The sequence below is a fragment of the Xenopus tropicalis genome, chromosome 6 (genome assembly GCF_000004195.4).
Source record: "Xenopus tropicalis strain Nigerian chromosome 6, UCB_Xtro_10.0, whole genome shotgun sequence".
In the NCBI taxonomy this organism is placed as follows: Eukaryota; Metazoa; Chordata; class Amphibia; order Anura; family Pipidae; genus Xenopus; species Xenopus tropicalis.
This window is the reverse complement of record NC_030682.2, coordinates 60,294,825-60,551,333: the sequence shown is the minus strand read 5'-3', so window position 1 is coordinate 60,551,333 and position 256,509 is coordinate 60,294,825. Positions and strand designations below refer to the sequence as shown.

Here is a 256,509-nt window from a genome sequence, read left to right as displayed (position 1 = left end):
CTTGGGTCAGGTTGTAGCTGCAGTGTGCCCTTGAGTCCTAAGGGAGGCTTTCAAAATCAGGGGGTTGAAAAGGGTAATTGTATATAATGTGTTATTATTACATGTGTGTTTGTTTTGCAACTTTTTTGTACTTCGCGACAATTTGTGCGAAAAAAATTGTATTTGTCACGCCGAGTATGAAAGTTTCGGATTCATTACAGCTTCGTTATTGTGACTTTCCTTGGGCCAGGTTAGAGCTGCAGAGTGCCATTGAGTCCTATGGTAGGCTTCCAAAATCATGCATAGAAGGTTCAAAGTTGGAAAGGTTTTCCCGCCATTTAAGATTGTTCGGATCCAAAAATTTTGTGACTTTCGGATCGCCAATACGATATTATCACTACTATTACGGTTTTTTTTTGTAAGCATTTTCGTGACATTTTCGATCATCAGAAATTATCGGATCTAATCCGAATTTTACCCATTTCGGGATTCGAACTCGTACTTTGATGAATCTGCCCCATGGTGTCCTAAAATGTTGGCTCAAAAATGACCTGCTTCCCAGCAGCATAATAAATTATAGTTGATTTAGTTCAACATGCCTGAAGTCCACTTGTTACCTACTTGTCTGTCTTTGATACTCGGTGGAGGCCTATGTGAGCATCTAGACCTAACGTAACCACATTGTGTAGGGAATGGTTCTATCAAGACAGAGAACTTCATTTGTAAAAAAAAAGTTACTTGAACAGAAAAAAGTGGCAAGCAGATAATTAGAAAGGTTAAGGCATAAAGGGATTATTTCATCCTGTAGTAATTGCACTTGCACCTATGGCATTAATAAATGACCTCTATATTCTGAAAGCCACTCCTGAATCTTTAAAGGGCATGTAAACCCCACACACAAAAATCAGTGAACAGCCTATTTGAAATCTTTCAATACCTGCCACACTGGCTGTTCAGAGGTTAATAGTAAGGCTGCAGCATCTCCTTAATCGCTTAGATTGCCTTCTCCTCCTGTAAGCCACTTGCTCCCCCACCCTAGGGAATTTACTTTGAGTTCTGGCTAGCCAGACATGCTCAGTTGTTGCTCAGATTACTAAACGCCCTCCAGTCTAGCAGCCAGTGAAGAGATGGCATTGCTGGTTCCCATAGAAACTCAGCTCTAGCTGTCTGCTTCAGTTTTTTTCTCCTAACCTCCTCTCCTGAGCTCAGCTCAAACAAAGCAGAACTTTCCTGTGTGAGCCTGTATTCTTGATGAAATGTATTCTGAATAAAGGTGGCCACACACGTGGCGATCTGACGATGTTTCGTGTGACCATCGGTCGCACAAAACATCGTCAGATCCGCCACACACCGTTCAGGGCTGAAACAGCAGATAAGGAGGTAGAAACAATAGGATTTCTACCTCCTTCTGCCGATTCAGCCCTGACGGCAGATTTTGGTCAGGCGCCTTCTATGGCCGATCGGCGAGTCGACCGATTTCAGCAGCTTCCTGCGATATCGATGGACTCGCCAACATGCCATACACGCACCGAATATCGTACGAAACGAGGTTTCGTACGATATTATCGGTGCGTGTATGGCCAGCTTAAGTGTCTTTGTGTGTTTGCTGTTTGCAGATTTAAATGTAACTGATTATATATCAGAGGTAAAATGGCCACCGGGTGAAAACTGCTATTTGCTTTTGGCAAATGTGATGGTGCTGGCAAGCGGAGGGGATATATGCAATACAAATGATTGCATTTGGGTGGGGGAGACATGCCCAACTGATATACATTGTAGGCAAATCTAGGCTTTACATGTCCTTTAAAATACAAAAACCAACTATTCTATTCTTCAACATTTCCTTCAGGCCAACAAAGATGTATTTCAGGCCAAACTAGGCACAGTCTGCCAATAAAAGATAGTTTATCATATATTAAATCTTTCAAAATTTCTAGATGTTTGTCAATTCTGCCTAACAATTTAATGCATCTTAATAGAGTAAATTCTGCATTATACTGTCACTATGATTTGAATCTTGCAGACTGTAGCTTTCAACTTAATGATTTGTTTGCCTACTTTCTGTTTCTCTAATACCTCCTCAGCCCACATAAGAACCATCTGCTTCCTCTGTCTCTGTGCCTCTGTCACAACCAAAAGTTTAGAATGTGGGAGTAGCCCACATGCTCCAAGTAAATATTCATGTGTAAACCAAACCAGTGCTGCTTCCATACAGAAATTAATTACTGTGCTCTCTGATTAAAGCTTAATATGGTCTATGGGTATATTAAAAAACACAGACCAATGTTAAACTGAAACATTTATATAAAAGTTAGACAAATTTGGATTGCATTCTGACAAAAAATGTAAAAGCTATTTGTATGTATATTTCTTCTCATTTCATTTAGTTGTTATAATTTAGGTTTTTCAAATTGTTTAGTCACTGTGTATTCACCTTAACGTTTTCAAATGATTCAGTAATCAGGGCCAGGGGTCTGTATTTTGTTCTACAAAAGTATAATGGGGGTGCCGAGGGTGCAGAAATGTTCAAAGTTAACCCTTCTTGTGCTTTATAGCAATTTAGTCAAACATTGTACACAGATAAATGTTTGCTAGAACAATGCAATCCTTTTGTTTGACTAATGCTTGTATTAATCAGCTGCTTAACAACACACCTACTTTTTTTACCCACCACCTTTTTGTGATCTCTCCCAGTACATGTCAGAGTGCCCTATGGCACTCCTTAGCTCTTCAGATGGCAGAGCCCATGACCAGAACATGGGACGTGGCACCAACGTGTGAAAATTCTAAATAAATATACACCATAGAACTGGGTTCAGTGCCTGGATATAGATCTTTCCCTGAAAACTTCCTTGTGCATCTAAATTACTATTTTGGCTTATTCCTGACTTGCTGCTTTGTTTCTGACTATGCTGATTGCCTCCTGCCACAATTCTTTGCCTGAATTTGACTTTGCCGTAAGAAACTTGCTTAACCCTGAGGATACTGCAAGCTGGGCTCTCTGAATACAGCTTCCTTCCTGATCCAGACTTCAACCCCATTTTAGGCCATTGGGCCTTGGCAGTACATTCTTTTCAACAACCTTAGTTTCAGTTTATTTCCAGGTATGTTGATACAATGTCATTTACAACTAAATGAATATTGAATAAATTGAATTTCATAAAGTTTCAACTTTGCATCTATGCCTTGGTTTCCAGAATTTATATCTAAATCATTGTCCTAAATATAAGTACCTAATAGCCTGTTTTTATACATCTTTACATTTCAAACACATTACAGGTATCAGGTTATGTATGATTGCTAAAAATCTCTTTAAAAGGTACAGTTTAAAAACAAAACACTGAAAGGTATGTTAAAATATTTGCAGCCCCACATCATTAGGCTTTGGGGATGATTTATTACTACCTGTATTATCATTATTATTCTCTGGCAGCATCTTTCAGCTCACTTGAGCATTTCTGATCTGAAAAGTGTTACATTTGCTGCCTTCAAAGTGATTTATACAGGCACGTCTTCTGCAGCTGAAAAACACCAGTGGAGTATGCGCCCTCGTGCCATCTGCCTTTGGAACATGCAAAGGCAGAAGGCACTTTAAAAGGAAGGATAAAAAATGTGCTGTTCTGGTGAAATATCCTTTCTTTTTAAAGCATCTGTAATACATCTGGCAAACGTGGTATCTGAAAAGGCATATGCTGGTATACAGGCAGTTCTAGGCTTTCTTAAAATATATCTTTTTGATACTGACTATATTACTGCAATATTATGTGACAATCAAGTCTTCTTACTATTTCAGTTACTTTCAAACCATCCCTACATACAATAGTAGTGGTTGAGCAAGCATGTGATTCACAATATAAATTAGTTTAATTTGAGTTTATTTTCAGATTCATTCCATCTGGTGTAAACTGAATATCAATAGTATAATGGCTTGGTTTGGGCTACAGGCCAAAAAGAAAGCATGTTTCTGGTTCTTATTATGAATAGTGTGATATCTGGGAAGAATACAGATGCAATAAATCTTTTAAACAAAGGAGGGACATAAAGTTATTGTATTTATTCTGTAAAAAAATACATTTTATCTGTAAGCCTAAAGTTCAATCATTTTATAAACTAAGTGGTATGTAATGTGATCATGGGACCTAATGACCCATAGGAACTTAGGGAAACAGTGATTGACAAGGCTAGGAGGGCCCCCTCCCCCCTTCTGTTGTGGGAGGCTATTGGAGGTGGATTTCCCTGGCTTAGGAAAAAGGGGAGGCCCCAGGAATAACTTACCAGTTCCGGTGCAGCAGACGGAAGGATCAGCGGTGGGACCAGTATTCCCCACCCCCCTAACGGAATTAGCCACAGTTGTGAGTGGTTTGACCCTGAGCCAAAAAGGGACTGAAATGGGTAGTTGAAAAGGTAAATGGGTAACTGGGTAGGCCTGGGGTCCTGAGAAAGTTGGCAGCCTAAGATGGGGGGCTTGATAAAGAAGGCAAGAACCAGGCTTTAGGCTCCAAGTCAGAGCAGAGAGGATATGTTGGCATTGTTTTGCTAAGGTTAATGCATGTGGCACAAACAGTTTACAATTTGTTTTGGACGGTTGTACTTGTTAACTATGTTAAGCAATATAAATACTGCAGCCTTCTCTTTCTAAAAGCTGTTGTCAAGTAATTTATTGTGGGTAAAGGGGAACAATATGTTTATTGTAAAGTAAAATATCAGTAGAAAATAATGTATCTGTACGTAATCAAATTGTTAGCTTTATGATATTGGGTACAATATGTGCAGTGCCAAGCCTTCTAAAAACAGAAGGTATTAATATGCCTCATACTACACGTAGCACTGCATTAAAACCAAAAATGAGAGATTTTACTTTCACATAATGCATTATGGGCAGGGACATGCAAAGCACTCTTTTACTCCTGTGGCCAACTGCATCCATAACCACTGGTTAAATAGAACAGTACAGCATTTGTCCATAGTCTGTATATGGGTGTCACTGGTTATATTTAAATGTAAGTATATTTAATTTTTGCATTAAAGCTTAGGGTCCTCAAGCCTAATATGTGCATAATGAAAGCAAATGCTATGTTAAGCATCTGTCCTTTATACATTAATTATATATTATAAGGTACATAGAGCAGCCAGACTTCTTGTGCTCCTCTTGTGTTCTTAAACTTCTGCCTTGTGTCATAGTAAGTAATCTGTACCAAACAGGGCAGTTTAGACTCCTGGTATCTTAGTTAGTTGAAATATGTCATCAAGATTTATCAGGGAATCTGTCAGAGCATATTTTTCAAATTCACCATTGGCATATATAGGTATGGGATCTATTATCCTGAAAGCTCTGAATTACAAGAAGGCCATCTCCGATAGACTCCATTTTAATCAAATTATACAAATGTTTAAAAAATAGTTCCCTTTTCTCTGTAATAATAAAGCAGTGCCTTGTACTTGACCCCAATTAAGATATAATTAATCCTCATTTGAGGAAAAAAAATCATATTGGGTTTATTTAATGTTTAAATTATTTTTTTAGCAGACTTAAGGTATGGAGATTTAGATTACAGAAAAACTCCAGGGCCCAAGCATTCTGGAATACAGGTCTCATACCGTGTTTGCCAGCAATGTTTAGAATGTTGCAACAAACTACCATAAAACCTTCTTATCTCGATGTATTCTTTGTCCTGCCAACCAACTGTGTCAAGGTTAGAGGCTCTTTCTGGTAATGTCAAAATGTGGGCATGCGTTCATGCATATTTTAGAACTCAGTCTCATTTTTCGTCTTTATTTTTCTAGAGACTAAATGAATGATGAAAATAGTTTTCCCCCAGAGGATAAAGTGGCCTATTTGTAAAGACTGTCTATAAAAAGATATCTATCCTGTTTAAAATAATTCTTTGTATCTCATTAAATTGCTCAAGGACAAAGGTAGTTAGCAGGAAAGATGATCTGGGCTCTGAAGAATGAGAAGCATTCAGTGGAACCTACTAAATATGATGTGACCTTTGTGTAACCCCTGGGGGGTATTGTGGTAATTTCAGTGGCTGCCATTGTTTATCTGACAGATTCAGACTGGTTTACATTTCTAGAGTAATAAGTAGGAAAACACAACACAAACACCTTTTGTTCTGACACAATATATGATCTGACTCATAGGGGCTGATTTACTAACCCACGAATCCGACCCGAATTGGAAAAGTTCCGACTTGAAAACGAACATTTTGTGACTTTTTCGTATGTTTTGTGATTTTTTCGGATTCTTTACGAATTTTTCGTTACCAATACGATTTTTGCGTAAAAACGCGAGTTTTTCGTATCCATTACGAAAGTTGCGTAAAAAGTTGCGCATTTTTCGTAGCGTTAAAACTTACGCGAAAAATGCGCAACTTTTCGCGTAAGTTTTAACGCTACGAAAAATGCGCAACTTTTTACGCAACTTTCGTAATGGATACGAAAACTCGCGTTTTTACGCAAAAATCGTATTGGTAACGAAAAATTCGTAAAGAATCCGAAAAAATCGCAAAACATACGAAAAAATCGCTAAATACCGATCATTACGAAAAAAACGCAATCGGACTCCATTCGACCCGTTCGTGGGTAAGTAAATCAGCCCCATAATGTTGCCTTTGGGTTATTTCCCCCCCCCCCTGTTTCAGTAATTGTAACTTCATAATTGGGAGTGCAGGCAGGTCACCTGACCTTTGTACATCTGAAGCAACAATGAATAATTTATAAGCCCTCCATTGCAGTGGGCGTTATTATTATGGAAGTTAACTGTGCTGGATTTGCTGTTGTGAATAACTAAAAAAGCACATTTATAACAAAACATGTATATTCATCTGATGCTAACAGAATAAAAATAGCAAGTGGTTCAGATGATCACCTGCATAGTAAGAGCCTATAGAAGTGATGGGTTGAATGCAAGATGTCAGGGATTTATACAGGTCACCTGTAACTGTCAAAAAGGGTCATAGATTATAATTCTAATCTAATTAAAATAAATATACCAGCTGGCACATTCCATTATTTCTGACACATTTCATTATCTTCATTTAGGTCCTTATATTAACGTATACCTGCTTCGGTGATACAGAGACATGTAACATGTTACATACAACATGTTAAGCTTACTCAAGCGTCTGTTGAATGAAGCAGTTTCTTCTATGAAAAAACAGGAGCTCACTGTATGTATGTGCTCTTAAAACAGATCTACACATACTAGACAGATAAATAAATACACTATGGTCTAACAATACAGATTTATAGCGATGGCCCTGGCTGAGGGAATAGCCCCCCATCTATTATTTACATGTTATAGTTCATTCTTGCCATTATTAAGTTCACCCTTATTTGGCGTATATTTAAAACCTTTAAATATAAAAGCTTGCCTTTTTAGTTGCAAGCCACACCATACACTGTGGCATTTGGATAAACAACTCATTTTATAACAAGGTTTTACATACATGAAAATGTTTTCAGAATTGCATCCCTACTGTAGTCCATGGAATATTGAGAACCAATCTCATCCTCAAACTTCCACCACTCTTTTGAGGCAGGCAAAGTTTTAGATTACTTTATACAGATGATGACACTTTGAACAGATGATGATACTTAAGTGCATTGCCTGTAGCACATTCTATTTCAATGCAGTAATATTATTTGATCCTGCAATATTTCCATGCTGAATAAGATCAGTCCCTTAATTACCCTGAGCCTCGTTCACAAATCTTAGATTTTCAGTTCCTAAAGACTTAAAGCATCTTAATATTTGATGTACAGTACAGTGCTTAATTCAAATACTAACCCCTATATAAACTTACAGGAATAATATGTAAAAATGCAAGCACCAGAGCTTCATACAATCAACATAACCTACACTATAAGAATATTCCATATTATAACTGAATGCAACAGTTAGAGCAGTGAGAAAATGGTTGTGCTATATAATGCTACTTTAAACTATAAAAAAAAACAGGCAAGACATAGCTGAATACACAAACTAGCCCCTTCTAAAAAAAAAGGGAAATTTTACATACCAAAAAAATGTGTAACTGCCATTATATGGTATAAAAAAAAAATCTAAAGGAAATACTCAACGATTGCTGAAGTAAAACTATAAGTATTAAATAATAAAATGAATACTAGCACATTCCCAATGAAATAACCTTATGCCCCACTGCAGTCCACTAAAAACCGCCTCCACACATGAGTGGAAATGATAGCTCCCCTGGAGACAGAAGATGAATCAGAAAGCAAATCATTGGAAATGGCTCATTCACTTATTTCCCTAAACCCTGCAGCGAGATTCACAGTTCATCTCCACAATGATTACTGTGAATTTTATTGCCATCTCTGTAAGGACTAATTAGCACAATGGGAGATTAAAGGCGCACATTTTATATTTCTGCAAGTTATTTTTGTACCAATAAATTCTCTGTTGGACATCTGTGCCCTCTTACTACTTAACAGAAACTTGTGTTTAAAAGTTGTGTCTATTCAAGCTTCAGGAATCTAAAAGGTATTATAAATATTTTTGGACAAAACCTCATCTATAGTAAACAACTTACCTACATTTTAACTGATACCGTCATCATGGTGGGCACATTTATTTGTTTTCAGTGAGGCACATCTTGAATCTCTGCAACATATTCAGATATCATTTCATGAAAGTAGAAATAACGTGTAGCAAAGAAATGCTAAAAATGCTGTATCTTATGTCTATGAAGATTTTCATTCATCCAGGTCATGGTATATCTAGTATAAATAAATTTGAAGCAACTGGACTTGTTTAGTAATCATTGAAGACGTTTCACTACTCATCCGAGCAGCTTCTTCAGTTCAACTGACTGGTATGGGAAGTCCTCAGCATATAAACTCTTCCACTAATCCAATCACAATGGCACTATGTAACTCTTCAGAAAGGTGACATCTGAAACTCACAGAGGTGTGAATGCTGTGGAGTTACTTTGAAAGGATTACCAAAGTATCATGCAACTCTTCAAACAGGTGTTACTTGTTAGAGTTGCATGAATGGATGTGTGAAGAGTTCTGAAACTGCCGGGGTACAGATGTTAGAACAGCATTGTATGTAGCAGACAGATGGTGATTGGATTAGTGGAAGAGTATATATGCTGAGGACTTCCCATACCAGTCAGTTGAACTGAAGAAGCTGCTCGGATGAGTAGTGAAACGTCTTCAATGATTACTAAACAAGTCCAGTTGCTTCAAATTTATTTATACTAGATATGCTGTATCTTATATTTTAGGCTTTAGAGACAGCTCAAGCCACAACAGCACTGTAGCAGTTAAACTCGTGCCCATAAGTGGACATGCTTGTTTAACATTAATGAAGAAATGTCTTTTGTACTGACCAGCTTGGCATATAGAGTAAGCAAGATGCAAAGTGCAAAAAACAGGCTCAAATCACCGTAGGAGTCATTCATGACCCCTATGGCATACAAGATGGGTAGGAGGGGGGATGCCTATTTGCTTCCCTCTGCCCTTCAGTGCACATTTGTTTGCCCCCACAAGGCTTGAGGTAGTAGTTGTAAGGTCACAATCAGTTCCTAGAGTTTTCTTACACCACTTTCTTTCAGTTTGGAGGATACTCACACAATAACCTTGGCTGGCTAATTAATTAACCAACTCAATCAACTTTCCCACCCCCGCAGGGCAGACACCAGAGAGAATATATATAATATAGAGAATATGAAAGGGCTTAGACATGTTTCCCTGAGGTTTTCTCTCTCTTCCTTGAGACAACCTTGTACATACAGTGTTGCTATGGATGTCCATGTGTAAAGTTGCAGCCATCTCATCTCTCATCTCATCAGCAGATGCAAGGCCTTTGCTGAATAAAGTAGACGTCTTCACACAGTTGCAGTGAACTCAAACACACTTTGACAGACACTTTTCGCAGGGAGGCAGACTTAAGAGCAAGGCTCTGGTTGCCGACAAAGGATAACAGTATACAGTGCATAATACTTCTGCATATTCTCTCTCTATTGTATTTGCTTCTCACGCACATATCCAGTGTTTCTCCCTGAAGCCTACAGAACCCCTGTTCCATGTTGATGAACCAACAGAATGCCGTTGGCCATTCCAGGGCCTTCCTGCTCACAACCTACACCTAAACACTCTATTCCCTATCTGGTGCACACTTCACCTCAGGGGCTCTACCCCTCCCTAAGCACTGCTCATCAGGATAACAGGCTGTCCTTGCTAACTAGCCCTTACTGCCTTTCACTGCTAGAGTCAACTTATGTATCTCTGCTACCATTAGCTAGCCTAAAGTATTAACCACCCAGTAGGTCTGGGCCTGCTGTCTTGCTGATGCTTCCTGATGTTTACAGATCAAAAGAGGAATTGCCTCAGCAAGGCACTGTCTTATATAGGACAGTTATATATATATATTTATATATTTGAATCAGCAAATTGCTAAATACCTGCCACTCCAGTTGTTCTAAGTTTGCAGCATCCCCTTAATCACTTGGGATTCCTTCTCCTCCTTTAACCCATTCCATAAGCAATTGACTTTGGCTCTTGGTTTACTGAGCATGCTCAGTTCTTCTCAGGTTACTAAACACACCCTCCAGTCTAGAAGCCAGTGAAGAGATGGCACTGCTGGTTTCCAAGAAACTCTTTTAGCTGTGCAGTCTGCTGGAGAAAACATGTTTTTTTACTCCTAACCTTCTCTCCTGAGCTCAGTTAAACTGTTACAGTGCTTAATTCAAGCAGGACTTTTTATCAAAGTAAATTCTGCCTGTGTAAGCCTGTATTCTTCATTGCATGATTTAACAGGGTACATATGATGTTTGCAGATGTAAATGTCACTGAAGATGTGCAAGAGGGAAAATGGCCACTGGCTGAAAGCTTCTATTTGTTTTAGGAAAATGTGATGGTTCTGGCAACCAGAGGGGGTATATGCAGTACAAATAATGTGGTGTGGGTAGGGGAGATGTGCCCAACTAATATACATGTTCTTCATATGTCTCAAAAAACAATAATAAGAAACAACTGGTTAAATGAATAGTATATATTTAAAATCAGTGTAGCAGTAAAATAGAATTGTATGTATACATTCCACTGCAAAGAGAATAGTGAAAGCAAATCTCTTATTGGCTGGTATGGGTTACTGCATCGTCTCAGATTTGCAGATTGCTAGTAAAGAATCTCATTTATGTTAATCAAGACAGTTATAGGTGTATTGAAAATTGGTGGCTTACACATGTTGAATATTTAGCTAATCATAGCCTGTTAGTTGCAGACATATTGTTTTTATTATCATATATATATATTACTTTGTTTATCTTACATAGTTACATAGGGTTGAAAAAAGAGTCCATCAAGTTCAACCCATCCAATAAACCCAGCACACACAACCCACACCTACCAATCTATACACTCACATACATAAACTATATATACAACCACTAATACTAACTGTAGATATTAGTATCACAATAGCCTTGGCACTTATATTGTAGTGTCACCCACTGTGACCTACAGCACTTATATTTGCCTATTTGTGTCTGTTAGTTACTCTCCCATATAGATTGTAAGCTCCACGGGGCAGGGACCTCCTTCCTCTTGTGTCCTCGACTCTTAACTTATTGCTGCTGTATTTATCTGTATTTATTATTATACTTTGTATTTATCTATTATCTTAACACCCTGTTTGTATTAATGTATTCTACTGTACAGCGCTGCGTATATAAGTAGCGCTTTATAAATAAAGATATACATACATACATACATACATTGTTCAAGAACTCATCCAGGCCCCTCTTAAAGACATTAACAGAATCTGCCATTACCACATCTCTAGGAAGGGCATTCCACAGCCTCACTGCCCTCACCGTGAAAAACCACCTACGCTGCTTCAAATGGAAGCTCCGTTCCACTACTCTAAAGGGGTGGCCTCTGGTGCGTTGATTGTTTTTATGGGAAAAAAGAACACCCCCTATCTGCCTATAATCCCCTCTAATGTACTTGTACAGAGTAATCATGTCCCCTCACAAGCGCCTCTTTTCCAGAGAAAACAACCCCAAGCTCGACAGTCTAACCTCATAGCTTAAATCTTCCATCCCCTTTACCAGTTTAGTTGCACGTCTCTGCACTCTCTCCAGCTCATTAATATCCTTCCTAAGGACTGGAGCCCAAAACTGCACTGCATACTCAAGGTGAGGCCTTACCAAGGACCTATAAAGGGGCAAAAATATGTTCTCATCCCTTGAGTCAATAATTTTCAATACATGCAATAGCTTGCAGCTCCCCTAATTTACCCGACAAGCTTTGCGCATTAGCCAGCATGCAGCGGAGATTACTATTTCTCCCTCTGATGTTTACATTAGCTAACGGAGAGTTAGAGCTAAGGCAAATATTAGACTGTTTTCCTTGTAATGGAAGCTCTTTATCTGATAAACTATATGCCCCCCTCACTCCTCCCCCACAACCCTTTGCTAGTCCCACTGCCCCGTCTACACTAGCTTTCCTATAGAACTCTAGCTCTCTAGATCACCCACCCCCCCTTGTCTAGTTTAAACACTCCTCCAGTCTCTTAACCATTCTCTCCCCTAGCACAGAGGATCCCCTTCCATTGAGGTGCAATCCGTCATGGCTGTATAGATTGTACCCCAAAGAAAAGTCAGCCCAGTGCTCTAAGAACCCAAACCCTTCCTTCCTACACCAAGACTTTAGCCACGCATTTAGCTCCCTAAGCTCCTGCTGTCTCCCTAAACTTGCACGTGGCACCGGCAAAATTTCCAAAAAAATGACACTGGAGGATCTTTCCTTAATCTTAGAGCCTAGATCCCTGAACTCACTCTTTAAGGTCCTCCACCTACCGTTCATTTTGTCGTTAGTACCGATATGTACCAAGACAGCCGGGTCATGCCCAGCCCCTCCCAATAATTTGTCAACCCGATCAACCACATACTGAACCCTGGCACCAGGAAGACAGCAAACTGTTCGGTTGAAGCGATCCGCTCGACAGATTACCCTGTCCACTTTCCTAATGATTGAATCCCCTATAACCACCATCTGTTTGGGCCTAGCTCTGCTCTCCTCCCCACCACTACTAGAGAAACTGGTCTCCCGGCTGTTAGAGAGATCAGCCTCATCTAGAACCGCCAATCCAGAGTTCACGCTCCCATCTTCTTCACACAATCTGGCAAATCTGTTGGGATGCGCAAACCCTGGAGCAGCCTCCCTTTTCCTTTTCCCCACACTAGATTGTTCCAGTTTGTAGAGCATGAGAAGTAACACAGCCATAACCACAGTAAATTGTGTTCTGGAGATACCATCAGTCTGCAACTTTCTAAATGGGTAATGTAACTAAGTATGAAAAGTAAAAAAAATTATGGTATCTCCTTTTTAAAAAAATAGACATGCCACCATACAGATAACAGATGCAATCATAAGACCAGAAGTTGTGATTTAATCAGTGAAGCGAGTAAGTGGGAAATGTTGCTGGTAAAAGGGTGTCTGGATACTGCTGTGAGACTGTATTAGACTGGCATGAATGCTACTGTGGTAGAAGCAACAAATAGCCCATTAGGGCTCTGGTACACAGGGAGATTAGTCGCCTGCGACAAATCTCCCTTGTTGCAGGCGACTAATCTCCCCGATATGACATCCCACTGGCGAAAATGTAAATCGCCGGTGGGTTGGCATACGCGATCGCCGAAGTTGCCGATTTCCGCAAATTGCGCCGCCGCGTATGCCATCCCACCGGTGATTAACATTTTCGCCGGTGGGATGTCATATCAGGGAGATTACCGTATATACTCGAGTATAAGCCGATCCGAATATAAGCCGAGGTAACTAATTTTACCTAAGAAAACTGGAAAAACCTATTGACTCGAGTATAAGCCTAGGGTGTCACCAGTAGGGCTGGTGCGAGCAAGCCAGCACACGAAGTGTGCTCACACTTTGGTTTAACTGAGTATCCCAAAAATTGCCCCCTATCTTGCCTAAGAAATATATAAAGGGTATAGAGTGTTTTAGACAGTGGTGGCCCAAGAAAGGGACTAGACAAGGGGGAGTGGGCAAAGATCAGGAGAGACTGGAAAAGGCAAAGAACAGGACCAACTGGCCTGGCAAGTGCGGGACAGGTAGGAGCAAGTTGGAACAGGCATAAAACAGGACAGACAAAAGCAGGACGGAACATTTAGATAATCCCCTACTCAGCATTATAGCATTTACATTGCTAATACCAGGAATATATTGAATTCTTATCACTACTTTATATATATATATAACTTTATATAAATGCCCATTCCTCAGCTTGTAACAACCATAATGACTTGTATGGACCTTAAGTAACACAGGCAGGGCAAACATTGGGCCTGTACTCCAGCTTTTGTTGTGACTTGTAGCAGGTGCAGAAAAGGAGCAGTTGTGAGTAAAAAAGGTTGCATTGTGGGAAAAAAATGGCAACTTACCAATTTTGCACATAGTTACATAGTTACATAGTTACATAGGGTTGAAAAAAGACCAGTGTCCATCAAGTTCAACCCATCCAAGTAAACCCAGCACACCTAACCCACACCTACCAATCTATACACTCACATACATAAACTATAAATACAACCACTAGTACTAACTGTAGATATTAGTATCACAATAGCCTTTGATATTCTGATTGATCAAGAACTCATCCAGGCCCCTCTTAAAGGTATTAACAGAATCTGCCATTACCACATCACTAGGAAGGGCATTCCACAACCTCACTGCCCTCACCGTGAAAAACCACCTACGCTGCTTCAAATGGAAGCTCCTTTCCTCTAATCTAAAGGGGTGACCTCTGGTGCGTTGATTGTTTTTATGGGAAAAAAGAACATCCCCCAACTGCCTATAATCCCCTCTAATGTACTTGTACAGAGTAATCATGTCCCCTCTCAAGCGCCTCTTTTCCAGAGAAAACAACCCCAACCTCGACAGTCTCACCTCATAGTTTAAATCTTCCATCCCCTTTACCAGTTTAGTTGCACGTCTCTGCACTCTCTCCAGCTCATTAATATCCTTCTTAAGGACTGGAGCCCAAAACTGCACTGCATACTCAAGGTGAGGCCTTACCAGGGACCTATAAAGGGGCAAAATTATGTTCTCATCCCTTGAGTCAATGCCCTTTTTTATACAAGACAGCACTTTATTTGCTTTAGTAGCCACAGAATGACACTGCCTGGAATTAGACAACTTGTTATCAACAAAAACCCCCAGATCCTTCTCCATTAAGGAAACCCCCAACACACTACCATTCAGTAGATAGTTTGCGTTTATATTATTTCTACCAAAGTGCATAACTTTGCACTTATCAACATTGAACCTCATTTTCCAGTTTGCTGCCCAGTTATCTAATTTTGTCAAATCGCTCTGCAAAGCGGCAGCATCCTGCATGGAACTTATAGTTTTGCACAATTTAGTGTCATCAGCAAAAATAGACACAGTACTGTCTATGCCCACCTCCAGGTCATTAATAAACAAGTTAAACAGCAAAGGCCCAAGGACTGACCCCTGCGGTACTCCACTAACCACACTGGTCCAATTAGAAAATGTTCCATTTACAACCACTCTTTGTACTCTATCCTTCAGCCAGTTCTCTATCCAATTACAAATATTATGTTCTAGGCCAATATTCCTTAATTTGATCATTAACCTTCTGTGAGGTACTGTATCAAACGCTTTAGCAAAGTCCAAGTAGATGACATCAACTGCCATTCCAGCATCAAGGTTCCTGCTCACCTCCTCATAAAAGGCGACTAAATTAGTCTGGCAAGATCTGTTGCACATAAAACCATGCTGGCACAAACTAATAGTATTGTGAACTGCAATGTATTCAAGTACCCTATCCCTTATTACCCCTTCCAAAAGTTTTCCTACTACTGATGTCAGAATAACGCTTTTATATCTGTTTCCCCAATTGGTTGCCCTTCAGCTACTGCCAAGCGACTTAAAGTTCCCTCAGTCCCGCTCTCTGCCTATGCCAGCTTCCCAGAAATGTATGTATGTATGTATGTATGTATGTATGTATATCTTTATTTATAAAGCGCTACTTATGTACGCAGCGCTGTACAGTAGAATTCATTAATACAGACAGGGGGTTAAAGATAATGGATAAATACAAAAGATAATGGATAAATACAAAGTACAACAATAAATACAAATAAATACAAGGTGCAGTTGCAATAAGAGTTAGAAACACAAGATGAAGGAGGTCCCTGCCCCGTAGAGCTTACAATATATATAAAATATGCAAATAAGATATATAAATAGAGAAACTAATGAGATGCAATGATTGTGGGAGCTAAGGGGGCAATGTACCAATCTGCAGATCAATATTTTTAGCTATTTAAGGCTAATCTGCTCATTTGCAACACAGACCAGGACCAGAAAGGAAAGGATAGGAGGGGAATGAGTTATATAGCTTTATGGTAAAACCTCAATTAGTGAAGTGAGTATAGATCACATGCAGACCATTAATATTTTTATATAAAGGGCTAACCACTATTACAGTATGTCATTACTTGATAAAAGTAAATTCTTAATTGAATCCTCTGATAAAATACTACAGAGATTATCTGCAAAAGTTGAATTGTATAGATATGGCCAGATTCAACAATTATATCAGTGATAAATATGTGTTTTTCATATTTATGTAGGAATAATCAGCAAACAGTAAAACAGTTTCCCCGTGCAACTTTGAAGAATGTAAGAAGCTGCTTCTTCTGCATTTCGGTAGATAAGCTCATACAGACCTCCTACCTGTGCGCTCGTCTCCTGTGCGCTCTTCTCCTGTGCATGCTTCTGCTCTGCTTGGCGCCGCAGTCGCGCCAGTGACGTCGCGCGCCCCCTTCAATTACTCATGGCCTCATCTTAGACCTTGTAAGATCAGGCCATGAGTAACTGAAGGGGGCGCCAAGCAGAGCAGAAGTGCGCACAGGAGAAGAGCGTACAGGTAGCAGGATGGCGGCTCTGGGAAGCTGGCATAGGGAGAGCTCGGGCGCACAAGCGCGCAGGTACGCACGGACGCAAGTCCGTCGGGGGGGGGGGGGGCACATCGGCACATCAAGCACAGTCAGCACATCCATACCATATACTCAACTATAAGCCGAGGGTTACTTTTTGAGCACATTTTTAGTGCTGAAAAACTCAGCTTATATTCAAGTATATACGGTAGTCGCCTAATCTCCCCGTGTACCAGAGCCCTTACATGTAGGAATGGCTGATTGCTGTTTGCTGACCAATCAGTTCTCATTTGAGGATTTTAGGATACCTGTTGGCCCTTTCATTTGAACCTTAGCAAACAGTTTGCGTGTAATTAGCTAGTACGAGTACGTGAACTACTGGCTAAGTTTGGAGATATTTTAGCAAAAAGGGGGAAGTTGTGCTCACCACTAAATTTTAAACCGTTAGGCAGGGTGCAGTGAGGCTGTCACTACAAAATTCATATAGACACCCACAAGAGGTTCTCTGCACTCACCCATCATCAATATATATAGGCTATTAAGATACCAAGCAATGCCCTTCTCTTTAAGCAAAACAGGGATTGTTTGTCAATTGTCTTTGTTTATTTTTGTTAGTTATAAGAGGTCAGTACCATGGGGTTTTCAGAGATCAGATGGTTCTGTGTTTCAGCTTGTCATACGCTGATCCATTGTCACTCTCTGTGTTTCTTGCTCTCCTTTACTCAGTATTACTGGAAACTCACAGAGGCAAAGGAAATTTGTCTGCCTGCTATCTCGTCTACCTTTGTAGTCCTAATATAAGTCTCCAGAAAGAATCATTGTGAGATGAAAAGGAGAGTTGCCAAGAGAATTTTAACAGATGGTTATCGTGTAAGAACAGGACAAACTGAACTGTTCCAAGCACAAACTCCAGGGGAAAATCAATAGATTACTGGCTTTGTAGCAAATGGGAATAGGGACAAGTCCCAGTTACACCTGCAAAAAGAGACTGTTGAGGCCATGCAGATTTCTTTACATTACAACTTTAAAAAGTTGTGAATAGATCATGCCCATGCCACACCACGCCTATGGCGTATATTTTCGGCAAGCTGAAAAACGATTGCCGAAAATATGCGCCATGCGCTCCTACCTGTGCCTGCACCCGAATGAATGGAATACGCTCGGGTGCAGGCACATGTATCCGAAATACACATAAAAACACAAGACTTTGCATTCTCTCGCGTTTTTATGTGGATATCGGCTACATGTGCCTGACCCCAATGTATTCCATTCATTCAGGTGCAGGCACAGGTAGGCGCATATATACGGCAAGCTGAAAAACCATACGCCTGGTGTGGCATCAGAATGCCAGGTCCACAGGTCCACCTCTCTAGACATGAACAGATTCTAGGGACATGGTGCTTCCTAAAACAGCTTGCTGGTATGTGCTGGCAAACTTTTCTTGAAGAACAACTATACCTCCAGAATAATAAGCCAACAGATAATTGATATCATAATAAGTATCTTACCAAACTGACATTTGTATATCACTAAACATTGCCAGTTGACTGGCTGCAGTTCTTTGTGTTCACTTTTAAATGTGAGTTTGAACATTAAAACAGTTTGTGCATTAAGCTACTAAAAATGCCCTATTTCTTTCAGGCAATGTCTTTGTTAGTCATGTGGAAAGTGTAAAGGAAAGGCATATTGGCTTGTTTATTATATGCTTCTCTAATATCTGCAAAGGAACTATAATGGTACTGAAAGCTGCCCTGTTAAATGTCAGTAACTTTTGGTGGAATTGGTGGAAAATTAGCATAGATGTAACATTCCCTTCACTGGTCTTTTGCCTGATATATGTGCACCAAACAATGCACATTTACTATAGCAGTACATTTTCTCAGGGACTAAGTTTTACCTGCAACTTACTTTCCAAGGTAAAAACTGCCAAATTGTCAACACTGGAATCACCTGACCAAATCAGATGGCTGTAGGACTGGCCAGACCAGTCGTGACTTTGACGTAGTTGGCCAGCTTAAATATATTTCAATATATGGGCAAACAATCCCTGTTTTGCTTAAAGGGGAGGGCATTTCTTAGTATCTTAATGCACAAAATGTCTTTATGGCCTGTATATATTGATAATTGAGGAGGACCTCTTGTCTTTGTAGAGAACAGTTTGAAAAGTCTGATATGTTCGAAGGGCATTTAGTAATTTGCCCAACCATAGTTAAACACAATTAAAACATAGGAAAAGACATATAAAAAACATCAACACATAGCCAAATATATTGATTTGCTTTCCAAGCAATATATCATGCATTGGTTTAAGTGAAGCATCTGCTCATTTGGTACAGTGCGTATGTGTATCACAGTTTTGCCCTTAAGTCATTATTTAGACATTAACATAAGGCACTAGCAGATGCCATTGCCTTTGACAAGGTTAATGAAAGAATAACATTTGTTTTTAAAGGATTACTGTGAGTGTCACTGATTAAATATAGGGGCAAAGGTCTGCTATTAAAACTTTTTAAACAACTTAAACATTTAAAGTATGTAAATGTGAAATGATAAATAGTATGCAAGGTGCAAAGTGCATGCCCAAGTATGCAAGGGAGATTAATACCTCCCTAGAGGATGTGATTATTCCAGCATTTCCTGAGTATGTGGTACCAACACATGCAACTGCCTAGGAGATCAGTGCTAATTCCATTATTGATGGTCACACACGGTCATTTACAACTACAAATGCAGTTGTGCTCCTGCACTTTTCTGCATTTTGAGTTGTTAAACCCTCTTCTGTAAAGGTGCTTAATTTTAATGTGTATAGTTGCACTCAGCCCCACTCAGTACTTCCTACTTTCTGAATTGAACTCTGCTGTGCCTATTAATGCAAGGGAGAAACTAGAGCCTGATGTTAGCTCCAGGGTTCTTTTCCACTTCAGGGTCACTAGGCACAGTGCACTTGCAGAATTTGGCACAGATTTTACTTGCATGCTGAACACAAGAAATTACACCAGACAGACTTTCGCACAATTATCTTGAATTTGAGATAAAATAAGCATACAGTTGCATTAATTTTGGAGAATTGGATGCAATAGCAGCAGGTGCACTGGGCACAACACCCTCTGCAACCACAACACTGGAATTCTGGGAAAAAATGGTGCATTGTGAGAAAAAACTGTCACTGTCATCTGCTTCAACAAATTCTAACGTTTGGTACATGGCCCCCTAATTTTTAACAGCAATGATAATTTGCACCATGCACACTAGTTTGCAGAACCAGCAATTACAATGACTTTGGAGTTCCAGGGAAAGTTGTTGCTTTTTAGGTAAAACACACAGTGATTATATTTAAATACAGAGCACAAAAGAAATATTAATCTGTTTTGCAATATCAGGCACAAATTCTGCATAATCTTTATTGATTTATCACATTTGTAGCAGTGCATTTTTACCTTTGGCTGCTGCTGGGTTTTTTTGTGCAGACTCTGTAAAGTTTTGTCAGAGAGAAGGCTAACATTTATCATTTGCATGGATTCATGACTAAGTCTTCCTTTCCTTAAAGATTTTTTTCATCATACTGTTCTATCCATTTTGCAGCTATTTATCTGGCTGCCATTCAGCATTGCCAGAGATGTGGTTGGAATGCCAAATTTGACAATATAAGTGCAAAAGGGTAAAGCTTATGAGGAAATAATCATAGCTATATGCCAACAGCAAAATAGATACATGGGCATCTGCCCAGTAGCAGTGAAATAAGAATGTGTAGGGTTTAAAGCAATTGCAAAACATTAACCCTATGGGCAGGGTCGCACTAGGGAGTGGAGGGCCCACCGGGGGCTAGTGCCCCAGGCGCCTCACACTCCCCAAGGTGCCCCTGCCGCGTCTTCTTACCCCCCACAGGGGCCCCCACCATGCCACCTTAACCCCCTGCAGGGGCCCCTGCAACCCGCCTGACGTCCTTCCCTGAGGGCAAAACTTAATTTCAATGCGTCACAGGGGAGGCACACCAGCGGCCAGGGGAGTGGCGAAAGGATCAGGTCTGGGCCACCGAGATTTTGCTCATTACCTTCCAGTCCATAATTGTTTCTTAGTCTCGTTTAATAATATGAAGCATGGTGCAAAGAGCAATTTGTGGGTGCAAATGAACCTTGTGTTTTTATTTTATGTCCATACTTTCCAGATTTTTTCCTATTGTGTCATTTGGAAAAATTTTAGGGTAATGGTACATAACACAATTCTGGGTGTTTCATCTGCTAAACGATTTTCAGCTTGGCAGGCTGGTGACTATACGCATTGTCATTTCAACGTCAGTTGCCTAGATTTGAGGGAGCATTGGAGGGTCAGGAGGTAGACACTGACTGAATTTCATTGTTTTAGAAATAATTAAATGTACCACTGCAATTAAAAGAGGTCATAGACTTGCGTTTGCATTTCACTGTGTCCTAGATTTCAGCCATAAATTGAATAAAGTATATAAAACATTGCTTCTTTGTTCCCTTGAGAATAGACTTTCTCCATAAACTGGCTTTTTATTGAGGTATATATTCTTTTTCGCCCTATGGGCAAGGATAAACACACATTGGTGCATATAACTGCACACAAAAAAGTAATTGCATTTCCTCAGGTAACATTCATTTTGAAAGTAGAACACATTAATAGTGTGTCACAGTAAGAAAAGAGGGCAGCTCTGTAGTGCATTTTATTTTGGTACTTAATCCAGCCATCAGGGAATGGCTGAAAATTAAAAGTACCATTACTAAGTATGTTATTCTGGTGATCCTTTTTCATGCTCTATTTTAAGCCAAGCATTTGCTTTGGTGCTAAATGAAACTTTTACTGCTTCACCGCTTACACTTAAAAAAATATATTTTTATATAAACTAGATAGAGTTCTGAGACAGTAGACTGACTACAAAAAATAATTCCTGACATAATGCATTGCCCTAATCAGCTTTAATGGGGTGCCAGACAAAGATTTCTGAACAACCCAAAGTTAGAATAGCATAAGGGCAAAGGGCAGGAGCAAACTGTACATTCTTTTAGTCCTAACCTATCATGCCTTATTACAGTTTTATCTCATTATACTAGAAAAATCATAACTGTATCAGATACATGACCATTATAACCTTTTTTTCTGAAATCTTTAATAGAACAGCATCCAGAATATAAAGGTAATGGTAAATGTAACAGTTAAACAGTTGTAGACATGAGTCGCATACTGATTTTCCCATAATTTTTTACGTTTTTAAGTATCAATTAGGACAGATAAAGCAAATAATCACACAGACTCTTGTGATCTAGCTGTAGCTAAATTTAAAGGGGATATCCACAATGCTTTTACTTCCACAATCAAAGGTAATGTAGTTCTAAGACATTTTGCAGTGTATTTTCGTTAAACTGTTTAATGATATTAGTTATTTGCAGTTCAGTTTCTTTGCTATTGCCTTCTGAGTTTGCCTGACTGCACTCTTATATCCAAGACTCCTGATCCCACACTGCTTTGCATGTTTCTGTTATTCTCTGTTAGGGGTTGTTCACCTTTAATATACCTTTTAGTATAATATAGGGAGTGCTATTCTGAGATAATTTGCAATTAGTCTTCATTTTTTACTATTTACCATTTTTTAAAGGAGAAGAAAAACAGGATTTTTTTCTCCTTCAGTTAGTGTACACGTGTGCTTCCATATCAGACTTCCTCTCTCAGAAAAATCTTCATTTCCCAACTGAGTCTGTGATCTGAGCTACCAGCAGCCAGAGCTGCAACACTGAAGCTAATGAGACCAAGCTATCTTAAGCAAACAGATGGAGCTCCTAGGTCTGTTTACTCAGGTATGGTAAAGCTTTCTGCAGAATAAATAGCGTTCTAACTTGCACTGATGTGGCTAATCTATTAATAATTTAGCTTTTTGTTCAGCAGCTCTCAAGTTTGGAAATTCAGCAGCATTATGGTCGCTATGGTCCAATATACATGGCAACCAGGCATTGGTTTGAAAGAGAGACAGGGATATGAGTAGGGGAGGCCAAAATAGAAAGATAAGTAATAAAAAGTAACAATGATAATACAATTTTAGCCTCACAAACCACTTGAAAGCTGGAAAGAGTCAGAAGAAGAAGACAAATAATTCAAATGCTATAAAATAATAAAGACCATTTGAAAAGTTGCTAAGAACATTCTATAACATACCAAAACTTAACCTGAAGGTGAACCACCCCTTCTATCACAGAATAATTTGCAGGGTTTGATTGGTCAAGGGATTTTGCTGAGCTTTATGTCTATGTGCCAATGTTCCTAGCAAACCTTCTGTATTTATTCAATTATTTCACAAAACTGATGCATTTCACAGTATCGTATATTCATATAATGTATAGATTTTGCCTAGAAAAAGAAGTATATTACTTCCTTGCTGAATGTGTATTTGTGAGTAATGGAACATTCTTCTTCTAGTTTGATCATTCAAGACTATTTACATCAATCTACAAAGCATATTCCGAAGTGTGCAGAAAACTTTCCAACACATTAGGTTATTCATCAGCGCTATCATTACATCATAGTTTGTGCTACTTTAAGTAGTGAATATTAAACCACGTAATTCCTACAAACAAATGATGTTAGCAGAAACTAAGTTCAGTCTAAGAACATTACAGAGAGCCAGTGTAATAAATAAGACATTAAAGATACAATACACTGCTTTATTTGGACAGTGGATTATAAATAGTAGCACAATTTTCCACCATGTACGGTACAAGGAAATATATTCACTTTAGAGAATCCCATTCATTATATAATGTATAACTACCTAAAGGTCACGTTGTAACAAATAGGTTTGTGTACGTTAGTATGTACAGAAGATCATGTTGAGCTGAAATGATCTGTTCATCATCTAATTGTTGAAGGTCAGATGCTTTTATCACTGTTCAGACCTATATACAGCTTCTTACAGTTTAGAAACATAGTCTTAATCACAAATTCCTTATACTAGACTTCATAGGTAATGCAAACTTTTTTGATGAGTATTCCCTTTTCCCTTCATTGCTAAAGGATAATAGAATCTATAGCACTGACACTGAAATATCAGTAATTACAGTTTGAGGAGTTGTTTTTTTTTTAAATTTATTTTTAATTGATTTTTTCTATAATTTGTACAGGTAGTTCTTTATATCATCTTGGAAATGGCAAAAAAAAGTTGAAGATCAGAAAACAGAGGAGTCGTGATAGCTGAGCACTCTCTTTTTCTGAGATGGTGGATCCTGAAACTATACATTATTGTCCTTGTATTATACTGTATGGCACTTGTATTAGGCAGGTGATGGCTGCTCCATTAAATGTAAAGCCAACTTTGAGCATCTATGGAAACTCACCTTGTATGTGCCAGTACCCTAAGGGTCAGAGGTAAGATTTAAAGCTAGCTGCATGGGGAAACATGAGTTCTAGGTATCCCTTTCACAGTAGAAAAAATATTTCTTTTATATACCTATTGCATAACTTTATTAACCTCAGACATGTGGATCAAAATATAAATCAAGTAAAACTTTCCTTAATTTGTCCTCTCAGAAATATGTGAAATACTCAATGTTCTGCTATTCCATTGAAAGTAAATATTTTAAAACTTAAATAATCATGATTTTTTGATCAGAGAGTCCATTTTTTCTCAAGATATGCATTGGCAAGATGTTAGTGGGACCTGATAGGAAAGTGGCCTAGCTTCAGGCAGTAGTAAAGTGGAAAAGTCAAATATTAAAGGGCACAGGCTTAGGCAGAAAGGTTCCATGGAGCAGTAATAATTCTGAACGTATAACGTTCCTCCTATTACTTATAGGAAGCTGGCACCCCTTAGAAAGGAGTGAAACAGTGTGCCCATATTACTTTATTCACAGAAGTGAAAGGTGAGAATTGGTAGATGTATCATTTATTTATGTCTTAGTGCTAAAATAACCTGTGCCATCAGTGTTTTATATGTAGTCATTCTTACTAGTACTAGACTGCTAGAATAAATGCATAATACCAATATAGAGGTTACAGTAAATCAATCATAAGGTACAGATGTCACCTCAAACAACCTAAGTTACTGTAAACCATAAATATAAACCATATTGGTAGACATTTAGCATTTCACAAATTACAAAAACACATATTCATATTTAATGATACTTTCAGCAGCATCATTTCCTTGTGGTCTTCATGCTTGAAGAGTAAACAGGAAGGGACATTTTAGGTATTGCTAATTGTTGGTGGAATTAGTCTATTCCATTATGTACAATTCAGGTAAATACATGCCTTTTAATGTTATGCTATTAAATAGAGGTTGAAAAGAGTTTTCATGTTCAGAGCATAGGCTTAGCAGATTATATGTTTTCAGTATTTTATTGGAAATAAATTGTGTGCTTGTGAATGATTCCTTCACAGATAATATGGCAGGGCTTATTAACCATAAAGCATTTAATAACCGGCTACATAAATAAACTATATCAAATTAACATTGTTTTTGAGTTATTAAATTTAACCTTTTCCGCAAACAAACCAGAGTCAATTCAGATACAGATGAAGCGAAAAAATATTCATAGCTGCCTGCAATGAGCTGCAGAAGCAGTGTCCTGGTCCTTAATTCAACTAGATGTAAAACAACCTGATGAGAGTAATGGCATTTCATCAAAAGCACAAATGGCAGGGATCAAGCAGTTCTTATGTCATGGCCCCTGCAATACTTTTTCTTCATACTTAATGTATTGTCCCCTAGGTAGATTTATTAAAGAATATAATTTTAATGAATGGAGTCTTAAAATGTATCCTTAAAGGAACAGTTCAGTGTAACAATAAAAATGGGCAAAATAAATGTTTTCAATATAGTTAGCCAAAACTGTAATCTATAAAGGCTGGAGTGAACAGATAATAGCCAGAACACTACTTTACATCTCTCTACGCTGTTAGCAGTCAGTAACCAATCAGTGATATGAGGGGGGCATATGGGACATAACTGTTTAATTTGCTTCTGAATCTGACCTGCGTTCTCAAAAACTACCTGACCAGTTATGTCCCTTGTGGCCCCACCTAAAGTCACTGAATAACTAAGAAGTTAGAGAACTGAAAGCAGGAAGTAGTGTTCTGGCTATTATGTTAGGCCATTATAGATTACATTTTTGCCTAACTAACTATATTGAAAACATTTTTTTATCTTGCGCAGTCTGTCTATTTTACCAAGTTTCATTTGTACGAATGGAATGGTTCCTTTAAACCCTTTCCCCAAAGGCTCTATGTCTTTAAAATATAAACAAAACTATCTTGGCCACACAGACTTGCTAATGGTCACCTTACAGTACTTCTCTTTTATAACTCATTTGCTCTCTTCTGGAGTCTATCTGGTTCCATAATGTTCATGTTGTGACCGAGAGACCACTGATGAGTCTTACCAGCTTATGTAATGAAAGGCACTAAGTTTGCCCAGTATCAGTTGACCAGCAGGTGACCAGTAAATTCTATCTGCTGGGCTCCTAGGAAAACTAAGTGCCTTTTATTACATAACCCCTAAAGCTTCTTGTAAGTGTAGGCTGTGTCATTTTTAAAACTACTTTTGCATAAAGGAACTTCAATAAGAGACTGACATGCTTTTTACAGATGAAGGAAACTTTACAGATTTGGCTCAGGTGGACCTCCATGTAACACCATTATACTGATCCTTTTCAATTGAAATAATTGTTGTGACGTGACATGTCATGTTTGTGGCAAAGAGACAACAGATTAGACAAGGAGTATGCTGGGAGAGACGTGTGAATACTGGTATCCTAGTAATGGGTGCTGTTTTTCTGCATAGAAGATACTAAGGGAATGACCCCTCAAAATGTTTTGAGGTGAGTCACTTGTATATGGTGTCAAAATGTAACTTGATTTGCACTGCTGTTAAGTGACACCCCTTTATTTTTCTAATTTATAAAACAATCTCCATAAAGTTGAATGTGATATGTAAACTCTCTAAATGCATGGCATGCATGCAGGTTTTTTCGGGGGACAATCCTCCCTTTGTCGAAAAATGTGAGAAGACCAGCAGGAGTATAAAAATGTTAATTGTTCCTCAGTGTTATTAGTATGTTGTTCTTGTTCAATGCATTTCTAACACATTTCCATATATTGATCACCATCTATTTGTCTGTGTTACAGTTCTAATATATTCTCAATAAAGTTGCTAAAAATCTTTTTTTGGTAAAAAAATACTGATCCATCTATGGTTCTACCTTTGTTTCCCACTAATTAAATGTTCATTAAGTATCATTTTTACTAGCCACTTAATAACCCTAAATATAAGTTAACCACTAAAGACATAAGGTGTGATGCATCTGCCTGTTCAATATTAAATGAAGTAAAAATTAAAAAGCCTTCTGCAAATTCCTAATGACAGCTTCCTCCACATAAACTGGGACATACTTATAGATAACATTCCTACCAACAGAAGAACAGCCCTAGAACAGAGAGGACCTGAAAACAATCCTGACTGATGTACAGTCCCAATATATGTAGCAACAGTTACTCTTACCCAATGTTTTTGCATTAAAAGCATTTGCTAGGGCACACAGTATATCCTATGCATGCCACTCCACAAATGTAATTGCATTATTATACCTAGCTGTGTATCAGTTATTCTGTATAAGTGTTGAATGCTAAGGTTTAGAAATCATTAAATTACATATGATATGATTTGTCAGGATTATTATGAATAATATGTCAGTTCCCCATAGAACATAATTTAAAATCCCAATATAGATTTTTTCTTTTCAACAACGTTTAATAAGCATCAAATGTTTGTATTAGAAACATAACTCTAACAGAGTACAGTACTTTTAAAATTCTATTCCCTTTGGCAATCCTTTCCCTTTAACTAACTAGCTATGTTGAGCAGCTTAGCAGCAGTTGGGTACTACAGTCAAAGTTCAGTCCACAGGGAGAAACTGGTAGCATTCTACAGAACATTACAAGCTAATTGTCTGTGCAGGCAGACTCTCACAGGAATACACTTGCAGACTAGAAAGCTCATTTAGCTACAAAAGTATAATTGCCACAATAAAAATGTATTTTATTGTTTTCTGTGCACAAATTAAAAAACTGGGGTAAGAATAAAATCAATATATGTTTATTTTATGAAAATCATTCCATAAACAGACAATATGAAGATACTGTATCTAAAATACCATTTGTCATGATAATATTCATTTAATGGAAGGTGACGTGATAAGAGAAGAAAATGAAATAATGTTCAGCATATTTCATCTGCAACAGAGTTAGCATGTCAGAAATGTCGGAAATGCCTGGAGTGAAGGACTGGATATTACTAATAACTTTAACAACTTTTTTAATAAAAATGCATTTTGTCAGACTAATTTATTATCATTAGTAGCGATTGCAGGTATGGGATACTTTATTTGGAAATCTGTTATCCAGAAAGCTCCAAACTATGGGAAGGCTCTCTTTTATAGAGCACATTTCAATAAATTACTTTTTTAAAAAAAAAAAAATGATTTCCTATTTCTCTGTAATAATAAAACAATACCTTGTACTTGATGGTAACTAAGTTGCATTAATCCATATTGGTGGCAAGACAATTCTGTTGGGTTTATTTCATGTTTATATGATTTTTAGCAGACTTATGGTATAGCGATCCAAATAACAGAAAGACCTCTTATATGGATAACCCCAGGTCCCAAGCATTTTGGATAACAGGCCCCATAGCTGTAGTATTACTATTATTAACATGTATTAATAAATCTTCATCATATTCCTCAGTGCTGTTCAAGAAACAATAGGGCCTTTACCTTGCCTGTATCCAAGTTTTTCATCACTAGGGGCTCTAAATCATATCTGGTATTTGCTACTGTCTGAACTGCCAAGTGAACTGCTCCAATTCAACTGTAATAAAGTCCCCAATCTAACTGGCCATAACCCTCCTGGAGAAAATTAAAGGCTGGCAAAACCTTTACCTCATCCTACATCTATGTACATGTGATGTTTATCTGCAATAGAGTAGAGTATAAAAATTTAAATGAGCTGTTGAGTTTCTTGTATTTATTAACTGAATCGTGATCAAACTAATCAGTGGTAGCAACCACATATCTTCAGCAAGTTTTCCATCCTATCCTGGGCTTTAAATGATTCTAAGTTATAACCTTTAATATACCAAGAATAAATCAAAGTCAAGAAATTAGACATGCTTAAAAAAAATCTGAGAATCCTAGCAATTACCTTTATACATTGCATTATTAAACTATCTTAAAATGATTCCCATGGCAAAAACATAGCTATTAAAGATGTTTGAATTCAAAATTACATTGCAATTATAATTTAATGTATGAAGTTAAGATTTTGAATAATTCATTTCAAATGAAATTTTTCAGTTTGATAAAAAAGACTTTCACTTGACTAATTATTAGGAATAACACAATTCAGATTGTTGGATTATACTAAAATGATTAGGTAATTCCAACAGGTCTTAGGAGCCCTTGAGCAGGAGGGAGACCATAATAATTCTTTTGTACAGTCCCCAGTACAAAACAATGCATTTGGATGGCCACTATTTAGTAAAAGTGGTTTGAATTATCGACTGATTGTCCTTAAAAATGTGACTGCTACAATTAAATTATTAGCCCAGAAATATCCACAGAAAGCATGAGGAGCTTCTAGAGGGGAAGCCAGCACATTGGGAAGTTTTATCTTATATGCTGTTTTGTTCTTCACAAATTGTGAGTGCATTTTTAAATAATAGGTTTTTAGTAATATATATTTTCCATTATTATCACTGTATGACCTACAATGATCTACAGGCAGAAAATACAATTAGCTTGTTCGGAATGATTACAACACGAGAATACAAGAGGTTACCTCTTTAGACATGAGGAACTGAACTTTTATTTGAAGGAGAGAAAATAGATCTTTACGATGAGGGCAGTGTGCTTGTGTGTTTTGCTGGGTGATATTGTGATTCTGTAAATGATCCATGTAAATGACATGGATAACTTATTGGGCAAGCATAAAATTCAAAGAGCTACAGATCCTATTGGTTGATATGGAAGGCAAGGAGTGCATAATAATGACATCTATTTTTTTTCAGTGAGACAATGTCGAATCAATAATATGGATGAAAATTATATGTTACATATGCATCAAATAAAGCTGCCTGTGACATCCTTCTAGGATGTTGGATAAAAAAAAATATTCAACCTTTATACATATTTTCTTTAACTGGGGTTCAATCAAGTAGCCATTTACTTCCTAGAAAAAAAACAATAAAAAAACATATTCTATATTCTTACTAGTCCTACTTCATATTACATCTCGGTGAGGGATTATTTCCTAAGCATCCCCACTTGAAAATGATGAATGCACAAGGTTGTTTGAGAGCACTGTACCCAAAGGTATTATAAACCATATCTACAAAGCCTGTGTGAGTCATTATCTATAGCCTTGAAACGAACATTTTGTTAATTGAGTGTTCCCACTTCAGCATAAATGCGTCAGCTTGATTGCTTGTACTGTATCATGATGTTGGGCTTTCAGAATGATATGACTGTCTTAAGTTTCCATCCACCCACAGCAGTTCAAGTGGCTTCTAACTGTATTATTTCTTATATATTCTACACAGTAGTATCTACGAAATGAACTGAATATGTTGTTTACCCAATATAGTAAGAACTGTTACATCTGCTCTAAACTGCTCTAAATTATCAGCTGATTGTTTATTCAAAAACTATACATTTTGCAGTTTGAGCTTACTGCTGCTTTCTTTAAACCAACAGTATCACTAATATATTTTAGAACAGAATCCTAATCTAGACTGTTCTAATAATAGATAAGTCATACTTCCCCTTCACTATTTCCACTGATTAACTCATAAATACCTGCTAGAAAACATCTGCAGGAAATCTCTTACTAGGGTGATCGGACATTGTACAATCTGCATGGCTTTGCTTCCTGATTCTCAGTCCTGAACCGGAAGTTATCATATTGCAGATTTATAGGGGCTGCTTCAAAATCACCATTCAAAGCACTGTTTTTCTCTTTTGCTGGCATTAATTTGAGTTTTGGGGAGGTATTTGCAGATTTCTTCTTTAGACTGGCATTTTTAAAGCTGCTCAACTAGAAAGCTGCCATGTGATGACTTCTGGTCACAATGTCCAATGGCCCTATTCAAAGACTTCCAACAAGTATTTATGGGTGAATCAGTGTGGTAAGAATTAAAGTAAAATATAGTTAATTTATATATAGAACAGTTTAGTTTCAAAAAATGTTAATGTTATTGTCCCTGTTATGAATAAAACAAATTTAAAACTATCTGATAAGTTTAATGGTAGACAGCAGCTAGTGTAAAAGTATTTGTTGTACAGGATAAATTGTATGCTGTTTTAATCATGGGGCCCAATGACCTGAAGCACTGCATAGGGAAGCAGGGTATGACAGGGCAAGGAGGGCAGCCCACCCCCTTTCCCCCACCTTTTTTTTTTTACTGTTCCAGACGGCGAGCCAATATTTTATTCAATAAGCAGACAATGCAGCACAGACCCCACCTACTGACTGCTCCACATAAATAATAAATAAATAGAAAAGGAAAACACATGCATAGTACTTCAGAATAGCCAGTCCTGAAAGCCTCTAACTCCTGCCATCCTGAGATAAAAAAAACAATCTTTATGATCTACTAATGACTACTTATTGGGTCCCACAGCAAGATCACTGGGCCCCTAAACTTACGCAGTTTACATAACTTATACATAAACTTACGTAATTTCCTTATCAAGGAAAGACTCTGCAGAGCAGGGGCAGAAAGTGTAGGGTGTAAACTTAGGGCAAATTTACTGAGCACCAATGAACTGGCTAACTTAGCTTTAGCAGCATTAATTATTATGGCGTAACATCAGCTGTTTATATTGCACACACAAGGGGTGTGGCCAAGATTTGGGTACTGCATGCTTGTGTTCATGGGGGCCCCCATATAAATAACTTGTTCGGGGCTCCAAAGTTTTTGATGGTGTCAGGATCTGTGGGGAATTAAACTTTGGACTGTGTGCTGAACTGTGACTGCATTAACTTACTGAGCCATAAGAGGATCTTTGAGCAGTGTTTGTGCATCCAGCATCTCTGCCTGCTTCCCTCTTGTCTCCACCCATCTTGTTAATCGCATGTGTTGCTGGTCTAGTTATAAGAAGCCTTTATAAACCTGCTCCTTACAACTCCCAGTTGCTCGACCAGCATTGTTTCTTAGCATGATCTAACCTGTTATCCTGTAATTTTGTAGTTCCTGTGTCCCCTGCCTATGCCCTGTGTTCTTTGCCTGGTTTTGGTGTTCCTGCCTGGTTCCTTGCCCCTATTCTCCTGTCCCTACCTGCTACCTGTCTTGTGTGGATTCTCTGGTTTGACCTCCGGCCTGTTTCTTTGACCTTGTTTGTCTGCTGCCTGCCCCTAACCTAGACCACCCTTACGGACCTTGCCAGCCTTTTGTCAGCCCTGACCATTTTGGCTACCAGACTGTGCTTTATCTACTGTTTGCCTCACCACAGGCCTGTATTTGGACTCTGGTTTTTGTTCTGCATTTTTTATCTGTTCTGTTACTTGCCTTATTTTTTCCCCGGGTTACACAGCACATAGGCTTCTACCTGCTGGTCACTCACCCTTGGCCAGACCTGACAGGTGGCAACCCTGAATATAATATAAAAATATGAAAAAAATTTATATACAATATATATTATATAATTTACGAGACTTGCAAAGAGTTAATTATTCTTTGTTCCGAAAGATTTTTTTAAGACATACCTTCCCATCAGGTATATACGGAGTACCACAAACCAGCACCCAATGCAAAAAATGTTATAAAAGTCATAGATGGGGAAGAAATTGCCTTATTTCATTTTAAATGTAATATTTTTTCTTGGACACTATACTCTTTGTGATGCACACATAACATTTTTATATTGCCCCTCTTTTACTGGCACGGCTAATGATCCCTACCCCAGTTAAATATCTCATAGTGTGAACTTTTGTACTTTCTTTCTGTGTTCTTCTACAGCACAATCCTTCCATCATTGTCTGCTTTCTCTGTTGTTAGTAAATGGCATCATCTAATTCTGTTCTGTAGCTGATTTCTCAGTCCTTTGTCTTATTATGTTGATATTGGCATAAAAAGAAGAGTATGCTTTAAATGTGTCCTGATGGATTTACGCTTACAGCTTATGATGAACATGTGTTCTTTAGCCTATTGGCAAAGTAGTGATTTTTAACTAATGGATTTATTTGTGTATTGATGCATGCTTTAGTGGATATAATGTCACAACAAAACAGCAAATGGACACGTTGTGTTTTTCCATTGCTGAAATCAAGTGGCTTAGAGCATTTTTAAACTGACTATAGTGTGTTCAGTTCATAGGTGCTAATTAATGGTAATACCCCGCCAGGTATAACAGAGAACAATTGAGCCACTATCTTTAAAAGGGAGGGAGTATTGTACATAATCGGTACACAAATGTCTGTATATAATACAGCAGATTTATCTCCAACAAGAGTATACAGTGTATTATTCTGTAGCTTAAACAGCTCTAGTTTATTTCTCAATCTATTTAGAAGGTCATCTTTATAACCTGGGACATCTTTGCCCAAGTGTAAAATGTTAATTTATACAGTAGCTGAAGGAATTTTCCAACTATACTGTTGCATGATTTACAGATTAATTTGTTATGTGTCTTTGTTTGCATTTTTCCCATTGTAAGCCAGATTCAACTGCATGAGACGAGGTTATTTCAGCATTAACCTTAAGAAAACCCAATTGACGACAATGGGAAAAGTTTGAACCGAACAGGCTGGCATCAGTCTTCTTTGCTGCACCCGCAACAATTTTTGGCCTCCATTTTTCCCCATGCCGAGAATCATCCCCATGGGGCATCAGCGTATGAGTGCAAAGGATTTCTTGGCTTTATCTGTATGGATTTTGCAATCACACCCCCATTTTGCCCTTGCCTAATGATTTAAAAATTTTTAGCAGTAAGCCCAATTTTTTCTTTTTTTGCTTTAGTTTATATAGAAGTAGTGTACAACTCCATGGCAGCTGGGGAGCCATAGAATTGGCATCAACGGAACAATCGCAGGGGATGGCAAGTGCAGGTTTAAGTTGTGCTATGTTAATACCTAATGACTTGAAAGGTACATTCTAGCATCCTATTGGTGGAATTTTGGTGCAATATGATTCATGCATCAATAGGTTATAAATAGGGCTGCACAGGTGTGTTACTTACCTGGTCTGAGCTAGCTTTGTGGCAACAATGCCAGTTAAAGTTTACTCTCAATTTCACATGTTCACATCCAGCACTTTGAGATGTCAGTGGGAGTTATTTTTGTATTGTTTGTCCATCCTACTTGTCCCATGTTATAGCTCCCAACATTCCCATACAGTCAGGTGATCCTAGTGGTGGCCAATAAAAAACAACTTTGGAACGCAAGTTGCAGGTAAACTTAGTCCATGCAAAAAAACCCATAATGAAGTAATATAATTCCTAATGAATTCCCCTTCATATGCCCCAGAAAAAAATATTATATTGCGAAATACAGTTATGCAATTTTTTTCTTTGTTTATGAAATTGCATGACTTCATTTTCCCTACTGAGTGCTGGTTTGTGATTGTTCATATACCTGATGAAAAGGTAAATCATAATTCTGCTTTTTGTTAAAGTTTTCTATTTGATTTAGAAATATATATATATTTCTTTCATTTGTTGCATGTGTATGTGTTCTGTACAGCTGCCGGGTTTCTGGATTATGTGTATTAAAGCGGGTTTTAACACAAAATAATTGGTGTAAACATATTCTGAGTGGTCCTCTGAGCACTCTTGCAATTTATATTCATTCATATTCAACAGATCTTTGTGAAGGTCCTAACTGTGTACTGTCTATGAATTTCTTGTATTCATTTAAACACTGGTTTGCTGTCAGTTGAGCCTAAAGCTATTTACAGCTATTAACATTAAAAATGTTATCCCAGAAACCACTAAAAATAGAATTTTTATGTAAATAGGGAAAGTATTCAAAGAAACACTTCTATAAAATTTGGCTAGGTAGAGCAACTTAGAAAAATGCAAAATAAAATATATGAATACTCGAAGGATCAAGCAATCATAAATCAGGCCTTTAGTGATAGTGTGTTGGAGTATGCTTAACTGAAAAGGATCAGGGAATTTTTGAGGATAACAAGTTGTGTAACTAGGTAGTATCATTCAGTGGCTACTAAAGCTAATTAAGTACTTTCTTACGCAAAAAAGGGCTATACAGATAAAAGCATAATTCATAATTCAGAATGCAGTGCAGTTTTGGGCTTCAGTCCTAAAGAAGGATATTCATGATTTGGCCAGTGGCTAACAGTGCTTACAGGGCCACCACTACATTTCATTTACTGAAATATCCTTTTATTCATTATGTATTTTGTATGGTTTGTACCAATATATGTAATTATTTTACTTTTTTTATTTAAAACAATAACTCTTCATTTTAGGACTGTTTCTATTTTTGGTGCCTTTTACATAATAGTAACAATTTCCACATCTACACAGATTGGGTAATTGGCTGAGAGTGGATGTCAAAATGACAATTTTCCAAGAAGCTGAAATTTATTGGACCTATGAAAACCAAATAACAAACAGCCTATCAACATCTGAATTATATGTAACTGATGCACAGATTGCCTTATCCACAAGAAAAATATTTCATCATTAGAGGTTTTGTTCCCATAAGACATCGTCATATAAAAAGTAAGTCCAAAGGCCAACATATCACAATCTCGTATTAGTTTTAGATCTCCAGTGTAAATGCAGGTGCCTACAAAGTAGTGCATGCACTATTTCTGTGCATGTTATCAGCAAATTCACATCTTTGTTGGTAAATAGGGCACAAGTTTTTGTCTGTTTTGGCATCCGTGTGGAACTCAAATTGCATCATTTATAGCTCAGTAATTTTCTGAAATGGCATTAGTGTGTGATTAAATTGGCACATGCCCAACACTTTGGAATGTAGGCAATTAAAAACCTCTTGGGGAAGATGTATTATGCCTAGTTGTTGCAATAGAAAGCAAGGCCCATTCACTAATGGTTTTTCTGTGGTACTACTAATTCAAAGTAAGATTATACATTATTTGAATTGCTAAGTCCCCCATTAGGGGTAATTTTTCCTTCCCCAGGGCACAAAGGCTAGAAAGCTATCAACCCCCCCCCCCAACTTGCACATCCAAATGACACACAAGTTAGGGGACATACAGTGTATGGGAAGGGAAATGCCTACATTTCTCTTCCTGCCCACCCCTAACCAATGTAGCACTAACTAACACAGTCATTTGTGTCATTTGTCACTGTATTTGTAGGGGAAGCTGCGTTTTTTTTTTACTTTGTACACTGCCTTAAGATTCACAAATAACCCCTATTACCTTGCCCTGCATTAGTTGTAATATAAATATTACCCAACTTGCTTTAACAAATCAACACAAAGTAGTAAATGCTTTTCTACAAACTTCTGGGAATTTGTTTGAATATCTCAGTTTGATATTTAGTAAACCTGCCCCACAAGCCTAAAGATTAACAGTTCAAAAATGTAAGGCAAAATGTTGCAGTTGTACTCGCCAAAGTCATACAGTTGTCGTGTTTCGAAAATTTTTCGCCGTTTTGCAAATACGCCCATGACTAGAAATGAATCATGGCTAGGTTAATAGGTGCAGTGAGGAAAATAGGAGTAGCAAATGGCAACAGTACAGAGGAATGGGCAACAATGTGTAGCCCAGCCAAGAGCAATATGACTGTGGTGACACACCAAAGATTCCCAGTAAATACCCACACAAAGAGAAAGTATTCCCAGATTTATTACACAGGAATTGGGCTTAAAATGAATTATTAGTTATATACAGAGAATATCAACAGGCAGCAATGGCAAATGTAGTACAATGCAATATAAAATAAACTAGCATTTGTTTTATCACAAGTACATAAATACCTAATATTCAAAATGCATGTTTTTAGGAGCTCCCTTGAGGACTTAAAAAGCAGGCAACATTGGGACCCTTGGCCTTGAATGTTTGAACTTTGTATTATGGGTTATTATATAGTTATCTTTGGATCTAAGTACTTTTACTGTAATCCACCTTGTGTTGGTCAGCAATAATAATTCCACAATATAATATATATATATATATATATACTGTGTATATATTGGTTGCCTGTATCTCAGTACTGCTGCACACTTGCTACTGAGATGTGAGGCAGGACAGTCTGATAGTTGTTTGGGACCGCAGATCTCCCCTCCAAATTCTCAGCATTGAGCTGGTGGCTTGGAATGCCTCTGACTGGATATTACTCTGCTTCCCAAAGTGCACAGGGTGATCTCTGTCTGTCTCCCATGCAGCATCTACAGACATTGGCTTTTATCAGGGACCTTCAGTAGCTCTCAGCTTTTTTTTCAGGTGCCCTTCCCTTTTCTCTCCTCTTGCTTTAGGAGCACTTTCTCTCTAGAGCATGGCCTTCTGAGATTTGTAGTAAATACACAGTACTGTTTTATAATTACAAAGAAAAAGGAAATAAGTTTTAAAACTGCGAATTATTTAATTATTTTATTACATTCGGGTCTATGGAAGATGACCTTCCGGTAAATCGGATCTTAATAATGGGTTCCCAGATAACAAATCCAATACCTGTACATGCACTGATAGCCTTCTTAAAACAGAACATACCTCACATGCCTAATGCTACACACATAGCCCTAACTTAAAAGCAAAAATAACAGGCTTTAACCTTCACTTAATTATAGACAGAGACATGTAAATCATTCTTTAATGTGCTTATATGACTCTGAACTATTAGGCTGTATCTGTGCTATTAAACCAGCAGTTCTTTATATCTAGTTGGCCATAAGGTATGTGAATACCTTTGTGTTTTAAGAAAACTTTCAGTGAGAAGGGCTCTTTGGCTCTGTTTAGCCCTTCTCACCCTAGCTTCTGTATGGTACATGTTAGGAATGTGCTTGTAACAAAGAACTGAAGGTATCCCCATGAAAAAAGATGCGCTGTTGTATCCTCACAGTGTCCCACTGCTTGCTTTTTAAGAAGCACTTATTCATACTACTCCTCCAAGCTATTTCAGGACAAGCCATTTCAGGACAATGTCTCAGCTTATTGATCTAAAAATCTATATTTTGTAATCAGCCTAGTACCTTTGTCCATGAAAAAAATAATGGATGTTATACAGAAAAGTAAAAAAGGCAGAATGCAATATGTTATATACAAATGAATTCACTGTCAATAAAAATAACCCTCTGGGAATCTTATTACCAGGACTGGTGTAAGGCCATCTTAGCATGTCTTATTGATAAAGAAAGATGAGTTGACCTTCACAAATCAAAAGGGTGTTTTCTTGAAGGGAGTTAATATTATGGAAATCAAAAGCAGTGGCAGTTGTTTTAGGGAATATATTTAGCATTGCCATTAGAGCATGTTTATTTTATTAATCAAGGCATGTTAATGAATATTCAATCACAGGCAGAATGATAGGTCAGACAACAATGTTTTATTATTTAGTCCTTTTTATTTTACTGTTGTCTTAAACTACACTCAGTCTCATTTCCTAAGCAGTTGTAGACTTCATGGCGTGTATCACCAAAAACCCCACTCATTAACAAATACAACCTATTATTTGCCGTCTATTAATTTACAGTCTATGCTTGTTTCTAATTTTGATGACTGCTGACAACATTGATTAAACTATGCCAACATAGCAAAAAGGGAGGTTGTGCTCACCACTAAGCAATTTTAAATTATAATGCAATTGTTAGGGTGCAAAATCCTCTGCATTCACCCATATCTTTCTTTTTAATTGTTATAATTTGCCCAGTGTTTATAAATGAGCCCCCTTGAGTTTTTTTTTATCAAGAAAGCACATTTCCCTTATGCACATAATCTTTGTTTTTTTAATAAACGATTATGTTGGTTCTCTGTATTTACCTCTAATAAAATATTAAGGACATTAAAGGAGAATAACGTTATTGTGTTCAATATGTTCTGAAACTGACCTGATAGTGTTATTACAAAAGGGAGCCATACATTCTCATCAGACACCAACAAAACTGCATTTCAAAGTTTTTACTAGAGACTGAGGATCAGGGCAGGGGCCCTATTCTCAATGTCACATCAGGAAAAGGGTCCTCCTGGGTCAGGTTAGAAGTGTCTATTCATGTACACCTCTCCACATACATGTTATGAATAAACTTTTCTTTTAAAGCAACATCAGCCTCTCTGCTGCTGAGGCAGAGGCCCCAATGCCATTCCTCATCAGCCCCTTTGTGTTTACCTCGTTGGCATCACAGCAGGTTAAGAGGGGCCTCATCACTAGTGCAGAGAGCAGAGAGACTGAACATTTCTTCATTCTTTGTGCCACAGCACAGTAGAGTGAAAAGCTCAACTTTAACAAAAAAGTCGGCTTTTTCACAGTACAGGTATAGGATTCGTTATCCGGAAACCCGTTATCCAGAAAGTTCCAAATTACGGAAAAGCCATCTCCAATACAATCAATTTTAAACAAATGATTCTAATTTTTAGAAATTATTTCCTTTTTCTCTGTAATAATAAAACAGTACCTTGTACTTGATCCCAACTAAGATATAATTAATCCTTATTGGAGGCAAACAATTTAATTTTTAAATGATTTTTTTAGTAAACTTAAAGCATGGAGATTCAAAATACGGAAAGATCCCTTATCCAAAAGACCCCAGGTCCCGAGCATTCTGGATAACAGGTCCCATACCTGTACTGCACGTGTGCTGGCCCTGGGATTGCAAAGAAAGAAGACAGGTGAAAGATTGCTCGCATGCAGGTACCCCAAGCCGGTGCAGATTTCTAATGACAGGGGCACCAGTCTGGGGTATCAGGTAACTGATTCCAATCACTGCGTGGGTGCCTAACATTTTGGCACCCCCTAGTTATTATACCTTCCCTTCTCCCTTAAAGTTACCAAAGGCGGCTTTTTGCTGCCCCTGGTAACTGGCTGCTTAAGTCTACTAAATAATAATTTAAAATATGAAATAATAAAATAATTAAAATATTAAATAAGCCCAACAGGATAGTTTTGGGGTTTATTCTTTATCTACCCAATCCTTCAAATATCCAGACAAAAATCAGAGTAACAAATAAATGAAATAATTTTCATGTTTTTGTTGTTCTGATTTTTTTTTTGTCTGGTTTGTAAAGTCTAATTCTGTGTAGAATGTTGTGTGTTCTCTTTTATTTAGTGGACTATGGTAGTTAATATTTACAAAATGATTCACTAGTTTAGTGTTTTTAAGATAATATTTTCCTTCCATGTGCAGGTGTGAGAACTATTCATAGAGTTAAATGATTGTGGCATTTTCGCTGGTGCTTATGGTAATTAGCAGCATTTCAGACTATAAATAGCACCAATTGCAAATATGCTTTGAAAAGATTTTATACGGAAATCTGCTAATGAATATTGATCAAGTCAATTTTGTTGTTGCTTTTAACTTTGATTGAGTGGTGATGGTATGTTAAAGGCTCAGTGAATAAAATGGAACAAAAATAGCTTGTTCAGAAAATGAGTCACTGAATTTTCTCATTCATAACCATTCATTTTGATTTTGATTGGCACCTATTTACAACCATCTATGAAAAACAGCCACAAACCCTACCTTATGTGGTTTAGTAGTACTAATGCTCCAAGAAACAGGTTTTTATGGAGGAAACTAAATATCATATTCATATTCATTAGCCAATCTGTTGGGTTTTTATTCTATGACCAAAACAAGACTTTTCTGCTTGTAAAAATGATCCCACATTTAATCTCAGGGTTATAAGATGTTATCACTGTTGGCAGAAAAGAGCCAAAACTGGTATGAATTGCCTTTAATTATTGATATTAATGCTGTGCACAGATCTTATAATGTATGGTCACTTTAACACACAGGATGGGCCTTTGCTAAGTGGAAGGGAGACGTGAGGACATTATGGAACTACACCCTCCTTCTGTTGCGTAAAAATAAAATAAAACATGCCAAAGGTTCTTGCAAAACACATCAGAACAAAGGCTTTATTGTCCAAGACAATCCACAGTATTAATACTCACAAATCCAAATTAAGTATATGGTTATGCCCAGCAATTAGGTTACAGATACATTTAAGGAAGAGAACCCATCATGGGGGACATTTATCAACACTGGTGAAATGTTCTCGTTGGCAGTAATCTATGGCAACCAATCAAATTCTTGCATTCATTATTCAACCTGCAGCTTGCCTTAAACAGCCAATCACTGATTGCTATGGGTTACTGCCTATGGGAACATTTCCCCAGTTTTGATAAATGAGCCTACCTGTATTTAAAACATTCAGTTCCTTTTGCTTTAATTGAGTCAGACTGGATACATGCCCAGAACACTAGCTTTTGCTGTCATTCCAACTAAGGAACTGAAATGCCTTTCTTGTGTCACCGTCAGCTTCAAGTAGATGAGAGTTGAGATTAGTAACGGGAGGTATCTATAAAAATACAAATGTAACTTACATTTCTATTAAGGTAGATTATTTCTTCTGTAGAAGGACCAACAAAAAGCAAAAGCTGCAGCCCTTTGCAATTAACAAAGTCATTATCTATAAAATGTAGGTAACAATGTCAGTCTGTTCTTTCTTCTTTGGAAGGCAGTTGAAGTGTGAAGGTGTGTGCACATCTTTTGATTGAAAGAGACTGGCAAATCTTATGTGCAGAAGAACAGTCGCCTACCTCCTGCAGTGGCTTACAACCACAGTGATAAAGAAGTATGGTGGGATTGTCTTTACTTTAATACAACTTTTAAGTATATTGTCAGGTGGTTTAATTTTATATGTTTTGTGGGGATTTAGCTGGTAGCAGCCGGTAGCGGATGGAAAGCTGGGCTTCACAGACGAGACAGGCAACTCGGGTTGGCAACCAAAATGATCAGGCTCCTGCCTGTGCTTTATTTTCCACAGCAAACAATATATCACCATGTGGTATTTGAAAGTAAAACAGTTCAACAAAAGCCTCACCAGACTGTAGTTTCTACAACGGGTATAACCAAAACCTCACTGCCAATGCCCAGCAGTCCTTTTCTGGAGTCCCAGAATCAGGGGAGTGGTAGTCAGTCCAGCATACCCCTCACAGCCTCTCTCAGATACTCTCCCCTTGCTGCACACCCAGGCTCACCTTAAATGCTTCAGGTGTTGCCTAACTGGCTCCAGCATTCACTGGCCATACTACAGGGTCCTAGCCTCTCCTGCCCTAGAGATTTAAAGGAGCCAGTACCTCAGCCTGGGTACTATATATCTGCCATCCAACAGACAAACCTTTTTGTCACAGTTTATAATAATGTCCTTTCTTTTGTAATGTTGTCATTGTGTTTAGTTACTGGTCTGTTTTCTTATTTGTTTTTAATTTTGTTTAAAAATTGTTGTTAAACTGAAAACTAATGCTCAGGACCTGGGCATTAGGGATATTTCCGTAATTTGGATCACCAGACTTGGACCTCAAGTCTGCTAAAAATCAATTAAATATGAAATAAACCAAATAGAATTGTGTTGTCACCAATATGGATTTATACAGCTTAGTTTGGATCAAGTACAAGATACTGTTTTATTATTACAGAGAAAATGGAAATCACTTTTAAAATGTACAATTATTTGTTTAAAATGGAGTCTATGGGAGATGGCTTTCCCATAATTCTGAGCTTCCTCAGAATATAAAATTGAAGTCCTTTGCAAGTAAAATATGAAACCTCATATCTTTTTTTATTAAAACATCCATACCTGATATAATTGTACTTACAAAACTGAGTTGTCAATCATATATGTCACTGCATTCCCGCTCCCTCCTCACTATCTAAAACTGTGTAGCCAGTGCATGGGCCTGGGCATCATGGGGTGACAGAAAACTTTGAAGACTGAAGGAACCAAAATTATAATAACTTATATAGTGTACATAAAGTTTATTTTGCTCAATTAACATGATTGGAATGATTTGGAATTATTTCTTAAGGTGAGAAATTAAAGAGAAATTAAAAAAAAATATATATGGTGCTACTGACAAACACCTAGAATTGGCAACAAAAAGCACTTACATTACGCAGAACAACAGATGCAAGTGAGGAGAAAATGCCTGTGTTTACGCTGTCATATCAAAACTGAAATGCAATAAATGGTCTAAAGTTGTCCATATCTAGTAACCCATAGCAACCTTTTCTTATTGTTTTTGTTTTATTTGTGACAATGTAGGTTGGATACCTATTTTTTTTTTTAATTTTGACTTTTTTATTGAGAAAAACGAGTTATATAACATTTTCATGGTAGCTGAAGTGTGTATGGTTACATCAATAAATTGTACAGTTGTTGATCATGTATAAGTCTTACAAATCATTCTTTAGGGGAGGGAAAGAAGGGGGGGTGGGGGGAAGGAAAGAATGGGGGTGGGGGGAAGGAAAGAATGGGGGTGGGGGGAGGGTGTACAAGTCAGGGTCTTGTTTTCTCAGAGTCCTGACTTGCCGGGAGGCAGAAAAGAAAAATAAAAAAATGGATACATAGGAAAAAATAAGTGTTATGATTGGTTAAACTGAAACCAAACTAAACCAGGTGGGGTGCCTCTTTTTGCTCCACTCGATTCCTCTCCGGGGATCCGGGGTCAACCTGTGGGTTTTCATTTTGTTTCAATCCCGACTCGTCCCAGTGTCCCATGGGACTTTCAGTTGGGTTTTTCCCTCCCTTTCTCTTTCCTGCCTCCTGATTTCCTTTTGTTTTATATCTTATACCTATTTTTTATATTTAATGAGAAAAATGAGAATCAAGGGCTTCGGCTGAATAAAGCCCTAAGAAAGTACAAAATGTTTACATCTTGATTTGCAAGACTGGAATTCATGGGTATCCACACTGTATTCACTCCTCACACTAACTGAAAGTAAGGAGTCAGATAGTTGGAGACATAATAGCTTGGCTTTCAGATTGGGTTTATGTAGGTTTAACTAGTAAAACACTTTGCTGAGTATTAATATTTGTGTATAATGTATAAAAAGTTCATATTAAACTTCACGACTCCATATGCTGTTGCGCTGATTTGATTTCAATTCCATTTTTATGACTCATTTGCAGCATCACCTGAAAATAAATTGGGCAATGAATGCTAAAGCATAGAACTAGAGTATATGTATTACTGCGTGCAAACTCTTCTTTTAGAAAATGTGTCAGATTAAGCTGCTGTTTCCTACTGAGCTAATATATGAATCATGCCAAGGAACATGAAAATGAAGTTAAACACAGGAGCTGAAGTACTCTGGTCTGCGTAATTCATAACCTATGTGTGCAGCCAAGCTGTCCTCTTCAAACTCCTCTAATAAGCCAGCTAATTGAGATTCTGCTTTTGAAGATTGTGCTGCCAACACCCAGTCCTCTTCAGCACCAAGCACATGAATTTTCAGGAATGGCCCAGGTTTGATGTTTTATTTATATTTCATTTAACAGCTTGATTTCCATGAAGTGAAAAACAACAGTGAAAGCACTATAAATAGGTTGGGCATAGGCAAAACCCTACTGCCTCGTTTACCTCTCCTGGTAAGCTCTAAGCACTTTGGAGCCCAGGGGGGAAAGATTGCAAGGAAAGAATGAGTCACAGCATAGAAACACCAGAGCTTCATAAAAAATATAGTACAGCTATAGAACCTGTTATCCGGAAACCCGTTATCCGGAACGTTTCGAATTTTGGGAAGGCCATCTCCCATAGACTCTATTTAAAAAAATTATTCTTATTTTTAGAAATTATTTCCTTTTTTTCTTTATTAATAAAACAATACCTTGTACTTGATCCCAACTAACATATAATTAATCCTTATTAGATGCAAAACAATCCTATTGGGTTTAATTAATGTTAAAATGATTTTATAGTAGACTTAAGGCATGGAGATCCAAATTATAGGAAGACCCCAGGTCCTGAGCATTCTGGATAACAGATCCCATACCTGTACTGTAACAGTAGATAACACTGGCAATAGATATGCTGTTGTTTTATTTTAATTTGTAATAGTTTTGTTTTTTTTTGCCTTGCAACTTTGCAACTTCCATTTTAAATTCCCCTGCAAAATCTGCTAAAACTGGTTTTCAGGAGTCACAGACACAAGTGATCATGAAAATGTGGCCCTGTGAGGCTGAATTTTTAATTTTCTATTGCAGATACTACTTTTGTATTATGTACATGCTGCAGCCAGATCAGTGCTAAAAATGTCTAGTTTGGAAAGTTGCTGCACAGAAATCTACATAATGAAGACCATGTGCAAATGTTTTTAGAATATCACTTTATAAATGAACAACCCAGCTACCCCTTCAATGTATGAGTTACAAACATTATCTAGTAGAATTAAGTCTAAAACAACTGGACTTTTCTTGGCGTTTTTCTTGAAAACCTTTCACCACTTATCTGCGTGGGTTCTTTAGTTCAGTTTCTTTAGAATTACTACTTAATACTAATAGATACTGTATATCATGACCTGGATGAATGAGAATCTTCATAGACAGTTAGGAACATTGTTGTATATAAAACACTAGGATAAAAGCCAATTATATCCATAATAATTACATTCACAGAAAAAAAGCTGATTTTTTGGGTCAGCAGACAAAAAAAAATGCTCTTTGAGGCTACAATTGTATGTTATGTTATGTTATTTCGTATCTCCCTGTTCAGTCCTTTGCCTATTCATATTCCAGTCTCTCATTTAATTCACAACCTAGTTGCTGGGGTAAGTAAGACCCTACTACCCAACTAAAAAGCTGCTGAAAATCCAAACTGGAGATCTGCCAAACAAAAAGCTAAATAACTGACAAACCACGAAAAAATGAAAAATGTATCAGAATATCAATATCTACATCATAATAAAATTTAAAGTAATGATGACCCACCCCTTTAATAATTGCTACCTGCTAATTGGTTGCTATGGGTTACTGGCCCAGTAGCAAACTTTGCTCTTTTTAATACATTATCCCCACAGAGACATTCAGGAATCCAAGCACACTATGCAAGGCTAAAGAATGGCAATGGGATTAAGACAGCTTTCAGTGCTTAAATGTGATTTGTCCTTCCCTTTCATGATAAATGCCTATATCATTTGCAAATGCATTTTCAAGGAATTCAAGCTTTACATAATAGGGCACATTTACCTCCTCTGGGTTCTCACGCAAATCAAGCTGGGGCTAGTGTCTTTGTGTCCATTTTTTGTACTTTAAACATTTTTGGTAACTAGGGTCCCTTGTTACTAACAAAACAATGCACTTTCATTGTTAACTAAAAATGTGGCTGATAGGTTGTAAAATCGTCTCTAAAGGTGCCCATACACTATAAGATCCGCTCGCTTGGCGATGTCGCCAAGCGAGCGGATCTTCACCCGATATCCCCACCTACGGGTGGGTGATATCGGGTAGCAAGGGACTTAAAAAAAAAAATCCGATCGTTTGGCCTCGTTTGAGGTTATGGGGCAGTCGGTTCGGGGACTGCATCAACGAGCCGATGCGGTCCCCGATCCGACTGGATTTTCTAACCTGGCCGATCGAGATCTGGCCAATTTCAGGCCAGATATCGGTCGGCCAGGCCTCTCTGTTCTGCCCATACACGGGCCGATTAGCTGCCGAATCGGCAGCTATATTCGGCCCGTGTATGGGGGCCTTAAGTCATCCTTGGAAAACAGTGCCCCTAAAAGAGCACTCTTCTGAAGAAATGAATTTTTTTACTGAGTGGATAAACTACTTGAAATGATCTCTCAGCAGATTCCAGCAGTGAAGATTGTCTGGATATTGGCCATGTGTCTACTATATGTGTAGCTAGCAACCCAGCCATCACTGCCACTGAAATTTGCCAGATGGTAATTTCAAGCTGTTCTCCCCCCTAAGACATTGGGTCCTGGGAATGATGCCAGCTGATTTTTTTTTTTTAAATGAACTTTATGATACTTAGCACCTTCCCTGCAAATTAGCCTATGTGTAAACACTTATTCTTACAAGTTGGAAGGTGAGGAATATGGGAATACAATTAGGAATTTTCCATTTACATATTTTTTTTTAAACCTAATTTAGTTGCTGCAATTGTGCCAATTAAATCCTAGTGCTAAATTCTACAACGCTATTTCCTCAAAGCAACTAATTAAAGTACTGTATCTGTAATCTGTCACGTAGAGCTGCCTCTAGCCTTTGAGGCTTTTAAACATACATGTTGAAGTGCTTTCTAATTTACTACTACTACTGTTTTTAACACCATCAAGATAAAAAGTGTATGTATGCAATGCACCACAGTACAAGACATTTACAAGAGTCAGCTATTAGTCCAAAACAATTTTCTGGCAAAGGAAAAGAGGACCAAACACCTTGAGCCCCAGGTATGGGACCTGTTATCCAGAATGCTGGAGATCTAAGGTTTTTCAGATAAGGGTTTTTGACGTAATTTGGATCACCATATAACATTTAAACATTAAATAAACCCAATAGGATTGTTTTGACTCCAACAAGGATTCATTATATCTTAATTCTGGTCAAATACAAGTTACTGTTTTATTATTACAGAGAAAAAGGGAACAATTTTAAAAAAAAAATGTATTTTCTAAAAATGTAGTCTATGGGACATGGCCTTCGCTTAATTTGCAGCTTTCTGGATAAGGTGTTTCGAGAAAATGGATCCCATACCTGACCTGATTGACTGACACCCCTAAATATATAACTTCTTCTACATCTACATCACAGCACAGTCACCAAACTGACCTTATAGTATATTCCAATGCAGGGGCTTGAGGAATCAGAGTGTAAAGCGTCTTTAATTCTGTTATATAGCACAGTACTGTCCAAGATTTTCAATGCCAGCACCATTATTGCAGCACCAACCTCCAAACAGCAGACATTATCAGATTGTGGGTCTGCTGTTTGTCCTTCCTCCCCCACCCCAGTGCCGCCCACCTGCTGCAGAGACTCTGTAACACCAGAACCCTTCATTGATTTATTAACTAAAATTTGCTTTTAGGGGCTTTTTTAACCTTTTTGAAATGCGGCTACCACATGACTTTTATTCATGTGCACAACTTTTTTGATGCAACTGTGACCTTTAAAGTGTGACTACAAATCTTTTAACATATAAAAGAAAATGAGGAGCGCATCGCGGCCAAGGCCAAGACTAACCCCAACAAGTTTTTTAAGTATATTAATAGTAAAAAGATGCAGGTTGAGGGTGTGGCCCCATTGAGTTATAATAACAATATGGTTACAGCGGATACAGAAAAGGCAGATGTGCTTAACCAGTTCTTTTCTTCTGTGTATACAGTAGAGGAGCCAGAGTGCCACCCAATAGCTTCACTGTTGCCTCAGCTCCAACTACACAGTGGTTGGCACAGGATATGGTGCTTAAAGGGTTACACACGATAAATGTAAACAAGGCACCTGGGCCAGATGGAATACACCCTCGGGTACTGAGAGAGCTAGGGGCAGAATTACAGTGGCCCTTGTTTCTGATATTCTCAGACTCGCTTTCATCAGGTATGGTACCTAGGGATTGGAAGAAGGCGAATGTCATTCCTATATTTAAAAAGGGAGTAAGATCTCAGCCTGGCAATTATAGGCCTGTAAGTTTGACATCCGTGGTGGGCAAGTTATTTGAAGGCTTGTTAAGGGATCACATTCAAAATTATGTAGTGGAGAATGCCATTATGAGCAGTAATCAGCATGGCTTTATGAAGGACAGGTCATGTCAGACCAATTTAATTGCTTTTTATGATGAGGTAAGTAAGAAGCTGGACAGTGGGGATGCAGTAGATATCATCTATTTGGATTTTGCCAAAGCATTTGATACCGTTCCCCACAAACGACTGCTTTCTAAACTAACGTCTATTGGTCTTAGTGAAGTCGTTTGCACATGGATAGAAAACTGGCTACAGGATCGGGTACAGAGGGTGGTTGTTAATGGCACATTCTCTACTTGGAATAAGGTTCTCAGTGGGATCCCTCAGGGTTCTGTACTGGGTCCACTTTTGTTTAACTTGTTCATAAATGACTTGGGGGAGGGTATTATAAGCAATGTATCAGTGTTTGCAGATGACACAAAACTCTGCAGACCAGTCAATTCTATCCAGGATGTGACATCCCTGCAGCAGGATCTTGACCAACTGGCAATCTGGGCAGCTAAGTGGCAGATGAGATTTAATGTGGATAAATGTAAGATCATGCACCTGGGATGTAAAAATATGCAAGCCCCGTATACCCTTAATGGGAGTGCACTAGGCAAATCCATAATGGAGAAGGGCCTTGGAGTCCTTGTAGATAATAAACTTGGCTGTAGCAAGCAATGCCAGGCAGCAGCTGCAAGGGCAAACAAGGTTTTGAGCTGTATTAAAAGGGGTATAGATTCACGGGAGGAGGGGGTTATTCTTCCCCTTTACAGAGCGCTGGTAAGGCCCCATCTAGAATATGCTGTTCAGTTTTGGTCTCCAGTGCTCAAACGGGACATTATTGAGTTAGAGAGGGTCCAGAGAAGGGCAACTAAGCTGGTAAAGGGTATGGAAAGTCTCAGTTATGAAGAAAGACTGGCCAAGTTGGGTCTGTTTACACTGGAGAAGAGGTGCTTAAGAGGTGACATGATAACTATGTATAAATATATAAAGGGATCATATAATAACCTTTCTAATGTTTTATTTACCAGTAGTTCCTTCCAACGGACACGAGGGCACCCACTCCGTTTAGAAGAAGGGAGGTTCCATTTAAATATTCGGAAAGGATTTTTTACTGTGAGAGCTGTGAAGTTGTGGAATTCCCTCCCCGAATTAGTTGTACTGGCTGATACATTATATAACTTTAAGAAGGGGCTGGATGGATTCTTAGCAAGTGAGGGAATACAGGGTTATGGGAGATAGCTCTCAGTACAAGTGAGGGAATACAGGGTTATGGGAGATAGCTCTCAGTACAAGTGAGGGAATACAGGGTTATGGGAGATAGCTCTCAGTACAAGTGAGGGAATACAGGGGTAGGGGAGATAGCTCTCAGTACAAGTGAGGGAATACAGGGGTAGGGGAGATAGCTCTCAGTACAAGTGAGGTAATACAGGGGTAGGGGAGATAGCTCTCAGTACAAGTGAGGGAATACAGGGGTAGGGGAGATAGCTCTCAGTACAAGTGAGGGAATACAGGGGTAGGGGAGATAGCTCTCAGTACAAGTGAGGGAATACAGGGGTAGGGGAGATAGCTCTCAGTACAAGTGAGGGAATACAGGGGTATGGGAGATAGCTCTAAGTACAAGTGAGGGAATACAGGGTTATGGGAGATAGCTCTCAGTACAAGTGAGGGAATACAGGGTTATGGGAGATAGCTCTCAGTACAAGTGAGGGAATACAGGGTTATGGGAGATAGCTCTCAGTACAAGTGAGGGAATACAGGGTTATGGGAGATAGCTCTCAGTACAAGTTGATCCAGGGTCTGGTCCGATTGCCATCTTGGAGTCAGGAAGGAATTTTTTCCCCTCTGTGGCAAATTAGAGAGGCTTCAGATGGGGTTTTTTTGCCTTCCTCTGGATCAACTAGTAGTTAGGCAGGTTATATATAGGCATTATGGTTGAACGTGATGGACGTATGTCTTTTTTCAACCCAACTTACTATGTTACTATGTCACATGCACAACTTTTTTTCTCATTACAAATACATAAGTTAATGGGATATTTTCGTCACAGTGAATTTTCGCCACAGTTTTGCAAACATTTTTTGCCATGTTTCAAAAATAATTTAGACTGGGAAAGTTGTGTAATGCTTAGGTTCTCTAAGGCTGATGCCAGACATGGCGTAGGGCTGATATTTTCGGCAAGTGGAAAAACGCTTGGTGAAAATTCAGCCCTATGCCTGCTACTTGTGCCTGCACCCGAATGAATGGAATATGCTCGGGTGCAGGCACATGTAGCCGATATATGCATGAAAACACGTTTTTCCGCTTGCCGAATATATCAGCCCTACGCCACGTCTGGCATCAGCCTAAAGTACATACATAGCAAGAGACAAGACCAAAAAGCACATTTTCGATGGCCGTGATCTTTGGTCTCTTAGGCAGCACTGCATTAAAAACAAACAGGATTCTGTAGTGGAAATTACTGCAAAGCCTCAAAAATCCTTCTAAAAAAGCATTGTCTAAACACAGTTTGTTGCTACATCTACAAATGCAAGTTAAAACTCTACCCTGTGAGGAAGAAACCATATAGAGACATGGTTCAGAAACACTGTTGCCTTCTCTGGGCCCAAGTTCAGTTAAGATGGACTAAGGCGGATCCCTAATGGTATTGGGGGTGCATTAGTGGACATGGCATGGGGGTCTTGCACATCTGGGAAGGTGCCATTAATGGTAAATGATATACAGTATACAGGTTTTGGAACAATATATGCTGCCACCCAGACCATGTCTATTTAGTAGACAATGCCTACATTCTGCAATATTACAACAGCATGGTTCTGAAGTATCTGAGCCCGGATGCTAAACTGGCCTGCCTGCAGACATAGGAGACTCTGAACTGTTGAGCAGCTGAAATCCTATATCAGGTGAAAATAGGATAACATTGCACTTTTTTAAAACTACAGCCATTAATCTCAGTTCCCAAACAGTTACTGAGTGTTGTTAAAAGAAGAGGTGATGCAACACAATGGGAAACATGACCCTGTCTCAACTCTTTTTTAAACATGTTTCTGGCATGAAAAATGTACATATATTTTTCAGGAAACAATATTTTTTTCAGATTAAATATATGGTTTAAATGATTTGCAAATCATCTCATTCTCTTTTTATTTATACTTTATAGTGTCCCAACTGGCAGGGGTGTATTTAGATATAAAAAGAAAAATCAAGTCCCCCAGCAAACAATGTGACTGAGTAGTAAGAGAATGCTGCACCTACCCCTTAGCTCAGAGGCTCTAGGGAAAAAGCAGGGTACTTTTAAGCCCCAGCTCATTAACGTACACCTGAAAGTATTTTAAAGGCTACATAGCAGCTAGAAGCAGTATTTGGCTACAATTTGTACACAAAACACCGGAAAAGATCACCAGCGCATGGTCTAACCACACTGTAGTGTTGACCAGCTGCTAGAAACACCCTTGTGCCAGCGCTTGGTCTAACCCACATTCTGGAGCTGAACAGCTGTTACAAACAATAAAAAGTCATTATTTGTACACAAAAAGAAAAAGAGAAAGATTACCAGCACTCAGTTTGCCTTTAAAAATAATTTTGACAAAAAATTAGGTGTTAGTACCACACTTTGGCCAAAATATGTAAGCTCACGTACCATATCAAGGCCCCCTTTTGGGGTGTATTTTGGTCTGGTGCCACCCTAGATACCGGAGCTAAAAACGCCCATACGTCATGCTTCCCTATGTGTTTTTTCCTCACACCAAGTGCACTGAAGTCAATGGGCATTTTTTCCCCGCAAAAAAAAAAAAATTTATTTTCAGCAAAACAAAACATGGTGAAATTGTAGCGCAAATTTGCTAAAAATGTCATCACTCATGAAACCGCAAATTTTGCTCATTCCTAATCAGGATCGATAAATACATAATGTTATTTTGTCAATATGACCCTTACTATACCTTTTCCAGGTGAAAAGCCCTAGAATAAAGTTCATAACATTTACTATTACTGATTTGCTATATATTTCATGATTGCGTTGCATTAATATGTATTGAATTAGTGTATTACTTTACTTTACCTCCTAGTGCCATCTAGTGTGAATTTTCAATATTAGATTAGATGTAACAGCCCATTAGTATCTATTTTTCTATCTATCTATTGGCCTACAGTGTGTGTATATATATATATATATATATATATATATATATATACACATGACATGTCGATACTTGACACCGGGTACCAGTTTCACCCATCCGAGGACTGGACAGAGATATAAGATTAGGCATCATATCACATGTACACACGTGATATACTTGATTACCTACTTGTGCGGATTGTCATTTGTAGGCAAGACTGACTTGATGTTGAGGTTACGAATGGATGCGCACAGATCAGCCATCAATACTGCTTTCCAGGACAATAAGTCCTCTAAACCGGTGGCTAAGAACTTTTTAGAAGTGGGTCACCGGCTACCAACCTTTAAATACATTGCCATTGACCATATACCTATGCCTAAAAGGGGTGGTAATCGGTCACGGTTGTTATTGCAGTGGGAATCCTTTTGGATAAAGAAATTGGAGACCTTGTCCCCGAAAGGTCTTAATGAATATTGTTCCCTGAATTGCTACTTACCTGTAAGATAGAGTGGGATGCAATTTTGTACTGTGTAGTTTCAAGCTCTGACATATGGATATTGGTATATTTGTGAATACGTACTTTGATAAGTTTTTTAACAGTTTTGAACTTTTTCTGACATTTTGAGTTTTGTATTTGTGATATTTGGTCACGGGTCTATAGTGGGTGTATTTTTTGGTTTAGCCTGATGGGGCACGTTCACTGGTGCTCACCTGTGTGGGAGGGGCTTTTGTTACCTATAAATGGTGGAGTTCCTTATATATGTATTTTATTGTGTGTAACATCTTGATTAAGGTCCCAGACCAGGACCGAAACGTAGATGTGATGTATTTTTATAATGCAATAAATTGAAGTGGGCATTAATGGAGTGCGCAGTACTTTTGGTGAGAGATATATATAGATTTTTTATTTTATAATTTTTATATATATATATATATATATATCAGCATAACTGCAATAATACATTGTTCACAAAATATGCCACACCTTCTCAAGTACTCAATTATTTTATTATTACTAAAACAGATGTTTTATATAACTCTAGTTATTGTTTTTATTTGTTTGCTTACTAGCTGGGCACCCTCTCATTGGAAAGTGAAGATTTGCTATGTTATATGTAATACCCCTCAAAATGAGGTGAAAGGGATGTCAGTAAGGATGGCAATCAACAAGGACATATCAATAAAGAAAGCAAATACAATTGTTACTGGGGCCCAGGAGTACAGGGGGTCCAGTGAAAGTTCTGAATGTTATGCACTTTTAACATATGTGGACACACCAGCTCATCCACCCAGACATTTGCAGGACTTAGCTCTTGGGCACAGTATGATATATGACTATACTTGCACATAGTCAACATATCAGTACTAACAAATATTTTCTAGCTTTGAGAAACAATGAAATATTGTTACAAGGGATATTTATTCTCTTTATATAGACATCGGAAAGCATCCTGTCAATATTTTTAGTTTCTGCTCATAAATAACGCACAAAATAACGCACTATATTATTGTGTGTGTTTTTACAGTAAAACCTGGTAACAAATTCCACTTATCACTATTCTTTATTAAAAAGTTCTCACTTTTACCACAAGATGGCACTATAGACGTTACAGATCTTTGGATTATAAATTCTATTATTTTCTAAGATATATTAATGAGTTTACTAATGGCTCTTCAAGAAAAAGACTTAATTATTATTATTATCTTTTATACCATCTAAGCATATTTCACATTGATATTATTGTTCATTATTACCACCTTCCCTGCTTTAGTAGAGGTACAGAGAGGTACAGAGACCACATATTCATGAAATGATTTCAGGTTGTATAGTTTAAATCAAAATTTAATGGGTGAGTGAGAAATAAAAGTACCTGTATGTATCAAAATGTTGAAATATTTAGTTTTATGGGATTTTTATTGGAGCTGTAACCCTATCTTTGCTAGAATAGGCCTTATCCAGCTAGATAAATGAGTAGTTAAACTGCAACTCGCTTGTGCTCTATAGGAATCCAGAGGTTCTTTGCAAAAACACAAAATAGACCAGGCTTTATTGTTCAAGATAATTCACAGGGTTAATATACTCACAGATCCAATGAGGCAGTGCAGAAATAAATGTCAGATGGTCAATGTCAGTACAGAGAAAGAGGTCCTCCACTTAACAATAAATTTTAAGCCATTAAGCGAAGGTGTAATGAGACCAGTCCCCTTGTTTAAGACAGAATTTCTTAATGTTCTATATATATTGATAATGGAAGAGTGCAGAGGGGCTCTTGTTGTTGTCTATATGAATTTTGTGGTTACAGTTTCATTGCCCTCCTGCCTAATGGTTTCAAATTAAGTGGTGAGCACAACTTTCCCTTTGATGGAATGTCAGTAGAGTCAATGCGGAGATAGCACAATGTGACACCATCTGGAGATAGCTTGGGAAGTTTAAAGTTCACCTCTGGGATTTAAATGCCTCATGTGGTTCGGATCCTCTAAAGCAGACATAGATCAAGGAGAAGACTATGCCTGAATCCCTCTTCAGTACTGCAATCCCTTCATTTATGCTAGCAGGACCTACTGCCTTCCATCTGTAGTTTGAGCACAACCTGTTCTTTCTAGCAACTGTAGATCTATCTCACTGTCCTAGAAAGTGGTATAACATTAAGTGGTATATTTATTATGCTGTGTAAAACGATTCACCGAATAAACAGCACAAAAAGCTGTGTATAATAAATGGAAAATATTGCTGTCCGAATGCCAGATTTTACGCCGTTATTTTACATTAGCTCCACTGGAAAAAAAATGTTATGCCGATTTTATGTCGGTTTTTACATGGTGAAGCCTGGTGATATGTGGCGAATTTTCTCGCCGTTTTTTACACAGCATAATAAATATGCCCCTAAGTAACCTGTAGCTGACTAAAGCCTTGTTCACTGGGGTTCCTATTCCCTGACTTCACAAGAAAGGTAGTCCCTCTAGGGCAGAACACTTACTGGGCCTTGTTGATTCTAGGCTCCCTTGAGCACATCCAGCTGAGTCAGCCACTAAAGGCCAAAGTAGGGTTGCCACCTGTATGGTTTTAACCCAGACAGCCTGGTTTACAGAAGGGCTGTCCGAGTCAAATATGTAATAGGCAATATGATCCAGGACTTGAAACTTGTCACAGAAGCTCCCCTTCTTGGATTTCTGCCCTACTTTGTGAGTTAAACTTTAGGTCTGGGGCAACATACAAAAATTAGGGGAAAGCAGGTTGTAGGTAGCTCATACTGTCCATCATGACAGGGTCTGAATGATAAATCTCTAATTACAGTATCTCTATATATTATGCAATATATCAAGTGTGATATAAAGTGTAATAATTATTCATATGTATTAAAATAATAGATAAATACAAACTATGACAATACATACAAACTAGAAAGGAAAGTTTGAGAACAAACTTCATGTTGGTTTGAAAAACATGAAAGCACTGAATGAAATCTGATTGGATATTGTTGGCCCCACCCAGTGTTTCTAACCTTGGACCACAGTTGTATAGTAAAACTACTGTGCAAATTTTGGGGACCCTGGTTTTAAAAGTGTCTCAATGGTTATTATATGATCCCTTTATATATTTATACATAGTTATCATGTCACCTCTTAAGCGCCTCTTCTCCAGTGAAAACAGACCCAACTTGGCCAGTCTTTCTTCATAACTGAGACTTTCCATACCCTTTACCAGCTTAGTTGCCCTTCTCTGGACCCTCTCTAACTCAATAATGTCCCGTTTGAGCACTGGAGACCAAAACTGATCAGCATATCCTAGATGGGGCCTTACCAGTGCTCTGTAAAGGGGAAGAATAACCCCCTCCTCCCGTGAATCTATACCCCTTTTAATACAGCTCAAAACCTTGTTTGCCCTTGCAGCTGCTGCCTGGCATTGCTTGCTACAGCCAAGTTTATTATCTACAAGGACTCCAAGGTCCTTCTCCATTATGGATTTGCCTAGTGCAGTCCCATTAAGGGTATACGGGGCTTGCATATTTTTACATCCCAGGTGCATGACCTTACATTTATCCACATTAAATCTCATCTGCCACTTAGCTGCCCAGATTGCCAGTTGGTCAAGATCCTGCTGCAGGGATGTCACATCCTGGATAGAATTGACTGGTCTGCAGTGTTTTGTGTCATCTGCAAACACTGATACATTACTTATAACACCCTCCCCTAAGTCATTTATGAACAAATTAAACAAAAGTGGACCCAGTACAGAACCCTGAGGGACCCCACTGAGAACCTTATTCCAAGTAGAGAATGTGCCATTAACAACCACCCTCTGTACCCGATCCTGTAGCCAGTTTTCTATCCATGTGCAAACGACTTCACTAAGACCAATAGACCTTAGCTTAGAAAGCAGTCGTTTGTGGGGAACGGTATCAAATGCTTTGGCAAAATCCAAATAGATTATATCTACTGCATCCCCACTGTCCAGCTTCTTACTTACCTAATCATAAAAAGCATTTAATTTGTCTGACATGACCTGTCCTTCATAAAGCCATGGTGATTACTGCTCATAATGGCATTCTCCACTACATAATTTTGAATGTGATCCCTTAGCAAGCCTTCAAATAACTTGCCCACCACGGATGTCAAACTTACAGGCCTATAATTGCCAGGCTGAGATCTTACTCCCTTTTTAAATATAGGAATGACATTCGCCTTCTTCCAATCCCTAGGTACCATACCTGATGAAAGCGAGTCTGAGAATATCAGAAACAAGGGCCACTGCAATTCTGCCCCTAGCTCTCTCAGTACCCGAGGGTGTATTCCATCTGGCCCAGGTGCCTTGTTTACATTTATCGTGTGTAACCCTTTAAGCACCATATCCTGTGCCAACCACTGTGTAGTTGGAGCTGAGGCAACAGTGCAGCTATTGGGTGGCACTCTGGCTCCTCTACTGTATACACAGAAGAAAAGAACTGGTTAAGCACATCTACCTTTTCTGTATCCGCTGTAACCATATTGTTACTATAACTCAATGGGGCCACACCCTCAACCTGCATCTTTTTACTATTAATATACTTAAAAAACTTTTTGGGGTTAGTCTTGGCCTCGGCCGCGATGCGCTCCTCATTTTCTATCTTTGCCTTCCGGATTGCTGTTTTACAACACTTGTTATAGTGTTTATATTCATTAAACGCAGGTTTGTGATTGGCTGTCAGTGGCTCTGCCCACTATTTCTACCTTTCAACCGCAAATACCATTGAAAGTCAATAGGTAAAATCTGATTGGCTGTTGGTGGCTCCATCCACTTTTTTAAAACATGAATATGTAGTCACCCAGTGAGTGACTGTGCAAAGTTTGGGAACCCTGTCATCAAACCAATAAAATTCAATAGGTGAAATCTGATTGGCTGTTCACAGCTCCACTCACTTTTGGGCATCCAACAAACATCATATTTTCATTCAGGCTGACCCCATGACTATGTAATTCAAGTTTGGGGAGTGTAGCCTCAAAGCTGTATTGAGATTGGCAGCAGTTTCAATTTCCCCATTAAAGTAAATGGGTGAAATTTGATTGGCTCTTGTTGGCTCCTCCCACTTTGGGTCACCCAACAAATGTTGCTGTTTCCTTCAGGGTGACCCCATGAGTATGTTATTCAAGTTTGGGGAGTGTAGCTTCAAAGCTGTAAGAGTGGCAGCAGTTTAAAAAAGTCAATGGAACTGGGTGTTCTGAACGGCGCCACAAAAATACAGGGGGCGGGATCACTTAGAAAAGCACAAGCTTTTGGATGTTGTACCCCTAAAACTGTAGCAGAAGTAGCATTTAGAAAATGTTCTTTGAACTTTTCTTCTTTTAAATGTATTTTCAAAAGAAACAAATCGGGAATATTTATCTGACTGTGTAAGGGAGATTTATAAGGCTTTTCACTCTACTGCATTCCCATCCTGGAGCCACAGCAAAGATCCTAGAAATGGAAGAAGACCACAACCTGAGGCTCCTACAGAAGTACTGCAGACTGGACAGTTTTCATTGAACAGGAACACTGACCTGGGGTGTCAGGTAATACACTAAAATAAATAATTTGCCAGGCATGGATTTGTAGCGAGTTTCCACATTTCAGCATTGGCAGATTATTCCACGAAATAGGTGACAACGTTTTCAGTGAAAATTACTGCCCGTGTCAAAAAAATCTTTTGGTAAATGTTTTATTAAGTACCTTTTAAGTCAATTAAGGACTCTTTTATTTTACAGCACATTTATCTGGCCATAGCAGCACACTTTCCTATTTTAATTTGTGTATCCACTGTGTATCCGCTGTACTAAATCAGATGGGAACTGATTCTAGGAGGGTGTTGTCACTAAAAATAATAAAATACGTCATTACTATACCCTGTTTTATAGTATTGTATATGATTGTGAAATAATAAAGATGCTATAAAAAGACTAAGAATATTTCAGCATTGTTCTGCCAAAGAAGATGTAGTCAGAGTTGCACTGCACTACAGAATCTGGAAATGCTTTAATTCTAACAAAATGTATCAGATGCTATCAATGTAATTAGGCTACAAGCCAACATTGATCCATGGCATTTCATTCTTTGTCTCATTTTGACAAATATTTCAAGGGGAACACAATAATTGTAATTTAGATGTAATAAAGATGATATCAAAGTTTCTACACGTCAATGGTGATATAGATTAGAAAGACCAAAATGTTTTCAAACTCATGTTGATTGCAATGGGCCCTTTATACCAAAAGAACAGGAAATCAGCACATACAAACACAAAACGACCATTTAGAAGCAAACTTTTATTTGCTTTGTTATGGCACAGTACTGCGCATGGGCCGTCCAATTCTTTTGTCTCTCTTATGCCATTGTCAGAGGTTCCCATATTCGAAACACAAAGAAAACCTTAAGAAAAGACCATTTAGACCTTTATCTCAGGTAGGTAGTCAGATGTTGGCACACAAAAAGCAGTGTAACTGGGAATAAAGTAGGCACAACAGATAACAAATAGTGCTTTCATGAAAGGGTTGTCCTTTTCTGAAAAAAAAAAAAAATATATATATATACGTATAAATATAAGGTGCACACCAGGATCCTTTAAAAATAAAACATTACTTTTATTAAATCATGCTGATAAAACAGGCCAACGTTTCGGTCTCCACTTAAGACCTTTATCAAGACCATATATACTATTAAAATCAACGAATAAATAGATAAAACCTGTAGCACTCACTCAACCACACGCACCCACCCCAATCACATGACAGGAGAGGAAACCCTGCAACTAGAATAAATAATAGCATGGGTCAGATGTTATACTGTACATGGGTGCAGTATAGGAAATACAATAGATTAAAAACAAGTTCATGCTTTTCTACTAACATAGAAGCTGCATCGCACAGAACAGATACAGAAAAAGATACAGAAACTTTACACCTAAAATAGTAACATTTGTAACAAATGTATCAACTTCTCCAAAGCACCACCCAGACAGTATCTTGCAACAGGCACTTAAAACTGCACGGGAAAGGTGTACAGGCACTAAGAGCCCTAGGACTAGCGAGGCGCTGTTGGTTTTTAGTACCAAATATAATCAGAGCACTAGATCTCTGGGCAAAGTTGTTAGAGATCAGTGGAACATAATTGGCGCTGACAGTGATTTAAGGAGAATTGTCCCAGAACCACCTATGATCTGCTATAGAAGGGGTACCAACCTTAGGGATCTCCTAGTCAAAAGCGATCCGGTAAAATGTTATTCTCAAAAACGTGGCACTTGGCTCACAGGGGCGAAACAGGGATGTTTTCATTGTCCAAATTGCACTTCGTGCCGATATATGACACCGGGTGAGTCATTTTTGCACCCACACACAGGGAAACGGTATAGGATTAGACATCATATCACCTGTACAACTACCCGTGTAATTTATTTAATTACATGCCCCTGTGGGCTTTCTTATGTGGGTAAGACTGATCAAACCCTGCGGTTGCGGATGGATGGGCACCGCTCTGCTATAAGTATGGCCTTTAGAGATGACACAACCAATAAGCCTGTGGCCAAGCATTTTTTGGAGAAAGGGCATAGATTGCCTACTTTTCATTACATTGCCATTGATCATGTCCCGCCTCTCACTAGGGGTGGTGACCGGGCCAGGGTACTGCTCCAAAGAGTGGTGTTTTGGATTAAGAAGTTAGGCATTTTAGCACCAGTAGGGTTAAATGAATACTGTTCTTTCCTGTGCTTTTTAGATCATTGGTGAGGTGGTACTTTGGAGAAATTGATACATTTGTTACAAGTGTTACTATTTTAGGTGTAAAGTTTCTGTATCTTTTTCTGTATCTGTTCTGTGAGATGCAGCTTCTGTCAGTAGAAAAGCATGAATTTGTTTTTAATCTATTGTATTTCCTTTACTGCACTGTCTTAAGTGGAGACCGAAACGTTGGCCTGTTTTATCAGCATGATTTAATAAAAGTAATGTTTTATTTTTAAAGGATCCTGGTGTGCACCTTATATTTTTGGATTTTTGGATAACTGCATACATAGAGGTAGCACCCAGGCATGGTGATTTGTAAGTTTGGTGTGCTGAAAGAGTTTTGGACTGTATATATATATATATATATATATATATATACACAAGCCTTTAGAATGCAGAATAGAGTGGGAACAGTAGTGAAGCGAGGACAAGACAAGGACAGAGCAAGAATAGAATCAGGAGCCAGAGCAGAAAAACCGAGAGCTAGGGACAATGCCTCAGTGCCCTGCTGCATATGCCAATGCTTAGGTACGGGTAGTGAGGAGGGCTGTCCTTATATAGGACTGGGTCAGCCGTGGTTGGCAGCGGCCCTTAATTCTTAAAATGGCAATTTTCTAATTAGAGTTACCCAATAGCACATACTACTAAATAAGTATATTTTTATGAAAATGGTTTATTTATATGGAGTAGTTTTTATATGGAGCATTTTTCATATGAGCTTGTTTATGCAATATATTTTTATAGAGACCTACATTATTTGTGGGCATTCACATGGCTTGAAGTGTCTTTCATGCAAAGGAAATATTGTTCTTGCAGAGGAATCATTTTTTGCTTTGCAAATATTCTGTTTTGTAATTCTTGGTCATTCATTCACAGGGACTACATTTCTAATCAGACACAGAAGTGCCATGCAAAAGTAACTTATACAACTATAGGGACTTTCCATCAGTACATCTTATAAGGTAGCTTTAAACATCCTACTCCTCAGACACTCCCAGTTGTGATTTCTTTATAATGCAGTTGCTAGTAAGTAACTGCGACCAATGAGTGTTTCATTGTAAATCTTCATCCAGGAAGAACTGTGCAAACATTTATGAAATCTAGTATCTGAATGCTTGAGACCTGAGTTTTCTGGAAACAAGATTGTTCAGTTGTTAGTGCCTTAATAAAAACAAACCAATAGAATTGTTTTGCAATCAACATTGATTTATGATAGCTTAGTTAATATCAACTACAAGGTACTGTTTACAATTACAGAGAAAAATCAAACCAGTCAATGAACTATTTATTTAAATAGGCCTTAATGAGAAAGGGCATTCCACTATTTTGAACTTTCTGGATAATGGATTATATACCTGTAATAATTATAATGTAGGAACATTGTCTAGTTATATAATTATAAAGCTGATGTAATGCAAATATTTAAAAAATCTGAACCTGGCAATTATGAACCACAGACTGTGCCTAAAAATTGTGATTGCTTGTTATGATGAAGTATGTAGGACAGTGGTGTTGCAGTAAACAACACCAGGCTTGCACTTAATACTAGACTCAATAATAGACTATAATAGACTATGATTAAGTGCCCCTATTAGGCACAAATATGTAAGGCTTATTTTGATTTGTTTGGGATGCTTTTTCCTTGAATAAAAAACTATTTCTTTGAACTGCACTCTGTTGGAATGTAGATTTTAGTGCCTGCTGTGGCTCCTTGTTTTTTTTTACATTACAGCCTTAAGCTAAAGGTCTGGGGCATGTGCACCTGGACCCGCCATCTTCATTAGTCAGTGAATTCTACTGTACATTTATACTGGATGTGTCAAGGAAGATGCTGTAAAATTAGGGTTTCAGTAAGCATGCATATGTTTGCACATGGATAAAAGAATGGCTAAATTATTTTGTACAGAGGGTGCACTGTCTACTTGTAAAAGTCAAAAACAGAATATAGAAGGAGTAGTTCTTAAACAAGATATTGGTTTATTGTAAAATGTAGAAGCTCAGAACTTACAACTTGATTTTCACATACACTGTCCCCCATGTTGCTGCAATCCCTACCTCTTAACTGCTTAGAGGACCGGACGACTTCCTTTTCCTCCTCCAGATATATCCTCCTAAAGAAAAGCTTTATTAACCACAAAGTAACACAAACAGAGGACAAGAACAGGAACAATGTTGCCCATTTTGTCTGTAAACTAAAACAATATACAGGTATAGGATCCACTATCAAAATTACATGACTTCATTTTAATTACATAATTCAATTTTAATTCCTTCTTTCTGTAACAATACAATAATAAATCCTACTGGATTTATTAATTAATTAATTTTTACATTCATTTTTAGTTTGTTTAAAGTATGTGATCAAAATAAAAAAAAGACCCCTTATCCAAAAAACCCCAGGTCCCATGCATTCAGGATAATAGGTCCAGTACCTATATTTACATACATGTCCCCTAAAATACTTATAGTAGAATGTTTTTTTGATGGTGCCACAGGGTTCTGTATCGGGTCCACTTTAATTTGTTCATTATTGATTTGGGGCATGGTTATTAGTTCCAGGATATTTCATCTTTGCAGGGGCTCTGGACAGACTAATGGCAGATAAGAAGTTTGAAGGAAGAGAGAGCATTCTCCCCCAAAACACTGGTAAGGTACTATCTTCAACAGCTAGTGCAGTTTGGGTCTTCAGTGTTTAAAAGTGATGTTAATGAAATAGAAAAAGTCCAAAGAAGAATGACTAAAGGATATGGGAACTCTCTAGTGCTTTATTCACCAGTAGATCTTTCAAACAGATATGAATCCATGAAAAATCAGAAAAATTATGTTTCTTTCTAACACATGGACAGGGTTTTTTTACAGTAAGTTTTGACTTGGCCAAAAGGGTGAAATTTATGGATGAGCGTCTTTTACCAACATCAAATTACTATGTAATTCTAGTTCTTGCTGTCATGCCTGGATAACAGAAAAATACACATAATCTGTTGTCGTTACATAATCACTGATTATTGGCATACAAGGACTAAAGTGATATGACAATCATTATTTTTATTTTCTCATTGTTTTTGTTTTATTATCTTATCTTATTTATTATCAGGATGCAGTATAACAATATAACTGAAATAGATCTTTTTTTTATTATTATTAGGATTAATATTGCTGAAAGAAACCTAAAAGAGCCACTATAAACTAGTTTGCTGATACCTGTATTACTTTTAAAGGTTTAATAATATTTTAAAGGCTTTTATGGTATGTACAGTATTTGTTATGATTTCCTATTAGCAATTAGGAAGCAACTTTCAGTTTTAAAAATGCATGGAGACTGTGTAATAAATGTGAAGCTGAACATTTAATTATCTGTAATGATTGTTATTTTCTAGAGATGTTTTCATATCTAATGCCTGGGTGTTGGGGTGTTTGCCATGATAATTAAGTGATGCCTTGTTAAAAGGGATTTAATGTTTTACAAATAGAATTAAAGGACTTTTTGCTCACTAAACCTTGCTAAACATGTTAGGGCTCGTTTATTGACAGCAGGGTGCAAAGTGCTAAAATCAAACCTACTTTCTAGGCCATACAACCAGTAGGGCACACGTTATTTTCTGTAACGAAAATCTCAAAAAAGAAAGAAGCACATAAATAGGAAAGAGCTGTAATATTAAAAGGGTATCATGAAATTTAATAAAAGTGGAATGGTTAAAAGTACAGACATCATCCAAAATACATGGAAAGGAAAACACTTAACTTGTACCTTCTTTTTCCAGTTGAGGGTAAGCATTTTGGAATTTCAAAGGGATGCCAAACTAGCTTGTTCCCTGTTACTACAAATGTTTTGTTCTAACCACCTACATTTACTTGATCACACTCACTGTTTTCTTATGGCATTTACTTATTTGTGTCACAGGGAATGCTTCGATCCCTAAGCTTTTGTGCTCCTGTATCCCCTTCACCCTGTAGCTGTACCCCTGGGCATGGGATTATCTTGTCACTTTTGGGAAAAGCCCTCTTCACCTCTTGCATTGGTTATCGGTTGCTTTGTATATCTGTCTGTATGTTCAGTGTATACACCCATGTATTGTACAGCGCTACAGAATAGTTGGCACTTGATAAACATGTGGTGATAAAAATATTCCTTGAAATAGAAGTGAAAAAAAGGGGCATATACTAAAATAACACAATATAGTGTGCTTGCGCACTAGATACAAACCGGTAAATTGTCTTATTTTTAAAAACACAAGTTAACTTTTTCATTGAAACTTGGCTTGCAAGTGGAGATGTTTGAAATCATTGGAACAAGTTGTGTAGTCACTGAAAAACAGGCGACAGTCAGGAGCTTGCAAGCTTAATAGATTGTTAAAACTTTGTGGCTGTTAACTGAGCTAGTTTTTATGAATTAAAGGGGAACTCTGTTTTCTGAACCAAAATTTGTGAAAGAGCCTTACACAACACAGAAAACCCTAATTTAGCAATCACTGTAATCTGTTCCTTCAAAAAGTATGGATACATACAATTGTTACATGCTGAAATCCAGCTGCAAAACAATTCTTCTCTTTTTGCATTGATGTTACAAATTGAAACAAATTATCCACAACTTACAGACAGCATGCAGAAACTTCATAACCCACAATGCACTGCACTGTGATGTTCCTTTACTTTAGTAGTCAGCCAGATCAGCAGGAGAACATGGTGTTAGGCTTAGGTAACTGTTCTGAACCATATTATTAGGAGAAGGAAAGGTAAAAACTAAGCAAGTTTTATCATAAAGAGCTATGTAAATACATAGAGTCCTCTATCAAAAGAAACACAGGATTTCTTGTCTCCTTTTTTGTAAACATGTTCTTAGGGTATCTGATTTCCTCTCTCAGAATAATCCTGCATTCCTGGGGCCAAAGTCTGTGCAGCTCTCTCCCCTCTCCTGCTCCCCCCTCCCATAAGAATTCATAAAACTCCCTCCCCCCACCCTTAGGAATGTATAATCTGAGCTATAACTGCTAAGCTGCAAGTAGGAAGCTATGAAGACCAAGCTAAAATGGCAGCTGCAATCTAAACAGAGAAAACGTCTAATCTTTCTGCAGAATAAATATAGCATTATAGGTGGCACTAATGTGGCGAATCTAATGGTAGTAAAATGCCAAAATGACTTTCTTTCTCCTATAAAAATCATGAAATCATTACATTTCTACTGCTTTTTTTTGTTTAAGGAAAACGACTCCTTTTCTCTTACTTTCCACATTGCGAGAAGGTGCCCTGTGGATTTAAAATAGATTTTTGTAGGAATCAGTGTTTCCCCAAATGTAATACTGCAACTCCCACACTGATCTAAACTTTTTAGCTGTTGTTGGATGTGATTTTAGTTAATAAATAGCCTGAAGGCTGCAAACTGGGTGTACCTTGTTTACATTGTGACTGCAACTTCAGGACCTACAGTACAAAAATAGAAAAATAGAAAATTCTGTGCCCGTTCCAAGACTCAAATACACAAGAAAAATAACCCAAGATACCTGTATGTTATGCTAACAGAGCAGATAGCTTTTAAACCCAACTGCATATGTGACTGTTGCAGCCTTTCCAGCTTTCCCTTTCATTTCATTAGTGCATTGAACCCGCTACCACAGCTGGAAACTTTTTCCCTGTATCTGTTCCACTGTAAATCAGCATTAAGGAACGAGAGACACTGTCTCTGTTAGAAGGTCTGTCTCTTTTTTGTATTAGCTTTGCTGTATAGAACTGCATGAGTGCAAGAGTGCACCCCATAGTGTTCATTTAACAGAACTTGTGCCCTCCTGGCTTGTTGCTGTCTGCACAAAGCACCTGACTGATCAGAGAGTGGTGTCAAAAGAGGCAGTCCAGTCCTTAACACCTGCCTTTGTGCAGTAGGTAAGTACAGGGCCCTGATGCGGGCTGTGCCTTCTTCCTCTCCCTACCTTGCACATACAAATGATGCACAAGTTAGGGGTAGGAGAGGGGACACCTATGTGTAGTGTTGCCACCTGGCCGGTAAAATACCAGCCAAGGCCAGGGCCAATATTGCAAATGTATGGGCAGTGTAGCTTTTGGTAAATTTGTAATGCCTACTTATTCGGCTCCCTGCCCAATTACAAAGTGTGCCAATCCCCTTCCTTCACTCACCCTGTATGCCTCTAAACCCGGCCTACTCACAGAATTTAGACAGGCTCATACCCCTTGCATTATCGTTTGGTAACCCTACTTATGTGTCCCCTGCCCATTTTGAATCTAGCTCAGCCTAATGCGGGCTACACTAGATTCAAATGGCAGTCCGCAGGTCTCTGTGCTCTTAAATGGAGTGCCTAGGCCTGCATTTCTTTGCACACTGCCCATGCAGTGTGCAAAGTCCAAAAAAGGCTGCAATTAAAGGAGAAAGATATGTAAAAACTAAATAAGCTTTATCAGAAAGGTCTATGTAAATACAGCCATTAAGCACTCACAGAAATGCTGCACTGAGTCCTCTATCAAAAGAAACACAGGATGTCTTGTCTCCATTTTTGTAAACATGTTGTTTGAGTGTCTGACTTCCTCTATCAGAAACATTGTTAATTCCCGTGGCCAGAGTCTGCGCAAATCTCTCCTCTCTCCCCTCTCTTGCTCCCCCCTCCCTTAGGAATGTATGATCTCAACTCTAACAGCTGGAGCAGAAAGCTATTTAAAATGGCAGCTGCTGTCCTAAGCAAACGGAGAAAGCTTCTAGGACTCTTTACTCAGGTATGGCAATGCTTTCTGCAGAATAAATATAATGTTCTAGGTGGCACTAATGCGGCAAATCTATTGGCAGCTGCCAAAATGACTTTCCTTCTTCCTTAAGAAATGATTTTTCTTGAATTATAAATGACCCCTTATATATTGCAGTATGTCAGATTTCACACCTTACATTGAATGTGTGTTCATCTTGCAGAAGTGGTTCTAGATGTGCCATATGTCATAGTGGGCCTGTGGTGCAGAACCGGATATTTTGAGTGCAGAGCTGTCAGCCCTGGTAGACTGGAATCCAGGGTACCATGAAAGTCTGAAAATTTTTGCTGCTAACTGGAAATGATGTCACATACATGAAGTATATGAAAGTTAGCCACACTTGCGCATTATGCTTTCCGATGATGTCACTGAATGCTTAATGTGCATGTGTGCCCAGAATCTAAAAGAGAACCCTTTCAAAATTGGGAGAATGCAGTAAAGCGTAGGGAGACTAGGGTAAGGTGGGCAAAAAACAAAGAAATAGAGTGAGATAACAGCTCTACGGGTGCTACATATTCTACACTATTAGAGGAATTTAAAGGGGACATATTGTATGAAAAACAATATTGTGGCAATGAATTGTACTCATCTAAATATTGAAGGAATGTGCTTTAAAATGTAGTGTTTCAGACTGATTTATTGAAAATTTCTTCCTGCTGCCTCCTTTCACAGGCTGTGCAGGGGGCTGGTGGCTCTCAGCACACTTCACTGTAGGCAGGGCCGCCATCAGGGGGGCACAGGGGCCCGGAAGATTCTCGCTTTAAAGGGAGCCTGGCCGTTATACAGTTTTTTTTAGCTTTGGCCCCCTTTAAACAATTACAGGCCCTGTCATTGGTGGTCAGAAGGTAATTGGTTGTGCCCCGTGCGCACGTGTGACGTCAGTACAAGTGGAATGCAACCTTATAAAAGTGTGGATGCTGGGGTACATAGCAAGAGGGCGCAGCCGGAGGACAGAGCCAGACGACAGAGGGGGAGCCGGAGGAAGCAGGAGGACGCTGGGGGGGGGAGCCACAGGAGGACGCTGGGGGTGAGCCGCAGGGAGCAGGAGGACACTGGGGTGGGCGGTGGAGGAAGCTGGGGGAAGCTGGAGGACATAGGGGGGAGCGGAAGGAAGCAGTGAGAGAGCAGGAAGCAGTGGGGAGCAGGCCAGGCATTGGGGGGAGGGGCGTGGGAAGAGGGGGGTGCCCAGAGCATTTTGTTGTGATTTGTGATAGCGGCCCTGACTGTAGGATAGGAACCAATCAGCAGCTAGGCTGACCTGATAGGGAACTGAAGCCTGTATTTTCTTGTGTGAGGGCTGTGATTGGCTCTCTGCCTCCTGGCAGGGACCATTATGACACCCCCACCCCTCATTTAAGACACAGTCAGGGACCTGATCTATAGGGAGCTCCAATAAAGGGGTCATTTATACAGACTGTATTAATTTTTAGACCATAGTGCAGGGTCGGACTGGCTGGCCCAGCCCGATCCCCACCTGCAGCCCCCACCACATCGTTCCTCACCACCGCGCGCCTGCCTTCCTAGTCTGGAACTGTGTGTGTGTGGGGGGGGGGGAGCAGTATGTGGTGTGCGGGGGTAGTTTGCGACTGGGGTGGGGAGGCAGCAGCCTCGGTGGGCCCTCAGCACCCCTGTCTGACACTGCCAAAGTAAAACCATATATTATTCATAAATGCCCACAAGATTAGAGTTTTTCCTTTATCCCATGTGTCGCCTTTAAATGTCAATGGTAACAATTTGTGTAATGTATCATATTTATTATGTTTTTGCAGGGCACCCACCAATGGAAAGTGGATTATACATTAAATAGCCTCTATAACTTCTTACAGCATAAGTTAATTTACACCAAAAGAAAAAAAAACTTTAAGTGATGTGCAATGTAATAACTATTTAGTGAATAAAATTGAACTGGCAAATGCAAGTTTATTTTCCTAATGTTATTTCTTTACAACTTTTATTACATTGCTAGCATAGGCGGTGTCATTTACATGCTATGAAAAAAAGCTGGGGGCTAAATTTACACCTCCTTCCAAATATTTGAATATAAGGCAGGTAAGGCAGCTTTTACTGAGGCAAATGAGGTAAAGCTCCTAGCAGGAGTGTTGCCCAGTTTGTCAGGGCGATCTTGTTTTGATCATGAAGGAATATCACATTTACAATTCTTACTATATATATACTACTGTATACTATGATGCCCCTTGGACAGAAATACACTTGTTCCCTCCCTTCCACTGCCCACCCTTTTCTCATTGACAGCTCCGGCTAGTGGGTTGGCATGCAGATCAGGCTGTAGGGAAGGGCTTGGGAAAGTAAGCTGCTCTAATACTGGGCTTGCAGCTGCTGCCAAGGGGCGGGGGGATGGGACGCACAGTCCCCTGACATCACACGGATACAACACTGAGGGAGGGTAAGGGGGGGGGGAGTAGGGCTGACACCAATACCAGGCTGCATGTAGTCCCAACAGAATGACAGCTGAGGGGATTCCTACAAACCTGGCCTGAGGGATCACCAGCAGTATCTCTTTTGTTGCCGGATACCTCTCCCTGCTCAAACTCACGGTAAGTGCATTTACAGCACAAGAAGCAGTTGCACTTGCTTATTGGGAAGTTTGCGCAGAGCTAGTGTACCTGTTGCACATTCACCTCCTCCCCTACAGTGTGTTAGACCCTAGCGGCTGTGTGTGTTTGCTCTCTCGTTACCATGTGCTTGTGTTGACTCTGTAAGGTTGCTGGGGGCAGGTATGGAGAAGATTCTCTCTCTCTCTCCTCCTTCGGCTCATGTCCCAGGCCTGGGATGCAGCAAGTCGGCAGGCAGCCGGCTGTCACTAACAACTGTTGCAATGAAGCATGTAAAATATTTATAGGAAGAAACCAGCTTCAGTTAGATGGATTTTGTAAGCAGTATGTGGTGCTTACTACATGCCCATATTCTTGGTTTTATCTAGAAGGGATGTTCATTGTGTTGAAACAATTTAACATAAAGTAATTATAACATTTCCATGACTTCCCCTTGCAGTTACTAGATTCCCAAAAGACCCAGGATGCAGGCCCACTGTCATGTAAGATATGTCCACATACACGCATGCAAGGCGATAATAACACAGGCCCTGAAATTTAACTGCAAAAAAATAAACTGCAACATATGGAATTGTCATTTCATAAGAAGGGGGATATACAAATATAAAAATTAGAGCAGCAAAGGAATTAACTAGAAAAAGCTTGGAAACATAAGAAGAAGTGGATAAATGCACTAAACAGCCTTTCCAGTGTCATCAGTAAATTAATGGAACTGGTAGAGGGATGGCTGCCCTATCAATAACATTTTCAATAAACATTTTTACTGGGCAGGCCAGACATATACTGGGCAGGTATCAACCCTATATGATAGATGGGGCTAAAACACATAAAACAATGGATGGGGAACACTGAAAGATCACATAAGGAAAGGGGGATTCAGTAGTCATATAAGCATTTGGGTCTAGACAACCTGTACTAATGGGAGCCATGGGGCCTCTGTCCATGGATACTTTAGTCCTTTGGGTACAGCTTTTTAAAGCTGCAATGAAATATTTATATCATTTTGTCTAGGACATGAATGTGTTCTGTTCAATTTGTAGCCCTCTAACCACCAATGACCAACTCTTGGGTTCACAGATTTGCAGGTTTACATTTTTTTTTAAAGGTTTTGTGGACCATAAGTCTTTAAAGCACCAATTGCAGTTTCAATACCATTTCATAAAGTCCCTGCAATTTGAAGTTCTAAATTGAGTCATATAGCTATGCATTTTATATCTCACTACGACTAAGAAAATCGATTCTGGCACAAAGCATAAGACCCGCGAAAACCACAAGTAACACCACAGATTGAATATATTAAAAGAAACTGGCATTTCACAAAGCACTGACACACTGTATTCTAGGTCAGTACCAGAACTGCTGCACTAAATAACTTTGCACTGACTCCACTGTGCAATATGTGTGTGCTGATTGACTGGCAATGGAAATGGTTTTGATGTGCTTGTGGATATTTCCTTCATTTATGTGGACACTGTGATCCATTCATCCAGCCCCAGTTTTCCTTCTTGTTTTCCGGTTGTCATTGAAGCACCTAAAATATTCTGTTTATCAACAGATTTAAATACTTGAAACAAATTTAGAACCAAAAATGTTTATGTACTTTTACTAAAATAACTCGTCCTGACAAATAATTCTATTTTTTTTTTAAATGTACATTATTTTCACAGTAGACTACTGGATGCTATTTTATTTTGGTTGCAGGTTGCAGGTGTAACAAGGCTCAAATTTTCACACAGGAATATAAAATTAAGGAAGTTAGTAATATAGAATTAAGTAATAAGACAATATGTGTGCTTTTTCTTCCTGCAGCTGTATGGTGCTTTCTACACTTTCACTGCAAGAATCTCAAATAGTTATTCTTTTCTGTGTTAATACTTTTTATGTTGTGAAGCTTAATTTGTGACATGGTGGGAGCTCTCCTATATAGCCCCTGTGCCACTCGGTGCTCCCTTGACTCCTAGAGCAGCCTGCTGTGTGTATGTGTATGGGTTTTCTTTTAATTATTCATTATTATTATATATTAGTTATATCAGATATTATTGTACTGGGAAATCATATAGCTGTGGCCTATATCTAAGGCTGATATACATTTAGTAGAGCCTCTGGTTTGACCAAACGTTCAGCCACATTCAGGCCATGGTTAGTTTCTGTTTTGATTGCTGTGGCTGTTTTAGAATTCAGCCACCCAAACATCTAATGTACAGGTTTATTTTAACTCTAATAAATTGGAATATTATTTTTCATTTTCTCTCATTCTGATATGCATGCTCTGAGACCCCTAAATCAGCTTTAACTTTTTACCCACTGAGCCAGCCTAGTCTCTAAGGATTTAATAAAGAAATTGTTCTCTTTGCTAATTCTTCTGTCTTATGTCTTTTCAGCTATGGGATGTAAAAATTCTCATTAAGGAACTGAACAGACTGGTTGTGAAGAAAGGATTAACATGGTGATTGTTTACTTTGGATCTAAAACAAGGAATAATACTTGCTCTTTTTAACTGAAAGTAGCCATGGAGACTGCACTTAAACCACCTACTGGGTAAGTACCACAGCTGATTCCTTTTTTTTTTCTCATTCTCGCTGCTTCAACTTTAAAACTGCAAAACAATTATGCATATTTTTATCATCATTTGCTGTATTAAGGAAATGTAAGTTCTAAAATATCCCATCCTTACTCAGTAAAGTCTTGATCAATTGCTGGTGGGACCAAGGAATAATAGGGGGCCAGTGGAACATGGACTGATAAGCAGCTGCAATATATGTTTATGAAAAATGTCTTGTACCCAGAGTTTTCAGGCACGATGATATTGCTGTGGGGTTCAATAAAGTCATTTGTCTGCTAAAAAGTTCATATAGGTGATAAAGGTCATTAAAGGAGACATATCATATAAAAATTAAGAATGTACCAGTGAATTATACTTTTCTAAATATAGAAGGTTTTTGCTTAAAAAAGTTGTGTTTCAGACTGATTTATTGAGAAATTCTCAATATAAACAGTTGATGTTACTCTATAATAAGTGGTTCAGATAAATAGTTCAATTAATTAATATGCAAAAAAGTCAGCCAATCCATTGGGTGTCAGTGAAATGTATGTTAAAGTGATACTGACACAAAGAAACTACTCTTCAAAATATTAAAGTACATAAAAATTTACTTGTAGGTCATGTTGATCATGTTTCACCGATATGTCTGCTTTTGTAATAATTGTTACGTGAAGTTCCTAAACTTTACTGTTCTGCTGACCTGACTGTCCCTTTTCAACCTGTCAGTTATAGCTTCTACAGACTACTGCTGCACAAATATGGCAGCCCCCTCAAAGAGAAACATGGGGGTTTAGGTAATGTAAAAGCATTGAACAAATTCCTTTATGGCAAAATTGTAAATAGCGTGCAAAGGCAATGTAATGATAGATGTAAAAAAAGGTTTAATTTCTGCTGTCAGTATCTCTTTAAGTCTTTAAATTTGGTCAGTGGAGTTTGCCCTTAGTTTAAACCCTGCACATAGTGCTGTCGTTGCATGGTATGTATGTTATGTAAGTTTCTAAATAAACTATGTAAGTTTCTACATAAGTTATTTTAGTTTTTACATATGTTTATTTGTAAGTTATGCAACTCACAAAAGTTTGTGCTAGCTGGTTTTCCCAGGACCATTTGCTTTGGGCGTAGGATTTAAGAGTGGATTTGGCTTTTTTCACGTGCTAAAATCTGCAAGCCCTATGCTTGTATAGGTGAGAACAAGTCTATTCATAAACTTTATGTATGATGTTTAAATGAGCCCTAAAAATGTCAAATAAACTCTGTTTGACATACAAATTCGAACTTTATGGAAAGAAGCTGTGCTTGGGTTTTCTTTCATATGCAGCATGTAGATTGGGTGTCTTTGGCATACTTGTGTGCACATTTTGGATGTTGCCCAGGTAACAGTTGAGAATGAAAGCTGAAGCTCTTTATTTTGTTAAGAATGAGCTTTTCTTTGCCAAAGTGCCCTTAGTGGTGATCTGCACTGTAGCATTTACTTGTCACAAAAAGCATTTATTTGAAGTCTCATAGAGAACGGGTAGTTTTACTTTTACTTGGCGCTCTTAGTGTAAACCTTAATCACCTTGCATCTGATAAAGAAATGTAGCTTGCTTGAAAGGATGACGTAGAAGAACAATACAAGGTCACCCAGCTACTGCAAATGAAATAGTAAGATGAAATAAATATATTACCACAGGTTTTATTTTATGCAAAACATTAGACAACCTTTAGTGTAACAATCAGAATTGTATTGTGTCATTCAACTAAACTAAGTAACTGATATACTATGTTGAATATGACTGACGATTGAAGTTATGTGATATGATTTTACAAACCTTTAGTTAATTAAACAAACTGCACTATTGTAATTATGCGGTTCAACATATTCAGTCTACACAAGTAAAAAATGATTGTTTGTATAATTAAAATTTGATGAGCACGCTCAAATGTATATGGTTGTTTCTTTAATATAATCAAGAGTCAAATCACTGTTTAGACTACAGTTTAAAATAAAAGATTGCACTAATTTACAGTTTTTACATTTTAAATTTCCATTGCTGGGATTTGCAAGGAATTAGAGGTGTGATTAAAAAGACTTCAGATACAAGTGCTGGAGCAAGCAAAATAACAACATGGAATTATTATATTATAAGGGCAAAAAAAAAAATAGCACATGGAACACCCAGCTTTGTACATATTTCTAAAGACATAAATATTTTGGAGATAAAATACCCTGCTTTGTATTTTTCTAGACATGGGTCTCAGTATTATTTTTGTCTCTTTCTGGTTCAGTCATATACAAATGGATATGGTGGATTCTGCTCAGTATAGTACTATTATTATCATTATTACAGGTATATCTGTTATCCAGAATGCTTGGGACCTGGGGTTTTCTGGATAAGGGATCTTTCCGTAATTTGGATCTCCATAACTTAAGTCTACTAAAAATCATTTAAATATTGAATAAACACAATAGGCTTGTTTTGCCTCCAGTAAGGATTAGATGTGGGCATACTTGAACCTTTTTATATTTGTACCCTGCCCCTATCACATTCACACACAGCCTGGTTAGTTTTATTAGAAGCCAGTTAACCTGCATATTTGTTTATTGAGTGTGGGAAGAAAACAAAATAACCACTCTATTCACATCTAACTCCAGCAGTTGTAGTTTGCACTGGCGAGCATTATGTGTGACTTTAATGGAAAAGGCATCACAAAAATGCAACATGTGCATTTAAAGGAAAAGGAAACATTGAATCAAAAGGGACTGCCAAAAGTTACCCCACCCCCAATGATTGTAGTCACTAACCTGATACCCTGGGCAGGTGTTCCTGTCAGCAGAAAACTACCCTGGCTGGGGTATTTCTGCAGAAGTTCTTTGGAATGATCTTTCTTCCCCAGGGTGTGGGTATGCACAGGCACACTAGAGTAAAAAAGCTGGATTTTCATTTCTAACTTCTGCTTTTACTCTTCTGCGCATGTGCCTGCCCAGACTGGAATGAAAAAAAGACAGAGGAACAATTACACTGTAACATTTTATTTTTGTTGTTGGTGCTATTTGTTTATATTTATGACTTGTATTATATATTCTGCATTATAGTTATTTTATTTGACTAAAACTGTACATTGAATAAGTTGCACTGTGTAAGAGTTGCACTTTTACTGCAGTTTGTGAGTTCAGAGTTTGGCCAGATTTAGAACAACTGTTACTATGTGGGGCAGAGGGTTTAGTCTTTGTGCAAATTTCTCAGCACCCTTTGGTCTCAGCAGCTGCACTGTAAATTTTAGATGACTGTTTATAAATGCCAGTCATTTGTTGCATGTTCAGAAGAGCAGCTGTACATTATCTAAAACATTACCCCACAATATACAGGACTACAGATGCACTTACATATATTTTGTATTTAGCAGTTAGAAAGTGAATATAGATATTGGAAAGACTTAAAAAAAAGTTTAATGGATGACATTAAAATACTTTCATTTTAAATGCCGTGGATATTACCCTGAGTGGGGTCACCCACTCATGCCTCACCCCATTCTTTAGTATTGAATCATCTGTGATTTTAGTTTTAATCACATTTGCTCTGGTTGAGGGTATCAAGAATTTCAAATAGATGCAGGCTGTACTTCAGAGTTAACCGTCTATGCTTTAAGAAGGGTCAATTCAGGTTTTAAACGAGTGTGTCTTACTCCAGAATGTGGCACGGGAGATATTACAAAGTTCAGTGAACCTGTCATTGTGACAGAAGGGGTGGCTGGAAGGTAGCATCTTTTTTCCATGCTTTTCTTGACCTGGCTGTATTTAGGGCTTCTTACATAAGTTGGATTGTTATGGTTTATTATGTTCTATATTTTGTTTATGGCATGTTTAAGAAAGTGTGTACTATGTTGCAGTCATTTGTTTGCCTTGTTCAAAAGAAGCAAATATATAGTTTAATGGTATATTGGCCATATAAGGTATATAAGGACATGTATATACTTTTCACCATGTATATAAGTTGTGCACATCTCCCCCACCCAAATAACACCATTTGTATTGTATATATCCTCTCAGTTTGCCAGCATCATATTTTACTAAAACAAATAGCAGCTTTCACCAGGTGGCCATTTCCCCCCTTGACATTTACATCTGCAAACAGCACATGTGTGCTGTAAAGTTAATGCAGTGAAGAATGCAGGCTTACACAGGCAGAACATACTTTAGTAAAGAGTCCTGCTTAAATTGAACTCTGCAATGGTTAAAGTAAGCTCAGGACAGGAGAAGAAACATGTGCAGCATAGTGCACATCTAGAGCAGAGTTTCTATGGCAACCAGCATTGCCATCTCTTTATTGGCTGCTAGACTGGAAGGCGTGTTTGATAACTTCGGTTGAGAAGAACTGTGCATGCTCAGATAGCCAAGAACCAAAGTAATTTCCTGATGGAGGGGGGCCCAGTTAGTTACAGGAGGAGAACAACTAAAAAGTGCTTTTTTTTAAAGTTTTTATTTATTTTTAAGCATACATAACAATAGAAAGAGGAAACAGTGGAGACAGAAGCTGGTGTACCAACTTAATGATAGTAATCAAGTATAGCCATCACAGGACAATGCCAATACATTATGGTGTCTTAAATAGTCGACATTTACCAAAAATTAACAAGTCCCAATTTCGCACTATTAATAGTACGATTGGCAAAAATTCGTATTAAATATGAAAATTTCTGATGTGCGTTAATTGCGGGTTGTGGTCATACGAAAATATCTTGGTACAATCCGAAAGTTCTGAAATTTTCATATGCGATCGATCGAAAATGGCGCAGAAAAACTTTCTGACTTTGGTCCTTCTGTGCATGTTTTTGAAAGTCTCCCACAGGACTCAACGGCACTCTGCAGCTCCAACCTGGCCAAAGGAAAGTCACAACACCAATGCTTGAATGAATAACAAAACTTTTGTACTCGTTGAGACGAATATGATTTTGTTTCACAAATTGTCGCAAAGTACGAAAAGTTGCGGAAATTAATGAAAAAATGGCAGAAAATACGCACAGTTCTAAAAGTTAGAATTTTTTTTTTTTTCATTCGGACTTTAATGAATGGGCCCCTTAGTAATGGGTAAAACCTCTTCTTCTAAGCATCTACCATTACACTAGGATTCGGGTCCATATTTTGTAGGACAGCTTTGCATTAATTAGCGATGACTATTGTTTCAGTGTGAGGGAGCCAGTAACCATCCAATTTAAGACCACTGTCTTTTTAGTATAATATAGGATTGCCCTAGCTAAGAATCTTGTTCTTGTCAGCAGTATATGTTCATCTATTTGCCCAAGCAAACTGACCTTGGGAGTGCATACCACAGAGAGTTCTATAATATCTGTTATATATTGAACCACCTTAGTCCAGAACTGCTTAATAGGTGGGCATTCCCAGGCCAGGTGTAGTAAGGATGCGTTTGGACCTTGGCACCTAGGACATTGTGCTTCTGGGTTCCTAACCATTTTTTTTTTAAACTTAATAGAGTTATGTAAAGCTGGTGAGTAAATTTATATTGTATCAATTTATCTTGCCACTTGTGGTACGCTTTTGAGAACAGTGGTGGGATACTATCAAGTAAAGTGTGAAATAAATTTGAAATCATTTTTATGTCCTGGGAAGCTTTAAGTATGGGTTCTACAGGGGGTACATTATAGGTAGATTCTAAGTAGTGATGTGAGGGTCGGCCCGATACCCGTGGGTCGGGTGGATTGGGGCTGACCTCGGCACATCAAATGCAGGTCGCGGGCGGGTTTGGGTTGAGCTCACCCGCTCACCCTCCCCGCCTGCAACCTCACACTGCTGGCTTCCTCTTCTGGCTCTCTAATTTATAGGTACGCACCGGGCACACCCCACCCCTTTTGTGACATCATTGCAGGCTGGGCGTAGGTCTATAATTAGAGGGAGGCTGTGTCAGGTAGGGTTAGGGTTGAGAGTGGGCTGGTTAGGGTCGGGTCCAGAAATCCTCGACCCGCACATGACTAGTTCCAAGGACAGAAATTTGAGCTCAGAATGCATGGCGTAATTGAAAGTAATGAAATAACTGCAATTCTTGACCTCCTATCTTGGCTCTCATTTGTTCACAGCCTTACTATTAACCTTTAAATAACAGGAGTGCTAGGCATTTTAAGATTTCAAAGAGGTTGTTTACTAAATTTTTTTGTGGGGAGTTTACTAAATACAATTGTGTAGATAATTAAGGTGTAGTTGATTTATAGAAAGAAATACATTCTTCTAATAAATTGAGCTATAGCACATGCTCAGGGCTGAGCAAATGCTGTTTAAAATAACATGAAACTACAATTAGCTAATGCTTTCTGGGCCAATCAGAGCACCTGCATTTTTGGGCTCATTTATATGAATATTGACTGTCAGAATGGAAAGACGAGGTGTAAACATTTGAAAACAATCAATACATGATTTTTTACTTTGTATAGTGTTTTACTGAATAAATACCAGCCTATTCATGTTATCTATATTTGCTCCTGTTGTTTCTCATAGTTGCCCTAGACTAGCACTTTTGCTGCACATGCATGTACAGGTAGCAGGGCAATACTTGGAGAGGCTAACCCTTTAGACTAAAAAAACAGAACAGTGACGGCACAGAGGTTGTGGAATGTCTTGCCGGTGATGTTGTGATGGCAGATTCTATTAATGCCTTTTTAACTTCGTTATCCAAGTTATCCAAGCCAATCATATGCTGCTGGCAGATGCGGACATTAGTTTCCAGCAATAAATCTTCGCTACCATGGGTGCCTTATCTCCCCATGTGACAGTAGCCTAAGAGTGGCTTAAATAATTTTTTGGAGCAAGCATGATATCCAAGTTCTTGTGATCTTAAGGTCTACAGTTAGTTTTTTGAGTTTGAGTGTGAGTGTATAGATAGTTTTATAAGTAAGTGTGTGTGCTGGGGTTCATTTACATACATATTTAAACAATACTTTCAGTGGTATGTAGTGAGAAGCACTTAAAGGGGCCCTATGCCCAAAAACTTTTGTTGAGTGAAAAAAATTGTAGTTCTAAGCACATTCCAATATAGATTCATTAGAAATGTCTGAAACAATGTTGCAATGCAGCTGATAAAAGCTGATTGATAGGCTTTACAAGAAAACTGACTCCTGGGACATGTTTTAAGTATCAGACCCAAAGAACAGAAAGAGATAAAGAAACACTGCTTACATTATGCTTACATAACTTAAGAACCATTGAAAGTATTTAATGAATGTTGTTCCATCAAATACTTTACCATCTCCCAGGTGAAGCACAGGGCTGCCTACACACCTGTTACTTTCCAAACGCCATACTACACTATACAGTAGTCCCCATCTATGCAAATTTTAAACTTTGCCTGCTACAAGCCCCAATATTCACAGCCACGGAGACCCCAACCATTGTAGCCTCTTTCTCTGACATTCTACAAAACTTTAAGCCCCTTAAAAATATATCACTATAAAAAAATCATTTGTATGGGAGACAAAGAAATAATTTACCCTATAAACATAGCAGAGATTCCTAATGAAATGTGTTTAAATAAAAAGCATTTGAAATGAACAAAGGTCCAGTAAGTTTATTACTTTGTTGTGTTATAACAATGCTTACAGGAAAGAACATTTTATTCTAACAGAGACATACACTTACCCCATGCACCAATCATTTTTCTAGGACAAACACGTTCCCTACAAGACATGGCTACAAGATATTTCAAGGTACACATTCCTTTTGTTCAGTGAGCCTGCTGTACATTTTACAGTTTCTGTTTGTATGACACTTTCTGTAACACTACCTTAACACAGAGCTTACTGTTTGGAACAGGTCAAAAAGACTTTCTAAATAGTTTCTATTGTTACTCTATTAAATAGGGCATAATTAAATACATATGCAACAACCATGGCTCACCACTCACACATTCTGCAACAAAAGGAAAATAGTGTAAAGAGGAGTATGTATATTTTTTTGATGTATATTTTTAATCACTCGTCTACAGATTCTCATAAAATCATTACTTGGCTTTAAAAACAGCACATAATAGTGTTGAAGTGTCAGTATTTTCTCTACTGCATTGTAGTTTTTACACACTTGTATAAATATGTCCCTAATTCTGTAACAATACTTGGAAAGCACCAGTGCAAAATCTATTGCGGAAAGTTAGAAGAAGTTACAAAGTTTGTATACCTTTGGCAGCCTATTAGCAGGTAACATTTAATGGTCACAGGCTTAAAATAAATAGTTTTATTGTTTGCCATAGGTTTTGGTCATGGTTTAGACTTTAGTCATGGTTTAGAATTTACTGACTTTAATTACTCATTTAGAGATTCCATGGACACAAGTACTGGATCCCTATTTTGGTACAGACTGTGCTGTAAAGCTTGTGTAGCATCTGGTGAAACATGCACAGTGCAGTGATGTGGGTGCAAGGCTGCTGTACTTTACTGTAAGCTGTTTTGGGCCAGGCCTTTTTACCTGTTGTATTGGTTATTGGCTGGCTGCATTTAGATATATTCTTGTATGTTTAATGTATGCACATTTTTTTTTGTCCAATACTGCGGAATATGTTGATGTTTTATAAATATGTGTTAATAGTAATAATAATATGCTGCCATAAGCAGGTGGTAAGTATAGGTATATTCTGTTTCCCTTACCCACTGGCTCTCTCTAAATGATGATAAAGCTTAAGAATGCTCACATTCATTCTTCCTTGAATACTGTAATGTAATATATGAGTATATGAGTACTATATTCATTGTAAGGTGCAGCTTCTCTTTTTCTATTTTCAAAGAAAAGAGCTGTGTCTTCAGGTTTAAACCAACGAAATGTAAACTCCAAAAAACTTGGCACTTTCATTTCATAAATGAACCCCAGGATATTAAAATTCACAAATACTTTCTAAAGCCAAGATTATATAAACTTATTTTCTCTCCTGCTTATTCAGAAAGCTGACCGTTGTTACCAGATGTCAGTAGCAGGTGCCACCTACCCTGTAATGCTTTTAGTCACCTATCTATTTAGTCTTTCTCTTCTTCAGAGATGTCCCAAGATTGTGAGGCAGGTCACTGTTTTTTCAATTTTTCAGTGATCTGATGGGCAATGGTGAATTATTTCCTCTTCATTGAAACACAGTGTTTGTATAACCATAATTGTTTGGCATATTTAGCCCCAACAGAAGTTACAGTCTCATTTCTCTAACACAAGCATTGGGGTCAGTTTCATTGGGAGCCACCCATAAGCTTTTGATTTGTAAAAAAGGCCAACTATTTGCAACTGAACTCACGACAGCTATAAAGCATTTTGGCTTTACATAGCAAGGATTATGTAGGGTTACCACCTTTTATATAGACAAATACTGAAGCCAACAGGGAGGTACAGGGGGGTAATGAAAAGGGATTGGGGGTTTTAACCTGGAAAACTAAGGTAATTTTTTTTTTTTTTAAATGGACCTTTGCCCATGGTCCCTTATTCACAGTTTGGCCTCCTTACTAGCCACAAACACCCATGCCCATATTAATAAATAGTTTATTTATACTGCACTCTCTAGGCACCTATACGTGTATGTAACATTCGGTAATAGCCCCTTTGTCAGGGTTATGGTTACTATATACACACTATATACACACTATATACACAGAGAACAATTGCTTTCCAGACGATGCCTGCCATTCCTCCAACAGTCACTTTTGTTTATAACTGGTGGCAGAGCTGATGGGGGGAATCACTTTCTTGATGATTGATGTGAGATTCAGTGCCTAGGGCAGCACAGGATCTAAATACAGGACTGCCCTTCATACATTTTTTTTCTGTGTTGGCATCAGTTATGGTCACAACCCCTATAGCTATACTCCTAAAACCATAACCATTGTCTCCATCGATGCAATAGGATTTTAATGGAATGAAAAAAAAATGCGTGGGTATATTACCATACTTTACTGCAGTGGCATGCATGGCACTGCCTTTTTTGATTGCAATTTGTGTAAATGTCTATATAATTATGAGTGTTTAATTTAAAACTGGGAGGCAAGGTGATGAATTGCGCAAGATAACAATTTTATCTGTTGATGTTACCTAGACATGAGAATCTTTCACAGTAACTCAGTATAACTGTGCCCCTGGAGTGTGTATGCATGATATGTGATTGTATGTGCAAAAGAGAGAGAGCACAAAGCTTCAATGCTTGTATGTGCCACAAAAACTGCTGATATGAATAGAGATAGGGAACATATTATATGAAAGTTAGGTGATTCCTGTAGATCTGTATCCCTACAGTATATAATCAAGGCACTCTACTCAAGGGAAGCTTTGTCTGTTGCTGTTGGGCACAACAAAAGTGAATGGGAATGGTATGAGGGGGGTTTCTTTTCCTTGTTAAGGGAGCAGAAATCCTAAACCAGGTTCTGGATTTGCAGCTTACTTTCAGTACAGTGAAATGTATCTGAGAATGCTCTGGAAAAAACAGTATGAAAAGGTAAATCACTTTATAGCAACTTAAGGAAACAAGCACATAGATGCTGTTTATTTTGTGATCTTTGAATACTGCCAACTTATGCAAACACAACTCAGTATGCTCTCATCTAAATGGAAATGTACAGTAATACAAATATTCTTAAGTATGCATTTATTAAGTTGTAAATTTCAATTAAGGCATGTTTCGAGGTGGCATATTTTATTTTTTGGCGCAAAAATAAATTTTTCAGTAAGAGGTTTTACTGCATGTGCTGCCTGCTGTCCACTGGTGGATGGGTCCCTACATATTTTTGTCGGTTTGTAAAAGCTATATTAAGAGAATTTATACTTAAAGAAAAAAAATGTTTGCAGAATGCAAAAATATTTGTCTTGCACATATTGTTCTCTTTAATGGCTTATTACAATCCTATTGAGACTGTAAAGTTCTGTATAAACATGGTACCATGTGAAGATGCCATGTTTACCATTTAAACAGTGTAACTGAAATTAAAAGCCATAAAAATTATGACTGTATCCCTTTAAGGATATTGTTTCAAAATTAGAAATCCTAATCTTTTCTGCAATGGGAGCCAGATAGGAACCTTGTCTCTGGAGCATTTTACCTAAGATGGCAAAAAGCCATCTGCAGGTACCTTGTTAATTTACAGGTGAACTACCCCTTTAATAAGTAAAACTCGTTTGAATAAAGATTACAAGCTCTAAAAAGGTGTTTGAGAATTTGGCTATGACAACTTCAATTGATTGCTATAGAAATTTGCAAGCGTTTACATAGTGAATTTTTACATTCAAGTTCTTGGGTTTTTTTTGCACTTAATAAATATCAGACATTTGAGTTTTCAAACCATAACTTGAACTCGAGTTCTTTAAGGTAAAAAAAATATCAAATCGAGAAAAAAAAATCAAACTCGACCGTTGATAAATCACCCCCAACTGTACTTAAAAGATTTTTAGTGCAGTTGCATCTATTTCAAACCAAAATGCAAGCAGGATTGTACAATAATACTACTTATATAAATGCACTGTAGTATGGTATTTACTTGCAGGTGCTCTGAATGTAAACCAGAAGCCTGTTTCTCTCATCACTCTCATCACCCCAGTGCATGCACACACGCTATGGTGGGGTGAGGGTAGAGTGCTCCTTGGCCAGTGTGCAGTACGAGAATCCTCTCCAGGAGCTACAAACTAGGGATAGCCAGGCAGAAGAGGTACCTGGTTGCCTGCCAATCTCAGATATACAGCAGTGAACAATTCTCCCTGTGTGCCGTCAGAGAGGCACTTTTCCAGATGGAGCTGAGAGGGAGGGCATTGGAGGGAGCATAGGTAGGGAGGGAGGCATTTGTTCTGCACATGAGGAAATTTGTCACTACCCACTGACAACAAACTTCCTGAAAATACTTTGCCATTCCAATCCATTAGAATTACAAAATGTAGAACACTTCACATGCAATGATCCTGGTTAATCACAAGAAAACCCCTTGTTTCACATTTTGGTTTTAGATGGCCAGGTATGTACTGACTATATTCCCACATGACCAGCAATTTTCCCTGGGCAACAAATCACTGTATGCACCGTTAACCATAAAGTTGGCATAAAACTTTTATACCTAAAACAAGTGGGCAGGATTTTATTCAGACTGTGGGGTAACTGGGCAAGTGGAAGAAGATAGGGGGCATGGCCTAAACTGTACTTTTTATTTCAAATTTTTAGAGGCATGCTATCCATTGAATCAGCACCGTGATGCTGGTGGGCATTGTTTCATACAGCCCAACTGTACTTCTGCTGTCGCTTAGAATAAGTATTTACTGACAGCTGCATATCTGCTGCTTTCCATAAACCTGTTTGTAGCGCCTTGCCTGGATAGCATTATCAACAAATTACATATTTTTACCTATCCCCATCTGCCTCCCAAGGTTACAGCACTTTATTTGTACTTCTACCCTCCCTGTATTATCTTAGCTACCATAAAAACACAAGTGCAATACACAATTGGTTGCTCAGCTATTCAGAAAGTTCTTCTAGTGCTGCTTATGGGCTCTCTTAAGCTCAGGATTCTATGGGGAAAAGTGATTAAGGCAAGCAGCTAAGCAGCAGTAAAAGAAAACAGATTCAGTTCTGTGTTGGAGCACTTAATTTTACATGAATTAAAACAATTAAAAAAAAACTAGCATAGTAATGACTCTGGAACTTTTATTCTGTATTATTGCATATCATCAGGGCATTATGGTGTACTATTCTTATGTTTGACCAAGAGGGGGAAAGTGATTAAATTACAATTACTGGTCGATGGTACAGGTATCGGACCCCTTATCTGGAAACCCGTTATCCAGAAAGCTCCGAATTACGGAATGCCCGTCTCCCATAGACTCCATTTTAATCAAATAATTCAGAATTTTAAAACTGATTTCCTTTATCTATGTAGAAGTAAAACAGAACCTTGTAATTGATTCCAACTAAGATATAATTAATCCTTATTGGATGCAAAACAATCCTATTGGGTTTAATTAATGTTTTATTGATTTTTTTAGTAGACTTAAGGTATTGAGATCCAAATTACGAAAAGACCCCTTATCCGGAATACCCTTGGTCCCGAGCATTCTGGATAATGGGTCCTATACCTGTACTGGTCATGCATAAACTCCCTTAGAAATTTTAAAGAAGTGGGGGCCCAGAAAAGTATAAAAGGTGTGAGAAAACCACATGGGGAACAACTAAAGCCAAGCAGAGGAACCTGAGGTACTGAGTTCAGTGGGCAAGTACACAAGAGAAGCTGTTAGACTTAGCTAGAATAGGATAGCTGGTGTCATAGGCCACTGTGACAGGGTTTGGTACCTCAAGTTATGGTTACAATGGTTGGATCAGGGTAGTGTACATGTACCTGACTTTCCCGTGGCAAAATACCCATTGTAGGGGGTATCTGCAGATTAACCTGTGAAATTGAGACACTGTGCTGACTTCTAGTGAGCATTACAGAAGAGTTATTTTGCATCACTGTTGCTGAGCTTGTCATCTAATTACTTGAAAACAAGACATGCATTCTTGACAATCTTTCAAAATTAGAATCAAGTATATTTGTGGTAACGTTTCTAATCTGTGTAGTCCACACCACAGTCCAAACATAGCTTTACCCAATTTCCTATAAACATTGTTTTGTAGAGCTATATTGTATCCATTTGCAATAGGATAAACTTGCAATACTTGCAGCTGCTGTCTCGGCCACAGCAATTTAATGGCTTGGCTTCTGCAGTCTCAGGAAATTGCAGTTGTGTTAATCATGTTTAGTAACAGCTTTTATTTCTAATAGCTTAGAAAATATATTTAAAAAATGAAGAATTAAGAAAATTGGGACTTTAAACCCTATTGGATATGGCTACTCTGTGTTCACCACACAACTTCTCTATCCCTTTTGGGCTTCTATATCTTGGTTTGTATATATGAAGAAAAATTACAAAAACTTGATCTGACTGAAGGGAACTTAAAGAAACTTTTTGTTTTATGCGTATTTTTCCTTTAAAGTGGTAAAAGTGACCTTTAGATATGGTGAGGAAATTTTATATATAAACAAGGATAATACAATCCCAGGTATAGAGGAGAGCACCATAGAGAAATCTGAAAGCAGAAATCTGCTGAAAAACTTTTATTTCAGACCACAATACACAACATGTTTCGGGCAATGTGGCGCCCTTTATCAAGTGTAAAACATTACTTAATGATGGGAACATTTTAAACCTTAACTCCACCCCCTGTGTCCATTGATTTGTATTCAAAAGTGTCCATCAAAAAACTGAATTTTCTTTTATGTTGCTCCTTTATCCATGCTCCTTAGTCCCATATACTTAAAATTTATAAATACACAATTACACTGTGAATGGTCACCAACCTCCACACATCACATATATGAATATTAAAAACTAGCACAAAGCATACCAGCTATCTAGTACAACATTAGTACTACACACTGTTAAAACACATTAATCATAGATTAGCAATATTGATAATGGCAATAACGCCAGGAAAAATTACGCTTACCCTTATCTTTATGTAGCTACACACCCTGATGGAGGGGGTTCAAGGCCTGTAAGAAATTAACATATTTATAAATACATAGGGCTAACTTAATTATAAAAATATTATAAAAAAGGTTTCAGACACCAAGCATCGTTGAGGCAATCGGGCAATAGGATAATACAATGCTTTGTTTTATTATAGCAATCAGAGGAAGAAGCAGATTTTGTCATCTTTATTTTGCAATAGGAAACCCATTTTATGATTGTTTGTGTTCATAGTGTTGGAGCCAGATTCCTCCAATGGCTTCTCTCATGGAGTTATAAAAAGTCTTTAGAGGTCTGTGGCATTGGGACAGAAAAGAAGAGCTGACAAGATCAATAGGGAAAAAGTCCAGTTTAGTTTACAGATTGTTCATAATGCTGATGAAACAAACATTGTACAGGCTAGAATTGTATAAATAGCCATTTCTTTATTTCATTATGCTTTTTCTTTCAGTGTGTTTTATCTGTTAGCAGTCTTTGGTTCTCTTACACTACCCTCTTAGCAGCCGGCTTATGCTGTGCAGCAAATAAGCTGCGGAATGCAGCAGTATGGTGGGAATATACTATATGTCTGGTGAGCAGCACCAACCCTAGTTATTATACTTTAACAATGAAAACTGTTTGTACATGAAATACTTTCAGGTATATGTTTTATACTATTTGTTGTGTTGCGTCATTGAGATTGCTACCTCTCATGTAACTAGTGTGTGCTAGTTTAGTTCGGATCACTTACAAGCTACAGTTTTATTATTACAGAGAAGTTTTTTTAAAAATGGATTCTATGGGACATGGGCTTTCACTAATTGGGAGCTTTCTGGATATAGGGTTTCTGGATAAGACCTTAAATGCCTGTATACAAGCCTGTTTGTTTCCATTTATACAAAACAACACCATCTTCCATCAAAATAAACAATACCGGCTAAAAAGAATACTGTGGATTGTAGTTTACAAGCAGCAGTGTTCTCCTAAGGCTGGCGGGGAAAAATAAATAGGGATGCAAAGAATCCAGGATTCGGTTTGGGATTTGGCCTTTTTCTGCAGGATTCGGCCGAATCCACACTCCTAACCAAACTGAAACCTTAAAATCACTTGACTTTTTGTCATATAAACACAGAAGTTGAAAATTATTTGCCATACGCAAAAATAGTGAAGTCTGTGTATCTCTAAAAATAAATAACTAAAAATGCCTTAATGCCAATATGACTGTGCTTTTGAAAATAAATAAGAACCTTTTAAAGAACAATTGTAATGTGGTGAGTAAAGTAGGGGCTGGAGAGGAGCCTGGTGGTAGTGATGTGCCAGGCAAAAAGGTTCTGGGTAGAACAGCAACATAGCAAAAAATGCAATTTGTATAACTCTCAAGGGGATTCATTCTACTAGTAAGGAAGGCTAGCTATAGGTCTTAGGGTTCATGAGGTCTGGTCTGTAAGGCTAACAGTGGTACAGCTCTGGTACAGGGAAGGAGGCAGTATAAACTTGTTCGGGTCCAGCTGGGGTAACGTCATTTTGTAGATTAGACTGACAAACGGGCACAATCATAATTGTTGAATGGGTTAAAGTGTATAAAGCATTTTCTAAAAGATAGAAATAACTGGAGTTGGGCATCCATTTACTAAACCATGTTAAAATTGTTCACAGGTTATCACTGCATCAATATTCTTGCGCCAGAATATTCACCACCCCAAAGTTTACTAAACAGCGATGTATGTGGAAATCGCTGCGATCATTCACATTAACTACGCAAACGTACCAATTTATGTTGGCCTTAATTTTAGCGAGTTGCGAATTTTCTGGCGACAAAATAAGTTTACAAATATTTCTGCTATAAAATAGTTTTGTTTTATTGTGTTTATTATATGGGCAGATCAACTTTATAGAACTTTACACCATGCCAATAAAATAAAAAACAAAGATGAATGCTTCTTAAAAACAATATATATATATATATATATATATATATATATATATATATATATATATATATATATATATATATATATCAAACTCAACAGTAGAAAGCACTCACAGCTACAGCATCAATCAGGTCAGTGATTTATTTCAGCATACCATCTACGCGTTTCGATCACCACAGGATCGTCATCAGGATGACGATCCTGTGGTGATCGAAACGCGTAGATGGTATGCTGAAATAAATCACTGACATGATTGATGCTGTAGCTGTGAGTGCTTTCTACTGTTGAGTTTGATGTATTATTTTTGTCAGCACCCAGCCTGTGCCCGATACTGGTGAGTGCCGATTCTTTGCAAGACTATATATATATATATATATATATATATATATAATACACACATAAATATAAAATATTGTCTCTCTCTCTCTCTCCTGTCAGCAATGGCTACAGAAACAGGAAAGAATGATTGGTAAAAAATAGTGTGTTATGGGATATTTCCTCCCAGCTTTGTTATTTATTTCACAATACCCTTTGTCTTTACTCCAAACTAGTGTCCTTTCTCTTCATTATTAAAACAAATCCTCTAAAATGTAGTGAAGGCTTAAAAATTAATAATATTTATTTTTTCTTCTTCTATTTGTTTATGTATTTGTTAAAATTGAAATCACTGACAAATTTTACCTGGTCTAATATGTTTAGTATTAGTCAACCTTTTTTGAACTAATGAACCCTGTATACAAAGATAACCTAGAATCTTTGGCAAACTTACTTAATATTGCATTAGATACACTACAGGTATTCTAAAAATATACACTATTCATAATTAACAAAAGTATAGTATGCCTACCTGCCCAAAATGTACTCTGAAACCAAAGATATAACTGGTATGGGACCCCTTAAGCAGAAACCCATTATCAAGAAAGCTCCAACTTGTTGTGCTAATTTCATATTTAAATGATTTTCTAGTAGAGTTATAGTATGATGATCCAAATTCTGGTAAGATTCCTTATCGGGAAACCCCCAGATCCTGAGCAATCTAAATAACAGGTCCTATACAGTACCTTTAATATAAAGAAGGTAGCACTGTAACAAAACCTTAAAACACAGCACCAGACCATTATTCCTCATCCACCAATGGCATTGCTCATTCAGCCATCTATCGTTCATCTGGTTCCTGGTAAACCCTTCTTATTCCTCACACTTCCAGATAGTGACTCACTTAAGAGAACACATTTCCAAGGTATTATTAATAACATAATACCTTTGGTTTATACCAACCAGCAAACACTCTTTATTGCATATGGTAATATTTGCCTTGTGCTTGGCTGCTCACCCATAAAAACACCCAAGCTTACAAGGAATAGTTTCTGAGCTGTTGCTTCTAGAGACAGTTTGAAATCCAGCAAAATCCAGTGAAAGCGCATCTGAGGGCATGTGATTTTAGAAGAGTGGAATACCTTTGGATATATTTTTTATAATTGTATAATTTGTGAGGAGAAAATACTAGCTCTTTTATTTTGCCATAATAGAAAATAAGTGACATTGGGCCCGATTCACTAAAGTCCGAAATAAGGAGTGCTATTTATAGCATGTGTTAAAAATCTTATCACTTCTTATTTTTCGCTCGATTCACTAAAAGGACACTTGTCATAATTAAGAAGCGATGTTCTTGGCGTTATTTATCTTGCGACGACATATTTTCAAGCAATATATTACGCAGCGCACAACATATTACGCAGCGTGCGATATTTTACGCAGAGCGCAATATATTACCCACGTAACCATTACTTTCTGAAGACTACCGTTCTGAAAATTTTGCGCTATGCGTAAAATATCGCGTGCTGCGTAATATGTTGTGCACTGCGTAATATATTGCTCGAAAATATGTCGTCGCAAGATAAATAATGCCAAGAACATCGCTTCTTAATTATGACAAGTGTCCTTTTAGTGAATCGAGCAAAAAATAAGAAGTGATAAGATTTTTAACGCATGCTATAAATAGCACTCCTTATTTTGGACTTTAGTGAATCGGGCCCTATGTATCTTGTAATACTGAACTCATGTGGTGTCTGATCCACATATATTATGGGCAGTTGGCCCTTGGCCTGATGACTAGGATCCGTGTTTTGGCCGTCCAGAAGTGTGGCAAATGTAGTGCTGCAAAGTTACTTTTACTTTTAATTACTTTTAAGATACACAAGCTCTTTATCAAGTGTCACTTATTACATAACCCCATTGCACTAATGGGTTCAAAACTCCTTGAAACTGAGATTAATTGCAAAGGTAAAACTGTTCTGTTGATAACATTTTTTAGGGCAACGTATAGGGTATTTATTGTAAGGTGTATTGTAAGGTGTAAAGAATCCTGGGAAAGGGCAAGTATTTAATGTTTTACAGATGTCATTATAGCCCTTTTAATTTCCGGTACTTTGAAGTCTGTCTATGGTTTTAATACAATATTTATCTGATATATTTAGTCCCATTTTCTTACATGTCAGCAAAGCCTCTAATAGACATCTGATAAGGAGACATTCTGATTTTCTTAATGAATATGTTTAATTTATGACTTTTTAATAAAGAATTTCAGAGGGCAATATTAATACAAAGGCATTTGTTTCCTTTCAAAACCATGTAATGCAATTATTTCATTATGTCTGCACAGACAGGATCTCAGTGGTTTGTTGTCTGTAATCAAAAGCAGTTAAATGTCCAACTAATAATCTTTGCCTGATATTTTACTGATTCGGTTTCTAAAAATAAACAAAAGAATGGAGAACAGCTTCCAAGTGCCTGGCAGTAGAGCCAAAATGCAAGATATGTTTTATGCAGGCAGCTTCTGTCAGTTCATCCAGTTCCAAGAACTTAATTATGAAGAGTATTAAGTGCTTTTACCTCTTCATTGCTATTTCATTAAAGCAACAAACACTATTGTTGCTTATAGGCTTTGAATGTAGACTTTTTTTTTTTTGCTTTTGACTTTTCCCTGGAAAGCTCAAGAAAACATAAAGAATTGTAGTAAATGGGAACCAGCCAGGGTATACCGCTGAGATCTTTTGTAATTGTAATGTGATAATTGTAGCCATGCACCCATGGATGGAGCACAGAGACCTGCAGATTCCCCTACAAATACAACTCTACATGCACTCGGCAGTGTTATTTTCAAGAGGGTTAGGGGAGAGGAATGTAGACATCCCCCTTACCAATCCACTGACTTCCACTGGATTTTTAAATGGCCTTATTGTGCAGGCCACAGCTAGCCCACAGCTTTCTGAATAAGCACTAAGAAAAGCACTCTTGCACACAATAAGCACTAAGAAAAGCGCTTTTGGTTGCAATGAGGGCCACTGCCCTTTGTGCTAGTGCATGCTTGGTCCTTAGGATCCCTAGTAGTAGCTCCAGCATTTCCCACAGTGGCCTGTACCAATGTACACATTAAATTTGCAGTTACAAATCAGTGCTTACTTCATTTTAATACCACCACTGATGCCATACATTTTTTCAAATTCAGGTTCTCTGAAATTATAGGGGAACACCACCCAAATTTGTGTTGAAGCACACAACAGACAACAGACACACCTCCTCCCTATGGAGGCAATGATGCTGGAATTATAGGGAAAATGCTGCATTGTTATGGGAAAAATGCAGAAATAAAATTGCATTTTGCACTTGTGGTGTAATGCTATACCTAATCTAATCAGTTACAAATAAACTTCCTATGTATATTTTAAGGTATGCACATACAATAGGTAGCCCAGCATGCTTGGCTTTAATCTGATTTTGATTAGAATGTTGATTTATTCTGGGCCTACACAGATGTCAGTGAGTTTAGGTAAAGTAAACCAGCATGGCGTGTTCACCTTTAAGGGTGAAGACACACTGAGCTACGTGTGTCTTCACCCTAAAGCAACTTTTGGTATGATGTAGACAATGATATACCGAGACAAATTTCAGTTGGTTTTCACTTTTTATTTGTTGTGTTTTTTTTTGGTTATTACGTTTTTTGTTCATCAGCTCTCCAGTTTGCAATTTGAGCAGCTATCTGGTTGCAACATTTTTTGCCCATGCCCATGTTTGCAGCCGCACCCCCTAAATACCTCTCCCATTTTACAAAATTTGCCTGGTAATTTAAAGTTTGAACACATTTCTGGGGGTCTGGGGGTCTTGTTTTATATGCTATTACTGTTTTGTTAAAAAAGGTGAAATTGCCCTTTAAGCTGCAAGTCTCAGTTCCCCCAAAATACCTGTTTTGCTTATTAGTTACAATTGTATCTAAGTGCAGGTGTAGCTTGTTAACTTTTATGGGCTCTCTGCCAAAAGCTACTTATTTGATTAAGTTTGAGAACCATTGTATCTTTTTTAGCATTCAGTGCAGGAGATCAAAGAGAAATTAGGGACTTCTCAGTAAGAATCCGGGACTGGAGGCTGAGCTGTTAAAATCGGGACTGTCCTGCAAAAATCGTGACAGTTGGGAGGTATGCATTTAGTTTCTGAATGATTGCCAGACAACCTGTGAATTTTGGCAAATGCCAGAGAGGCTGCTGTAAGATTTCATAGACAGTCAGTGTTTAGTGGGCTGGTGGGGGGTTGTTTGGGCCTTTGTATACTTAGAATGCCAGGGCCTATTTTGAATTCCAGTCTGGGCATGTCTGTGTAGTTACCATATTTTCCTGAACGACAACTCTGAGGGCAGTGGCACATGGAATGCAGCAGCTGCAGCAGCAGTTATTAAAATACCATGTGAGTTATGTGTCTTATACTGTCTCTTATCATTTGTGGTTGGTTTTGAAAATCCTTAATATCTGTTCTCTATATTTATAAAAACTTGGGCCTGTGTCTGGGAACATCTTTTAACACAGAATGGAATGAGAAGTATGCCTGAGTATTTTTAAGCCAGATGTCTTATATAAAAACATCTTGGATTTCTTAAGGGAGTGAAATAACTTTGTTATTATTGGTTATGATTTTATTCAATAAAACTCTGACAGTTTAATGGGGAATGCATTGGTATTTTTTTTATAATATACAGATTGCTGGGTTACCCCTAATGAGATGATAAGATGTTCCTTAAAACTGAAGATAAGTTAATACTAAATGCCAAAGTGTTGCTATAAGTTACTAGACCTAAAGGCTAAGGTTTTGCTGCTCTCAGCCTGCTTTTTTTTCAGGCTAAGTAGATTTCCCCTGCTCTGTTGATCTGCACTTAAAGGTACAGCTTCTGTGTAGTGGAGGTTGTCCCGAAAAAGCAAAAGTAGACATTTTTGGTCTGACTTCCACTTCACTGCCTGTGCCTGCACACAGACAGAGCTGTACTTTTAAGTGCAGATCAATGGAGCTAGGGAAAGGAGCAGATCCTCTTCTCTCAGCCTGAAAAAAAACCCCAGGCTGAGAGCAGCAGAGCCAACGCTCCCTGTGCCCTGGCCCTAAGCAACTTTACACAGGTATTGCAGCCCTAAATTCTGGTGGTGAAGTCCCTGAATCTGTTTTACTACAACTTGCTTTTCAGCATTTAATCACTTGGTCTACAACAACCTTATTTTTTAGCTTATAATGCTTTGCCAAAAATTTCCAGTGCCCATGAATGCATTGACAGGTCAATAGGTCCCACAAAGATTTTATAGCCCTACACAATGGAACAGCACTTGGATAGACAGGTAGGTGTCAGCACCATACTTTCAAGATTAGTAATACAATAGTAATAGAGAAACACTGACATTTCCAGCATTGCCAAACAAATAAGCCAAATAAAGCAATGAGTACTATGCATTATTAAAAGAGAAAGATTAAAATGGAAATAAATAGATAGCAGGACTAAAAGAAAAAAAAAAAGCATTTCAGCCAATGTTGGAAATATATTTACTGCAAAATATGGACAGAAGTAAAAAGACTAAAAGACTCCATAAACTCTGTCCAAATTACCATTATATAACAAAAATTCTAGAAATGCAAAGGATTATGTAGCAAAATCTAAAAAGTATAGCAAATACTTTGCTACATCAATGAATGATCGCATCCGAGCAGGATATAAATGACTATTAAAACACCAATAAATTAAATAAAAGTTGAGTAGGACTGCTGTCCTTGGGAAGGGGCACAGTGCCTTAAGCAAAATGTGCTTAAAACCTGTGCTTTAAAGGACATGTAAAGCCTACATTTGCCTACAATGTATATCAGTTGGGCACATCTCCCCCACCCAAATGGCATCATTTGTACTGCATATATCCCCTACACTTGCCAGCGCCATCACATTTTCCTAAAGCAAATAGCAGCTTTCACCCGGTGGCCATTTTTCCTCTGATACATAATCAGATACATTTAAATCTGCAAACAGCATACACACACACAGACCCTTATTCAGCATACATTTCATCAAGAATACAGGCTCACACAGGCAGAACTGTCTTTGATAAAAATTCTGCTTTGTTTGAGCTGAGCTCAGGAGAGGAGGTTAGTAGAAAAAAATTGAAGCAGTCAGCTAGAGCTGAGTTTCTATGGAAACCCGCAATGCCATTTCTTCACTGGCTGCTAGACTGGAGGGCGTGTTTAGTAATCTGAGCTTGGAACAATTGAGCATGCCCACAAGCCAACAGCCAAAGCAAATTCCTGAGGGATGGGGCTGAGTAGTAGGTTTTAGGAGGAGAAGGAAATCTAAGTGATTAAGGAGATGTTGCAGCCTTACTATTATTAACCTCTGGACAACCAGAGTGGCAGGTATTGAAAGATTTCAAAGAGGCTGTTCACTGATTACATTTTTGTGTGTGGGGTTTACATGTCCTTTAAACCAAAGGAAATACAGTAGAACCCCGAATTTATGTCCCCGGATTTAACATTTTCCTGCCTTTTCCACCATTTTGTTGGGTTTCCACCAATTTGTATGCATTCCTATGGGCTCTGTTCCAGGGATTTACGTTTGTATTTCCCGCATTTTACATTGTTTTTAACATGCCTCTCCGTAGCAAATCGCTTCATTTTAAGCTGAAAAGGGTGCTTACTTTAGGAAGTAAAGTTTCCCAGTGTATTGTGATCGCAGCAGCATCACCAATATCGCCTCATAATACACACTGCGCATGCGCACCTATCCGGGAGCTCGAATTCAAGTTATGGTTTGCAGACTCAAATGTCTGGTATTTATTAAGTTCAAATAGGCCGAAAACTTGAATATAAAAATTCATCATGTAAAAGCTTGCGAGTTTTATAGACGTCAACGTGAGTTGTCTTAAGCAAAGTCAAGCCATATTTTTTTTTAAAGTTTTTAGAGTTTTTAAACTTAAAAAATTCAAGATTTCAAGATACAAATTTTGCTTATTAATATATAAGCGCTCATTTAATATGCAACTTTATTCAATTTAGAAAAACAAACTCGAATTAACAAACTCGAAAATTGATAAATAAGCCCATAAGCATCACATTTCTAACGTATGCTATTCAGGGGCCCGTGCATGTGCAGTAGAGTCAAAGAGACCACTTTTTTGTTAAAGTCTTTACTCTACTGCACATACACAGCCAGCACAAAGAAAGAAGGTAGAAGAGGATCACAGGCCTGCATTTTTTGCTAACAAGAGCACCAGCCTGGGGTATACAATCACTGGCAGGTGTCTAACATTTACCCCCCCCCCCCCCAGTGATTCTTCCTTTTTCTTCTCCTTTAAACACTTAGCATTTCCATTTATAAGGTGTGGCAGTAAAGGGATAATAAGAGCTGTCAGTTTGTATTTATGATTGGGCAGCTTAATCTGGAATTAAACTGCTGACCTCTTGTGCAAAACCTCTTAATATAAGTGTTAGTCTTCTCAAACAAAATGTCAATATCCTTTCAGGTTTATTTACTCTTAAGGAAAGTTAAATACCTATGATATGGTGCCTTTATATTGACTCAATCACAATTGCATTAGAAGTGAAAACAATATTTTGTGTGTGTTCTCTTTTCAGGCATGTATTTTTCTTTTTTGTTTCAAATTCCACATAATCCTTTTTAAATAAAGCTTTAAACCTTGCCTGTAGGCTCTACCTTGATATATTTTATTAAAAAGTTAAATAAAAATTTAGATTTATTTCCTCTAAATGGAAATACATACAAAATGTATGGTTAGAACTTTCATCAAGATCATTATGGTCTACTTTAAGGTCTCTGATGTTGAAGTCATCAACCTGGAATGTATATTGGACTTAAATACCCACCATAGAGTAAAGTGAGGTCATTCATTTGAATATGATAAGCATGACCCAGACTATCCAGAACAGTGCAATTAGTTGCTGTATAATCTGACAGTCATTGAGTATCATTAGCTGTATGGTCTGCTATCAGAAGTTGTGATTGATCTAGAAAAGTATTTTGTCTCTCCTTTTTTAGTACTAGTCTCTTTTACACTTTATTTTTACGCTGATAGATTTTTTAAAGCCCTTTACCAAGCAGCATGTATTCACACATCCCTGACCATCTTACTTAGGGCCTTATTTTCCACTGGGCATACATCAACACTCATAGAGATGGAAGTCATGTAGCCAATTCTTAAAAGGGTGGAATAAATAAACAAAAAAGACTTGTTCCATATGTATAACTCTTTTTGGCCCAAATTATGTTTCTCACTACTCCCTCTTAGAACACTGTTCATTAGGGACCTTCTTCCTATTCGGGCCCTCACAATAGTTATACAACTCAGTACAATGATCCATGTGAGGTAGTTGATAATGTACTGACATTCATACTTTTATTAAATACCTGCTAGTGCATTATCTGGGGTTTGTCTAAGCACATTGACTTCATGCTTTGCTATACGGTGTTACAAAGGGATCAGGGATGAAGCCAGAATTAGCAACAAGCAGCCAATGATCTCTGACAAATTAAGAAAATTTAATTATGGTTTTTCAGCACTAACATGAATATTTAGCAAATCTTACCCACTTATATTAAATGTATTGGTGACTGTTAGAAATAGAACGGGCCAGATGTACAAGTCGTGTGCATGCAAGTAAATCAGCACATATCATACATCAGTTCATAGCATCATGTTTTATTCACATCTGTGATGCTTCTTATTTTTAAGTACCAAACCCACAGTATCCATGTTTTAGATTCCATTAGGAGGTCATGAGGTTAATACAACTAGGCAGCTTAATTTCTTTTTTCATGTTGCTTACGGCTCTTAATAGCATATATAGGGCAAAAATGCATGCTTTGTTTTCATGTGTTGCAAAGACTATTCTAATGTTTCTGAATGTTACAGCTGCTGACTAAGGAAACAGTGAAAGCAAATAGTGGGCCTATTTTATTAGGCAAATGAGGCTCATTCCCATTTGGTTAATGTGTTGTATTTCCCCTTAGCTGCTGTTTTCATTACTGATTCCATTCATGATGTTGCTCACAAGAGACTCTTTGTCTTGGATCAGTCATGCTAAATAAATAGATATTCTATGTCCTAGTTATAGACAAATCATGCATTCACCCACAATCACTACCTGCCAGTTCCAACAAACTTACTTTATTTTTCTGAATGACACAGTAAAAAAAAAGCATGGAAACAAATATGCTGTCAAAATTTGCTCAATAAAATCACAAAAAAATATGAATAATTAAAATATGGTTTCTGCTGTGGGGACCAGTCTTAGGCAAGGAACATCCAACTTTCCCATCTAACATCCAACTTTATTTTAAAAAAAGAAAAAAAATATTCTTTTTGTGTTTTTCACCTGTATATAACATTGGCATCACGTAACATTTGTGCCACGTAGAGCAATGAGCAAGCAAATCATTACAGAATCACACTTTTAAAAGAAACAAAACCAATGCTATATTTTTTTTCCTGATCCCCAATTTGTTCATATTTTCATATTTGTTTACATATTTTCACTTCAAATTATGTTTAATAAACAGTTGTTTAACCGAATGCCTACTCTCAATCTGCAGTGCCATAAATTTTACATTTCTGTGTTTCACTTGGATCTAAGCCACGGCATATCTTGTCTGGCAGCACATGGCACAGAAAGTTTTTGCCGGATACATTTTATTATAGATCTCAAAGGCAAGTGGTTAAATGTTAGAACCAGTTAAATGTTACTACAGACAAAGGGCAGCACAGTGGTTTAGTGGTGAGCTCTGCAGCTCCAGCAAAGAAGTACCTTCAGTGCACATCTGTAATTTTAACCATTTACTGCACTCGTAGTGCAGGCTTTCCGTATGACTGGCAGGGTCCTTGTAGCAATGTAAAAGCAGAGCTGCACACCACACTTTTATGCAGTTGGGGAGCTTACCCCTTTTTTATTAATTATTATTTATTATTGTAACCACCTTGTATCGTATTCTTCCACACTCCAACAACAGAGGCAGGTTAACCAGGTCTTGACAAAACTGTTCATAGCATGTGTGAATGTGACAGGGACTTCAGGCTGTAAGCTCCATTGGTACACTGATACTGATATGAATGATGAACAAGCTCTGTAAAAGTTACAAAAGTTACATAAACATTGTTGTGTTATAAAATAATAATAATAAGGGAAACTATAATGTGCCTAGTTTCAATTAGTTACCATCTCAACAGCACTGCAATAAGCACTGCCCTAATTATCATGCATCCGTCTTCGATCTTAGAGGTAAATCTGAGTCTCTAAATCCATTACTGCTGTTTACTGTGTCATATTGTCACTTCAGATCCACTTCACTGCAAACACCGACACAGAGCATGTGCAGTTGAAACCAGGTCCAGACTGGCACTCTCTGGTCACTTCAATTATCTCAAGCTATTGCTAATAAAATGTATATAGGGTGTGGTATATACAATACCCAGTCCTCAGCGCTCTTGTTGTGATAGAGTTCCGTGAAGTGAAAAGTCAGTGAATTAGGACATATATTTGTAGTCTTGCAGCTCCTTCTCAGATCAGCCCCTTTGACTGGGTCCCAAATAGAGATGTAGCGAAATGTTCGCCGGAGAACTAATTCGCACGAAAATCGGGTGTTCGCAAGTTCGCAAGTTCGCGAACTTTTAGCAAAGTTCGCAATTTTGGGTTCGCCTTAGCTGGAGCCAAATTATGACCTCTCACCCCAGAGCCAGCAGATACATGGCAGCCAATCAGGCAGCTCTCCCTCCTGGACCACCCCCGGACCACTCCCTTCCATATATAAACCGAAGCCCAGCAGCCATTTTACATTCTGCCTGTGTGTGCTTGATGAGTTAGCATAGGGAGAGAGCTGTGCAGGGGTTTGAGGGACAGTTTAGGTAGCTTTGCTGACTAGTAATCTACTTTCTACTGCTCTGTATGTAGCTGCTGGGGGCAGCTGTCCTGCTGATCATCTGCTGTAACCCAATAGTCCTTGTAAGGACTGCTTTTATTTTCTGATTACTGTTACTCTTCTTTTCATTGTGTACTGCAGCTCCGTCTGTGTGTGTTGGAGACAGGTGTGCGGCTCATAGTAGTGCACTAAGCACCAACCACACATTCACATCATTTTTTTTTATTTGTGTTTTTTTACTTTGCTACTGTAATTTATAATGCCCAATCTATGCTCTGCAGCACTGCCCTTAAAGGACAAGGAAAGTCAAAATCTATTAAGCACACTATTAAATAGTACTACTATTGCTGTGTAAAAAACGCTATATTTCTGGCTTGCCTAATGAAAGATTTACAGAGATACACTTACTAGAAACTACATACTTGTTTCGGTGAACGGCGCCGCCATCTTGTCCAGCGGGTTTGTATGGGGTATTGCTGAAAAGCACAAGCCAGTCCCCCCCCCCCACCCGCTCTCCCCGCACCTACCGGCTCACAAACTCCCCCTCTCCGATCCCTGCACCTGCCGGCTCACAAACCCCCCCCTCCGAACCCTGCACCTGCCGGCTCACAAACCCCTCCCTTCATAGTTTTGCCTGACACTTGCGTCTGCCATGCTCCCCCTTCTGCCACAAACCACCACCCTCCCCGCACCTGCCGGGTGTGCATGTCACAGAATATAGCACTTATATAGCAAGAGGCTCGGATTAAAATCCTGCATCCTTTATTTGTTTTGTACACAAAGGGGGAGGGGGGGTTTGAAATCATTATTTCTTCTACCGCAGGCGTGTCAAGTACTTAGCAATACGCACAAGTGGCACAGGAAGGGGTTAAAGAGCACCCAATAGACAGGGATCCCAGCAGCATCCCCCCCCCCCCCGCTCACTGCTCCTCGCTCTCCTGCCGGCTGTGTCCTCTTCTGTGTCGCCATAGCAACCAGACGCTCCTGATGTGTGCGCATGTGCGAGCTAAGGATCTGCCCGTAGTGTCTGTGCAGGAGCGTTGCATTATGGGAATCTTCTCTACCCAGCTCAGCGTTTTTTCTTCCTGTTTGGCTTCAGATCTTCTGAACAGGAGAAATATGGGGAGACTTAAGGGCACTATTGAGAGAACTGAAGGTATGCCTGCAGTTTGAGATTAACTCTTTACTAGCCTTTCCTTCTCCTTTAAGCAGCTAAAATTTGCTTTTCTAAGATTCAGGGTCTTGTACCAAACATCAAATGAAATAACATTATGGTCAACATTAACCAGGGGTTCAATCACTTGCCCATTTGCTATAGGTTCTGGGTCATTAGAGATCACTAGATCCAATACAGCATTGTTTCTGGTTGGCTCCTCAACAACCTGTGACTTTAAGTTGTCATGCAGCAAGTTTATAAACTTGTTCCCATTTACTGTCCTGGCAGTACTAATGATCGAAAAAATATCAGGGTAATTAAAATCCCCCATTATTATCACTTGCCCCAAACTAGCAGCTGTTTCTATTTGCATGAAAAGGATGCTAGTTTGGGGCATAAAACTTAAGATGTTAATTAGCATATAGAATTGTTTGCATAATATCATGATCTGATTAGATTTCAATATCAACAAAATTATATTTTGTCTATTCTCTTAGGTGTAAGGCCAGATTATTTTGACCCTCCTGATCTTTCTTTGTGAAGAAAGAAATATACATAAAAATAATCTGTCTTTAGTCCATATGTTTGCTAAAGTTAGTTTAATGAACCTTTGAATAACCTTTGGACCCTTCAGTATGCTCACATTAAGGGCAATGGCCTACCTATACATGACTTGCAGATATGGTAAACGTAGATCTATAAAACATACATTATACATTGAATGTAGAATGTGTAGTAATTAACTGTGTAGAGAACAGGGGTTTAAATTAAAAAAGTGTTTGCGGCCAGGAATAAATGCATTTTTCTCTTTAGTATCTTGAGCTGCGATGAAGTCTAGGTATACTAACATTTATCTCTGTCAAGACGCATTTAATGGGTGCAATGGTATCATTTTAAAGGGAAACTGTGTATTTTATTTTTATCCCATTGCATTAAAAAAAGTTTTTTTTGTACCATAAAAATATGCCACCTTTGAGTTGCAATTTGCAATGTTATATCTGTATATTGAAGATTATCACATTTTGAAAATTTCCTTTTTTCGCAGTTCTTTTTATACATTTTATTTTATATTTACAGTTTTCATGATGTTTTCCCCATTAGGGTATAATTATTTTCCTTTTGTTTTATATTCTCTTTTATAAAGGTACCTTTACTATTGCGGTTTTAGTTTTGTCTAAACTGAAATTGTGTATGACTTGACTGGTCAGAACCTACAGTGTATTATTGTCTCTCACAGAGCATCTGCAGTGTTATAACCTCTTTGAAGAGATTTGCCTTTCTCTAGATCAATATATAAAGGGTTATTCAAAAGTTCAACTCAGTGAAGTAGTTTCTTTTTTATTTTAGACCTAGTTGCTTGCCTGTGATATATGTATATGTTATAAACTAAACTATGATTTAATACACCACACTGACAAGGTGACATAATAGAATGCAAATACCTGGAGGTTTGCAAACTCCTTTGGAAACCTCATAGTTTGCACTTTGAAGCACAATTTAAGCTTTAGTGCCTTTAAAGAGTGAATCTTGATTTTCTGTTTACCATAAAGAATATGGGAAGATTAGCAAGCCTAATGAGCAGCTTTAAATGAGATCCATGAAACTTATTATTATTATTATAATCTCCCAGTGAGGTATAAAGAAACCTGTGTAAGATATTGTATTGTATGCTGGAATTGGACCAAGTCTTAAACAAACACTTTCACCCATGATACAATTAGTAGATGTATATATCATCAAATAAATCGAGGGATCATATTAAAATTATACATTCCACATGGTGGACAGCCCTCTTGGAAGGATATTAAGTTACATACCCTCCAGTAAAATATACACATTTCAGGAAACCAGTATACCAGTAAATAAACTTTTGAGTTCTCACCAAAAATATTATTTTTATAGAACCATGTAGAAACTGACATCTATATCAAGTTTACTGATTAGCAAAAAAAAGATCTAAACAAGACTAAAGTGGTTACCAAGGACAGTATACATTTTCTAAATCAAGTTCGGTGGGATCACCCATATATAGGCTATCTGCACATGTGAAATCAAGACCTCTCCCTAAATTACAAAATTCTCAGGAGAAGATTATGATTTCTACTAGATAAGCATTTTCCTAGAGAATGCAGGAAGCCATGACACCTTAACATATTCAGAAAAGTCACAGGAACACTCTTTGTCCTTATTTAAAAAATCACCATAATCATCCTGTGTATGATCACTGCGGGGTCTGTATTGTGAGTTCCTGAAAATTTAGTGATGGAAATTTCTTGGCTTTGTATATACTGTATACTCTTCAGAAACCCACTGGGTAATACCAAATCCAAGGAATGAAATGCAATCCTCTAAGTGGTGGTCTCCAGCCAACTGCAGATCAATTGATGGTAATCAAAAGAGTAGGAGAAAGAAAAATAACTATTGCCCCCTCTTGTGTATCATTGTGCCTATTGGAAATTCCTGATGGCTGATGGCGGGCTCAACCCGCAGTCCTGGATTCTTACTGAAAAGTCCCTCATTTCCCTTTGATCTCCTGCGCTGAAGCTAAAAAAGATACAAATTTAATTAAAATGTAGCTTTTGTCAGAGCGCCCAGAAAGTTAACAAGCTTCATCTGCACTTAGAAACATAGTTTCTCATATTTAATTAAAAAGTAGCTTTTGACTGAGAGCCCAGAAAGTTAAAAAGCCACACCTGCACGGAGATACAATTATAACTAATAAGCTAAACAGGTCTCTTGGGAGAACTGTGACTTGCAGCTTAAATGGGAATTTCACTTTTTTTCAGCAAACCTGTAATAACACATAAAAGAGGACCCCAAAACCCCCAGAAATGTGTTCAAACTTTAAATAACCTGCCAAATTAACCAAAATGGGAGTGGTATTTAGGGGGTGTGGTTGCAAAAAATGGGCATGGTCAAAATTGTTTTTGTCCCTTTTTCCATTTTCAAAATGTTGGGAGTTATGATATACTGTACTCTTTGCCTTTCAGACTGCATCTACTCACACCAAGGAAGAAATACATCCTATTCCATCTGCATTTGGCGCTTAGATGTGTCTGTGGTAGTACAGCTCCACCAGGGAGAATGGGATGTGTTTCTTTCTGCGCTCCCCTGTGGTGGAGGTTGGTGGAGTAGACGCCCATAGTCAGCTTCCACAGCTAGTTGGAATTTTATGAATATTCACAAATGCACTAATGCCTGTAGTAAACTATGCATGTCACAAAAATAATATAAAGAGTAATTAAGCACCATAGTGATTCTACCAGTGTTAAGCAGCAGCATTGTCCACAATGCATAATAACTGATGTGCTGGGAAAATTCTTTCCTCTTTCCACACTTGTGTAATTATAATTATTAGTATGAAACTTCTTACTCATACAGTTATGTAATAGTCCTGCCTAAGGATTAGGAGGACTGCTGTTACATCACTTAATACCTACTGTATATTAATGAATAACCACTACAGCTAGTGCTTCTTGGGACTTTGACTTGCTAAAGAAACAGCATGCCACAATGTCCTGCATTGTAGAGTGGCAACAAGCAAACAACAAAAATGTTGCCTTTCAACCGTTATCTGGTTCTTCATCTCCGGAAGATTTGACTCACCACAAGCAAAAGAATTCTGGAGCCATAGGAGTCAGCCTTGGGGCATATATTGTGACTTCCAGGTAATTCAAAATGTTTTTTGGGTTTTTTTTTGTAAAAAATACACGGCAATGAGTGAACATGCATTCAGGCTTTGTTCTGTTAATCATCATTCTTTTTGGAATGTGAAACTTTATCTTCAAATATATAAGGGGATTCCAAACCTCAGTACAATTTGCTTTATGTCAAAAAACCACAATTAAAAGTCTCAGAGATAAGTGTAAATATTTCAGTAGCTTATCTGAACTAAATGAATTTGAGATAAAGCCTTGGTGCAGCCAAGGCCATATTCTTTATTGACATCAGACTTCCTGCCATCAAGCCTAATGAAGGACATTGCAACAGTTTATGTTAGAGTAGATGTGAAGGTGAAATACAATGGCAAGCAGTTTAACTTGTGTCAAGGTTTAAAAATTGTTATGTATTTGTGAATATTTTAAACTGGGTTTTCAGTTTAGGTTAAGCAGCCTGCATTCCAGCAGAGAAATCAGAAGAAATACTCTTTTGCATTGCCTTACTTTAATGTTACTACACAAATTATTTACATTATACACAAATTAATCACATTATACACAAATTAATCACATTATACACAAATTAATCATATTACCAACACCTGTAGTTCTGTATCTGCCATCCATCCATAAGTGAGAGGTACTTTAAGGGTTACCCTTACAGATCTGGCTTTGATGTGTCAGACATGAAATGTGATCTTCCAAGCAATATATACCAATACAAGTGCTTGTTGGTAAATCGCCAGAGTTGGAATCGTTCTTTTTTCTGCACACTTTACCACCTGTTACACAGATATGCAACCAAGCAGGGAGGTGTCAGCCTATAAAAGTATGACTAAAGGTAAATTGTTAGGTGCACCATATGGCATTAGCCGTGAACCGCGTATGGTGGCTTAGTAATCCTGAAGTTCTGTACACTTGTAAAGCATGAATTACTGATAAAACCAGGTGAGGCCAGGGAATGTGCATCAATCAACCCCATTTTTGTGTGTGTCACTAGACATTTTGACCTGATCACTAGCTTTTATAACACCAATGGCTCTGCTGAATAGTAACAGTACTTCTAGGTGGTATTAATCACTGCAACTAAAAGTGATAACTGTTAATAGTCACTGTGTATGGTATATGCAAGGTATATTTGCTATATTCACATGCCTCCCAAATGTCTAATTTTAGGTGGGACAGTCCCATATTGTGGCTCCCAAAAGGGGAAGGATAGGTGTGGTGCATTGGACATGTGACCTGAAATATCCATATTTTAAATAATGGGGACTACTGGGCACTAATGGGGAATACAAAATGGTGCTGGTTTTAAAACTGTGTTTCTAATATAAAGAGGATTGACTGCTCTTTTAATGTCATGAGTTCTAAAAGGGATAAACAAAAAGTTTACTAAGAACTGCATTTGTAATGTGCATTTTGATAATGTATACATGTTTTCATGTAAGATAAAATGCCAACTTGAGAAGTTTCCTGTATAAATGTTATCTTCTGGCTGACACATATAATGCTTCCCTTACCGCTGTTCTCACATGTTTCTGAAATCTTAGTGTTTTAAAGAGGCAATCAATGATGGGTAGCTGTGAGATGGAGAACCTTTAGATCAATGATGGGTAACCAACAAGATCTCATGGGCCTCTATGTGACTCTTGACTACCCATAATGGACTCAGAATATGTTCTAAGTTGGTGATAATTCATATAGTAAATACATATTTCACATAATACACATATTTACACATAATTCATAATGTAAATACACTCTTCTATCTACATATATTCTTGTTGTAAACTGAAAACACCTCTATTAATTTATCTCTACTTCCTTTTACCCTTTAATAAATATTTCCTTGAAAATCCCATACCCCTCCAGTGACCTGTAGCTCAATTTCACCTTCTAATAAATATACACTAAACTGTATGTCTATCAAAGTTAGTTCCGGTTTCAAAAAATCGTAGTAAGTGGTACAGAGCACAAGATACTAAAACAGAGCAAAGGGCAATGTATATTGCATTACCAATTTAAATGCAATCATGAGGTGGAGGTTTATAAGTACATGTTCATCAGTTGCCTCCCAAAGGTAAAAAGGCCATGCAATAAACTGCACACCCTTACATATTTTTAGAATTAATTGGTATTATACAGACAATATGCATCACAGTAGTAGGAAAACAAGTTAATAATGAAATCCAGTTATTGCAGTAATACAGTACATACTGGAACCTAATGTAGCATAATAATGACATAATAATAATGACTTTTAAGTCAAAGGCTACACAAAATGTTTTTGCTCCTGAAAGAGACCATACACTGTATTTATAGTATATTTGTAATATTAAATACAATTTGCAAGATAACAGTGATCCATTTTGCCTGAAGAAAAAGCTGATCTGTGGATGCTCTACTGCAGGTGTCCCCAACCTTTCTTACTCATCAGCCACAGTCAAATGTAAAGAGACTTGGAGAGCAACACAAGTATCATAAAAGTTCATGGATGTGCCAAATAAGGGCTAAGGTTGGCTATTAGGTAGCCTCTATGCACACTATCAGCTTACAGGAGGCTTTATTTGGTAATAAATCTTGTTTTTATTCAATCAATAGTTGCCCCCAAGTCAGAAATTCAAAAATAACTACCTGGTTTGAGGGCATGGAGAGCAACATCCAAGGGGTTGGTGAGCAACATGTTGCTCATGAGCCACTGGTTGGGGATCACTGCTCTGCTGGATACTCTATAGTTTTGGTTGTTGCACTACTTGTCGTGCTGGGGCCCGAGTTTCATTATGACCTGGGCACTGTCTGTGCTCCCCAAGGATCTACTGAATGACTTCTGCTCTAAATCTAACCAAAGGAGGGAACTCCATGGTGCTTCCTATCTTCCTAGGCTCCATTATAGCAGAAAGTGGATCTGCCATAGGTTCTAAGATGAAGGTAGATCTCAGTAAAGGAATCCAGTCAAGCCATCGAGTTTGGTGGTTTAGCAAATCAATTCAGTGTATCAGAATGATTCTGTTTTTAATGACATAAAATTCTAAGTTTTAACCTATGGTAGTAAGGTTAATAGCTTGCACCTGATGCTACAAGTGTGTTTTGTTGTGTAAGCACCTTAACAAGCCTTAAACAATCCTAAAGTAACCCAAAGCTTTAGATAAGTTGTGAACAGGGACCCAGTGAATGAGGCATAGTAGAATTCCATTTAATACACTATAGAAGTTGTGATATAGAAGATAGGTCAGCTAGCATGAGCAGCATTAGCTCCAACAAGGATTGTTGTGCTGGAGGTAACTCTCCCATTATACCATTTAAAAATCAAATTTTAAAAAAAAGACTATTGCAGTACTACTGGTGTGGGTATGCATAGATTTTAGCTCACCCTGCTCAGATGTTATATGTTAAATAGATGTTAGATAGTTTGTAAATATATAGCAGTGTATGAAAGAATCCATAACTTTTTGTAAAAAAAAAAGAGCTGGCAGGATTGGAGTATGAGGAAAAAGTATAGTTTTAGCAGAAATACAATCATGAACACTACATGGAACTGTTAAGGGATATATATATATATAGAAAGGTGTTAAATTGCAGCATCTACAATTCAACTCCATCTGATTGTTATGAACCTTAGAATTATCTTTGTTCCCAAATCTGCCAGGCCAGCAGTGCATGTTCTGGACTGAACTATAGAGAGGCACAGTTGGATCAATCAGTATTATATGTATCTGACAGATTTTCTCTATGTATTATTCTAGAATATGTCAGGTTCACCATTCACTTTCTAAATGTGTAACTCCAAAATATGCAGATTAAAGTGAGCGATTTGAGACCTATGTAATGGGGATAAAAATAGCCAACAACTTGAGATCCAGAAGGTACAGGAGTAAATTAAGCTGCATTGAAGACACTTATACGTGTAACTTTCCTCTTAACTATAGTAAAATACTTGAACTTTGGTTCATTTAACCTTATGTACAACACCTTTAACTTGACTTGACTTTGAGTGTTAGAAAAGTAGCACATAGAGCAACGTCAGAAATGATCTTTTGCCTCTTAGGGAAATGAATATATATAAACTTGTTGTTTTCACTAAATGTCATTACCATTTGCTTTACATAGAGTACTTACCCTTACCCTAAGGGTGCAAGATTAAAATCTTATACAGCTTCTTGCCATAGAATGAAACAGAGCTTCTCCAATCCCCTTTGGTAACAAAGATTGTGTTATTTATTTTAAAATTGCTGCTTACTAAATACAGTTCTAACTATTTTAAGGATAGCAGACTCATATTTCATAGTAATATAAAAAGAAAGTGTAAATCCTCAGCCAACTAAAATAGGAAGCCTGATGGGTGGGAGTTGATGGGATAGAACTAGCATACTTTTATGATTCCTCCTTTAGTTTAGTGGCTGCAGAAGACATATATTCAAAAGTAGTATGTGCTTTTCCTCAGAATGTAGAAGAAACCATTCCTTTCACCTACCGCACAGCTGTAATAATGGCACTCTCTTTGTAATAAAAATGTGTAATCAAGAGCGCTTAAGTGTTTCTTACATGCAGGTTAATATAAGGATTCCTAAATCACTGTTTTTAATCTTGTGCCTGAATCATCTTCTGTCCTTCGCTGGAGAACACATGTGAAGACTCATGTTTTTTTGGTAATGATGAGCTGTTTCTGGTACAACTTTTTCCCCTTAAAGTGGTGCGTTACCTTCAGGTTAACTTTTAGTATGTTATAGAATGGCCTATTATTTAATTAATAACTTTTTAATTGGTCTTTATTATTTATTTTTTTTGTAGTTTTTGAATTATTAGTCTTCAGCTTTTGACTCCTTCCAGGTTTCAAATGAGAGTCACTGACCCTGGCAGCCCAAAAACTATTGCTCTGTGCGGCTGCAATTTAATTATTATTATTACTTGTACTCTGTACAAATACATTAGAGGGGATTATAGGCAGATAGGGGATGTTCTTTTTTCCCAGAAAAACAATCAATGCACCAGAGGCCACCCCTTTAGATTAGAGGAATGGAGCTTTCATTGAAGCAGCATAGGTGGGTTTTCTCGGTGAGGACAGTGAGGTTGGGGAATGCCCTTCCTAGAGATGTTGTAATGGCAGATTCTGTTAATGCCTTTAAGAGGGGCCTGGATGAGTTTTTCTTCAAGCATAATATCCAAAGCTATTGGGATACTAATAATTACAGTTAGTATTAATGTTTGTATATATTGTTTATGTATGTGTTGGTATAGATTGGTAAGTATAGGTTGTGTGTGCTGGGTTTACTTGGAAGGGTTGAACTTGATAGATTCCGGTCTTTTTTCATCCCCATGTAAATTTGTAACTATTATTTTCTATTTAAGAAAGTAATTTGGGCTCCTCTATTCTTATTGCAGTCTCTCTTTCAAACCACTGCCAGGTTGCTAGGTTAAATTGGGCCCTAGCAACCATATAGCTTCTGAAAGTCCAAGCCGGATTGCTGCTGGACAGAAAGCTAAATAATTAAAAAACCACAAATAATAAAAAAAGAAGACCAATTGCAAATTGTCTCAGAATAGCACTCTCTACATCATACAAAAAGTTAAGAAAACGGGTGAAAACCCCCTTTAAGATTGTTTTTCTGAATTAAACAAATGTTCAGTAATAGGTGTGTTTATGGGTTACATTAGACCATGGGGCTGATTTACAGGACATATAATTTATACTGGTTTGGGAATTGTACTGGTTGAGACCCTTTATCCAGAATGTTTTGAATTACGGGAAGGCCATCTCCCATAGACTCCACTATAAGCAAATAATTAGCTTTTAAAAACAATGTCCTTTTTCTTTCTAATAATAAAACAGTACCTTGTACTTGATCCCAATTAAGATATAATTAATCCTTATTGGATGCAAAAAAAAATTTCATTAAGGTGTGAAGACAGAACCAAATTACAGAAAGATCCCTTATCCAGAAAACACCTAGTCCCAGGCATTCTGGATAATAGGTCCCATACTTGTATATCCAAACTGCATGAAGAGTCAGGTAAAACAATGCAGGCTGCTCAGTATATCTTAATAGTAATTTCAAAATCTATTGCTGGAAACTGCATATATTATAAAATTGTGCAAAAGTTAATTATTTAATTGCAATGTTTTTGTTAGAAAAAAGCTAAAGGCAAGAGCGCCTCCTCCTCCAAATCAAACTTCTCTGCCAACACCATCAATAGAACAGAGATCATCCTTAGATTTTGATGAGACAGACAGCCAGAGCCCTGAAGATTTAAAGGAGAACATGCTGCACAGGAAAATGGACCTCAGAATATATTTACCTGATGGTCGAGGAAAAACAGTCACTGTGGATGGAAGGTGAGAACTAATTACTATAATATAAATAGAAGACATGTAACATGTTTGTAGATGATAATTGTGTTTTTGCCTTGTTTACCTCTAAATAAACTTTTATAAATAAATTTTATAAATAAACTTAATCATTTTTTTTAGAATTATTAGCATTTTGTTCACCAGCACCTTAGTCTAAAATTTCCAAATTGCCCTAGCAAGTAGGCAGTAGTTTGAATGAAAGACTGAAAAATCAATAAGAGAAGATCTGAACAGAAAGATAAGTGATAAAATATAACAATAACAATAGCATTGTATACTCACAGAACTGTAGTTTTCGACCCCCCCATTTGCAAAAAAGGAAGAGGCAGAAGAAGAGGGCAAATAATTTAATATCTATAAAAATTAAAAAAAACAAACCCAGCTAAAAAGTTGCTTAAAGGAGAAGGAAAAGTAAAAACTATGGCAGCTTTGTCACACAACAGCTGCACTGAGTCCTCTATCAAAAGAAAAAATTTTGTGTACACATGTAGTTTGGTATCTGTCTCTTTTCTCAGAAAAATCCTTTATTCTTGGGGCCAGAGTCTGCACAGCTCTCTCCCCTCTCCTGCTCCCCCTCCCATCAAAATGTGTGATCTAAGCTACCAATTGCTAGATCTGCAGCATGAAGCTACTGACACCACACTAAAATGGAAGCTGCTATCTGAAATGAATGGAGGGAGCTTCTAGGGCTCTTTCCTCAGGTATGATAAAGCTTTTTGCAGAATAAATATAGTGTTCTAGGTGGCACTAATGTGGCCAATCTATTGGCAGTAAAATGCCAAAATGACTTTCCTTCTCCTTTAAAATAAGGTATTCGGACAGAGAAATTCACCATTTATTTTACACAACTTTTTACACAATTTTATTGGCAAATTTCTGTTTACACAGCATAAAATTAGACCCTCAGCTGTCTGTCTAACAGTGAGTTTTACCAAGACATACTACATGCCAATAGTTTGTCAATAGTTAGACCTGTTGTTCTGTACCCCACCAAGATAAAAGTCTCCACAGCTAAATACATGGTGAAAGGATAAAAGGTGCTTTCCCTTAAAGTGTAAAATAAAGAAGACACAGTACCCTTATAAATAATAACTTGCTGTATATATAGTACAGTACACTCAATGATGCCAATTAATTTGGATACCCGCCCCTTTATATTCTGCTTATATAATTAGGATGCTATTATAAAACAATGCCACACCTTGTTTCTTAGTATAGTTTATTTTGTCCCTTCCAAATATGAATAAAAGTTGTGTTCTATTTAAGCTTTGCAAGAAAAAACACATTTTGCTGTTTAATTAAATATTATACTAGGGGGCACATTTACTAATCCACGAATCCGAATCACGAATGGGAAAAAATCGTATTGGAAACTAAAATTTCGTAAGATCGCAAATATCACGAAAATGCTTACGAAAAAATCGTATTAGTCACGATAATATTGTATTGGCGATCCGAAAGTCACGAAATTTTCGTACCGAACAATTGTAAACAGCGGTAAAACCTTTCCGATTTTTTCGTGCAAACGTCCGAAAAAGTCGTGCGCCGTACGAAAAAGTCGCTCGAGCGTTCATGCTTTTGTAAATGTGCCCCTAAGTGTGCATACACACACACACATGCATGCATGCAACCTACCTTCACTTTCACATTGTAGGACTAATATGCCTATGTAATGTATAGGTACTCTCTACAGCTCCATTAAAAGTAATTCATCTAGACTAAATACATAAGTTTTTTTTGAGATGCATGTTTTCAACTATTTTATATTAAAAATTGCAATAAATTCACTAATTCAAAAAAACTCAGAAAGTATAAAATATATTTTCAGAACAATTCCAAAAACACTTACCTAACTGAGAATGTATTCATCACATCCTACTGTGGCACCAATGGAACAATAAGGATTGCTTGTTAGCAACCAGAAAGAAACCTTTTTGCTTTTTCTGGACTATACATAGTTATGTTGGGTTGAAAAAAGTCCATGGAACATCAAGTTTAACCCTTCCAAGTGAACCACTGCACAAACATAACCTATACTGACCTATCTATACACATACCATGCATAAATTATATATAATGTTTTTATTAGGAACAAATAAAGTACATTTTTGTGTTAACATTTTATTTGTCTTCACTTTGTGTGATGTTTAAACTGATTTAGTAGAAAAGGCCAACATTGATACAAACCACTATGGGGCTGCTCTTTAAGTGGTATCACTTCAAGTTTTTATTTCAGTTGACTACTCGAAGCCCTCAATTGAGTTCTGGAACTGACAAATATCCGCTTTGAGGAATGTACCAGTTAGTTGAATAGTGTATATATATATATATATATATACACACACACTATGGGGCTGATTTACTTACCCACGAACGGGTCGAATGGAGTCCGATTGCGTTTTTTTCGTAATGATCGGTATTTTGCGATTTTTTTCGTATGTTTTGCGATTTTTTCGGATTCTGTACGAATTTTTCGTTACCAATACGATTTTTGCGTAAAAACGCGAGTTTTCCTATCCATTACGAAAGTTGCGTAAAAAGTTGCGCATTTTTCGTAGCGTTAAAACTTACGCGAAAAATGCGCAACTTTTCGCGTAAGTTTTAACGCTACGAAAAATGCGCAACTTTTTACGCAACTTTCGTAATGGATACGAAAAACTCGCGTTTTTACGCAAAAATCGTATTGGTAACGAAAAATTCATACAGAATCCAAAAAAATCGCAAAACATACGAAAAAGTCGCAAAATGTTCGTTTTCAAGTCGGAACTTTTCCAATTCGGGTCGGATTCGTGGGTTAGTAAATCAGCCCCTATATATGTATATTTTATTACATATAAATGTAATAAAAACTAAATATCAAATATCAAACTGCTGGAAATACTTTTTGATTACCCAGTCTGATATTTTGTAAAGCTGTTCCTATGTTTTAATGCTGTAATATGTTGAGTCATATGGTATTGTAGATTCAACCATATGGAGAAATAGTGGAACCTGAGAAAATGAGCATTAAAATTAAAATAAGAAAAACATTTCCACAAGAGGGTGCTAAACCCAAGGATGTGGGCAAAGTACTGTAGCTGTTGAGGATTGCTGTACTAATTTAACAGGTTCTTAAATGGTTGCATTTACTTGATTTGCTGAATGTAGGGGTCAGCCTACTGCTAACATTACAGTGACCAATTTCATTTAGAAAATCAGTGTTTTTTTTCTTAAAGCTGAGCAAAATAAGGGTAGCCCTGTATTCAAGAACACTTGTTTAAATCATACAAGAATTACATTATAAGCACTTGCCTACAGCAATGTCATTAATGTTTTTGTAAGCATAAGATATGCTTGCCAACCAGTATGGCTTCTCCCACTGAGCAGTATAATTTATGTTGGTGCTTTTACATAAGCCTAGATGTGGTCAGTGAGTTGATGAAATTGTTTTGACATGATAAAAAGCATACAGTATAAAAGTATGCAGTCATCGTTTCACCATCAAAGCCCATTGTTACCAACTATTGCCAGGTTGCCATGACCCATATTCCTTTATTTTTCTTTTAGCAATTGGTTTGGTTTAGTTTCTCATTGTTGATTGGTTTAAAAAGAAAAAGACCCATTGACTGAAGACAATTCTTGTTGATAATTTATGCAGCTTTGTCTGTAACATGTTTTATTAAGAGCACATAACTACTGCAAAATAAATTCTCCTCTGACAGTTTACTGGACACACCTTCACTATTTCTTGCAATAACAATTAGAGACTAGCTGTAAGAGGTTGGGTATAAATACATATTATATTTGAATACAGGGATGAAGTGGTGTATTTAAAGGGAACCACACCCTTTGTTTTTTTTCCACAATGAAAAACCTTAATGCTATATTTAATTAATGTATACTGCAATTACATTTTCTTTCATTATGCAAATCATATTTATGTTCTAAAAATAAGCAGTCTGAAATTGGTCTTTAAAATATAGAAATCTTTAACTTACTCTCCATTAATGTTTGTGGACTTGTTTATGAATGAGGGACATATTTGCACCTGGCCAGTAACCCATAGCAACCAATCAGCTGTTTGTTTTTATGGTTTTATCTACTGCTGGCTGAAAAGTGCTAATCACTGATTGGTTATTATGGGTAAATGTGCACATGTGACTTTAACTTTTATGCAAGTTCTGGATTATCATTTAGATGACTAGAATGTAGGACTAGAACAATAAAGAATATTAATCCAATTTTATTCTCACACAGAACCCTCTTTAGGGGTGGCAAATAGTAGTAATTGCTTTGGGTCACATGTGTTGCAGCACACATGTTGCAGCAATACATTAATAAATCGAATCTGCAGAATGGCAATTTATAGAGATTCATGTAATAAACAGCATGGTGTTTTTTTGTCTTCCTAATACTCTCATTGTGATCCCCAACACCCTAAAAAATAATGCTTTAATTCAAGATTGCTGTAAGGGGCCCAGCAAATTTTAGGCCTGCGGGATGCCCCCTCTAGGCAGGCCCATGTGGCATTTGCAAAAAAGCTTGTGCTGGGCAGGGGGGCAGGCCATTTAAATGGTGGTTGTTAAGGTGGGTCCTGTTTTTGTAGTTCAAATGAAGTGGAGAGCAAGTGTAGGTCCTAATTATTATTATTATATCCTGGTAAGGGTGTTATGCATGTCTAAACAAACATGTATTGGGGATCAGTCTCTAGGGAGTGGGATGGACCCATTTGGTGCAGGATTTCTTGGTCCAATTGTATTCACAAAATTACCATGGAGTATGTCCCAATGTAGGAATATTAAGGATTTTATTCCAGTATGCCTCATTTCTTGGGATTATGTACTATAAGTTTATGTGCCATAAGTGTCCCCACAAGAATACTGAGATGTTGAGCTTTATGCTCGCAAGGATTTTGCTAGTATTAATGCAAGAATACTGAGGATTATATTACAGGGGAGGGTGTCAGATTATAATTTAGTGCACGTTTCCTGTATATTATGTCTGACTGGTGAGTATGGTATACATTTGAGACCCTGCACTTATCCCACTGCACTCATTCCACGCAGCACTAAGTACTGACCTGAATTCATAATATAACAACAGTTAAATTTCACGTTTAATTTACCCCTTATAGAGTAAAGCATAACAAACCCCTGTGGTTTAAATTTCTTCAAATGACCTTTCTTTATTATTTGTTACAGAATATTTAGATGCACTACTAGAGGATAACTGATTGGGTAGTTATATTTAGTACTGGAAAATATATTTGGTAGCAGATTGTTTCATGTTGTCCCATCCCATTCTCTCTTTAAAACTTCACCACTTCCACTAAAATGTGAAGCTAGTATTGGTATTTTTCAGGGAAGTAGCAGACTTGGTGCCAAGAAGTACACAGTGTTTGGGATAAGTTTACTATGTGATCTGCCAATTCCTGACTTTCAAGCTTTAGGTTTAGGTATCGTGCAATAAATAATGTAGGCGAGGCTTGGAGCCTGTTTACTGGGTATGCTAAGAATAGCTGGCACACAAAGCAAGATTTTATCTTTAAAGTCTTTTTTTCTGAGCCTTAGTATCCATTATATAGTATCTATTATATACACAATATATTGTGTTTATCTATGTATGTATCTATCTATGTAGGTATCTATCTATATCTTTCTCTATGTAAGGTAATTACACAGGGTCTCATTCAAATGTTATTACAGTTGCAATAAAATTAATTAATTTGCTCTACCAGTTTTCACCTGTTTTACCTTGCAAATCATTTCCATAGGCTTCCTAAACTGTAGGGCTCATTTAGGAACACAAGTGCTGTGTGCAAAGTACAAAGTTGGTCATGTTTTTTCCCAAAATGCAATTTTCCCAGAGCATATTCAGGCTTGCAAAGATTTACATTTAGTGCACCTGCGTCTGATACTGTATATAGAATTGCATGCAAATGCATTTGTACTTTTTGACATAGTAGCACTGAGGATTTTCAAAGTGGGGATTCATTTCCAGTGCTCGGCTTTAAAATCCAAGTCTGTGTAATTCTTTAGGTCCAAGTCTGCTGAACCCATTGATGCAGCCCGCAGTGGGAGCCCTGGTATTACCACTACCTTTGAATTGTAGGGTACAACAACTTTTCCCAGTTGATTACTATTGAAAGAGTTCATTTAGTTTGTAGATAATGCATAATTGTAAAAAGTTGACATATGTTTAGCCTGAAGGTGAAAATATTGTATACATTTCCTGACCCCCTGGGCAGGTATGACACCTTAATAATTATAGTAAACAGTTTTAATTCAGACTATCCAGGATTCAGACTATCCTGCAGCCCTCTCAAGGCACAATAGGCCAGTTTACTCTAAAAATGTAATTTGTCAACGCCCTTCCTCGGCATGTTGACTGGGTGGGAAGAGGTGGTGCGAGGAACCAATCATTTAGTAAAAATATAGATCTTTTCTATTTAGTTATATACTTTGATAACAACATGTCAGATCATCTGACCATTTCGCTTACTGTGGATTAGCCCTTCATGATATTATCAGTTTTCAGAGGCCATAAAATGTGGTTAAAAAAATGCTTCAAAAACAGTATTCACTCTTGCAATAAATCTTTTTGTATACAAGTACATGTAGATGACAGAGGTCTGTCCTGTGTTGCTTTCAAGTTTCTCTATACTATTTAGAATAATCATATCCAGTCCAGTCTTTAAAACAATCGATGGGGGGCCCCTTACACTATTAGGATGGATAATAAAATACCATATTTTTGATATTTTATGCTTTGGTAAAGTGCATCTAGCTGAGCATGTACTGCTCCCCAGAAAGACTTCCATCCAACTCACAGGGGACTAGGGTGTAAGGGGATAGTGGTGGGGCACTAAAGCTGTCCTTTTGGCACTGATTTTAAGTTTTTGTTTTTGAAAATGTGCTTAAGGAACTAGCCCTTTCAACTCTCTTTTCTAGTAAAGCAGTGATGGACCTGCTGGTGGATTTATGCAGTCAGTACCATTTGAATCCTGCTCAGCATATCATTGAGGCAAAATCTGGCGAGTCCCAGCAACCGTTCACTTTGAGGCCAAATACTCTCATTGGAACACTGGATGTTCAAACAGTATGTCTGAAGGAGAAAGTTGCAGAAATCAAAGTAAAAAAGCCTGCTCCAGTGATTCCAGAGGTAAGAATTTACTTACAGACATACTGTATGATAATAGGTGATGCTGCAGTGAAGGAGAAGGAAAGATAAAATTACTGGGAGGTACCAAAATGGTAGGCACCCCCCAGTGATTGTAATCGCTTACCTTATAGAGGTAGCGGTGAAGGAGCGGTCCTCTTCCTCCTGTCTTCTTCAAAATCCTGGGCCAATGCATGCACAGTAGAGTGAAAAGCCGGCTTTTTTTTATTAAAGTTGGTTTTTCACTCTACTGCGCATGCACAATTGGCGTAACTAAAGAAGGAAGAATATCGCTCTTTCACAGCTACCCCGGGGCGGGTGCAGTTTTCTCCTAACAGGAGCACTGGCCTGGGGTTTAAGGTAAGTAATTACAATCACTGGGGGGTTCATAGAACAGAATCTTTAGACACCAAAAAAATTATTTCAAATATCTTTTTCATGACCTTTGTACAAGTATATGGCCTGCCTTCTCCTGTCTTTATATTGTAACATACTGTTAATCCTAAGTAAATTCTAATACAGTACAGGTCTGGGATCCCTTTTTTTGTAAACCAGAAAGATCCCAATTATGGAAGGCCGTCTTTCACAGAGTCTGTTTTAAGTAATTAATTATGATTCTTTAATTGATTTCTTTATCATCTGTAATGATAATACAATACCTTGTACTTAACCCCTAGCCATGCTGCATGAGTCCATGTGTGATCACGCTGTGCTGGATCCTAGTTCTTTAAATAAAACAGGGTCTCTCACTCACACCTGATTGTCATCCCAATACATGACTAAATATAATTTTTGTTTTAATTGTTTAACTAGGTTTTCTTCTACTTGTAGGATTTGTTTGAAAATCAGGTGATGTTTTAGGTCATATATATATATATATATATAAAAATACAGAAAATGTTAAAGGGTTCACAAACTTTCAAGCACCATACTGTATATTGTGTGTGTATGAAGCATATATGTGTATATATACAGTACTTACAAACACAATGTATGTATACGCACCCCCACACTTAAAATTTAGAACTAACAATGTGAAGAAAGGCTGGAAGCACCATACTGTATTTTACTAGGTATGTCAATGCTAGCTAGTCTTATAATACAATTCTTTGAGAGTGAATAGCTAAAATGTCTTGCATGTTATGCTTTCTTTTTTGCACACGCTTTGTTTGTGTAATATCTACGTAATGGCTAATCCGTAATAGGTAGCGTCTGACTTGAGAGGCATTCATCTGAATCTTCTTGCTAAGCCTTTTGTCAGTGTGACAATGTGTGGAGGCTAAATACCTTCTCCAGGTGTGATTGTAGTTTCCTAGTAGATTCCTACTAAAGCACATGGTAGCTTTGTGAATAAAAGCTTCTAAGCTCCTTTTTCATCTGACCTGTTCCGCCCCTACAAGCCAAATGCTAATGAGTCATTACATATGTATGAGAACTATCAGGTGAAAGGAGGAAGACCAAACTGTGCTATCTAAATTCACTTTATACCATTTGACAGTTGCCAGTTCTCACTGTACAGAATCTAATGGGCCTTTTGTTCTTTTTTTTTGTCCCCTAGAAAACTGTACGGCTTGTTGTGAATTTCCTTGGGACCCAAAAAACTGTAGTGAGAGTCAGTCCTGAAGTGCCCTTGCAAAATATTGTAGCAGCCATATGTGAGAAGTGTGAATTTCAGCTTGAGGATGTTATTTTATTGAGAGACACTACCAGCAAGGAGGAACTGGATATGGCAAAGTCACTTAAGGTCTTGGGAATCAAGGAGCTTTATGCTTGGAATAGCAAGCAAGGTGAGTGTCATTAGTGTCAAAGTCATTCAAGCAGCTTATAGTTGGTATAATAAATGAACTAGTGCTTATCACCTTTAGAGAATGGGCAATAAACAACAAAAGCATCTGAATTACTAGCAACAAACTTACATGAATACATGTTCAAGCAATTACCTTTTATAGAAGTGTTAAATGTAGATATACTTCTCTTATCATTTAAAAGAATACACACTTTTACTGCTCTTTTAGCTCTACAAAACCATTAAACAACACACAACAGGTACGAATTTTCCACTAAACAGCAGTAACCCATTACAATGAATTAGCAATGTGGTGCAGTTAGAATAAAAATTATAAGCCTGATTGGTTACTAGGGTTGGTATATAATGATAACCATCATATTATGTTTTTAAATTCTATGCACAGTTGATAATATTTATTAATGTCTAGTTTGTGTGTACTAGCCTGATACAGGAAGTAGATGGTTCCCCTTCCCTGCTTCTATGTAATACCATCAGCATCAGCACAACTTGAAAACCCCAAAAGCTCACCTTGCAGGTGGTGCAGATTTTACCTGTGATAGAAAACTGGATGCAGAAATGACAAGTTCCCTTACTAAGAAATGGTTTAGGCATGGTCTGAGGTAAAATAATAGGTTTGGAGGCTATTGTAAAGATAAGTAACAACTACACTGCTTTATATATATAAAGGTATCAGTTATATAGAAAGTTCCAGATCTCTTATAGACTTCATTTTAATCAAATAATTCAAATTTGAAAATACAAAGAAAAAACAAAAATATTCCCTTTTTCTATGTAATTATAAAACAGTACTTTGTATTTAATCCTGACTATGCTGCATGAAACCATACTGGAGGCAAAACAGTCCTACAAGGTTTATTTAAAGCTGAAATTATTTTTAATAGACTTAAGGTATAGTGATACAGATTACAGAAAGACCCCTTACAAATACCTGAGCATTCTAAATAACAGGCCCCATACCTGTTTATAACCATTGTATTTGCTTTTATAACTGTACATAAAGTCATTATGCTAAAGTTGAAAAGCCAGTTTATAATTAGGCTTAGCTTCAAATGTCTTCATTTTAATGCCACGTAATATATGTTAACAAAACGGCTTAGATATATGTGTGTGGGTTTTGTATGTGTGTGTAATAATTAATACGTTTTCTCAAATGTCAAATGTCTCACCTGTAGATGGAAATTATGAATAGTTTGTCATGTACTAACTATCTAACAAATGTCACAAAATGTTTCACTAGTTATTTCCATTTAATTGTGTGCCCTTCAGCACTATATGCATGCATTTAAATAATGCACTTGTACACATTATGGAAATAATGAAAAATATATTCTTGATTTTCCTTGTTTAGGTATAACCTACACAATTCTTTCCAACCTACTTCAGCAATACAAATACCAACCCCCTATTCTGGTTGGTTAAACTTCTCTTATCCCAACCCATCAGTAGATTTAACAATGTAGTCACAAAGACAACAAATGACCTTTTCATGATGTAACTGGAATACTGCCATTTGAGTACAGCAAACAAATAACTATAAATGTACAAAAAATCTGATCATACACATACATTGTTCTAATTTTTGAACCTTCTCAGAAAAATGCAGAAAAATAATGTCGATAAATAAAGTCGATCTATAGTATGTAAATGTTACTACACATGCAGCCACTGCAAACAGCTGCAACCCAGCTGTCTTAGTACTGTACATATTGGTACACAATTAAGGGTAAATGGGGGATATGAGTTAAGGACAAGTCTTCAAATGTAATTTTTTTTTTTAATTTTGCCTGTACCAATTGCAATCAGTTCAATGTTGATAACTGAAAAGTTATGCATTTAATAGAAATAATATAAATACAAGTTATACACTAAATGGTAGTGTGTTGGGTTATCCTTAATTGAGAAGGATATGGGGATTTTTAAAGATAACAAGTTGTCTAATTCCAGGCAATGTCATTCTGTGGCTACAAAAGTATGGATGCATTCAATCCACTATTTTGGGATTTGCCTGAACCCCAAATTCTGCATGAAAGATTCAGGCAAATCCCAAACCACATGCTAAAAACTTTCAACTTCCGTGTTTGCATGACAAAAAGTTTTAAGGATTTGGATTTGGTTCGGGCAAGCACTTGGATTCGGCCAAAACCCAATCCCTCTTAAAAAGGCTGAATCCTGAACCGAATCCTGAATTTGGTGCATCTCTATACAAAAGTAAATAATGTACTGTCATGCATAAAAAGGCATTAGCTCAAGGGATGAAAACATACTTATCTCTTCTGTATAGGTCTCTAGTAAGGCCTCACCTTAAGTATGCATTACAGTTTTGGGCTCTATTAATGAGCTGGAGAGAGTACAGAGACCTGCAACTAAACTGGTAAAAGTGATGGAGAATTTAAGTTATGAGAGTTGACTGTCAAGGTTGGGGTTGTTTTCTCTGGAAATAAGATGCTTGCAAGGAAACATGATTACCCTTTTTTAGGTATATTAGAGGCAGGGTCGGACTGGGGAGTTCAGGGCCCACTGGGGCTGCTGCCTCAGGGGCTCCTGCACCCTCCAAGGGGCCTTCACCCACACACACCCCACAGGGGCCCCCACAACCCATCTGACCTCCTCCCCTGAGTGCACATACCTTTAGGGCACTCAGAGAGAGGAGATAGACCACTGGCTCAGGGCAGTGCCTGGTGGGGATCTGGTCTGGGCTGGACCCACTGGTGCCAACGATCAGTGCACCAAAGGCCACCCCTTTCATATAAAAGGATTAGAGCTTGAAGTATCTTGGGTGTTTTTTGACATTGAGGACAGTGAGGTTATGGAATGCCAAGGCTGAGACTGGGATGATCCCCGCCGGTGCTCCCCCTCTCCTGACACGCCTAAGGTAAGAATAAAGTATGTGCACCCGGTGGAGGGAGGTTGGGGGGGGCGGCAGTGTCCCTTGAGGGGGTGCAGGGCCCCTAGGGCAGTAGCCACGTTGGGTCCTGCACCCCTCAGTCCGATCCTGGGAATGCTCTGTCGAGTGATGTTGTGATGACAGATTCTATTAATGCCTTTAAGAGGGGCCTGGATATTTACTTGAACAAGCTGACTTCTTTAAAAGCAAAGTCGATTCTATCCGCAAAAATTTTCCCAACCTTCAGATACCAGTAATCTCAACCTTCCCGAATCTCCTCTTTCTGTATTTAGCTCCTTTGATCTCGTAACAGAGTTTGAAGTTTCTCAGCTTCTCCGATCCTCTCCACCTACTACCTGCTCGCTGGATCCTATGCCCTTGTCACTACTTAAACAGTGTGCCCCTGCCCTTACTCCAGCTCTTACCCACATATTCAATTCCTCTCTGGTTTCTGGAACTTTTCCCTCTCTATTCAAACAAGCATGTGTCAAACCCATTCTTAAAAAGGCTACACTGGACCCATCCTGCCTTTCTAACTACCGTCCTGTCTCTCTCCTGCCCCTTCTGGAACGTCTTGTCTTATCTCGTGTCACTAACTTCCTCTGCACTCATAATCTGACCCTATGCAGTCTGGTTTTCGGCCTGCGCACTCCACTGAGATGGCTGTATGTAGAGTGGCAAATGATCTCCAGACTGCCAAGGCCAAGGGACACTACTCAGTTCTAATTCTGCTGGACCTTTCCTCTGCTTTTGATACTGTCGACCATTCTGCCTTTATGCAAATTCTCTATTCTCTGGGTATCCGGGATCAAGCTGCATCCTGGTTCTCTTCCTATCTCTCTAACCACTCCTTCTCTGTTGCTCTTGCTAACAAATCCTCTACCCCGGTTCTTCTTAGTGCCTCAGGGCACTGTGCTTGGTGCTTTGCTGTTCTCCCTGTACACTTTCTCTTTAGGAGACCTTATTTTTTCTTTTGGTCTTAAATATCACTTATATGCAGATGACATCCAGATATATTTAGACACCCCTGCACTAACCGCTGATGTTCAAACCCAGATTGGTAACTGCCTCCTGGCTATCGCCTCCTGGATGAACAGGCACCACCTCAAACTTAACCTAGCTAAAACAGAGCTCATGGTCTTCCTGCCCAAACCTAGCCCTTCTCCTTTCACCATTACTATTGACGGCATGACCATTAACCCTGTTAATTCTGCACGCTGCCTTGGGGTTATCTTTGACCAGTCCCTCTCCTTCTCTAATCATATTAATAACACTGCCAAAACCTGCCATTTTTTCCTCCGCAATATTGCCAAGACGCACCCCTTTCTTTCTCAAGTAACAGCTAAAACACTAATCCTTTCCCGCTTAGATTACTGCAATCTCTTACTAACCAGCCTCCCAGACTCCCACCTCTCTCCCCTGAAATCAATCTTAAACTCTGCTGCCAGGATCCTCCTGCTCTCTCCTAAGAGGGAATCTGTTCAGCCCCACATAGCCTCTCTAGCATGGCTGGCTGTTAAGCAAAGGATAGCATACAAAACCTTCTGCAAACTTTCAAAGCCCTTCACTCCTCTGCTCCTCACTACATTTCTTCACTGGTCTCCCTGCACGTTCCTTGTCGTCTCCTCTGCTCCTCTCAGAGCCTCTGTCTTTTTACACCATCCAAACCCACTGCGCTCTCTCGTCTTAAACCTTTCTATCTTGCTGCTCCTTACCTCTGGAACTCTGAGTCCCTCTGTAGGGAACACTCACTAACTCTCTTCAAGAAAAAGCTCAACTGTTACCTTTTGGAGCACTAAAACATTATTTTGCCTAGTCCTGCACTTAAGAACAAATACCCATACCTGGTGCACTCTTACCTTCCAGTTTCTGCCTGTGTGTTACCCATCCACTTAGACTGTAAGCTCTACGGGGCAGGGACCTCCTTCCTACTGTGTCTCATACCACATGGCACTTATTCCCTGTGCATTTATATATATTTATTGTATTTATTATAACACTTGTCCTCCCTGTGTGTAATTTTGTATTTTGTAAGATTGTACAGTGCTACGTACCCTTGTGGTGCTTTATAAATAAAGTTATACATACATATGTACAATACCTAAATCATAACTAGATCAGTGGTTCCCAAACAGTGGAGCTGGTGACCTCTTTGTGAAGGGATGTTGGAGTAGTGGCAGGGGTGGGAGCACGATATGAATAATTGGGGTAAGAGTTTGCTCATCCAAGATACACTATGGGGCTGATTTACTAAGACAAGAAATCGAATCCGAATTGGAAAAATTCCGATTGGAAAATGAACATTTTGCGACTTTTTCGTATTTTTTGCGATTTTTTCATCCCCGTTACGACTTTTCGTAAATTGTCGAGACTTTTTCGTAACCATTACGACTTGCGCGAAAAGTCACGACTTTTTCGTAGCCGTTACGATATGCTCGTATCTTGTCGCGACTTTTTCGTAAACTTTCAGACTTAGCATGATTTTGGAAGCCTCCCATAGGACTCAATGGCACTCTGCAGCTCCAACCTGGCCCAAGAAAAGTCACCATACTGAAGCTTGAATGAATCCGAATCTTTCGTATTCGGCGCGAAAGCTGCGAAAAAGTCACGACTTTTCGCGCAAGTCGTAACGCTACGAAAAAGTCGTGACATTTTGCAAAACAGTCATAACGGCTACGAAAAAGTCGAGTCAATTTTCCGAAAAATCGCAAAATACCGATCATTACGAAAAAAACGCATTCGGACGCATTCGGCCAGTTCATGCATTAGTAAATGTGCCCCCAAGAGTCCAGGTTGGAGGTCAGTTAGAGTAATATTTGGAATAAATATCAATTTGTTTCTCTAGATATTCTTGAAAGAATGGTTATGGGCTAAGTTGACCCGGACCATGAAGGGTGAACAGTTTGACAAGAACTTACTTAAACCAGGAATATGACCTAAACTGACCTAAACCAGGAATAAAATAAAGGGATTTAGTGAGTAGCCAACTTAATCAATGAACTTAATTAAAATTATTCACCAGGGTGTGTTTAGTAATGGTACCATACCCTACTAGTACAGAAGTGTTATACACCTGATGTATAGAGGATAGGAGTAGCCATATTTTTTTTTTCTTGCTTTCCCTTTAGGGTAGATATGTTTCCAGGGCATAAGACAAGATCAGTTAGATCTGATGTGGTGTGTAATTGATTAGAGCCTTTGGTATGTGTACTACTAGAGATGAAACCCTAATAAATAGATCTAAGGATCAAAGCCATGCCAACGTGCACAAGAGCCCAAGGCAAAGCCCCTGGCATCTGCCTTCCCAACTACATCCCTTCACTCGGCAGCCTCTCCCCATCCAAATTATGGAAAGATCCCTTATCCAGTTCCAAGCATTAGGAATAATACTTGTGCTCTCACCTGTTTACCCACTCACTAAAATTCAGGACAGTACCGGCAGTGCTATTAGCCCATGGAGCTCCCAACAGTTCAGGCAGCAGCAAAAGTGTCAGGGAGCTGTTATCTTGTTACCTGCCCATTGTTTGCTGGCGGGGGGGGGGGGGGGGGGGGTAGGGAGGGGGCAGTTTAGTACAACAGTAAAGAGAGACTGAAGTTTAGCAGAGCACAGATCCCATGGATGGGGCACCTGAGAAACTAGCAACATGTCTAGCCCCATGTGAAATTCCAAAATTAATACTGCCTCATGCCATGTCCTCTACCTTTAGCTATTCTCATATTTGATAGTGAGAAATATGGCGGATCAAAATTATGTCCATGGGCCTTCTCCTTTTGTGTCAGTGTGTATCTAAATGTTTTGGGTAAACATTGTTGAGTATACCCTATTGCAGATTGCTATAACATTTTCTGATACTTCACAAAATGTAATATCTGTAATTATTGCTTGTGTCTTTGTGAGGTCTCAACAATATGACCACTGCTGGCTTTTGTACCCTTTTAACTTGTAAATGTAGGTGCTTTTCACAGCAAAGAACAGCTGGTTAAAGTCCCATGTTAGTGAGTATAAGGGCTGTGTGTGGCACGGGCCAGAGATCCTACCTGCTAGATGCTGCTATGGGATACTGCATTGTTATCCCTGCTAACTTTGAAAATTTAATTTTGTTGAATGGTTTCCAAACTTTGTAACAGAGATTGCATGCTTACGTTTATTTTGTTGTTGAGTGAAATCTTTGAAGACTTCTACATATGTTTCTCATACCCTATATATTACCAACATTATTGGAGACCCTATATTTTCTGTAATAGAATACCAACATTAATTGGAGACCATTTATTTTCTGTAATAGAATACCAACATTAATTGGAGACCATTTATTTTCTGTTATAGAATACCAACATTAATTGGAGACAATTTATTTTCTGTTATAGAATACCAACATTAATTGGAGACCATTTATTTTCTGTTATAGAATACCAACATTAATTGGAGACCATTTATTTTCTGTTATAGAATACCAACATTAATTGGAGAATGTGCATCTAATAGCAAATGTCCACTTTAAGGGATACATTCTTTAAACTCTCATACTTAGACCAATGTAAAAAACAAAATAGAAACTACTCCTTTGGAAAAAAACGATCTTTATTAAATCTTCATATTACAGGTATGGGACAGAATGTTCAGAATTACGGAAAGGCTATCTCCCATAAACTCCTTTATAAGCAAAAAATTCCAATTTTTAAAAATGTAATAGTTTTCTCTGTAATAATAATAATACAGTACCTTGAACTTGATGGCAACTAAACTATAATTAATCCTTATTGGTGGCAAAACAATCCTAATATATTTAATGTTTAAATGATTTTTTACTAGATTTATGTCATGGAGATCCAAATTACAGAAAGATCTTTTATCTAGTAAACCGTGATCCCAGGCATTCTGGATATCAGGTCCTTAACCCGTATTAAGCAGTACCCAAAGGAAGAATTATACATGGGGTGTTTCTATTTAGATACTTATGTATATTTTTATTTCTACAGCACTACTATATATGCAGTGCTGTACAGCAGATACAAAGAACAAGAACTTGCTTTGTTTTGTTCTTCTTTAGTTGTCATTTATTAGGTTTTTCACTAGTCTTTAAAGCACAACATTGCTGAATTTGTTCTAAATAAACTGTTCCTTGTGAATTTTGCATTTACAAACATAATCAGCATCTGTTTGGGTGAAAGTGCAACCTTTGTCTTAAACATTCTGTTAAACTTCAACTGTAGCTCTAATTTTTCACAAAAGCTCGTAAGTTGTAGTTAAAGAACAACTTTTGACTTGCCACATACAAATCACTACCTTTTGTGGAATATTTCATTCATCAAGCTTTGCTTGGCAGAATCTATAATCAATTAAGTCTGAGGGGTCTTTTTAAAGGACAGTAAATACAGCCATCTGGTGGCTAATAATGAAAATTACATGTGGAAATTATTTACTCACAGGGTAACAGTCCTTCGGGAAGTGGACATGTGCTTGTTAGCAACACACCATTCTCCATCTGTAGTTTTTTCCTTAACAGAAGATGCTGTTTGTGGTGTTGGTAGTAATTACATGACTGTCTCATTGTTAATACCGTTGTTGAAGATGAAGAGAGAATATAACTATTTACCCTGCCTATAAATGAACCCATATCTGCTCATGTTCATTTCCCCCTGAATTCACTGACTCTTGATATATCTTAGTATTCGTATGTAGAGCAAATATTTAATTCCTTGACTTTCTGTCTGACTTCAAAACTCATTTAGAGTCAGGGGTACAATTAGTTTCCATTTAAGGCTTATGAGCCATATAGAAATAGTATTAGAATATAGGTGAGGAGACATTGAGCTGGTTTGGAAAATAAAACCTTGGCTTGCCTAGGAAGTATTTTCATGGACTGAGAAGATTAGAAGTGTATTGCAGCATTTCATGTAGCATGTGCTAAATTTTTGTCCAGAATGACACTATAATAGGACATCCCGGATGATATTTCAAAGAATTAAAGAATTTGCTTTTTCCCCACACCCCCTTCAACATCTGTCACATTCAGATACATGGCATGCAATTTTTTGAAGCAAAATACAATTTAGCAATATTTTATAGATATTCTGTATATCACAGACAGACTGATCATTGCACAAAATATCTTTCTTTCTTGTCCTTGTATCAGTTTTGGTGTTACAACCTCTTTGCATCCTCTTTTAATGATTTTTGATATATACAGTGGCTTGCAAAAGTATTCGGCCCCCTTGAACTTTTCCACATTTTGTCACATTACAGCCACAAACATGAATCAATTTTATTGGAATTCCACCTGAAAGACCAATACAAAGTGGTGTACACGTGAGAAGTGGAACGAAAATCATACATGATTCCAAACATTTTTTACAAATAAATAACTGCAAAGTGGGGTGTGCGTAATTATTCAGCCCCCTTTGGTCTGAGTGCAGTCAGTTGCCCATAGACATTGCCTGATGAGTGCTAATGACTAAATAGAGTGCACCTGTGTGTAATCTAATGTCTGTACAAATACAGCTGCTCTGTGACGGCCTCAGAGGTTGTCTAAGAGAATATTGGGAGCAACAACACCATGAAGTCCAAAGAACACACCAGACAGGTCAGGGATAAAGTTATTGAGAAATTTAAAGCAGGCTTAGGCTACAAAAAGATTTCCAAAGCCTTGAACATCCCACGGAGCACTGTTCAAGCAATCATTCAGAAATGGAAGGAGTATGGCACAACTGTAAACCTACCAAGGCAAGGCCGTCCACCTAAACTCACAGGCCGAACAAGGAGAGCGCTGATCAGAAATGCAGCCAAGAGGCCCATGGTGACTCTCGACGAGCTGCAGAGAGGTGGGGGAATCTGTCCATAGGACAACTATTAGTCGTGCACTGCACAAAGTTGGCCTTTATGGAAGAGTGGCAAGAAGAAAGCCATTGTTAACAGAAAACCATAAGAAGTCCCGTTTGCAGTTTGCCACAAGCCATGTGGGGGACACAGCAAACATGTGGAAGAAGGTGCTCTGGTCAGATGAGACCAAAATGGAACTTTTTGGCCAAAATGCAAAACGCTATGTGTAGCGGAAAACTAACACTGCACATCACTCTGAACACACCATCCCCACTGTCAAATATGGTGGTGGCAGCATCATGCTCTGGGGGTGCTTCTCTTCAGCAGGGACAGGGAAGCTGGTCAGAGTTGATGGGAAGATGGATGGAGCCAAATACAGGCAATCTTGGAAGAAAACCTCTTGGAGTCTGCAAAAGACTTGAGACTGGGGCGGAGGTTCACCTTCCAGCAGGACAACGACCCTAAACATAAAGCCAGGGCAACAATGGAATGGTTTAAAACAAAACATATCCATGTGTTAGAATGGCCCAGTCAAAGTCCAGATCTAAATCCAATGGAGAATCTGTGGCAAGATCTGAAAACTGCTGTTCACAAACGCTGTCCATCTAATCTGACTGAGCTGGAGCTGTTTTGCAAAGAACAATGGGCAAGGATTTCAGTCTCTAGATGTGCAAAGCTGGTAGAGACATACCCTAAAAGACTGGCAGCTGGAATTGCAGCAAAAGGTGGTTCTACAAAGTATTGACTCAGGGGGCTGAATAATTACACACACCCCACTTTGCAGTTATTTATTTGTAAAAAATGTTTGGAATCAAGTATGATTTTCGTTCCACTTCTCACGTGTACACCACTTTGTATTGGTCTTTCACGTGGAATTCCAATAAAATTGATTCATGTTTGTGGCTGTAATGTGACAAAATGTGGAAAAGTTCAAGGGGGCCGAATACTTTTGCAAGCCACTGTATGTACATACAAACACACACACACACATATATACATACATCTAAATCTAGATTTAAATGATAGATTTTAAATTATTTGCCTTCTTCTCCCAACTCATTGCAGCTTTCAAATGGGGGTCACTGACCCCAGCAGGCAAAAAACTATTGCTTTCTGAGACTACAGTTATTGTTATTCTTAATTTTCATAATCTGTTTCTCTATCCAGGTCCTCTCCTATTCATATTCAAGCCTCTCATTTAAACCTTTCCCTAGTTACTAAGATCATTTGAGCCCTAGCAACCAGATAGCTGCTGAACAAAAAGTATTATACTGGCACGTTTGGGGTATGTTTGGTAAAATGGGTCCACGCCTATTTTAGGGGTGTGTTCACAAATGCATGTAGCAAAAACATTTTTTCAGTGCTGCAGAATTTCATGGTTTATACTCTTTTATTAAACAGCCCCCCCCCCCCCCTAGTTATACAATTATGTAAAATATGAGCGACTTTATGGGCTGTGCCAATAAATTGGTTGGGTTTTCTTCCCCCTTTAAATATTTTCTGCAGATGCCCATGGCTTTCAGGTTGCTGAACAGATTTTAATTATTGTTAACACCTAGTTATATTGCCTACAGCATGGATTAAGAATAGCTTAGTGAACATTATGTATATATGCATGTATGAATATATATCAGCCCTGTACATTTGTATAGTAATAGTAAAAAAAACCATGGGGACAGACATTGCTATAAAAATAATACACAGTAACAAACATTAAGCACCACATGTTGATAAATACAGGAAGAAGAAGGTTCCTGCCCTGTAGAGCTTACAGTCTAAGGGAGTTGGTTAAAAAGCAGTAAAAATAAGTGCTGCACTAGTTGTTGAAGAGGTAGGATCAGACTTTATTGAAGAGGCTGTGGGATAGTTTGTCATGGCATTCTGAAGGAGCAAGTAGCAGCAAGGTAGGTTTACAATGGGATATGAGAATGAACATAAAAGTATAAAATAGCTGTGACTCTGAGAGAAATGTAGGAGCTTGACAGGAACATAAAGGGCCTCATTTATTTCTGGTCCTGACACAAGTGCAGAAGCACTAAGGAGTGCATAATGTGTACATTTACTTTATGCTCCCAGTTACACTGACAGCCAGAAACACAAAAAGCCTTTCTAAACAAGTCAATTAAAATAAATTATAGCTGTGCACTTTTCAGTGCTTGAACTATAGTAGAAAAAACTTGACTGTGTGACAACAACTCCTATAGCAAGGCACTCATCCCAAAGTTTTCCATATTAAATTATTCTCAAAAATATATTTCTAAACTGCATTTGGCAGCCTGACTTTTCTAAAGTCAGGTGTTTGCTGCGATCTTTTCAAAACACATTAAAAAATAAAATTTGATTTGTAATACTTCAGCCCTCTGATGTGTACAGAACCTAGAGAAAACCTAGAGACAGCTACAGTTAAATGATCTGCATTGTCTATTTCTGTAACCATAACAAATAGCTCCTTGTGTCTTCACCCTTATTGTGCTCCACTGCCAGCACCTTAGTAGGCAGGGCCTGTGCTCATCTCTATTTTATAGTTTCCATGTAATGTGTTGACATCAGTCTTCAGAGAAAATCTCACCAATCTCAATTGTGCAGGCAATAAAAGGGGTAGCAACTTTATTTACACCCCTGTTTTAATGAAATCAATGTTGTAATGTTATGTAAAATTACACTGGCTTTGGCAGGCACAACGTTTATTTAAAGGACAAGGAAACCCTTCAGCTGAAATTACTAGTATTTAATTTGCCCCTATTGCTGTAGTTGATCACTACATTTTTTTTCCCTGAAATACCTAATATTTCTCTAGGGGTTCCTTTTTCTAAGTTGCTCTGTGGCTGCTTTGTCATAGGCACCATTTTACCTTTGCAGATGGACTGTGCTGTAACAGTTACGCACAAAATGTTTTGAAGGCTGTAGCCAAGCCAGCAAAGGAAATAAAAGGCACACACCAATCAGTGCATACCAGAAATAAATAGTAAGTGCTTGCCAATCTGTGTATATCATCCTGGGCATAGAAGGGGTCAGTGTTTGAGAGTGTTTTCCTACTCAGACAATAAAAAGGGATTCATGAAGTTCTTCTGGGTGCATGTGCCTATTACTATATTGTGTGCATTCTTCTGGTCTTGGTCTTGGTGTGGCATTTAAACAGATTAAGAGCTGTAAACACAGGAGATCTAATAGCACTACAGAAAAGACTAGCATGCCTGTCTGAGGAGTTAAACTTATGCTTTCCTTGACCATGACCATGAGCTATTATGACAGCTTGCAGTAACAAGGCAATAAGTAACTATATAAATGTGGATAAAACAGTAAAAACATGAAGTGTACGCTGTAAAATGAACATTATTGCGTAAGTGCCTTGTACGGGAGTTGTTATCATGCTGTCAAGTTTTCTCTACTAAAGTCCAACCAGTGTAATTGCATAGCAAGAATTTTTTTTTCCAACTGACTTGTTTGAATATGCTTTTTATGTTTCTGGCTGTCAGTGTAACAAGAAGCATACAGTAAAGGTACACATACATTACAGGTGAGTGATTTCTTAACGTCAGTATTGATATCAGTCATTTATGTTACCTTATATTTATACTTTGAAAGATAGAAATTAAATTTGCACCCATAATTGGAAATTTCTAACAAATTCTCATTTACAGAAAAGAAAAGAAATTCTTCGACTAACAGTGACAACGCAGAAAAGGAGAAAAGGGGTATTCTGGGCTTTTTTCGAAGCCACAAGAAAAACAAGGTAAATAATAACCTAAATTTGCAATGAATGCAGTATTTTACATCTAAATCCCTTTTCCTTTATCCAGCAATGTTTTAGGCTATTTGCTCTTGCAAGATAAATTGAGGTATGAGCAACAATTGTGCTTACAAAAGCCTGTTGTTTAAATGTTTTGTGACTTTGTCCATATGTGTCCAGACTTAGGGACCGCATCAACGAGCCGATGCGGTCCCCGATCCGACCGGATTTTCTAACCTCGCAGATCGAGATCTGGCCAATTTCAGGCCAGATATCGATCGGCCAGGCCGCTCTGCTCTCCCCATACACGGGCCGATTAGCTGCCGAATCGGCAGCTATAGTTGGCCCGTGTATGGGGACCTTTATTCTGGTTATATAGTAAAATATGCAAAGTTTGCCTTTGTAGTAAGACAAAGTAAATTTAAGAGCCATTTTTCTTGATTTTCATTAAGAAATCCATCTCTCTTTGCATTTAGCTGTTGCTAAATGTTGCTCAATATATTCCTTTTTGACATTGATACCGAATCAGCATAGCTATCTTTAAGTCAATACTGTTGATTTATAAAGGAATTAGAACATTGCCTAGGTGCTTTTTTTTCTAGTATGTTTGTGCAGTCTTCCCATTGAAGGGATGTGTGTTCTATTCTGTTTTGCATTTTGAGATATCCCACACTTTTTATCTAATCAATTGTTTGTCACTGATGGTTTGGAGAACATTAAGTATATAACCACCCAAGGTGTTAGATTTCAAATCTGGTATTTCCCAGTAAGGCATTTGTATGAAGCAATTAGCTCTGACAAATGATTACAAATCAACTTTGCCAACATTTTTCAGAAATAAGTTGTATCACGATGACTGTTAAACCAGTTAAGTATGTAACGTCTTTCCATTTGGTTAATCCTTTATGCCTTTATGAAATACAGTATACTGCCATCAGTTTTCTCCCTTACAGTTCATATAAATTATATATCAGCTTACGACTTTATCTGAATCTGAAAGAGCTTAAATGTCAGCCTTGAAAGAGAAAGCAAGTTGTTTTTCAGTAACACGCTTGGCAAAGTTAAACAATGAAATGTTATTTATGGTTTATGAGAGGAGCGCCAGCTCTATTTACTACTCTGAAAGCTGCACCTTCTCTTTCAAGCCACACCTGTTCATAGTACAAGTATTAGGATCTACAAAGAAAACCAACCAAATGTCAATTTTCCCCTGCCATTCCAGACAAAAATAGCTTCAGTGCTGATCTTATATACTGTATAAGAATTTCTCTACATAATATACATTTTTTAGTAGCTCAATGTACAAACTAAAAAACATTGTTATAAAAACATTATACTTTATGGTGTAGTCTGTCTGAGATCCCACTCTATTGTTCATTTCAAACTATGGCATATTTATAAAAATGTAAATTAAATCAGTGGTATATAATACAATGGAGATTTTAGAGTAATATTTAGCATTTTTGTGTGTGCTAATATTAAAAAATCTTAGGATTTAGTTAATACTGTGGAGTATACAAAGTATTGTAAAATGCGACAAACAATGCTCATTTTTAGCTACGCCATTATTTATTTCTTTAGATGGCATAATATTTGGTAGAAACCGGTAAAACTAGCAGATAACTGAAAACCAATACTAAAATTGGTGTTAGATAATTTAACTTATATAGCTAGCATAAACCTCAGCAATTTTCAAAAATGGTGAGCATGTGGCTTATGAGTCGAAGAATTAACAACTTTTGTGTGAATACATGCTAAGGTCTCATGAATCAATGGAAATGTTTGTGTTTGTAAAAATAAGCTCAGATTTGAATATAAATGCAGAAACGGTCAGTTTTAATATCACTATTCTAATTATAATCTTAATAATAGCATGGAAGCATTTTGTAGGGATGCACCGAATCCCCTTTTTTGGATTTGGGCAAACCCCTGAATCATTTGTAAAGTATTTGGCCAAATACTGAACCAAATTTTAATTAGTATATGCTAATTAGGTCTCAGAAAGATAAGGCGAAAAATTTTCAACTTCCGGGTTTACGTGACAAAACGTCACATGATTTTTAGGATTTGGTTCAGCTAGGAGCATTGATCCGGCCGAATCCTGACAAATCTTGGCCGAATCCCGAACTGAATCCTGGATTCGTGTACATCACTAGCATAAGTGCTGTATGGTGCATTATAGGACAAATGAAGAATAGAACAACAGAAATAAGTGGAGACAGGATTACAGGGTTTAAGAGCACTAACATTCCTTTATAAAGTAACATTACTGTTTATCAGTTTTCTTAAATGATAAATATTTATACTTGTTATAAGCTGTGTATTACATATGAATATGGTTACTTATAATATGTATGATTACAGATAACATATGTTATTTTTTACCACACTGATGTGGCCATGACCAGAACTGACCTTGCCATGCCTTGTATCAACTGTGATTTTCATATGCATTTCACAACTATTCAGTTTACTGCATTTATTAGTGTCTCTGAAAATCATAATAGCAGTATATGGTCTATACCTTTATAGCACGATATGGTTCCGTTGTTCCCATTTAAAGGGGAATTTATATGATCGGTGTTGCCTAGTAGATATTTATCGTAATTCTCAAAGACTTTTGTTTAGTGTCACACTCAAAACAGCAACAAACAAAAATAACATATGTCTAAAATCTTAAAAATTACACAGACGATATGACTTACTGTAGTATTTTTTATGTCAACTACTTATGAAAGGCTTGCAGGTCTTTGATTTATTGGCATCTTTTACCCTTGGGTGAAAGCTTGTTATACAGTGCTACATAAGCACGAAAACAGTTTTGTGTTTTGTGTTACCAATTATTATAATCACTTTAGTGCTTACATATTAGATGGATAGGAACGAGTCACTATTCCTACATAAACCCTAGTCCTGCTTCTTCTCATTCACCCCTTACTAATCTGTGTTGAACAGCTTCATGAGTTACGGCACTCTATGGGGCGTTTGTTGTGATAGTGGAGTACAAGTGTAAACAGAGCCCCAGCCAATGAGAACATTTCCCCGCAAGACATAAACCAGGAAGCTGGCCAATTTCAAGCTATGTTGGAGACCAGCACAACAATGACCCATGTTCTGTTATTCCAGCATTGGCAACAAGAGAATTGCCAATTGTCTACTTTCTACGCGTGCTTGTGTTTCTCACCTACTTGTTGCAAGTTGAAGCTTTCATGAGAATAGCTTTGTACCTGTTTGTAAAATGGAAACACATAGCCAAGTGGTATTGTTTGGGTTGGAAAAGCTGCAGCTGATGCTTAGAAAAAGTGTTTCGCAAATGATAAAAAACGGGTAATTCAATGAATTATCATTTGTGTTTTAGAACGAAGGAAACACAGGATCAATGGAAAACGAAGAATATGAAGAGATTTTTAAAGCAGCATCAACCAGTGGAAACACCCATGATGTGAGTACATATTTTATGTACCTATACTAATTTGTTTACACTAGAAAGATAAATATAGATCCTTAACTGTTTATTCCACAGGGACACTAGACCTTCACTTTTCTTTTTTCATGCTTTGTTGCTGGTTCCATTGAAATTCAAGCACAAAACATAAGCATGGTTATTTGTAAATGCTCTTAATTTGATAAAAGCTCAAAATGTTATTTAAAACTGGGAATACAGATGTCTCAAAATGGCATAGATTCTTTTCAACAAGAAAAAAAAAAAAAAGATGTAATGACATGAGAAATCAAATATGGTGCGTGAAAACTGGAATTGAATCTGATCCAGTGTGTGTTAATGCATTTTGAACACAAACAACGATTATCCAGCATACAGCTTGACTCCAAAACTGCCATGTGCTTTATCATACAGAAACCATCTTTTATTTTGGCAAAACATGGCAGAATTGTGTGTGATAAAGCTGCTTTCAGTCTCATTCTCTGTTAACTTTAGTTTTCCAGTAACAGTTTATGTATATGTATACACATATACAACATTCTCCAGGGGACTAGAGCTTTTTAAAACTGACATTTGAAATAGCCATGTTTCTTTTTATTAAAGAGAACCTTTTAGAAAGCTTAAGTCTCCTGGAGACTGTTGCCATTTAGTAGTATAGGCTTTATAACTACAAAAAAAATACTGGCACCTGTATAATGTTTATGTTATGCACTGTACTATTTCTTTATCAGTTTAAAGCATGTATGTGACTTCCCTGTGAAATTCCTTTGAGGTATAAAAACATGCATAATGATGCACATAGTTCAGTGTAATACAAAATAGATTCCGTCATAAGTAAATTTGAGTAAAATGAGTTAAGCCTAGTGTCCTCATATACAGTATAATAATCTTTAACTAGATGATAAACATTTGCAGGTTATTAGAACATGCATCTAAGAGATGGTATCTCTGTAAAAATATAACATTGTACTTTGTTTGTGTTTTTAATCGTCTAATACAAATATAACCAATTGCAGTAATAATACAATGCCAACCGAACCACCATTGTGTTTATACATTTCCAGTATTACACATGTACTGCCACTATTGTTTTCTGTAAAGTAAACTGTGCGTGTGAGGCAATGGCCCTATAGGCCCATGGTCGTTAGTGCCAACATAGATTTGCAACATGTCCTCTTTATTTATAGCCTTACATGCACCAGACAGAAACATTTACAGCAATGGCACATTGGTCTGTATCAGGGGCATTGTCTGTCCCAGGTTTTCCTTCCATAGAATAATGTTAAAAATATACAAAATGGCGACCAAAAGTTAAAAAAAAAAAATTAATATAAGTGAAGATAACAGAGGTCACAATTCAAGCACAAAACATAAGCATGGTTATTTGTACATGCTCTTAATTTGATAAAAGCTCAAAATGTTATTTAAAACTGGGAATACAAATGTAACCAATTGCAGTAATAATACAATGCCAACCGAACCACCATTGTGTTTATACATTTCCAGTATTACACATGTACTGCCACTATTGTTTTCTGTAAAGTAAACTGTGCGTGTGAGGCAATGGCCCTATAGGCCCATGGCCGTTAGTGCCAACATAGATTTGCAACATGTCCTCTTTATTTATAGCCTTACATGCACCAGACAGAAACATTTACAGAGGTCATTTACTATACCAAGTGGTGCAAGTGCTTGAGTGCTAAGAGGGGATTCAAGTGTGTTCCCGTTAGTCTCACTTAAGAAGCCCTAGTGCCCTGGGGTAACCTGTGCTCTGGGGCAGGCAGTAAGGATAGGGCCTTGATATAGGCTTTGCTTCCTGCTTCTCACTAACTTGTGCTTCTGAATGACATGCAAGTTAGGGGATGGGTCAAGGGATGCCTACGTGCCTCACTCTGCCTGCTCTTCTTGGATTGAGCATTGCCCAACACAGACAGTTCTTGACTCAAGAGGCATGCTGATGATATCTGCCCTCCAAAAAGAAACGCAGAGGCTTGCAACCATTTGGCAAATTCCCCACGTTGCGTGCAAAATGCAAAAATATATCAGGCTTTTTAGCACATTATAGATGTTTGGTGCATTGTAAATGATCCCTAAGATGTGTCTAAAGTTGGTTTAGAGATGAGATAATTAGCACAAAGATTTGGTTTGATACTCTACTGAATGCCAGCACTGTTTGCATGTTTAAAGGAGACCTTAACCCCCCACCCCTAAATAATTCCAAATCTTGTGCTACTATGTTTGTCAAGAAAAATAAACTTACATTTTCCTTCATTCTTCTGGATTCCACAGCAAGAGAATATAGGCAGGTGTCTTTTTGTGTTATCAAGGCAATATTTAGCATCAACCCAAAATCTATTGTATGCACCATAAAGTAGAACCTGATGCACATGCATAGGCTATGCAAGTATAGATAGTGAGGAGAGAGGCAATGAGAGGAGTGCAGTAACATCTAGGAAGTATTTGCTATGCCTTTAGGCAAAGAGGTGGGGAAGGAAAAATATGATTGACAGCTTAGAGTTTATAATAGGTATGCGTGTTTTAATAACAAAAATAATTATGGTTTTCTGTTATTATACAGGTTTTTATGTCATTATTTCGGGTCACTTTTAAATTGGCTGAATTCTTTTTGTTCAACAGAACTTAACTGAAAGCAGGATAAAGTGACTAAACTGATTTTTTCAGCAAGAAAACTGTAAATGTATAATATTTGCAATATTTAGGATGGCCATCTAGTTATTGACTTGACTCTGCAGATAGAGCTTTAGTATAAAATATGTTTTAAAAAAGAAGTGTATAAATACTTCTCATAGCATATAACTGTATGAACTACTGTATGAGCAGATAGATATATACACCATAACGATATAAATATAGAATGTGATATGGAATACCACAATAGGAGAAAAAATCCCACATGGTAGGCTGTGTTACACATACCTCAGCCACCCCTTATGGCATAGCTCCCAAATGTCCCGAATGCAAGGTAGCTCGCACAATCCAAGCCACATACTTTAAAGGCCAAACTTTGTACTACTAGTTATGACTAAAAAGCCTACATATGGATCTTTTTTAAATGCAAACTTATGTTCTATTTGCAAAATACAAATGATATATGATATCATCATCAGTTGAAATTTTTGCTTTATACAAAGATTTTTGTGCAGTTGAACTGTGGGGCTTATTGGGTGAAGCCAAAAATATTTTTTTTCTTAGCAATTTAGTAAAAATACATTCGCTAACCCATTTCATATAAAATGTGCTTGGTTCTTCCATTATTTTTTTGTTTTAGTAAAAATTAGACAAATTAAAAAGGCGATGGATAAGATGTATTGAACAAAGTGAGGGAAGTATCTTCACTACATTATTATTGCCTGTCTGAACAAACCTGGAGAGACCCATGTTTCTACCTAGGATGTGATGAACAATTTATTGACCCATATAGTATTCCTGATCTGTTGCAGTGTATTATCTTGCTTTTCATCATCCAGGGCTGCTCATACCTTGTTATTTTTGCATTCATTCATTCTTAGAATAAATCTAGCATCTATATCTTCATTTGGAGATATAAAATGTCACATTTAATGAATTTATCACCACTAGGTGGCAGAAGTACATTAGCAACAGAACAACATCCTCAAACGCATTTAACCTGCATGACAAGCCACAGCAGGTTCTAAAATTAGGTATGTTTATTTTAAGACCCATGCTGCTTTCATAAATCATAGCAATGAAATCATAAACCAAGTGCTGAACTGCACGTATCTCTCTCACAGAGCATGTTTATATCATAAATCAGTTTGTTCAACCAGGGCAATTCCATTCCACATTGTACTTTATTAGAAATCCATAATATGCTTTGCCAAAAAGGGTGAAGAGGGGTTCCAAATGTCATGTGTTTATGACAGTGCTACTGGGTATATTAACAAAAATATGTAGAACTGAATCTTTTTTCTGTGGATATTAATTTTCAGACAGTCTGTCCTTCCATGATCTCTCCCCATAAATAATACTAAATGAATATGACATCTCTAATGTTGTGCCAAATGAAAGTAGGTAAACATTCAGTCAGCTCCTAAGCAGGCTTTTTAACACATAAGGTCATATCTTAAGTAGATAATTAGATTGCCAGTGCACAAATTATTCCCCTGCACAACCTACTCCTGTTATCTGTAAGCCAAAACAGTCACAACAAGGGTTGAATACAGGGGAGGTTGTGTACTATAATCTAATTATCTACCTTACAAGAACCAAAGAGTGAGTAGCTTAAGCTTGGGTTACCCTATTTTACTCAAGAAATAATAAAATCCATAAATAAAACAATAGGCAAAAAGTATGTTCAGCACAAGGCCTATCCATTGCACTACAAAGGGATTTACTGTCCCTTTAATATGGATAAAACAGTCCACCTATTGACAGAGGCAGATAGAGAAATATTACCGAGGCATGACCACATTTAATAATAAGCATTGGTACTTTATCAGTGTGCCAGCTCCCAAACCTTGGGCACTTTTACTCTCCAATTTGTGCCTGTATGTTACGCATCCAGTTAGATTGTAAGCTCTACTGGGCAAGGACCACCTTCCTACTGTGTCACATAGCACATGGCACTTAATCTGTGTATTTATACTTATTTGTTGTACTGTTGTACATTGTGAGATTGTTCAGCGCTGCATATACTTGTAGGGCTTTTATACATACATGTACACATACATACATACAATCATATAGTAGGGACAAGCAGAACAGGCTAGGAGGAACTGCCTCTATAGCACTACATGTTAGCCATACAAACTTTAGGTAAGGGCCACCAGATCTCGTGAAAATTCAGGAACATGTCTCATAAATACACGTTACAGGGAAGCACCGATTGCATTTCTGCAATCAGTTCTGCCAAGTTAGCTGGATTTTTTTGATCTGGTTCCTCTGATCGGTTTTGTGCATAAACTAGCCAGAGAGAGCCAATAAGAGTTGCATGTGTTGTTTGGAGGTGTTGATGTTTCGAAAGCACTTGTTTCCCATGGAAAGTCTCTTTTTAGCAGAAAGGATGTGTGTATGGGCATGTTTGGTTTCTGATAATCACCTGTCAAAAATCTATTCCAGTGATATCTTTCTGCAGCTCTACAGCACACTTTTATGAGGATTCTCATATGTAATACAAGCTGTAGTACACATGTAACACAAGCTTTTCACAGGGTTTAAGAGAGTTAGAGATTAGTCGTGAGAGTCAGGAAAAGTCATTCTGGTTCTCTGCCTTTATCATATGTTTTATGTTTAATGATTATAAAATGTTTGTATTTTTGAATGTTTTGGAATTTTCTAGGGTATAGTTGGAGATGTTTGGGCACAAAATTGGCAAATGCCAGTTATGTGCAAACACCCACCGATAAAGAGAGAATTTAGAAATGCTGGGTTTAAAATGCTGTTTTATCCAGTTAACAGACATTAATTGTTAATTCTGAAAAATAAAAGAATAAAAACATAGATAAGTTAAAGAACATCACCCTATCCTTTCAGTGCAACTGAACTGCAATGATTGTTGCAGGGCGCTGAGTAAACCCTGGAGCTACCGCCTAGTCCAGACCCTGTCTTTGGAACAGAAGGCAGGATGGAATGAGTGAAGCTTAACTCAATTAAACAGAAGTGCAAGGAGCACATTTTGCTCAAGGAGCACAAGTACCGCTAATTAAAGTGGTGTTACAGTAATACAAACTAGAAAGGGAAGTTTGAGAACAAACTTCATGTTGGGTTGAAAAACGTTAAGTCATTGAATAAAATCTGATCTGTTGTTGGCTCCGCCCACTTTTTCTAACCTTGGAGCACAGTTATATAGTAAAACCACTGTGCAAAGTTTGGGGACCCTGGTTTTAATAGTGTCTTAATGGTAGCAATTTAAATTTCCCCACTGAAAGTCAACGAGTGAAATCTGATTGGTGTCCTAGAACTGCAGTCCCCCAGTGACCAACTGTGCAAAGTTTTTTGAGCATAAAAATTGTGAGACTGACAGCATATTACACTTCACCATTGAAAGTAAATAGGTGAAATATGATTGGCTGTTTGTGTCTCCGCCCACTTTTTTCTAACTTTGAAGGCAAATACCCAGTGAGTAACTCTGTAAAGTTTAACAACTCTGGAATTAATACTTAAAAAATGGCAACAGTTACATTTAAACCAATGAAATTTAATGGGTGGAAATGGGTTGGATGTTGGTGGCTTCGCCCACTTGTTCTAACCCTGAACATGTAGTCAGCCAGTGACTGACTGTGCAAAGTTTGGTAACCCTGACATAAATATTGTGAGAAAGGCAGCATTTTAAACAAAAAAAAAAATCAATAGGTGAAGGCTGTTGGTGGCTCCACCCACTTTTTAAAACCTAAAAATGCAGTCCCCTAGAGGCCCTGGTGTTAATACTGTGAGAATGGCATCAGGTATTGAATTTCCCCATTGAAAACCAATAGTTAAAATCTGATTGGCTGCTGGTGGCTCCACCCACTTTTTCCAACTCTGAACCGCAGTTACCTGGTGACTAGCTCTGCAGTGTTTGGGGACGTTAGTATTAATATTTAAAGAATGTCAGCAGCTTAAATTTAAACATATGAAGTCTATAGGTGAAATCTGATTGGCTGTTGTTGGCCTGGCCCACTTTTCTAAACTTGGAACATAGTCACCCAGTGACTGACTGTGCAAAGTTTGGGGACTCTGACATTAAACATGTAAGAATGGCAACAGTTAAAATTTCCCCACTGAAAACAATGAAAGATATGTCATTGGCTTTTGGCGGCCCCACCCACTTTTTCTAACCTTGAGTACAAAGTCACCCAGTGACTGAATGTGCAAAGTTTGGGAACCCTAGCAACAAACCAATAAAAATCAATAGGTGAAATCTGATTGTTTTTGGCTCCGCCCACTTTTCAAAAGTAAAACTACAGTCCCCTAGTGACCAACTGTGAAAAGTTTGGGGACCCTGGTGTTAATTCTGTGAGAATGGCAGCAGGTTGAATTCAGGGTCGGACTGGGCCGCCAGGACACCGGGAAAAATCCCGGTGGGCCCTGGCCCTAGTGGGCCCCGGCAGCCAAGTCCGACCTTTGCCGGCGCTCCCCCTTCTGACTGTTCCTCCCCTGACGCGTTCAATTTATACACGCTCGGGGAGGACGTCGGGTGGCTGGGGCCTCTGGGGCGGGAGCCCCGGTGGGCCCTGCACCCCCCAGTCCGACCCTGGTTGAATTTCCCTATTGAAAGTCAATAGGTAGACTCTGGTTGGCTTTTAACAGCTCTGCCTACTTTTTCTTACCTGGTGCCTGACTCTGTAAAGTTTGGAGACCCCGGTGTTATTACTGTGAGAATGGCAGCAGGTTGAATTTCTGCCAAATCAATAGGTAAAATCCGATTGGCTGTTCACAGCTCCGCCCACTTTTGGGCATCCAGCAATCATCATATTTTCATTCAGGCTGACCCCATGACTATGTGATTCAAATTTGGGGAGTGTAGCCTCAAAGCTGTAAGATTGGCAGTAGTTTCAATTTCCCCATTAAAGTCAATGGGTGAAATTTGATTGGCTGTTGTTGGCCCCTCCCACTTTGGGGGTCATCCAACAAATGTCGCTGTTTCATGAGGGGTGACCACATTATTATGTTATTCAAGTTTGGGGGGTGTAGCTTCAAAGCTGTAAGTGTTGGCAGCAGTTTGAAAATCTTCCCTGTCAAAGTGAATGGGAAAATTGGGGGGTTCGGAGCGGCGCCACAAAAAGACGGGGGGCGGGATCGCTTAGAAAAGCACAAGCAACCTGCTCTGCTATAGGGCGAAGAAGTGTCCTTGAGAGCCCCAAGTCACTGCTAATTTTATGAATCATTTTACAGCAAAATACTACTGTTCTGGCTTATATCTTATTGGTATTATTCTGTACAAACTTACTTCTATAGTTATGTTGAATACTCTTGAGACTGAGCCTCAACCACTGGGTTTTAAAGCACAGCCATGGCAATATGCTTATTGGATTTCCAAATGCAGATCTGTTTGCCCTTATTGGGGCTTATCACTGCTATGCAGAGTATTCTAACTAGCATATGTAAAGCCAGGAAAGTGGATCTACTAGAAGAGCATTTTGGTTAAGGAAAGCAGAAGGCAGGATTGCTCCTAAAATTTCCATTTACATGGAATACCCTTGAGACTGGACTTTGCCCACTGGGTTTTTAAGCACAACCAGAGCAGTATTCAATCGTAGAGCAGTTATACCATAATTGGGGCTTCTCAGTGCAATGCAAGGTTTTTCAGTCAGCATATAAGCCAGGGAAGTGAATTCACTAGAAAAGTATTACATATAAATGGAAATTTTAGGAGCAATCCTGGGCTTCCTTCCCAGAATTCCATATGGTTATGTTGTAAATAGGGATGAGCAAAATTTTTCAGCAGGAGTGGATTTGCAATTTTTTTTTGCAAAAAATCTTGCTGCAAAAAATGCTTCTCTTCAGTGCTTTTCTGCCACAAGAAAAACTCCCTTCTGACTAAAATGAATTTTTCCCCAAGGAATCGCTAATCAATTTCATAAATTTTCCAGCAAAGTGAAAGAGGACAGATTCACTCATCACTTTTTGTGAACAAGACTCAAAATGCAAAAATGATCAGTTTACCTTAAAAGCCAAATCTCTTCTCTGAATGTAGAAAAAAATCACCCACAAGAGGGAGCCAATGAATTACTGTATAGCATTCCCCTTGTTCTCCTTTCAATTGTGATCAGTTACTGTACAATCATTAAATATTTCGGAAAATATGTTAGCACAGTAATAGGCAGCAAGGATATATTACAAAAGGAACCTCGTGAACTATGGAAATGGCCTTAAAATGTTCCTCACACGTAAAATTCTGTCTTAAGATAAAATCATGACAATCAGACAAACAGGGCTTTTCTTCGTGTCATGTCCAGCTGCAATGTACTGAAAAAATATGTATTATACAGTATATGCTTTACAGACAGAGATAAACAAATGTATTATTTAGTGTGATAGTGCAACCTGTAGTTAATAATGTAGTTAGAAGCTGTTGTCAGGCCAAGGCCTGTGGTTCAATGGGCAGGGGCATACTTCCTCCGCATGTTTTGTGCAGAGCTACAAGAGTAAGCGCATGAAAAATTTCACATAATCATTGTTCAGTTGAACTAACCACACCATTTTCATCCAAATTTACACTTTTAATAGTCCAGAGTAAATTCATGCAAGTGTATGATTTTTTTGTACTCCCACCTTCCAGCTTTTAGTAGGTCCGGGCAAGGGGCAGGTGATGTGACAGGGGCAGGGCTGGTCATATAAGGGGCGAGGCCAGTGATATCAGGGGCGGTGATGTCAGAAGTTATACTGCGGCCATTGGCAATTGTCTTGCCCATTTTTTCCTTATTTGGAAAACCAGGCAGGCAGTTTTGACCTGGACAGCACAGGTTTTGGGAGGGCTGTTCTGATTCAAACCGGGCAGGTGGTAAATATAATTTTGACATAAATAGTACAAAATAGTATAGCCAGGGCCATTACTTTGGACTTTATACTAAAAGGTGCACCATTGCATTAGTATTAATGCAACAGCTTTAAAAACTGCACCATACATTCCTTTTCCTGATCTGGGTAAAAATACACTATGTACAGCATATTATATGATTCATGTGCGTGCAACTGCATTACAACCTAAATATGGACAAATAGAAAATATAAAAGGTAAAGGTTTAAAGAATTTTTTTGAGAATGTGGTGAAAAAAAATCTCTTAAAGCACTGGTTTACTGCACAGTGAAAAGGGCTAGTGGATATGTAACTATAGCATTCCAGAGAAAGTACGTGGCTGAAATAAACAGAGAAAGGAATTCAAGAATGCCTAGGATAGACATATAGCTGTCAGAAGCTTAAAAATGTCTCAGGCATTTTAGACAAAGAGTAAACAGAGTAGATTACACATGGCATTTTCTTTAGATCTGCTGGAGAAGAAATCTGCAGTAAGCGCTTAAGCTTCAGAGCAATATGCATGGCAATGGCAAATGCCTTGGCTGGTGGTTAATGGCTGCAGTCTGTGGCTTATGAATCTTGTCATGCATTATTGATCATTTTAATCTGCTGTTACAGTTTTCCAATATTTAATCTCTGAGCAATTTGTTCAGACTGCGCCTGCTTTTCATGTGGTCAGTACTTTATCGAGAAACCAAATAAGCTGCAACGTTTTTACACCGAGACTGGAATTAAAATTTACACTCAGGGTAATATAATAATACAATACTGTAAAGTTTTACAGCTTTGAAAATTGAGACGCTTGCAGTCAGGTCAAGAATGATGTCACTGTCAGCTGTTCAATAACCTGTCTCGCCTCAGTTTACTTTTGTCTCTTGGCACTGGGGATATAAGGTAAACAGAGATGGAAGTTTTACCCTTTTTATTATCATTTGCAACTTGTTCTTTCTGATCAGCAATGTGTTGCGCTTTGTAGTAATCTTTATTGTTATATGAAAGAGGGAAGAAGGTTAGGGGTTACTTACCCTTAATAAAGACTGATTAACTGATTTATAATAGGTAATTTGTCGACAAATAATAAGGCTGTTAGGGCTCTGGCATACGGGGAGATTAGTTGCCCGCAACTAATCTCCCCGAAATGCCATCCCACCGGCGAAAATGTAAATCGCCAGTGGGATGGCATACGCAGTGGCGCGATTTCAGTGAAATCACAGAAGTTTCCTCTCAAGGCAACTTTTATTATACAGCTGTAACACTTGTTTGGCTTAGATATGGCAAACCCGGGCTAGTAGTGTACTGTAGAGCATGTGTTACATGCGACCTTAATACTTAGGAGTGGGCCTCCGCTAAGTGGGAGATAGATAATGTAGCTGAGGGTGTTGTTGAACTACAACTAGCTGAAGTAGTGTGGTGCAATAGATATTAATGGATGCCAGAGGATTCTTATGGATGAACTAGGTAATACTTTATTGTCCAAGACAATGATACTTCAGGGTATTTCAATATACTCACTCAGATGTTACACAGACCAGCATGCAGAAGTACAATAGGTATTGCAGATGATCAACAGGTGGAATATGATGCTTCCCTAGTGATCCCTTCTCTTTTGGAGGTTAGGTAGGTACAACAACAACAGAAGGATAGGCATAGGCAGCTCACCGGCATAGTCCCTTTCTCTTGTAGAGGTTAGGGCAAGGCATATTTGCTAACCTGGATGGGGCTAAAGCAGGGGTAGGGAACCTATGGCTTGGGAGCCAGTTGTGGCTCTTTTGATGGCTGCATCTGGCTCACTGCCAAATGTTTAATAAAGAAAATAACAGGGGGCGTGGCCTGCGCTCGGCGGATAGAAGACGAGTTCTAAGCCTTAGAAAACGTCTATCCGCCGAGCGCAGGACACGCCCTCCTCTGCATCTCATCCGGCATCCTTGGGACCCACCCTACCTTGCCCCGCAGCATCCACGGCCAAACATATTGTATGGCTCTCACGGAATTACATTTTAAAATAGGTGGTGTTTATGGCTCTCTCAGCCAAAAAGGTTCCCGACACCTGGGCTAAAGCATACCTCCCAAAGCGGGACAGTCCCGATTTTGCCACCCTGTCCCGCTGTCCCGGATAGCCGCAGATCTGTCCCGCTTTTAAAGGTCTCCGCTCCCATGACGTCACATGCACGTCTCCCCTTAGCGCCGCAGCTTCTGCGCCGCTCACTTCAGTTTTAACATAAAGCCATTCATAGTGCAGAAGCTGCAGCGCTAACAAGAGACGTGCGTGTGACGTCACGAGGATGAGAAGAAGTGCCCTGGGGGGAGGAAGCTGGTGGTGGTAGGAGCAGGGGGACGCTGGGGAGGACACTGGAGGAAGGTAAGGGGCAGCTGGAGGATGTTGGGGAGGATGTTGGGGGAGCTGAAGGATGTTGGGGAGGATGTTGGGGGAGCTGAAGGATGTTGGGGAGGATGTTGGGGGAGCTGAAGGATGTTGGGGAGGATTTTGGGGGAGCTGAAGGATGTTGGGGGGAGCTGAAGGATGTTGGGAAGGATGTTGGGGGGAACTGAAGGATGTTGGGGGTGCTGAAGTATGTTGGGGGGAACTGAAGGATGTTGGGGAGGATGTTGGGGGGGCTGAAGGATGTTGGGGAGGATGTTTGGGGAGCTGAAGAATGTTGGGGAGGATGTTGGGGGAACTGAAGGATGTTGGGGGTGCTGAAGGATGTTGGGGGGAACTGAAGGATGTTGGGGAGGATGTTGGGGGGGGGCTGAATGATGTTGGGGAGGATGTTTGGGGAGCTGAAGAATGTTGGGGAGGATGTTTGGGGAGCTGAAGAATGTTGGAGAGGATGTTGGGGAGGATGTTTGGGGAGCTGAAGAATGTTGGGGAGGATGTTGGGGGCGCTGAAGGATGTTGGGGGAGCTGAAGGATGTTGGGGGAGCTGAAGGATGTTGGGGGGGAACTGAAGGATGTTGGGGGAGCTGAAGGATGTTGGGGGGAACTGAAGGATGTTGGGGGAGCTGAAGTATGTTGGGGAGGATGTTGGGGGAACTGAAGGATGTTGGGGAGGATGTTGGGGGGGGCTGAAGGATGTTGGGGAGGATGTTTGTGGAGCTGAAGAATGTTGGGGAGGATGTTTGGGGAGCTGAAGAATGTTGGGGAGGATGTTGGGGGAGCTGAAGGATGTTGGGGAGGACGCTGGGATGAGCTGAAGAATGATGGGGTGGATGTTGGGGGGAGCTGAAGGATGTTGGGTAGGACGCTGGGAGGAACTGAAGGAAGGTAAGGGGCAGCTGAAGGATGTTGGGAAGGACGCTGGGGGGAGCTGGAGGATGTTGGGTGGATGCTGGGGGAGCTGAAGGATGTTGGGGAGGACGCTGGGAGGAGCTGGAGGAAGGTAAGAGGCAGCTGAAGGATGTTGGGGAGGACGCTGGGGGAAGCTGGAGGATGTTGGGTGGATGCTGCAGTGGGGAGCAGCCCATAGTAGGGGGACACTGGGGGAGGACCAGCAATGTTTTAGGGGGTCCCTGCTCTAGCGCCAATGCAAAACATAACACCTGGCTACCAATGTCTGTCATGAGTCTGTCATTAACTACAGGTGCCACAGTGCATAATGAAATCCTTAGGGCCACAATATGTCATAAAATGATTGGGGCCACCGTGTCTGTCTTCTGGTGCACTTTGTGTATGTTATGCTTTTCAGGTGTGGCCTGTTTGGGGGGGGGGGTGGCCATAAAGTGGGCGTGACCTAAAAAAATTGCCGCGCTACGCGAGGCAGACATTTTTGTCCCTCCTTCTGCTTTTCAAATGTTGGGAGGTATGGGCTAAAGACTGCCCTTGCTAGATAAGTCTGACTGAACTCACACCTCCTAGAGGGTGCTATTACAAATGTTGCTATGCTGTCTTTTCCTCATTCACGGGGCCCTGTCCCCGACTTTAATTTGGATGGAAGTGGCTACTGGGCCGGATCTGTACCCAGGCTCAATGGAGTGGTTCTTCAGGTAGCAGACCGGCAGCCAAAGAGGAAGTCACACCCTCCTGCCAGACACTATATCAGTCTACAGGGGGCGTGTACAACCAGGCTAAACCTATAAGGGATAGCTTTACACTGTAAACTGAGTACAAGGGCTTCTGCCCAATAACAGTAAAGGTGTGAAGAGGTAGGGGATGAAGCCATAGGGAGCTTAACCCTATGGGTCCCTACACAGCTTTTAGTATGCGGGTGGCAGGTCCCCTGTAAAGGGTAATAGGTGTAAAGAAGGAAAAGGGCTAAACTGAGATTATAAAACCATCTATTCACAAATAATGCCTCCGTCTCTTGCATTTAATAAGGATAACTTAAAAAAGATTGTATAAAATTTGTTAATTTTGGATTTGTAAATCCAACTGATTTGTTTAATTAGGTTCTCATTACCTAGTTTTAGGACTTGCATGAAGAACAGGTCACATTTTAGGTCATTTTATGCAGTCATTGAATTCTCAATAGGGTTCACAAACGTTCAAGCAATGCTGTGTATGAAATATTTTATTCCCATTACTGTGGGCAAAATGTATTGACATTCATAATTATTATATTTATAATGTTCCACCAGTAAGGCTACAGTAGAACAGTGCCACTGATTTGTGCCTCAGATAAAGGAATACCATTCAAATGAAGCACATCCCATATATATATTTTGAAGAGACATATCTGAATGATAGAAAAGCCACCACCTGAACTCTATTGCAAACCGAAGACAGCTTAGTCAGTTCTCTCTCAATCATATACTGTAATTCTGAAGCACAAGTATGAAAAAAAAAATTATGCGATCATTATTGACTATTGGAAAGGGCATAAATTAAGTCATAACATATAAATTAAGTCAGTACTGTTGGTGATGAATTATTTATGGATCTCTGGTGACAAAACCTGGTTCAAGAAAAAAGAAAGCATAGTTTACATCATTGTTGACCCTTCACTCAGTGGTTTTAGATTATTTTAAGCCATTTCAGACATGCTCAGCACCATGTATCATATATAATATAACTTAGGTAGTCGATAAAGCATGTCGTTTCTGCCGGTCATATATTAAGATGACATCATGTGAAAAAATCTCAGTACAACTGCTTTTTTGTGATATCTGTGCACTTAGTTAAAGATTTTATACAGAGATGTAAAATAAAACATGGAAAGTGAGTGCAAGTGGAATGGACCCAGGTTGCAGCCCTAGCTGAGATATTTGGAACATTTTGCAGCAATGCCATTTCCCAAAGATATCCGCAAAAGAATTTCTGCTCCGCTTTTTCACTGGATGTGCAACCTGGTGTCAGAATGCAGAACCTATTAATAAATATTAATACGTTATTGCGTTGTTAAAAATCTATACATTCATTTGAGAAAATGTAAATAGTATGAAGAAAAATGTGATAGTGTCCACTTTGTTTTTAATTAGAATGAATGTCCAAAATATCAGAAAGTATTGTTGACATTTGTAATTATTTTTTTTAGGGTTGTTATTTATCAGATTTACAACCTAGCGATTTCTGTGCTAATGCTGAGGTTCTGGCTGAGGTGCACCTGTCTAAAGTTAGATTATGAGCTACTCACTATTTAAAACTGTTGATCTTTCTAGTCTCTTTATAAATGTGATGGATTAACGTGGTTGCTCCATGCTGTCATACGAATTAGCAAAGTCAAACTGAGATGAAAATATTGCTGAAAGTTCTAACCTGAAAAATGAATTTCAGGTATGGGATCTTTCTCCATAGAGACCATTTTATGCAGGTAATTTTTTTAAAGCATTCTATCCATGTTTATTTAATGTTTTCATCCATTTTTTTTAGTATACTTAAGGTATGGTAAAAAGAACAACTCTTATTTGGGAATCCTCCTGTCTCAGGTATTCTAGATAAAAGATCCTATACCTGTACCAACATAATATTTATGGTTAAAAACACAAAACGTTCAGTGAAATTTGGGCTTTGAAGTAAATCCTGAAAAATTTGGAATGTTAATCCCTGCCAAAGCCTATATCTTTCTGCATTGCACCAAGTGAAATAAATTGTACACAGGGCTATTCAAGGGTACTGAGCTTGGTTATATCAATCAATTTAAGTACTAGGGCAGGCTGACTCAGGAGGAAGTTAAAAAGAGACTAGAACATGTTAAAGTAAACAAGGGTCTAGGACCTGATGAAATTCACCCTGGGGTACAAGCACTGTGATTGCCAAACTAATTTACCTGATTTTCTAGGAAAGTTTAATTTCTGGTATGAGAGAGCAGAGGGATCAAACTGGAGAACTGGACAGCAAATGATGAATGACTGATGAGTTTTATTTACTGATGAGGGTGCAAGGTTATGCAGCATAATATAAATGCTAGATTTAGGGTACGGCCCAATGGAGCGTTGACCCCACTGCTCACTGCAAGTGAGCAGAGTCTGTGCAGATCAGTGGAGTAGTGTACACGATCACATCCACTTCACTCCCGACCCGCACCCGACTCTAACCTGCCCACTCCCAACCCTACCCTACCCGGCTTACTCCCTCTATTTATAGACCCACGCCTGCTCTGCCCCATAATGACATCACAAAAGGGGGCACAGTGTGCTGGGCACGCGCCTATAAATTAGAGAGGCGGAAGAGGAAGTCAGCAGTGTTAGGTCGTGGGTGGGGAGGGTGAGTGGAAGCGCTCAACCCCAACCCGCCCACGACCCGCAATTGATGTACCAAGGTCGGCCCGAACCCGCCTGACCCACGGGTCCCATGGGTATCGGGCTAACCCACACATCACTAGTGTGTGTGTGTGTGTGTGTGTATATGTGTGTGTTCATTTTCCAGGCTGCTTGCATTTATCTTAAAAACTCAATGACTGTCTTAAAGTTTCTAGCATTAACCTAGAGACTCCTTGATTTTTGCCCCAGCGAAAACTAAAAAAATGTTAATATTCTTTATAGTAACAAATTTACAGTATTACATGCAGATTGCTTTTTATTAATAACATTGTCTATTTTTTTAAACCTGTAATGTCAAATTTCTTGTGAAATGCCAGCTAGAAAACTCCAGCTTGTGCAAACCCCAGCTAGAATTATAATAACATAAAAATCTCATTATTCCCCATAAATACATTACTTGTCTATAATTTGATCATACTTCATAGTAGGCTTTTCTTCTAGTTAAGTGCGTTATAGAAACATTACACATAAATTCCAAAACTTGCTGCGTGCTATAGAGCTCATAGAAGTATGCATGCATTTTATCATGAAATTAAATATATTACTATGTAACAATAATAATATGTAATGATTTCCTGCAAATCCACTTTAATCAGCCCTCTATGATATCATGGTAATAGAATGCAGTTCTGTTCAAGCTTTGGAAAAGAACAGACTCATTAGTATAGCTCTTGTTAACAGATGAGCTAAGGCGCCAAGGGTGTTATCACTGTTAATTGCACTGTGCTTTTACTTCTGAAGGCCTGAGTTCAATTTTGTCATAGGTCAGGAGTCATATGAATTTTATTACTTGCATTTAATGCTCAGGGAAATCTGCTTCCATTACTAAAGAAGCATGCAATTAAACACAGTTTACTGCATTTGGAGATTTCAATTAACACCTGCAGTGCTGGTAAACTTTTCCTCTTCCTCCTGCAGTTTATCAAATAACTCAAATGAACATGTTGTTTTGCAGTAGTGATGGACATAGTTTCATCAATTCATGTATTTTTTATTCTTTTTGATTTATATTAAGTAGTCTAGTGTATGCAGAATATATATTGTTTGTATTGTAAAACTGATGTGAATATCAAATCAGTCATGTTTCCTTTTGGTTACCACTTTTCCATACCCATTTCTTTGAGACAGACCTAGTCTTGTGAGTCATGTCACAATAATAATAACTGTAGCAAAAATTGTATAGGGAAATAAGTCTCCAATATTTTTTTATGAACCATATTTTGTAAAACTGTCACTACAGAGTTAACTGAGTGAGGTTTATTTTGCTTTACAATAGTCTGACAAGTAGAATACAGGTAAACAGCAGCAATGACCTTAAAAGTATTTTGTTTTAGTTCTGAATGCTCATAACACTGCCAACAACCTTTCAGAATTACTATAGTGTAACTGCAAAATTGTTAGGCTTTCCATTAGATTCTTATAAAAGAAGATCAGAGGAAATAAAGCACATAAAGTACTGGTTGTAATTAGTACTGAAGATAAACACACCATGATAACCTTTGTATTGGGTCAAATAAGTTCTTTATTTCTCTCAGTCCTTATTTGATCACCCGAATATCTGTGAAATACAGTGGTGTGAAAAACTATTTGTCCCCTTCCTGATTTCTTATTCTTTTGCATGTTTGTCACACTTAAATGTTTCTGCTCATCAAAAACTGTTAACTATTAGTCAAAGATAACATAATTGAACACAAAATGCAGTTTTTAAATGAAGGTTTACGTTATTAAGGGAGAAAAAAAACTCCAAATCTACATGGCCCTGTGTGAAAAAGTGATTGCCCCCCTTGTTAAAAAATAACTTAACTGTGGTTTATCACACCTGAGTACAATTTCTGTAGTCACCCCCAGGCCTGATTACTGCCACACCTGTTTCAATCAAGAAATCACTTAAATAGGAGCTACCTGACACAGAGAAATAGACCAAAAGCACCTCAAAAGCTAGACATCATGCCAAGATCCAAAGAAATTGAGGAACAAATGAGAACAAAAGTAATTGAGATCTATCAGTCTGGTAAAGGTTATAAAGCCATTTCTAAAGCTTTGGGACTCCAGCGAACCACAGTGAGAGCCATTATCCACAAATGGCAAAAACATGGAACAGTGGTGAACCTTCCCAGGAGTGGCAGGCCGACCAAAATTACCCCAAGAGCGCAGAGACAACTCATCCGAGAGGCCACAAAAGACCCCAGGACAACATCTAAAGAACTGCAGGCCTCACTTGCCTCAAACGGGACATTATTGAGTTAGAGAGGGTCCAGAGAAGGGCAACTAAGCTGGTAAAGGGTATGGAAAGTCTCAGTTATGAAGAAAGACTGGCCAAGTTGGGTCTGTTTACACTGGAGAAGAGGCGCTTAAGAGGTGACATGATAACTATGTATAAATATATAAGGGGATCATATAATAACCTCTCTAATGTTTTATTTACCAGTAGGTCCTTCCAACGGACACGAGGGCACCCACTCCGTTTAGAAGAAGGGAGGTTCCATTTAAATATTCGGAAAGGATTTTTTACAGTGAGAGCTGTGAAGTTGTGGAATTCCCTCCCCGAATCAGTCGTACTGGCTGATACATTATATAGCTTTAAGAAGGGGCTGGATGGATTCTTAGCAAGTGAGGGAATACACGGTTATGGGAGATAGCTCTTAGTACAAGTTGATCCAGGGACTGGTCCGATTGCCATCTTGGAGTCAGGAAGGATTTTTTCCCCTCTGAGGCAAATTAGAGAGGTTTTAGATGGGGTTTTTTGCCTTCCTCTGGATCAACTTGTAGTTAGGCAGGTTAGGTATAGGCATTATGGTTGAACTTGATGGACGTATGTCTTTTTTCAACCCAACTTACTATGTTACTATGTAATTAAGGTCAGTGTTCACAACTCCACCATAAGAAAAAGACTGGGCCTGCATGGCAGATTTCCAAGGCGCAAACCACTTTTAAGCAAAAAGAAGATTAAGGCTGGTCTCAATTTTGCTAAAAAAACATCTCAATGATTGCCAAGACTTTTGGGAAAATACCTTGTGGACCGACGAGACAAAAGTTGAACTTTTTGGAAGGTGCGTGTCCCGTTACATTTGGCGTAAAAGTATTTCAGAAAAAGAACATCATACCAACAGTAAAATATGGTGGTGGTAGTGTGATGGTCTGGGGTTGTTTTGCTGCTTCAGGAAGGCTTCTGGAAGGCTTGCTGTGATAGATGGAACCATGAATTCTACTGTCTACCAAAAAATCCTGAAGGAGAATGTCCGGCCATCTGTTCGTCAACTCAAGCTGAAGCGATCTTGGGTGCTGCAGCAGGACAATGACCCAAAACACACCAGCAAATCCACCTCTGAATGGCTGAAGAAAAACAAAATGAAGACTTTGGAGTGGCCTAGTCAAAGTCCTGACCTGAATCCTATTGAGATGTTGTGGCATGACCTTAAAAAGGCGGTTCATGCTAGAAAACCCTCAAATAAAGCTGAATTACAACAATTCTGCAAAGATGAGTGGGCCAAAATTCCTCCAGAGCGCTGTAAAAGACTCGTTGCAAGTTATCGCAAACGCTTGATTGCAGTTATTGCTGCTAAGGGTGGCCCAACCAGTTATTAGGTTCAGGGGGCAATTACTTTTTCACACAGGGCCATGCAGGTTTGGATTTTTTTTCTCCCTAAATAATAAAAACCCTCATTTAAAAACTGCATTTTGTGTTTACTTGTGTTATCTTTGACTAATAGTTAAATGTGTTTGATGATCAGAAACATTTTTTGTGACAAACATGCAAAAGAATAAGAAATCAGGAAGGGGGCAAATAGTTTTTCACACCACTGTAGGTTGAAAAGTTACCTTGCAGTGGCAGGCAGCACCCCCAGCCCCTCTGGGAGATCCTCACACAGTCAGGCAACCTTCCCGCCCTGTGCCCTGCTCTTAGAGACCTTTCTCAGTGACTCCTGGAACTTCTCTGGGTGACTCCTCACTTGGTTACTGCTCCCTCTGCTCCTTGCAGTGGCAGGTGGCACCCCAGCTCATCTGGGAGTTCCTAACACAGGCAGGCAACCCAGTGCCCTGTGCGGAGACCCCTTTCACTTTGTTACAGCTCCCTCTTCTCCTTGCAGTGGCAGGCGACAAACCCAGCCCCTCTGGGAGTTCCTAACACAGACAGGCAGCCTTCCTGCTCTGTGCCCTGCTCTGAGAGTGCACCCCTCTCTCTCTGAGTCCCCAAATTTAATCACCAATCACCTCAACTCATTCCCCTACTACTGTGTAATTCCACGGCCTTTTTATTTGCTGCTCACCTGCAGCCTAATGAGGCAACTCCCTTAAGCTGGCCATGCACACACTGATAATATCGTACGAAACCTTGTTTCGTACGATATTCGGTGCGTGTATGGCAAGTTGGCGAGTCGACCGATATCGCAGGAGTCTGCTGATATCAGTTGACTTGCCGATCGGCCAAGTTAAAATATTTTGATTGGGCGCCATAGAAGGCGCCTGAGCAAAATCTGCCTTCAGGGCTGAATCGGCAGAAGGAGGTAGAAATCCTATTGTTTCTACCTCCTTATCTGCCGTTTCAGCCCCGAACGGTTAGTGGCTGACTGAACGATCTTTCGTGCGACCGATGGCAAATCACCACGTGTGTGGCCACCTTTAGGCTAATGCCAGATGAGGCGTAAGGCAGAATTTTCGGCTTGTCTGACATCAGCCTTACAGCTGGCCAACTGAAATCATTAACTGGAGTATAGAATGGAAGGTCTTTCCTACTCTCCCTCCATTCACTCCCAGAACTCATTTATCTGGCTTTTCCTAAGCTGCTAAACAGAAAACAGCACTACTTGCTGCAAAACCAGACATTTACCCTGGTGCTACGTTTAAATACACCAAACAGTAATCTTATTTACTGTATGGTGCTACGTGTATGCTACCTTTAATACTGTTAAAGTAAATCTTATTTACTGTATCTCTCACAATATATATATATATATATATAAAATCAGGTTTGTATGGCTGGATGAATACATAGATGAGTATCTGCTACTGTAGACAAAAAATGTTTCCTTTTCAAGTTGTACAAATTGTACTTTGCTATTTTGCTTTGCCATTACTCACTATGTCACATGGACAAAATAAAACTCTCATCTTTGGGCTTGACTAATAAATAGATCTTTTAGTTGGAAGCATTGCGTTATAAAGAAGTCAGTGTAATAATATCTTATTTGTGTTTTACAATATCACCTCAAGCAAAAGCATATTGAGTTTTAGGAACTGTATGTCATAGAATATTATCATGATTCCAAACACAAATTACGTCTGGGAGTAGCTAGAGAACATTTGTTTCGTACTGGATGACATACGAGAACTCCCATCAGCATTTTTTCTTTGGCTCTGTCACATATTGCTAGTGCCTAAGTAAACACATTGCTAAGAACAAAACTTACTTGTTACACAAATGAACATTGTCATTGCTGTCCACCCACTGTGATAAATGTAGGACAGTGAGTTTTGCACAACACACAAAGTTTGTACTTCTAAACTTGTATGATAATTTCTGTACAGCTAAAGATGTGGCAATAAGAAAGAAAGAAAGGAAGGGAAGGAGGGAGGATGACATTGTTAGATACTGTTTGCCACTTGCAATGCTACATTTAACCTGCTTTGCCTTTTATTAAGCTGTTATATAGTACTGTGTCAAACAAGGGAGCTCATGTTTGAAATAGATTTTTTTTTTACTAAAAGATCTAAAATGGCTAACCTCTTATTTAAATCATATGGAGGAGCCTCTATGATAAGGCTTTCCTTTAACCAAATGCAATTAAACATATCAGGACAAGTTCGGACTGGGGGGTGCAGGGCCCACGGGGGCTGCCGACCCAGGGGCCCTGCAGGTGCCCCCACCAGCCACGTGCCCCGCACCCCCTAGGGGCCCCGCTGCACCCCCTAACCCCCCCACTCAGTGGGGGCCACCAGGTTTTTTCCCTGTGTCCCGACAGCCCAGTCTGGCCCTGTATCTGGGACCATTATGAGGATTTTTAACATGTTTAAAAATAACAACATAGGGCCCACATGTGCAATCATCCTTTGTCTGTAAGCCATTTACACACCTGCCCCTCTAACCAATGAGACTGTATGTCTCCATAGCATTGCAGAACTACTTAGCAGCACAGTGTGGCAAAAGATAAAACTGCTGAGCTTTAATCTGTTATCTATTTTCCCCAAAATTACACACCTACTTATCTGATCAGACTTTACCATTGCATGTCATCAGATAACTTTAGTTAGCAGAGTATTGTGGCAAATGACAAACCATTGGTCTAGGGGTTTTCAAAGGAGCTTCAGTCTGCCATCTGGTTACTTCATAATCCTATGCCTGCCATCTGACTATTCTGTAATATTGAAAAACTGCTCAGTAGCATGTAGCATAGTTACTAAGGAGAAGACAGAAATGTAAAGGTTTTAAAGGATGCTGAGCTTTGTTAGTAGTGATGCGCAGGTTCACAAAAAGACATCTAATGCCAAACTCTAGTTGGCCCTTTCCCAGCCTGAATCCAAACCAACTCAGTGCTCACTTTTCATATACCTGCACCCTACCCACCCCTCTCTGATGTCAGGGTGGGGCAGACGTGAGTATATAAATAAGTGACAGCAGTCGAAGTAGGTATCAGAGCATGCTGATATCGTGAGCAGGTGCAGGCTCAAACCCACCCAGCCTGCAGATCCTGTGGGTTTTGGCCTGGTCCACACAACATTATTATGCTTTTCATTTGCCTGCAGACCTGTTTGATTTACCAGCCCATGTCACCTAGAAGCTTAACTTTCAGATCAATGACATTCCAGCATTCAAAAGCATGGGCATAAGAACTCCTCAACAGCTCAATGATGTGCAGAGTGTTTTTTTTTTTTTTTTTTTTAAATTCTATTTGAATATGTTATTTTAGATGTTATATGTATTTTAGTATTTTTTTACCAGGCAACACTAGGTACCACAGTTAATTACATATACATGACAATATCCATGCCCATGTTATTTTAATTTAGTTATATGAAGCTTTGCTTTTGAATACAATACATTCCTGAAATGTATGACAATATTTTTCAGCATATTATTATTTAAAGCTGTTTTGGAAACCTTTACCATTAGCAATCAGTAAAAGTTACAGTAATTCACAGTTAAAAGAGTACTTGATGCAGCCTGCTGTAGGAAACCTGGAACTACTTCAGATGGTGGTAGCTGCAGGGTTCCCTGTCAATATTATGCTAATTGCATTTGAGTTGCACCAGAAGGTGGAAGGACTCACCGTTGCTGAGTTTAGCTATGTCAGAGTGCCAGGAGTGGCTTTAGACATAAATACCTTTAATGAATACTTTTGGCTGAATGACTGTGTACATTTTGTATAATTAACTGTGGTTGTAAATGGCCCCTATATTGTTGCTGACTAAGCCATTTATTTGCTTCTGTTTCTAATAAAAAACACATTTCATGTCATTACAGGGATTTTCAACAGCACCAAGTTCACCTGCAGTAAACACACGTCCTGTAGCACTGGGTGCCTCAGTGTCCTTATGTAATATCTCATCAATTGGTGCTAAACCAGAGATGAAGAAGCGCAGAGCTCCACCCCCACCAAAGCCAACACCATTGGAAGTGGTGGCTGAGAAAACCATAGATCAAAAAACACAAGAGCAGGTGAGAGTTTAGAATGTATCATAAAAAAATGTATGATTAAAGCTTTTTAAGGCATGTATTCACTCAGTTAGTTTAAAAGTTGATTTATACATTCAAACTGCATATGTTCCACTAAATGCAATGTTAGTAAATAACATAGTAAATAACATTCATAACATATAGCTGGCAATAGACTAACCAGCATCTCCAGTTTCACCTGCTTAAGCTCTGGAACTACTGGCTTTTGGTCTATTTTTCTTCATGTTTGTGAAGCCAGCCCGGAGCCACATCAAGGCTAACGGAGTCAGTATAGAATTTTCACCAATGGCATAACTATAGAGAAAGTAGAACCCATGGGGGGCACTGGGCTGCCTCCTCTGTTGAGGGCCTAGAGGGGGGTTGAAGGTGAACTGACACACATGTTAAATTGTAGGCACCTGATTTTTTATGCATCACGGGTGTCCCACAATAATCGCTTTAAATAACCTGCAATTTTTAACTACCATGGGTTACTCACGATTATTAGTTGTGGTGGGGAGACTGAGTATATGAAAACGAAGGAAATAAAGGAGGAATGTAATTTAAACAAACCCCACGTGGATTCCAAAAATAAGTAAATTAAATAGTACAGTAAATAAATTGATCTAGCTAACTCAAAGGGTAATTAGGATATATTCAATATTTGAGTCAAAACTTATTCCCCAATATATATAGCACAATGAAAAAAGTTGTATATATATACCCGATATCAAACTTGGCCCGGGTGTTCAAACCCCGAGCCCAGCACAAGGTTCAAAACGATCACACAATCATATGGGGTTGAGGAAATCCAAATAGCTCACCAAAAGTCCGTGGTGGTCCGGGTGCTCGAGGCCCCGAACCCGCAGCTTAAAGGGAAAATTCTCCAAAGTGAAACATAGGACATCCAGCACTCCGGACTCGTGAAACTGCTAAAAACTAAAGTTTATTTCTCATGTTTAAAATGAACGCCTGACGCGTTTCGTGTCCTTTAGGACACTTAATCATAGGCAAACGTTAGTGGATAATAGTGAACTTAAATAGAACAAACAATGTGACATAAAAGGAGGTAAGGCTAAGATAAGCCACGCCCTCTCATAACATTTAAAAAGACAAGCATGAGAAATACATCAACAACAAACAAATATTCCTTTTAGCAGTTATTCAAACTAACACCCTCTCTAAGGTTAATACTTAATTGTATATGTAGATATTTAAATATAATACAAAATCAATATCAAAAATTGATAAATAGAGTTACATATATAGATAATAAATAGTACATGTGTAAATATACATATAAGTGAATAAATCGATCAATAGAATTCATTATAAAATTCATTTCATCTATATAGTAAATGAAGAGTGGCTACTAAAGTTGGAGCCAAAAGGGCTTTCTACAAAATCTCCCTCTTTAATGAAGGTGAGTTATAGTTAAACATAGCAACTGACGTCAAAGATTGAGTTTAAACCGGCAGGGTAGCGAGTATTAAGGATAAAAATCCACTTCATTTCTGAGCGTAACAATTTTGAAAGCCTGTCAGAGTCTCTTTCATCCACTAGTACTCTGTCAATCACTTGTATTTGTAACATAGAAATGTTTGATTCGCAACAAAGTTTAAAATGCCTTGCCACAGGGCTTCTTTCATTGTTAGCAGTAATGTGTCTGATATGTTCCCGCATCCTGTTCTTTAAAGGGCGGGTGGTGCAACCTACATACTGAATATTGCAATTAGCACACGTCAAAAGATAGACAACAAACTGCGTATTGCAGTTTGCATAAAAGGACATATCAAATGTCCTTCCGGTCACTGTACTGCAAAAGCTAGTTGATTGCTTAATATAAGTGCAGGTTATACATTTTCTTGCACCACAGTTATATGTTCCCTTTGTTTCTAACCAGGTCTTTTTTCTTTTTGTGGATTGTGAGCACCAAAGGGTAGGAGAAAGAGCATTACCTAAAGTAGGAGCCCTTCGTGCTACAACCCTACATCCATCTCCTAATAGTACGGCTAAATCAGGGTCATTATAAAGTATCGGGATGAGGCTATTTACTATATGTTTAATCTGATAAAACTGATTGCTAAAACTTGTGACAAAAATTGGTGTAGTTCCCCTGATATTCATCTTATTTCCATGTTTACTCTCATTTCTATTAAGGATAGGCCTTTTCTTTTGATCATTATCATAATTACTGTTATCTCCATTATTCTTGCCATATTTGTTATTTTTATTTATATTGTTATTATCATTATTGTTCATAAATTGAAATGAATATCTATTTTTAGGGCTGGTAACTCCCATTTTCCTTGTATTACTAAGAAGATCCGATCTGCTAAGATGTAATGCTTTCATAAATGCCACCACTAGGGATCGAAGAGTATAACCACGTTCAAGGAATCTATCCCGTAACTGTAAGGATTGTTCAACAAAAGCCTTATCTGTGCTGCAGTTCCTACGTAGGCGAATAAATTGCCCCAATGGAATGCCCTTAAATAAATGACCAGGGTGGCAGGAATCCGCCCTCAATAGGGAATTACCTGCACATGCTTTCCTATAAACTGAGGTTTCAATCTTGGAATTTTCAATAAATAGATGTAAGTCCAAAAATGAGATTGTGTGACTGTGAAATTCACTGGTGAACTTTAAATTTAAATCATTGGTGTTTAATTCTTTTACAAAACTAATAAAATCATTTTCTGATCCCTGCCAGATGAACAGGAGATCATCCACATATCTTTTATAAAAGATAATGTGATGTACGTAATCAAAGGTGCCTCCATAGATGTGGGACTCCTCCCACCAACCCATATATAGGTTGGCGTAAGTGGGCGCAAATTTGGCGCCCATGGACGTCCCACATCTCTGGAGGTAAAAAGTACCATCAAATTTGAAAAAGTTATGTGTAAGCAAAAATTCTATTGCACTTAGAATAAAATTCTTAGTGGCTAAATCATACGTGCTATATCTATCGAGATGATAGGAGACAGCATAAAGTCCTCTATCATGTGGAATACATGAATAAAGTGATGCTACATCTATAGTAGCCCAAGAAAAAGTGGTTTCCCATTTGACATTAGTTAGTACTTGCAACACATGTTTGGTATCTTGTACAAATGAGACCAAACGTTGGACTAGAGGTTGAAGATAAAGATCTACAAATTCAGATAACCTCTCATTAAGTGAACCAATCCCCGAAACAATGGGTCTACCAATAGGAGGACGTTCCTTCTTATGTACCTTCGGCAAATGATGGAAGAGGGGTATTTTGGTGTAAACTGGTATTAAATAATCTCTAATCTTAGCTGTAAAAATTCCATCCCGGTGACCCATGTTTACGAGATTAGTTAAGGTCTCCCTAAAGGCATGTGTAGGATTATTGGATAAGGGTAGGTAGATGGATTTATCCAGAAGCTGTCGCATTGCCTCATTTTTGTAGGTCACACTATCCAGAACCACCACCATACCACCTTTATCAGCATTTTTTATCACCAATGAGTGGTCATCTCTCAAGGATTTTAAAGCCTTTCGCTCTTGATTAGTCAAATTGGATTGGGGGAATCTACCCTTAGTTTCGGATTTTAAAGTCAGTAACTTCTGTTCAACAAGTTCCTGAAATCTGTCTATTACATTTCCCCTGCAATGTATCGGATAAAAGTCAGACCGGATATGCAATTTTTCATTAAGTATTTTGGAGTCAATTCCCACACGATATGAATCAATATCCGATTCTAATTGGAGAGAAAGTAGATCATGTAAACACCGTTCATCCTTGAATAGGAGAACAGTGTTTAGATCATCCGATGCCCTAATATCAGGCTGTTTAACAAGAGAGTTAACATTATCTTGTGAAGCAGATTTAATCGCAAACTCATCGTTGATGATTGTTTCATTATGAAAATATTTCTTTAAGGCTAATTTCCTTACAAATCGGTTTATGTCAATTATGGTCTCCAATACGTCAAAGTCTCTGGTCGGAGAGAAGGACAGGCCCTTTGCTAACAAAGTATGCTGCGCTTTAGTTAAGCATTTACTGGATAAATTTAGAACATACGTCTCTTGTGCATTTTGCGTTCCCGGAGACGATAGACCGGACGTTCGTCCCGCGGTAAAAAAGGCATCTGCTCAATGCTTTCGGAGTTGTCTCTTCTGCCGATGCGCTGATCTGTCCCAGCAAAGCGCTTCTGACGTGTGGATCTGCGATTATCATTATTAGGATCAGGAGGCGGGTTCCTTCTCATATTGCGCTCGTATGTTCTTAAAGAGAATTTTCGGCTACTAGGCTCCACATCATTAAACATGTCGATGGCTCTTTTCTCTCGATCGCGCTGTGAAGAGAAAGAAGACGAAGCAGAAAGTGGAGAGCACAAAGAAGTGCCATCACTCGTAGCATATGATTCATCTTCCGTACTGGAAAATCTGACTGATTTATTTGATTGTGGTTTTTTTAAAATGGTTTTCGTTCTATTAGGAATGTGTTTATGAAACTCATCAAGCCTCTGACCCTTCACATTACTCAGAACGGGTAAGTACACACGTCCCTCCTCAAAATCACGTTTATCTCTATTTAATTTATTAATTTTCCGTAACAGCACCAAGTCTTCTGCCCTTTTAATTTTTTGTTTGAGACTAGTGCATAAATCTATATATTCATCATCTGAATGGAACTTGGTTAAAGACCTCTGAAGCTCCGTTAATTGTTTTTGTACATGAAATAACTGGTCCGTTCTATATTCAATCAAGAGACCCATAAGTCTCATAGAACAATCAGTAAGCACCAAGTTCCATTTAGACATGAATTCATTCTCGTAAGTGGCAAAGGATGGTGTCTTACGAATCCGTAAACCCCGCGGTATAATGTTAAGCTCAGTATATTTCTCTAATAATGCTATGTCCCACCACAGATTCATCTCTTTCAGGGATAATTTTGCTAAGTCTCGAAACCTTAAATCTAAAGGTAAATCAATCTCGCTCTCATATAGATGCCCAGAGAAAGCATCCTCGAGGCGCTGCCGACGCTCATTAGCATGTTGAGTATAATCAAAAAAACCTGGTTCGGCAGCAGCCTGAGCCTCTCCCTGTGAGGCAGTGGACATAATGGTGCGATTGAACAGCTGCAATACGCGAGTATATGAAAACGAAGGAAATAAAGGAGGAATGTAATTTAAACAAACCCCACGTGGATTCCAAAAATAAGTAAATTAAATAGTACAGTAAATAAATTGATCTAGCTAACTCAAAGGGTAATTAGGATATATTCAATATTTGAGTCAAAACTTATTCCCCAATATATATAGCACAATGAAAAAAGTTGTATATATATACCCGATATCAAACTTGGCCCGGGTGTTCAAACCCCGAGCCCAGCACAAGGTTCAAAACGATCACACAATCATATGGGGTTGAGGAAATCCAAATAGCTCTCTTTAAGAACATACGAGCGCAATATGAGAAGGAACCCGCCTCCTGATCCTAATAATGATAATCGCAGATCCACACGTCAGAAGCGCTTTGCTGGGACAGATCAGCGCATCGGCAGAAGAGACAACTCCGAAAGCATTGAGCAGATGCCTTTTTTACCGCGGGACGAACGTCCGGTCTATCGTCTCCGGGAACGCAAAATGCACAAGAGACGTATGTTCTAAATTTATCCAGTAAATGCTTAACTAAAGCGCAGCATACTTTGTTAGCAAAGGGCCTGTCCTTCTCTCCGACCAGAGACTTTGACGTATTGGAGACCATAATTGACATAAACCGATTTGTAAGGAAATTAGCCTTAAAGAAATATTTTCATAATGAAACAATCATCAACGATGAGTTTGCGATTAAATCTGCTTCACAAGATAATGTTAACTCTCTTGTTAAACAGCCTGATATTAGGGCATCGGATGATCTAAACACTGTTCTCCTATTCAAGGATGAACGGTGTTTACATGATCTACTTTCTCTCCAATTAGAATCGGATATTGATTCATATCGTGTGGGAATTGACTCCAAAATACTTAATGAAAAATTGCATATCCGGTCTGACTTTTATCCGATACATTGCAGGGGAAATGTAATAGACAGATTTCAGGAACTTGTTGAACAGAAGTTACTGACTTTAAAATCCGAAACTAAGGGTAGATTCCCCCAATCCAATTTGACTAATCAAGAGCGAAAGGCTTTAAAATCCTTGAGAGATGACCACTCATTGGTGATAAAAAATGCTGATAAAGGTGGTATGGTGGTGGTTCTGGATAGTGTGACCTACAAAAATGAGGCAATGCGACAGCTTCTGGATAAATCCATCTACCTACCCTTATCCAATAATCCTACACATGCCTTTAGGGAGACCTTAACTAATCTCGTAAACATGGGTCACCGGGATGGAATTTTTACAGCTAAGATTAGAGATTATTTAATACCAGTTTACACCAAAATACCCCTCTTCCATCATTTGCCGAAGGTACATAAGAAGGAACGTCCTCCTATTGGTAGACCCATTGTTTCGGGGATTGGTTCACTTAATGAGAGGTTATCTGAATTTGTAGATCTTTATCTTCAACCTCTAGTCCAACGTTTGGTCTCATTTGTACAAGATACCAAACATGTGTTGCAAGTACTAACTAATGTCAAATGGGAAACCACTTTTTCTTGGGCTACTATAGATGTAGCATCACTTTATTCATGTATTCCACATGATAGAGGACTTTATGCTGTCTCCTATCATCTCGATAGATATAGCACGTATGATTTAGCCACTAAGAATTTTATTCTAAGTGCAATAGAATTTTTGCTTACACATAACTTTTTCAAATTTGATGGTACTTTTTACCTCCAGAGATGTGGGACGTCCATGGGCGCCAAATTTGCGCCCACTTACGCCAACCTATATATGGGTTGGTGGGAGGAGTCCCACATCTATGGAGGCACCTTTGATTACGTACATCACATTATCTTTTATAAAAGATATGTGGATGATCTCCTGTTCATCTGGCAGGGATCAGAAAATGATTTTATTAGTTTTGTAAAAGAATTAAACACCAATGATTTAAATTTAAAGTTCACCAGTGAATTTCACAGTCACACAATCTCATTTTTGGACTTACATCTATTTATTGAAAATTCCAAGATTGAAACCTCAGTTTATAGGAAAGCATGTGCAGGTAATTCCCTATTGAGGGCGGATTCCTGCCACCCTGGTCATTTATTTAAGGGCATTCCATTGGGGCAATTTATTCGCCTACGTAGGAACTGCAGCACAGATAAGGCTTTTGTTGAACAATCCTTACAGTTACGGGATAGATTCCTTGAACGTGGTTATACTCTTCGATCCCTAGTGGTGGCATTTATGAAAGCATTACATCTTAGCAGATCGGATCTTCTTAGTAATACAAGGAAAATGGGAGTTACCAGCCCTAAAAATAGATATTCATTTCAATTTATGAACAATAATGATAATAACAATATAAATAAAAATAACAAATATGGCAAGAATAATGGAGATAACAGTAATTATGATAATGATCAAAAGAAAAGGCCTATCCTTAATAGAAATGAGAGTAAACATGGAAATAAGATGAATATCAGGGGAACTACACCAATTTTTGTCACAAGTTTTAGCAATCAGTTTTATCAGATTAAACATATAGTAAATAGCCTCATCCCGATACTTTATAATGACCCTGATTTAGCCGTACTATTAGGAGATGGATGTAGGGTTGTAGCACGAAGGGCTCCTACTTTAGGTAATGCTCTTTCTCCTACCCTTTGGTGCTCACAATCCACAAAAAGAAAAAAGACCTGGTTAGAAACAAAGGGAACATATAACTGTGGTGCAAGAAAATGTATAACCTGCACTTATATTAAGCAATCAACTAGCTTTTGCAGTACAGTGACCGGAAGGACATTTGATATGTCCTTTTATGCAAACTGCAATACGCAGTTTGTTGTCTATCTTTTGACGTGTGCTAATTGCAATATTCAGTATGTAGGTTGCACCACCCGCCCTTTAAAGAACAGGATGCGGGAACATATCAGACACATTACTGCTAACAATGAAAGAAGCCCTGTGGCAAGGCATTTTAAACTTTGTTGCGAATCAAACATTTCTATGTTACAAATACAAGTGATTGACAGAGTACTAGTGGATGAAAGAGACTCTGACAGGCTTTCAAAATTGTTACGCTCAGAAATGAAGTGGATTTTTATCCTTAATACTCGCTACCCTGCCGGTTTAAACTCAATCTTTGACGTCAGTTGCTATGTTTAACTATAACTCACCTTCATTAAAGAGGGAGATTTTGTAGAAAGCCCTTTTGGCTCCAACTTTAGTAGCCACTCTTCATTTACTATATAGATGAAATGAATTTTATAATGAATTCTATTGATCGATTTATTCACTTATATGTATATTTACACATGTACTATTTATTATCTATATATGTAACTCTATTTATCAATTTTTGATATTGATTTTGTATTATATTTAAATATCTACATATACAATTAAGTATTAACCTTAGAGAGGGTGTTAGTTTGAATAACTGCTAAAAGGAATATTTGTTTGTTGTTGATGTATTTCTCATGCTTGTCTTTTTAAATGTTATGAGAGGGCGTGGCTTATCTTAGCCTTACCTCCTTTTATGTCACATTGTTTGTTCTATTTAAGTTCACTATTATCCACTAACGTTTGCCTATGATTAAGTGTCCTAAAGGACACGAAACGCGTCAGGCGTTCATTTTAAACATGAGAAATAAACTTTAGTTTTTAGCAGTTTCACGAGTCCGGAGTGCTGGATGTCCTATGTTTCACTGTGGGGAGACTGAGCCCTAAACGTCATGCCACTACCTTTCACTCTATTTTTCTGTCTGGTCTTTGCTACTGTAAACAAAGACAATAATTCATTATGTTCTGTTGTAAAATAAAAGTAAATGTTGTAAATAAAAGTAAATCTGTAGGCACAAGAGCCACGTGCCTAGGGCACAATGCTGGGGGTGGGGGGCACTAGGCTCTTCTACTACTCCACTCCATGCCCGGCACTGATAGACACATTGTAAATCTGCCTTCATTATCACACTATTTGCATAACTGAATGATTTGAGTACAATATAATTTGCAAATTGCCCAATTTATCTAATTCTCTTAGCTAGATTCAAAATTCTATACATCTGAAATGTTTCACATTATAATATTCAATTTAAAGTTTTCTAAGGGGTTTCTCGTATACAGTCATGTATATCTTTACTTTCCTAAGAAAATTTACTATCTGCTATTTTTCATCCTGTCCAGTTCAGGCACATCTAACTGTAGGCCTAAAGGCTTTATTTAGATGTCTAAGGGATTTTTATGATCCCAAGCACTTCACATTTCATTATAATCCGGCTGCTTAACACGGCTGCTCAACAATTGTTTGGTCCAATTCAGGGAAATATTAGACGGGTACAATTACTAGATCACTTGAAAAGTCCAGCACATGGCTAACAAATTCAGTTAAAAGAGTTACACTGGTTGCAGTTTAATTTAAATGCAATCACTGCAGCATGCATTTATTAGACATGTCCCTGAATTTTAATATGATCTGGTAACCTTAGAGGGAATGTACTTTGGTAGAAATAATATAAACGCAAACTATCTACTGAATGGTAGTGTGTTGGGGGTTTCCTTAATGGAGAAGGATCTAGGGGTTTTTGTTGATAACAAGTTGTCTAATTCCAGGCAGTGTCATTCTGTGGCTACTAAAGCAAATAAAGTGCTGTCTTGTATAAAAAAGGGCATTGACTCAAGGGATGAGAACATAATTTTGCCCCTTTATAGGTCCCTGGTAAGGCCTCACCTTGAGTATGCGGTGCAGTTTTGGGCTCCAGTCCTTAAGAGGGATATTAATGAGCTGGAGAAAGTGCAGTGACGTGCAACTAAACTGGTTAAGGGGATGGAAGATTTAAACTATGAGGTGAGACTGTCGAGGTTGAGGTTGTTTTCTCTGGAAAAGAGGCGCTTGCGAGGGGACATGATTACTCTGTACAAGTACATTAGAGGGGATTATAGGCAGTTGGGGGATGTTCTTTTTTCCCATAAAAACAATCAGCGCACCAGAGGTCACCCCTTTAGATTAGAGGAACGGAGCATCCATTTGAAGCAGCGTAGGTGGTTTTTCACGGTGAGGGCAGTGAGGTTGTGGAATGCCCTTCCTAGTGATGTGGTAATGGCAGATTCTGTTAATGCCTTTAAGAGGGGCCTGGATGAGTTCTTGATCAATCAGAATATCCAAGGCTATTGTGATACTAATATCTACAGTTAGTACTAGTGGTTGTATTTATAGTTTATGTATGTGAGTGTATAGATTGGTAGGTGTGGGTTAGGTGTGCTGGGTTTACTTGGATGGGTTGAACTTGATGGACACTGGTCTTTTTTCAACCCTATGTAACTATGTAACTATGTAAATGTATGTAAAATAAAAGTAGTTAAAGGAAAAAATATCCACAATAGGAAAAGTTATTCTTTTGAATAATTATATATGGCGAAGAAGGCAGACTACTGTAGTTTTTGGGGAAAAAAAGCAATAAAGCTTGACATGTACTGTTTCCTTATGTGTCACTTATGTATTTTCAAGAAAAAGTTGAAGCATATCCCAACAAAGAAGTCTTTGATGCTATCAGGAACAGTGAACAATTTATTTTTAAATAAACTATTACTGATAATATTAATAAATTTTAATATCTTTATTCGAACATGTGGTGACTCCCCATAGAACTAAAAGGAATCATTTTATAAGAGATGGGAAATGCATTCTTTTCTTGCACAGGGAAGAACGTCAATTCCTTATTGGCATCTTATAAGGCTTCCTTAAAAAGAGATAATGTTTGTTTGGGTCATTTTATTTGTGTGCTACTGTTGCTAACAGGAAAATCCTGAAAGGGTTAGACAAGTGAATATTCTTACTGACGCATGAGAAAAGCAAGTTTTTTCAAGGTCAGTAGATTCCTGATTATTTTTTCCTCTGTAATGTTTTCTTTAAACTACAGAACCGCAGTCTCAGGCTTCGCACATTCATTTCCGATTTCCTGTATATGTAAACCTTTGCAAGTAATTTAGTGCTTGTATAATGTCTGTGGTGTTTAGGGAGCTGCCAGTTTTAGTGATCAAATCAGTTCTTAAAGGCAACCTTCCATTAATCAGTGTAGCTTATTTAAGAAGTGTAGATGTTTTCTTTGTTCTATTATATTTTCTTGTGGCATGTTTGATCAAGTGTTCATAGGTTTTCGAGATCCACATTTTTTTTGAAACAGAAGCTGTTTGATCAATAAAATACAGTCATTAAAACTCTGAGATGGTCAGTACCATCGGCCAAAATTGATGTAATTTCTTTTTATACACTATGATATAATGTAAAGGCAGTACTGGGGCCGCTGCCAATTTTTAAAAGCCAGACTAAAAAAAAGCAAAAAGATTCTGTATGTTTAATTGTATTGATTAGTGGCTTCGGGCATAACCAAAGAGAAAAGGAATTACATTCATCATCTACCAAGAGAGCTATCCATTTTAAGAAATTAAAACAATTAAACTGTAAATAAAAGACAGTATATCATGCCTTACCTTGGATTCTTTAATAAGCTCTCATACATCTGAAAAAAAGGCATTTTTTTCATTTATCAAATTAAACAAAATATATATTTTTTTTTATAGAAAATGTGATTACCGAAAAAGGCAGCCAGAAAAGGGGGTTTATTTGTACAACACTTGATTCTTTGGGCCATGATAAGTAATATTTAATATACCTCTGGGGTTCCAAGTATCTTGTAGACTGTTACGCTGCAATTCAGATACTTATAGACTCTGTGGTTTTAGCAAAGGGGCCGCTGCAACCATGTTTTGTTATTTTTATATATTTCTGTAACTCAAACATTGGCTAAAGTGGGGCTGAACTAGTGGCATTGTGAGTGTAGCTTGGACTGGGTACACAGATATACTGTAGGTTAAAAGGATTATTTCAGCATGACACTGTCAACAGCACCTGTCTCTTTTGGGAGGACTTTAAAGGGAAGTGTTAGTAGGGGTAGCAGGCATAATGAACTCTACTAGAAGCACTAGTACAGTGCAGACTTGTAAAAAAGGCATAATTTGCATTAGTAATTCATGTGACCATTGTTCTGATTGTCCACTGACGCCCTCATAATATAACCCCCAGAAACTGAGGGCTATGGATTAGCATTGTATAATATTGTCCTTAGACAGCCAGTATAAAGGATATAAAATGGACTATATGCATTGAATTACAGGGGGGAACAAGCGTAAAAGTGAACATATTATATTTGCCACAGCTCAAGGAAATAAGACACTTTCTCAGTGTAATCAATTAAAAATTCTATACTGTCATTGAAATAATCTAGTTCCTCTTCATTATCCCCTCTCAGCAATCTGTTTTTCTAAATGCAAAATTTTTATTGAAAGCTCTAATATATTATTGATGTGTGCCCCTTTTGCCTAGACAATCTGACTCAAAAATCTGTTTCAAATACAGACTTTTTGTCTCATTTACAAGTAAGGCATTGGGTCCTTTGTGATTGGTAAGAGTTAGGGATGAGCAAAGGTTTTTATGTTTGGTACAGGAGTTTATGGTTTATGGCAAACTTTTTCCTAAATCTGTGCTAATCTTCCACATAGTCTGTTTTGCTGAAAAAGAAAAAAAAATGTTCCAGATGTCATTAATATGCCCCTGGCCTTCCACATGCTGCTTCTTGGAGTACTCTGGAAGGACAGCTGCATTTATTATAATGCACAGGGGCTTTTGGTCAACCTTATTTGGAGAATTTCTGGCCTGAGCAACTGGGTGAAAGGATATCTAGGGGATATCAATAAGGTACAATTTTATAGAACAAAGTTACAGTGTACTTTGCTTGGAGCGTTCTAAGCTAACATCAGACATTAACTGATTACAATATTGAGCTTTATATTTGAAACAGATCAACTAATGGGGAAATATTTACTATTTAATTTAATAAGTGGCCCTGGGTTTTTCCCTAAAATATTCTTTTTACTTCCATCTAATTACTACAGGAACCTAACTTTTGATCTTACAGTTCATTTAAACATGTTAAAAATGGTTAAAAACGCAACATTTATGGTGTCTGGAGTAGAAGAGGATGTAAGCTTAGTTGTCAAAATAAACATTTTTGGCTTTTGCAGATAGCACATTTTAAAGCATGTGAAAGGACTTTGCACAGACAGACTTCCTCTTGTGGATATAATCTTCAAGAAAATAGTGGGACTGTGTGGACATAGGAAATCTCAGCTATTTTGGTAGCTTAACTGCCTTGTCTTGTTTATGGGCAACTTCCTAAATGACACATCCAGTTAAACTTGTGAAGATGTAGATTAGACTTGTATTAATTTTTAACTGCCGTTGACCTTGACATTTGAGCAGTAGCATGCAGAATGAGAACAGTTGTGACGGCAAGGAAATGAACCTTCAACTTTATTTCTAGTTTTCTGCTGGAGGAAAACCTTTAGCCATGATTAATATTACATTTTTTTAATTTTAACTGCAATTAAAGGTAATTGCTGTTTGGTTGCTGGTGGGATTGCTACAGGGGCATTTTAGGCCCCTAGCTCCACCCTAAGGGAGCCTAGGGAATGCCACCCCTAATAACTTCAGGGTCGCTACCAGCTGAGGCAAGTTTATCAACTTGCCTCATGGCAGCGGCACCCCTGGGTTGCTACTACACTGGGGACATGAAATTCAACACACAGCTCTCTAGCCTCTTATTTTATTAAAGAATGCTTACATTGTAATACAGTAGACTGATTTATCACAAAGTACACTCATTTATATATATAGCAAGTGAAGATGTCCCGCACTCACAGGTCTTAGGTGAAATAAAAGGTGTTTATTCAATCCACATGAATAAACACCTTTTATTTCACCTAAGACCTGTGAGTGCGGGACATCTTCACTTGCTATTATTCCTAAATCTATTGGGACTGCACCCAGGCATTGCTACTCTTTCTGTGACGTGAGTGCCTGTCTACAAGCCATATATATATATATATATAGTAGAACAAATGGATCGCATCACACATATTCAGTGATTTATTAGGTGTAAAGCACAAGAACTGACGTTTCGGCCGCAACAGCAGCCTTTCTCAGAGTTACACGTAAGCAAACAAACAAAACTACCCAGTGTGGCGGCAAACTAGATAGTGACGTGCAAACATGACGTATACATTACAGTGCAGACAGTAAATTTGATAAAATCCCTTTCACATTGTAAGAAGCAATTAAATGTTATTTACGAACTGTATAATAAAGATTTTAAGAACCATGTTCTCACTGTGTCACAATTATTTCAACGCATGATTTATTATAACCCAATATCTCTCTTGGGACACGGGGAATTGTTAGTAGATTACATATTTTTTGCATTAATTTCAATAACCAGTTTGTATATAGTTAATCAGTTTGTATTGAGTTAATCAGTATATAGTCACGAAGGTAGTTATAAACCAAACTGAAATCGCAACCAATATGCGCTGTATCTCCCTGCGTTACATTTGCAAAGTGCTGTATGGTATCATAAATCATAAACTATATATAAATCATTAAGTTACGTCTGGCGTACCAGTTTTCATTTAGGTTATAGAGTAGTAGAAATGATAGGTAGAATAGAAGTGATAGAATTACAGACCACTCACCCTACAACCCCGACACCCTCCGGTGCTTCACACAAAAAAGGACATGTTACTTGTGAACAAAGGAGCTTCATCTTTTTATATAAATGTTAATCACATTACCGGGTGAGGTTACTCGCCTCCCGATGCCCCGATCTGAGGCAAATTCAGGTGTGTTCAGGTCTGGGCACCGGTTGCCATGGTGAAGGATGGGCTTAAAGACCCCACAAGCGCTCCTCGATTGTCAGGAACTGCCTGATTCAACAAAGGGATCTTACCAAATTTAGGGGTTTCATAGGATAAATCATCCTGCGTGTTGGCAGTAAGGAGGGAGATCTCCCTTACTTACAGCGCTGAAGCTGCTGGCAGGAATTTTGCGTGTAGAGGCTAACATATTTGGAGTAGGTCCCATTCATTCGCCAGCACTGCGGCTGGCCTGGTAGTAGGTCCCATTCATTCGCCAGCACTGCGGCTGGCCCGGTAGTAGGTCCCATTCATTCGCCAGCACCGCGGCTGGCCCGGTATATATATATATATATATATATATATATATATATATATATATATATAGGCTGGATCACAGGATCAAAAAAAATTGAATAAATCAGAGGTTTATTGTGACCAACGTTTCAGCTCCACACAGGAGCTTTCGTCAGGGATCCTGTGTGGAGCTGAAATGTTAGTCACAATAAACCTATGATTTATTACAATTTTTTTTGATCCTGTGACTCCTTTGTGAAAATCCTGTGTGTGCCATCACTCCAGCCTATATACTTATTTTTTGCACAGGCACCCAGGTATCAATTCTACCTCATGGTGTGCAGCTCTTCCAGCATTTTTGTATATATATATATACAGTATATATATATATATATATATATATATATATATATATATATATATATATATATTTATTACAAACATATACATTTTAGATCTTGAAATTAATATAGCCATGGATATTGTGCTTGCTCAAAAAGTCTTCTAAACCAATCTTAAAGGCATTAATACGGTCTGTAAACACGATATGACCCAGCAGAGCATTCCACAACCTCACTGCCCTCACTGTGAAGGACTGTTTCCATTGCTTCAAGTGGAAATTCTATTACTCAGTTCTAAAGGGTTGGCCCCTTGCCCAAGTGCATCGCCTTGCATTTATCAACACTGAACCTCATTTGCTGCCCAGGTCTCTAGTTTAGTCAAATCACTCTGCAAAGTTACAGCATACTGTGTAGAACTTAAAGCTTTGCACAAATTAGTATCATCAGAAAAAATAGAGATAGTAATTGTAAATGATTTATTAAGGTGTTTCATCAACCTACCAAGTTTTCTGGGTTTTTTTCAGTAGTGATGATGACTGATACTGGAATACCAGGTGAAATTTTTGAGACTTACAGCAGGAATGTCTTGTTTGCAGCTTGAAAAAATATGATTGGTTGTGTTAACAGTAAATAATGATATACTTTAAATACTTGGCATAGCACAGGTATACTATGCCATAGAACTTATTAGAGTGCTAGAATACATATAAACTGGAGGGAAATTTTTGAGAAGTGAAAGAGAGTTTAAAGGATAGAAAACTGCTTATTGTGAAAATGTTATAAAGGATAAAGAAAGTAACAGTTCCAAGCTTATTGAATTGTAATTATACTGTGTACATAGTCCCCATATCAAAACAAAATAAACCCTTCCTGGTATCCATGTAATAAGAGTCGTAATTTATATGCATTATCCTTAGTGCTGCATGACAGTGAATTCTCAAAATAGCAGTTGTCCAGTAAGTCATGGGACATATTTGTTGCAGCTATTTTAAGAGTCGATCTACATGTCCTGACATATAGCTATGTAACATACTGTTCAGAATTTCACACCTTCATCAAATATATTATTTTCCCAGTGAAAGTTAATAAGTAATTTCTGCCGAGCAAGAACATGTTTTATGATTTTTTTTTGTACCATATCTGCATTTTTAAAGCTGCAATATCACCAAAAAAGGTTGACCCATCCACTGCACAAAACTTACTCATTATGCTTTAAAAATAATTCTCAACATATACACTGTAAATCTTGTCCCTGTTACAAAGAAAGGGTACCATGGCTAATATCTATTCTTTGTGTCTTTGTGTCCTATGCATCCATTTGTGAAAAGTCACATGATTATTCAACATAGCCAGAGCCGAAATGTGGTCAGGGCCATTTATTGATTTTTTATTTTTTACAAAAACTATTAACCCTTGTAAACATTGAGCTGTGAAAGTACAACGTAGGAAAATAAAAATTCAGCAGAGGCATTGGTAAGCCCCTTGACATTCACAAAGTCACTTTGACTAATACCTTGGCATTATTGTAGTTAGTAATCCAAAAATACAATGTAAGCATTGATTTTGTAAATATCATAGTGGCTAAATAATAGTTGTTTTAATGTTAGAATTAATGCAGACTTTCAACCTTTTTTTCATAAAGACTTTATAAGCTTTTTACTATCATTACATTACATTAACATTTATTTATAAAGCGCCAACATATTCCGCAGCGCTGTACAATAAGTGGGTTACATACATTGGACATACAGAGTAACATATAAAGCAATCAATAACCGATACAAGAGGTGAAGAGGGCCCTGCCCAAAAGAGCTTACAATCTACAAACTATCAACTCTAAAGCTTCTCTCATCTGAAGCATCATACCCAAAAATACAAGGATACAGATCAGGGGCAGGCCAAGCCAACTGGGAGCGCTAGGCCACCCCGGTTGGCCACCTTGCCCCTCCCCCCCGCGGGTGTGCTTTGGCTTGGCGCGCATGCGCAGTTCCGTCATTTCCGTCATTTCCGTGATACGATGGGTCGTTGCCCCCACTGACAAGCAGCGGAGGCAATGACAAAGGAGTGCTGACTAGGGGGAGGTAGGGGAGGTTCCCCAATGGTTGCGCCCTAGGCAGCTGCCCACCGCATCAAACGAATGCAATTGTGCGTGTTCACAAATCAGGTGCAAGTTGCGGCAAACAGTTTCCGAATAGGCTTTGTGTCACTGCTAATGGCAGAAGTTGCTCTGGAGAAAAATGCATAGAAACCTGCAATGGCTGAACAATGTATTTTCCCATTGCATTTTCAAGCTGCTGCTTACTTGCATGCTGGATTTTTACACAAACGTATGCTTTTGCTGAAAAACAATACACAGCTTGATAAATATGTCAGTTTTTACATTTGTAACATTTATAAAAGAGTCTGAACAGAAAAAGTCTGCACAAGAAAAGTTGTGGAGATCCTAAATTTTTCGACTTGTTGCATGAATACCACAACTTTTTTGAATTGTTGCACAAAATACCAGTGTTAAAAATCCGAAACTGAAGTTTTAAGACAAAAGAAGGATCTTCAAGGAAAGGGACTCTGCCATTGACTTCTACATGATCTCTGCAAATTTTAGCTGGCGAATTGTCAGATTTGTTTTTTTAGCCGTTTCGATGTATAGTAAATCTAGATAAAGACATAATTTTTTTTTCGACATTTAGCACTAAAAATCTGAATTAAAAAGTTAGTAAATGGCCCCCTTAATCTAGACTTTACTCCACGACCTTACAGCTTGGTTGGCACATTTGTCAAGGCTGCCACTCTCATTTTGGGGATGCATAAACATTTTAAAAATGGCATACCTCTCCAAATTCTTACATACAGGTATAATTGTTTTATCTCCATCCATCAAAGACAGGATTACACTGGATGCCCTGCACCCGACAGACCCCTCCCCTCTGTCACAGCTTGGACAAATGTGATGAACTCATTGGTTTTGTTGTGTAAGCTTACATATAAGAATAAAAATGCATTTAATAAATGTGATAAAGTTTGGGGTCCCTGGTAAGACTTGGAAGGAAACTAAAGAGCTCCACACCAATATCCACTACTCAACACCAAAGTTGGAATTTACCCCTACTTGACATTTGTTATGTATCTATCCTAACTGGTAGTTCAACTTACTACGTCGGGTATGCTGCCAGATCTTAAATTTGTGATGTTGTATTTGTCACTTAATTGCCTGCAATACAACTCAGTGATACTGTCCGTCGCAGTTGCAGAATTTGACCTGGAATCAAACTACTTATGTTTTATATTATTATTTTATTTAATGTGTTGTTTTATGTTTAATGTTAATAATAATAATAAATGCACCAAAAACAGGTGCAAAGTGCGAGCGGATCTTTACCCGATATCCCCACCTACGGGTGGGCGATATCGGGTAGCAAGTTGCATTAACAAAAAATAATCCGATCGTTTGTCCCTGGGGCCAAACGATCGGATTACATTTGCGGCCATGGGCAGTCGGTTCGGGGACCGCATCAACGTGCCGATGCGGTCCCCGATCCGACTGGATTTTCTAACCTGGCCGATCAATATCTGCCCAATTTCAGGCCAGATATCGATTGGCCAGGCCGCTCGTTTCTACCCATACACGGGCCGATTAACTGCCGAATCAGTCCAAGGGACCGATATCGGCAGCTTCTATCGGCCCGTGTATGGGGGCCTTAAGGCAGAGGTTTGTTCATAAGATAGTTTTAAAGATTTACAACACTTTATATAGAGAGAATAGGTAAACAAATTATTTCTAGTTCAATCTGTTTTTAGATTCAGGTGTTTCGAAAGCTCTGAATAACAGGAAGACCGTCTCACACAGACCCTGTTTTATGCAAATAATTGTTATTTTTAAAAATGATTTCTATTTTTTCTGTAATAATAAAACAGTATCTTGTACATGATGGTAACTAAGCTGCACAATCCTATTTTTTAGGCAAATTCTCCTAACAGAATTTGAAGCTAGCTTGGGTACTTTCGTCCATGGACAAATATACCCACTGGTGTCCGGCACTGAATCATTTACAGGAACATATTTCCATATCATTATTGTTTTGATTGTTTTAAATGCCATGTGTTTTATTGTCAAGGAAGAGACAAAATAACCCTGAGAAAAAAAACCCTAAAAAAAAAATCAGTCAAGTTAAACAGGATTTCCATTCACATGAATGTTGTATTTTTGTCTTTCTACATAATTCTACTGGGATAACCAAGCTCTAAGAGTTCTGTGTGTTTTTCTAGTTGAAACAGAAGATCCTGTCTGTGCTTGGCACAGCATGAAGGATTGCCATGCCTTTTTAGACACAACTTTGAAAGCCAAGGATCCTGGCTGAATTTTTTGTGGGTCTAAAGGAAGCTGTGGTAAAAGGGAAAGGCATCCTTTTAAATATCTTTAAAAATAAGCTGTTGAGAAATGTCATAAAGAAATGTGATTGGTTGCCAGTAAAATTTTACAAATAAATTATTATATAAACAAAGTAAGGAAACTATATTGAGCCAAATATATAATTCAATTTAGATGAATGTTCAATTGTTCTAGGATATCAACAAAATAAGACTAGTGTGAAAGCTGATTCATTTTAGCCAGATAAAAGCGACTTTAACAAATATTTGCTGGGGGGCATAACAATGAATAGTTAGTTATGCTATTCAGTTCATTAAGTCCTCATTCTAATACAGAGGCTGAATGTGGGGAAATGCTTCGTTTAGCCTGCATTAACACAAGAGGAATGCTAAGTAAGGCTGCTACGCAGTAATTAATGCAAGAATGATTTATAGGGTTGGCATGAGCCTGCTCACAAATTTAAGTACCACGGACTGGGAAAAGCCAGTGTTACATGCAAACTAGTATAAATTTGATCCAGGGTTCCCAAGCCTGTTTATATCTGGTGGTAACTCCTTTTAGCTCACACTTTTCCCTCAACCCTAGTAATTAAGAACAAAAAGTGGGAGTCATTGAGTCTTGACCACTTCACTTCCTGGCTAATACATGATGGGTAAAGGGGTAATAATTTTTAAGCATTTTACATGTTGTAAGCTGTGGGTCACAGACCTCTTCCCTCCTGTGTCTCTTACCAAACATGGCTAAAATTCTTTTGTAGTCATTGCAATATTTGTTCTGTTAATGTTTTGTATAAAGCCCTGTATAAATACTGTAAATATCTTCCCCTGTCATGTGCCTTCTGTGTTAGGGGTTGGAATATTCTCAAAAGCCAGTGACCACCAGCAGCAAAATTAACTTTTGTATGCAACTTTCAGAACTGCGTTGGACAAAAAACTTTGCACAGAAAAGTGGGTGAGCCAATATAAGGACACCAGAATAAAATAATAATGCATATTGCTTTTAAAAAGTAAAAAATGTAAAAAAAAAAAAATATTGCAAATATATGCTATTTAGTCTCTAACCTGACCAAGATGAAGGGTCTTTTTATTTTACTATGTTACATCCTGGTTAATATGAATATGGGTATAGGTTCTGTTATTCAAAATGCTTGGGGCCTGGGGATTTCAGATAATAGGGTTGATACACTAAAGTGCGTTAAAAAGAGCACTATTTATAGCATGCGGTAAAAATTTTATCGCATCTTATTTTTCCCGTCTTAACGCATGATTCACTAAAAGGATATTTGCAATTATTTAGAGTCGATGCTGTTTGCGTTATTTAAGTCGCGAAGACTATTTTAGTGCGGTATTTGATGCAACTCGCGCTAATTAACGCAGCGCGCTACTTAAAGCGCGCACTAATTAACGCACATGCGCTACTTTTCGCGCGCACGACATATTAGCCATACACACCATTACGTTCGTAAAACTACTTTTTTTTAAAGTGACCATTTCCCTGCAAACTGGAGGCTGCATCACTGTAGGGCCAACACATACTTAAATCACAATAAATCACACTGTAAAGTGTGTTGCCAGAAGCTAATGAACTGTACTTTTTTTTTATAATTACCGCCTGCTCCAAGTAGGTGTTCATTTTCGCAAAGACTAATGCGATATTTAGCGTGTCTAAGTGTTTGTGAATCATGCGTTAGTATTATTTCTGCGTACTAATTAACGCAATGCGGTAAAATTAACGCATGCAGTTGGGCGCTAATTAATGCACGCGATAATACTTTAGCGAAACGTGCACCTTTTTTCCGCGTCTATTTAAAGCAAAAATGTTTGGGTACGCGCACTTTTTGTGGCCAAAGAGAATCCCCCTAAAGCCCACCCACGCTGTCCCTCTCCCGCCTGAATCGCCCGCCTCTCTTTCTCCATTTACTCACAACTTCCAAAACCGGGTGGGGGGGGGCTAAAGAAGGCTGGTTTGGGCCATCTTTGCTGCCTCTTGACTAGGATGGCTTGCTATCAATGATGGAACTTAAAATTCTGAATTATACCAGCAAATTTTGCAGGAAAATGCTCTCTTGGGCATGCAACAAGACAAGGACCATGAATAAACAAGTCAATCTATGGCTAAAGCAGATGAAAGATTATTTTTTGGACAGTCATTGTCAAAGTCCTTGCCTTAATCCTATAGATATGTTGTGGACCTGGACTTCAAGCAGGCAGTTAATGCGAGAAAGCCCATCTATACCCCTCAGTTGAAGCTGTTCTGAGAGGAGGAATGGGCTAAAGTTCCTCCTAGCCAATGTGGAAATGTTTAGTTTAGTTTGCTGCTCAAGGGGAGCAAACCACTTTCTGAAACAAAGGCTCACATACCTTTGCCACACACAAATGCTGGATCATTTTTCGCAATAAATAATTTTTTATACAATTACATTTTTTTTATACAAATATCTTTGGCTCTTCTGTTTATTTGGGTTTTCATAATCTAGTTTTAGGACTTACAGGAAAAACAGATTATGTTTTAGGTCATATATATGAAAAAATATTGAAAACTCTAAAGGGTTCACATGCACCACTGTAGCTCTATATGTTAATATTGTAGGGAATATAAATATTATTAAAACAAGTGCTTAAAATACCAGAGAACAGGTTCTTTACAAATAAATATATATATAACAGAGCTCATGGTCTTCCCGCCCAAACCTGGCCCTCCTCCTCCTTTTACCATTACTATTGATGGCATGACCATCAACCCTGTAAATTCTGCACGCTGCCTTGGGGATATCTTTGACCAGACCCTCTCCTTCTCTAACCATATTAATAACACTGCCAAAACCTGCCGCTTTTTCCTCCGCAATATTGCCAAGAAACGCCCCTTTCTTTCACAAGCAACAGCTAAAACACTAATCCATGCCCTTATCCTTTCCCGCTTAGATTACTGCAATCTCCTGTTAACCGGCCTCCCAGACTCCCACCTCTCTCCCCTGCAATCAATTTTAAACTCTGCTGCCAGGATCCTCCTGCTCTCTCCTAAGAGGGAACCTGCTCAGCCTCATTTAAGCTCACTAGCATGGCTGCCTGTTAAGCAAAGGATAGCTTACAAAATCCTTCTGCTGACATTCAAAGCCCTTCACTCCTCTGCTCCTCACTACATTTCTTCACTGGTCTCCCTACATGTTCCTGGTCGTCTCCTCCGCTCCTCTCAGAGCCTCCGTCTTTTTACACCATCCACACCCACTGTGCTCTCTCGTCTTAAACCTTTCTATCTCGCTGCTCCTTACCTCTGGAACTCTATCCCTGAATCCCTCCGTAGGGAAAACTCACCCACTCTCTTTAAGAAAAAACTCAGCTGTTACCTTCTGGAGCACTAAAACATTATTTTGCCCAGTCCTGCACTTAAGGGCAAATGCCCATACCTGGTGCACTCTTACCTTCCAGTTTGTGCCTGTGTGTTACCCAACCACTCAGATTGTAAGCTCTACGGGGCAGGGACCTCCTTCCTACTGTGTCTCATACCACATGGCACTTATATATATATATATACATACTGTATATGTATTTATTGTATTTATTTATTATATCACTTGTCCTCCCTGTGTGTAATTTTGTATTCTGTAAGACTGTACAGCGCTGCGTACCCTTGTGGCGCTTTATAAATAAAGTTATACATACATACATACATACATACATACATATATATTCTGCATTTATCTAAGTGCATTTAAGAAGGTCTTACTGACTAATGTCTTCTCAAATTCAGTCCTACAAATTCATCCTACCATGTAAGTAATTCAGCTCTGTCAGGATTTAAATCTGGGGTTTTTCAAGGCCAGGGTGAAAACATATTCATTTCAGTTTTTGTTTTGACTGCACATGTATACTGTTATCAGGTTGCAGCCAACTTCTGAGAGTGTCTCTGCCTGCCTTCCAGAAGCTGTGAATCATGAAGTTTTTGTGGATAGGCATAGGCATGTTGAGCCAATGAATTCCAGCAATACTGATATGTTGCTTATGCATAGCATTAGTAATGTCATCATAGGTCACACTTTCTACTGTGGAGCCAGAGAGTCGCAGCTTCAAAGCTAATTGACTAAGATCCAATGAGCTAATGTTGTATAAAAGGGAAATTATTACTACATTTTTTGAATTACAGCTTCCAGTAACTTTCAGCAAAGCTTGGTGTTTTGTAAAAGAACTGGTTTGCATTGATTTTTCCAGTATTTTTATGTCTGGTTAAGTAATAAAAATAATTAGCTTTCCCATGCAAGCATGAAAAGAAAACATGACATCTATTCACTAAAACTGGGAAGGCAAGAGAGACAGTGTACACTACTAATCAAATTCACGGCATGCATTTCTTGTTAGCAGATCTCATAGTCCCTAGACTAAATTATCACTGCCTTGTAATATACATTGTGAGGTTTGTTTACTAACACTGTACAGCAGCATTTCCAGTTAGCTTTGATGTGTTGACTGATGGTTGTATAATGAAAGTAAATCTCTTATTGGTTGATATTGCAGTGGTGCAATTCTCCATCAGTTAATAAATAAGCTCTAGTGGAATATTATATGAACATATATGAGTATATATATATATATATATATATATATATATACAGTGGATATAAAAAATCTACACACCCCTGATAAACTGGTCAGGGAGGCTACCAAGAGGCCTACAGCAACATTAAAGGAGCTGCAGGAATATCTGGCAAGCACTGGCTGTGTGGTACATGTGACAACAATCTCCCGTATTCTTCATATGTCTGGGTTATGGGGTAGAGTGGCAAGACGAAAGCCTTTTCTTACAAAGAAAAACATCCAAACCAGGCTACATTTTGCAGAAACACATCTGAAGTCTCCCAAAAGCATGTGGGAAAATGTGTTATGTCTGATGAAACCAAGGTTGAACTTTTTGGCCAAAACTACAAAAAATATGTTTGGTGCAAAAACAATACTGCACATCACCAAAAGAACACCATACCCACAGTGAAGCATGGTGGTGGCAGCATCATGCTTTGGGGCTGTTTTTCTTCAGCTGGAACTGTGGCCTTAGTTAAGATAGAGGGAATTATGAGCAGTTCCAAATACCAGTCAATATTGGCACAATATTTCTGCTAGAAAGCTGAACATGAGGAGAAACTTCATCTTTCAGCATGACAACGACCCAAAGCATACATCCAAATCAACAAAGGAATGGCTGCACCGGAAGAAGATTAAAGTTTTGGAATGGCCCCGCCAGAGCCCAGACCTGAAACCGATTGAAAACCTGTGGGGTGATCTGAAGAGGGCTGTGCACAGGAGATGCCCTCGCAATCTGACAGATTTGGAGTGTTTCTGCAAAGAAGAGTGGGCAAATCTTGCAAAGTCAAAATGTGCCATGCTGAAGGTGGAAAAAGTTCTGAAATTATTTATCTTTGTCTCATTTTATTATGCGATCAAGAGCAATGAATATCCTCTAAATGATATCCTTATAAATGTTGCTTGGTGATGCCATCATTTATAATCAGTGCTTAGTAATGTCATTTTTTCCACATGACTCAATAAAACCTATAATGCATTATGTATTATAACAAATAATTCACCCCCTGTTGTAAAATATGAGGAAATAAATCCAGGATTTGGTGCATCCCTAGTATAAAAGCACTCAGCCTTCAGCCTTTACAATAGGGGGTACATTATTCACTATATAATAGCACCAACAAGTTACACTGTGCATCAAATTAATTTACAATAAATAGAGGTCTTACAATCATTTAGGTCTTACAAAAATTTAACAAACAAGGATTACAGAATACATATGAGATCAGAGGCCCTTCTTTCAAGAACTTACAATCTAAAGTAGTTTGTATTGATTTAACATTGTATAGTAGAATTTACCTCTAAGCATGTTTTCTGTTTATAAGCTCTGCTTAGCTATCAAAGGGATTTGTAAGATTAGGAGATTTATTTCAATGAGAAAATGTTTTTTTATGGTTTATTACGTAAAATCGTATGGGCTATATTCAATTTAATGAGAAAAGCTTATCTCACTGTATGTTACATGAAAAACGTTTGCTAAATAAAAAGGAGATTGTACAATTAAAGTGCACACAGAGAAAGGCAAAATAGGCCATTTCAAGGCTGTGCTTATCTCAAATATCTACAAAAAGATTATTAGTGCCCCTTCTTAAATTGGCCACCTGCATGGCCAGACTACTTGGCGTTCACTGTGTACAAAAGTGGTGATTTCTGTTGCTTTCCTTCAGGCCTGGGCAGCTTTCTGTGCCCCCTGGATCCACAAGTGGTTTAAGTGGTTCATACACAGGAAGATTCACTCATTTGGCAAGGTTGCCAAACAAGCGTATCTTCTCCTTATATGACCACGTGGGCTTTATTGAATTACAGTGACCGATGTTAGACCGAGGACAACATCAATGAGCAGTTGTGGTCTCTGATCCAATGGTAACTCAAACATGCCCAATCAAGATTTGGTCAATCTCAGTCAGGTAGGCCTGTTGGTGGTGCCCATACATGGGCATATAAGCTGCCAAATCTGTCTGAAAGTACTTATGTATGCAGTATAGCAACTCACTGGAGACACATCCAAAGATAATAACAATGAAATTGCAAAAATTGCTCAGAGGAGCATCCTGCGCAAATGTACTTGCAATAAATACACATTGTTATAGTCATTCATCTTCACTCTCTTTTCTCTTTATTCTTCTGATTGTAGCTTCCTCCTGGCATCCAAAATGAACAGCAGAAAAAAAAGCGAAGAGCCCCGCCACCGCCAACTGCCCAGATGCCAAATGATAAGAATGAAGAACAGGAGGAGAACCAAAAAAGCTCCACAGGTGAGTATTAATGAACTTGCAACTGGAGGTTTGCTTGTCAACCAGCATTGAAAAGGCATGATAATTGATACGGTTGCTGCTTAAAGTTTTGCATAACTGCATGATTAATTGTTTTCTCTAGTGATGCTGGGTGGACATTTCTTGGAGTAACACAAACTCTAAATGCTTGGACTTATACTGATGTGTATGTTTACATGTATGTATGTAAAATTAAATTTGTGTGTGGATTATAGCCTAACAAAGTAACATATATTTAAGGTTATATAAAAATGTGGATAAGCACCTCATTGATTTTGTGATTGAGTATTGAGACATGTCTACCAGCATCTCAACCCCCCATGTCACTTGTTTGTTGTGGAACACTGGCCATGAATTTTGTGGCTTTTTCACAAATCTAGACCTTCTACCAAAGCTGCAATCAAGCTAATATCTGCCATGACGGAAGACAAACCTTGTCTCATGAGTTGTTTTCCCTGGAGGGTGTCATATATCAGCTTGCAGGTAGTTAACTGTGTTCCTGTGGCAAGCTTAAACAGATTATTGGTTGTGTATGCTCCCAACTGTCAGCTGCCTTATGGTGTTACTTCTTATGCATTAAGCCTCCAAATTTGCAGGTAAATGATGCAAAAGACACAGGCAGGAGTCTACTGAACAATACAAATACGTAATGTAATCATTTAGGCCAAGAGAAGAGGAGCCACTTGACTGCTTGTTTCCAGTAGTGATGTATTTTGGAAGCTATGTTATTGTTTGTACGCTATTTAACTGGCATTAGGTCCACTGTTTCTGTTCTCAAGCTAAAAGTTAGTACTTTGTCATTTGAATGAACTGGCAGACTGACCAATATATGATTGGGTTCATTTAGATATTTCTTGGGCAGAGCAGAAAGTCCTGTCAGCTAAGAACCACTTTGGTCAATGTGTTTTGTACAAAACTGCTGGCATTTTACTGGCCCTACCCGGTATAATCCCATCATTGGTTTGAGTGCTAAACAGGCCAGTGGCCAAAGTCATCAGGCACAGTATATTTATCTAGAATGTTTTGTCAGTATCAAAAATACACCTAAAGAATGTAAAAGAAATTATCATTTAGTATTTGCTCCTTCTGTGCTTGATATAAATGGACCAGTTAGCCTTGCCAGAGTTATAAACACTTTCGGAGACCAGTACATTTTTCAAGACTTCTCAAATCTTTGCCAAATATACAGCTGTTATGTACAATGCTTCCTCCCATCTTTTGAACACAAAAAAAGAGTCAGCAGGAAACAAATTAGTATATTCCTTGTTGTAACTAATAGAATGTGTGCAGCACGATGGCCCTAAACAACCTTGACCTACTTGGTTAAAAGAAACTTCTGCAAACAAAAACAAAAGTTTGCAGTGTAGATTCACATAATAATTATCTGGATATTAAATCACATTATCCAGCCTATCCTTAGCTGAACTATTATCTGTTCTGTTTGCGCTTCATAAGCAGATATAGTGTTTACATTCCAAGAAAACAGCAGTTCCTGTGCTTCATAAATCTGCCACCTAACAGTCAGTATTAAATAAAAATATTTTTTTTTCTCCTCTTGGGCTTATATTTGTATTTGCCTCTATTCTGTATAACAATTTAAGTGAAAATATTTTATTTTCCGGAGAACGTTAGCTGCAGGGTATTTACTGTATGCACACTGATGGAAGAAAATAATGATCTCAGTGTGTTGCAGGCCTAAAACCCAAGGATTAATCAGTTTGACCAGAAATATGAGAAATGATCTGAGTTGACATTTTTTCTATATAGACTCTGTAAAAACATTCTCTTTGAAGTAGAAGTTGTATGGCATTGTGTTTTCTTATCTGTTACTTCACATCTGACACCACTCAGCTTTGGGGTCACTGCTCTCAGTGGATCTTTAGCTTATCATAAGACTTGAGCTAGAAAGGCCTCCAAAGCAAAAGTAAAGGTATTTTCAAATAAGAATTGGTAGCATTTTTGAAATTATGCATAATATTTGAAAGTGCAAACTCATATAATGTCATAGTTGTAATAATTGTGTATGGGTAATAAAACCCAGCACCACTACCTTGCTTTGCAAAAGCAAAATTCTTGATAAATTACCCAACTGCAAATATAAGGAAAGTGTTATCACATACAGAAAATAACATACTAATTGAGATAATTAAGATGGATGCATCACTACATTTGCAAGTTAGTTGTGAGGAATCTAAAATTTCATGTTATTCTTTCTTCCAAAAATATAATGGGTCATGTATTTACTGCATCGCAGCTGCTGGGCTGCTTATTTCCTTGCAGTCAGTTGTGCTAAAAATCCAATTAATTAGAGGTACTTGCATCTGCATGTGTTCCTTGCACTTCTGTTTAGTTGGGCTTGGCACTACTGCCTTCCTTCTGTGTCCTGTTCTGCATCGAGCGCAGCTGCACTTTTTGAAACAGGCCTCTGTGGGAACCCTGGAACTCCTGTCACCTCCGAATCAGGCAAGGTTCCCACAGCGGTCTACATAAATCGATGCAGTGCACTTGTGCTAATAGAATTAGATGCACTTGTCACTCTCATGCAATGCTGAAAAATATGGCAGCAACTGCATTCGATTATTTCCAACCTGCAAATGTAGCCGCATCAGTTTTAGCACATCACATGCTATAGCGGCCGGCACATCTACGCTTGACAACTGCAGTATCACTGTATAGGGACATAAGTTTCAAAAACTGCACTACTTTTTCCAAAGGAGAATTCAATGTTCCTATACAAGTGAAAAGAACTGTAGAGTTCTGTGGGGAATTATGTAGTAAATTGCCTGTTCACCCTATGATGACTATATTCTATTGTGTAAAATATGCCTATAGAAGTTCTCAATACAGCTATCATATTTCCCTCTATTTTTACTTCATATAACAAAAAGCAAATTATCTGTGTTGCGCAAGCACTCCTATAAACTTATATCATCACTAAAACCTGTGGCACACAGAATTGTGCTTTGGGGTGATAATAAGCCATGATAGGCACCCGTTTTTCTTTCTTTTCAGATGGATAGAAATTTATGGCAGGTAGCCATACGAATCACATGTACTTGTTGTGCCATTGCCTTGAAAGTACACAGAGCTCTTTTTAACAGAAGTGACTGATTCAGACCTTCAAATGATAATATATACACAAAAATAGATTGACATTTTTTTACCAGTGGCTACCAAGGGATTGAACATCATCATGTGCAATGTCATATTCTGCAGTGGAAAAGTGGAAACACATCATTTATAAATGGCATTTCACCATTTACCAGTCTGATGGAAATGTGTTTACATTTCCCAGGAGAATATTACCTGCTTGAATGGATATTGGTGGAGGAGGGATAACTTTCCTGAGGGTTTCCATGGTTTTGACCCCTGGTTTCATTGAAAGAAATATTTAAAGCTACAACATGATAATACAATTCTTTTTAATTTGTGAAACAAGGCTCTTTTTTGTTTCAGCACAAAAATGTCCTTATACACAAAGTGAGGTTTAAGCAGGATGAGTGCGCTGATATGGGGGTGGTAGAACTTGACTTACTTAAACAGAACCGTGACCTTTACGTAGCTTAACACCCATGATAAACCAGGCCTAATCCCCAACCTTAGTGCCAAGCTACTGTAACGCTATTTTGGCTATGTTGGTGACCAAAACCAGGCTAGTAGTAGAGCAAGGGTTACATTGGACTCTCATGCATCAGGATGGGCCTCCGCTATATGGGAGAAACTACTGGAGGATGTTGCTGAACTATACCTCCCACTGCCACTGCGAAGTGTATTAGATGGTATGTTAGATAGATGAGGGACGCCAGGAGCTCTTGCAAACAAAGGAACTATTTATTTGTCCAGGACAAAGGTAGCAATGCAGGGTAAATCAATACTCACTCAGATGAGGTAGACAGGCATGCAGCAATACAATTGATGTTAAAGCAGATTAAGCATTAGAAGTATGGTACCTTCCGGTTTATCCCTTCTCATCAAGAGGTTGGGCTAGGTAAGACAGCCAACAGAGTGACAGGAGGCAAGCTCACCGGTTTATCCCTTCTCATAAAGAGGTTGGGCAGGGTTAATTGCTGGCCTATGTCCCTGGCACTTCTGTGTCCCTAATCTAAGGCAAGCAAGCCTGTTAGGAGACGACTCCTTTACTTTCTCTCCTGGATGGAGCAAATGAACTGCTCTTTCTATATAAGTTCTGACTGACTCACTTTCCTACAAAGTGCTATGATGTTATTTAACCTGTTCTTACTTTACCTCATTCACGGGGCCCTGTCTTCGACTTTATTTAGACGGTATGGCTTTACTGGGGCCTGTTTCTGCACCCAGGCTCAATGGAGTGGTTCTCAGGTAGCAGACCAGCAGCCAAAGAGGAAGTCACACCCTCCTGCCAGACACTATATCAGTCTGCAGGGGGTGTGTACTACCTTTATTGACCAATAAAGTGTAAGGCATAGTGCCAACTAAATACATGGGATTCTACCCAGTATCAATAATATAAAGAGACAGTAAGGGATTAAAGCCATAGGAGTGCTAAACCCTATGGGTCCCTACACTACTCTGCCATTTTTGATGAATGAAAGAAAACTCCATTGCAGTGTTCCAAAATGTACAGTAGTGTTAAAGGAAAAGTAACACAATTTTTTCATATACAATTTTTCATACAATTTCAAATATACATTTTATACACTTTAGCTAACATATATAACAGACCGAAATTTAAATATGATAAGTGGTTATTGAATAAAAATCATTACCTTGGATGTATAGGGCACAGCTGAAAAAGGCGATGTGGCGACTTCCTGTTAAAACCGGAAGTTAGTTTCCTGCATTTTCCAGCGTGAGGAGACTGCTTTAAAAGTTATTTATAGATTTTTTTTTGTACTGACTAGGGAGAGGGTTGGGAGACGGAGGCCCTCTTATCTCCTGCTTTGTTTGTTTTTCTGTGTGAGCGGAGCGCACTGCTGACATTGTACGGGGAGAGGGAGGGGGTAGAGGGGGAAGCTGCCCGGAAGTGTGTTAAATGAAGTGCTGCAGCCTGAGCCCTGAGAATACCTGGAAATGGTCCTTATTTAAAAATATATAATAATAAATATGCTAATAAAAGTGTGTAGAAGGCATAGGTTTCATGTAAAAAAAATGTGTTACTGGTCCTTTAAGCTTAACCAGAAGTGTAGATGTTGTTATGGCAGCAAAGTACCAATCATATTAATACCCATGGAATGTCATGCAGGCAGGTGTCTGGATACCTGTCTGTGTCAAAGGGTTTTTTTAGAGCAGTAGTTAATCACAGAATATACCAATATCCCCTTGCTTATGTGGTTCTAAGTATTACTAACACTTGTACCACCTACTTGATTTTTGCTACAAAATGGTCCTCAAAATGCAAATTGGACCATAGCCCTATACAATACACTATGAAGTTTTACTGCTGTTAACAGTGTTAGAAGAGCAAATAATATATTTTAATTTAGAAGGTTATAATAGTATAGTTACAAAGTATCTAATAAGCAAAACATATGATACCTTTATTGAGTTGTTTTACAAACTAAGGACAACAATTATCAGCTTTTAGGATGGGCAAAGTTGATCTGTAGGTTAAAAATCATTGTACTGTGCATTAGGGAATGTATGTGGTGAAACTGTATATAATTATGTCATTTTAATTGGCAAGCAAAAGGAATTTCAACATTCTACATGTGTGAACATGTTGGTCGAAGTTGTTTAGTCCTAAGCTAAGAAGTGTATATATCTATAATATCACATGGTTACAAAGTATTTTATTTAGCCTTAGAGTCTCCTAAATATAAAACCACTTGATTGATATGGAACTATTATATGATGCATAAGGAAGGCAGACCTAAGTATGAAACCAAGTTGGTCAAAATATGAGTTAAAGTTTTAATATATTTTGGCAATGCAGGGCTAAGCTTTAACCTTGCATTTAAAGCTTGTTTCTCAGTGTCTGATTGGCCTTCCAGCATACCAGCAGCGGCATTTCTGCATAGAAGTTTCTTTTATCATCTAATTTGTAACATTAAAACAACATATATTTGTTAAAAAAGGACTAATTTTAGTTGTTATATTGAGTGTTAATAAGGATATAAGGAATATCAGTAGCATATCATGGCCTTTGAAATACCAAGGCTTATTTTGAATCCCAGTCGGGAATGCAATTTTCTTCTGGAATTTCTTGGCTGGAATTTTTTTTAGAGAGTATTGACTTTTGGAAAATGTATGTTTTTTGGAATATAAAAAAAATTAAAAATGGAAATATTTGTAATGTTTACAGGCTGTATTATCAATTTTGTTAAATCCATCGTGAAACAAAATGCTACTCATGAGTTTTTTACATGATTGCTAGCATGTTTACAAATGAGCTCAAATCAGAAAAACTTGATCATGTTAGGTTGCAGGAAGCAAAACTCAATCATATCTTCAGTATGTAAAAAAAATGAAACTGTTTAAAAATCTTGAAATATGAGTTGGCTTAAATATTAAAATACACCTACAGCTTTATCAGGGTTAATTTGCTGAATTTTCAGGATTTTTTTTGATTGGTAAATCTCAAAAATTCAAGTGTGATTTTCCCAAACTGTGGAAAAAACACCATCTTGAATTTCAACAAATTTGCCACTTGAAGGGGTTGTTCACCTTTGCGTTAACTTTTAGTATGATGTAAAGAATGATATTTTGAGAAAATTTGCATTTATTTGTTGTTTTTTTTAATTATTTCAATTTATGTTCAGCAGCTCTAGTGTTTGGAGTTTCAGTAGCTATTTGGTTGCTAGGGTCCAAATTAGCTTAGCAACCAGGTCGTGGTTTGAATGAAAGACTGATGTATGGATAGGAGAGGATTTGAGTAGAAGTACTAAAAAGTAACAATAACAATTGAACTGTAGTTTCACAGGGCAATAGTTTTTTGACTGTGGGTAGCATTGACTCCCATTTGAAAGCTGCAAAGAGTTAGAAGAAGAGGGCAACTAATTCAAAAGCTATAAAAAATAAATAATGAAGACCAGTTGAAATATTGCTATTCTATTACTAACTATTCTATAACTAACTAAAAGTTAATGTAAAGGTGAACCACCCCTTTAATATAACTGCAGTTAATCCTAACCCAAGCAATAATTACTTTGCTGTCAGTTTGATAAGACTTTTCAGATCATAGGGCAGATTCAGTTTGCTGAGAAAAGCTTATCTTATAATTCAGTTTTCCAGTTAACATAGAGTCAGATTCAATTCAAACTGGAACTGAATTATGAGAAAAGTTTTCTCTTAAATGAAGGGATGATGTGAGACTCTCTCAAGGAAGGGTAGTTAAAGATAAAAATCAATTTATTAGAACATGAAAAAATGGCCTAACCCATTTAATGCTTATTGAGGCTCTTACAGAATGGCTTTGTGAACCCTTTAAAATGCTCTATGTTTTTACATGAATGTGGCCTAAAAGATAATTTAATTTTTAAACAAGTCCTAAAGGTAGATGAAGAAAACCTAGTAAAACAAATGAAACAATAATTATTATATTTAGTCTTGTATTTATTGAAGCAGCAATGACAGCAGCAATAACTGCAACTAAACGTTTGCATTAACGGCTGATCAGGACTGCACTTCGAAAAACTTTAACCCATACCACCATACATGTTGGTGGGTTTCCTCACATGAACTGCTCACTTAAAGTTTTTTCACAACATTTCAATTGGATTGAAGGACTTTGACTTGGCCATTCCAGAACATTCACTTTATTCTTCTTTAACCTTTCTGTGGTAGAAAAACTTGTGGGTTAAGCATAATTGTTAAGATTCAGCTCGTGGACAGATGTCTTGATATTTTCCTTTAGAATTGGTATAGTTCAGAATTAATTGTTTTATCAGTGATGGCAAGCCGTCCAGGCCCAGATGCAGCAAACAGGTCCAAACCAGAAAACTGCCAACACCATGTTTCACCGATGTCTTCAAATGTATCGCTCCTCATTTAAATTCTTTATAGATATTCTTGCAACCTTTTCCAACTTTATGGGGATCAACAACTCTTTTTCTGAGGTCCTCAGACACCTCCTTTGTTCGAGCCATGATACACAAGCACAAATATGATGTATATGTGATCAGGCTTTGCTTTATGTTTGCTGGATTCTTTAAATAAAACAGGGTCTTTCACCTACACCTAATCGTCATGCCATTTACTGAAAACACAAGACTCTGATTTCACCTTCAAATTTTATGATAATCCAAAGGATTATTTTTGCCACATGCACATATGTTATATATATATATGTTATTGGATATGTTCTTCATCTACTTTTAGGACTCGTTTGAAAATCAGATGATGTTTTACGTCACATTCATATAAAATTTTTTAAAGGGTTCGCAAACTTTTGAGAACCACTGTACATAGAGTCCGTGAGTAAGTGTCCCAATAGGCCTGAAACACGTTAGACCATTTTTTAATGTCCTTATAAATAGGTTTTTATCTTTGACTACCCTTCTTTGATTTTTTGGAGAGTCTCACATCATACCTTCATTTGGATCTTGTACTATACACCCATATACACTCATGTTGCACTGATGGTTGAAGCACATACATTGTGGTGTGGTGCCTTTATTATATATTTTTGCTCATATCGGCATTTAGCACCACTTATTTATTCTTGGTTTCAACAAAAGCTTTCTCTCCTCAAACTAAATTTTGCCCATAAGTTTTCATGTGATAAACCATAAATAACTTGTTCTCATGGCATTTAATCTAACCCAATGGGACAATTATAAGAGGAAAATATATTTCATGGTATGGGCCATATTCAGTTTGATGTGAAATTCTTATCTCCCAATTCAACTCCACATTGTCCCATATAGACAGATGCAATTCCATTACAAAAGTGTATCTCTCTGTTTATGCTCTATGAATAAAAGTAAACCTGAATTAGGAGAAAAGTTTTCTCTCCTCAGAATAAATCTTGGCTGTAAGTTAAGTGATAAAACAAAAAATATACTTTTATAATGGGATTGGTTTTGGCCACTCATGTGAAAACACATTTGAAGTGTATGGGAAAATCTGAAATTGAATTAGGAGATACATTTTTCTCATTGATTTAAATCAGGGCCTATGTGTGAAGGATTATTTTAGACAATTTGAGCCATAATGGCATCTTTTTAATAGTTTTAAAGGCTAAATTTCCATTTGTGTAAAGCAGTCAACTGCTTCGGATGTACAAATTTTACATAAAAAATAAATAACCCATGTATTGCTCTTTATATAGGTAATGGACGGCAGGTTCCACAAAAGCCCCCAAGAGGCACCACACGAAGTCCACCTCTTTTAGTGATCCCCCCACCCCCACCTTACCCTCCTCCTGATTTTGGTAATCTGGACCCGCCTGTCTTTGAAAATGGAGTAGTCGTAACGGAAGCGCCCAAGTTTGTACCTGTACCTGCGAAACGTAGGTTTATAAGTGAAACCATATCTACTCCTATCGGCTCCACTTTCACTTTTATATCAGCTACGTTTCCACTATGGTCTGTTTGACCATTTATCTATCCCTTACGCAGTTTCACACTGGGGTTATTAAGAGATCACTATAATGTATATTATAGTTAACCAGTGCCATATATGATTACTATTTTGAGGAGTATACTTCTCATAACACAAGAATATAAGTGATCTTTAAATGACCTCTTCAATTTCAAACCTTGATTTATTTTCTTTACAGTTTAATCCACTTGCTTTTTTAATTGTGGGTAATTTTTCTATAGTTAATTGTGCTTCCTTTCCTAATATATCAGAATTGTCTGTCTCTCTATATTTACTTTTTTATTTATCCATGTACTTGTTAACTAAAGGAATGTGTTATAATGGCATATGCAATGTACATATTTGTGTTAATTTTGATTTACATATAGGATTGATTATTTGGTATGCCTGGGATATGGAGTTTTCCCTAATTTTAAGCACCATGCCTTAAATCCACTGAAAAAACATTTAAATGACATTAGCATGGGCTTTTTAACATAAAGTCCAAGACATGGTCTACTTAAAGAGAATCAGTAAAAAAAAAAAGAACTATGAAAAAATGAATTATGTGAAATGGCTTTGACAGACTTTGGACCTTTCTAGATGATAGGCTCTGGATAATAGATCCCACACCTGTAACAGTAGTAGCAGCAAATGAAGCAGTTGCTTTCAAGTGAATGACAACTTGGACTTTTATGGAATGGAAGCATAGAAGGGCATAACTGTATGCAAGGGTCCTGTAGCAATAAGAAGATTATTCTTGTTGCATGTCTGGAGACTGGTGTAAGTATTTATCTGTGCTATGTTTAATTTATATATACTCTGGAGTCTTGGCTTCCAATGTTTCCTTAGATGGTGAGCTGGTTTTGGCTGTTTCATTTTCAGCTATAGAATTACACCAACAAAATTGCACTGCAGCATCTCATAGTGAAACAGACTGAATGAAAATACTTTTATAGTAATTGTGTACATTTTACATTTTTACAGTCAGCCAATACAGGTTATTTATGTTTTGCTGTTTTAATGTAGAATGTATTTTTTGTTGTTGATATTTTTTTACACTTATGCCAGGATTAGTAATTCTAAAATTCTTATCAGGAAAAACTTATTTTCTGCAACAGATTTAGGCCATGTACAGGGTGCTTAGCTTGTTTCAGCTGAATGCTATTCCTGGCTCCTGATTAATGTAAACCTATCATCTTCATGGACTGTGAAGTATTGTGTCACATATCTGTGCTATATAAATAAAAAGAAACAATATACTTGTGGTTACTGGAGTATCAGTGTGGCAAGAAGCTGAATATCTCTCATATATGGGGGTTAGATGTTTGCTCGCTATTGTCTCCTTATGGGGGCAACTTGAGTACTTTGACAAACATCAGCTTTAAATTTATTAGGATTCCTTAATTCTTTATTTTTCCTTCAGTTACTTTTTTTTTTTTAAAAACAACTAGTCTTAGCAGAGTTTTCTCTTTTTTTGCTATATATAAAAGGTTTAGGACATGAAAAAAGCAAATTAGATTCCATGTGGAATGTAATTCAGTTAATTAAAACTCATGGCTTTTCACAGGAAAACTATTTAAGTCTGTGGAGAAAAATGGGACTGAATTTTTTTTTCCTAGGATTTTTTCCTAGGATTGAATCTCATCCATAAGTTTTCATGTCATAAACCATCAGATTTCTGGCCCAGTGTGCCAAAGCATTTGTCTCTAGTAGTTGGCTGGTTTCTTTGGGGGGCATTTAAGTGATTTCTTTATAAGTGGTATCAGAAAAACGCATTTAATATATGTTATTCCCATTTATTTGTTTCATGGAGTATATGTGTAATAAACTGACAGGTGTCCAATTTCTTATATATTGGACTTGAAGAAACATAACATGAAGAAAGTCAAGAAAAAAAATTACAAAATGCATAGCATATGGACAAGCCCTTCACCTCCTAATGTTCTAGTGTTTATTTGAGTCTCATTTACAAAACTGGCACAATTGCAATTTTTTGGAAGCAAAACTACGTTTTTTTTACCACAGTGCTGCATTTTTTCAGAATTGTGGTGTAAAAACAACTGTGCTGTAGCAACTTGCATACAATGCTGCAATGCATGCACTTATGTTGGCATGTGTTTCATGAATCATGGCAAACAATTTTACCAATGTGAGCACCGTTAATAAAGGCATTAATACACAAACTGACTATTGATGCAATAAAAATACATCCAGGCTGGCAGTAGTTGTAGGGTTGCCTTGCATTCATTGCAGGCACTGTGCGTCATTCATCAGAGCAGCCTGGATGAGAACATGGGTTCTGTGTTGTTAAGAGCACGTATGGGCCTATTTTGTTCGTAGAAATAAACTGGGGACATAGGACAGCTGCCTGCTGACAAAACACAATATATACTGTAAGATAAGCCTTAGTATGAATTTTGATTTGTCTTTTGTTTGTGTGTGTGTGTGCACCTTAAAAAAGGTTCACGATTTGTAAAATAAAATTACAAGACAATAGCAATTTTCCTGATAGATAATACTTGAAAAAAGTCAAAGTTGGTGCACTTGGGGTCTAAAGGCTATTTTTTTCAGGCACAGTACAGGTATGTTTTGTGACCTTTTATTCATTATTATGAAATTGCTCATTAAACAAAATGTTGTCCTTTGTTATAATGGATCATAAGTTGTATTTTTTTACTCTAATAATGTGTAAATGCACCAGAAATGTCCCATCAGTATAGTTGCCACATTTTGGGGCGTGCCTGCTGCAGTTTACACTTTTTATTGGTCAACAATAAAATCTTGCTATCCAGATAGTGTCGCTGGCTGATGATTTCAGGCTCTTCAAAGACAGACTAAACCCACAACCACACACATACTACTGCCATTATATCACTCCGAGGCTAATATGAGTATGTCTTTCTTTAACCCCCTAATGTAAGCAAAGAGGAAGAGACTCAGCTCCTGTTTCAAATAGAAAAGGCTGCTAGTTTGAGGCAAGTGATAGCAATGGTGAATTTTAATTACCCTGATATTGACTGGAGCAATAGTAGTAGGTTGCAGAGGAGCCAAACAGAAACCATGCTGTACTGGATATAGTGATCTCTGATGACCCAGAATGTCAATGTGCAAGTGGGTAATAGTGACCATAATGTTAAATAATTTGATGTTTGGTGCAAAAAACAAATATATGCTGGGGCAACAAAGACCCTGAATTTTAGAAAAGCTTCTTAAGGGCAGTGCTTCAGAGCATAGATTGGGCCATTAGGTTTTCTGATAAAAACACAGAAATGGTTATCAATTTATTCCATTAAGAAGTAAATGTAGAAGTGTTAAGAATCACCCTATGTGGCTTAATTCGGAGGTAAAGAAGTTAATAGTGAAAAAAAGGAAAGCATTTAATAAATAAGTCATAGGGGACAAAAACTGCATTTAATGAATATAAACACTATAACAAGTGTTGTTAAACAGCAATCTGGAGGACAAAGATAGAAAATGAGGAGCACATTGCAGCAGAGGCTAAAACTAACTCCAGAAAGTTTTTAGGTATATTAGCACCATGGCCAGATGGAATACACCCTCTGGTACTGAGAGAGCTAGGGTCAGTTTTACAGTGGCGTCTGTTTCTAATATTCTAAGATTTACTGGTATGGTACCTATGGATTGGAGGAAAGCTAATGTTTCATTCCTATATTTAAAAAAGGATTAAGATCTCAGCCTGGCAATTATAGGCCAGTAAGTTTGACATCCATGTTGGGCAAGTTATTTGAAAGCTTGTTAAAGGATCACATACAAAATTATGTACTGGAGAATGCCATTATGAGCAGTAATTAGCATGGCTTTATAAAGGACAGGTCATGTCAGACAAATTGAATTGCTTTTTATGATGATGTTAGTAAGAAGCTGGACAGTGGGGTTGCAGTAGATGTGATCTATTTGGATTTTGCCAAAGCATTTGATACCGTGCCCACCAGACAACTGTTTTCTAAACTAGGTCTGTTGGTCTTAGTGAAGTTTTTTATACATGGATAGGAAACTCCATAATGGAGAAGGACCTTGCAGTCTTTGTAGATAATAAACTTGGTTGTAGCAAGCAATGCCAGGCAGCAGCTGCTAGGGCAAACATGGTTTTGAGCTGTATTAAAAGGGGCATAGATTCATGGGAGGAGGGGGTTATTCTTCCCCTTTACAGAGAGCTGGTAAGGCCCCATCTAGAATATGCCGTTCAGTTTTGGTCTCCTGTGCTCAAACGGGGCATTATTGAATTAGAGAGTGTTAAGAGAACGACAACTAAGCTGGTAAAGGGTATGGGAAGTCTTAGTTATGAAGAAAACACTGTACAAGTTATGGTTGTTTACACTGGAGAAGAGGCGCTGAAGGGGTGATATGATAACTATGTATACATATATATAATCATATAATAATCTCCCTAATGCTTTATATACCAGTAGGTCCTTCCAACTGACACGAGGGCACACACTCCGATTAGAAGAAGGGAGGTTCCGTTTAAATATTCAGTAATGATTTTTTATTGGGAGAGCTGTGGAGTTGTGGAATTCCCTTACTGAACCAGTCGTACTGGCTGATAAATTAGATAGCTTCAAAAAGGGGCTGAATGGCTTTTTAGCAAGTGAGGAAATATAGGGTTATAAGCTATAGTCAGGAAGGAATTTTTTCCCCAAATTAGAGAGGCTTTAGATGTGTTTTTTTGCCTTCCTCTGGATCAACTAGCAGTTAGGCAGGTTATGTATTGGGTATTAAGGATGAACTTGATGTTCTATGTTGATGTTCTATGTTAACTGACTGAACTATTGGGCACAATACACTACCTGCTGTACAGATCTACAGTATATGTAAATGAAGAGGCGACGGGCATCCAAGTGTATAGTATAATGTAGTATCCAAACACAAAATTTTCACTATATAAATATACTTTGCTGTACAACAACAAAATTCTCATTTTAGAATCCTGACCAAACAAAATATTGGCTAGCTGTCTCTACAGTTATGGGATTTATTGAAATAAACAATATCAAATGTGTGGATGAAGTCTAGCAAGTATTTTGCTGAATTATAAAGAGTCCATAAAGGTTAGAAATCTGTATGACCACTCTCTTTGTTATTGCTGTAACAATGGGTTTTCTGCCATTTAGATGAGAACAAAATGTACTATTACTGTAGCCACAATCCCTTGAACGTGCAGGATGACAGAGTGCCATCACCTCTGTATAAAGCCACAGGACAAAACATCTTATGACATCCTTTCTCTCTGTTAGATTATTTTCTGTCCTGTTGCTAAGACATTCTGAACCTTGCAAAGGATCAGGTTGCACCCAGCTTATTATGCTTTCTCGCTCAGTGACTTATAGCTAACTTTTGACAGTCTCTTCCTTTCTTGCATGCCTGTGTGAGGTTGATCAATTTGTCTCACTTCCTCTTACTCATTGCACTTGTGTTTTGGAATGCACTTGGTGAAATGCTAAAGACCGGTTAACAATCTTTTGCTGTGATTTTTTTTTTTGGTGATTACATATTTTTTTTGCCTGTTTTTCTAAGGGCAGGGTGGTAATGCTGGCCTGATCTGACCCTCCCAGTTAAGATTACTTATTCTGTCTCTTTCTCTGTTCTTCAGTTTATTGCTGTGCATCATTCCATTCACATGCCAAGAGCTTCTGAACAGACTATTCCCATGTGGTATTTACATTTCAGAAGATTCACCTGATCTCTACTTTCTTCTATTCCCATCCTTCTCTTTCTGACTCTTGGACTTTTCTCATCATATAGGCCAAACTGCAAGAAATTCTTTCACACTTACTGCAGTATGTTTGGTACAATTTTCTATGTTGTTTGACCATGTATTATACACTTCAACCAATATATATGAAAACAAGACAGCTTCTATGATTATATACTTACATTGGATGACACAACTGCATTGCATTTTTACATTCAGGAAAACCCATGATTGTTTGATAAGCACATACTGGTTGTGGATACTAATAGAAGTATTTGCTTAATTTATCAACAAACGTTTTCAGCAACATTGCTAATAAATATACTTGCACACAGAAATTAAATGTTTATTTAGAAATCTGCATTCCTTGGCTGGATTCTTATTGCAACAACTATAATACTGATGCATTTCTATGGAACAACAGCCCAGGTTCACTTCAGTTACTAAATACTCTATAACTCGTTTTTCCATGCACTATAGAATTCTGTTCAGAATATAAATAAATGATGCGCCACATCAGAAACATTTAAAAAGGGAAATTGCTGATCTACATTTTAATGGCATGCACTAGAATTTGTGGCATAAACAATATTCTGTGCTCTTCATAATGTGGTGTGTAATCTTTGTGCATGTGCGAAAGCACACAACTCGTAGGGAACAATGACCCTGTGCAAACTACAAAATCCACAGCTTTTGATCACCTTTGTGAAAAAACTGAAATTAAATTTACTGCAAGCTAAGGCAATCTGGGGATCAAGCTTATACAGTGTGACTAAATGGTAATAATAATAATAATAACAGCTAGGGGAACAAAAGAAAAATAATATATTGATAATATCAATATATCAATTTCTTTTAACATTTCAAGCGAATAGGCAGGGAATATAACTTATTAAAGCACAGTAGCCCCTTAAATACAAGCAAACACAAGGTGCAAATTAAAGGGGACCTATTACCCACACATAAAAAGCTGTATAATAGTCCTTTGCAAACTAAACATGAAACCCAAAATCTTTTTTTTTTATTAATTCATACATACTTGTAATAAATGTATTTTAAAATCTGATCTGTCAATCATATATTGCTTGCCCCGCCTCTATGTGGCATAAAGGCAGAGCAGGCAATATGTGATTAACAGATCAGATTATTAATTACAATTACTTTAACCTTCCATTCAGTGCTTCCTAGATGTTGCCTAGATGGCGCATGCACAAGATTTTGGGGTTATACAAAACGTTCCTCAATAACAGTGTCCACAAAATGGTGCCTGCCTGTTGTCTGTGATTGCAAATTCCAAGACTGAAGAAAAAATGATTTAATTAATTTTTACAGTGTAGATAAAGTTCATTTTGTTTGACAAACATGATTGAAAAGAATTTGGAATTGTTTCTTAGGGTGACAGATCCCCTTTAATACATACTATCACCTCCCTTTTCTTAAAAAAAATACTGTTTACACTTTTTTTAAATGTTGGGCAATCCTTTATTACTAAAGGTATCCAGATTTCCTACAATTACATGTTGTTAAGAGATAATATCTTACTCATGGTGCTTCCAGGTCTGTATAAAAATAAATCACATACAACATCCCATATTTAAGACAATTATATAACAATTTTTTTCATTAAAAAATACTTTTGTATAATTATGTGCCATTGGATTAGCCTAAGTAAAAAAAAACACCATTTTAAGTACTAAGCTCCACCCTCTGGCACCTATGCAGAATTGAGCTAAGTTACATCAGCCAAGGAATAGACAGCTTTGTCTTCCATTCACACACTTCCTCCTGTTACAGTCGCACTATTTCCTGTCAGGTGATTTCTGGTGATCACAAAATGGTGGATCAAGGGAAACAATAATAAATAAAAGGGCAATATTTACTGATATATATGGTAAAATTCTTTAACAGGTGACTTATTATAATATGAATTGTCTGCTGGTTTTGTATGTATTCTAATGATATAGTCTTCCTTTAATGTTAGTAGGAAGTTTGCAGTTGGTATAGGGCATGTAGGGATCACTACAAGCAATCAAAATTCAAGCTGCAGTGTTTTAAGCAGTGGGTTTCAGATAGTATTTGTGAAAGACACTTTCCAATGTCTCTATCGATTCAATAACAAGCCTTTTAGTAGCTTCATGGTCCTCAAAAGACATGTCAACCCCAAAAATAAGTTTCTGTCTTATAAAAGAAAACATAATTCTAAGCAATTTTTCAATATGAATTATATTAAAAATTGTCAGGTATTTGTAAATGTAATTGCTATTGGAAGCAATCGCCACCAGTCAGAGCCACCAGGACAGAGAATAGAAAGACAGGCAAACACTGCTTTTAATAGCAATTATATATACAAATAACTCAAAAACCATTACTAATTTGTAATTAATGTATATTACAAAGTTGCTTAGAATTAAGTTTTCTTTTATTAGGCAAGAAATTATATTCTAGGTTGACTTGTCCTTTAGATGGGATGGTCACCTTTAAGTTACGTTTTAGTATGTTGTAAAATTCTATCCTTAGAATCTTTTTAATTGGATTTTTTTTAAATTTTTCTTATTTGTTATGGATTTGGAATTATTCACTTCCTTATTGTACCTCTTTTTCACTTTCAAATTCCCATTTTCACAAATGCCAATAAAGAGTACAGGTATATCAATATCAAGAACTGACAAAATCTCACTTGGCATTATCCCTAAAAAATCTTGAAAAATGTAAATATTAAATAAACCCAATGGGATTGTTTTGCCGCCATTTAGGATGAATGATATCTTAGTTGGGATGAAGTACAATATACTGTTTGATAATTACAGAGAAAAGGGAAATACAATTTTAACATTTTGAATTTTGTAATTAAAATAGAGTCTATGGGACATAGATCCATTCTGGAGAACAGGTTTCCATATAATGGATCCTATACCTGTATATCAATATTAAGAACTGATAAAATCTTTCTTGGAATCATCCCTGCTTTTTTTAAGGGGTGGTTTACGTTTAAATGTAGTTTTAGTATGTTATAGAATGGCCAATTCTTAGCAACTTTTCAATTGGTCTTTATTTTTGATTTTGTATAGTTTTTTAATTATTTGCCGCCTTCTTCCAAGTCTTTCCAGGTTTCAAATAAAGGGTCACTGGCCCAGACGACAAAAACTATTTTTTATTGTAATTTGTTATACCTTATCAACCACATAGGTACTGAAATCCCAAACCAGAGAGTTGAAGAAGAAGCTAAATAATTCAATTTCCACAAATAAAGAATTTTAATAATTTTAAGATGAACAGCCCCTTTAAGCTTGTTTTTTGCGATCATTTTGTAAATACTATGTAAAATAATCATGGCCTTGAATGCTTCTTCAGCAAGGGTGTTGTAGAAGAACAGCAAAGGAAAATATTATTATTTTATTATAAAAGCTGCTTTTTTGTGTTTTTCTATGCACAATAGCAGTGTTTGGAGGGACATTCCTTTCATACGATTATATAACAAGGCAAGATTGTACTGGTATACGATCCGTTATCCAGGAACCCATTATCTGTACATCTTGACAAGATTTGTAATCTAAATGTCCTCTCTTTCTTCATCACAGGAAAGCAAATAACATTTTACTTTTTTTTAGTGTTTGACAGGGTGTTCCTTCTGCTGGGCAAAAATGGGATGTTACAAGTCTAAAAGGCATGCAAAGTAGTCATGTTACATGAAAAAATATTTCCCATTTAACAAGAATTGAAAAGCTTCTGCATTCCTCTGTATTTGCAGTATATACTGTAAGTCAGCCCTCCACAATTAAGTACAAGATTATGAGTACAAATATTAACCTGCAGGTAGAGAGTCATTGTTGTATTAACCCTTCCAATGCCAGTGGACTTTTCACGTACTGCTACATAAACAAATCAACGTAAATATGTCCTGCTACATAAATTAGCAAACATCTTAATAAATGTGGTTTTTTTTACAAAATTTCCAGAAATCAGTTTATAGTGTACAGTGCAGTACAATGTTTAGCACCTTCAATAAGCGATACGTTGGTCCTACCTTCTTGAAGGCAAATCACTGTCAGGCACAATCATTTGTGCCTTATACAAGAGACACAAAATGGCTAACTTACTGTGTGCTGAGCACCCATATTTGCAGGCCTTTGAGATCAAGAATTGTGGACCTACGCCTCCCTGATGATATGCCATTAAACAAGATTCCAACAACTTCATTTTATTTACTTTTGTATTTCCCTTTATTCACTGGTTGTACCATACAGATCTAAGGAAACTGAAAGGTACCTGCTTTTTCTTTTTTGCGCAGGACATAATTGCCCAGGTCACTAATCCTTGTGAGATTTACACCATTGATGACTTATATACCAGTTAGTTATGGAGCAGTGCTGGGTACTGACACCCCATGGAAAGGAATGTGTTTGACAGCTCAAAGCAGTTGAACACATTCAGACAAATAGGCACCTGTATTTGTTTTGATAAAAGTATCAGTTCCTTAACACTTTTCTGACAGCTAGGAAGGTGTTGTACAATCATGAAATAGATTGACCTACTGGGAATACACTTCTATTAAAATCTGTGTCTATGGGGCTGATTTACTAAGACACGAATTCCAACCAAATTGGAAAAATTCCGATTGGAAAATGAAGATTTTGCGACTTTTTCGTATTTTTTGCGATTTTTTCGGCGACTTTACGACTTTTCGGAAATTATCGCGACTTTTTCGTTACCAATACGATTTGCGTGAAAAAACGCAAGTTTTTCGTAGCCATTCCGAAAGTTGCGCAAAATCTGGCGATTTTTTCGTAGCGTTAAAACTTGCGCGAAAAGTTGCGCCTTTTCCGTAGCATTAAAACTTAAAAGGCGCGATGTTTCGCGCAAGTTTTAACGCTACGAAAAAATCACGACTTTTCGCGCAAGTTTTAACGCTACGAAAAAATCGCCAGATTTTGCGGAACTTTCGGAATGGTTACGAAAAACTCGCGTTTTTTCGCGCAAATCGTATTGGTAACGAAAAAGTTGCGACAATTTTCCGAAAAAATCGCAAAATACCGATCATTACGAAAAAAAACGCAATCGGACGCATTCGGCCCGTTCGTGGGTTAGTAAATGTGCCCCTATGTCTTGAATATTTTTGTTAATAACTAGAGAATCGCAAAAGCCTTTTTAACATTCCATAACATCTCTGTACATCTCCTCACTATACGCATAATGGATTATATAGTGTATATGAAACACCCTGAGTCCTAAGGTGAGATATAAAAATTCCAACTACCTGTATTATGTTGTAAAGCCTAATTGCAGGTGTAAATGGCCAAGGGTCACCTCTTATCTCATATGTTACAAAGTGCAGTCATAAAGCAATTTCTGCAAATGAAAGTTGTCTAAGCATTACTGCACTTTTCTATATGTAACAAGTAAACTTTGTATCAAGTAAAAGGTCAGTATTTAAACACCCCTCCCCTTGCCCAGGTACAGTAACAGCAGAAACCAATCAAATCTTTCACATATTATAAGCACTTTCAGGTTAGATATTACTTATCAGTTAATAGCTTGTTAAAGTCGACAGTTATGCTAAGTTGTCCTTTCTCTAAAAAGAGAACAGCATTTCGTTTTGAGAATCTGTAAACTGAAGAAGACTCTGCTGCAGTAAGCTTTTTAGTACTTTGTAAAGGTGTTATTGTTAAGAGCTGAGGAAGGATTGTTGATGCTATTTATGAAGTTGTGATTCCACAGCAATTCCAGGGATTAATGGCTCTTCTGTTCCTGTTTACTGTATGGTAAGTATCTTGTGTATGTTTTAACCCAGCTTCATACATGGTTAAGTTGCTAATTATTAATTACTATAATAAGTATTAATGTCTTCAGCTTTATGGACCCTGGTCTGAAAGAATGTATAGATTTTCTGCAGTTTTTGTGCTTCAAATTACCACTGGATTTTGCAGCCCCTTAGAACTGAAAGGTTAAGGACTGTACATTCAGTGGTATAATGGTTGTACAAAAGGCTAAGGAACTTACATGCAGTGGTGTAATGGTTGTACTCTGCTATACTTTATATACAACAAGATGACTGATACGCACTGGCCCTCCTGTTAAAGGTATCTCTGTTTAAGTCTCAGTGCCATTTCCTTTCATGCTAAACAAGACACTTAGGGGCAGATTTACTAAAACTAGAATTTTTCTTGGCCTGAAACTCGTATAAACTCGACTTGGTATTTTTTTGAATAAAACACGTTCATTCTTGGATTTATTAAATGTCATGATAATGTTGGTAGGGTATTGTCCGAAAATCAAAATTTTTTTGAGCTGAAAAATTTGTGAAATAGAAACAATGATTGGATTAACTTCCCCTTAAAAATGCGTGAAATAGAAAACAACGATAGGATTAAATTCCCATATAAAATGTGTGAAATAGAAAACAATAATGCATTTAAATGTTGAAAATGTGTCAAGGACAGGCTGTCACTATTCTATTTCTCTACTATTGTAAGCCTCCATAGGACTCCATAGGCGTGAAACCCAGCGTACTTTTTGTCCGTCAAAAAAAGTCACATAAAGTTTGATAAATCTCGAACGTTCGTGGGTTTTAAAAAAATTCCCACTTTTTTTGAGAAAATATTTTGAATTTTTAGAGAAAAAAATGAAACAATCGTATGCTACCAAAAAACACATACGTAAATCTCGAAATAAAACTAAACATAAAAATCAAACTTTTCCCAGAAAACTTTAGTACATGGCCCTTAAAGGCAGATTTATCAAAATGTGAGTTTAGAGCTTAATACATAATAAATTACCCATGTTCTGTTTATTCCTATGGGATTTTAAGAAGCGTCAAAAGTAAAATAAAAAATAAGCATGGGTGAAAGTAAGAACTCACCATTTGATAAATATGCTTCTAAAAGTCCTATAGGAATGAACAGAGAGTGGGCAAGTTATTAAGCTTTAAGCTCTAAACTCACTTTTTGATAAATCTGCCCCTTAATTTAATGTGCTTATGATGCCTGCCTAGATTTTTAGCTCTGAAAATATCCCAAGAGAGAAAAGTAGGGTTAAAGAAAAATACTTTGTTGTAAAGTCTAAAGGTCTGACATGTAAATATATTTACAAATATTGCTGAGTTCCTATATACCCATCCATCCTTATGTTCAGCCAGATATTACCTAGCCTATAGTAGCCCCCCGTAGTCAGTTTTACATTGCCGCCCTCTAACCTCTCAATAAAGAAGCACAATCATCTGAACCTTTCATTCAGAAAGAAAACATTCTGTAATATCATAATGCCATTTGTTATTTTTTTTATATTGTAAAAAACAACATTTATTCTAGTGGGCCTTTTAATTAAAGGAATATTAATTCTTACACATTCACCAGTTAGAAGATTCATATTGGATTCTGAACAAAAAACATAGCAGACTAAGTAAAAATACTTTTGTTGAGTAAGTCGATTGCAGCACAAAAGACAAGCACAGACATGAAAACATTTTATAGTACAGTTTAAATGGTTGTAGAGCTCAGTAAAACTTGTTCCCAAATAAATGAGAGGAAAGTGCTTAAACCTTTATACAATAGTCCTCATTTTAAAAGAATTTGTTGATTGCTACTTAGCAACAAGCAAGCCGTATCCTGCGGTTTTGTACCTCTGCCTAATTTTCCACAGTTCAATCAAGGCAACAGGCTGATGACACTTTCCTGTTGGGTGGAAGGATCAGGAAATTAATGTCAGCAGTGTGAATGTCTACAATGCTCTGCTAAAAGGAACAAAACATCTTCTTACCCAGTCTTTTCACAGCAAATGCTCAGCTGAAAAGTTCTCTAAAAACAACAGTGACGTGGATGTTTCAGTGCAGGCAGTGCCTGCTGGTACACCGCAGAAATTCCCAGTCTTTGTTGAAGCACACCCTCCTGGGACCAGCAGCTTTGGGATTCTGGAATCAACACCCAATCATACAATAAATATATACTAAATATAGCAAATAGATCATAAATTGACATATGCTTGTCATATAGTTGAATGGTTTGATTTCTAATTAAAATAACAAGCATTCATTATACAGGCATGTGATTGCCTATTTAGAAATCCAATATCCAGAAAGCTCTGAATTACAGAAAGGACATGCAAATTAGGACACCTCTTGGATCTAGCATCACTTTGAGAGCACTACTGTCTGCCATGTCAATAATAGCACAAGTGTGTGATTCACTGGACATTAGGGAGTTGCGTGTGTAAGTGCAATCTGCTAAGGAAATCCTGGAGATATTCTCCCCATGTACCTTGTACTTTGAAGCTTGCTCTCAAGTGTGCACAAGTTATCAGAGCAGGCTATACTTTTGTTAATATCTTTTGATAGGTAAATGAGCCATATTCAGTAACAGTGTTTTTCAGGAAATACAATGCCTATGCACCTTCTCCTTCCCAACCCTCATGAATACAATGCTGCCAAATACAGTGAGTGGTGTATTCATGAGAGTGGCTGCCGGTGCCTGTGCTCTGAAACAGCAATTCAAATAGAGGTAGGCTGTAAAGTGCAAAAACATTGCACTCAGTTTTTGTACTTTGCACTTGGTTTTCCACAATATAAATGACCTAAATAGAAAGCTTGAGTAAAGAAATGATAAACAATTACTGTAAAACATTGCATATTATCTCTATACACAATCTTTACAGTGTGCAATTTCAGATGCAAAGCTCCAGATTTTTTTTCAGCATTTTCCCCATAATTATAATATCAACATGGCTGAACACAGCATTGCGTCTGCCCAACCAGTGTTCAAAACCAACTTTATTATGTGAGTAGTTTGTAAATCATGTGCACATTGCAACTCAAATTATCCTAGTGGGGAAAGCATCAATTTCAGTATTAAAATAGGATTAGCGTGTTATTCCATGGACACCAGATGGTTGAACCTTGTGATGCAGCCCATTGTGGTAACCCTGAAATTGCTGTTACACTCCACAGCTCCCTTGCATTAATGGAAGCACTGCAAACGAACGGGCACTTAATGCAGCAATGTGTGTAAAGAGCACGTCAGAGACAAGTACCTTTAATTAGCTGCAATGCATGCATGGCCTTGTCTCCATCTGTGGCCATGTGCAAGTGAATTAGCCCAAAATGACAGCTGCTAGTTCATCTTTTTTACCTTTTCTATTAACACAGAAACAGAATCAAATGATACATTACAAAACACAGTAGTATACAACTAGGTTACTTAAAGAAGCACAATTGAATCTTGAAGCAATTGTACATAATTAATATTAGATCAATTTAGTATATATGATGCAAAATGGCAGAAATTAACCATTACCGTCTATATTATTATTATAAATACAAGCATTTTCTGCAGTGCAGTGCTTTGCAGAGATTATTCATCATTCTCTCTTTGTCCCCCATAAACACATATATGCTATAAAGTGACTTTCCTTGTTAACAAATGCCATGAGGTATCTAATGTATATACAGTATAATGACCCAGATTTAATGAAAAAACTCATGGTTTATCAAATATAAACTCCACTGAAGTCTATGAGAAATCTACAATATAAAATTTAAAAAGAAGATACGTTTTCTCATCATGTTGGATCTGGCCCACTATGTGCAATAGAAACCAGATAAAAAAATGGTAGTTTATCTTGTTGGACAAACCTAATGAAAGGTTCCATTATGCCTGCACTATCTAAAGCAACTATCATTCAACAAGACACAATCAATATTGAGACAAACAAAATTATGAGCTTCTGCTAACACTTAAGCAAATGAATTAGTTGACATTATTCTTATTATTATTATTTGTTCTCCAAACAGTGGGTGCAAGGCACAAGGGGGCAATGTATTTAAATTCGTAAATGGCAAAAACTGTGTGCAACTAAGAATAAAAATGTGCATTTTGCTGTTTCATTTTTTTCATTAGACTTTAATTGCATTGCGAATTTTAATTGCGCATTGCAAATGTTTAAGACATGCTTGAAGAAGGCATAATTGTTAGTGTGAAATGAATGACTTTTTTTATTAAGACAATTTATAACATATACAGGTATGGGATCCCTTATCCGGAAACCTGGTATCCAGAAAGGTCCGCGTTACAGAAAGGCCATCTCCCATAGACTCCATTATATGCAAATAATTCTAATTTTAAAAAATGATTTCGCTTTTCCCTCTAACAATAAAACAGTACCTGTACTTGATCCCAACTAAGATATAATTAATCCTTATTGGAGGCAATACAAGCCTATTGGGTTTATTCAATATTTAAATCTCCCAAGTTATGGAGTTATGGAAAGATCCCTTATCCAGAAATCCCCAGGTCCCTAGCATTCTGGATAACAGGTCCCATACCTGTACCATGCACTGGCACAAAAAAAACACAATCTCCTACTGTTGCATGAGGGGCAAAGGCTTTCCTAAAGGTTTATTACATTTGCTCAAAGGCAAAATTGTTCGCTCATTTTGTATCAGGCCTTACATGTGGAAAATAATTGCTTTAAAAATACTTGTTTCACAGGTTAAAGTGTAGAACATTATACTAACTGATTATTGAGGAAAGATTATGATCTTAAGAACACTAAAGTACACAGATTATGGTACAAGGTGTGACATTGGTTTATATGTTGACTTTCAAGTTTGCATTTAAGTCTAATACCATGAAGTAACACTCCCTCCTTTATTACAAATAATATGTCTTTGTTTATTCTTGTACAGTAGAGCACAAAGAAGCCTTTAATACTTTAGATTCCCTTATCGGTAAAGCTTCCAATGTGACAGTGACCTAGGCAGGGGTATCAGAGAAGCTAAATAAACAGTACAAAAAAATGGCACTGAGGCACCTCCAGATCTATCTCCCTATTGTTTGTGTAGAAGGCTGAATATATGGTTTATCTTACATTTATTTACTTTAAATAGACTGTAAAATATGAGGACAAAGAGTATTGTGTGCACAGAAAACATATTTGCTGCATATTTTAGTTTATACTTCCTGTTCTATATCTAGTCTTCACATTCTTTTCTAAATATTCAACCCTTGTCGCTATATAACCCACAATGTAATGCATTATGGAAAGAAAAATATTTTATTGTAACACGTTTTGTATTTTTATGTACATGGCCCGTTTGTTCTAGTATTATTTTTCTGTACACATAGTTAAAACATTTATTGCACTAATAAATTGCTTAAAGCACCGGTGTAATGAACGTAATATCAAATGAAACACCAAGTCAGTTGACCTCCTTCTGTTATTCCTTTATTTTCCTTACTACGTGAGTACTAAATGGTGCTTAAAGGAATACTGTCATGGGAAAACATGTTTTTTTCAAAACACGTCAGCTAATAGAGTTTTTCCAGCAGAATCCTGCATTGAAAGCTGTTTTATATCTAATTTTGAAATGGGGGCTAGCCATATTCTTCATTTCCCAGGGTGCCACAGCCATGTGACCTGTTCTCTGATAAACTTCAGCCACACTTTACTGCTGAGCTGCAAGTTGGAATGATACCCCCCCCCCAGCAGCTGATTAGCAGAACAATGGGAAGGTAGCAAGATAGCAGCTCCCAGTAGATATCAGAATAGCACTCAAAAGTAAGAAATCCAAGTCCGGCTTGTGACTTCTCCAGTTACATGGGAGAAGGAGAAACAATAGGTTACCAGAAAGCAGTTCTATTGTGTAGCTCTGGCTCCGTCTGAAAGCTCAGAATCAGGCACAATGCACTGAGAGGGCTGCCTACACACCAATATTACAGCTAAAAATTATTTGTTATGTAAACAGTGTAAATACACAATAATATTATACTGCTGGTGTAACAATGGCAAACATAAATACTGTCCTGTCTAGAGTAGGTCTCTCTTCTACTGTACTATCCTAAATCAAAGATTGCCTTTCTGCTATCTCCTCCTGGGAGTCACAGAGCTACCTTAGGCTGATGGTCTCCGTGGGGCATTAGCCTAAAGCTCAACCAGTTCAGAATCAAATTTTTTGTTTTTCCTCTATCAGTCCTGGGTCCCTTAGATTTCAGTCACAGTTAACAATGCCACTTTTCATTCAGCCATGAGTGGTAATAATATAGTAATAAGCCTGAGGCAGGCACTCCAGCAGTAATCCAAATATAGGATTTGCCTTTATCAATCCAGGAGGCCACAATCCCATTGTGCATGTTGGTTACCTAAACATGAAATAAATTATGATTCTGTTTTTAAATTACTGCAGCAGTTTATTACTATACAGTACATGGCTGAATTGCAGTAAATGGAATGTGGAGGTATAGATCATCCATATTACTATTATTATTCTTTATTTGCATTGCACTAACATATTTCACAATGCTTTACAAAAATAATATATAATTCAGTCCCTGCCTCAGCAGGGAAAAACCAAGATTTTATTACACAGCCATACACTATGGTTCATTTTATCAGAAGCCAAGTGTGGGAGGAAACAGAATTACCCAGAGGAAACCCATGTAAACTCAGTGGTGGAACTACCAGGGGTGCGGAGGGTGCGATCGCACCCGGACCTGCACACCCTCAGGGCCTGCTGGAGTCTCACACCGGTGTGGATTCACCACTAATAAATGTGTGGGGGGCCCGGCTGCATGCCCTGCAATTCTGACAGAATTCTGACATTCAGGAAGTGGGCAAGTGTTCTGGCTCTTTAAAGTTTAAGTAATGGCAATTTTGGGCAGATGAAAGCTTCACAATTCAGCAAAGGATTCAAAGCTGGATATAAAGCATGTAATTTAATGTACAGGAATATATCACCAAATTTTTCCAACAATTTTGAGTGTCTATTATTGTTCATACCTGTTATGGCTTATATCACACATTACATTTTTCGGCATAAATAAGGCTAATGCTAATGATCCTCAAAGGAGAAAGAGATGCTGTCCTATGCAAGCAATCTGCAATTCTAAGTGATATTGGTTAAGGGTGACTGTGAGGATGCAGCATACAATAAAAAGTACAATGGGCTAAGTAGGGTTAGTAAGTAAGTGTTTTTGTAGCTCGGTATTCACCCTGACCTAGTCCTACTTGAAAACTGGTAGCATGACTTTATAATAAATTACTTTGCATGAAAACCCTGTAGAATTTAATAGCCTTCCTATGGCTTGTATCAGTTCCTCCACTTGCGTTATGAGTGGTTACAGTTAGAAAGGGGATCAAAAGTGAATCTGTGAAAAGAAGGTACAGACACTTCTGTATAACTGCATCTCCACCAGACAAGTTGCATCTTTTTTGATTCATTTACAATGCACCATAAAGATTTGTGGGTTAACTTGTCTTTAGGTAGGGACTCAATTAATTTTTCTCTTATAGAGAAACCAAACTTAACACAATCAAAATGATCATAAACTCTAATCAGTTTTCTCTAAAAAAAAACCCACAATGCTATAAGTAAAACAATGTTCACTTAGCAGTTATATGTACCCATCCTTATTGGTGCAGATACCTTACTAGACCAAATAGATTGTACATGTTCAATACTTGTACCTGAATATGATTACCAACCCAATGACTAGGGATAATGCTGTGAAATATTTTATTTACATTACACAGACACATTTACTGGTATTCATGTAGATACTTCTAAATTTAGATTTTGGGACTGCTTTTGTTTTGAAAGTGCCTTGGGTAAGTGCCTTGCTCTGTTCTACTGAATAAAGACAGTTTATAGCAACTGGTTGTGTCCTGGCATTTTTTTTAGTATATTTACACTGCTTTATCTAAATAATAATATTGTGACAAGACTGAATAATAATGTAAATTTTACAGTTCTATTATTCACCTGCATGTATTTGAATATAGGGGTCTCCAAACTTTTTTACTCCTGAGCCACATTCAAATGTAAAAAGAGTTGGGGAGCAATACAAGCATGCAAAAGGTTCCTGGGGGTCCACATATGGGCTATGATTAGCTATTGGTAGCTCCTATGTGTGCTATGTTTGGCAGTACATATGGTTTTGATGCAACTAAAGCTTGTTTTTTAGACATGAATTACAAAATAAGCAGCTGTTTTCAGGCCCCTGGGAGCAACATCCAAGGGGTTGGTGAGCAACATGTTGCTGGCGAGCCACTGGTTGGGGATCACTGATTTAAATATATAGGTGAATGAAGAATCAACTACTACAGTATTTTCTTTACTAGCAATTTTGGGCCTTATTGGAACCTATTAAGTGTAATAGGGAGTAAATACCATACTTTTTAACTGTTTGTTCTATTCAATTATGCATTGTGTATTTCCATAATTTGACACCAATGCAAAAAGCTGGTGATTGGCTGATAAATATGTTTTCATGTATCTGCAGTCTTATGAGCTAACATGCCTATGACCAAATGCTGGACTTAATTTTAGATGTTCTCAAAATTATGTTATTTAAACCAATGTTGTTTGAAACCCAGCGTAGCTAAATAGTGTTGCAAACTGTTGCTGTGATAGACAGGGCTAAAGTGGTACGTAACCTTTCGTTTTACATACTTCCTAATGTGGATTCATAGTCCCTTGTCTGTAATGCAAGCAACAGTAATCAGCATAAAGAATGACAATGTAATGTATGTTCTAAAAAATCAAGTTGTTTGTCAAGTTGTGCCATGTATTGCCCTGCCATTTTGAGGGCTATATATTTAGTTTATGATGGGTTGAAAACTTTGTTTAATGGTGAGCCAAGTACAGGCCACAGTCTTTTCTCTACCAATGTGTCTTCAGCTGCAATTGAGACAAGATGATTTCTAGCAAGAAAGATGAGTGCAGTGAGTTGAAGAGTTATGGGAGTGGAATTAGCTAGTTAAAATCCTTACCAAGGTAATTTAACAACAATTGGCACTCCTGAGTTTTGCCCAGACATCAGGCTCAGTTACTTGCTCCTTGATGTAGATAGTTAATCAGCACCTTCCGGCAACCCTCTAATAAAACATAATTATAATGATATTGTTAAAATGGCTCATCAGAGTCTCTAGCCTAATGGCCATCAGTTTTCTTACACAGGCAAACAAGTAAATGAGATCTCATTAAGGAAGAGTTGTATAATATTCCGAGACCTGCCATGAGCAAACTTTGCTAATAAGTATGATAGTTATAGGCTAGAAATAATCACCATTATTTTTGCCTGTGTGGTGATCCATATTCTAGTGTGATTTTAAACAGGGAATTTAAGATTCTAAGCTGTATTATTGTTTTCAGAGATTTGAGGAATTTACAATACTCCACTATCAACAATGGTAAATAACAGCTGTTATTTTTAACAAAGAACCATTGTGCACTTGTAACTTCTTGTGTCCTTTGTGTGGATAGGGCCTTCCCATTGATGCAAGGGGTCCTGTGAATTAATTAAGTCACTGCCTTATCACATACCTCCCTTAACTTACTGGCAGTTTTTAAAACGGCTAAATTAGGACACATTTTTTAGAAGACATTAAACACCTAAGAACAGGGTCCCCTTCCCTTTTTACCTGCGAGCCATAGTTAAATGTAAAAAAGAGTTGGGGAGCAACACCACCATGAAAAATGGTTGACTACTTGGTAGCCTCTGTGTAAAGTGGCAGCCTACAAGATGCTCTGTTTTGGCAGTACACCTATTTTTTTTGCAACCAAAACTTGCCTCCAAGCCAGGACTTGAAAATTAAACACTTGCTTTGAGGCCACTGGAGCAATATCCAAGGGGCTGGTGAGTAGCAAGTTATTCACAAGCAAATGGTTGGGGATCACTGGCTAAGACTAATGTCCCATAGAGAGATTAGTTGCCCACGATAGATAGGCCTACGCATCACTTTTTTGGGTAGAACTTTCCATATAGAAGACCATATATAAGACTGAGACCAGCTTGATCTGGGTTTTAAGCTTAGGTGTGTGCAACTGTAGATACAGCACTAATAGTTTTGCAAACATTTTTAAGTCAGTAATATGGACTGACAGTGCTACATGGTGATTTGTACTGTCCTTGGCCATGATAATCATGGAAAATACCCTCCTCTTCGACCTGATAGAATACCTTACCAATGTGGGGTGGGGCAGGGCATAATATTTTAGCAAAATGTTTTATAGTGTTTGTCATCATGGCAGTACATCAGGTCCAGGTTCTGTCCCCATAGATACGTTTTTTCTTTCTTTTAAGATTTCCTACTCTGCCCCGAAAAAATTGCGGCTATATGGCCGACCTGGGTGAAGATGTAAAATACTAAACTGTACCTGAGTCCTTCCAAGCCCTCCATTTTCTTCTCTCCTTTATTCTTCTTGTTAATGTACATTTTTTCTCCTTTTTGTGTGGAAAATTGAAAAATAAAATCATTAAAAAAAAAAGATTTCCTACTCTGTTACTAGTTGGCTAATATGGAATATGTGTTTTGATTCAGAAAAAGTTTATTTGATATGTTGGCATTGCCAAACTGATACAGTGGGTTTGGATTGGGGATTTATGGATTTATATGTCATATTTAAGGTTAATAAGGTAAATGGCACATTAAAATGCAGAACAAATAAGGCATACATTTTTTTTTAAATGGCAATTTACCTTTAAAGATTCAAATGCAGGCATGAATAAAGTGATGCTTTGACAAAGCCGACTTTTACTTGGCATTCTGTAAACTCCTGTACTATAAAGTTGTGTATGTAAACTACATATTTTCAGTATTTGACACTGTAAAGAACTATATGACAACTGAATGGCTAAAAAGGTAATATGCAAGGCCTGCAAAAAATTAAACAAATATAGCCTTCAGTAAGGTATACCAGTTAATCCAAAGTAGAGATGAATTTATGTAAATTTCTTCAAGAGTCACAAATGATAGGATTATCCTTTTCTATTATTTAACTTTTCTTTTAATTTTTTTAGGTAATAAAAGTTTGAATCGGTTCAACAGTGTTTCTTCCGTTGAAATCCTAACAACTGACTCAATGGAAGCTGATGAAGCAGGATCCATACATAGCTATACAGAAGATTCAGGGATGGTGAGCTCACTTTCAGACAGTTTGTCTCTGGATTTGTACAGTGATAGCACCCAAAGCAGAGAAAGCCTCTTGAATCAGGAGAATGCAAAAGAATCTGGCAGAACAGACACGTACAACAGTAATAACAGTAGTATGCAGACAAGGTAAGGTTCTATAAACTGATTTTGAGTTATATTTTGTTTTGACATCACACAACACACTTTTAATAGAAAACAGTTTGTTAATAAGCTATTTAAATGAAGTGATATGGTAAGCCAACCCCTATACAGTTTAAAGATACAGCATGCTTATTGTAGCATTGAGTGCACAATGATCATATTATGGAGGGAGTTAGCTATGGTGTAATTTTTTTTGTAAAGATGACTTATATTCTGGTAGTTGTTTAGAGTGACTGGCAATATAAACTAAAGGAAAGAGTTTATATTATGTTAAGTGACTTATTAAAGAATCTTGCCAAACTGGAATATGTATATCAGTAAATATTGCACTTTTACATCCTTTCCCTTGATCCATCATTTAATGATGGGCTGTGCGCTCCCTCAGAAATCACATGGCCAGAAATAAGGCAGCTCTAACTGTAACAGGAAGAAGTGTGGGAGCAAAAGACAGAACTCTGCCCATTAATTGGCTGATGGGGCCTAGCATGTATGTGTGCCTTGGTTTGTTTGTGTGCACTGTGAATCCTATAATCCCAGGAGGCGGCCCTTAATTCTTTAAAGGGCAATATAAAGGGCAATATAAACTTCTTAAAAAGGTGCAATAAAAGTGACTTAATATAGCAGGTACATATGGTTATAAAAGCTTGACCTGTGTGGAAAAAAAAATTCATTATTTCAATGATGCTTTAAATAGACTTTCAGATAATTCTCTGCCACAGCCAGCCACTGGAGTCTGTGTTTTTGGAATTTCATCAACGTGATGGTTATTTTCAACTATTCTTTTTTTAAAAGCAATCATGCATTAAAGCAATGGTGTAATATGAATTAACTTTAATTAGTCAATGTAATCAAATGCATACATTGCTTCATGATTAAATGAATTGGCCTCATGATTAGATTTTTGTATATAAATCATGAATTTATTTATTGGAAAATTAATTTTATAATTTATATATGCATTTATGTGGTGCAGGACCTGAGTGCCAGTTATGTTCTTTCTTCACTGCCTGGTAGGTGGAGTAACTTTATAGCATTTTACTTTAAGCTTTTAGGCAGGAACAGGAAATTATTTAAACAGAATGTCAGTATCCAAAGGTCAGTTACTGTATAAACAAAACCAAATAAATTAGATTTACATTTTAAAGTAGAACGAAAGGCAAAGTCACTTGGGGGTGCCAAAATGTTAGGCACCCCCAAGTGACTTATATCACCTACCTTGTACCCCGGGATGGTGCCCCTGTTAGGAGAAAACGGCACCAGCCCGGGGTATCTGTAGTGAGCGCTTCCTCCTTCCTGCTTCCTTTTCCGGCAAATGCCAGCGGTTGGCGCATGTGCAGTAGAGTGAAAAGCTGACTTCTCTATTAAAGTTCGGCTTTTCACTCTACTGCGCATGAACGCGCGAGCGAAGCAGGAAGGAGGAAGCGCTGCAGCTACCCCGGGCTGGTGCTGTTCTCTCCGAACAGGGGCACCAGCCCGGGGTAAAAGGTAAGCGATTTAAGTCACTTGGGGGTGCCTAACATTTTGGCACCCCCAAGTGACTTTGCCTTTCCTTCTCCTTTAATTGTTAGTACTCCTTCTAATACTGAAATAGTAAAAGGTATGTCTGACACTGAAAGACAAGCAGATACATATTTTTCTTTATAACATATTTAAAACAACTCTTATGAGTTCAAGTTTAGAGGGTAGGGTAAATGGCCTTGAGGCAAATTGTTCTATATTTTGAAGCCTCATTAGCTTATTTGGCACCTAGAGAAACAATTATTACCAATACCTTCAAATATTAGCCAGAAATATCAACACATCTAGTAGTATTTTGCATCACAAAAATGTAGACCGTAGTGCTTATGAACTTCATGTCATTACTGGCCCATATTCAGGCCACACATTTCAGTGATAAACAGCTGTAAACTTTCTGGTATTATTTATTAAAGCTGGAAACGCCAACTGTGCAAAGGATGTGAACATCGTATCATCTTAACCTGCACAACAAGCTCTTGTTCTTGACCTATAGCTACATAAATCTAAATATTTCAGCAATTCAGAGTTTCAGTTTTTTTCTTTTGAGGTTAACTATGAAGTGCTTATTAACTGTAGGTAGGAAACTAAACAAATCAAGTACGATTGCTAAAGTACTGAACATACCACATCATGTGCTAGCAATGCTTTGCCAAAGGTTAGCCGAAAGGCCCAATTATAGTGTTTTTTTTAAGCAGGTCAGGAAAGGATAAAGCTGTGCTCAAGGAAAAATAAATACGCTGAGTACAGTTGTAGATGCCTTAGCAAAACAAGTTCTTAAACAAGAGAAATCTCAGCTATTCCTTTCATTTGTTCCTTTTGTCTAGTGTTTTGATTGTCACAGTGGAAACCTCCAGCTGCAAGGCAAATACATTGGGAGCCCAGTGGCCAATTCATACCTAACTAGGCTGAGTGCACAACAATTTACAATCTTAACGCATGTGCAAAGGATATTTTTACCCATAAAATTACAGGTTTGTCATACACAGCAGATTTACTATCTGAAAGTTACAAGAAAAGAAAAGTAAAATAAATATTCTTGATAATGCTGAGCCATTTCCACATGACTGTGGCCAAAAGGAGATGCTTTTATAATAGTACAGTAATTGGCATCTTCTACAGCACCATCATATTGTTATTTATCTCTTTTCAGAAAATGTTTAATTGCTTAGATCAGTTCATGTCCCAGAGGAGCTTTCAGTTTAATTTCCCTACCAGAGGCACACACTAGTGTGTGCTTCATCAGGAGACAACTTTTTGGACTGTGGAAACTGAACACAAAACAACCTCAGTGCAAACCTACTGTAATAGGCACCCTGCGGCCCAGCATTAACACCTGACCATAACATGTATTATGTGGTTATAATACTCAATAAAGGAATCATTATGCTTATTTTTTTTTCTATAAACAAGTACTGAATTGTGTATTTACACAATGTGTAATTATACATTGGGGCCTATTTATTATGTAAAATTCACTGAAAAAATGGTGTAAAAAAACTGTGTAAAATAAATGCAGGAGTTTGTGCTGTTGTTTCACACAATTTCCGGCAGAAGAAAAACACATTAAAAAATTGAGCCAATTTTACAATGTTTTTACGCAGCAAAGCCTGCCAATATGTGCCAAATTTTGTCCCCATTTTTGTACATTGCATAATAAATCTGCCCCATTAATTTCAATCACAAAGGGAAAATACAATACTGAATTTACACCATAAAGCAATGATGTCTGTAGGATATATGCATGGAGGATATGACGTACATGATGAGAAGCTAATGTTGCTGATGTATATTTTTAATTGTAGTTCACCAGCCTGGACCTGTGTAAATTACTTTAGCTTAAAGCTGACCTGTCACCTTAAGAAATAATTCCAAATTGTTTTCTATTGTGGTTTTCAAGCAAAATAAACTTTACTTACACTATATAAATTATTTTAATCTTAGTTTCTTCAGCCTTGGAAATCTCAATTGCAGCAAGCAGGCAGGGGCCATTTTGTGGACACTGTTATCAAAGCAGGTATTGCATTCTGCCAAAATCTTGTTTCTGTGCCAGTATGGAGGGACCTGAGGCCCATGTCCATGCACTGGTTACAAAATTATATGGTGAGGAGGGAGGGGGAATGTGAGGAAGGCAGCAACATCTAAAAAGTTCTGAACTGAAAGTGAAAGTAACTGTCTGCCACACCTCTATGCCTAAGGCATAGAGGCGGGGCAGGCAATATATGACTGACTGCTGGGATTTTTAAATGCTTTTATAATGGGTATGGATGTGGTAATAAAAAAATGATTTTGGGTTTCATGTTTGTGGAGGATTTGGAATATAATAAAGGAACCATTATATGGTTTGCCCAAAAGTGTGCATGGCACTGTGCAGTCCTCTGACCACAGTGCAATTCATAGGCCTAATTTTCTCAGCTGCTAATTACTGTCATTCATGCCAAAGCATGGGTGTATATCACTGGAATTAATAGAAACCGAAGTCCTTGATAGTTTATCACATACAAATAAAAGCAAAAACGTAAGGGTAAAATCTAAGGATTAATAATATGGTTAAGGAATTATGTGAGTAATTAGAAGCTATTTTAGTGACACAGATAAAGAGAGGAAGAAGAGGGAGAGTAGAAGCTGTGTCAAGTAAATCAGACCCTGCTTGCCACTATTTACATATAAATGCAGCAAGAAAAATGTGCACTGCCACTTCTGTGTCATTTCCAAGAATGGACACCAATTTGCATACATATTGGTGTAAGGCACCTGGCACCTAGCAGTGTCCTGATATTACTATAGGTCTCAAAAGGGATACTGTCATGGTTTTTATGCATTTTTTTAGTTGTAATATTGGTGTGTAGGCAGCCATATCAGTGCACTGTGCCTGAGCTTTCAGAAGGAGCCAGCACTGCACATTAGAACTGCTTTCAGGTAACCTATTTCTCCTACTCCCATGTAACTGGAGGAGTCCCAAGTCGGACTTGGATTTCTTACTATTGAGTGCTATTAAGATATCTACTTGGAGCTGCTATCTTGCTACCTTCCCATTGTTCTGCTGATTGGCTGCTGGGAGGGGGGGATATCACTCCAACTTGCAATTTACCAGTAAAGTATGACTGAAGTTTTATCAGAGCACAGGTCACATTACTGTGGCACCCTGGGAAATGAAGAATATGGCTAGCCCTATGTGAAATTTCAAAATTAAATATTAAAAAAATCTGTTTTTTTTTGTTTCAATGCAGGATTCTGCTTGAGAAGCTCTATTAGCTGAGCTGGTGTGTTTTGAAAAAAATCATGTTTTCCCATGACAGTATTTCTTTTTTCCAGACTACAAATTATCCTTTGTGTGTCACTGTATCCTATATTCCATACATTTCTTTTTGTCCCATCCCTAAATTCATGTTAAACCATTTTTCCTGGGAAGTGAGCAGAATAATACCATAGACAGATAATTAGTTGATCCATATAATTTATCACAAACATCACATTGTTACTTAAAATGGCAATGTAGTGAAGATAACCAATGGTATTGGTTCTTCCTCAAGACAATTCTTGAGTATGTGTCTAACCTATACCAAGCCGGCCCATCATTTATATACTGTATTTAGGTTCATTCCCCTAAATACAATCTAAAGTCTAGATATGCAGTATCACAGAGTAATATTATATCTTATATTACTAATGTTTTAAAATAGTAGTAAAATTGCTCTTGGGCTGTTGCTGAATTATATCCTCCAAAATTTTCCAGTAGACTTTGTTATAGAAATTTGTTTTGTTTCTGCTCTATGCATTGTACAATAATCTTTATGCATGGACACTTGTAGCTAGTCCAGAGGTTCATTTATCTGGCTTTGCAGCAGACCATAAACTATGGCATAAATCCAAGCTTGGAACATTCCCAAGGTATGCACCACTAAACACAGCATATTATGAAGCCATTTCAAACTTGCTAAACTAGCTGGTAGTTATTCTGAAATAGTTCTTGCTTCATAATGTATATATCTTATTTTTACTTCACTGTGTGATTGCCTAACCTTTTGTTAGTTAAAAATGAAATTCAGTTGCCTCACAGCATTTAACCATGTATACCTTTATTTTTTTAATTTGTATGAAGTTAAATATACATAAGTATAAAGTTACTTATCTTATTTGTCTGAAATCTCCTGTCTCAAACACAGGTTTTTAAATTAGATCTGCATCCCATACTACATATGCTTATCAGTAGTGCTGTGTGTTCAGAAGGTTACCATTTTACGATTATAGAGGATCCTAGGCATTGCTAGACCAGAGAGTTCATACAATTTAATATAATAAAGATTAAATAATTTTCTAAATGTTCTCTTGACATAAACACTGGCAAAGCATACAGTCTGTGATTTCTGGCAATAATCTGTAAAAGAGAGCTCATTTTCGCTAATTTAAAGCACGATTAGAAAAAATTTGGAGTAAGCACGATAATTTCTACAGAGTGAAAATTATCTTTTCTTGGTCAAACGAAAATATTCCGCTTGCGATCCGAAAGTCACTACATTGTAATATCCTAACGATCAAAAAGGGCGCAAAAACCTTTCTGGCTTTGAAACTTCAATGCATGATTTTGGAAGCCTTCCATAGGACTCAATGGCACTCTACAGCTTCAACCTGGCCAAAAGATTGAATTAATTCATTTCTAGAACAGTAGTTTTCAGAAAGTAACGGTTCTGTGCGCTAATATTGTGTGCTACGAAATAACGCAAAAATATATTGCATGGTTTAAAATATCGCTTCAAAATAAGTCACCGCAAGATAAATAACGACAATAACATTGCTTGTTAACTCTGACAAGTGTCTTTTTTGTGAATCAATCGTTAATTCTCAAAATATAAGAAGTGATAATATTTTTAACGCATGAGTTTTGTGACTTTGTGTTTTTCTCCCTTGGATTAATATGCTCTGTACTGTCTTACTACATAATGGAAATGCTATTGTCTCTGTACTTTTAGAATGTAGTCTTGGATGTATTGCTTCCTTTTTAATCAGTATATACACATTACAATCAATGATACTTGTAAAGGGTATACCTCCCAACTGTCCTGATTTTCGCAGGACAGTCCAAATTTTAACAGCTCAACCTGCAGTCCCATATTCTTATTGAAAAGACCCTCATTTCCCTTTGATTTCCTGCACAGAATGCCAAAAAAGATACAAAGTTTCTCAAACTTAATTAGATAATTAGGCTTTTGGCAGAGAGCCCGGAATACTCAGCACCTGCACTGAGATACAATTGTAACTAATACGATAAACAGATCTTTTGGGGGAACTGAGACTTGCATCTTAAAGGGCAATTGTGCCTTCATTAGAAAAACTGTAAGAACCCATAAAAGAAAACCCCCAAAACACCCAGAAAAGTGTTCAAACTTTACATAACCTGCCAAATGTTGTAAAATGGGAGTGGTATTTAGGGGGTGTGGTCACATAAGTGGGTGTGGTCAAAATTACCTCACTGTGTGCAGCATTTCTTTTTGTTCCTCTTTGCATTTTTCAAATATTGGGAGGTATGGTAATGGGTACACTGTTCTATGTATCTGACTAGTATAATCCCTGACAGCATAATTCAGGGGTAGAATTCATACCAAGGGAAGGTATGTTGTCCACCAAGGACCACAACGAATAATTCAGTTTCTCCTTTTGTACACAAAGCACAGAAAGAAATCGCCAGCTTGACTAACCCATGCTGTAGCATTGACCAGCTGCTAAAAACGTTAAAAAGCCATTATTTATACACAAAAAAAAAGATTGCCAGCACTTAGTTTGCCTTTAAAAAAATGTTTTGCAAAAAATGAGTCCCCCAGCAAACAATGTGACTGAGTAGTAAGTTTCTCCTTTCTCATCCTCCGAATCCAATATATAGCACAGTGCTCCCTTACCATCAAAATATAGCTGTGACAACAAGCAAGGTATAATAAGCCATATAATAAAGATATTAACATACAAATATCAAATAATAAATGGGAAGGTGGAAGGGGTGATGATGGAATCCCTGATCACCCTATTGAATAAAAAATTATTTTATATAAAATATGACATTTGTTGCAAAGAAGCAGTTTCAGTTTATCTGTAGGTGCTGTGAAAAAGAAATATTTCCTCTGGGGTTATCTTATACCAGAATAAAACTTATATCTCAGAACTCAAGCAGAACTGTAAACAAAATTTACTGGATTTACTGGACAGGACTGTTCTAAAAAGGGAAGACATACTTATCTGCGGTTTTATCTTAAGTATAAAGTACATATTAGAATGTTACATTATTAATTTATAGTATACTTAATTTTAAGCCAAAAAGATGCTTTTAGTTAGATGTTGCAGGCATGTTCCCTATTAAGGATGCCAACTTCTGCTAATTTTCACATGCAATATACAAAGTTCTATGTAAAGTGTGGGGGAATCTAAATAAAACTAGAAAGGATTGTTACACCTACAATATAGGTATTATTAGTTTCATTAAAAATGCATAGGTACATTAATTGACACTACTTCTGTATTCAAAGTGATTGACACTGGAAATTCTCTATCACTGGTAATTGAAATTGTATTACTGGTAGCCGTAACATGACCTAGAAAGGACTATGTACAAAACACTTTTCTTAATTAAGAAGTAATTATATTGTCGTTATTTATCTTGACTTATTTTTAAGCGATATTTAAAGCATGCAATATATTTATGCGTTATTTCGTAGCACATGATATTAGTGCACGCTTTTACATACGTAACCAAGGCAACATGAAAATGTGGGCTGTGACACTCCACCATATACCCCTGCAACTTTCTGAAAACTTCCTGTGCCGAAAAAATGAAGGAAGCACAGAAGTTTGACAATGCCAGGAACTGCATGGCTTCTGCGTGTTAGTGGCTGCAGATAAGGCTCCAGTACCTCATACAGGCCATAGATTGCTGCTCTATTTAACCTAAAGCACCTCACTATTTCCTCCTCTGATAATCCCTTTAGAGTTGATCTTTCCCTGAAAACTGGAGGATGCATTACTCTAGGACGATCACATACTTGATCCTCTTCTCCACAGTCCAACAAAAATCCGACTGCATGTTGTCTTCACAAACGCTCACGCACCGCAATGTTTTATTAGAAACGCCCACTCCTACTAGGTGTTAATATTAGCACAGATTCTCACCATATTTCATGCTTTTAATGCTTAAAATATGCCTGTGAATTATGCGTTAGTATTATTTCTATTAGATAATTATCGCAATGCAATTGACATAACGCTTTGCGATAATTGAGCTTTTTGCTTGTGCGATATGAGTAGTAACTTTACTTTGATGAATCGTTACTTAATTAAGAAACACGTTTTAACGCATGAAACTATACATTAACTGTTAACGACCTTCAGTGAATCGGCCCTATAATTTGGAGTAGTTAGTGCTCCTTCTGTATATTTAAAGGGAATGAGCATCCAAAAACCATATTTTTTCATAATGAAAGAATATTTAATTCTAAGCAACTTTTCATTATAAGTTATTTGTAAATGGAGTTGCAACTGAAAGCTTGTCTAGCTTTTCTGTTCTCTGGTTCTGACTCTTCAAATAATGCAGCTGAAGTCGGCTCCACTCCAGGTCTTTTAATTAGCTGCTTCTGCTGCATAGTTTCCGGAGTCAGAACCAGAAGTACAGGGAATATAATACATACATACAATGTAAATAGCTGGACAGATGCTGCTTTCAGTACCACTACTTGACTACTATGAGAGCAGATTTTTGGGAAAAAACATGGCTTTTGCACTTGAAATAGCACTTTGCTTACTACACTTGGGAACATACACATGTCATTATATCTTTCTTTACTTGAACATTTGTATTATATTACCTGTATTCTGACAACGCTTTTATAAGAGTGTTATTTCAAGCTGATTACTCGCATTACCGAGGCATGCAGCTGCATTATAGCAGTTACATAATTATATTGATGACTATGCTGTGAGATCTGTGTTTACATTACATGCCTGTTCTGCATTTAAACGTTATGAAAATGTCCATGTGCGTTTCTATGACAAGAAGCTGATTTATTATCTGCTCTACTTAGATGGAAAATAATCTCTTTTTCAAAAGTGCGCCACCCATTCGTATTCTGTTGATCTCTGTAGTATTGCATATTTTCTTTTTCATACCTACAAGTAGCAAAGACAACTTCTGGGGAACTCAGATAAAGCCCATGGTTTTTATCAGCAATAGTGGTAATTGTGAGCTGAGCCACAGAACGCTTTTGCAACCTCTCAGCTAGGCAGAAGGAAATAAGGGATAACTGTCATAGAAGGGAAGAAAACAGTATTTTTGTTTTTGCACTAAACACAAATACAGGTATAGAATCCATTATCTGGAAACCCATAATCCAGAAAGCTCTAAACTATGGGAAGACCATGTTTCATAGATTCCATTTTAATCAATCAAATCAAAAATTTTTAAAAGGGTTTTCTTTTTCCACTGTCATAATAAAATGGTACCTTGTACTTAATCCCAACTAAAATATAATTAATCCTAAATGCCACACGATGCATATGGCGCATATTTTTGGCAAGCTGAAAAATGCTTGCCAAAAATATGCACCATATGCTTGAAACACCCCTACCTGTGCCTGCACCCAAATGAATTGAATACGCTCGTGTGCAGGCACATGTAGCCGATATCTACATAAAAACGTGAGACTTTGCATTATCTCACGTTTTTCTGTGGAAATCAGCTACATGTGCCTGCACACGAGTGTATTCAATTCAAGAAATAAGCGGATGTCGGTCCCTGTCCCATAGGGCTTACAATGTAAATGGGAAGGTACCTTGCAAACACAAATAGGAGTGTATAAAGTACTGCAGGGTACAGTGGGTGACACTGCAATATAAGTGCCAGAACTGGGTCAGGTGTTATGTGAGGGTTCCAAGGGGTTATTTTTAGTTCTGAAGAGACTGAGGGAGGATGCTCTCTGGATGAATTCACATGGGGGAAGCAAGACAGAAAGGTTTAAGGGGGAAGCAGCAGTAGAAGTGGGGGGTGCAACCAAGCGGTTGCTCTGAGAGGAGCAGAGGAGTCGGCCAGAAACGTATGGAGACACAAAAGAAGAGATGTAGTGCAGAAGAATGAAGGGATTTGACGGTTATGAGGAGTACTTAATAAGTTGTTCTTTGTTATATTGGAAGCCACTATAAGGACTATAAGGGGAGGGAGCTGCACCCTCTTAAATGAAAGTAGGAGAATTCTGGCGGCTGTATTTAATACATACTGTCAGAGAGAGAGAGAGATGGGAGTTTAAGAGGCCAGTTAGTAGCAAGTTGCAATAGTTAAGTCAGGATAGGATTGGATGAGAGCATGAATGAGCGTCTTAGTTATTGCAGGTAAAAATTTGTAAGGAGAGAGAAGTCAAAGATTACCCCCAGACAATGTGACAGCAAAGCATAGTTATTTAAATAATGGAAAAATCCCTTATCCAGAAAAGCCCAGGTCCAAGCTTTATGGAAAACAGGTCCTATATCTGTATATGCTTTATTTGTATGAGAGAAAAGTTAATGTACTAGGGATGCACCAAATCCATTGTGAAAGATTTTTGAAAGGGAACCAATACAAAACTCATGGTGAAAAATTTTCAACTTCCATGTTTATGCGACAAAAAATCACATGATTTTAGAATTCAGATTTGGTTTGACCAGGCGCTTGGATTTGAACAAATCCAAATCCTGCTGAAAAAGGCAAAATCTTGGCCGAATCCTGGGTTCAGTGCATCCCTACAATATCCAGAGGTATTGTTTTACTTTGGTACTATACTTGAGTGTGTGTATATATTATTTGGTTGTCTGCATTCATCTTTGTAAAGAAAGGTTTTGAAATACTTCTTACTTTTTAACCATGCAGAAGAGATGACGAAGATGATGTCACATCTGTTAGAAATGGCGATGAAGATATTTTTATTTCAGCCCAGTTTCAGAAAACATTGGAAGAGCTTGATGAGGACTCTGAAGGTATTTACATATTTCAGATTTGTGCAATAAAAAGTGGGATCATTCTGGAAAGATGCACAGTAACAGGAAACTTTAAAAAACATTGAACTGTAAACGGAAAATACACGTGTACATATAATGAAAGCAGTCACATACAGAAGTCCCATTCTTTCACCCAGTTCTTCTTGAGTCAGTTAATTAAAACAGATATAGTACTGTGATACCAAAAAAATGTTCCCTCAGCTGTCACTGCTTTCTAAAGGGGCAAATCAGACATGTGCACCTTGGCACTGCATATGAAATATTTGATTGAACAGCTATACCACTAAGCCACACCCCTAATTCTGGCTTATTTATTGAAACTTCTCCCACCCATCTGTTTCTACTCACTTCTTTCCCAGGCAGTGTAGGGGAGCCACTGGCACTCGGCACTTTCATTGCAGGATAGGAACCAGGCAGCAGCTAGGTGGAACTGGCTTTGTATGGTGAATGCAGCACTGTAATTGGCTAGCCATCTCCTGTTGTGCTTCTGGCGGGGACCATTAGGACACCCCCCCATCCCTCATTTGAAACAAGGACCACAGCATAATCACCATATATTATTATAGATTGCCAACAGCATTGAACGTTAAAGGTTAAATGGCTGCATTGGTTTAAAAAAGTGCAGAAGCAGCAGCCTGCAAATACATGTCTCCCGACATACATACCTGCCGAAAGGTTTTACTGGCATACTGGGCTGCAGACCTTACCCATATTACCTGACTTAATAGAGCACCCCCACTCCTCTACTACACATTATTTTCTTCTAAGGTTTCTTTCTGACCAAATGCAGAATTCTAACTGATGGTCCTCCCAACACCCTGCTGAAGGAGATATGTTGCCCTTTTTAGAAGACCCATATTAGCTATGCCAACACAGATTAAATTACTTGCTAGCAGGTCAGGCCTTAAAAATGAAGTACTTACAATACTAATGATTGAAGTGCAAAGTCCTCGAATATCCTTTAATATAAGTTCAATTAGCTCATGTTAGTGTTTTTCAGTTGCATGTAAAAAGAAAGAGACAGTCCAGTGATATGCAAAATGGGATGCATCATGATCCCTCTTGATAAGTAAGGAAATGTAGCACCAATAGTGTGCATCATTACTGGCTGGTTTAAACCAAACAAGAAGCATAAAGATTTGCAGTAGGACTTATTGTACTTTATGTGTAAAATATGTGTAATATTATAATTGTCTTTATTTAGTAACCTATATTAACTGCCTCCAATGTTCTCTGTATTACAGACATGGATGATGTAGACAGCGCTTACAGAAATCACATTCATAAGATAAACACCGAAGTTCCAGTAACAATTATTGATGGAGTTCCAGATATGGAAAATGAAAACTCAGGCAGAACTGAGGTTACAGTTGATAACTTTCCATCCAGTTCACAAACAGTGAGACCACATACCAGCTATGCTAAACAAGGATCATTAAGATCAACAAAGGCAGACCAAACTACATCCACTCCCCAAACTACCTACCAGCTTGAAAATGGGAATTACCATAAGGAGATTAAGCCCCCTCAGACCTCTCCAACCTCCATGCCAAGGACTGCATTCACATCTAGATCAATAGAAAACAAAGATAGGCCTGTAAAACAGCAAATACCAGGTTCACTTAACAATATCAACAAAGGAACAGAGCCTGCAAAACCAACATTGTGGAGACAACAAACATATGAATCAAAAGCAGGTATGAGAACATTTACAGTCGTTCCTCCCAAACCTGATGTAAAAAAGTATGACAGAGGAGCTTCTCTTTCAGCAAGTGCCATCAAAATAGATGATTTTGGCAACCTAATCAACCCCCATACTTCCCGACCTAAGAAGGATTTAAATGGCAGCTTTGGTAATGAACCACAGGGCCCACTTGTTGAGAGGGCAAAAGAGTTCTGGAGATCAAATTCTATGGATGGTCAGGCAGGAGAAGTCAGAGAGCAATTTGCTAAAAGGTCAACATCTGTCTGTATTAACAAGCCAAATCAGCAAGAACCAGACAGCAAAATAAATGATATATCAGTTAAGGGAGTAACACCTCAGGTAATTTATAAAGAAGGTGAGACCAAAGAGCAACCATCTATGAAAAATAATAAGCCAAACCAACAAGGACAAACGGACACAATGTATTATGCGTCCTCAAAGGGAGCAATGATTAATACAACCGAGAGAGAAAATGGGCATCTAAAACAATTACACTCAATGCCTGTGCCTCAAGAAAAGATGATTATTATAGAACATACAACCAGTGTGAAATCAAACACGCCATTTCTGAATATTCCCAAGCGAACATCCAGCCAATATGTTGCATCTGCCATCTCTAAGTACACAGAACCATCAAATAGTAAATCTTTTGAAATGAATGACGCCAAGCAGGAGCTAAGATCTGAAAATAGAAACCTTCCTTCAGCCCTTTCAGCAAAATCTAGAAATATTACAGTGGAAGACAAAAATGTTGAAAATAAAGTTATTAATAAACAAGAAACAACAGCAGACCTAAGGAAAAGGTTTAGTGGTAGCTATGTACCAGCTGGTAACAAGCCTATTAAAACAGTAGCTCAAAAAGGCAGTTCATTTTCTGAGCAACAGAGTTTCAGTGAAATACAAAGCAGAGTTGGAAATACATCAATCACCATACTGGAAAAAAATCCTGAAAAGACCAGCCCTTTATATTCTTCTCCCCATGAATCTCAAGGACACTTAAACTCTACATCCTCACCTAATGCCTTTCTAAAAGCTGTAAGGGAAAAATCAGGTAAAATTGAGCAATCCAATTCCTATGCATACAACAAAGAGCCTCCGAGGTCTGCTACCATTAAGGAAGATAAAGAAAATGATGTATCTTCAACAATAATAGATGAGACAGACAACCCTAGCAACAGTGATGTATTCGGGCCAAAAGCAAAGTTACGTCAAGTGGTCCAGAAACAAGTTCAGAAAGACACAACGTTGCACAGTGCTTTAATGGAAGCTATTCAGTCTGGTGAAGGAAAAGAAAAACTGAGGAAAATACAGGTACAGAAAAGGCTGTTGGTATTTATTGCAAATGATTTTATTTTATTTTAAATTGTTACACAGACTGCCTTTGGAAAATGTTTCTGTTATGTAACAAGATAAATATTGGCAGTATAAAAATGTGACTTGGCAATTATATGTATATAAAAACTAGCTGACAGATTATGTACAGAGATTTGTTATCACTAATTTATCATGTAGTTGGACTAAAATTATAAACACAATAAAGGGTCAATGATGACAGCTCTTCCATAAAGTGCTGCATGGTCATCAGACTCATATTCTCTGCCCTATATGGATCAACGTGCATATCACTTTGCTGTTTGTTTGGGGAAATATACAGTTTAGATCTGCAGGACAAAGTAGTACTGAGGCGCACACCTTATATCTGGGCCCAAATCAGCACACCTATGTATATGTGATACTTTTAGTTAATAATTTGTTTATATAATGTTATAATTGAAATACATGCCTAAAAGCAATTTACATTTACTTTTAAGAAATATCTGGAGTGGTTGGTAATTTTATTGTTTACACAATAGATACACATTAAAGGGGGAAAACAGGGTTTTCGGTTTAAAATGTGCTCATAATGAGATAATACAAATTGAATTTAGATGGAGACAGGTCAAAGTACAAAAGCAGGCTAAATTGTAGTGAGCAAAATATTCTTCTCTTGAGATTCAAAAGAGAAGGTTATAAGTCTCCTTCTTTAAAACAGTAGTAAACAGTTACTTTTACTTGATCCCAACTAAAATAAAATCAATCCTTATTGGAAGCAAAACAATCCTATTGGGTTTATTTAATGTTTAAATAATTTTTAAGTTACGGAAAGATCCCTTATCCGGAAAACTCCAGGTCCCAAGCATTCTGGATAATGTGTCCCATACCTGTAATTTTTCTGGGAAAAGGAGAACTACAATAATAATGGGGAATGGAAGGAGAGCTTAATTTATGAAGATAGGTCCATAAACTAAAACTGCATCATTGAAGTAGCCCCAGTTTCCATCTGCTGCAGAACGATCTAATATGCATATACGGGTTATTAATACTATATAAAAAGGAAACATGAGGACATTAACTAAGTAATAAACAAAGTAATTTAAGCTCTTGTCTATTTTATGCTGCAGCTCAGAAAAAGATCTTGGAGTTGACGTGATATTACCCCCTCCCTTTCTTCCCCAGCAGCCAATCAGTAGAACAATGAAAAGGTAGCAAGATAGCAGCTCCCAGTAGATATCAGAACAGCACTCAATAGTAAGAAATCCAAGTCCGGCTTGGGACTCCTCCAGTTACATGGGAGTAGGAGAAACAATAGGTTACCTGAAAGCAGTTCTCATGTGTAGGGCTGGCTCCTTCTGACTCACAATGCACTGAGATGCCACCTACACACCAATGTTACAACTAAAAATATATAGATATATTTGTTAGAATAAAACTTTAAATGGTAGAGTGAATTATTTGCTATGTAAACAGTGTAATTTAGAAATAAAAAGTACACAATAAAAATCATGACAGAATCTGATGCTTCGTTCCCTTGTATTTTAGAACAGCACCAATATCTGTTCTTTTATCTAACGCCATAACCTATAGTGTAGGATACATACATATAGTAGTTGTGTCAGTTGTGTGTTAATAGATTAATACAGGTATGGGATCCCTTACCCGGAAAACCCATTATCCAAAAAGCTCTGAATTGCTAGTCCATTTTAGTCAAAAAGTTCAAATGTATATATTTGAAAACAGAAAGTCAGCAATTGAGCTTGGCTAAAATTCAATTATAACTTAAATTCCAGCTAAAAACATATTAAATAGTAGTACATGAAAATGCTGCTTTAGGTAATTTGCTTTCAGCTGTAAGCATTAAAATGAGTGTATCTTTGGCAGCAGACAGTGACGGTGGGTTTAAAGGAGAAGGAAAGTCATTTTAGCATTTTACTGCCAATAGATTCGCCACATTAGTGCCACCTAGAATGCTATATTTATTCAGCAGAAAGCTTTACTATACCTGAGTAAAGAGCCCTAGAAGCTCCCTCCAATAGCAGCTGCCATTTAACTTGGTCTTGGTAGCTCCCTGCTGCAGTTATAGCCGTTGGAAGTTCACATCACACATTCCCAAGGGTGGGGGGAGTGAGTTCTTATGCATTCTTATGGAAGGGAGAAGCAGGAGATGGAGAGAGGAGAGAACTGAGTTCTGTGTTTCTTTTGATAGAGGACTCAGTGCAGCGTTTCTGTGAGTGCTTATGGCTGTATTTACATAGACCTTTCTGATAAAGCTTACTTAGTTTTTAACTTTCCTTCTCCTTTAAGTATAATTCACTTACAAACCTGTTTATGCCCCAGAGAAGACACCCTGAAAATGTGCATGCCAAATAACTGCTACTTTTGATCATTACTTGAGTATAATGCCCATTAGAGTATTCATACAGAATACCGATCTTTTTCAGCATTCATGGCAAGTAATCTTTTCTTGTTAAGAATTTGTATCAGTAATTGCATATTGAATGAGTAAAATGTGGTAAAGTAAAAGGCACTTAGCCTAGTTACCAACTATTAGTTATCCTGAGATAAGTTGGTCTAACCTGCTGGTGTAATTTTACTTTATTTTACAATAGATATTTTATTTAAAGTTGTTAATTTGTTGCACCTACTGAAAAGTCAAATGTAATTTCCAACATGCATAGAGGCCTAATATCTTTAAGTTGTATTATATAAAATGATTTTCTTTCATTGTAATTGTAAATGGTTTAGAGCTGCAGCATTGCAGCTTGTGAATGATCCCCACTGAATCTAAAAGTGACATACAGTATACAGCACTAGATAAAATGAATTGCGCTATTTGTCAATATACATCAGTATTTCAATGCTTCTATTAATGTACTTTTTTCTTCAGACTTCATCTACTGTATCAAATGAGCTTCAGTCTGTGAGAAATGCAGAGCCTGTCAAAGAGGCAGAAAAGGAACATAATGTGCTGCAATCAATTCCACCTCCACCATTAATGCCTCCTCCACCACCGCCGCCACCTGTGCTAAAATCATCTGCTATGGTGTCTCCTACCACTACAGCTAACTCTCTAAATGCAAGGGACGCCTTAATGGAAGCTATTCGCTCAGGTGCTGGTGCTGCAAGACTCAAAAAGGTAGTGTAATGCTACATGCGGAATGTTCTGTATCCTCTGTAAATTTATTTGGCAGTACAGCAAATAAAGTACTTAATTTTTAATTATTTCCTTAAGGTTAGCGGAATTCAAATTATTTGAATGATTTGAGAATAAAACATATATACTTTTTTATGTTGCCTCCACAGAAATGTGCTTTTTTAGCTGATATTAACAGTCTACACCTACAAGAAGGTTGGCAAACTTATCTTGCAACTATATATATATACATACATATACTGGAACAAGGGCAGCAGTCCTAGGATTTAAAGAATTGTGAGCAAAATGTAAATGTAAAAATAGAAAGGTTTATTATTACTCGACTTTTCGGTCTCACACAGAAACCTTCATCTGGAGTGTTTTTCACTCCAGGTGAAGGTTTCTATGCAAGACCAAAACGCAGAGTAATAAACCTTTTATTTTTACATTTACATTTTGATCACAATTCTTTAAATCCTAGGACTGCTGCCCTTGTTCCAGTGCATTTTTTTTTGGTACTGGCACCCAGGTTTTGTTGCTGCAAATGCACCCTATGGACTATTTTATATATATATATATATATATATATACTTCCACTTCAAGCAGGAGTTCCCGCTATCCTGCTGACATATATATATAAAATATTATATGTAAGGACATCGGAACCTGTTGGGGAAGTGCACCACGTTTTTGTTCTATTGCAGGGTGCTGTACTATCACATATAACAAGAATATATACTGTATATATATATATATATATATATATATATATACAGAAACAGAAAGGAGCACACCCTTCAGGCAAACAAGTGCCCTCGGTGCTGGTCAAAAAAATTTAATAGGCAAACAGAGTACCGCACACATAGGGACTTTATGAAAAAACAAAAAAGGTTTATTGAAAGAGATCCGACGTTTCGAGCACCAAACTGTGCTCTTCCTCAGGGACAAACCAGTCCCTGAGGAAGAGCACAGTTTGGTGCTCGAAACGTCGGATCTCTTTCAATAAACCTTTTTTGTTTTTTCATAAAGTCCCTATGTGTGCGGTACTCTGTTTGCCTATATATATATATATATATATATATATATATACATACTGTATATATATATATATATATATAGAATCCAAAGTGGGGAGCACACCAAATAATTGTACTAAACCTCGGTGCCAGAGCAGGGAAATCTTCTAGCCAAGCAAAAGTGTCGGCACTCATAGGATTTGATCATCAAAGCACAAAAAACAATAAAGGCTTATTCAAATGCAAGCGGTGAAATTTATTTCCAACGTTTCAGTCCTTACCTAGGACTTTCGTCAGGGAATATATATATATATATATATATATATATATATATATATATATATATATATATATATAGTATATGTCTGCATTATTGTGTGAGTAAAGATAAGCAACTGTTCCCCACACCGCTTGAGAGGTTAAATGCACACTGTAACATGCATCAAGATTGTAACAGAGAGATCCAAAGAGTGACAGAAAAGCATTTGACATAGTACTTCCACTTCCATGTGTGCACTTGGTTCATTTAGAGAATTTGAACTTTATGGATTTGTTTTTCTTTTTTCAACACAAATTAACTATGAAACTAAGTAACATTACAATACTAATCAACCCTCAGCTGTCATTACCATGCAGTCTGTAAGACTCTCAGATGAAGGAAGCTATTCTGGCACTTAGCTGGGTTCCCGCTCATTACAGCTATAACCAGTTGCCCAAGTCTTAAAACATTGCCCATGATAATAAAAGCATGAGTATAGCCCAACCAGTTACAGCATGGTATGTGATATAACCCATGGCCCAGTCAGGCAAACTGTCCCAGCACTATTGAAGATCCCTTAATGGGTCATAAGATACTGGTAAGATTTGGGGTAAACACTCATTTGCTGTTCTTGAAATTATAACTGAATGACAGATAAACCTATGTTATATTATACCTGTTACCTTGTTAAGAAACTATAGGGGCCATTAAAAAGGTTAGCCCTTCAAAGAAGGATTGAACTGTAAGACCTAAGAAAAACTGCAAAAAAGGGCAGACAGAGCACTGTGAACCTGAGCTCTGGGCTCCATTGGCAAATATGAGGTTATAAATCATTGGTAGCAGAAACCTAGTATTTACTGTAGGTGTGGGTGCCCTAGGTACTGTATATAGGGCAAAGCATATTTTCATTTATCATTTTTTTAGTATATCCTTTGTATTAGCTATGTATTGTAAATAATCCTTTTTGGCAAATATTAAGAGAGTAACTTATTAAATACATTGACCTGTTTTATATAATTAAAAATTTGCTGTACTTTGGGGGGGGGGGACGTAGCTCCAGACAAAAGACAATTAATAAAAAAAATGGACATAGATACCACAGGAGCAGCCTTAGAGCTCACTGGTGCAGGGGAACTTAAATTAAGGTGTTCTAAAGCAGGTCGCATTCAGGCTGGGAACAAGATAAATAAAAGGTTATTTATTTGCAAAATTATCTATTTCTCTGGATGCGCCACAATTATTCTTTTTTGTAGAATTTCTAAACGTAAAATATCATTAGATTGTTCCGTAGATCAGTTAAATTATTTTCCCTGTATAAAAATGACGTAGCTTAATTTCTAAAATATGAAGTTTTTCTTTTGGTCTCCTAATAAATTTGCACAGCAAATACAGGAAAACACACATCCAGGCAGATTGTACACAACTTTGTTGTTTCATTATATTTACCCCCTATGAAATGATGTGGATCAATTTGTAAATTGGTGCAATATGTCCACATTAAATGCTAGGTAAGCATACAAGTAAAGTAGATAGAAACAATAAACATGAGTTACAAAATTCTGTTCATTCCCTTGTGAGTTAAGGAATCCTCTTTTCATCGATATCTATTCCAGCTGGGTCACTGAATGACACTGTTTGCAGTTTACATGTGAAAATGTAGTTCTCAAGTTTATTTACAACCCCAGATGGTCCTTTTCCCACCTCCAGAAGCCAGAGCAAAATATTGTTTAGCCTTGTCCTTTTACCCTTTTTCTGTATCAAGCACAAGGCAAGTACAACACTGCAAGTTTGCAGAGTACATTATGTGCCCACTGAATTCCCAGACTACTAGTAAACACACATCTTCTCTGAAAATTGTTTTTTTGCCAGCGTAATCTCTTAAAAAGCATGACTATTTTTTCAATATTTAGATCTACTTTTATAAAAAGACAAATGTTCATTGGTTATTCAGTGAAACCTATATTATTGATACATACAGTGCCTTTAAACCCTATTCACCTCCTCACAATTTATATTTTATTGTCATAGAGCATTTATTTTTTTATACTGATCAACATTAATAGACTCTTTCATGCAAGTGTGAAAACACATCTCTGCTAAGTGCTAAATTAATTCTAATGATACAACATAAAATAAGTGATTGTATAAGTTTACCCTTGAGCACTGAGCCTGTAAGCTTTGTACGTCTAAAAGCTGCAATTTTTCCCCATTGCTCTTTGTAAAAACTGGTTACGGTCTGTTTGGTTGCAAGTGAACAGCCTTTTTTAAATCCACACACAAATTCTTTATTGAAATCTGGACTCTTGCCATTTCTAAACATTGTTTTTAAGCAATTCTAGTGTAGGTTTGACGTTATCCTTGGGATAATAGTCTTACTGGAAGACAACTCTTATATCATGGCTCTTGCAGACTGCATCAAGTTTTCCTCCAGTATTTCACTTTATTTTGCTGCATCTATTCTACCCTTTAACTTCACAAGCCTTTCAGGGCCTACTAGACAGAAACATCCTTGCCATGCTACCAACACATTTTACCATGGAGATGATGTGTTTATGATGATGTGCAGTTTTTACTTTTGCTAAAAAGCTCAATTTTGTTCTCATGAAATCTCAAAAGCTTCTTCCAGCTGACCTCAGGGTATCTCATGTTTGTCTTAGGTAACAGTGGCTCCCTTTTTGCCTCTCCCCATAGAACTGCAAATGGAGAAGTGCCCAGCAACACTTGTTGAATGCATAGTCTCTCCAATCTCAGCCACTACAGCTTTTAATTCTTTCAGAGTTGGCATAGGTCTCTTGGTTGCCTCCTGCACTACTCTTTTTCTTGCATGTTCTCTAGTGGCGGATGGCCTTACCTTGGCAGATTTTGTTGGGTGGTACACAAATCCTCATATCGTTTCCATGTACTGTAATAGTTATTGATTTAACTATACTACATAGGAAATTTTGAAAGGTACCAGTAGAAAATAGGGAATCTTTTCCCTTTAGTCTTGTATACGGGTTCAGAGTAGAGACTCTGTTAGACCATCCTACCTTTATAAATCAGCAAATTTCACTCTGGAGAACAATGTTACAAATCGGGTCATCTTTTTTATTGAATAATGGACAACATGTTTCGGATCCAGCAATCCTTCATCATACTCAGTTTTACCTGATGAAGGATTGTTGGATCCAAAACATTGTGTGTTAATCAAAAAAAAGATGACTTGAAGAGTTATGTGGGTCTCCTAAATAAAATATGTCTACAAGGGAAATAAATGTTCTTGTATCCACCTCTTTACTTGTGCTTTTCCATCACCTTTTCAAAAGATTACTTGGAGTGCTCCTTTTTCATGGTGAGGGTTATGCCACAATACCGAGTCGCTAGTTACACGTGTATTTATTCAAAAGTTACTTGAAATCCCTTTAATACATACATGCGATCTCAATTTAAAGAGAATGGCTGCTCCATTGATTTAAGCGTATAATATTAAAATCGGTGTATACTTATGCAGTCTGCTGAATGCCAGGGGGTTAAATGACTGATGCAGGTAATCATTCTGTGCATAATTCTCACCTGGTCTGATTACATTCTGCGGAAACAGTTCCTTTTGTTTTAACAGTGTAAGCAATGTTTGTTCTCTGATAGGAATGCTAGGCTTGCAAAAAAAAAACCTCAAAACAGGCTGCTACTGCGCTGTGTAGCATTTTATTTTCCTGCTAACTGTTCTATAGTCGGTAACCAGGAAAATGTTTATAACAAATGGACAGCTTTTCAAAATCTTAATATGGTTCATAATGCTGCTTATTTTAGGTTAGGGTCGCCACCTCACCCCTTTAATACCCTCAACATATTGAATCCACATCCTGCATGGTTAGATAGCAATTATTATTATTATTATTATTAATTATCTACTTTGTGTTAATTTGTCTATAAATGTCACTATCTAGAGCACTGTTTTTCCCTTTTTAAATGTGACCCTTTACCCCTTCAAGGTGCCAATAAACTTAAATAACAAGGTAAAAAAGATATGAAAATATTGTTGTATCAGCTGTCACAGATACAAGAATGTACAGCAAGGAGAACATATAGAGAATCATATGCGGCATTCCGTTTTCCAAAGTTGCCCTTTTTGCAGGAGGAAATTTTGTGTTACTTTAAAGTGGGATTTAATCGTGGGTGACTAATCTCCCCATGGGCTAAAGCACTAATGGGGACCTGTCACCCAGATATGAAAAGCTGTATAATAAAACATGAAGCCCAAATTCTATTTTTATTAAAACAAAGAGGCATAGAGGCGGGGCAGGAAATTGATTTTACTTTCCATTCAGCATTTCCTAGATGTCACTGCACTCCTTTCATTCCCTCACCCTCCTTACCATCTGTAACTGTGTAGCCAGTGCATGGGCATAAGCATCAGGTATCTCATTCTGGTGCATAAACAAGATTTTGGGATAATGCATATGATATAATTTATATAGTGTAAGTTTATTTTGCTTTACAAATGCAATGGAAAAAAACATTTAATAGAGATACTGTGTACATATTACTTCTGCATTATATTTGAGTGTATTAACATAGTATGCCATAATTGGTGGCTTAAAGGTAAAGGCCCAGTATTTTAAATGGCAATATATATATATATATATATGTTGGCCCTGATATATGATCTGCATTCTTCCAACAGTATATTTTTCATTAAGTAGATGTTTTCTAGAAGTATCCATTTAGAGGCCTAAATATCCCACAGGGCAGTGTTTTTGTCTCAGGTGGGTAATATATCATTTTGGCTCTGCTATGATGCAATTACTAAAGGGCTAGTTAATCAATAAAAAAGCTTTCCAATTCGTAGCTATGCCATTATGCTCTACAGAATAGATGATAAATGAAAGAGCACTTTTACCCAAATTTGCTTATTGGTTGTATTTTATAAGTATGATTATTGACAGGATTTTATTATTATTAAGAATAGTGTTACAATCCTAGTAGTAGGTTCAGTAGCCATGCTATACACATTCATAATAACAATAAACATGGCATATAACACATTGTTTCATGCAATATAGTTCTTACTGATTTAAAAGCTTAATTACTACAGTGAAATTCACAGAACTTTTTTTAGTCTGTTTGGCACCTGTGTAAAACCTTCTATGTGATCAATCTCAATTCCCTGAAGATGTACATTTTTTTTCACCAATATATTGCCCATATGGGAGATCATCAGCTTACTTGGAAATAAAATGGATACAATTCTCATGCAATATAGCCATGTAGCCCATGGCCAGATCAGTATAGTATGTACCAAACTGCATGGGATCCAAGCTAAACAATGGTTTGAAAATTGTCCTGTATGTAGAGTGTTTGGGTCATAGTCCAAACACTAAAAATGTAATTAATCATATGAGTCTTCTGCTACACTGGAACTTACAACTTTCATTGCACAGCCACATGTGCAGACAACAACGCAGTAAATCTTCATAAACCAAATGTTTACCATATATCTTGGGGGAGATTTACTAATCCACGAATGGGCCGAAGGCGTCCGAATGTGTTTTTTTTTGTAATGATCAGTATTTTTGCGACTTTTTCATCGCCGGCACGAAAAAAATGGATTGGTTTTTCCGCCGTTTTCAATCGATCAATACGAAAAAATCGCGATGGCGACTAAGTAGTCAAGCAAAATACGATAAAGTCACAACAGCGACGAAAAGACGGTGACATTTTCGTTTACAATCCGAATTTTTCCCTTTCGGGATTCGGATTCGTGGATTAGTAAATCTCCCCCCTTGTGTCCTAATACTAATTAAAATGAAATTAAACCATTTTCAGAAATAAAGTTGTTGCACAGGCACAGTTGCCTTTAGTGGCAGCCAATACCTCAGTTTACCTCTGTGCCCGCTGTGGCAGGTACTGCAATGTGCACCCCACACTGTCTAGCTGGGGTCTACTAATTAATTTTTGCCACCACGTTTGTCACTGTATCCCAGAGGACTGTGGAGGCAAATATAGTGCCCAGTGCTAAAATGCTACCGTGAAACCAGGTTTGACTCAGGGCTTTGTTATTAAATGGACTTTGGGGTCTGCCATGTTTGTGAAAAACCCTCAGCCCAGCCAAAGGGAAATGCTTACTAGTTTTTCCAGTCTATTAATATAACATATACAGTAATACCCAGTGCTAAAATGCTACGGTGACACCAGGTTTGACTCAGGGCTTTGTTATTAAATGGACTGTATGGGGTCTGCCATGTTTGTGAAAAACCCTCAGCCAGCCAAAGGGAAATGCTTACTAGTTTTTCCAGTCTATTAATATAACATATACAGTAATACCCTTTCTCTTTTTTTACATTAAACTTGTGTACTGCTTTCAGTGCATCTATTTGGTGGAGTGGCTTATACTATATACTCTCTCTCTTTTTTTCATGGGTTTTTGTTTTCGAAAGCATGAATAAACTAGTAATTTGGTGCCAGTTAATGACACAAGAGACATTCAGAACTCTCACTTTTAAAATAAAGTGTACAGTTGGAAACAAACATTCGTTCTTATCCAGGTCACATTTCAATAGTTAATCATTAGCAATGCTAAACTACATGATGAAACCATCAGTTTCACCTCCTAGCTGATATCTTCAATGTGACATGCTTGGCTTGACCGTGCATTTTCTTATTACAGGTCTCTACAGTATACGGTTTAAGAAAATAATTGAAGGAAACTCGCTCCACAGACCTACGATACCCAGTCAACGACACACATGAGAGGCTCAGAACAGCAGAAGTCTGTGTGATTATCTTGTCAGCTGGCCAAATGTTTTTGTACCTAATTTTCTATGTTTCAAAATAATGGTTCAAAAGGGGAATATAATATATTGCTATGCTGCATGAGGTATGTGCCAAGGAAAATGTGTCTGCTTCAAAATGCATTCAGAAATTGCCAATAAAATATTCTTGTTGGCAGGTGAAATAGCAGTGCAGCAAAGGATTTACACTATACATTTACTGAAGGCCGCGTTCCTTATGAAGCTGATTTTTCTTTTGCTATGCAGTTTAGAGAGAAACACAGCAGGAAAATTGTACAAGAAGGTGTTTAACCTATATTTGAATCACTCATTGAGATATTCCTTAACATATGGCAGAAATATATTTAATAGTAGATGATTACACAGGAATTATGCCAGCAACATTTACTTTAATTTAATTTTCTTTGACACTTGGGTACATATTCAGCTCATCTCTTAGCGCCTTCTGTGCTTATAATATACAGTGTCCAGAAAGTGTCCCCTTCAAATTAGGACTGCTTGTTGCCTGATAACAGATTTATCAAATTATGACACTCTTATTGTAAACAGTAATACAGCTAAGATGTCAGTGTCACACTTTAAAAATATTTTTCAAGTCAATAATATTAAAGAGATACTAACACCAGAAATGAAACCTTTTACATCTATCAAGCATTGTCTTTTCATGCTATTTATAATTTTGCTATGTTCCTCTATGAGGGGACTGCCATATTTGTGCAGCAGGAGTCCATTAGCTTTAGAACTGACAGGTTGGGACAGTCAGGTTTAGGAACTTCAAGAAGAACTTCAAGTAACAATAACTTAACATTTTAATGTCAATTAATATTTTATAATAGTATTTTGATGTCAGTATCACTTTAAGGAACAAGTAATATAGATCCACAGCCAGAATTAAACTTTAAAATAATAAATAACAATTAGTAAAAGAAACAAGAAGAAAATCAATTCTAAAGGATGTCAATAGAATTGTTTTGATTTTATTTGGTTTGGACATGACCTGGGAGGAGATGCCTTAGTAATATAGGTAAGAAATTAAACTAACCGGCTGATTTAGCAACATATAAATTTTTCAGCAATTTGATTTTTCTTTGCCTAAAAACCCCCACATTTGAATGAAGGTTTCTAAAACTCGAACTGTTTGATATTTATAAAAAGAAAATATTGTGAAAAAGTCAGATGTAAAACCTCAGCACCTAAAAGCTTGTGCGTTCATGTAGAAGTCAATGAGAGTTATCCTAGGCAAAATGTATGAGGGGTTTTTTTTTTCCAGTTTAAGATTTTTGAATGTTTCAAATTTTTGAGAGTTTGTAGACCCATTGAAAATGACAAGGATACAAATATGATGCATTTTTATTTTTTCACGGTAATTTGATCATTTTCATATTCAAGTTTTTTAATAAATAAGCAAACATTCAAGTTTAGTAAAGTTTAATATTTATTCAAATTCAAAAAAGAACCCAAAAATTTAAAAACTGATAAATTAGCCTCCCCCACTACACTGGTTGGTTACATTTGTCACAGTTTATTTCATAGTTATGGTTTATGCTGCTAACGTTTCTATACCTGTGTATTGCTTTTGTATACAACGCCTTGCTCTATGAAATGAAAGCAGTCAAATTCAATATTTGAAATTCTTTGCAAAACAAAATATGATTTTTTACAAACATTTTACAAATTCTAAGATGTAATTATATTTCATGGAAAAATCTATCTATGCTTCACTGCTTGACAACTAATAACCTACAAATACATCTATATCCCATTGCTCTTAAATGCAAAATTGCATCCAGTAGATAGGTTAGTATCACTAATATTGGAGTTGTTTAGGACAAAAGACTTTGCAGTGGGGAAATCTACTGTACTGTGGTTCAGCCACAACTAAAGAGGTAGAAAGTTATCTGTTGCCTGTTTAATGCATATATATGTGCATGATAGTTAGGAATCAAATAGTATTGAACTAATCTAGAACTGTTCTGATTTTTATATATTGCTGTAAATAAATAGATATCTACTGGTATAAGGGAAGTCATACAAATTAATATGATATAATAGAAATATGAAATATATCATTTTGGTGAAAAAATGATACATGGATTTCTTAAATTTCCTTTACCCTGATGACCTCTTTGTGAATGATAAGGAGAAAAGGAGCAAAATGTAGTTAAACACAATTAGAAAACCCATTAGTTTAGGCTAGAGTCTTGCAGTAGGCTGAATACCCACAGCTCAGTGCTGACAATGGGAAGGTAGACAGTACGTAAATGCAGTCACAGATCAGTGGTTGAGTTGAGTTCATTTTGCCTTTGTTCCATCTTTTTGCTTTCTGCTCGGTGGATGTCATTTCCATGATGATGTCATTTCTGTGCTTCAAGCGGGAGATTCCACTTTCAATTCAGGGGATGGGGGATGCCTATGGCCCCCTTGCTCTCCCCCATGAATACAGCCTTCCAAACACAGGCAGCTCTGTATTCACTGGGTTAACAGAGTGCAGAGGCTTTTGGCAATTCAGCTACCTTTTGGACAGGGTTCTTGTTTTTTTCACATTATACCCAACCCTGAAAGGGCCACCAGATGCTGTTATTCTGCATTCAGTAATTTTTTTTCCATCTGTGTAATGCTATAGGGCTGACTTATCAAGGTTTGAATTTGAATATTTGGCACAATTCAAAATTTGTTTTGCAATAAAAATTAGAATTATGGTTTCCAAAACTCAATATTTATTAAGTGCAAATGTAAAACATTGGCTTTTTTGAATTTTAAATCTTTTTGTGAGTTTGTAGTCCCATTGAAAACGATGAGTAGAATATGAATTCAGTGCATTTTTTCTCTTTCGCGATTTTATTCAATCACATTTTTTTAATTCAAATCTATTAACAAATAAGCAAAACATTCTAGTTCTGTAAAATGTTGAGTTTATTCAAATTGGAATTGTGACGACTAAGTCTCCCCCATTACTGCAAAGCTGTGTGAGTTTATATTGCATGCAGACTATATCAGTATTTATATAAAGATAAGTGATGTAACTGCCCACTAATATTGGTTACCAGTATTAAGCATGACTTTGCTTTGTGTATGAACTTATTAATGAATTACAATCAAAAATGAGTTCTATCTAAAGGAATTTTTGTCAAAGCATCATGAATGTAACCCTAATACCACACTGTGTTCCACAATGCTATGTATGTAATATCACAGCCTAATTTAGCAAATGAGATGCTAACAATTTTGTGCACTTATTATATCTATATTTACTGTATATGGAGAGGAGATTTGCAGCTCTCATGCTGCTTTGATCTGCTTTTGCTGCACACTTACTTTGAATGTATTCTGTATTTGTGATAAGTGTGCAGACACCTAGGGACAGATTTACCAAAAATAGAGTTGCCCATTTTCCCCCCTCAATTCTAAAAAAAATTAAAAAACATGGCCACAAAAGAAAATATGAGAGTATTTTCTGAAAACGTCTAATAGCCACGATTTGTTAAAGCAAAAAAAAAAAAATCTCTAACAAATTTATTTATTTATTTATTTTGCCAGTTTACTGAGAAAAAAAAATATTTTTTTTAAAGGACAAGGAAAGCCCACTACACTTGTCTGCCTATATGAAAGGAATTACTGTAATAACTTCATCAGCGCTGTAATCCCCTCAAAGTGCAGTCATGCAGCACTATCATGCAGAGAAAAAAACAGCTGACTTGTCTGTTCTAAATCTCCCATAAAGCTGCGCTTTGTGACAAGACCAAGACCCGTGATTCTGTGCAGTAGTGTCTCCCAGGGAAGCAGAAGTAACTGATTGGCAGGTTAGCAGAAAGGAGTAACCTCCCAAATGTACTCCAACAGCCAACCACAACCTTCGTGCCCGGTTGCCATGGTGACATGCTAATTTCAGTCACAGAAGAGGGTGGGTTACGATGGCGCATTTGCACAGACCTCAAATCACGTAAAATGGACTAGAAGAGACACTTACAAATCAGCAGGACATAAGTGAAGGAGGCGCTTTATGATAAATAAATCTGATGGGCAAAACCATTAATATCGGCTTTCCTTGTCCTTTAAAAACTCCTATTATAAATCAAACTGCCCTTACAGACAAGGCCCAGAGATGGGCAAGCTACACAGCAAGGGATATTTGTCAGCCTCATAACAAATGAATGGAAAAATGTAAGTCTTGTTTGAAGGTTCTGTGAAAAGTTGCTTATGTTTTGTGAGCTCTTTCTTCCGCTCTCGTATTTTCTTTCTAAAACTCAATTTTTGCTAAATCTGTCTGTTGTAATTGTTGTTAATTAATACATGAGTTGTATATAGTTTTGAATATGCTGAATTAAAATGTTAACTTAAACAGTAAAATAATGATAGCACAACTATTTTTCATTAAACTGTAATGTTAAATATATGCTTTGTTAGGCTATCTATACATATATGTATATTTTTGCAATCAATTTATATCACAGAAGATTTTTTTTTTTTAGATTTTAATACTTGGAATGGGTACTTAACAAATGGAGTGGGAAAATATAGCCAACAATTGTTACTATATGAAACTATTTCCTCTGTACCGTGCCACAATAAACTGCCTCTAAATGAAGCTGGCTTGTGAAATTCTTCTAGTAGAAATTGTGAACATTTACTAATAACCAACTGAATCTATGCATGTGAAAGTGTGGCACATGTATGGGATAGATTATCTGGAAACCTGATATCCATAACTCTCAAAATTACAGGAAGACATTACCCACCTACATTTTTAGCATTTTTTCAATGATTTCAATTTTCTATGTAATAAAAGGACAGTAGCTTTTACTTTCTACTGGGGTATGGTGACATTTGCTATCCTGCAACTGTGGTGTGGTAAGTAAATTGAAATAGAATGAGTAGACTAATTTAGTAGCCAAACTAATTTAATTGCCTTTTATGAGGAGGTGAGCAGGAACCTCGATGCTGGAATGGCAGTTGATGTCATCTACTTGGACTTTGCTAAAGCGTTTGATACAGTACCTCACAGAAGGTTAATGATCAAATTGAGGAATATTGGCCTAGAACATAATATTTGTAATTGGATAGAGAACTGGCTGTAGGATAGAGTACAAAGAGTGGTGGTAACTGGAACATTTTCTAATTGGACCAGTGTGGTTAGTGGAGTACCGCAGGGGTCAGTCCTTGGTCCTTTGCTTTTTAACTTGTTTATTAATGACCTGGAGGTGGGCATAGACAGTACTGTTTCTATTTTTGCTGATGACACTAAATTGTGTAAAACTATAACAAAATCTGAAAACTGGGCAGTAAAATGGAAAATGAGGTTCAAGTGAAAAGTGCAAAGTTATGCACTTTGGTAGAAATAATATAAATGTGAGTTATACACTAAATGGTAGTGTGTTGGGGGTATCCTTAATGGAGAAGGATCTAGGGGTTTTTGTAGATAACAAGTTGTCTAAGAAGTCCTTAAGTCCTTAAGAAGGATATTAATGAGCTGGAGAGAGTGCAGAGACGTGCAACTAAACTGGTAAAGGGGATGGAAGATTTAAACTATGAGGTGAGACTGTCGAGGTTGGGGTTGTTTTCTCTGGAAAAAAGGTGCTTGCTGGGGGACATGATTACTCTGTACAAGTACATTAGAGGGGATTATAGGCAGATGGGGGATGTTCTTTTTTTCCATAAATACGATTAACACACCAGAGACCACCCCTTTAGATTAGAGGAACGGAGCTTCCATTTGAAGCAGCGTAGGTGGTTTTTCGAGAAGAGGGCAGTGAGGTTGGGGAATGCCCTTCCTAGTGATGTGGTAATGGCAGATTCTGTTAATGCCTTTAAGAGGGGCCTGGATGAGTTCTTGAATAAGCAGAATATCCAAGGCAATTGTGATACTAATATCTACAGTTAGTATTGATGTTGGTATATACTGTATGGTTTATGTATATGAGTGTATATATAGGTTTGTGTGTGCTGGGTTTACTTGGTAGGTTTGAACTTGATGGGCTCTGGTCTTTTTTCAAACCAATGTGACTATGTAATAAATGGGCAGAAGATGTGATTTAAAATTTGGTTAGTCACGTAATTACAGCTATTATTTTTGTTTGTTGAGACATCAAGCCTAGTCCTTCCAGAAACTTCTGACAGTTTAGAACCTTCTGAGCTTTTCTCTTTTTTTTAACTTAATATGCTACGTTAATACAGGTATAGGACCTTTTAGCCAGAATGCTTGGGACCTAGGGATTACTGGATAACAGATATTTTAGTAATTTGGATCTTCATACCTCAAACATTTAATAAACCCAATATGATACAATTATGAGTAAGGTACTGGATCATTATTACAGAGAAAAAGGTTTTTTAATGTTTAAATTATTTTAGTAAAATGGAGTCTATGGGGCTCATTCACAAAAGGTCGTTAACACTTGATGCATAGTTTTATGCATTAAAAAGTGTTCTTTAATTAAGTAACGATCCATGAAAGTAATTTCGCATGCGTTACTACTCATATCAAATGCGCAAAAATCACAATTATCGCAGTGTTATGTCCATCGCATTGCGATAACGATCTAATAGAAATAATACTAACGCATAAGTCACAGACACATATGAAGCGTTAATTCATAAAATGTTGTGATAATTACTGTAAAACTTAACACCTCCTAGGAGTGGGCGTTACTAAAAAAACATTGTGGTTCGTAAGCGTTTGGCAAGACAAGATGGAGTTTGCAGTCGGATTTTTGTTGGATTGTGAAGAGAATCAAGTATGTGATTGTCCTAGAGTGATGCATGCTCGAGTTTTCAGGGAACCTGTCAATTTCAGAACGGTAGTTTTCAGAAAGTAACGGTTACATGAGAATAGCGTGCGCTAATATCGCGTGCTATAAAATAACGCATAAATATATTGCATGCTTTAAAATATCACTTGAAAATATGTAATCACAAGATAAATAACGACAATAAAATCACTTCTTAATTTAGACAAGTGGTCTATTTGTGAATCGATTGTTAATTCTCAGAATATAAGAAGTGATAATATTTTTACCGCATACTATAAATCAGTGTTTTTCAACCTTTTTTGGGCAAAGGCACACTTGTTTCATGAAAAAAATCACGAGGCACACCACCATTAGAAAATGTTAAAAAATTTAACTCTGTGCCCAGCAGCAGTGCCCCCCTAGTACATTGGTGCCAAGAGCAGTGCCCCCCTAGTACATTGGTGCCAGCAGCAGTGCCCCCCTAGTACATTGGTGCCCAGCAGCAGTGCCCCCCTAGTACATTGGTGCCAAGAGCAGTGCCCCCCTAGTACATTGGTGCCCAGCAGCAGTGCCCCCCTAGTACATTGGTGCCAAGAGCAGTGCCCCCCTAGTACACTGGTGCCCAGCAGCAGTGCCCCCCTAGTACATTGGTGCCCAGCAGCAGTGCCCCCTAGTACATTGGTGCCAAGAGCAGTGCCCCCCTAGTACATTGGTGCCCTGCCTACGGCACACCAGGCAACACTAGTGTGCCGCGGAACAGTGGTTGAAAAACGCTGCTATAAATATCACTCGTTTTTTCAACCTTTTGTGAATTGGCACCTATGGGAGATGGCTGTCCCATAATTTGGAGATTTCTGGATAACAGGTTTCCTAATAACGGATCCCATACCTGTAGTACATATAAAACGAGCCATGTTGTATTGAATGGCTACTATGTGAGCAAGTTATTACACTGGGCTTGATATATAACAGCCAAAAATCCTTCCGGCCAGAACATCAGCTAGAAGCCACTGCAACTAGAATTGAGTAAAAGGAATGAACATGTTCCTGTTAACTATTTGAGTATGTGGCTTATCAAACAGTATATATTTTTACAAGCAAATGAACCCCTTGATGACCTTGTTCACAAATTCACTGAAAGAGATTGTTAAAGGTAAAGTACTCCTGAACATGCATGTGTCTATAAAAATAAATCACATAAACTATCCCATACTGTATATAAAACACTGTTTCTTATAAATAAATCCTTTTTATAAATAATATACTATTCTAGTAGTATGAGCCATTAGATAATTCCAAGTAGAAAATCTGCTATTTATGTGCTATCCTCTCTCTGGCTTTTATGAGGCACTGTTCTCCCACTCATACATGCTAGGTTACATCAGCCAATGTATGGACAGAGCCTGGCGATGTGTGGTGAATTTTGTCACCGTCTTTTATACAGCGTGAAAAAATAGGCCTCTTGGAACGTGATTTATTTCCTGCTGAGTAATCAGTACGTGATAAACAAAACATCAGAAAATTGTGGTGAAAAGCAAAAGATGTAAAAGGACAATATTTACATGCCGGTTTGGTGAGATTCTTTAATAGGTATACTTATTATCAAATATTTGAGGGTTCACAAATAAGGGAGGCAAACCCTCACATGTAATAATAGATACAAAATTTGGCCACATACAGCAACCCATAGTAACCAATATAATGTTTGTTTTTAGACAAGATAGCAAGTGATACCTTACTTTATTACATAATGCTGTATAAATATTAGAGAAGTGTGGATGCCAATGAGAATGTGGGTAAGCTTGTGATTGCCTGAAGAACTGGAAAAAAAAACTACAGGTAGAAATGTGTATATTATGTTTTGGAATAATGTACCAGCCCAAGGCAACCACAGCCCTTTAGCAGGGAACATCTGTGCCCCAAAAGATGCCCCCAGTAGCCCCCCATCTTCTTTTCTGCTGATTTACTGCACATGCTCTGTGCTGCGGTTACTAACTGAGTCCCACTCACAATATACCGTATATATACAATATAAATGTCACAATATAAGGCTGATTAGTAATTCATTCAGATTCTCGTTATACAACAGCTCTCAGTTTATGAGAGGCAAACCTCATTTGCTGCTTGATGATTTGTGACGGCCCCTAAGCTTATAGCTTCTCAACAGCTACAGTATATGAAATATGGCATTTCTAGCTACATTTGGTTTTTAGGGTTTAGCTCCTGTAAGTAAGATATCATTTTCAGTGTGCAATTTGTGTATGATTAGGGTGTATATGTGACTAACTGACTGTATATACTTATGTTTTTGGGTGGTAATGGGTTCTCACAGCTCCCCAGTCAGCTGGAATAAATCAGAGATAATGCCACATGTAGCGTAAGGAGTGTATTTTCGGCAAGCTGAAAAACACTTGCAGAGAATACGCTCCATACACTCAAAAATGCCCCTACCTGTACTTGCGCCCGAATAAATGAAATATGCTCGCGTGCAAGCACATGTAGCCGATATCTGCCGAAAATATGAAGTCTCACATTTTTTGGCGGATATCAACTACATGTGCCTGTACCCGAGCGTATTCGTTTGGGTGCAAGCACAAGGTAAGCTGAATTGACAGTAGTGAGGCGTATTCAGTTTTTCAGCTTGCCGAGAATACGCCTGTCTGGCATTAGCCTAAGTTTCAGCTAGCAGAAAGAGGCAAGCAGCACTGGGATAAAGTTTGGGGTATTGTGGCTGAGTAAGCCACACTGGCAAGTCTGGGGTTAATGGAGTGCTCATCTGCTACTTCTGCTTGTGGTGTGTGTCAAAAGTGTGAGTGATTTTAGGGCAGTATTTATAAAGAAAAAGGAGAATAGAAATAACTTACTGCTTCTGATATTGTCAGACTAAACAATTCCAACTACATTTTACCATAGTTTTCAATTCTGCGTGTGCCAGTTCCCAGCCTGCCTTGACTATTGCCTGCTTTATTATTATATTTACAAAGCAAATGCTTAGCATTTTATTTCTGCTGTTAGGTACAATGCGATTTTAGTTTTCAAGGCTATAATGTCTTTTTCCCTGTTCTGTTTGTTCTGCTTCCATGTCTTTCTGCTTTTACTTTTGGCCCCTTTGTGTCCCCTTTACCTGTTTAATGGGAAACTCTATCCAAATAATAAAAAATAACTTTCCGATTTACAAGTTATTTGTAAATGTATTTGCCATTAAAAGCTGTATTTTGTTCCTTGTTTGTTATTCGGTATGCAGATAACTACTATAGTAAAATAAGAGTGCGTTTATCAAGAAGCTCACAAGAACGGGTATTTGGTATCACCAAATAGCAATCTCAGTCAGTTACATAAAGCTGGGAAACTGTAGGAAACAAACCTGTTAAAACATTCATCTGGTTCAGCAGCAGAATAGTTAATGCTTGCTCTATTTTAATGTGCTGCTCATGCAGGCTAGGCTTAGAAATGCAAAGCAGTGTAAAGCTAGATCAGACAGTAATTAAATGAAAACATGCTGACAAGTCTCCCAAACCATCTTCAATCTTTTAATAAGTCAATAATTCTAAAAGGAGGACATAAATCTTACAATGGAAGGAGCATTTAATCATGCAAATGGGAACCAGAGCAGTTGAGTAACTTTTGCACATGTATATAGAATTTGCTGTATAAGTCAAAAATTGAAAAAACAGGATATAATATATGCATTATGTTTGTTTAGTGTAAATGTGCCTGTGGCACTGAATTGGTTATGTCTCATTGCAACACTGAAATGCCCTGTTTTATGTCTTTATTTTGTAGCTTATAGTATCTAGAGCCAAAACTGAAGTATATTCTTATCAGTAAACAGTGAAATGGCAGATGTGCCTGAACTCTAAGGAGCTCAGGATTTAAGTGCTCAT

The 256,509-nt window shown here is 37.6% G+C and overlaps 1 protein-coding gene and 1 long non-coding RNA gene across 5 annotated transcripts; one reads left to right on the top strand and one right to left on the bottom strand.

Annotated features, from left to right (window-relative positions):
• Positions 1 to 70,070: 70,070 nt before the first annotated feature.
• Positions 70,071 to 246,637, top strand: cobl (cordon-bleu WH2 repeat protein). 4 transcript variants are annotated; one of them, XM_012965484.3, is made up of 15 exons: positions 70,071 to 70,239; positions 72,639 to 72,795; positions 111,364 to 111,567; positions 118,512 to 118,722; positions 120,278 to 120,506; positions 133,875 to 133,966; positions 137,322 to 137,405; positions 161,039 to 161,233; positions 187,770 to 187,890; positions 197,156 to 197,335; positions 219,907 to 220,165; positions 231,573 to 231,679; positions 232,945 to 234,716; positions 237,610 to 237,858; positions 245,777 to 246,637. In XM_012965484.3, exons 2-15 carry the CDS (start codon positions 72,767 to 72,769, stop codon positions 245,804 to 245,806), a joined length of 3,762 nt encoding a protein of 1,253 aa, XP_012820938.2. In that variant the 5' UTR covers positions 70,071 to 70,239; positions 72,639 to 72,766; the 3' UTR covers positions 245,807 to 246,637. The 4 variants fall into 4 exon arrangements, with proteins under 4 accessions (XP_012820938.2, XP_031759917.1, XP_031759919.1 ...); XM_031904057.1 differs by lacking the exons at positions 70,071 to 70,239; positions 72,639 to 72,795 and adding an exon at positions 105,081 to 105,245; XM_031904059.1 differs by lacking the exons at positions 70,071 to 70,239; positions 72,639 to 72,795; positions 197,156 to 197,335 and adding an exon at positions 105,081 to 105,245.
• Positions 210,569 to 211,028, bottom strand: LOC116411571. Its single transcript, XR_004223210.1, has 2 exons — positions 210,875 to 211,028; positions 210,569 to 210,789 (listed from the first exon to the last, which is right to left on the bottom strand). It is a non-coding gene; the product is annotated as an uncharacterized LOC116411571 (long non-coding RNA).
• Positions 246,638 to 256,509: the final 9,872 nt, after the last annotated feature.

Coding starts and splice junctions, on each gene's coding strand:
- cobl (XM_031904057.1), top strand. CDS start 105,091: ATGTCCTGCATTGTAGAGTGGCAACAAGCAAACAACAAAAATGTTGCC. Junction 105,246..111,363: donor GCATATATTGTGACTTCCAG/GTAATTCAAAAT, acceptor TGTTTTTGTTAG/AAAAAAGCTAAAGGCAAGAG. Junction 197,336..219,906: donor TGTACCTGTACCTGCGAAAC/GTAGGTTTATAA, acceptor TAATTTTTTTAG/GTAATAAAAGTTTGAATCGG.